Here is a 283,937-nt window from a genome sequence, read left to right as displayed (position 1 = left end):
TCCCCTTTCTCCACATCCTCTCCAACATTTGTTGTTTCCTGCCTTGTCAATTTTTGCCATTCTAACTGGCATAAAGTGGTATCTGAATTTAAAATAATCTCAGCTAGAGTTTTCAAGGAAAAAGAATGGGAACTGAGACTTAATGTTGGAGACTCAGTGGCTGTGACAGCTGAGGACCTCAGATCAGGGTACTCAGGGGGTGTTAGGATGTTTGCTGTTACTGATGTGGGGTGTTGGGCCAAAATGGATGAGGGGATTTTGGCTAGATATCACCTGACCTCCAAGTCTGTTAAAACTCCCCATAAAACCACCAGGAGAAACTTTTGTGATTAAAAAAAAAACCTCACAAGCTGGGTTTATTAAAAACTTGTCAGGCAAAATTTCCACTGACCAAATGAATTCATCAAATTATCTCCTCAATAATTTGAGCACTTGGGTTTTATAAGGGTCTTTTGTTTTGTTTTGTTTCTTTGTTTTTAGTAAGGAATTAGTCATAGGGGAGTTTTAAGGCAGGAGTTACTAAGGCTGGGATTCTGGGCAGAGACTGATAAGCATTTGTAAATTAGATCAGTTGCTGAAATAGTCTGTGTTTAAACAGTTTACTGTTTATAGTCTTATCTTCCTGGAACACAAAACCAAGCAAGCTGTTGCCGAGCCCAGTGGGAAGAAGTTTGGGGCTTTGTTGACAGAACTCAAACAGAAGTCAGAGATATTCTGGCTTTTTTCAGAATTCCAGAATAAGTTACAGAACAATCTTGTAAATTGCTTTTGTCATATCACCACACTGAATGCATGGTTCTACCATCAACCTCTTTACCCTGAATTATGATACTCAACCTGCAGTGCACAAAACCTATCTTGTTCCCAGCACTTCTTTTCCCTGATCTCTTCCCAGCTGATGGACACTTGTTTAGGCCCTGCATTTAGGAAACTACACTGGTCACTGACGGGCAAGAATCAGTTAGCCCCCCTGCAGTTGCTTCAAAGCACCTGCTCCTGGACTGAGGTCCATGTGGTAGCCTCTCCTTTCTTGACCTGCCTGAAGAGCCAGCAGTGTCCTGTACCACTCGACAGCATGTTCTATATGAGGTAGAGGTAGTAACCCTATGACAGGGACCAAGAGCCCTCACAGAAGAAGAGACGTAATTGCTGGTTGTGTGTGTTCCTTTGCTGAAGGCAAGGAACTTTGTGAACTCTTTGTTCTTTAGAAGAAATACTTTGGTACAACCTGTAATCCTAAGGAGAGCTGCCAGAAAGAAGTGCAAGAGGTTCTTACCTGAGGGCTCTTTAGGGTAATCTGCCAAAACTTATATTGAGTCACAAATGTGGCCGAACTGCTAAATATCAAAGAGCATGGGTTTCTTCTCTAGAAACTAGAGAGCGCACAGCACTGGAATCACCTTGATTTCAGACCTCCAGCCTCCAGAACTTCGAGAGACTAGATGGCTGTTGTTTTAGACTATACGGTTTGTAATCATTGGTTACGGTAGCCCCAGAAAGTAAAACCCTTCCTTGCCTCTTCCACCTTCTGCAGCTGCAGGTGTTTCTTTCCCTGTGGCTGCATCAGTCTACTTACCACATCCATGGTCACATGCCTCTTCTTCTTCCTCAAAACTTCCTCTGCCTCTGTCTGTAAGAGTATATGTGATGACATTTAGGGCCCACCAAGATAATCCAGGATAAGTTCCTTTGCTCAAAATTCTAACTTAAACATCTCTTGCAATATAGAATATTGTTTATTCTTTTGCCATAAGTATTAATCAATTAGTCCAGAATCTTGAGAGAAAAATGAACTGATAGGGTGTGTGCATGTGTGTACATATACACTGAGGAAGAGCGAGAAAGAGTGTGTGAGATTTATTTTAAGGAATTTTAAGGAATGACTCACAATTATGGAGGCTGGCAAGTCCAAAATCAGCAGGGTAGACCAGCAGGCTGGAGACCCAGGGAAGAATGGATGTTGCAGTTTTGTGTCAAAAACAATCTGAAGAGTAGCATCAGCAAGATAACAGAGTAGGAAGTCCCATCCCTGGTTTTCCCACAGAAACACCAATTTGACTGAGGTCCTCATACCAGTTAATAAGTTGCAGTCTTCCAGATGAGCGCAAAACTGAGAGAAGCTACAGTGAAATGAGCAAATGGAGAAATGAGTGTCCTCTAGAAATGTTGGTTTTAGATGGGGTTGCAGGGACTTGAGGAAGGAAGGGAGGGCATCAGGTGCAAGTGGAGAGGCAGGAAGATAAACATGTGTGCCTGGAGATCCTGGAATATTCTAGGTAGGTGACAGATTTTAGGGGCGCCTTATGAATTGGAGGTAGTGAAGGTTCCACTAGCCTAACTAGATCATTCAGAGAGAGGGAAGGGGGAAGGTGATGCCTGTGTTGTTGACCAGCATGTCCAGTACCTCGTGGAAATCAAGCAGGAAATCAAGCAGGGCACAGATGCTCTGTAGGTTGTCGATGTCCAGCAGGTGGAAGCATGGTTGTGAGCACCATGTCTCCAGAGAACTGCTAGCACAGGACACATGTGATGGTGAAGTAGTGCCTAGTTGGGCCCAGTCACCAGTGCCCCATGGCTGCAGGCCTACTAGGATGAGTGAGGCAATGGATGTGTAGAGCAGACATGGTGGGTCATTGAGGGTGCATGCTGTGAGGGCCTGGCCACAGTCAAATGCCAGTAGAACTGTGTTCTAGGATCCAGTGCTGTGACTGTGAAAGCCCAAGGCCCCACCCTTGTTCCCCCTCAAAGTAGGATCCAAATGTTCCAGAAGGTGTCCTAGTGACCCCACACCATGTCTGCCAGGGATATACCCTGACCCCAAGCAGGACTCTGTTCTCTTAGGATCTTACCTCTGAGCCAAGCAATGGTTCAGGTTGGACTGATTTGCTCCCCAAAACAGAGGTGATTGGTCATGGTTAATAGGGGGTTAGAGATTCATGGTAGTTGAACTAAAATTATTTTGGGAAAACCTCAACAGAAAAAAAGGAATATAAAGATTGCCTTGGCAGTGTGTCCTTCCTCTGCAGAATGGGAATGGTTGCTTCCTTCCAAGATGCAGTGAAATTGCTTGCACAAGGGAAGTACTTCTGAGGATACAGATCCCCTTGCTTTCTTAGAAGAAACTCAAGAGGAGGAAATAGAGAATTAGGTCCTGGGCTGAGATTTGGCTGTGGGCAGGGCTCTCCCTCTGTGTGATTCCAGGGGCCACGAAAAGGGAGGGGATGTTTATGAAGCTCATTGTGGGCCAAGGTACTGATTGGAATGTTTGATTTAATGATTATATAATCCCCTGTATGCCTAAAGTGCCTGCATTTTGTTTTGTTTAAGGTCACAGTTAATAAGTGTTATATATAATTAGGTGTTATTTTTAAAATATTGAGGAAAAAAGATCTTTATGATACCAGAATATATTTCCAAACTAGCAGTAGAGATGCTATTGTCTTGTCCTAGACATTGGCATTCCGCATGGGTCAGTTTAGAATTACAAGCAAAGAGAGGAAATTAACAGCCCTGTTAAATGGCAAAACTTGTAAAGGGGAAACCTCACTTTTAAATAAAGAGCCTTCTCTTATGTCAGGGGCCATCAGTTTTCATTTCTGTTAGCTGAAGACCCCTGGTGAAGAGTGAAAAGTAATCATGAGAGGAGACGGGTCTGTAGCACATGGATACTTCTGTGAGGGGAGGGACATCGTGGGCGTTCACTGAGCCCACGGGGAGCCAGCCTGGGTGCGGGGCAGTGGGAACTTCTGCTCAGGGCCATGATGTGTCAGGCCCCACTACAGGGGCTCATGATGGAGGACACTTTGCCCAGCCATTGTTTTCAGCCTGTCCACCTGTATCAGTTCACTTCCTCTTCATAGCAGTGCTATGACATACCCCCCTTGTACACCTGAGGACACTGACAAAGAGCAACATGCAGGATTTTGCTCAAGGTCACCTGGTTAGGTGGTAGAGCCAGGACCTTTTGGTGTCTAGATGTTTGTGTTGAGAGCTTTCAAAGAGGACAGTGGAAAGAATAGTATTGTGGACAGCCATGTCTTCACCAGACTAGCCGCAACAATGACGAATGTTTCACTGTCGTTACGTGTTCCCCTTCTGTTGGTATTTTGCTGACCCGTGTTAATGTTACAAACCCGGTGACCCTTTATCCCTACATGAATAACACATTCACCTTGGGGAGATTTGACAATCATTCTTTCATTTCCATTGATACCCATCCACATTCACTTTCCCCTCGTCTCAGCTTGTCCTAGGGATGTACCTTAAGCGCCCACTCCCGTTTCACACCTCGCAGTTGTTTTTCCCCCAGTGAGTTTGATATTTAACGAGACCACAGAGGATGTCTGTCCTTCATGGGCTCACCTGTGTCATCGTAGAGACTGATCAAGTATGCTGGCCAGTGAAATCCAGCCCCATTCATGGTTACTATATGGCCTGTGGTGACTTTCAAGCTACGACAGCAGATTTGAGTAGGTCCAACAGAGACCACTGGCCTTGGAAAGGCAAAAAATACTTATTATCTGGCTCTTTCTCTAATGTTTACCAAGTGCTGAGTTAAACTGTCCCTTCTCTTGATATGATGTAGGGTCTGTTAGAGTTTTGGGCTGCTTGGCATGGAGCAGTCTGTGCACATGGACACGTACTTAGATTGTTTATTCATCTATGATGTTCATTCATCGTCATCGATTCCACTTTTTCTTAAGTTTATTTATTTATTTATTTATTTATTTATTTATTTATTTATTTTTGTAGTGTTCAACGATTCATTAGTTGCATATAACACCCAGTGCTCATCACAACATGTGCCCTCCTTAATACCCATCACCAGCTACACCATCCCCCCACCCCCTTCCCCTCTGAAACTCTCGGTTTGTTTCTCAAAGTCATACTTTTTCTTTTATATCACAGAAAAAATCTCAGAAAACTACAGAATTTTGTAGCCAATTCAGGGTGAGTACTCGATAGGGGTGGAGATTCTTTTTTTTTTTTTCTTTCTTTTTTTTTTTTGGGTAAGGATATTGTTGACGACAGTGTAAGAGTTGTTTTGGTCAAATCATGTCAGATATCAAAATGGAACCCATGAAGGGAACTGAGAGAGGAGTCCCCATTGTTCAACTTTCTTCTCCATAAGAAAGTCTCCATGAGGTCTCTCTGCATCTGATGGCAAAAGGGCCAAGTAGACAGGGTCCTCTGCTGCTTCTTCTGGGCTTTTGATGCCTTTTGGTCCACCCATATCTGTTCTCACCCACCCAGGGCAGCAGGCATTCAGGAGGATCTTGTCCCCTCTCCTCTGCTCACTGAAGTTCCTGGCATGGATTCTGGACAGGACCGTAACACCCATCTTGGACACTGCATATGTGACTACTTTTATATCAGGCCAGCCCTCCTTCTTGTGCACTCCGTTCTTTATGTCATCCACGAATTTCTTCATGAGCACCCCCAGCTCCTCTTCTGTGATGGTCTCATTCAGAAATTTCTGCTGCAGTTCTGGGCTGCACGATTTAAGGGCTGCGAAGCTCATTATGCTAGACACATTCACCACTCTGCCTAAAATGCAACAGAGAGTCATGTAGCATGGCATGCACGAGGATGATGAATACCGAAACTGCTAGTATTTTGTCCATTTGGGAGACAATTCCCAGTTGGCTGAGTGTTAGTGAAGACTGCCTCTGTAAGTGACAGACATGATACAGTCTTGAACCTTGTCTTACCCATAATGTCTCAGAGGATGTCAGAGAAATGATCTAATGGGACTGGGCACTGTCCAGACATTCCATAAAGAGAAGAAAGTGCCTTATACAGGAACACACTGAGCAGAATGTAAGGAGGTGCTCAGTGTAACGTGAGTAGAGAGCCACTTTTCCTCATAGGTCTCCTTTAGGACCATCTGAAGATCTTGTGGTAGGGTAGTGCTCTATGAACAACTGTCTATTAACCAATGAGCAGCTGATTAGTTTATAGATGAACTTTTGAAGGTGAACAGACAGCATCAGGTTTGGGAGGCTGTCATTCTGCTGTAGCAGGTAGAAAGAAATCACCTCAGTGGGGTGGGCTGTATGCTATTCTCTCTTGATTTGGGAATCATCATCTCAGGAGCAGTGACAAAATGCCCGGCAATATGGTCATGGAAAGGGGCAGAGGAAAAGTGACATGTTAAAGAGATGGTATGAAAAGAAATGAAGTCCGGGGGGAGGAAAGAAGATGGTGGAGGAGTAGGGGACCCCTATTTCAGCCGGTCCACTGAGTTGAGCTGGATATCTATCAGACCATCCTGAACACCCACGAAATCAGCCCGAGTCACAGGAAGCTACATCTGGATCTCTACAAACGAACATCTCTGGCACTGGGTATCAAGGTACGAAGTGGGGAGCCGTGAATCCACGCACAGATATTGGAAGATAAATGGAAGGGGGAAGGAGTTGCTGCACTCGGATGCCAGGAAGCAGTAGTCATCAGCACTGGGGAGCAGGCCGGACTTGTGGACTGGTAGCTGTGGGGAAAACAGATTGAAACTGGGAGCTCGGGAGCACGTGTGGGAACCGGGGGCGTCTGGCGGTGTTAGAAGCACAAAGGAGAGAGACGTGCAGGCCCTGGAAGTGAGGGCTGGGACACCGGCTGTGCGGCGCACAACCCAGGACACTGCAGGGTTTTTGGCAGCACCAACACAAACAAAGTTAAAGCGGCCAAGAGAGCTCAGTGGAGAGCAGACTGCGATTTCTCTGTTCTGAGACAGAGGCTAGGATACGGCCACTGCTGCTCTGGCTCGCAGAAGAGTCACAGAAAACTGCCAGGGAAAGCCGCCAGAGAACAGAAGCCCAGAAAGACCAGTTCTCACTGAGCACCCCCCCACCCCCCGGGGATGGGGCAACTCTACCCAAACAGGGTTGCCTGAGTATCAGCGCGGCAGGCCCCTCCCCCAGAAGGCAAGCTAAAAAATCAAGAAGCCCACAACCCTAAGGTCCCTATAAGACAAGTGCACATTGCTTGGGTTCTGGTCAATAACTGGGACTCTGTACATCCCCACAACCACACCTCATCAGAATGACAAGGAGGAGGAACCCCCAACAAAGGAAAGAAACACAGACTGTGGCCTCTGCCACAGAATTAATGGACATTGATATAACCAAATTGTCAGAAATGGAGTTCAGAGTAACATTGGTCAAGATGACGTGTAGGCTTGAAAAAATATTAATGAAAATATAGAATCTCTAAGGGCTGCAATGAGAACAAATCTGCTGGAAATTAAGAATGCTATGAATCAAATGCAGTCTAAACTGGATGCTCTGACGGCCAGGATAAACGAGGCAGAAGAACGAATTAGTAAGTTAGAGGAAGAAATGATAGAAAAGAAGGAAAGAGAAGAAACATGGCTTAAAAAACTCCACTTTCAAGAAAAAAGACTACAGGAGATTACTGACTCAATGAAACATTCCAATGTCAGAATCATCAGCATCCCTGAGGGCTGGAGAAAGAGAGAGGTCTAGAAGAGATATTTAAACAAATTGTAGCTGAGAACTTCCCTAATCTGGTGAAGGAAACAAGTATTCGTGTCCAAGAGGCAGAGAAGACCCCTCCCAAGATCAATGAGAACAGACCAACACCATGTCATATAATAGTACAATTCGCAAATCTTAGATCCAAGGAAACAATCTTGAAAGCGGCGAGGGGGAAGAGATTCCTCACGTACAGAGGGGGGAACATCAGAATAATGTCAGACCTGTCTACAGAGACCTGGCAAGGCAGAAAAAGCTGGTAAGACATGTTCAGAGCACTAAATGAGAAGAACATGGAGCCAAGGAAACTTTATCCAGCAAGGCTGTCATTCAAAATGGATGGAGAGACAAGGAGCTTCCAAGACCAGCAGAAACTGAAAGAATATGTGACCACCAAGCCAGCCCTACAAGAAATATTAAGGGGGTTCTATAAAAGTAAAAAGACCCCAAGAGTGATACAGAACAGAAATTTACAAACTATAGAAACAAAGACTTCACAGGCAACATGACAACATTAAAATCATATCTCTCAATAATCACTCTCAATGTGAATGGCCTAAATGCTCCCATAAACGCCACAGGGTTGCAGATTGGATAAAAAGACATGACCCATCCATATGCTGTGTACAAGAGACTCATTTTGAACCTAAAGATACATCCAGACTGAAAGTGAAGGGATGGAGAACCATTTTTCATGCCAACAGACCTCAAAAGAAAGCTGGGGTAGCAATTCTCATATCAGACAGATTAGATTTTAAGCTAAAGACTGTAGTTAGAGATACAGAAGGACACTATATGATTCTTAAAGGATGTATCCAACAAGTGGATATGACAATTATAAATATCTATGCCCCCAACAGGGGAGCAGCTAGATACACAAGCCAACTCTTAACCAGAATAAAGAAACATATAGATAATAATACGTTAATAGTAGGGAACCTCAACACTCCACTCTCAGCAATAGACAGATGACCTAAGCAGAAAATCAACAAAGGGGGTGCCTGGGTGGCACAGCGGTTAAGCGTCTGCCTTCGGCTCAGGGCGTGATCCGGGCGTTATGGGATCGAGCCCCACGTCAGGCTCCTCCGCTATGAGCCTGCTTCTTCCTCTCCCACTCCCCCTGCTTGTGTTCCCTCTCTCGCTGGCTGTCTCTATCTCTGTCAAATAAATAAATAAAATCTTTAAGAAAAAAAAAAAGAAAATCAACAAAGAAACAGAGCTTTGAATGACATACTAGACCAGATGGACCTCATAGATATATACAGAACACTACACCCCAGAACAACAGAATAATCATTCTTTTCGAATGCACATGGAACGTTCTCCAGAATAGACCTTATACTGGGTCACAAAACAGGTCTCAACTGATACCAAAAGACTGAAATTATTCCCTGCATATTCTCGGACAATGCTTTGAAATTGGAACTCAATCACAAGGAAAAACTTGGAAGAAACTCAAACACTTGGAAACCAAGAACCATCCTGCTCAAGAATGATTGGGTAAACCAGGAAGTTAAAAATCAATTTAAACAATTTACGGAGACCAACGAGAATGAAAACAGAATGGTCCAAAACCTATGGGACACTGCAAAGGCTCTCCTAAGGGGAAAATACATAGCCATCCAAGCCTCACTCAAAAGAATAGAAAAATCTAAAATGCAGTCCTTATATTCTCACCTCAAGAAGCTGGAGCTGGAACAGAAGAACAGGCCTAAACCACGCACGAGAAAGCAGTTGGTCAAGATTAGAGCAGAGATCAATGAATCAGAAACCAGAAGCACAGTAGAGCAGATCAACAGAACTAGAAGCTAGTTCTTTGAAAGAATAAATAAGATCAATAAGCCACTGGCCAGACTTATTTAAAAGAATAGAGAAAGGACCCAAATTAATAAAATTATGAATGAAAGGGGAGAGGTCACAACCAACAGCAATGAAATAGGAAGGATTATTAGAAACTTTTATCAACAGCTTTATGCCAATAAATTAAACAACCTGGAAGAAATGGATGCCTTCCTGGAAACCTATAAGCTACCAAGACTGCAACAGGAAGAAATTGATTATTTAAACAGACTGATTAATTATGAAGAGTTTGAAGCAGTGATCAAAAACCTCCCCAAAAACAAGAGTCCAGGGCCTGACAGATTCCCCAGGGAATTCTACCAAACATTCAAAGAAGAAATAATACCCATTCTCTTGAAGCTGTTTCAAAAAATGGAAACAGAAGGAAAACTACCAAACTCATTCTATGAGGCCAGTATTACCTTGATCCCCAAACCAGGCAAAGACCCCATCAAAAAGGAGAATTACAGACCGATATCCCTGATGAATATGGATGCCAAAATTCTCAATAAGATCCTAGCTAATAGGATCCAACAGTACATTAAGAGGATTATCCATCATGACCAAGTGAGATTCATCGCTGGGATGCAAGGGTCGTTCAACATTCACAAATTGATCAGTGTGATAAAGCATATCAACAAGAAAAGAGTCAAGAACCATATGATCCTCTCGATGCAGAAAAAGCATTTGACAAAATACAGCATCCTTTCCTGATTAAAACCCTTCAGAGTGTAGGGATAGAGGGTACATTCCTCAATTTCATAAAAACCATCTATGAAAAGCCTACAGCAAATATCATTCTCAATGGGGAAAAGCTAAAAGCCTTTCCCTTAAGATCGGGAACACGACAAGGATGCCCACTCTTGCTATTATTATTCAACATAGTACTAGAAGTCCTTGCAACAGCAATCAGACAACAAAAAGGGATAAAAGGTATTCAAATCAGCAAAGAAGTAGTCAAACTGTCCCTCTCCGCAGATGACATGATACTCTATATGGAAAACCCAAAAGACTCCACCCCCAAACTACTAGAAGTTATAGAGCAATTCAGTAATGTGGCGGGATACAAAATCAATGCTCAGAAATCAGTTGCATTTCTATACACAAACAATGAGACTGAAGAAAGAGAAATTAGGGAATCGATTCCATTTACAATAGCACCAAAAATCATACATTATCTCGGAATTAACTTAACTAGAGATGTAAAGGATCTATATTCTAGAAACTACAAATCACTCTTGAAAGACATTGAAGAGGGGCGCCTGGGTAGCGCAATCGTTAAGCGTCTGCCTTCGGCTCAGGGCGTGATCCTGGCGTTCCGGGATCGAGTCCCACATCGGGCTCCTCGGCTGGGAGCCTGCTTCTTCCTCTCCCTCTCCCCTGCTGTGTTCCCTCTCTCGCTGGCTGTCTCTCTGTCACATAAATAAATAAAATCTTTAAAAAAAACCCAGACATTGAAGAAGACACAAAAAGATGGAAAAATGTTCCATGCTCATGGATTGGAAGAATAAACATAGTTAAATTGTCTATGCTACCCAGAGCAATGTACACTTTCAATGCCATCCCGATCAAAATACCAATGACATTTTTCAAAGAAGTGGAACAAACAGCCCTTATAATTTGTGTGGAACCAGAAAAGGCCCCGAATCGCCAAGGAACTGTTGAAAAGGAAAAACAAATCTGGGGGCATCATGTTGCTGGATTTCAAGCTATGCTACAAAGCTGTGATCACAAAGACAGCATGGTACTGGCAAAAAACAGACACATTGACCAATGGAACAGAATAGAGAACCCAGAAATGGACCCTCAGCTCTTTGGGCAACTAATCTTTGACAAAGCAGGAAAAAACATCCAGTGGAAAGAAGGCAGTCTCTTTAATAAATGGTGCTGGGAAAATTGGACAGCTATATGTAAAAGAATGAAACTTGACCACTCTCTCACATCATACACAAAGATAAACTCCAAATGGATGAAAGACCTCAATATGAGACAGGAATCCATCAAAATCATAGAGGAGAACATAGTCTGCAACCTCTTTGACATCGGCCACAGCAACTTTTTTCATGACACATCTCCAAAGGTAAGAGAAACAAAAGAAAAAGTGGGGGCGCCTGGGTGGCACAGCGGTTAAGCGTCTGCCTTCAGCTCAGGGCGTGATCCCGGCGTTATGGGATCGAGCCCCACATCAGGCTCCTCCGCTATGAGCCTGCTTCTTCCTCTCCCACTCCCCCTGCTTGTGTTCCCTCTCTCGCTGGCTGTCTCTATCTGTGTCAAATAAATAAATAAAATCTTTAAAAAAAAAGTGAACTTGTGGGACTTCATCAAGATCAAAAGCTTTTGCACAGCCAAGGAAACTGTCGAAAAAACTAAGAGGCAGCCCATGGAATGGGAGAAGATATTTGCAAATGACACTACAGATTAAAGATTAGTATCCAAGATCTACAAAGAACTTCTCAAACTCAATACACAGGAAACAAATAATCAAATCAAAAAATGGGCAGAAGATATGAACAGACACTTTTCCAATGAAGACATACAAATGGCTAACAGACACATGAAAAAATGTTCAAAATCATTAGCCATCAGGGAAATTCAAATCAAAACCACACTGAGATACCACCTTATGCCAGTTAGAATGGCAAAAATTGACAAGGCAGGAAACAGTAAATGTTGGAGAGGATGTGGAGAAAGGGGATCCCTCTTACACTGTTGGTGGGAATGCATGTTGGTACAGCCACTCTGGAAAACAGTGTGGAGGTCCCTTAAAAAGTTAAAAGTTGAGCTACCCTATGATCCAGCAATTGCACTACTGGGTATTTACCCCAAAGATACAGACGTAGTGAGAGAAGGGCTATATGCACCCCAATGTTCATAGCAGCATTGTCCACAATAGCCAAACTGTGGAAGGAGCTGAGATGCCCTTCAACAGATGACTGGATTAAGAAGATGTGGTCCATATATACAATGGAATATTGCTCAGCCATCAAAAAGAATGATTTCACAACATTTGCTGCAACATGGACGGGACTGGAAGAGATAATGCTAAGCGAAATAAGTCAAGCAGACAAAGACAATTATCATATGGTTTCACTCATTTATGGAACATAAGAAGTAGGAAGATCAGTAGGAGAAGAAAGGGAAGAAGGGGGGGGGTAAACAGAAGGGGGAATGAACCACGAGAGACTATGGACTCTGGGAAACAAACTGAGGGCTTCAGAGGGGAGGGGGGATGGGGATTGGGATAGACCGGTGATGGGTATTAAGGAGGGCATGGATTGCATGGAGCACTGGGTGTTATATGCAAGTAATGAATCATGGAACACTACATCAAAAACTAGGGATGTACTGTATGGTGACTAACATAACATAATAAAAAATTATTATTAAAAAAATAAATGGGGGGCGCCTGGGTGGCACAGTGGTTAAGCGTCTGCCTCCGGCTCAGGGCGTGATCCCGGCATTATGGGATCGAGCCCTACGTCAGGCTCCTCCGCTATGAGCCTGCTTCTTCCTCTCCCACTCCCCCTGCCTGTGTTCCCTCTCTCGCTGGCTGTCTCTATCTCTGTCGAATAAATAAATAAAATCTTTAAAAATATATAAAAAAATAAATGGGTGATAGGTATCAAGGAGAGCACTTGTTGGATGAGCACTGAGTGTTGTATGTAAGTGATGAATCACTAAATTCTATTCTTCAAACGAATACTACAGTATATGTTAGCTAACTTGAATTTAAATTAAAAAATATTTTAGTGAGTTCTTCCCAGATACATATTACTTACCACTACATCTAACTCTCTTACAATAGAAATAATACATGTTCATGATTGAAAATTGCAAAACACAGAAGTGTGTGAAATAGAACAAGATGCGGCAGAGGGACCTACACTGCGTAATTTGTATACTAGAAGGGAGGCTATCTTTACTCACAGGAGCTTGCGATCATTTTCTTATGTTACTGTGGTGGAGACAGTAGATGGAGAAACTCTACTAACTTTCTGTAGGCTGTTTGTAATGAAGTGATGACGTCTTTCCTATTCTGTACTGTCTATCTCAGGAAGTCTAGTATTAGTTGTGAAAATATTGACCCTTGTATATGAGGGAAATCTGATGGGGAGTAGGCTTCATTTGGAGAGGGGGCTCTAATGAAAAATACTTAAGGACCTTGAGTAGTGGGGAGAACCATGAATTTGGATGCCACATGTCCTTGGTCTGGAACAAGCTGTGTTTGTGACCTTGAGATGTATTATTCCTCCATGTTCTAAATAGGGACAATATATAAAATGCCTAGCACATGACATCTAGAAATGTCCAGCCACCTATCCTTTCTAGAACCACAACATGACAGTGTGTGTGTGTGTGTGTGTGTGTCTGAGAGAGAGAGAGAGAGAGAGAGAGAGAGAGAGAGAGATTCCTTCAGTACTGCAATTTTCCCACCAAGTCCTCTAGTAGTTTTTCAGAGTACAGGATGTTGCAAAGCAGGACCTTCTCAAATGAAGGTTGAGAACACCTTCTTTAAGGATTCCTTGGTAGTGTAGCCTTAACAAGTCTGTATTTCCTCCTACTTTAGCTAATACCTGATGAACAAGAGTATTCAGATTTCAAATGTTTGCTCGATTCCTGAGACATGAGTATACCTTAATATCTTTTTGAAATAAGAGCATAATATAATTTAAAGAGAAAAGGGAAGGACAGCAGTTAATGACTTTAAAGAGCATATCCTTCAAATTCAGAACTATGAATTTGGAGGACTGGGATGGAAAAGCCGTGGAGTGCGGGATGGGATGTACACGGCCTAGATACTGACTGCTGGTTAAGAAGGCAGGCAATTGTAGATTCTTATCTTTTTTGTTTGTTTGTTTGTTTGTTTTTTGGCTAAATTATTTCAGTAAAACTCTTTTTGAAGGAAGAATTTAAAAAGAAGAAGAATCAACATCTGCTATTCCTCATTGTTCTCAGGCTCACAATTGTCTTTTGTTTTGTCCTTCTTTGCCAAAAAACAGAGCAAACTCGGGCCTCTGGAATGTGTTCTGCACCCACAGAGAACTGGTGAAGTCATTTAAGATTGTTTTTTGTGTCTTAGGTTGTGAAGTATGGGAGAGGAGTGACAGTATTGGCTTTTGATTATCCTAGCTCGGATTTCTCCCAGATAGTTTCCCCAAAGAGGGTAAAGTCCTGGTAACATGGCCGCAGTGGCTGCCATCCCCCCAACTAATGGAAGAACTCTCCTTTTTCAAAAGGCAAGAAAACTCTGCTTTCCCACTGAGAAGATAACTTGCATTTCCATGTCCAGGAAGTCTAGTTTCCCTGAGGCAAGATGAATTATTTGATGAGAACCTGCCTTAGCAAATGCAGGAGAACACTCCTCTTTCTGGTCCAAGGCCAACACACTGCATGGACCAACACTGTTCAGTCAGTGAGAAAAATTTCTCGGCCAGAAGTCATTTTTGCCTCCTAAGGGAATACCTGTAGGATGTGTGGTCGTGGCACAAGGAATCCATCCCACTCAAGTGTTGTGGTGAGTGAAGGAGTCGGTGATATCTGAGAGCTGCGCTTTGAGATGCCAGTGAAGCCAGTGTTAGAAGAGGTCGTAGAACTTTCCCAGACAGAAGGGGAATCGGGGCAGAATGTAGTGTACCCGCATGTCGTTGGTTCAAGCCAGAGACCTTAATCTTTCTAAAATCATCATCTTGTCTTAAAGTGTAGTAAAAGGGTGGTGGTTCCCCGCATCACGTTCTCGTGGGGAAGTATTACAGTAGTTGACAAGCAAGGAATTCTGGGAGTTTGTTTTGTGCAGATCATTGAAGGGGAAGGGGAGTGGATGGGCCTGGAGTTTGGCAGGTCTGATGACAGAGATGCCTACAGGTGATGCCCAGGGCTTGGGCTTTGCTCCTGAAGGACTTTGGGAGTAAGCAAGCCCTCAGAGAGCACAGAGAATGCCCCGAGAGGAAGAGACTGAAGAAACAGGGCCTCTTAGGAAGGTTGCAATGATCCAGAAATGAAAGGCGAGTGTGTTGTAGAGCTGGGATGGAGGAGAGGCGTGGGGACAAAGCCCATAGGGCAACTCTGTGCAATAAGGAGGTGAGCATAATGACCTCTAGCTTCCTAGGGGGTGGATGGTATGGTCTGTGACCAAGATGACATGGGAAAAGAGTGAGTGTCATCTGGAAATGTTTTAGATGTTCAGATGGGTGCATGGGTTGGGGGCTGGAGGGATGGAATTTGGGGAGGGGGCGGGCATCCTGAGGAGAAGGAGAGGCAGGAAGAGAACGATGTGTGTCTGGAGCTCTGGGAATGTTGTAGGCAGGTGACTGATGTTAGGAGCCCTGAGAAGTTTGGAGAGTGAGGAATCCACTAGTCTGAATAGAATCCCTGGGAGAGAGGGAGAGGGAGAAGAAAGGGTCCAGGAAGGAATCCGCAGGGTTCTGCACCTATGAGTGAGACAGAGCAAGAAAAAGGCCTCTGTGAGGAAAGATTTGAATGATGACTTGACGGATAAGACAGAGGCAGTAGTGAGGGACCAGGGGGTCAGAGGGCACTGCTGACTGCAGGACGAGTGTGTAAGAGTCCTGAAGCAGAGGGGCACCTGTCTCCACCAAGGAGACCAGTGTGGCTGATCAGGGAGAGGGGCCTGGGCCTGTAGAGGAGGCCAGAGAGGCAGGGGCAGATCATGCCAGAAACACCACAGCTTGGGCCCCTGATGAGGCTCACCTTGGGGTTTCATTAGAGGCAGCAGTTCTGTGCACACAGCTTGGGTACCAAAGAAGTTTGTTTTCATGGTCACTTCTGCTTGAATATGAAGGGGTGTGGGATCACCAACTGTTAGGAGAAGAGGAGAATAGATTAAAATGTAGTAGCCATCTGAGAAGATTCCGTCAGTTGACAATAACATTTTCTTTCCATTTATAATCTGCTGAAATCTCAGCAATGTTGGGGTTAGTGAACAGTGTTGTCCCAGTGTGATTTATCTGGTGTGCTGATGTTGTGAAGCTTTGTAATTTGACACCATTGCTGTAAGCTAAGGGAAGGGTGCACGATGGGATATCTGTCTATGACTCTTTGTAATTTGTTGTTTATTGTATTCTATCTTTTTGTAGGAAATATTTATGTTTTATTAATATTATTATTAGTTCTCTTTAAGAATAAGCCATAAATGACTCTTTTTTTCCCCTAGTAACCAGCAGATGGTGCTTTTATTTTCTTTTTTATGCAGCCAAGAATGTTGTTTATTTTAAAATAAGTAAAAAATTCTTGTAAATACGCAACGTCCATACAGAGAGTTGGAAAAATCTGTTGAGGTCCCTGACAGTCTGATCCATGGCAGTGCCAAGAGGCTCTGTCTGGAAAGGCCTGCAACTTCTGGAGTTTTCTGCTCTCCCTGTGCCTCTAGTCTGACCTCCTTCCCTAGGGAGGCTGTTCTAGATCCCATCGGATCTCTGGGTCCCACAGTAGCATTCATGGACCATCCCTATCCCACCCTGGAGGTCCACCAAGGGAAGTCCCCTGTCCTAAGAGTTCCCATGTCCTTACTGTCGAAGGCAACGCCTGCATTGTTGACCAGCACATCCAGGCCTCCGTACTCCTTGCGCAGGAAGTCGCGCAGGACCCGGATACTCTGCAGGTCTTCGATGTCCAGCCGGTGGAAGCGGGGACTCAGGCCCTCGGCCTGGAGCTGCTGCACGGCCGCCCGGCCCCGCGCCTCGTCCCGCGCCGTGAGCACCACATCCCCCGAGAACTGCCGGCACAGGTCCCTTGTGATGGCAAAGCCGATGCCCTTGTTGGCCCCGGTCACTAACGCCACACGTGGAGCTGATGACATGGCTGCCAGGTGAGCAATCGGGGTGCTGTGCGGTGAGCGGATTGTGCTGTGGGCCACGCCAAAGAGTCGTGGTGCAGAGGTGTGGACACAGAGTGGTCTGTGGATCTGTATTTCAGATTGCCGTGCCTTGAGCCCGTGAGCCCAAGGCTCCGCCTCAGTCCCTCCATTAAAGGAGGGGCCAGATGTTCCAGAAGGTGTCCTAATAACGCTATACCAAGTCTGCCCCTTGTGGGGCTGCAACCTGAGCCCAACCAGGACTCTACCTCTTGGGATCCCTCCTCTGAGCCCAGGAATGGTTTGATTTGGACTGATGTGCTCCCAGAAAGCTGGTTGGTAATGGGTTAATATGCGGCTAGACAGGAGTACAGATATTGTCTTGGGAATGAGTCCTTCTTCCTCTGCAGAATGGGAATGGTTGGATTCTTCCAAGATGCAATGAAATTGCTGGCACAGGGAAATTCCTACTGAGGACACAGATCCTCTTGTTTTCTTAGGGAGAAATAGAGAATTCGGTCCTGTGCTGAGACTTAGCTGGGGGCAGGGCTCTCCCTCCGTGTGATTCCAGGGGCCCCCAGCGGGAGGGGATGTTTGTCATGATCACTGCATTTAACACCTCTGTCCCCTGTGCACGCGCGTGAGTGTGAGGGACGGCTGGGGAGCCCCGCTCAGAGAGACTGCCTTGTCTGTAGTCGAGCAAACTAAAACCTCGTCAAACGTTCCGTAGGAGAAAAATAATGCTGACATTTTCGTATCATGGGTGAACTACACCGATGAGAATCAAAGAAAAGTCGTTCTGGAAGATACAACGGAGCAGGTTGGGGCGCAGCACGCTTTATAAATATTAAAATAATTGTGGGTCAAGGTATTGATTGAAATAGTTGATTTAATGGCTACCTAATCCCCTGTTTGCCTAAAATGCTTAATTTTGATGTTAAGGTTACAGTTAATAAGTAATATATATCATTAGGTGTTATTTTTAAGGTATCAGGAAAAAAGATCTTTCTGATACCAGGTAACATTTCCAAACTAGCAGTATAGATGTTATTGTCTTGTCCTAGACATTTAGATTTCTCATGGGTTAGTTTAGAAAAGCCAGATAACAGCTAGAAAATTAGTAGCCCCTGTGAAGGGAAAAACTTCTAAATTATGGACCCTACACTTGCTTGCATGGGCCTTCGGTTTTCATTTCTGTTAGCCTGAAAATCCCCGGTGAAGAGTGAAAAGTAATCATGAGAGGAGACGGGACTGTAGCACATGGATACTTCTGTGAGGGGAGGGACGTGGTGGGCATCCATGGAGCCCACGTGGAGCCAGGCTGGGTGCGGGGCAGTAAGAACTTCCGCTCAGGGCCATGATGTGTCAGGCCCCACTACAGGGGCTCATGATGGAGGACACTTTGCCCGGCCATTGTTTTCAGCCTGTCCACCTGTATCAGTTCACTTCCTCTTCACAGCAGTGCTATGACGTACCCCCCTTGTACACCTGAGGACACTGACAAAGAGCAACATATAGGATTTTGCTTAAGGTCATCCGGTTAGGTGGCAGAGCCAGGACCTTTTAGTGTCCTGCTGTTTGTGTTGAGAGCTTTCAAGAGGACAGTGGAAAGAATAGTATTGTGGACAGCCATGTATTCACCAGACTAGCCGCAACAATGACGAATGTTTCACTATCGTTATGTGTTCCCCTTCTGCTGATATTTTGCTGACCTGCGTTAATGTCACCAACTTGGTGACCCTTTATCTCTACGTGAATAACACATTCACCTTGGGGAGATTTGACAATCATTCTTTCATAACCATTGATACCAATCCACATTCACTTTTCCCCTTGTCTCAGCTTGTCCTAGGGATGTACCTTAAGCGCCCACTCCCATTTCACACCTCGCAGTTGTTTTTCCCCCAGTGAGTTTGATATTTAACGAGACCACAGAGGATGTCTGTCCTTCATGAGCTTGCCCGTGTCATCGTAGAGGCTTGATCGAGTATGCTGGCCAGTGAAATCCAGCCCCATTCATGGTTACTATATGGCCTGTGGTGACTTTCAAGCTACGACAGCAGATTTGAGTAGGTCCAACAGAGACCACTGGCCTTGGAAAGGCAAAAATACTTATTCTCTGGATCTTTCACTAGTGTTTACCAAGTGCTGATTTAAACTGTCCCTTCTCTTGACATGATGTAGGGTCTGTTAGAGTTTTGGGCTGGTTGGCATGGAGCCGTCTGTGCACATGGACACGTACTTAGATTGTTTATTCATCTATGATGTACACTCATTATGTCATCAGTTGTACTTTTTCTTCTATATCACACAAGAAATCACAGAAGCCTTATAGAATTAATAGCTAATTCAGTATGAGTACTCGATAGGGATAGTGATTTTTTTTTTTGATAAGGATATTGTTGACAGTGTAAGAATCATTTTGGTCAAATCATGGCAGATACCAAAATGGGACACGTGAAGGTAATTGATAGAGGAGTCCCCATTGTTCAACTTTATTTTCCATAACAAACTCTCCATGAGTCCCCTCAGCATCCAAGGGCAAAAGGGCCAAATAGACAGAGGCCTCGCTCCTTCTTCTGGGCTTTGATGCCTTTTGGTCCACCCCTGTCCGTTCTCACCCACCCAGGGCAGCAGACATTCAGGAGGATCTTGTCCCCTCTCCTCTGCTCATTCAGGTTCCTGGCTGATTCTGGACAGGACGGTGACACCAATTTTTGTCACTCCATAAGCGGTATCAGGCCCTCCTTTCTGTGCACGCCTTTCTTTGTGTCTTCCACATACTTGTTAATGAGCCCTGCTAGCTCCTACTCTGTGATGATCTCGATTATAACCTACTCGTGCAGTTCTGGGCTGCACTTTTTAAGGGCTACAAAGCTCATTATGTTAGACACATTCAACTCTGCCGAAAATACAACATAGAGAGTCATGTAGAATGCCATGCACAAGGATGAGGAATACCAAAACTGCTAGTATTTTGTCCATTTGGGAGACAATTTCCAGTTTGCTACGAGTGTTAGTGAAGACTGCCTCTGTAAGTGACGGACATGATACAGTCTTGAACCTTGTCTTACCCACGATGTCTCAGTGGATGTCAGAAGATGATCTAATGGGACTGGGCAGTGTCCAGATGTTCCATAAAGAGAAGAAAGTACATTATATAAGAACATGCTAAGCAGAATGTAAGGAGGTGCTCAGTGTAACACGAGTAGAGAGACACTTTTCCTCATAGGTCCAGCTTGGGACCACATGGAGATCTTGTGGTCACTAGGGCAGTGCTCTATGAATAAGTGTCTATTAATGAATTAACAGCTGAGCAGTTTATTCATGGCATTTGAATGAGAACAGACTGCATTGGGTTAGGCTGACACTCTGCTGTCGCAGGTATAAACAAATCACCTGATGGGGTGAGTTGCATGCTTTTTTCTCTAGGTTTGGAATTTCATATCTCAGGAGGAGTGACAAAATGCCCAGCAATATGGTCATGGAAAGGGGCAGGGGAAAAGTGACATGTTAATGAGATGCTATAAAAAGAAATTAAGTCCACACTGAATGTGGATGAACCTTGATAACAATATCTGAAATAAAGAGACCAGCACAAGAGACCATTCATTATATGATTCTATATATATATGGGATGTCCAGAAAATGAAATGTAGGGAGAGAAAGTAGATTGTTGGTTGCTTGGGGCAGGGGGGAAGGGGGAAGAGAGGGCTGGTAGCTGAAGACACCGGATCTCCCTGGGTTCTTGACAGTGCGCTAATCTTGAAGCAGTGATGGTTCCACAACCCTGCCCATTACTAAAGTCCACTGAGTTAGATACCTGAAATGGGTGAAGTGTACGGTATGTGAATTGTATCTCAATAAAGCTGTTAAAAGTGTAAAGCATCGACACAGTTCTCACTAACTCTTTTTTGAAAGTATAGTTAGTATTTATAACAATGAACTTATATTGACATGTGTAAATAATTAGTTTACTATTTTTATATTATAATGAATAGTTTAAACTTTATGAAAATGTAATATCTCCAATAAGATTCGAGAAAATTACAAAACTCTCCTTTCTAACTGTAAATATCTGGGAAAGGCTGTCCTCATCACTGAACTCTGAGCTCACTCCCACTAAGGATGGCAGTGCTACAAAAAATCAATGAAAAAGGTAATGCATGGCTCTCTGAGTCTCATTGCTGATGTTTAGAGATAATTAAAAAGGATTATAGAAACAGCCTTATTAATGTAAGGGTCTTCTAAACTGAATACCTTTTAGAAATGGGTCAGTCATTCCAGTTCTTCATTTCATCTAGAACATGGGAAGTATAAAAGTAAAGGAACCTACTTCTGAAATGTTTTAGTAAGCACTTCTGAGAGATTTCTTACTTAACACTACTAGAGTTTATTTTATTTTCAAAAATATTATCTGCCTGTGTAATACTAAAAATAATACATGTTTGTGACTGAAAATTGCAAAACACAGAAGTTTATGAAATAAAACAAGATGGGGTAGAGGGACCCACACTGGGTCACTGGTATCCCAGAAAGGCAGCTGCCTTTACTCACAGGGGCTTGGGACCATTTTCTTAAGTACTTGTAGTGGAGACAGTAGATGGAGAAAGTCTACTAACTTTCTGTAGACTGTTTGTAATGAAGTGATGACTTCTTTTCTATTCTGAATTGTCTATCTCAGGAAGTCTAGAATCAGCTGTTAAAGTATTGACCCGTGTATATGAGGAAAGTCTTACGGGAGTAAAAGATTTCTGTAGGTAAATTCCTAGATGTGGATGCTGCAACCAGTCCCTCTTCCCCAAGCCTGTCCCACCGAGGGACCACATCCCCAAGGGGGCAGGGTGGCTACCTGGGGCTCCTTCTTAGAACTGGGTGAGACTGTAGACCCTTCTGGACTGACAGCTCAGGACAGGAAACACAGGTGCAGGAAGCAGGAACAACTTATGGAGCTTCCATAGCAAAGACTCTGATCCAGACATTTTGGCTCAGGTGTATTCATGGTTCAAGGGTTATTTCAGAGACTCTGACTTGGAAGGTATGTGACCTATGTGCTAAGAACCGTATGGGCCATCCCGATGACCTTGTGCTAAGGGTGTGTGAGTACATGTAAGTGTGTGAGAAATGTGTGAATGTGAGCATGTCGTGTGACACAGAGAGAGACAGAGAGTGTGCTTGTTCACAGTCCCTTAGGTTTCTCTGAGGGGCCTCAGGGGCAATGTGGTGGGAACACATTGGCCCCAATCAAATTGAGTTTTTTATTGTTTGTCCCTCTAGGCTTACTGGGTAAGAAATCACATGAAGAACAGGATCCTCATCATAAGATATTTGAGGACATTGAGTAGTAGGAAGAACCATTAGTTTGCATGCCACATGACCTCATTCTGTATCAGGCCATGCACATGACCTTGAGATCCGTTCTCCTCATGTCCTTTGGGAACAATATATAAAATGCTTAGCACATCAAATCTAGTAATGTCCATACACCGCACCTTTCTAGAACCACAATACATCAGAGTGTGTGTGAGTGAGATACCTTTATTCCCCACCCCCAGCTTCCTCTAGTGATTTTCCAGGCTATAGGAAGTTGAAAAGTGGTACTGTCTCAAATCAAGATTGATAATACCTTCTTCAAGGTTTACATGGTATGTCTGGCCTTAACAAGACTGTATTTCCTCCTAGTACTTTTACACTGCTATCTGATGAACAAGAGTGTTCAGATTTCACAGGTATGTTTGATTCCTCAGGATGGTCAGTCCATAATATATTTTGGAAATAAATGCATATTGTAATTTAAAGAGAGTAAAGAATAATAACAGCTCTCAGCATTAAAGAAAATCTTCAAATTCAGGAATAGGAATTTGGGAGAATAAGAGGGAGAAGACATGGAATGTGGGAGGGGATTTAAATGGCTTTGATATTGATTGATGGGTTAATATTGGTGGTGGGTCCCTGGTCACTGTAGATTCTTATATTTTCTGTGGCTTGATTATTTCAGGAACACAGTTTTTATAGAAAGCATTTAAAAAGAAGAAGAAATCCACATCTATTATTCCTTAGTCTCTGTAATGTCACCCTACTCTTTTTTATTCTCCTTCCAAAGCAAAAAACAAAGTGAACATTGGCCTTTTGAATGTGTTCTGCACCCACAGAGATCTGGTGAAGTCATTCAAGATTGTTCTTTGTTTTTTGTTTTTATTCTTCTTAAAATTCAAATTAGTTAGCATATACTGCATTATTAGTTTCAGAGGTCGAATTTAGTGATTCATCAGTTGTATACAACATCCAGTGCTCATTACATCCAGTGCTCTCCTTAATGCCCATCCCCCAAATTTCCCTTCCCCCGACCCACCTCTCCTCTGGCAACCCTCAATTTGTTTCCTAGAGTTCAGCATCTCTTATGGTTTGCCTCCGTCTCTATTTCCATCTTATTTTGTTTTTCCTTCCCTTCTCCTATGTTCATCTGCTTTGTTTCTTAAATTCCAGATATGAATGAAGTCATATAGTATTTGTCTTTCTCTGACTGACTTATTTCACTTAGCATAATACCCTCTGGTTCCATCCATGTCATTGCGAATGATGAGATTTCCTTCTTATTGATGGCTGAGTAATATTCCATTTTATGTATATACACCACATCTTCTTTATCCATTCGTATGTCCATAGACATCTGGCCTTTGTATCCTAGGTTCTGATATATGAGAGAGGAGGGACAGTATTTGCTTTTGGTTATCCTACCTAGGATTTCTCTCAAATAGTCTCCCCAAAGAGGGTAAAGTCCTGGTAACATGGCCGCAGTAGCTGCCATCCCCCCAACTAATGGAAGAACTCTCCTATTTCAAAAGGCAAGAAAACCCTGCTTTCCCACTGAGAAGATAGCTTGCATTTCCGTGTCCATAAAGTCTAGTTTCCCTGAGGCAAGATGAATTGTTTGATGAGAACCTGCCTTAGCAAATGCAGGGGAACACTCACTCCTCTTTCTGGTCCCAGGACAACGCATAGCAAGCACCAGCTGTTCAGTAAGTGAGAAAAAATCTTGGCCAGAAGTCATCTTTGCCTTCTAAGGGGAATACCTGTAGGATGTGTGGTGGTGGCACAAGGAACTCCATCCCACTCTCAAGTGTTGGGATGAGTAAAGGAGCCAGGTGACATTTGCAAAAGCTGCCCTTTGTTTGAGGTGCTAGTGAACTCAGCATTAGAAGTAGTAGAACTGCTAGCTCTTAGAGAGGACGGGGAAAGAGGGCAGAGCTGAGAGTGAGCTGTACCTGCAAGTATGCAATTCCAATCCACAAATCTTAATCTTTCGTGAATGACAAACTTCACTATACAGAGTCAGAAGGCAGGCTGGGAGAAGCTCTCACACCTTACCACTCCTAGTCAATTGCAGACCCAACAAGAAGAGAGGGACTTCATCATACAGTGAGCTGACCTTCACATGGATACAACTGTACTATTCCAGCCAGAATAAAATATGCTTTCTTCACTTCCCTGAGCAACAGCCTAGCCAAGGAAAAGCCACTACGCTTCCAACTTCCAGTTTACTCCAAAGGGCTTTTAGTTTAAAGCAGCCCTCCCCACTTACCCCTTTTCTCCTAAAAAAAATATACCTCTTCTTTGTTCCCTATGGTTTTGCCACAGCCTGTTTTTCCTGGATTGCAATTCTCTTTATTTCAAATAATTAGTAAAGTAATTGGCATCTTTTATAATTTTTTAGTATTTTTACAATTAACATTATTTGGTGATGTGTACAGGAACCCAGGGAAGACCCCCAAGGACTCCTGGGCTGGTGGACAAACAGGTGTGGGATCCGTGGAGGTGTTTGGGTTCACTGCTTTCTAAAGGACCCTGGGGTTTGAAGGTAAGTTTTTCTCCTGGAATTCCAGCTCCATGCTTTGTGTCTGTGTTCTCTAGGCTTTATTTGGGATCTGTTTCAGGTATTTATACCTTTTTTTTTAAATCTCTGAGAGTATTCATTTGGCTTGTGGTCTGATTCCTTCTGAGAATCAGATTGTTTGTAATGTAACTGTTTTGGCCTGTGGTCCTAGTCCCCTTTGGGATTAGACTGTTCCTGTAGGAATGGTGCCAGTTTGAACTGTGTTGGCCTTCGGTCCTATTCTCCTTTGGAATTGGACTGTTTCTGTTGGAATGGTGCCAGCTGGAGTTGCATAGGCCTTTGATCCAGATTCTTCTTGGGATTGGATGCTTCTGGTTGGAACCGTGCCAGTTGGAAATGCACTAGCCTTGGGTCTGAGTTCTGTTTGGTACTGGACTGTTCCTCTTGTCACTGGCTAGTCTCTGGTCTGATTCCTTCTGGATCTAGGTTTTTCTGGGAAACCTCTAAAAATGAGATCCTTGTCCTCAAAATTCTCTCAGGGTGACCCTCCCTTTGGGATTGTGGCTGGTTTTATGTTTAAAATCTATGGTCCGGGGCGCCTCGGTGGCTCAGTCGTTAAAGCGTCTGCCTTTGGCTCAGGGCATGATCCTGGCATTCTGGAATCGAGTCCCACGTCAGGCTCCTCCACTGGGAGCCTGCTTCTTCCTCTCCCATTCCCCCTGCTTGTGTTCCCTCTCTCGCTGGCTGTCTCTCTCTCTGTAAAAAAACAAAAACAAAAACAAAAACAACAAACTATGGTCCTTCTGCATATGCATTGTTAACTAAATGAACTGACTTAACCAAAAGTAATTCAGAACTTGTTAACCTTAAAGTAAAACTGCCAGTTATTTTACCAGTAACAGATGGGTATATTTGGGAATAAAGGAGAACTGTAATCCGGGAAAAAACAAACAAAACCATAGGCAGCAAAACCATAGACAAGTCCAGGGAATGAAGGAGAGGTATGCTTTTTTGAGGAGAAAAGGGGTAAGTTGGGAAGGCTTGATAAACTAAAAGTCCATTGGCATAAATTGGGAGTTGGAAATGCAGTGGCTTTTCATTGGCTGAGTGTTGCCCCAGGAGATAAGGAAAGTGTCTAAATTTCTGGCTAGAACAGTAGAATAGTATCCATGTGCAAGGTCAAGTCTGTCTAAGGTCAAGTTCGGCTCTTCTTGTTGAGTCTGCAATTGAGTAGCAGTGGTAGGGCATGAGAGTGCTCCCTGCGGACACCTCTCAACTCTGTTCAGTGAGGGTTCTTGTTGCTAATTTTCAGAAACTTTAATGACCACCATGGGGAACTTTTACCATACTCAAACTTGTTTTATTCAAAATTAAGTTACAAAGCCACATCCCCTTAAAAGGAAAGGAAAAAGCTCCATCAACCCCAAATCCAATGCCTATGTTAGCTGGTACCTTGAGGCTTCCAGATGTTTTCAGGATTCTAAGTTTCCCTCTTTGAAAAGTACTATTTCTATATCAACTGAGGCAAACAATTGAAAGAAGTCAAAATGGCTTCTGAGACCTCTTTCTCCCTCCCCACCTTCTGTGTCTACAGATGGCAGGTGGCCATCTTGGCTCACCACGCCTAGGCACCATCTTCCTCTGTCTCTCTGCACCCTATTCCTCCCCTCCACCCTCTCATTCTGATCCTTTTCTGAACTTCCCTTTTTGTCTGAAACTTCTTCTGTTCCCTCCTCTCCTGAATCTCTTCAAACCTGCCCTTTTCAAGTTAGGTCTTCTGAGGATCTAAATAGACCCCACATTTCTTATGTTCCCTAGACTAAGGCTAAATTGCAAGCCATAGTAAGTTTGCTAAAGGCTAAATTGCAAGCCATAGTTAGTGAGATCTCCATGGGTTTGCTGAAGAATTTAACATAGTTATTCAAACTTACCAACCAGTCTTCTCAGATTTCTATCAGTTGGTGTACATGCTTGTTGGTGAGGGCCAGGCCAAACAGTGGATGAAGCTAGCCCAGTGGGGACATCCTGAACAGGATTTAAAGAACAGATCCTTAACTTTTGGCAAGGTGCTAGCACATTTGCTGAAAATCTCCACTGAGCAATTACAGTGGCTTTTCTTAAGCCTGTTGATTGGAACAAAATTCAGGCCTGTCCACAAAATTGTGATGAATCTGTTCACAATAATTACTCCAAATTGTCTTGAAAGAAAATTCTGGTCTTCCTTTAGAAGTAGTAGAACTTTCGGGGTACCTCAGTGGCTCAGTCAGTTAAGCGTCTGCCTTCGGCTTGGGTCATGATCTCACTGTCCTGGGATCGATTCCCACATTAGGCACCTTGCTCACCAGGGAGCCTGCATCTCCCTCGGTCTCTGCCCCTGCTTGTGCTCTCTCTCTCTGTCTCTCTTTCTCTCTCTCAAATAAATAAATAAAATCTTTTTTTAGAAAAAGGAAGTAGTAGAACTTTCTTAGATAGGACAGGGGGTCCTGTCCGGTCATATTGAGTCCACCTGGGTAGCATTTAACTCTGTGTTTATTCCTGGGCTGATCTCGATCTTTCCTTTTTAGTTAAAAGGACCAGGATGGACCAGGAAACTATGGCCACTCCAGATTTAAGTAACCTGGCAAACCAGCTTGCTGGCACCCCAGATGAGTCACCTAGAGGAAGGACTGCTGAAATTTTTAATGTTCAACTTCAGCAAATGAAGGCCCCTAGACAAAACTGGAAGCCTAGTTTCTGCTGTTATTGCAAGGTACCAGGACACTGGGAAAGAGATTGTTACCCAGTGATGTGCTTCACGCACCTTCAGCCCACTAGCCAACCTTTTCCATGTCCTCCTGATCTCCAATGATGCAGTTCTGAGGAACTATAGGGGCTCTTCCCAATCCTCCCTATTAATCAGCTTGGGCAGAGCACTCCCCAGATTGGGAATAAATATCTCTCTATCTTTATTGACACAGGACCTACACTCTAGGTGCTTAACCCCCCTGCTATAAAGCAGCCCCTGCCTCAGAGTACTAAAACAGTTAAAACAGAGGGGTCTCAACAGGTTCCTGTCTCTGAACCTCTTCCCTTGTGTCTAGCCCTTTTGACAGATACACACCCTTTTCTTCTTAGTTCCCCTGCCCATCTCCATTTATTGGGCTGAGGTGTGTTAGGTAGGTATCATACCAGACTTACTCCTCAAAGGAGGAAGAAATTATAGAATTTGACAATAGGAACCAAAATTGCTGACAAGGGGAAATAAGTGACCCTTGGGCATCTTTCCTATGCTGTATCCCTGATGGCAATATAACCAAGTCAGGGTGCTGGTCATTCATTCCTATTAGATCAGCTGCCACTGTCTTTCCATGGGAAAAATCGTCCGCTAATACTGGTAGAATCCACAGTGTACCTCCCATCAAGATTCAAATAGATCCCTCAAAACCTCTGCCCCAAATTACTCAATACCCTATAAATAAAGGAGCCCTTAAAGGCATCAAGCCCATAATAGATTATTACAAGGCTCAGGTCCTCATCATCCCATGCACTAGTCACTGTAACACACCTATTTCACCTGTGAAAGAACCCCGACAGCTGAGGATGGAGGTTTGTGCAGGGCCTCCAAGCAACAAATAACATCATTATCTCTCAGCACCCTGTTGTTCCCAAGCCTGGAATGCTACTGACATCCATTCCCACGGAAAGCACATTTTTTCCTTATAATTATCCTATGCAGTGCTTTTTTTTTTTTTTTTTTTTTTTTAGTATTCCAGTTGATAAGGATAGCCAATAACTTTTTGCCTTCACTTGGGAAGAATGGCAATCCTTCCATTCCAAACCACAATGTCCAGGGTTCACAGGAAGATAGCTTCCACCTGTTAAAACTTTTGGACGTCAGGGACATATGTTCTCCAATGAAAAATGCAGTTTACGCAGACTTGGGTTAGATACTTAAGGCATCAGATTTCGAAATGAGAACTACATTTGGAGCCTGATGAATCCTGTCAAGACTACTAGCTACTGACAGGTTACATTTGACTCCCCACGACAATTTATAGGAAACGCCTCTAAGCAATGCAAATTTTTCATGGTTTCCTGATGGTTCTTTTTAAAGAATGAAAATGGTAAATATCTTGCCTGTGTGCTACTGCCACTCTCTTAGAAGTCACTCTGCTCCTGAAGGACTTTTGGGAGTAAGTGAGCACTCAGAGAGAGTACAGAGAAAGAAAGGACCAAAGAAGCTGGATCACACAGGAAGGATGCAGTGATCCAGAAATGACAGGCAAATGTCTGTTGTAGAGCTGGGATGGTGGAGATGGCAGGGGACTCAATTTGTAGGACAACTCTTAGGACCTGGTCAATGATAATCAGGAGCTGAGCATGGTGAGCTCATTATTCATGGTCGGTGGTTGGTGGGGTCTGTGGTCAGGATGATTTTGGCAAAGTGCAATGGTCAGCTGGAAATGTTTTGGACGTTTAGATGAGGATGAGGGTGGGAATCCGGAGGGGTGAGATTTGGGGAGACACCGGAGGTCATCAGGAAAAGGAGGGGCAGGAAAAAAACTATGTGTATTTAGAGCTCTAAGAATGTTCTAGGCAGGTGACCGATTTTAGGGTGGGCCTAAGTTGGAGAGTGAGGGTTCCATTAGTCTGAATAAAATCCCTGGGAGACAGAGAAAGGGAGGAGAAAGGGTCCAGGAAGGAATCCTCAGGGAAATTCTCCTGTGAGTGGCATGCAGTCAGTAAAGGCCTCGCCGAGGAGAGATTTGAATGAAGTCTTGAAGGAAACACAGAGGCAGTTGTGAAGGACCAGCAGGTCAGAGGGCACTGCTGACTGCAGGACGAGTGTGTAAGAGTCCTGAGGCAGTGGGGCACCTGTCCAGGTGGAGACACAGCAATCAGGCCGGTGAGGCTGAGCAGGGAGAGGGGCCTGAGTCTGTAGATGGGACAGAGAGGCAGGGGCAGATCATACCAGAAACACCACAGCTTGGGCCCCTGATGAGGCTCACCTTGGGCTTTCATTAGAGGCAGCAGTTCTGTGCACACAGCTCGGGTACCAAAGAAGTTTGTTTTCCGGGTCACTTCTGCTGGAATGTGAAGGGGTGTGGGATCAGCAGCTGTTAGGTGAGGGGAGAATAGATTAATGAATAGTAGCCATGGGAGAGGATTCCAGGAGTGACAGTTACATGTTCTTGGACGTGCAACCTGGTGCATTGTCATTAATCTCTGGGCTAGTGAGCTGTAATTTCCCAGTGTGACGTGTGTGGTTTAATGCCGTGTAGCTTTGCAAGTTGGCATCATTCCAGGAAGTTAAGCGAAAAGTGCTGTTGGGATTTCTGTGTCTCTCTGTTTGCAGTTTGCGTTTATCACAAAATAAGTTAAACACTCACTGAAATGCTCTGATCCAAACTGAATTAAACTTGCAAAAATCTCCGTCAGGTCCCTGAGATTAATCCACGGCAATGCCACGGAGCTCTGGGCTTAAAAGCTTGCTACCGCCAGAGGCTTCTTCTCTCCCTGTGCCCGCAGTCTAGCCTCTCTCCCTAGGGAGGCCCTTCTCGACCCCATAGGAGCTCTGACCCTCCAGCAGCATTCAGGGACCACGCCCAACCCCCACGGGAAGTGCCCTGAGAGAGGTCTCCAGCCCTAAGTCTTCCCGGGTCCTTACGCTTGAATACGATGCCCGCGTTGTTGACCAGCACGTCCAGGCCCCCGTACTCCTTGCGCAGGAAGTCGCGCAGGACCCGGATGCTCTGCAGGTCGTCGATGTCCAGCTGGTGGAAGCGGGGACTCAGGCCCTCGGCCTGGAGCTGCTGCGCAGCTGCCCGGCCCCGCGCCTCGTCCCGCGCCGTGAGCACCACGTCCCCCGGGAACTGCCGGCACAGCTGCTGCACGATGGCGAAGCCGATGCCCTTGTTGGCCCCGGTCACCAGCGCCACTCCGAAGGCTGACGCCATGGCGGTGTGCAGCGCAAGCACTGCCCTGTGTGCTGAGCAGATGGTGCTGTGGGCCCCACGGAGGGCTGGCGGTGCAGAGGCTGACAAGGACAGAGATGCCAGTGCACCTGTGCTCTAGGATCCAGCACTGTGGCTCCCAGTGCCCAAGGCCCCGCCTCAGTCCCTCCATTGTAGGAGGGGCCAAATGTTCCAGTTCTGTCCCTCCAGCAGCTGCACCTTGAACCCGGCCGAGACTCTACCCTCTTAAGGTCCCTCTTTTGAGGCAAACAATGGCTCAGGTTGGACTGAAATGCTCGCGAAATGATAGGTGGTTGGTGATGGGATAAGGGGGCTAGGGATTGACGGTAGTTGACCTAAAATAATTTTGGGAAAACCACAAAAGGGAAAAAGGAGTGGAGACATTGTCTCGGGAATGTGTCCTTTCTCTGCGGAATGGGAATGCTTGGGTTCTTCCGAGGTGCAGTGAAATACTGGCGGGGGGAAGTGCTTCTGAGGATACAGGTCCCCTTCCTTTCCTAGGAGAAACTCAAGAAGGAGAAACAGAGAATCAGTCCTGTGCTGAGACTTGGCTGTGGGCTGGGCTCTCCCTCTGTGTGATTCTGAGGATCTCCAGGTGGGAGGGGATGTTTATGAAGCCGCTGGGGGCCAAAGTATTGATTGGATCGTTGGATTTAATGATTACATAATCCCATTGGCCTAAAGTGCCTACTTTATGGGTTAGTTGAAGGTCACAGTTCAGAAGTATTTTATATAATGAGGTGTTGTTTTAAAATAAGGCAAAAAGACCTATGTGACCTCAGAGTATTATTGCAAATTTGCAGTGGAGATCCTGTGTGTTCTTGTTGACATCGATAGTCCTCATTTGTCAGTTTAGAAATGCAAGTAAGAAAAAAAAAAAAAGAGAAAAAATTAAATGCAAAATACAGGGAGGAAGTTTTCAGCCTTTTTTGACATGAAAAACTTGCAAAATAAGGACCCTACCCTTGCTTCCAGGGTCTCTCACCTTTCATTTGGGTGAAGCTGAAAACCACTGGCGTAGAGTGAAAAATAATCAGTATAGAAGAGGCACCTTTCCAACATGCATATTCCTGTGAAGGGAGGCATGCGTGGACGTTCAGTCAGGCCCATCGGGAGCCTGGCGTGGATGGGGCGGTAAGAATCTTCTCGTCACACTGGGGTCTTGGGCCTCACTCCCGGGCACTCATCACCACACGCAGACCATCCTCAGTTTTCTCCGTTGTCTCAGAGGGCCCTGTGGATGTGTCTCAGTTCCCTCTGCCATTTCACACTTGGTAATTGTTTTTTTCCCAGTGCGTTTGATAATCAGAGACCACAGGGGTGTCTTCCCTTCATGGTGTCGTCCATGCTCTACTCGAGGCCTGTACAATGGGCTGCATGCCACGTCCAACCTTGCTCTTGGTTTGTATACTGTCTGTGGTTACTTTCGTGCTACAACAGCAGACCTGGGGAGATCGACAGGAGCGTGTGGCCTGAGAAGCCAAACATATTACTCTCTGCCTCTTGTGTAACGTGTGCTTACCCTTGAGTGAAACTCCGACTGCTCCTGGTCTTATTAGGTGTAGTGCACTTCTCAGCTGGCTCAGCATAGAAAGAGTCTGCACAAATAGGCATGGATAGAGAACATTTATTCATCTCCGGGGTTCATTATTTCACTGATTTCATTTATTCTGTCCCTGTATCACAGAAGAAATTAAAAAAAAAATCTTCCCTGAGTTAGTAGGCTCCTCAAATTGAATACTCAGCAGGGATATTTTATATATGTATTTTTTCTGAGGATAGGGAAATTATTGATAGTAGAAAAGTCCTTTTGGTCAAAGGAGGGGACTATTATAAGGGATCCATGGACGGATCCGTGAATGAAGCTCACCATTTTTCCACTTTCTTCTCCATAACAAACTCCCCATGAGGCCCCTCAGCATCTGAGGGCAAAAGGGCCAAGTAGACAGGGGTCTCTGCTCCTTCATCTGGGCTTTTGGTGGCTCTAGGTCCTGCCATGTCTGTTCTCACCCACCCAGGGCAGCAGGCGTTCAGTAGGATCTTGTCCCCTCTCCTCTGCTCACTCAGGTTCCTGGCATGGATTCTGGACAGGACGGTGACACCGATTTTTGTCACTCCATAGGCGGTGTCAGGCCAGCCCTCTTTCCTGTGCACGCCTTTCTTTGTGTCTTCCACGAACTTGTTCATGAGCCCCACTAGCTCCTCCTCGGTGATGGTCTCGCTTCTAAACTTCTGCTGTAGTTCTGGGCTGCAGTTTTTAAGGGCTCTCAGACTCACCATGCTAGACACGTTCACCACTCTGCCTAAAATACAACACAAAGTGTCATGTAGAAAGACACAGGAATGACGAATAGCAATTTTGCTAAGATGTTGTTGGAGAAAATTTCCACTTGAGACTTCATTAATTTGCTATGAGCGTTAACGAGGACTGTCTGTGTGAGTGACGACTACGATACGGTTTTGAAACTTGTCATACCCACAAAGTCTCTGATGATGCCTGAGAAATACTCTAAGAGGGAGGCACTGAGCAGGTGTTCTGCGGGAAAATGGAAACGCTGTGAAGAACCTGCTAAGGAGCATGTAAGAAGACATTCACTGCTTTCAGGAGTGGATGACCTCTTTCTACCTCAGGCCACCTTTGGGACCACCTGAGGATCTTATGGTCAGTGGGGAGGCGTCTACAATCAGGTCTGTACAGACCAGTAAAGAGCTGAATGGTGTAAGGAGGGCCGTTCCATATGGTTTGGAAGGCTGCTACTCTGTTTGAGGATGGTAAGGACAGATTATTAGCCTGGTCTGACTTGCATGGTGATGAGTCTATGATGGGGTTTTTATGAACTTGGGAGTGTGTTATGGCCTGAGAATACAGTCATGGAGAGAGGCAGTGGAAAACCAGGGGACTGAAAGAGATCTGTGTAGGGGCATGGCCTTATGGAAGTCAGTGGGACAATACAGGGGGCAGATTAAAGCTGGACATATCAGTGCCCCTCAGAAGAACTCTTCCCAGGACTGGAATGGGAGTGGAACCAGCAAGTGGATATCCTGTTGTGCCTGTATGAAGTGGCCATCTGGTCCGTGAGAGGAGTGGAAATGGGAGAGCTGGAGCAATGCATGCAGAGCTGGGGTAATTGTTGACATGGACTCGTGCACCCTGTGAGGCAAAAAATGCTAATGACTCTTGTGTTTCTCAGCAAAAGAGACAAAGCCTGGAGATGGTTATGGGAGAGATGGCCCAAGGGGAAGGTCCTGCACAGAGCTGGCAAGTTGGGTGGAAGGTAGTAGCTTGAGAGGCTCCAAATGGGTCCGGACGAGTCAAGGCACTATTATGGACCAAGCTCTGGTTAAACCCAGAAGATGCCAGTGTTCAAGCAGTATAGCGGGATGAGAACAGAAGATGCTGCAACATTTTGGACTAAGGTGTTACATTTCTGCAGGCCAAGCAACACGTTCTCTTCTGAAGACAAGTGTTTCCACAGAGAACTGGAACAGGCCTCTGGATCCCCGGTTGTCTCAAACACGAGATAAAGGTACGTGGGGCTTAGACACATTCACTGCACGTATTCACACTCAGCATGAGTGGGGTGGGTGCCAAGGGACCATCCCACTGGACAGATTCCTCTGCTTCGCTGGGGATTCTGGGGAGAGGGTGTGGGGGAAGATGCTAACTTGACCTTACAGTTCTTCCCTACATTATCTCAACTTCCTTTTCTTCCCACTCTTACCGTGGTCCCAGGACCAGGGCTGCAATTGTGGAAATGGGAAGCAGGGATAATTTTGAAAGAAGAAACTGTATAACTATAGCTTTAAGTCTTTATGTGGGAATTCCTAAGGGAATAATGGAGCGAATTGTCTCTTCCCCCACCTGGGAAACCTGGATGACAGTGAACATAGCTGTGGTTAAAAGAATCCACTCATTCTAGATTTATGCAGCCTTTTCCTATAGTAATGGGAGTGGACTGGAGGGAAGGCACTCCTTCGACTAGTATCATTGCAGGTAATCAAGACCAGCTCAGAGGCTGAACTTGATGTCCCTTTGAAAGGTGAATGGGGATGTCAGGTGGAAGAGGGAGGTGGGAGGAGGAGGAATGAGGATAATGCATGAACAGGGGGTTATGCAACAAGAGACATCCAATATTACAGCCCGGGGTGGGGGGCAGTACAGGTGCCCCATCCATGTGGAAATGTACCACTGGTGTGTGCCTGTCAGCAACTCTGGCCACATGTGAGTGTGCCAGCCTCCTGGCGACCATGAGGAGGGGTCTTCCCCCAGGCTGGACAGGTCTGGGAAGACATCCTGAGGAGCGTGAGTGGCAGGAAGAGAAGGATGTGTGTCTGGAGGTCTGGGAATGTTCTAGGCAGCTGACCTAGTGTGAGTAAAATCCGTGGGAGAGAGACTGAGGGAACAGAAAGGGTCCAGGAAGGAATGATCAGGGTTCTGCACCTGTGAGTAGCATGGAGTGAGTAAAAGGCCTCTGTGAGGAGAGATTTGAATGATGACTTGACGGGTCAGGCAGAGGCAGTAGTGAAGGACCAGGGAGAGAAAGGGCGCTGCTGACTGTAGGACGAGTGTAAGTGTCCTGAGGCAGAGGGACACCTGTCCAGGTGGAGACACAGCAATCAGGCCGGTGTGGCTGAGCAGGGAGAGGGGCCAGGGGTCTGTAGATGAGGCCAGAAAGGCAGGGGCAGATCATGCCAGAAACACCACAGCTTGGGCCCCTGATGAGGCTCACCTTGGGCTTTCATTAGAGGCAGCAGTTCTGTGCACACAGCTCGGGTACCAAAGAAGTTTGTTTTCATGGTCACTTCTGCTGGAAGGTGAAGGGGTGTGGGATCAGCAGCTGTTAGAGGTGGAGAATAGATTTTTTTAAAATTGTATTTTAGTTACACTCAATTAATTTATGTGTAGTGTGTTATTAATTTCAAAGTGGAGTTCGTGATTCATCATCAGTCGCATATAACACCCAGTCGTCATCACATCAAGTGCCCTCCTTAATGCCCCTCACCTAGTTACCCCATCCCCCCGCACACCTCCTCTCCAGCAACCCTCAGTTTGTTATCTATAATTAAGAGTCTCTTATGGCTTCTCTCCCTCTCTGATTTCGTCTTATTTTATTTTGAGAAGGAGGATAGATTAATAAGCAGTATCCATCAGGGAAGATTCCATGTCGTGACAACAACATAGTTTTGCATGTACCATCTGGTGAATTCTCGGGAATGTCTGTGTTAGTGAACGGTATTGTCCCAGTGTGATTTATCTGGTGCATTGCCGCTGCGTGGCTTTGTTGGTTGACGCCATCGGGTGAGGGCAAGGGAAGGGAGCACAATGGGATCTCTGGGTATCTGTGTTTGTAATTTGTTGTTTATTACAAAATAAGTTAAACATTCACCAAATGGCTCACATCCAATCAGAGAGAAACTTGCAAAATCTGGTGAGTTACCCGATGATCTGATCCATGGCAATGCCAAGAGGCTCTGGCTGGAAAGGCGTGCAAGTCCCGGAGGCTTCTGCTCTCCTTGTGCCTCCAGTCTGACCTCCTTCCCTAGGAAGGCCCTTCTAGATCCCATAGGAGCTTGGGTCCCACAGTAGCGGTTTAGGCATCATCCCCAACCCACCCTGGGTGGGTCCCCTAAGGGAGGGGACCTACCCTAAGTGTTCCCATGTTCTTGCTCTTGAAGGCGATGCCTGCGTTGTTGACCAGCACGTCCAGGCCCCCGTACTCCTTGCTCAGAGAGTCGGATATGGCGCAGCTGCTGTGCGTTGATGTCCAGCAGGTGGAAGTGGCCACACAGCCTGCACCTCGTCCCTCACCGTGAGCAGCACGTCCCCCGAGAACTGCTGGCACAGGTGGAGCACGAAGCTGAGGCCCTTGTTGGCCCCAGTCACCAGCAGCAGGGGAGCGGTTGATGACAGCGCTGCGTGCAGGTCAAGCAAGGCCCTGTGTGGTGAGTGGATTGTGTTGTAGGCCATACCGAGGGCTCGTGGTGTAGACAGTCAGAGATACCAATGGAAGTGTGTTGTAGATTCCAGTGCTGTGCCTCCTTCAGCACAAGGCCCTTCCTCAGTCTCGCCATCAAAGGAGAGACCAAATGTTCCAGAAGGTTCCCTAGTGAGCCTATACCAGATCCATCCCTTCCAGGGTTGCACCCTGAGCCCAATGAGGACTCCTTCCTCTTAGGATCTCAACTCTGAGCCAAGCAGTGGTTCGGGGAATACTGATGTGCTCCCCGCAACAAAGGTGGTGGGTGACGGGTTAATAGCACTAGAGATTGATAGCATTCAAGTGAACTATTTTGGGAGACCTCAGAGGGAGAACAAAAGAGCAGAGTAATTGTCTTGGGAATGTGTCCTTCCTCCACAAAATGGGAATGGTTGCTTTCCTCTAAAATACAATGAAGTTGTCTGTCCAGGGAAACTGCTTCTCAGGATACAGATCCCCTTGCTTTCTTAAGGGAAAATCAAGAGGGAGAAATCAGTCCTGTGCTGAGACTTGGCTGTGGGCAGGGCTCCTTCCTCTGTGTGATTCCAGGGGGCCCCAGTGCGAAGGGATGTTTTTGAAAATTAGTGTGAGCCAGGCCAGTGATTGGAATGTTTTATTCCATGGGTACACGTGCATATGATTGTTACAATGCCTGCTTGTAGTCCAACCTCACACTTAATAAGCAGTATAGACGGTTTGGATTATTTTTTAAGTATCAAGGAAAAGAGGTCGTTGTGATACCAGGTTTCCAAACTAGCAGTAGAGATTCTATCGTCTTGACCTATACATTGATTTTCCTCATGGGTCAGTTTAGAAATACAAGCTAACAGGAAGGAAATCAACAGCCTTGCAGAAGGGAAAACCTTAAAGGAAACCGGGTACTTCTTTTTTATTTTATTTTATTTTATTTTATTTATTTTATTTTACTATTTATTTATTTTAATTTAAGTTTTTTTTTTCAATCTCAAAAACATTTTATTAAATGAAAAAAGCAAGTTTCAGAAAGTTATATTAATGTGCAGGAAAGAGTTAAAATGCAAAATGAAACTGCTATCGTTAGAAAGAACTGCTTGTATGGTTGGCCTATGGCTAGTGTCTAGGAACTTGAATTTCAGGAGCAGTCCCACTATTCTTTGATAAGAATGGTGCATTGAGCCTAAACTGTACAACCAATGCAGTTTATGCTGAACACCTGCTTGCTTTCTGGGAGTGTGGAATTTGGGGATATGCCAGCTAGAGGGTGCCTTTGTGACCAGCTCCGTATAAAAACCCTGAGCACTGAGTCTTAATGGGCTATAGCAGACAACATTTCAGAAGTGTCCCAATTCATTGTGGAGGAATTAAGCACATCCCCTGTGATTGCACTGGAAGAGATCTTTTGGGCGCTTGTGCCTGATGTCCTGATTTCAGTTCATGTGACTATTTTCTTTGCTAATTTTGCTGTTTAGTATTCTGCTATAATAAATCATAGTGATGAATACAGTTCTATGCTGAATCCTATGAGTGCTCCTAGTGAATAACTGAACTTTGGGGTGGTCTTGGGGACTACTGAATTAGTTCCCTAAACCATTTATATTTAAAAAAAAAAAAAAGGAAAAAGAAGCACAAGACTAGAAATTTCAGTGGGTATATAATTTTATGTATACATATTTCTTGAAATCTCGAAAGTACACACCAAACTTAGTATAGTGGTTAACTGTGAGGAGACAGGGAAGGAAGAGAAGAGGGGCCTGGGTTTGGTAGAAATTAGTCAAAAGGGCATTTTGGCTCCATCCGTCATGCTGTACTTTATTTCCTTTTTCTAAGAAAAATATACTCATGTAATATCTAGGTGGGAAAATATTTTTAAGTTAATTTAAAAATAATTTCAGCCTCCATGTAGAGTCACAAAATTTTAGAGCCGGTGGGGAATTTAGAGTTCACCTGGTCCTGCCCGTACCTTTAAAAAGGTAGAACCTCAGGCTTCTGCCCTGAGAGTCAAGTATGGCCTTGAGTCACATGGCTTGTAGTTGGGACCACAACTCCCAGTCCAGGATGCTCCCCTAATCTGCAACTGCTTGGGAAGTACTGTAGTCAGAAGAACCAGTTTTCTTCTTCTTCTTCTTTTTTTTTTTTTTTTTTTTGTTATTGCAAAGGTCCAGAAGGCCTCAATTGTTACAACGTGGTTGCATAGCAGCTTCTATCAAAGTTCAGCAAATCATCAATGTCATACTTCCACGTGTAATAAGAGCTGTACTGGAAGAAGATAAGAATTGGACCACAGTTCTCTGGGAAATGTAGTTTGTAAGCGATAACATCCCTAAATCATACCACTCTGCTTTGCTTTTATTTTTTTCTTCTTTGGTAAAATAGGGGGTTAACATATTAAGCAATGGGGCTTCTCAGAAACATGATCAGTAGCTTGCAAAAAAGATTTACATCCTATTTCTACTTTTGAAGTACTTCACAAATAAGGACTTTATTTATTTATTTAGTTATTTTTTAATAATAATATTTTTTATTATATTATGTTAGTCTCCACACAGTACATCCCTAGTTTTTGATGTAAAGTTCCATGATTCATTACTTGCATATAACACCCAGTGCACCATGCAATACGTGCCCTCCTTAATACCCATCACCAGTCTATCCCATTCCACCCCCACCCAAAGCCCTCAGTTTGTTTCCCAGAGTCCATAGTCTCTCATGGTTCATTCCCCCTTCTGTTTACCCCCCTTTCTTCTTCTCTTTCTTCTCCTACCGATCTTCCTACTTCTTATGTTGCATAAATGAGTGAAACCATATGACAATTGTCTTTCTCTGCTTGACTTATTTCGCTTAGTGTTATCTCCTCCACTACTGTCCATGTTGCAGCAAATGTTGAGAAATCATTCTTTTTGATGGCTGAGTAATATTCCATTGTATATATGGACCACATCTTCTTAATCCAGTCATCTGTTGAAGGGCATCTCAGCTCCTTCCACAGTTTGGCTATTGTGGACAATGCTGCTATGAACATTGGGGTGCATATGGCCCTTCTCTTCACTACGTCTGTATCTTTGGGGTAAATACGCAGTAGTGCAATTGGTGGATCAGAGGGTAGCTCAATTTTTAACTTTTTAAGGGACCTGCACACTGTTTTCCAGAGTGGCTGTACCAACTTGCATTCCCACCAACAATGTAAGAGGGATCCCCTTTCTCCACATCCTCTTCATTTTTTAAAAGATTTTATTTTTAAGTAATCTCTGCACCCAACTTGTGCTCGCTCAAACTTACAACTTTAAGATGAAGAGTGCCGAGCTAAACCATTTGAGCCAGCCAGGGGCCCCAAAGGAAACCTCACTTTCAAAATAAAAGACTTAAGCTTGCTTGCATGGGCCTTCAGTTTTCTTTTCTGTTAGCCTGAAAATCCCCGGTGAAGAGTGAAAAGTAATCATGAGAGGAGACGGGTCTGTAGCACATGGATACTTCTGTGAGGGGAGGGACGTGGTGGGCATTCACGGAGCCCACGGGGAGCCAGGCTGGATGTGGGGCAGTAGGAACTTCCGCTCAGGGTCATGGATGTGTCAGGCCCCACTACAGGGGCTCATGATGGAGGACACTTTGCCTGGCCATTGTTTTCAGCCTGTCCACCTGTATCAGTTCACTTCCTCTTCACAGCAGTGCTATGACGTACGCCCCCTTGTACACCTGAGGACACTGACAAAGAGCAACATGCAGGATTTTGCTCAAGGTCACCCCGTTAGGTGGCAGAGCCAGGACCTTTTAGTGTCCTGCTGTTTGTGTTGAGAGCTTTCAAGAGGACAGTGGAAAGAATAGTATTGTGGACAGCCATGTATTCACCAGACTAGCTGCAACAATGACGAATATTTCACTATTGTTATGTGTTCCCCTTCTGCTGATATTTTGCTGACCTGCGTTAATGTCACCAACTTGGTGACCCTTTATCCCTACGTGAATAACACATTCACCTTGGGGAGATTTGACAATCATTCTTGCATTTCCATTGATACCCATCCACATTCACTTTTCCCCTTGTCTCAGCTTGTCCTACGGATGTACCTTAAGCGCCCACTCCCATTTCACACCTCGCAGTTGTTTTTCCCCCAGTGAGTTTGATATTTAACGAGACCACAGAGGATGTCTGTCCTTCATGAGCTTGCCCGTTCATCGTAGAGGCTGATCAAGTATGCTGGCCAGTGAAATCCAGCCCCATTCATGGTTACTATATGGCCTGTGGTGACTTTCAAGCTACGACAGCAGATTTGAGTAGGTCCAACAGAGGCCACTGGTCTTGCAAAGGCAAAAATACTTACTCTCTGGATCTTTCACTAGTGTTTACCAAGTGCTGATTTAAACTGTCCCTTCTCTTGACATGATGTAGGGTCTGTTAGAGTTTTGGGCTGGTTGGCATGGAGCTGTCTGTGCACATGGACACATACTTAGATTGTTTATTCATCTATGATTTCCATTCATTATGTCATCAATTGTACTTTTTCTTCTCCTGTATCAGAGTTGAAATTAGAAGTCACTTCAAAGAATTTGTCACCAATTCAATGTGATTACTCCATAGGGAAAGTGATTCTTTTTCTTTTCTTTTTTTTTCTTTTTTCTTTCTTTCTTTCTTTCTTTCTTTCTTTCTTTCTTTCTTTCTTTCTTTCTTTCTTTCTTTCTTTCTTCCTTCCTTCCTTCCTTCCTTCCTTCCTTCCTTCCTTCCTTCTTTATTGTTATGAATATTGTTGACAATGTAAGAGTTGTTTTGGTCAGATGATGATGGGATCAGAATGGGACCCATGAAGGGAACTGATAGAGGAGTCCCCATTGTTCAACTTTCTTCTCCATAAGAAAGTCTCCATGAGGCCTCTCAGCATCCGAGGGCAAAAGAGCCAAGTAGACAGGGGTCTCTGCTCCTTCTTCTGGGCTTTTGATGGCTGTTGGTCCACCCATGTCTGTTCTCACCCACCCAGGGCAGCAGGCATTCAGGAGGATCTTGTCCCCTCTCCTCTGCTCACTCAGGTTCCTGGCATGGATTCTGGACAGGTCCGTGACACCCATCTTGGACACTGCATATGGGACTAGTTGTATATCAGGCCAGCCCTCCTTCTGCTGTACTCCTTTCTTTGTGTCTTCCACAAACTTGTTCATGAACCCCACCAGCTCCTCCTCTGTGATGGTCTCATTCATAAATTTCTTTCTTTCTTTTTTTTTTGTGTTCCAATAAAAATTTATTTGTGGATGCTAAAATTGAGTTTCTTTCTTTCTTTTTTTTCTGATGTAAATTTCGATGATTCATTAGTCGTGTATAACACTCAGTGCACCATGCAATACGTGCTGTCCTTACTACCCATCACCAGCCTATCCCATTCCCCACCCCCATCCCCTCTGAAGCCCTCAGTTTGTTTCTCAGAGTCCATAGTCTCTCATGCTTCATTCCCCCTTCTGATTACCCCCCCTTTCTTTATCCTTTTTTCTGCTGCAGTTCTGGGCTGCATGATTTAAGGGTTTCGAAGCTCATTATGCTAGACACATTCACCACTCTGCCTAAAATACAACAGAGAGAGTCATGTAGCATGGCATGCACGAGGATGATGAATACTGAAACTGCTACTATTCGTCCATTTTGGACAAATTCCCAGTTGGCTGAGTGTTAGTGAAGACTGCCTCTGTAAGTGACGGACATGATACAATCTTGAACCTTGTCTTATCCACAATGTCTCAGAGGATGTCAGAGAGATGATCTTAATGGGTCTGGGCAGTGTCCAGATGTTCCATAAAGAAAAGAACATGCCTTATACAGGAACATGCTAAGCAGAGTGATAGGAGGCACTCCCTGACGTCATGAGTAGAGAGCCACTTTTCCTTATAGGTCCTCCTTGGGACCACCTGGAGATTTTTGGTCACTTGTGTAGTCCATTATTAACAAGTGTTTATCAGTCAAGAGACAACCGATCAGTTTATTGATGCATTTGAACGTTATCAGACTGCATTGGGGTAGGGAGGCTGTCACTCTGGTGGGGCCAGGTAAAAACAAATCATCTCAGCGGGCTGAGTTGCATGACTTTTTCTCCAGGTTTGGAATTACATATCTCGGGAGCAGTGACAAAATGCCTAGCAATATGGTCATGGAAAGGGGCAGTGGAAAAGTGATGTGTTAAAGAGATGTTATAAAAAGAAATGAAGTCCATGCTGAACATGAATGAACCTTGATAATATTATCTGAAATAAAGAGGGCAGTCACAAAAGACAATTCATTATATGATCCTCTCTGTGTGTATATATGTATATATATACACAGACACATATATACATACATGTATACGTATATGTGTGTGTATATCTATCTATCTATCTATCTATCTATCTATCTATCTATCTATCTATCTAATTTCAGAAAAGGAAATGTAGGGAGAGAGAGTAGACTGGTGGTTGCCTGGTGTAGGGGGAATGGGGTAAGAAAGAGCTGGTAGTTAAGGTCACAGGATCTCCCTGGGCTGATGACAGTGTGCTAATCTTGAAGCAGTGATGGTTCCACAACTCCGTCCATTACTAAAATCCACTGAGTTGGATATCTGAGATGGATGAAGTGTACAATATGTGTATTGTATTTGAATAAAGCTGTTAAAAGTATGAAGCAATGACACATTTCTCACTAAGTCTTTTTTGTTTTTAAAAATTTTTTTATTATTTATTTATTTTACAGTGTATTTGAAATTTGCAGTTTATTTTTTTTTATTATAATAACATTTTTTTATTATATTATGTTAGTCACCATACAGTACATCCCTGGTTTGACTCACTAAGTCTTTTTTGAAAATATCATTAGTAATTGTAACAATGAACTTGTATTGACATGTATAAGTAAATAGTCTACTATTTTTATATTTTTTTAATTATTTAAAGATTTATTTCTTTTTTTAGGGAGAGAGTGAGTGAGAGAGAGCGTTGGCATAGCCGGTGGGGGGGAGGGCAGAGGAAGATGGAGAGAGAGAATCCCAAGAAGAGTCCCTGCAGAGTGCAGAGCCTGACCCAGGGCTCGATTCCACAACCCTGAGATCATGACCTGAGCTGATGATACTAAGAGTTGGCTGCTTAACCCACTGAGCCACCCAGGTATACCTGTTTTTATGTTTAAATGAGTATTTTTAGCATTATAGAAAGGTCATGAGTTGGAACGCCGGGCTTGCTCAGTCAGTTAAGCGTCTGCCTTCAGCTCAGGTCATGATCCCAGGGTCCTGGGATCAAGCCCCACGTTGGGCTCCTTGCTCAGTGGGAAGCCTTCTCCCTCTGCCTGCTGCTCCCGCTGCTTGTGCTCTCTCTCTGACAAATAAATAAATAAAATTAAAAAAATAGAGAAAGGTCATGAGATCATATGAACAGAGATTGAAGAAAATCAGAGAACTCTCCTTTTTAATGTAAATATCCAGGAAAGAGAGTCATTGTCACTGAACTCTAAGCTCCCTCCCACTAAGGAATGGCAGTACCAGAAAAGTTAAATGGAAAAGATAATGTATGGCACTCTGACTCTCATGAAGTGGTGTTTAGAGAGAATTAAAATGAAGTATAGAAACTGTCTTAACGTAACAGTCTTCTAAGATGAACATCTTTTAGAAAGGGGTCCCTTACTCCAGGCCTTTGTTTCATCTACAACGTGTTAAGTGTGAGGTTAATGGAACCTATTTCTCAAATGTTTGAATGAGTACTGCTGCAAACTATGGAACACCTATGGATGAGATTGAAGAAGACAGAAAGAAAAGGAAAAATATTTCATGTTCATGGATTGGAATAACATAGATTGTTAAAATGTCTGTACTATTCAAGCACTCTACAAATTCAATGCAATCGCTATGAAAATAACATCAGCTTTTTCAGAGGGCTAGAACAAACATTCTAAAATTCATGTGGAACCAGAGAAGACCCCAAATAGTCAAAGGAGTATTGAAAAAGCAAAGCAAAGTGGGAGGCATCACAATTCTGGACTTCAAGCTATATTACAAAGCTGTAGTCATCAACAGTATGTACCATCACAAAACCAGACTTATAGGTCATTGGAACCGAATAGAGAACCCAGAAATGGACTCACAACTGTATGGTCAACTGATCTTTAACAAACCAGGAAAGAATATCCAGTGGAAATAAGGGAGTCTCTTCAACAAATGGTGTTGAGAAAACTGGACAGCCACATGCGGAAGAATGACACCGGAACATTTTCTTACACCATACACAAAAATAAATTCAAAATGGATGAAGGACCTAAACATAAGACAGGAAACTATCCAAACCCTAGAGGAGAAAGCAGGGAGCAACCTCTCTGACCTCAGCCGCAGCAAATTCTTACTAGACACATCTCCAAAAGCAAGGGAAGCAAAAGCACAAATGAACTATTGGGATCTCATCAAGGCAAAAAGTTTCTGCAGAGAGCTGGAAAGAATCAACAAAATGAAAAGGTGACCAAGGAAATGGGAGAAGATATTTGCAAGTGGCATATCTGGTAAAGGGTTAGTATCTAAAATTGATAAAGAACTTATCAAACTCAACACCCCAAAAATAAATATGCCCATAAGAAATGGGCAGAAGATATGAATAGATGCTTTTCCAAAGCAGACATCTAGATGGTTAACACACACATAAAAAGATGCTCAACATTACTCATCATCAGGGAAATACAACTCAAAACTGCAATGAGACACCACCTCATACCTGTCGGAATGGCTGAAATTATCCACTGAGGAAAGAACAAATGTTGGCATGGATGGGGAGAGTGGAGAACACTTTTGCACTGTTGGTGGGAATGCAACTGGTGCAGATGCCCTGGAAAACAGTCTGGAGGTATCTCAAAAAGTTAAAAAAAGAACTACCCTATGATTCAGCAATTGTAGTACTAGGTATTTATCCAAAAGATACAAAAATGCTGATTCCTAGGGGCACACGCACCCCAATGTTTATAGCAGCACTATCAACAATAGCCAAATTATGGAAACAGCCCAAGTGTCCATCAGTTGATGAATGGATAAAGAAGGTGTGGTATATGTATAGAATGGAATATTACTCAGCCATCAGAAAGAATGAAATCTTGCCATCTGTAACAACATGGATGGAAGTAGAGCGTATTATGCTAAGCCAAATAAGTCAGTCAGAGAAAGACAAGTGTCATATGATTTCACTCATATGTGGAATTTATGGAAAAAAAAAAAACCCAGATGAACATAGGGGAAGAGACGGAAAAATAAAATAAGATAAAAACAGAGTGGGAGGCTAAGCATAAGAGATTCTTAAATATAGAGAACTGAGGGTTGCTGGAGGGGAGGTGGGTCGGAAGATGGACTAAATGGGTGAAGGGCATTAAAGAGGGCACTTGTTGGGATGAGCACTGAAGTTGTATGTAAGTGATGAATCACTAAATTCTATTCCTCAAACCAATACTACGGTATATATTCACTAACTTGAATTTAAATTAAAAAGTGTTTTAGTGAGTACTTCTCAAATATATATTACCTACCATTAGTTAGATTTATTTTTCAAAAATATTGTCTGCCTGTCTCACAATAGGAAAAATACATATTCATGATTCAAAAGTACAAAACACAGATGTGTGTGAAGTAAAACAAGATGGGACAGAGGGACCCACACTGGGTCACTGGTATCCCAGAAAGGCAGCTGCCTTTACTCACAGGGGCTTGGGACCATGTTCTTAAGTACTTGTAGTGGAGACAGTAGATGGAGAAAGTCTACTAACTTTCTGTAGACTGTTTGTAATGAAGTGATGACTTCTTTTCTATTCTGAATTGTCTATCTCAGGAAGTCTAGAATCAGCTGTGAAAGTATTGACCCGTGTATATGAGGGAAGTCTGATGGGTTTTTTTAGGTGAATTCCTAGATGTGGATGCTGCAACCAGTCCTTCTTCCCCAAGCCTGTCCCACCCAGGGACCACATCCCCAAGAGGGCAGGGTGGCCACCTGGGGCTCCTTCTTAGAACTGGGTGAGACTGTAGACCCTTCTGGACTGACAGCTCAGGACAGGAAACACAGGTGCAGGAAGCAGGAACAACTTGTGGAGCTTCCATAGCAAAGACTCTGATCCAGACATTTTGGCTCAGGTGTATTCATGGTTCAAGGGTTATTTCAGAGACTCTGACTTGGAAGGTATGTGACCTATGTGCTAAGAACCGTATGGGCCATCCCGATGACCTTGTGCTAAGGGTGTGTGAGGGCATGTGAGTGTGTAAGAGAGACAGAGACTGTATGTGAGTGTCAGTGACTCTGAGTGTGTGACACTGTGTGTGAGGTAGTGTGTAAAACCGTTGCCCTTTCATAGTCACTGTGGAAAGCACATCCCCCAAGTTAAAAAGGACCCTTGCACTGGTGGGGCTGGGGTGTGTGTCGGGCTTACAGTTTATCCAGACCATTACTTTGTATGTGGCCAGGGATGTATTTTTTAGGAAACCTCTCAGTCTCCAAATCTCACTGTTCTAAAGCAGAGCAACAGTGATCTGGATATTTTAGACAATATCTCCTCAGGGGTCACAACTTCAAGTGCATTACTTGATTCTCAAGGCCATTCACAGGCAGTAAGTCCACAGCTGCTTCTCAAGACCTTTGATGATTCAACATTAATCACCTTCCCTGGAAGGTTCATCTTTTCTAATATCAAGGGTAGCAGTTGTTAAGTGTCTGGATGACAAGGGATTTTCACAAAACACTTCAGGGTTTTAAAAAGTACTTCTTGTGGTTTTCCCTGAGGTGCCTGAGGACCCTGCAATGAGGAAGACATTGGCCCCAGTCAAGCTGTGTCCTTTTATTTTCTGTTTCTCTTGCCTGATTGGATAAGATTTCATTCGAGTGAAAGATACTTGAGGATCTTGAGTAGTGGGAAGAATCATTAATTTGGATGCCACATGACCTCAGTCGACAACCTTGAGATGCATTGTTCCTCCACATTCTGAATGGGGACAAAATATTAAATGCCTAGCACATGACATCTAGAAATGTCCAGCCACCTATCCTTTCTAGAACCACAATATGGCAGTGTGTGTGTGTGTGTGTGTGTGTGTGTGTGTGTGTGTGTGTGTGTGAGAGAGAGAGAGAGAGAGAGAGAGAGAGAGATACCTTTAGTACTGTAATTTTCCCATCCAAGCCGTCTAGTGGTTTTTCTGAGTACAGGATGTAGCAAAGCAGGACCTTCTCAAATGAAGATGGAGAACATCTTCTTTAAGCTTCCTTCGTAAGTGTAGCCTTAACAAGTCTGTATTTCCTCCTAGTACTTTAGCTCATATCTGATGAACAAGAGTATTCAGATTTCAAATGTTTGCTCGATTCCTTAGACATGAGTATACCTAAATATCTTTTTCAAATAAGAGCATGGTATAATTTAAAGAGAAAAGGGAGGGGCGCCTGGGTGGTGCAGTCCTTAAGCATCTGCCTTCAGCTCAGGGCGTGATCCCGGTGTTATGGGATCAAGCCCCACATCAGGCTCTTCCACTATGAGCCTGCTTCTTCCTCTCCCACTCCCCCTGCTTGTGTTCCCTCTCTTGCTGGCTGTCTCTATCTCTGTCGAATAAATAAATAAAATCTTTAAAAAAAAAAGAAAAAAATCTTTTTTGAAGAAAGGATTTAAAAAGAAGAAGAATCAGCATCTGCTATCCCTCCTTGTCCTTAGGCTCCAATTGTCTTTTGTTTTGTCCTTCCATGCCAATAAACAGAGCAAACTTGGGCCTCTGGAATGTGTTCTGCACCCACAGAGAGCTGGTGAAGTCATTCAGATTGATTTTTGTGTCTTAGGTTGTGAAGTATGGGAGAGGAGTGACAGTATTGGCTTTGGATTATCCTAGGTAGGATTTCTCCCAGATAGTTTCCCCAAAGAGGGTAAAGTCCGGTAACATGGCCGCAATGGATGGAAGAACACTCCTATTTCAAAAGGAGCCGCAACTAATGGAAGAACTCTCCTATTTCAAAAGGCAAGAAAACTCTGCTTTCTCACTGAGAAGATGGCCTGCATTTCCATGTTCAGGAAGTCTAGTTTCCCTGAGGCAAGATGAATTGTTTGATGAGAACCTGCCTTAGCAAATGCAGGAGACCACTCACTCCTCTTTCTGGTCCAAGGCCAACACACAGCATGGACCAACACTGTTCAGTCAGTGAGGAAAATTTCTCGGCCAGAAGTCATTTTTGCCTCCTAAGGGAATACCTGTAGGATGTGTGGTGGTGGCACAAGGAACTCCATCCCACTCAAGTGTTGTGGTGAGTGAAGGAGTCGGTGACATCTGAGAGCTGTCCTTTGGATGCCAGTGAAGCCAGTGTTCGAAGAAGTTGTAGAACTTTCCAGGACAGAAGAGGAATCGGGGGCAGAACAGAGAATCAAGTGTACCTGCATGTTGTTGGTTCAAGCCAGAGATCTTAATCTTTCTAAAATCATCAGCTTGGGGCGCCTGGGTAGCGCAGTCGTTAGGCGTCTGTCTTTGGCTCAGGGCGTGACCCCGGCGTTCCGGGGATGGAGTCTCACATCGGGCTTCTCTGCTGGGAGCCTGCTTCTTCCTCTCCCTCTCCCCCTGCTTGTGTTCCCTCTTTCGCTGGCTATCTCTGTCAAAGAAATAAATAAAAAATCTTAAAAAAAAATCATCAGCTTGTCTTAATGAGTGTAGTAAAAGGGTGGTGGTTCCCCGCATCACGTTCTCGTCGGGAAGTATTACAGTAGTTGACAAGCAAGGAATTCTGGGAGTTGTTTTGTGCAGAGCATAGAAGGGGAAGGGAGTGGATGGGCCTGGAGTTTGGCAGTTCTGATGACAGAGATGCCTACAGGTGATGCCCAGGGCTTGGGCTTTGCCCCTGAAGGACTTTTGGGAGTAAGCAAGCCCTCAGAGAGCAGAGAGAATGCCCCGAGAGGAAGAGACTGAAGAAGCAGCGTGTCTTAGGAGGGTTGCGATGATCCAGAAATGACAGGCGAGTGTGTGTGTTGTAGAGCTGGGATGGAGGAGAGGCGTGGGGACAAAGCCCATAGGACAACTCGTAGGACCTGGTCCCTATAATCAGGCTCTTGGCATGGTGACCTCATTATTCATGGTGAGTGGATGGTGGGGTCTGTGACCAGGGTGCATGTGGAAATGATAATTGTTTTAGAAATGCAGATGTTTAGATGGGGGTGTAGGTTGGGGGCTGGAGGGGTGGGATTTGGGGAGGGGTGGAGGGCATCCTGAGGAGATGGAGAAACAGGAAGAGACCTATGTGTGTCTGGAATTTGGGAATGTTTTAGGTAGGCTACAGTTGTTAGCTGGTCCTGAGAAGTTTGGAGAAGGAGGAGTCCACTAGTCTGAATAAAATCCCTGGGAGACAGGCAGGAGGAGAAGAAAGGGTCTGGGAAGGAATCCTCAGGGAATTTCCCCTGTGAGTGGCATGCAGTCAGTAAAGGCCTCTCTGAGGAGAGATTTGAATGAAGACTTGAAGGAAAGGACAGAGCCAGTTGTGAGGGACCAGCGGGCCAGAGGGCGCTGCTGACTTCAGGACGAGTGTGTAAGTGTCCTGAGGCAGAGAGGCACCTGTCCAGGTGGAGACACAGCAATCAGGCCGGTGAGGCTGAGCAGGGAGAGGGGCCTGAGTCTGTAGATGGGACAGAGAGGCAGGGGCAGATCATGCCAGAAACACCACAGCTTGGGCCCCTGATGAGGCTCACCTTGGGCTTTCATTAGAGGCAGCAGTTCTGTGCACACAGCTCGGGTACCAAAGAAGTTTGTTTTCATGGTCACTTCTGCTGGAATGTGAAGAGGTGTGGGATCAGCAGCTGTTAGAGGAGGAAGAGAATAGATTAATAAATAGTAGCCATCGGAGAAGATTCCATCGGATGATAATAACATGTTCTTTCCATTTGCAGTCTGCTGAAACCTGAGCAACGTTGGAGTTAGTGAACGGTATCGTCCCAATGTGATTTTCCTGGTGTGTCGATGATGTGTAGCTTTGTAAGTTGGCACCATTGAGGGGAGGCTAAGAGAAGTGTCCACAATGAGATTTCTGTGTGTCTCTCTTTGCAATTTATTGTGTATTGCCTTTAGGTTAAGCATTAACTTAATGGCTCTGATCCAAACTGAATGAAAGATAAAAACATCTCTGTTGGTTCCCTGAGATTAATTCATGGCAATGCCAAAGTACTTTCCCTGGAAATTCGTGCACCCCCCAGAGGCTTTCACTCTACCTGTGTCTCCAGTCCGACCTCCTTCCAAAGGGAGGCCTTCTAGATCCTACTGGAACTGTGGGCCCCACAGTAGTGGTTGAGGCACTAGTGCCAACCCATCCTCAGTGGTCCCATAAGGGAAGTTCCTGCCCTAAGTCTTCCCGGGTCCTTATGCTTGAATGCGATGCCCTCGTTGTTGACCAGCACGTCCAGGCCCCCGTACTCCTTGCGCAGGAAGTCCCGCAGGACCTGGATGCTCTGGATGTCACTGGTGTCCATCAGGTGGAAGCGGGGACTCAGTCCCTCAGCCTGGAGCTGCTGCACGGCCGCCTGGCCCCGCGCCTTGTCCCGAGCCGTGAGCACCAGGTGCCGTGAGCACCAGGTCCCCTGAGAACTGCTGGCACAGGTTATGCTCATTGGTGAAGCTGATGCCCTTGTTGGTCCCTGTCACCAGTGACACTCGCAGAGCCAATGACATGGCTGTGTGGAGAGCAAGCGCTGCCCTGTGTGGTGAGCGAATGTGCCTTGGGGCACACGGAGATGGTTTTGTGGTGCTGCGTTGTGCCACAGTCGGAGATGCCAGTGCAACCGTGCTCTAGGATTCAGCAGTGTGGCTCCCAGTGCCCAAGGCCCCGCCTCAGTCCCTCCATTGTCGGACGGGCCAAATGTTCTAGTTCTGTCCCTCCAGCAGCTGCACCTTGAACCCGGCCGAGACTCTACCCTCTTAAGGTCCCTCTTTTGAGGCAAACAATGGTTCAGGTTGGACTGAAATGATCGCGAAATGATAGGTGGTTGGTGATGGGTTATAGGGGGTAGAGATTCATGGTAGTTGACCTAAAATAATTTTGGGAAAACCACAAAAGGGAAAAAGGAGTGGAGACATTGTCTCGGGAATGGTCCTTTCTATGCAGACTGGGAATTGGGTTCTTCCGAGGTGCAGTGAAATTTCTGGCATGGGGAAAGTGCTTCTGAGGATAGAGGTCCCCTTCCTTTCGTAGGAGAAACTCAAGAAGGAGAAACAGAGAATCAGTCCTATGCTGAGACTTGGCTGTGGGCAGGGCTCTCGCTCTGTGTGATTCTGAGGATCTCCAGGTGGAGGGGATGTTTATGAAGCCGCTGGGGGCCAAGGTATTGATTGGAATGTTGGATTTCATGATTACATAATCCCATTGGCCTAAAGTGCCTACTTTATGGGTTAGTTGAAGGTCACAGTTTAGAAGTATTTTATATATTGAGATGTTGTTTTAAAATAAGGCAAAAAGACCTATGTGACCTCAGAGTGTTTTTGCAAATTTGCAGTGGAGATCCTGTGTGTTCTTGTTGACATCGATAGTCCTCATTTGTCAGTTTAGAAATGCAAGTAAGCAAAAAAAGAAAGAGAAAAAATTAAGGGCAAAACAACAGGGAGGAAGTTTTCAGCCTTTTTCACATGAAAAACTTGAAAAATAAGGACCCTACCCTTGCTTCCAGGGTCTCTCACCTTTCATTTGGCTGAGGCTGAAAACCCCTGGCGTAGAGTGAAAAATAATCATATAGAAGAGGCACCTTTCCAACATGCATATTCCTGTAAGGGAGGCATGCGTGGACGTTCAGTCAGGCCCACCGGGAGCCTGGCGTGGATGGGGCGGTAAGAATCTTCTCGTCACACTGGGGTCTTGGGCCTCACTCCCGGGCACTCATCACCACACACAATCCATACTCAGTTTTCTCCGTTGTCTCAGAGGGCCCTGTGGATATGTCTCAGTTCCCTCTGCCATTTCACGCTTGGTAATTGTTTTTCTTCCCAGTGTGTTTGATAATCAGAGACCACAGGGGTGTCTTCCCTTCATGGTGTCATCCATGCTCTACTTGAGGCTGGTACAATGGGCTGCATGCCACGTCCAACCTTGCTCTTGGTTTGTATACTGTCTGTGGTTACTTTCCTGCTACAACAGCAGACCTGGGGAGATCGACAGGAGCGTGTGGCCTGAGAAGCCAAACATATTACTCTCTGCCTCTTGTGTAACGTGTGCTTACCCTTGAGTGAAACTCCGACTGCTCCTGGTCTTATTAGGTGTAGTGCACTTCTCAGCTGGCTCAGCATAGAAAGAGTCTGCACAAATAGGCATGGATAGAGAACATTTATTCATCTCTGGGGTTTATTATTTCACTGATTTCATTTATTCTGTCCCTGTATCACAGAGGAAATAAAAAAAAACCTCCCCTGAGTTAGTAGCCTCCTCAAATTGAATATTCAGCAGGGATATTTTACACTTTCTTTTTTTCTGTGTATAGGGATATTATTGACAGTGGAAGACATTTCCATTCATTATGTCATCAATTGCACTTTTTCTTCTATATCAGAGAAGAAATTAGAGGTGACTTCAAAGAATTTGTTGGCAATTCAATGTGATTACTCCATAGGGATAGTGATTCTTTTTCTTTTCTTTTCTCTCCTTCTTTCCTTCCTTCCTTCCTTCCTTCCTTCCTTCCTTCCTTCCGTCCTCCCCTCTTCTCCCCTCCCCTCCTTCCTTCCTCTTTCTTTCTTTCTTTCTTTCTTTCTTTCTTTCTTTCTTTCTTTCTTTCTCTCTCTCTCTCTCTTTCTTTCTTTCTTTCTTTCATGTAAGGATATTATTGACAATAAGAGTTGTTTTGGTCAGATGATGATGGGATCAGAATGGGACCCATGAAGGTAACTGACAGAGGGGTCCCCATTGTTCAACTTTCTTCTCCATAAGAAATTCTCCATGAGGCCTCTCAGCATCCGAGGGCAAAAGAGCCAAGTAGACAGGGGTCTCTGCTCCTTCTTCTGGGCTTTTGATGCCTTTTGGTCCACCAATGTCTGTTCTCACCCACCCAGGGCAACAGGCATTCAGGAGGATCTTGTCCCCTCTCCTCTGCTCACTCAGGTTCCTGGCATGGATTCTGGACAGGACCGTGACACCCATCTTGGACACTGCATATGGGAGTAGTTGTATATCAGGCCAGCCCTCCTTCTGCTGTACTCCTTTCTTTGTGTCTTCCACAAACTTGTTCATGAGCCCCACCAGCTCCTCCTCTGTGATGGTCTTGCTTATAAACTTCTGCTGCAGGTCTGGGCTGCACTTCTTAAGGGCTATGAGGGTTATTATGCTAGACATATTCACCACTCTGCCTAAAATGCAACAGAGAGAGTTATGAAGCATGGCATGCACTAGGATGATGAATACCGAAACTGCTAGTATTTGTCCATTTGGGACAAATTCCCAGTTGCCTGAGTGTTAGTGAAGACTGCCTCTGTAAGTGATGGACATGATACAGTCTTGAACCTTGTCTTACCCATAATGTCTCAGAGGATGTGAGACAAATGATCTCAATCGGTCTGGGCAGTGACCAGCTGTTCCATAAAGAGAAGATCGTGCCTTATACAGGAACGTGCTAAGCAGAGTGATAGGAGGCACTCCCTGACGTCATGAGTAGAGAGCCGCTTTTCCTCATAAGCCCCCTTTGGGACCACATGGAGATCTTGTGGCCACTCGGGCAGTGTTGTATAAATAGGTGTCTACGGAACCACAAAGAGCTGATCACTTAACTGAGGGCCTCTTGAAGGTGAGCAGACTGCATCGGGTCTGGTAGATTGTCACCGTGCTCTCAGTAGGAAAAACAAGTCTCCTCAGTGGGCTGAACTGCAAGGGTTTTCTCCTTTTGGGGTTGTTATTGGCTCAGAAGGAGTGAGTAATGTCCTGGCAGTATGGTCATGGAAAGGAGCTTTGGAAAACGAATCTGTTAAATGGATGCTATTAAGAGAAATGATGTTGGTGCTAAAACATGGATGACCCCTAAGAGCGTTATTCAAAATTAAAAGCCAGTCACAAAAGACCGCTCATGGTGTGATGCTCCATACATGGGATATCCGGAAAAGGAAATGGAGGGAGAGAGTGTAGATTGGTGGTTGCTTGGGGCAGGGGGGATGGGGGAACCGAGGGCTGGTAGCTAAGGGCACTGGATCTCCCTGGGCTCTGGACAGTGTGCTAATCTAGAAGCAGTGGTGGTTGCATAACTCTGTCCATTACTAAACTCCGTGGAGTTGGATACCTGATGGGGGAAGCTTCCGATATGTGAACTGTATCTCAATAAAGCTGTTAAAACTGTAAACATTGACAGAGTTCTCGCTAAGTCTTTTTTGAAAGTATAGTTCGTATGTATAACAATGTACTTATATTGAAATGAGTAATTGTTTACAGTTTTTATATTGAAATGAGTATCTATTTTCTTAATATCTTTTTCAAAATAAATGCATACTTTAATTTAAAGAGAAATAGAAGGACAAGTGTTTATCACTTTAGAGAGTGTATCCTTTAATTCGAGAATATGAATTTAGGGGGATGTGGGGAATGCCATGGAATGTGGGAAAGGACATACATGGCCGAGATACTGACTGCCTGGTGAAGACGGTGGGGGCACCTGGTGGTTGTAGATTCTTGCCTTTTTTTTGTGTGTGTGTGGCTCAATTATTTCAGTAAAACTCTATTTTGAAGAAACGATTTAATGAAGAATCAACATCTGCTATCCCTCATTGTCCTTAGGCTCACAGTTGTCTTGTTTTCTCCTTCCATGCCAAAAACCAGAGCAAACACGGGCCTTGGAATGTGTTCTGCCCCCACAGAGAACTGGCGAAGTCATTCAGGACTGTCTTTGTGTCTTAGGTTGTGAAGTATGGGAGAGGAGGGACGGTATTGGTTTTTGTTGTGCTAGTTATGATTTCTCCCAGATAGTCTCCCCAAAGAGGGAAAGTCCTGGTAACATGGTCGCAAGGTGCCATCCCCTCAAGTAATGGAAGAACTCTCCTATGTCAAAAGGCAAGAAAACCCTGCTTTCCCACTGAGAAGATAGCCTGCATTTCCATGTCCAGGAAGTCTAGTTTCCCTGAGGCAAGATGAATTGTTTGATGAGAACCTGCCTTAGCAAATTCAGGGGAGCACTCACTCCTCTTTCTGGTCCAAGGCCAACACACAGCATGGACCAACACTGTTCAGTCAGTGAGGAAAATTTCTTGGCCAGAAGTCATTTTTGCCTCCTAAGGGAATACCTGTAGGATGTGTGGTGGTGGCACAAGGAATCCATCCCACTCAAGTGTTGTGGTGAGTGAAGGAGTCGGTGACATCTGAGAGCTGTCCTTTTGGATGCCAGTGAAGTCAGTGTTCGAAGAAGTCATAGAAATTTTGAGGACAGTAGAGGAATCCGGGGCAGAACAGAGAGTCAAGTCCCTGCGTGTCGTCGGTTCATGCTAGAGATCTTAATCTTTCTAAAATCATCAGCTTGTCTTAATGAGTGTAGTAAAAGGGTGGTGGTTCCCCGCATCACGTTCTCGTGGGGAAGTATTACAGTAGTTGACAAGCAAGGAATTCTGGGAGTGTGTTTTGTGCAGAGTATAGAAGGGGAAGGGAGCGGATGGGCCTGGAGTTTGGCAGGTCTGATGACAGAGATGCCTACAGGTGATGCCCAGGGCTTGGGCTTTGCCCCTGAAGGACTTTTGAGAGTAAGTGAGCTCTCAGAAAGCAGAGAGAATGCCCCGAGCGGAGGAGACTGAAGAAGCCACGTGTCTTAGGAGGGTGGCAAGGATACAGAAATGAAAGGCGTGTGTGTGTTGTAGAGCTGGGATGGAGGAGAGGCGTGGGGACAAAGCCCATAGGACAACTCGTAGGACCTGGTCCCTAATCAAGTGCTGGGCATGGTGACCTTATTATTCATGGTGAGTGGGATGGTGGGGTCTGTGATGAGGATGATTTTGGGTAATGGTGAGTGTCATTAGGTAGTGTAGATGTTTAGATGGCGGTGTAAGTTGGGGGCTGGAGGGGTGGAATTTGGGGAGGTGGTAGAGGGCACCCTGAGGAGAAGGAGAAGCAGGAAGAGAACGTTGTGTGTCTGGAACTCTGGGAATGTTTTAGGCAGGTAACCAATATTAAGGGGGCCTGAGAAGTTTGGAGAGGGAGGAGTCCACTAGTCTGAATAAAATTCCTGGGAGACAGGCAGAGGGAGGAGAAAGGGTCGACAAAGAATCCTCAGGGAATTTCCCCTGTGAGTGGCATGCAGTCAGTAAAGGCCTCTCTGAGGAGAGATTTGAATGAAGACTACAGGAAAGGACAGAGCCAGTTGTGATATCAGGGGTTCAGAGGGCGCTGGTGCCTTCAGGACGAGTGTGTAAGAGTCCTGAGGCAGAGAGGCACCTGTCCAGGTGGAGACACAGCAGTCAGGCTGGTGAGGCTGAGCAGGGAGAGGGGCCTGAGTCTGTAGATGGGACAGAGAGGCAGGGGCAGATCATGCCAGAAACACCACAGCTTGGGCCCCTGATGAGGCTCACCTTGGGCTTTCATTAGAGGCAGCAGTTCTGTGCACACAGCTCGGGTACCAAAGAAGTTTGTTTTCATGGTCACTTCTGCTTGAATATGAAGGGGTGTGGGATCAGCAGCTGTTAGGTGAGGGGAGAATAGATTAATGAATAGTAGCCATGGGAGAGGATTCCAGGAGTGACAGTTACATGTTCTTGGATGTGCAACCTGGTGCATTGTCATTAATCTCTGGGCTAGTGACCTGTAATTTCCCAATGTGACGTGTGTGGTTTGTTAATGCCAGGTAGCTTGGCAAGTTGGCATCATTTCAGGAGGTTAACCGGACTGTGCCGTTGGGATTTCTGTTATCTCTCTGTTTGTAGTTGTGTTTATTACAAAATAGGTTAAACATTCACTGAAATGCTCTGATCCAAATCAAATTAATCTTGCAAAAATCTCCGTCAGGTCCCTGAGATTAATCCACGGCAATGCCACGGAGCTCTGGGCTTAAAGGCTTGCTACCGCCAGAGCTTCTTCTCTCCCTGTGCCTACAGTCTAGCATCTGTCCCTAGGGAGGCCCTTCTTGACCCATTAGGAGCTCTGACCAGCAGCATTCAGGGACCACGCCCAACCCCCACGGGAAGGTGCCCTGAGAGAGGTCTCCAGCCCTAAGTCTTCCCGGGTCCTTACGCTTGAATACGATGGCCGCGTTGTTGACCAGCACGTCCAGACCCCCGTACTCCTTGCGCAGGAAGTCCCGCAGGACCTGGATGCTCTGCAGGTCGTCGATGTCCAGCTGGTGGAAGCGGGGACTCAGGCCCTCGGCCTGGAGCTGCTGCACAGCTGCCCGGCCCCGCGCCTCGTCCCGCGCTGTGAGCACCACGTCCCCCGGGAACTGCCGGCACAGCTGCTGCACGATGGAGAAGCCGATGCCCTTGTTGGCCCCGGTCACCAGCGCCACTTGGGGGGCTGACGCCATGGCGGTGTGCAGCGCAAGCACTGCCCTGTGTGCTGAGCAGATGGTGCTGTGGGCCCCACGGAGGGCTGGCGGTGCAGAGGCTGACAAGGACAGAGATGCCAGTGCACCTGTGCTCTAGGATCCAGCACTGTGGCTCCCAGTGCCCAAGGCCCCGCCTCAGTCCCTCCATTGTAGGAGGGGCCAAATGTTCCAGTTGTGTCCCTCCATCAGCTGCACCTTGAACCCGGCCGAGACTCTACCCTCTTAAGGTCCCTCTTTTGAGGCAAACAGTGGTTCAGGTTGGACTGAAATGCTCGCGAAATGATAGGTGGTTGGTGATGGGTTATAGGGGGTAGAGATTCATGGTAGTTGACCTAAAATAATTTTGGGAAAACCACAAAAGGGAAAAAGGAGTGGAGACATTGTCTCGGGAATGGTCCTTTCTGTGCAGACTGGGAATTGGGTTCTTCCGAGGTGCAGTGAAATTTCTGGCGTGGGGAAAGTGCTTCTGAGGATACAGGTCCCCTTCCTTTCGTAGGAGAAACTCAACAAGGAGAAACAGAGAATCAGTCCTGTGCTGAGACTTGGCTGTGGGCAGGGCTCTCGCTCTGTGTGATTCTGAGGATCTCCAGGTGGGAGGGGATGTTTATGAAGCCAGTGGGGTCCAAGGTATTGATTGGAATGTTGGATTTAATGATTACATAATCCCATTGGCCTAAAGTGCCTACTTTATGGGTTAGTTGAAGGTCACAGTTCGGAAGTATTTTATATAATGAGGTGTAGTTTTAAAATAAGGCAAAAAGACCTATGTGACCTCAGAGTATTTTTGCAAATTTGCAGTGGAGATCCTGTGTGTTCTTGTTGACATTGATAGTCCTCATTTGTCAGTGTAGAAATGCAAGTAAGCAAAAAAAGAAAGAGAAAAAATTAAGGGCAAAACAACAGGGAGGAAGTTTTCAGCCTTTTTCACATGAAAAACTTGAAAAATAAGGACCCTACCCTTGCTTCCAGGGTCTCTCACCTTTCAGTTGGGTGAAGCTGAAAACCCCTGGCATAGAGTGAAAAATAATCAGTATAGAAGAGGCACCTTTCCAACATGCATATTCCTGTGAAGGGAGGCATGCGGTGGACGTTCAGTCAGGCCCACCGGGAGCCTGGCGTGGATGGGGCGGTACGAATCTTCTCGTCACACTGGGGTCTTGGGCCTCACTCCCGGGCACTCATCACCACACGCAGACCATCCTCAGTTTTCTCCGTTGTCTCAGAGGGCCCTGTGGATGTGTCTATGTTCCCTCTGCCATTTCACACTTGGTAATTGTTTTTTTTTCCCAGTGCGTTTGATAATCAGAGACCACAGGGGTGTCTTCCCTTCATGGTGTCGTCCATGCTCTACTCGAGGCCTGTACAATGGGCTGCATGCCACGTCCAACCTTGCTCTTGGTTTGTATACTGTCTGTGGTTACTTTCGTGCTACAACAGCAGACCTGGGGAGATCGACAGGAGCGTGTGGCCTCAGAAGCCAAACATATTACTCTCTGCCTCTTGTGTAACGTGTGCTTACCCTTGAGTGAAACTCCGACTGCTCCTGGTCTTATTAGGTGTAGTGCACTTCTCAGCTGGCTCAGCATAGAAAGAGTCTGCACAAATAGGCATGGATAGAGAACATTTATTCATCCCCGGGGTTCATTATTTCACTGATTTCATTTATTCTGTCCCTGTATCACAGAAGAAATTAAAAAAAAAAATCTTCCCTGAGTTAGTAGGCTCCTCACATTGAATACTCAGCAGGGATATTTTATATATGTATTTTTTCTGAGGATAGGGAAATTATTGACAGTAGAAGAGTCCTTTTGGTCAAAGGAGGGGACTATCATAAGGGATCCATGGACGGATCCGTGAATGAAGCTCACCATTTTTCCACTTTCTTCTCCATAACAAACTCCCCATGAGGCCCCTCAGCATCTGAGGGCAAAAGGGCCAAGTAGACAGGGGTCTCTGCTCCTTCCTCTGGGCTTTTAGTGGCTCTAGGTCCTGCCATGTCTGTTCTCACCCACCCAGGGCAGCAGGCGTTCAGTAGGATCTTGTCCCCTCTCCTCTGCTCACTCAGGTTCCTGGCATGGATTCTGGACAGGACGGTGACACCGATTTTTGTCACTCCATAGGCGGTGTCAGGCCAGCCCTCTTTCCTGTGCACGCCTTTCTTTGTGTCTTCCACGAACTTGTTCATGAGCCCCACCAGCTCCTCCTCGGTGATGGTCTTGCTTCTAAACTTCTGCTGTAGTTCTGGGCTGCAGTTTTTAAGGGCTCTCAGACTCACCATGCTAGACACGTTCACCAGTCTGCCTAAAATACAACACAAAGTGTCATGTAGAAAGACACAGGAATGACGAATAGCAATTTTGCTAAGATGTTGTTGGAGAAAATTTCCACTTGAGACTTCATTAATTTGCTATGAGCGTTAACGAGGACTGTCTGTGTGAGTGACGACTATGATATGGTCTTGAAACTTGTCATACCCACAAAGTCTCTGATGATGCCTGAGAAATACTCTAAGGGGGAGGCACTGAGCAGGTGTTCTGCGGGAAAATGGAAACGCTGTGAAGAACCTGCTAAGGAGCATGTAAGAAGACATTCACTGCTTTCAGGAGTGGATGACCTCTTTCTACCTCAGGCCACCTTTGGGACCACCTGAGGATCTTATGGTCAGTGGGGAGGCGTCTACAATCAGGTCTGTACAGACCAGTAAAGAGCTGAATGGTGTAAGGAGGGCCGTTCCATATGGTTTGGAAGGCTGCTACTCTGTTTGAGGATGGTAAGGACAGATTATTAGCCTGGTCTGACTTGCATGGTGATGAGTCTATGATGGGGTTTTTATGAACTTGGGAGTGTGTTATGGCCTGAGAATACAGTCATGGAGAGAGGCAGTGGAAAACCAGGGGACTGAAAGAGATCTGTGTAGGGGCATGGCCTTATGGAAGTCAGTGGGACAATACAGGGGGCAGATTAAAGCTGGACATATCAGTGCCCCTCAGAAGAACTCTTCCCAGGACTGGAATGGGAGTGGAACCAGCAAGTGGATATCCTGTTGTGCCTGTATGAAGTGGCCATCTGGTCCGTGAGAGGAGTGGAAATGGGAGAGCTGGAGCAATGCATGCAGAGCTGGGGTAATTGTTGACATGGACTCGTGCACCCTGTGAGGCAAAAAATGCTAATGACTCTTGTGTTTCTCAGCAAAAGAGACAAAGCCTGGAGATGGTTATGGGAGAGATGGCCCAAGGGGAAGGTCCTGCACAGAGCTGGCAAGTTGGGTGGAAGGTAGTAGCTTGAGAGGCTCCAAATGGGTCCGGACGAGTCAAGGCACTATTATGGACCAAGCTCTGGTTAAACCCAGAAGATGCCAGTGTTCAAGCAGTATAGCGGGATGAGAACAGAAGATGCTGCAACATTTTGGACTAAGGTGTTACATTTCTGCAGGCCAAGCAACACGTTCTCTTCTGAAGACAAGTGTTTCCACAGAGAACTGGAACAGGCCTCTGGATCCCCGGTTGTCTCAAACACGAGATAAAGGTACGTGGGGCTTAGACACATTCACTGCACGTATTCACACTCAGCATGAGTGGGGTGGGTGCCAAGGGACCATCCCACTGGACAGATTCCTCTGCTTCGCTGGGGATTCTGGGGAGAGGGTGTGGGGGAAGATGCTAACTTGACCTTACAGTTCTTCCCTACATTATCTCAACTTCCTTTTCTTCCCACTCTTACCGTGGTCCCAGGACCAGGGCTGCAATTGTGGAAATGGGAAGCAGGGATAATTTTGAAAGAAGAAACTGTATAACTATAGCTTTAAGTCTTTATGTGGGAATTCCTAAGGGAATAATGGAGCGAATTGTCTCTTCCCCCACCTGGGAAACCTGGATGACAGTGAACATAGCTGTGGTTAAAACAATCCACTCATTCTAGATTTATGCAGCCTTTTCCTATAGTAATGGGAGTGGACTGGAGGGAAGGCACTCCTTCGACTAGTATCATTGCAGGTAATCAAGACCAGCTCAGAGGCTGAACTTGATGTCCCTTTGAAAGGTGAATGGGGATGTCAGGTGGAAGAGGGAGGTGGGAGGAGGAGGAATGAGGATAATGCATGAACAGGGGGTTATGCAACAAGAGACATCCAATATTACAGCCCGGGGTGGGGGGCAGTACAGGTGCCCCATCCATGTGGAAATGTACCACTGGTGTGTGGCTGTCAGCAACTCTGGCCACATGTGAGTGTGCCGGCCTCCTGGCGACCATGAGGAGGGGTCTTCCCCCAGGCTGGACAGGTCTGGGAAGACATCCTGAGGAGCGTGAGTGGCAGGAAGAGAAGGATGTGTGTCTGGAGGTCTGGGAATGTTCTAGGCAGCTGACCTAGTGTGAGTAAAATCCGTGGGAGAGAGACTGAGGGAACAGAAAGGGTCCAGGAAGGAATGATCAGGGTTCTGCACCTGTGAGTAGCATGGAGTGAGTAAAAGGCCTCTGTGAGGAGAGATTTGAATGATGACTTGACGGGTCAGGCAGAGGCAGTAGTGAAGGACCAGGGAGAGAAAGGGCGCTGCTGACTGTAGGACGAGTGTAAGTGTCCTGAGGCAGAGGGACACCTGTCCAGGTGGAGACACAGCAATCAGGCCGGTGAGGCTGAGCAGGGAGAGGGGCCAGGGGTCTGTAGATGAGGCCAGAAAGGCAGGGGCAGATCATGCCAGAAACACCACAGCTTGGGCCCCTGATGAGGCTCACCTTGGGCTTTCATTAGAGGCAGCAGTTCTGTGCACACAGCTCGGGTACCAAAGAAGTTTGTTTTCATGGTCACTTCTGCTGGAAGGTGAAGGGGTGTGGGATCAGCAGCTGTTAGAGGAGGAGAATAGATTTTTTAAAAATTGTATTTTAGTTACACTCAATTAATTTATGTGTAGTGTATTATTAATTTCAAAGTGGAGTTCGTGATTCATCATCAGTCGCATATAACACCCAGTCGTCATCACATCAAGTGCCCTCCTTAATGCCCCTCACCTAGTTACCCCATCCCCCCGCACACCTCCTCTCCAGCAACCCTCAGTTTGTTATCTATAATTAAGAGTCTCTTATGGCTTCTCTCCCTCTCTGATTTCGTCTTATTTTATTTTGAGAAGGAGGATAGATTAATAAGCAGTATCCATCAGGGAAGATTCCATGTCGTGACAACAACATAGTTTTGCATGTACCATCTGGTGAATTCTCGGGAATGTCTGTGTTAGTGAACGGTATTGTCCCAGTGTGATCTATCTGGTGCATTGCCGCTGCGTGGCTTTGTTGGTTGACGCCATCGGGAGAGGGCAAGGGAAGGGAGCACAATGGGATCTCTGGGTATCTGTGTTTGTAATTTGTTGTTTATTACAAAATAAGTTAAACATTCACCAAATGGCTCACATCCAATCAGAGAGAAACTTGCAAAATCTGGTGAGTTACCCGATGATCTGATCCATGGCAATGCCAAGAGGCCCTGGCTGGAAAGGCGTGCAAGTCCCGGAGGCTTCTGCTCTCCTTGTGCCTCCAGTCTGACCTCCTTCCCTAGGAAGGCCCTTCTAGATCCCATAGGAGCTTGGGTCCCACAGTAGCGGTTCAGGCATCATCCCCAACCCACCCTGGGTGGGTCCCCTAAGGGAGGGGACCTACCCTAAGTGTTCCCATGTTCTTGCTCTTGAAGGCGATGCCTGCGTTGTTGACCAGCACGTCCAGGCTCCCGTACTCCTTGCTCAGAGAGTCGGATATGGCGCAGCTGCTGTGCGTTGATGTCCAGCAGGTGGAAGTGGCCACACAGCCTGCACCTCGTCCCTCACCGTGAGCAGCACGTCCCCCGAGAACTGCTGGCACAGGTGGAGCACGAAGCTGAGGCCCTTGTTGGCCCCAGTCACCAGCAGCAGGGGAGCGGTTGATGACAGCGCTGCGTGCAGGTCAAGCAAGGCCCTGTGTGGTGAGTGGATTGTGTTGTAGGCCATACCGAGGGCTCGTGGTGTAGACAGTCAGAGATACCAATGGAAGTGTGTTGTAGATTCCAGTGCTGTGCCTCCTTCAGCACAAGGCCCTTCCTCAGTCTCGCCATCAAAGGAGAGACCAAATGTTCCAGAAGGTTCCCTAGTGAGCCTATACCAGATCCACCCCTCCCAGGGTTGCACCCTGAGCCCAATGAGGACTCCTTCCTCTTAGGATCTCAACTCTGAGCGAAGCAGTGGTTCGGGGAGTACTGATGTGCTCCCCACAACAAAGGTGGTAGGTGACGGGTTAATAGAGCACTAGAGATTGATAGCATTCAAGTGAACTATTTTGGGAGACCTCAGAGGGAGAACAAGAGAGCAGAGTAATTGTCTTGGGAATGTGTCCTTCCTCCGCAAAATGGGAATGGTTGCTTTCCTCTAAAATACAGTGAAGTTGTCTGTCCAGGGAAACTGCTTCTCAGGATACAGATCCCCTTGCTTTCTTAAGGGAAAATCAAGAGGGAGAAATCAGTCCTGTGCTGAGACTTGGCTGTGGGCAGGGCTCCTTCCTCTGTGTGATTCCAGGGGGCCCCAGCGCGAGGGGATGTTTTTGAAAATTAGTGTGAGACAGGCCAGTGATTGGAATGTTTTATTCCATGGGTACATGTGCATATGCTTGTTACAATGCCTGCTCGTAGTCCAACCTCACACTTAATAAGCAGTGTAGATAGTTTGGATTATTTTTAAAGTATCGAGGAGAAAAGGTCTTTGTGATACCAGGTTACATTTCCAAACTAGCAGTAGAGATTCTATTGTCTTGACCTAGACTTTGATTTTCCTCATGGGTCAGTTTAGAAATAGAAGCCACCATACAGTACTGTATGGTTAATAACATAATAAAAAATATTATTATAAAAAAAAAAGAAAAGAAATACAAGCTAACAGGAAGGAAATCAACAGCCTTGCTGAAGGGAAAACTAAAGGAAACAGGGTACTTATTTTTTATTTTATTTTATTTTTTAAAAGATTTTATGTTTAAGTAATCTCTGCACCCAACTTGGGTTCGCTCAAATTTACAACCTTGAGATGAAGAGTCCCGAGCTAAACCATTTGAGCCAGCCAGGGGCCCCAAAGGAAACCTCACTTTCAAAATAAAAGACTTAAGCTTGCTTGCATGGGCCTTCGGTTTTCATTTCTGTTAGCCTGAAAATCCCCGGTGAAGAGTGAAAAGTAATCATGAGAGGAGACGGGTCTGTAGCACATGGATACTTCTGTGAGGGGAGGGACGTGGTGGGCATTCACGGAGCCCACGGGGAGCCAGGCTGGATGTGGGGCAGTAGGAACTTCCGCTCAGGGTCATGGATGTGTCAGGCCCCACTACAGGGGCTCATGATGGAGGACACTTTGCCTGGCCATTGTTTTCAGCCTGTCCACCTGTATCAGTTCACTTCCTCTTCACAGCAGTGCTATGATGTACGCCCCCTTGTACACCTGAGGACACTGACAAAGAACAACATGAAGGATTTTGCTCAAGGTCACCTGGTTAGGTGGCAGAGCCAGGACCTTTTAGTGTCCAGATGTTTGTGTTGAGAGCTTTCAAGAGGACAGTGGAAAGAATAGTATTGTGGACAGCCATGTCTTCACCAGACTAGCCGCAACAATGACGAATGTTTCACTATCGTTATGTGTTCCCCTTCTGTTGGTATTTTGCTGACCCTTGTTAATGTTACAAACCCGGTGACCCTTTATCCCTACATGAATAACACATTCACCTTGGGGAGATTTGACAATCATTCTTGCATTTCCATTGATACCAATCCACATTCACTTTTCCCCTTGTCTCAGCTTGTCCTATGGATGTACCTTAAGCGCCCACTCCCATTTCACACCTCGCAGTTGTTTTTCCCCCAGTGAGTTTGATATTTAACGAGACCACAGAGGATGTCTGTCCTTCATGAGCTTGCCCGTGTCATCGTAGAGGCTTGATCGAGTATGCTGGCCAGTGAAATCCAGCCCCATTCATGGTTACTATATGGCCTGTGGTGACTTTCAAGCTACGACAGCAGATTTGAGTAGGTCCAACAGAGGCCACTGGTCTTGCAAAGGCAAAAATACTTACTCTCTGGATCTTTCACTAGTGTTTACCAAGTGCTGATTTAAACTGTCCCTTCTCTTGACATGATGTAGGGTCTGTTAGAGTTTTGGGCTGGTTGGCATGGAGCCGTCTGTGCACATGGACACATACTTAGATTGTTTATTCATCTATGATTTCCATTCATTATGTCATCAATTGTACTTTTTCTTCTCCTGTATCAGAGTTGAAATTAGAAGTCACTTCAAAGAATTTGTCACCAATTCAATGTGATTACTCCATAGGGAAAGTGATTCTTTTTCTTTTCTTTTTTTTTCTTTTTTCTTTCTTTCTTTCTTTCTTTCTTTCTTTCTTTCTTTCTTTCTTTCTTTCTTTCTTTCTTTCTTTCTTTCTTTCTTTCTTTCTTTCTTTTTCCTTCCTTCCTTCCTTCCTTCCTTCCTTCCTTCCTTCCTTCCTTCCTTCCTTCCTTCCTTCCTTCCTTATTGTTATGAATATTGTTGACAATGTAAGAGTTGTTTTGGTCAGATGATGATGGGATCAGAATGGGACCCATGAAGGGAACTGATAGAGGAGTCCCCATTGTTCAACATTCTTCTCCATAAGAAAGTCTCCATGAGGCCTCTCAGCATCCGAGGGCAAAAGAGCCAAGTAGACAGGGGTCTCTGCTCCTCCTTCTGGGCTTTTGATGGCTGTTGGTCCACCCATGTCTGTTCTCACCCACCCAGGGCAGCAGGCATTCAGGAGGATCTTGTCCCCTCTCCTCTGCTCACTCAGGTTCCTGGCATGGATTCTGGACAGGACCGTGACACCCATCTTGGACACTGCATATGGGACTACTTTTATATCAGGCCAGCCCTCCTTCTGCTGTACTCCTTTCTTTGTGTCTTCCACAAACTTGTTCATGAACCCCACCAGCTCCTCCTCTGTGATGGTCTCATTCATAAATTTCTTTCTTTTTTTTGTGTGTGTTCCAATAAAAATTTATTTGTGGATGCTAAAATTGAGTTTCTTTCTTTCTTTTTTTTCTGATGTAAATTTCGATGATTCATTAGTCGTGTATATCACTCAGTGCACCATGCAATACGGGCCGTCCTTACTACCCATCACCAGCCTATCCCATTCCCCCACCCCCCTCCCCTCTGAAGCCCTCAGTTTGTTTCTCAGAGTCCATAGTCTCTCATGCTTCATTCCCCCTTCTGATTACCCCCCCTTTCTTTATCCTTTTTTCTGCTGTAGTTCTGGGCTGCATGATTTAAGGGTTTCGAAGCTCATTATGCTAGACACATTCACCACTCTGCCTAAAATACAACAGAGAGAGTCATGTAGCATGGCATGCACGAGGATGATGAATACTGAAACTGCTACTATTCGTCCATTTTGGACAAATTCCCAGTTGGCTGAGTGTTAGTGAAGACTGCCTCTGTAAGTGACGGACATGATACAATCTTGAACCTTGTCTTATCCACAATGTCTCAGAGGATGTCAGAGAGATGATCTTAATGGGTCTGGGCAGTGTCCAGATGTTCCATAAAGAAAAGAACATGCCTTATACAGGAACATGCTAAGCAGAGTGATAGGAGGCACTCCCTGACGTCATGAGTAGAGAGCCACTTTTCCTTATAGGTCCTCCTTGGGACCACCTGGAGATTTTTGGTCACTTGTGTAGTCCATTATTAACAAGTGTTTATCAGTCAAGAGACAACCGATCAGTTTATTGATGCATTTGAACGTTATCAGACTGCATTGGGGTAGGGAGGCTGTCACTCTGGTGGGGCCAGGTAAAAACAAATCATCTCAGCGGGCTGAGTTGCATGACTTTTTCTCCAGGTTTGGAATTACATATCTCGGGAGCAGTGACAAAATGCCTAGCAATATGGTCATGGAAAGGGGCAGTGGAAAAGTGATGTGTTAAAGAGATGTTATAAAAAGAAATGAAGTCCATGCTGAACATGAATGAACCTTGATAATATTATCTGAAATAAAGAGGGCAGTCACAAAAGACAATTCATTATATGATCCTCTCTGTGTGTATATATGTATATATATACACAGACACATATATACATACATGTATACGTGTATGTGTGTGTATATCTATCTATCTATCTATCTATCTATCTATCTATCTAATTTCAGAAAAGGAAATGTAGGGAGAGAGAGTAGACTGGTGGTTGCCTGGTGTAGGGGGAATGGGGTAAGAAAGAGCTGGTAGTTAAGGTCACAGGATCTCCCTGGGCTGATGACAGTGTGCTAATCTTGAAGCAGTGATGGTTCCACAACTCCGTCCATTACTAAAATCCACTGAGTTGGATATCTGAGATGGATGAAGTGTACAATATGTGTATTGTATTTGAATAAAGCTGTTAAAAGTATGAAGCAATGACACATTTCTCACTAAGTCTTTTTTGTTTTTAAAATTTTTTTATTATTTATTTTACAGTGTATTTGAAATTTGCAGTTTATTTTTTTATTATAATAACATTTTTTTATTATATTATGTTAGTCACCATACAGTACATCCCTGGTTTGACTCACTAAGTCTTTTTTGAAAATATCATTAGTAATTGTAACAATGAACTTGTATTGACATGTATAAGTAAATAGTCTACTATTTTTATATTTTTTTAATTATTTAAAGATTTATTTCTTTTTTTAGGGAGAGAGTGAGTGAGAGAGAGCGTTGGCATAGCCGGTGGGGGGGAGGGCAGAGGAAGATGGAGAGAGAGAATCCCAAGAAGAGTCCCTGCAGAGTGCAGAGCCTGACCCAGGGCTCGATTCCACAACCCTGAGATCATGACCTGAGCTGATGATACTAAGAGTTGGCTGCTTAACCCACTGAGCCACCCAGGTATACCTGTTTTTATGTTTAAATGAGTATTTTTAGCATTATAGAAAGGTCATGAGTTGGAACGCCGGGCTTGCTCAGTCAGTTAAGCATCTGCCTTCAGCTCAGGTCATGATCCCAGGGTCCTGGAATCAAGCCCCACGTTGGGCTCCTTGCTCAGTGGGAAGCCTTCTCCCTCTGCCTGCTGCTCCCGTTGCTTGTGCTCTCTCTCTGACAAATAAATAAATAAAATTAAAAAAATAGAGAAAGGTCATGAGATCATATGAACAGAGATTGAAGAAAATCGGAGAACTCTCCTTTTTAATGTAAATATCCAGGAAAGAGAGTCATTGTCACTGAACTCTAAGCTCCCTCCCACTAAGGAATGGCAGTACCAGAAAAGTTAAATGGAAAAGATAATGTATGGCACTCTGACTCTCATGAAGTGGTGTTTAGAGAGAATTAAAATGAAGTATAACACCCAGTGCACCATGCAATATGTGCCCTCCTTACTACCCATCACCGGCCTTGCTTCCAGGGTCTCTCACCTTTCATTTGGGTGAAGCTGAAAACCCCTGGCGTAGAGTGAAAAATAATCAGTATAGAAGAGGCACCTTTCCAACATGCATATTCCTGTGAAGGGAGGCATGCGGTGGACGTTCAGTCAGGCCCATCGGGAGCCTGGCGTGGATGGGGCGGTAAGAATCTTCTCGTCACACTGGGGTCTTGGGCCTCACTCCCGGGCACTCATCACCACACACAATCCATACTCAGTTTTCTCCGTTGTCTCAGAAGGCCCTGTGGATGTGTCTATGTTCTCTCTGCCATTTCACACTTGGTAATTGTTTTTTTTCCCAGTGCGTTTGATAATCAGAGACCACAGGGGTGTCTTCCCTTCATGGTGTCGTCCATGCTCTACTCGAGGCTGGTACAATGGGCTGCATGCTACGTCCAACCTTGCTCTTGGTTTGTATACTGTCTGTGGTTACTTTCGTGCTACAACAGCAGACCTGGGGAGATCGACAGGAGCGTGTGGCCTCAGAAGCCAAACATATTACTCTCTGCCTCTTGTGTAACGTGTGCTTACCCTTGAGTGAAACTCCGACTGCTCCTGGTCTTATTAGATGTAGTGCACTTCTCAGCTGGCTCAGCATAGAAAGAGTCTGCACAAATAGGCATGGATAGAGAACATTTATTCATCTCCGGGGTTCATTATTTCACTGATTACATTTATTCTGTCCCTGTATCACAGAGGAAATAAAAAAAAACCTCCCCTGAGTTAGTAGGCTCCTCAAATTGAATATTCAGCAGGGATATTTTACACTTTCTTTTTTTCTGTGGATAGGGATATTATTGACAGTGGAGGACATTTCCATTCATTTTGTCTTCAACTGTACGTTTTCTTCTATATCAGAGAAGAAATTAGAGGTGACTTCAAAGAATTTGTTGGCAATTCAATGTGATTACTCCATAGGGATAGTGATTCTTTTTCTTTTCTTTTCTCTCCTTCTTTCTTTCCTTCCTTCCTTCCTTCCTTCCTTCCTTCCTTCCTTCCTTCCTTCCTCCCTCCCTCCCTCCCTCCCTCCCTCCCTCCCTTCCTTCCTTCCTTCCTTCCTTCCTTCCTTCCTCCCCTCTTCCCCCCTCCCCTCTCTTCTTTCTTTTCTTCTCTTTCTTTCTTCTTTCTTTCTTTATCTCTCTCTCTTTCTTTCTTCTTTCTTTCTTTCTTTCTTTCTTTCTTTCTTTCTTTCTTTCTTTCTTATTTCATGTAAGGATATTATTGACAGTATGAGTTGTTTTGGTCAGATGATAATGGGATCAGAATGGGCCCAGGAAGGTAACTGACAGAGGGGTCCCCATTGTTCAACTTTCTTCTCCATAAGAAAGTCTCCATGAGGCCTCTCAGCATCCGAGGGCAAAAGAGCCAAGTAGACAGGGGTCTCTGCTCCTTCTTCTGGGCTTTTGATGGCTGTTGGTCCACCCATGTCTGTTCTCACCCACCCCAGGGCAGCAGGCATTCAGGAGGATCTTGTCCCCTCTCCTCTGCTCACTGAGGTTCCTGGCATGGATTCTGGACAGGACTGTGACACCCATCTTAGACACTGCATATGGGACTACTTTTATATCAGGCCAGCCCTCCTTCTGCTGTACTCCTTTCTTTGTGTCTTTCACAAACTAGTTCATGAGCCCCACCAGCTCCTCCTCTGTGATGGTCTTGCTTATAAACTTCTTCTGCAGGTCTGGGCTGCACTTCTTAAGGGCTATGAGGGTTATTATGCTAGACATATTCACCACTCTGCCTAAAATGCAACAGAGAGAGTTATGAAGCATGGCATGCACTAGGATGATGAATACCGAAACTGCTAGTATTTGTCCATTTGGGACAAATTCCCAGTTGCCTGAGTGTTAGTGAAGACTGCCTCTGTAAGTGATGGACATGATACAGTCTTGAACCTTGTCTTACCCATAATGTCTCAGAGGATGTGAGACAAATGATCTCAATCGGTCTGGGCAGTGACCAGCTGTTCCATAAAGAGAAGATCGTGCCTTATACAGGAACGTGCTAAGCAGAGTGATAGGAGGCACTCCCTGACGTCATGAGTAGAGAGCCGCTTTTCCTCATAAGCCCCCTTTGGGACCACATGGAGATCTTGTGGCCACTCGGGCAGTGTTGTATAAATAGGTGTCTACGGAACCACAAAGAGCTGATCACTTAACTGAGGGCCTCTTGAAGGTGAGCAGACTGCATCGGGTCTGGTAGATTGTCACCGTGCTCTGAGTAGGAAAAACAAGTCTCCTCAGTGGGCTGAACTGCAAGGGTTTTCTCCTTTTGGGGTTGTTATTGGCTCAGAAGGAGTGAGTAATGTCCTGGCAGTATGGTCATGGAAAGGAGATTTGGAAAACGAATCTGTTAAATGGATGCTATTAAGAGAAATGATGTTGGTGCTAAAACATGGATGACCCCTAAGAGCATTATTCAAAATTAAAAAGCCAGTCACAAAAGACCGCTCATGGTGTGATGCTCCATACATGGGATGTCCGGAAAAGGAAATGGAGGGAGAGAGTGTAGATTGGTGGTTGCTTGGGGCAGGGGGGATGGGGGAACAGAGGGCTGGTAGCTAAGGGCACCGGATCTCCCTGGGCTCTGGACAGTGTGCTAATCTTGAAGCAGTGGTGGCTGCATAACTCTGTCCATTACTAAACTCCGCGGAGTTGGATATCTGATGGGGGAAGCGTCCGATATGTGAACTGTATCTCAATAAAGCTGTTAAAAGTGTAAACATTCACAGAGTTCTCACTAACTCGTTTTTGACAGTATAGTTTGTATTTATAACAGTGTACTTATATTGAAATGAGTAATTGTTTACAGTTTTAATATTGAAATGAGTATCTATTTTCTTAATAGCTTTTTCAAAAGAAATGCATAGCGTAATTAAAGAGAAATAGAAGGACAAGTGTTTATCACTTTAGAGAGTGTATCCTTTAATTCGAGAATATGAATTTAGGGGGATGTGGGGAATGCCATGGAATGTGGGAAAGGACATACATGGCCGAGATACTGACTGCCTGGTGAAGACGGTGGGGGGCACCTGGTGGTTGTAGATTCTTGTTTTTTTGTGTGTGTGTGGCTCAATTAATTCAGTAAAACTCTATTTTGAAGAAACGATTTGAAATGAAGAATCAACATCTGCTATCCCTCATTGTCCTTAGGCTCACAGTTGTCTTGTTTTCTCCTTCCATGCCAAAAACCAGAGCAAACACGGGCCTTGGAATGTGTTCTGCCCCCACAGAGAACTGGCGAAGTCATTCAGGATTGTCTTTGTGTCTTAGGTTGTGAAGTATGGTAGAGTAGGGACGGTATTGGTTTTTGTTGTGCTAGTTATGATTTCTCCCAGATAGTCTCCCCAAAGAGGGAAAGTCCTGGTAACATGGCTGCAAGGCTGCCATCCCCTCAAGTAATGGAAAAACTCTCCTATGTCAAAAGGCAAGAAAACCCTGCTTTCTCACTGAGAAGACAACCTGCATTTCCATGTCCAGGAAGTCCAGTTTCCCTGAGGCAAGATGAATTGTTTGATGAGAACCTGCCTTAGCAAATGCAGGGGAGCACTCACTCCTCTTTTTGGTCCAAGGCCAACACACAGCATGGACCAACACTGTTCAGTCAGTGAGGAAAATTTCTTGGCCAGAAGTCATTTTTGCCTCCTAAGGGAATACCTGTAGGATGTGTGGTGGTGGCACAAGGAATCCATCCCACTCAAGTGTTATGGTGAGTGAAGGAGTCGGTGACATCTGAGAGCTGTCCTTTGGATGCCAGTGAAGCCAGTGTTTGAAGAAGTCATAGAAATTTCAAGGACAGTAGAGGAATCCGGGGCAGGACAGAGAGTCAAGTCCCTGCATGTCGTCGGTTCATGCTAGAGATCTTAATCTTTCTAAAATCATCAGCTTGTCTTAATGAGTGTAGTAAAAGGGTGGTGGTTCCCCGCATCACGTTCTCGTGGGGAAGTATTACAGTAGTTGACAAGCAAGGAATTCAGGAGTTTGTTTTGTGCAGAGTATAGAAGGGGAAGGGAGCGGATGGGCCTGGAGTTTGGCAGGTCTGATGACAGAGATGCCTACAGGTGATGCCCAGGGCTTGGGCTTTGCCCCTGAAGGACTTTTGAGAGTATGTGGCCTCTCAGAGAGCAGAGAGAATGCCCTGAGAGGAAGAGACTGAAGAAGCAGGGCATCTTAGGAGTAGTGCAATGATCCAGAATTGACAGGCGAGTGTGTGTTGTAGAGCTGGGATGGAGAAGAGGCATGGGGACAAAGCCCATAGGACAACTCGTAGGACCTGGTCCCTAATCAGGCGCTGGGCATGGTGACCTCATTATTCATGGTGAGTGGGATGGTGGGGTCTGTGATGAGGATGATTTTGGGTAATGGTGAGTGTCATTAGGTAGTGTAGATGTTTAGATGGCGGTATAAGTTGGGGGCTGAAGGGGTGGGATTTGGGGAGGGGGTAGAGGGCACCCTGAGGAGAAGGAGAAGCAGGAAGAGAACGATGTGTGTCTGGAGCTCTGGGAATGTTTTAGGCAGGTAACCGATGTTAGGGGGGCCTGAGAAGTTTGGAGAGGGAGGAGTCCACTAGTCTGAATAAAATTCCTGGGAGACAGGCAGAGGGAGGAGAAAGGGTCGACAAAGAATCCTCAGGGAATTTCCCCTGTGAGTGGCATGCAGTCACTAAAGGCCTCTCTGAGGAGAGATTTGAATGAAGACTTGAGGAAAGGACAGAGCCAGTTGTGAGATCAGGGGTTCAGAGGGCGCTGGTGACTTCAGGACGAGTGTGTAAGAGTCCTGAGGCAGAGAGGCACCTGTCCAGGTGGAGACACAGCAGTCAGGCTGGTGAGGCTGAGCAGGGAGAGGGGTCGGAGTCTGTAGATGGGACAGAGAGGCAGGGGCAGATCATTCCAGAAACACCACAGCTTGGGCCCCTGATGAGGCTCACCTTGGGCTTTCATTAGAGGCAGCAGTTCTGTGCACACAGCTCGGGTACCAAAGAAGTTTGTTTTCATGGTCACTTCTGCTTGAATATGAAGGGGTGTGGGATCAGCAGCTGTTAGGTGAGGGGAGAATAGATTAATGAATAGTAGCCATGGGAGAGGATTCCAGGAGTGACAGTTACATGTTCTTGGATGTGCAACCTGGTGCATTGTCATTAATCTCTGGGCTAGTGACCTGTAATTTCCCAATGTGATGTGTGTGGTTTGTTAATGCCGTGTACCTTGGCATGTTGGCATCATTTCAGGAGGTTAACCGGACTGTGCTGTTGGGATTTCTGTGTCTCTCTGTTTGTAGTTGTGTTTATTACAAAATACGTTAAACATTCACTGAAATGCTCTGATCCAAACCGATTTAAACTTGCAAAAATCTCCGTCAGATCCCTGAGATTAATCCACCGCAATGCCACGGAGCTCTGGGCTTAAAGGGTTGCTACCGCCAGAGGCTTCTTCTCTCCCTGTGCCTGCAGTCTAGCCTCTCTCCCTAGGGAGGCCCTTCTCGACCCCATAGGAGCTCTGACCCTCCAGCAGCATTCAGGGACCACGCCCAACCCCCACGGGAAGTGCCCTGAGAGAGGTCTCCAGCCCTAAGTCTTCCCGGGTCCTTATGCTTCAATGCGATGGCCGCGTTGTTGACCAGCACGTTCAGGGCCCCGTACTCCTTGCGCAGGAAGTCACGCAGGGTGCGGATGCTCTGCAGATCGTCGATGTCTAGCTGGTGGAAGTGGGGACTCAGGCCCTCGGCCTTGAGCTGCTGTACGGCCGCCCGGCCCCGTGCCTCGTCCCGCGCCATGAGCACCACGTCCCCCGTGAACTGCCGGCACAGCTGCTGCACGATGGCGAAGCCGATGCCCTTGTTGGCCCCGGTCACCAGAGCCACACGGGGGGCTGACGCCATGGCCGCGTGCAGAGCAAGCATTGCCCTGTGTGCTGAGCAGATGGTGCTGTGGGCCCCACGGAGGGCTGGCGGTGCAGAGCCTAACAAGGACAGAGATGCCAGTGCACTTGTGCTCTAGGATCCAGCACTGTGGCTCCCAGTGCCCAAGGCCCCACCTCAGTCCCTCCATTGTAGGAGGGACCAAATGTTCCAGTTCTGTCCCTCCAGCAGCTGCACCTTGAACCCGGCCGAGACTCTACCCTCTTAAGGTCCCTCTTTTGAGGCAAACAATGGTTCAGGTTGGACTGAAATGCTCGCGAAATGATAGGTGGTTGGCGATGGGATAAGGGGGCTAGGGATTGACGGTAGTTGACCTAAAATAATTTTGGGAAAACCACAAAAGGGAAAAAGGAATGAGACATTGTCTCGGGAATGGTCCTTTCTGTGCAGAATGGGAATTGGGTTCTTCCGAGGTGCAGTGAAATTTCTGGCGTGGGGAAAGTGCTTCTGAGGATAGAGGTCCCCTTCCTTTCGTAGGAGAAACTCAAGAAGGAGAAACAGAGAATCAGTCCTGTGCTGAGACTTGGCTGTGGGCAGGGCTCTCGCTCTGTGTGATTCTGAGGATCTCCAGGTGGAGGGGATGTTTATGAAGCCGCTGGGGGCCAAGGTATTGATTGGAATGTTGGATTTCATGATTACATAATCCCATTGGCCTAAAGTGCCTACTTTATGGGTTAGTTGAAGGTCACAGTTTAGAAGTATTTTATATATTGAGATGTTGTTTTAAAATAAGGCAAAAAGCCCTATGTGACCTCAGAGTATTTTTGCAAATTTGCAGTGGAGATCCTGTGTGTTCTTGTTGACATTGATAGTCCTCATTTGTCAGTGTAGAAATGCAAGTAAGCAAAAAAAGAAAGAGAAAAAATTAAGGGCAAAACAACAGGGAGGAAGTTTTCAGCCTTTTTCACATGAAAAACTTGAAAAATCAGGACCCTACCCCTGCTTCCAGGGTCTCTCACCTTTCATTTGGCTGAGGCTTAAAAGCCCTGGCGTAGAGTGAAAAATAATCATATAGAAGAGGCACCTTTCCAACATGCATATTCCTGTGAAGGGAGGCATGCGTGGACGTTCAGTGAGGCCCATCGGGAGCTTGGCGTGGATGGGGCGGTAAGAATCTTCTCGTCACACTGGGGTCTTGGGCCTCACTCCCGGGCACTCATCACCATACGCAATCCATACTCAGTTTTCTCCGTTGTCTCAGAAGGCCCTGTGGATGTGTCTCAGTTCCCTCTGCCATTTCACACTTGGTAATTTTTTTTTTCCCAGTGCGTTTGATAATCAGAGACCACAGGGGTGTCTTCCCTTCATGGTGTCGTCCATGCTCTACTCGAGGCCTGTACAATGGGCTGCATGCCACGTCCAACCTTGCTCTTGGTTTGTATACTGTCTGTGGTTACTTTCGTGCTACAACAGCAGACCTGGGGAGATCGACAGGAGCGTGTGGCTTCAGAAGCCAAACATATTACTCTCTGCCTCTTGTGTAACGTGTGCTTACCCTTGAGTGAAACTCCGACTGCTCCTGGTCTTATTAGGTGTAGTGCACTTCTCAGCTGGCTCAGCATAGAAAGAGTCTGCACAAATAGGCATGGATAGAGAACATTTATTCATTATTTCTGATTTCATTTATTCTGTCCCTTTATTACAGAAGAAATCAAAAAACCTCCCCTGAGTTAGTAGGCTCCTCACATTGAATACTCAGCAGGGATATTTTACACTTTTTATTTTCTGCTGTGAATAGGGAAATTATTGACAGTGGAAGACATTTCCATTCATTATGTCATCAATTGTACTTTTTCTATTCCTATATTGGAAAAGAAATTTGAAGTGACTTCAAAGAATTTGTCGTCAATTCAATGTCATTACTCCTTCGGGATAGTGATTCTTTTTCTATTCTCTTTCCTCCCTCCCTCCCTCCTCTCCCTTCCCCTCCCTCCTTCTTCTTTCTTTCTTTCTTTCTTTCTTTCTTTCTTTCTTTCTTTCTTTCTTTCTTTCTTTCTTTCTTTCTTTCTTATGAATACTGTTGACAATATAAGAGTTGTTTTGGTCAGATGATGACGGGATCAGAGTGGGCCCAGGAAGGTAACTGAGAGAGGGGTCCCCATCGTCGAACTTTCTTCTCCATAAGAATGTCTCCATGAGGCCTCTCAACATCCGAGGGCAAAAGAGCCAAGTAGACAGGGGTCTCTGCTCCTTCTTCTGGGCTTTTGATGCCTTTTGGTCCACCCATGTCTGTTCTCACCCACCCAGGGCAACAGGCATTCAGGAGGATCTTGTCCCCTCTCCTCTGCTCACTCAGGTTCCTGGCATGGATTCTGGACAGGACCGTGACACCCATCTTGGACACTGCATATGGGAGTACGTTTACATCAGGCCATCCCTCCTTCTGCTGTACTCCTTTCTTTGTGTCTTCCACAAACTTGTTCATGAGCCCCACCAGCTCCTCCTCTGTGATGGTCTCATTCATAAATTTCTGCTGCAGTTCTGGGCTGCATGATTTAAGGGCTGCGAAACTCATTATGCTAGACACATTCACCACTCTGCCTAAAATACAACAGAGAGAGTCATGTAGCATGGCATGCACTAGGATGATGAATACCGAAACTGCTAGTATTTGTCCATTTGGGACAAATTCCCAGTTGCCTGAGTGTTAGTGAAGACTGCCTCTGTAAGTGATGGACATGATACAGTCTTGAACCTTGTCTTACCCATAATGTCTCAGAGGATGTGAGACAAATGATCTCAATCGGTCTGGGCAGTGACCAGCTGTTCCATAAAGAGAAGATCGTGCCTTATACAGGAACGTGCTAAGCAGAGTGATAGGAGGCACTCCCTGACGTCATGAGTAGAGAGCCGCTTTTCCTCATAAGCCCCCTTTGGGACCACATGGAGATCTTGTGGCCACTCGGGCAGTGTTGTATAAATAGGTGTCTATGGAACCACAAAGAGCTGATCACTTAACTGAGGGCCTCTTGAAGGTGAGCAGACTGCATCGGGTCTGGTAGACTGTCACCGTGCTCTCGGTAGGGAAAAACAAGTCACCTCAGTGGGCTGAACTGCAAGCGTTTTCTCGTTTTGGGGTTGTTATTGGCTCAGAAGGAGTGACTAATGTCCTGGCAGTATGGTCATAGAAAGGAGCTTTGGAAAACGAATCTGTTAAATGGATGCTTTTAAGAGAAATGATGTTGGTGCTACAACGTGGATGACCCCTAAGAGCGTTATTCAAAATTAAAAAGCCAGTCACAAAAGACCGCTCATGGTGTGATGCTCCATACATGGGATGTCCGGAAAAGGAAATGGAGGGAGAGAGTGTAGATTGGTGGTTGCTTGGGGCAGGGGGGATGGGGGAACAGAGGGCTGGTAGCTAAGGGCACCGGATCTCCCTGGGCTCTGGACAGTGTGCTAATCTAGAAGCAGTGGTGGTTGCATAACTCTGTCCATTACTAAACTCCGCGGAGTTGGATATCTGATGGGGGAAGCGTCCGATATGTGAACTGTATCTCAATAAAGCTGTTAACAGTGTAAACATTACAGAGTTCTCACTAACTCGTTTTTTAAAGTATATTTAGTATTTATAACAGTGAACTTATATTGACAATTATGAGTAATTGTTTACAGTTTTTATATTGAAATGAGTATCTATTTTCTTAATATCTTTTTCAAAAGAAATGCATAGTGTAAGTTAAAGAGAAATAGAAGGATGTGTCTTTATCACTTTAGAGAGTGTACCTGAGATACTGACTGCCTGGTTAAGAAGGTAGTCAGTAAATGTTCACAGCGGCATTGTCCACAATAGCTAAATTGTGGAAGGAGCCGAGATGCCCTTCAACAGATGAATGGATACAGAAGCTGTGCTTCATATATACAATGGAATATTACTCAGCCATCAGAAAGTACGATTATCCAACATTTGCAGCCACATGGACGGGATTGGAGGAGATAATGCTAAGTGAAATAAGTCAAGCAGAGAAAAACAATTATCATATGGTTTCACTCATTTATAGAACATAAGAAATAGCAGGGAGATCGGTAGGAGAAGGAAGGGAAGAATGAAAGGGGGGTAAACAGAAGGCGGAATGAACCATGAGAGACTATGGACTCTGGGAAACAAACGGAGGCCTTCGGGGGTGGGGGGATTGGGATAGGCCGGTGATGGGTATTAAGGAGGGCACGTATTGCATGGAGCACTGGGTGTTACACGCAAACAATGAATCATGGAACACTACATCAAAAACTAAGGATGTACTGTATGGTGACTAACATAACATAATAACAAATTAAAAAAAAAGAAGGCGGTGGGCACCTTGTGCTTGTAGATACTTTTCTTTTGTGTGTGTGCGTGTGGCTTAATTATTTAATTAAACTCTTTCTTGAAGAAAGGATTTAAAAAGAAGAAGAATCAACATCTGGTATCCCTCATTGTCCTTAGGCTCCAGTTGTCTTGTTTTGTCCTTCCATGCCAAAAAATAGAGCAAACTCGGGCCTCTGGAATGTGTTCTGCACCTACAGAGAACTGGTGAAGTCATTCAGGATTGTTTTTTGTGTCTTAGGTTGTGAAGTATGGGAGAGGAGTGACAGTATTAGCTTTTGATTATCCTAGCTCGGATTTCTCCCAGATAGTCTCCCCAAAGAGGAAAACTCCTGGTAACATGGCCGCAGTGGCTGCCATCCCCTCAAGTAATGGAAGAACTCTCCTATGTCAAAAGGCAAGAAAACTCTGCTTTCCCACTGAAAAGACAGCCTGCATTTCCATGTCCAGGAAGTCTAGTTTCGCATGGGTGAGATGGTTTGATGAGAACCTGCCTTAGCAAATGCAGGGGAGCACTCACTCCTCTTTCTGGTCCAAGGCCAACACACAACGAGTACCAACACTGTTCAGTCTGTGAGAAAAATTTCTCGGCCAGAAGTCATTTTTGCCTCCTAAGGGAATACCTGTAGGATGTGTGGTGGTGGCACAAGGAACTCCATCCCACTCAAGTGTTGTGGTGAGTGAAGGAGTCAGTGACATCTGAGAGATGTCTTTGGATGCCAGTGAAGCCAGTGTTCGAAGAAGTCGTAGAACTTTCCAGGACAGAAGAGGAATCGGGGGCAGTACAGAGAGTCAAGTGTACTTGCATGTCCTTGGTTCAAGCCTGACATCTTAATCTTTCTAAAAGCATCTGCTTGTCTTAATGAGTGTAGTAAAAGGGTGGTGGTTCCCCGCATCACGTTCTCGTGGGGGAGTATTACAGTAGTTGACAAGCAAGGAATCCTGGGAGTTGTTTTGTGCAGAGCATTGAACAAGGGGAAGGGGAGTGGATGGGCCTGGAGTTTGGCAGGTCTGATGACAGAGATGCCTACAGGTGATGCCCAGGGATTGGTCTTTGCTCCTGAAGTACTTTTGGGAGTAAGCAAGCCCTCAGAGAGCAGAGAGAATGCCCCGAGAGGAAGAGACTGAAGAAGCCGCGTGTCTTAGGAAGGTTGCAATGATCCAGAAATGACAGGCGAGTGTGTGTTGTAGAGCTGGGATGGAGGAGAGGCGTGGGGACAAAGCCCATAGGACAACTCGTAGGACCTGGTCCCTAATCAGGCGCTGGGCATGGTGACCTCATTATTCATGGTGAGTGGGATGGTGGGGTCTGTGATGAGGGTGATTTTGGGTGATGGTGACTGTCACTAGGTAGTGCAGATGTTTAGATGGGGGTGTAGGTTGGGGGCTGAAGGGGTGGGATTTGGGGAGGGCGTAGAGGGCATCCTGAGGAGAAGTAGAAGCAGGAAGAGAACGATGTGTGTCTGAACTTCTGGGAATGTTCTAGGCAGGTGACCAATGTTAGGGGGGCCTGAGAGGTTTGGAGTGGGAGGAGTCCACCAGTATGAATAAAATCTCTGGGAGACAGGCAGAGGGAAGAGAAAGACTCCAAAAAGAATCCTCAGGGAACTTCCCTTGTGAGAGGCATGGAGTCAGTAAACGGCCTCTCTGAGGAGAGCTGAGAATGGTGATCTCATTATTCATGGTCAGTGGATGGTGGGGTCTGTGGTCACGATGATTTTGGTAAAGTACAAGAGTCAGCTGGAAATGTTTTAGATGTTTAGATGGGGATGAGGTTGGGAATCTGAAGGGGTGATATTTGGGGAGACATGGGAGGTCATGAAGAAGAGGAGAGGCAGGAAAAAAACATTTGTATTTAGAGCTCTGGGAAAGTTCTAAGCAGGTGACTGGCGTTAGGAGACCTGAGAAGTTTGGAGAGGGAGGAGTCCACTAGTCTGAATAAAATCCCTGGGAGACAGGCAGAGGGAGAAGAAAGGGTCCAGGAAGGAATCCTCAGGGAATTTCCCCTGTGAGTGGCATGGAGTCAGTAAAGGCCTCTCTGAGGAGAGATATGAATGAAGACTTGAAGGAAACACAGAGGCAGTTGTGAAGGACCAGCGGGTCAGAGGACACTGCCGACTGCAGGACCAGTGTGTAAGAGTCCTGAGGCAGAGGGGCACCTGTCCAGGAGGAGACACAGCAGTCAGGCTGGTGTGGCTGAGCAGGGAGAGGGGCCTGAGTCTGTAGATGGGACAGAGAGGCAGGGGCAGATCATACCAGAAACACCACAGCTTGGGCCCCTGATGAGGCTCACCTTGGGCTTTCATTAGAGGCAGCAGTTCTGTGCACACAGCTCGGGTACCAAAGAAGTTTGTTTTCATGGTCACTTCTGCTTGAATATGAAGGGGTGTGGGATCAGCAGCTGTTAGGTGAGGGGAGAATAGATTAATGAATAGTAGCCATGGGAGAGGATTCCAGGAGTGACAGTTACAAGTTCTTGGATGTGCAACCTGGTGCATTGTCATTAATCTCTGGGCTAGTGAGCTGTAATTTCCCAGTGTGACGTGTGTGGTTTAATGCCGTGTAGCTTGGCAAGTTGGCATCATTCCAGGAAGTTAAGCGGAAAGTGCTGTTGGGATTTCTGTGTCTCTCTGTTTGCAGTTTGCGTTTATCACAAAATAAGTTAAACATTCACTGAAATGCTCTGATCCAAACTTAATTAAACTTACAAAAATCTCCGTCAGGTCATTGAGATTAATCCACGGCAATGCCACGGAGCTCTGGGCTTAAAACCTTGCTACCGCCAGAGGCTTCTTCTCTCCCTGTGCCTGCAGTCTAGCCTCTCTCCCTAGGGAGGCCCTTCTCGACCCCATAGGAGCTCTGACCCTCCAGCAGCATTCAGGGACCACGCCCAACCCCCACGGGAAGTGCCCTGAGAGAGGTCTCCAGCCCTAAGTCTTCCCGGGTCCTTACGCTTGAATACGATGCCCGCGTTGTTGACCAGCACGTCCAGGCCCCCGTACTCCTTGCGCAGGAAGTCGCGCAGGACCCGGATGCTCTGCAGGTCGTCGATGTCCAGCTGGTGGAAGCGGGGACTCAGGCCCTCGGCCTGGAGCTGCTGCAGAGCTGCCCGGCCCCGCGCCTCGTCCCGCGCCGTGAGCACCACGTCCCCCGGGAACTGCCGGCACAGCTGCTGCACGATGGCGAAGCCGATGCCCTTGTTGGCCCCGGTCACCAGCGCCACTCCGAAGGCTGACGCCATGGCGGTGTGCAGCGCAAGCACTGCCCTGTGTGCTGAGCAGATGGTGCTGTGGGCCCCACGGAGGGCTGGCGGTGCAGAGGCTGACAAGGACAGAGATGCCAGTGCACCTGTGCTCTAGGATCCAGCACTGTGGCTCCCAGTGCCCAAGGCCCCGCCTCAGTCCCTCCATTGTAGGAGGGGCCAAATGTTCCAGTTGTGTCCCTCCATCAGCTGCACCTTGAACCCGGCCGAGACTCTACCCTCTTAAGGTCCCTCTTTTGAGGCAAACAATGGTTCAGGTTGTACTGAAATGCTCGCGAAATGATAGGTGGTTGGTGATGGGATAAGGGGGCTAGGGATTGACGGTAGTTGACCTAAAATAATTTTGGGAAAACCACAAAAGGGAAAAAGGAGTGGAGACATTGTCTCGGGAATGTGTCCTTTCTGTGCAGACTGGGAATTGGGTTCTTCCGAGGTGCAGTGAAATTTCTGGCGTGGGAAAAGTGCTTCTGAGGATACAGGTCCCCTTCCTTTCGTAGGAGAAACTCAACAAGGAGAAACAGAGAATCAGTCCTGTGCTGAGACTTGGCTGTGGGTAGGGCTCTCGCTCTGTGTGATTCTGAGGATCTCCAGGTGGGAGGGGATGTTTATGAAGCCGCTGGGGGCCAAGGTATTGATTGGATTGTTGGATTTAATGATTACATAATCCCATTGGCCTAAAGTGCCTACTTTATGGGTTAGTTGAAGGTCACAGTTCAGAAGTATTTTATATAATGAGGTGTTGTTTTAAAATAAGGCAAAAAGACCTATGTGACCTCAGAGTATTATTGCAAATTTGCAGTGGAGATCCTTTGTGTTCTTGTTGACATCGATAGTCCTCATTTGTCAGTTTAGAAATTCAAGTAAGAAAAAAAAAAAAAGAATAAAATTAAATGCAAAATACAGGGAGGAAGTTTTCAGCCTTTTTTGACATGAAAAACTTGAAAAATAAGGACCCTACCCTTGCTTCCAGGGTCTCTCACCTTTCATTTGGGTGAAGCTGAAAACCCCTGGCGTAGAGTGAAAAATAATCAGTATAGAAGAGGCACCTTTCCAACATGCATATTCCTGTGAAGGGAGGCATGCGGTGGTCGTTCAGTCAGGCCCACCGGGAGCCTGGCATGGATGGGGCGGTAAGAATCTTCTCGTCACACTGGGGTCTTGGGCCTCACTCCCGGGCACTCATCACCACACACAATCCATACTCAGTTTTCTCCGTTGTCTCAGAGGGCCCTGTGGATGTGTCTATGTTCCCTCTGCCATTTCACACTTGGTAATTGTTTTTTTTCCCAGTGCGTTTGATAATCAGAGACCACAGGGGTGTCTTCCCTTCATGGTGTCGTCCATGCTCTACTCGAGGCCTGTACAATGGGCTGCATGCCACGTCCAACCTTGCTCTTGGTTTGTATACTGTCTGTGGTTACTTTCGTGCTACAACAGCAGACCTGGGGAGATCGACAGGAGCGTGTGGCCTGAGAAGCCAAACATATTACTCTCTGCCTCTTGTGTAACGTGTGCTTACCCTTGAGTGAAACTCCGACTGCTCCTGGTCTTATTAGGTGTAGTGCACTTCTCAGCTGGCTCAGCATAGAGAGTCTTCACAAAGGCATGGATAGAGAACATTTATTCATCCCCGGGGTTCATTATTTCACTGATTTCATTTATTCTGTCCCTGTATCACAGAAGAAATTAAAGAAAAAAATCTTCCCTGAGTTAGTAGGCTCCTCACATTGAATACTCAGCAGGGATATTTTATATATGTATTTTTTCTGAGGATAGGGAAATTATTGACAGTAGAAGAGTCCTTTTGGTCAAAGGAGGGGACTATCATAAGGGATCCATGGACGGATCCGTGAATGAAGCTCACCATTTTTCCACTATCTTCTCCATAACAAACTCCCCATGAGGCCCCTCAGCATCTGAGGGCAAAAGGGCCAAGTAGACAGGGGTCTCTGCTCCTTCCTCTGGGCTTTTAGTGGCTCTAGGTCCTGCCATGTCTGTTCTCACCCACCCAGGGCAGCAGGCGTTCAGTAGGATCTTGTCCCCTCTCCTCTGCTCACTCAGGTTCCTGGCGTGGATTCTGGACAGGACGGTGACACCGATTTTTGTCACTCCATAGGCAGTGTCAGGCCAGCCCTCTTACCTGTGCACGCCTTTCTTTGTGTCTTCCACGAACTTGTTCATGAGCCCCACCAGCTCCTCCTCGGTGATGGTCTTGCTTCTAAACTTCTGCTGTAGTTCTGGGCTGCAGTTTTTCAGTTCTCTCAGACTCACCATGCTAGACACGTTCACCACTCTGCCTAAAATACAGCACAAAGTGTCATGTAGAAAGACACAGGAATGACGAATAGCAATTTTGCTAAGATATTGTTGGAGAAAATTTCCACTTGAGACTTCATTAATTTGCTATGAGCGTTAAGGAGGACTGTCTGTGTGAGTGACGACTACGATACGGTCTTGAAACTTGTCATACCCACAGTCTCTGATGATGCCTGAGAAATACTCTAAGGGGGAGGCACTGAGCAGGTGTTCTGCGGGAAAATGGAAACGCTGTAAAGAACCTGCTAAGGAGAATGTAAGAAGACATTCACTGCTTTCAGGAGTGGATGACCTCTTTCTCCCTCAGGCCACCTTTGGGACCACTTGAGGATCTTATGATCAGTGGGGAGGCGTCTACAATCAGGTCTGTACAGACCAGTAAACAACTGAATGGTGTAAGGAGGGCCGTTCCATCTGGTTTGGAAGGCTGCTATTCTGTTTGAGGATGGTAAGGACAGATTATTAGCCTGGTCTGACTTGCATGGTGATGAGTCTATGATGGGGATTTTATGAACTTGGGAGTGTGTTATGGCCTGAGAATACAGTCATGGAGAGAGGCAGTGGAAAACCAGGGGACTGAAAGAGATCTGTGTAGGGGCATGGCCTTATGGAAGTCAGTGGGACAATTCAGGGGGCAGATTAAAGCTGGGCATGTCAATGCCCCTCAGAAGAACCCTTCCCAGGACTGGAATGGGAGTGGAACCAGCAAGTGGATATCCTGTTGTGCCTGTATGAAGTGGCCATCTAGTCCGTGAGAGGAGTGGAAATGGGAGAGCTGGAGCAATGCATGCAGAGCTGGGGTAATTGTTGACATGGACTCGTGCACCCTGTGAGGCAAAAAATGCTAATGACTCTTGTGTTTCTCAGCAAAAGAGACAAAGCCTGGAGATGGTTATGGGAGAGATGGCCCAAGGGGAAGGTCCTGCACAGAGCTGGCAAGTTGGGTGGAAGGTAGTAGCTTGAGAGGCTCCAAATGGGTCCGGTCGAGTCAAGGAACTATTATGGACCAAGCTTTGGTTAAACCCAGAAGATGCCAGTGTTCAAGCAGTATAGCGGGATGAGAACAGAAGATGCTGCAACTTTTTGGACTAAGGTGTTACATTTCTGCAGGCCAAGCAACACGTTCTCTTCTGCAGACAAGTGTTTCCACAGAGAACTGGAACAGGCCTCTGGATCCCCGGTTGTCTCAAACACGAGATAAAGGTACGTGGGGCTTAGACACATTCACTGCACGTATTCACACTCAGCATGAGTGGGGTGGGTGCCAAGGGACCATCCCACTGGACAGATTCCTCTGCTTCGCTGGGGATTCTGGGGAGAGGGTGTGGGGGAAGATGCTAACTTGACCTTACAGTTCTTCCCTACATTATCTCAACTTCCTTTTCTTCCCACTCTTACCGTGGTCCCAGGACCAGGGCTGCAATTGTGGAAATGGGAAGCAGGGATAATTTTGAAAGAAGAAACTGTATAACTATAGCTTTAAGTCCTTATGTGGGAATTCCTAAGGGAATAATGGAGCGAATTGTCTCTTCCCCCACCTGGGAAACCTGGATGACAGTGAACATAGCTGTGGTTAAAACAATCCACTCATTCTAGATTTATGCAGCCTTTTCCTATAGTAATGGGAGTGGACTGGAGGGAAGGCACTCCTTCGACTAGTATCATTGCAGGTAATCAAGACCAGCACAGAGGCTGAACTTGATGTCCCTTTGAAAGGTGAATGGGGATGTCAGGTGGAAGAGGGAGGTGGGAGGAGGAGGAATGAGGATAATGCATGAACAGGGGGTTATGCAACAAGAGACATCCAATATTACAGCCCGGGGTGGGGGGCAGTACAGGTGCCCCATCCATGTGGAAATGTACCACTGGTGTGTGGCTGTCAGCAACTCTGGCCACATGTGAGTGTGCCGGCCTCCTGGCGACCATGAGGAGGGATCTTCCCCCAGGCTGGACAGGTCTGGGAAGACATCCTGAGGAGCGTGAGTGGCAGGAAGAGAAGGATGTGTGTCTGGAGGTCTGGGAATGTTCTAGGCAGCTGACCTAGTGTGAGTAAAATCCGTGGGAGAGAGAGTGAGGGAACAGAAAGGGTCCAGGAAGGAATGATCAGGGTTCTGCACCTGTGAGTAGCATGGAGTGAGTAAAAGGCCTCTGTGAGGAGAGATTTGAATGATGACTTGACGGGTCAGGCAGAGGCAGTAGTGAAGGACCAGTGGGAAAAAGGGCGCTGCTGACTGTAGGACGAGTGTAAGTGTCCTGAGGCAGCGGGGCACCTGTCCAGGTGGAGACACAGCAATCAGGCCGGTGAGGCTGAGCAGGGAGAGGGGCCAGGGTTCTGTAGATGAGGCCAGAGAGGCAGGGGCAGATCATTCCAGAAACACCACAGCTTGGGCCCCTGATGAGGCTCACCTTGGGCTTTCATTAGAGGCAGCAGTTCTGTGCACACAGCTCGGGTACCAAAGAAGTTTGTTTTCATGGTCACTTCTGCTGGAATGTGAAGGGGTGTGGGATCAGCAGCTGTTAGAGGAGGAGAATAGATTTTTTTAAAATTGTATTTTAGTTACACTCAATTAATTTACGTGTAGTGTATTATTAATTTCAAAGTGGAGGTCGTGATTTATCATCAGTCGCATATAACTCCCAGTCGTCATCACATCACGTGCCCTCCTTAATGCCCCTCACCCAGTTACCCCATCCCCCACCCACCTCCTCTCCAGCAACCCTCAGTTTGTTATCTATAATTAAGAGTCTCTTATGGCTTCTCTCCCTCTCTGATTTCGTCTTATTTTATTTTGAGAAGGAGGATAGATTAATAAGCAGTATCCATCAGGGAAGATTCCATGTCGTGACAACAACATAGTTTTGCATGTACCATCTGGTGAATTCTCGGGAATGTCTGTGTTAGTGAACGGTATTGTCCCAGTGTGATTTATCTGGTGCATTGCCGCTGCGTGGCTTTGTTGGTTGACGCCATCGGGTGAGGGCAAGGGAAGGGAGCACAATGGGATCTCTGGGTATCTGTGTTTGTAATTTGTTGTTTATTACAAAATAAGTTAAACATTCACCAAATGGCTCACATCCAATCAGAGAGAAACTTGCAAAATCTGGTGAGTTACCCGATGATCTGATCCATGGCAATGCCAAGAGGCTCTGGCTGGAAAGGCGTGCAAGTCCCGGAGGCTTCTGCTCTCCTTGTGCCTCCAGTCTGACCTCCTTCCCTAGGAAGGCCCTTCTAGATCCCATAGGAGCTTGGGTCCCACAGTAGCGGCCCAGGCATCATCCCCAACCCACCCTGGGTGGGTCCCCTAAGGGAGGGGACCTACCCTAAGTGTTCCCATGTTCTTGCTCTTGAAGGCGATGCCTGCGTTGTTGACCAGCACGTCCAGGCTCCCGTACTCCTTGCTCAGAGAGTCGGATATGGCGCAGCTGCTGTGCGTTGATGTCCAGCAGGTGGAAGTGGCCACACAGCCTGCACCTCGTCCCTCACCGTGAGCAGCACGTCCCCCGAGAACTGCTGGCACAGGTGGAGCACGAAGCTGAGGCCCTTGTTGGCCCCAGTCACCAGCAGCAGGGGAGCGGTTGATGACAGCGCTGCGTGCAGGTCAAGCAAGGCCCTGTGTGGTGAGTGGATTGTGTTGTAGGCCATACCGAGGGCTCGTGGTGTAGACAGTCAGAGATACCAATGGAAGTGTGTTGTAGATTCCAGTGCTGTGCCTCCTTCAGCGCAAGGCCCTTCCTCAGTCTCGCCATCAAAGGAGAGACCAAATGTTCCAGAAGGTTCCCTAGTGAGCCTATACCAGATCCACCCCTCCCAGGGTTGCACCCTGAGCCCAATGAGGACTCCTTCCTCTTAGGATCTCAACTCTGAGCCAAGCAGTGGTTCGGGGAGTACTGATGTGCTCCCCACAACAAAGGTGGTAGGTGACGGGTTAATAGAGCACTAGAGATTGATAGCATTCAAGTGAACTATTTTGGGAGACCTCAGAGGGAGAACAAAAGAGCAGAGTAATTGTCTTGGGAATGTGTCCTTCCTCCGCAAAATGGGAATGGTTGCTTTCCTCTAAAATACAGTGAAGTTGTCTGTCTAGGGAAACTGCTTCTCAGGATACAGATCCCCTTGCTTTCTTAAGGAAAATCAAGAGGGAGAAATCAGTCCTGTGCTGAGACTTGGCTGTGGGCAGGGCTCCTTCCTCTGTGTGATTCCAGGGGGCCCCAGTGTGAAGGGATGTTTTTGAAAATTAGTGTGAGCCAGGCCAGTGATTGGAATGTTTTATTCCATGGGTACACGTGCCTGTGCTTGTTAGAATGCCTGCTTGTAGTCCAACCTCACACTTAATAAGCAGTATAGACGGTTTGGATTATTTTTTTAAGTATCAAGGAAAAGAGGTCTTTGTGATACCAGGTTTCCAAACTAGCAGTAGAGATTCTATCGTCTTGAGCTAGACATTGATTTTCCTCATGGGTCAGTTTAGAAATACAAGCTAACAGGAAGGAAATCAACAGCCTTGCAGAAGGGAAAACCTTAAAGGAAACCGGGTACTTCTTTTTTATTTTATTTTATTTATTTTATTTTATTATTTATTTATTTATTTTAATTTAAGGTTTTTTTTTCAATCTCAAAAACATTTTATTAAATGAAAAAAGCAAGTTTCAGAAAGTTATTTAATGTGCAGGAAAGAGTTAAAATGCAAAATGAAACTGCTATCGTTAGAAAGAACTGCTTGTATGGTTGGCCTATGGCTAGTGTCTAGGAACTTGAATTTCAGGAGCAGTCCCACTATTCTTTGATAAGAATGATGCATTGAACCTAAACTGTACAACCAATGCAGTTTATGCTGAACACCTGCTTGCTTTCTGGGAGTGTGGAATTTGGGGATATGCCAGCTAGAGGGTGCCTTTGTGACCAGCTCCGTATAAAAACCCTGAGCACTGAGTCTTAATGGGCTATAGCAGACAACATTTCAGAAGTGTCCCAATTCATTGTGGAGGAATTAAGCACATCCCCTGTGATTGCACTGGAAGAGATCTTTTGGGCGCTTGTGCCTGATGTCCTGATATCAGTTCATGTGACTATTTTCTTTGCTAATTTTGCTGTATAGTATTCTGCTATAATAAATCATAGTGATGAATACAGTTCTATGCTGAATCCTATGAGTGCTCCTAGTGAATAACTGAACTTTGGGGTGGTCTTGGGGACTACTGAATTAGTTCCCTAAACCATTTATATTTAAAAAAAAAAAAGGAAAAAGAAGCACAAGACTAGAAATTTCAGTGGGTATATAATTTTATGTATACATATTTCTTGAAATCTCGAAAGTACACACCAAACTTAGTATAGTGGTTAACTGTGAGGAGACAGGGAAGGAAGAGAAGAGGGGCCTGGGTTTGGTAGAAATTAGTCAAAAGGGCATTTTGGCTCCATCCGTCATGCTGTACTTTATTTCCTTTTTCTAAGAAAAATATACTCATGTAATATCTAGGTGGGAAAATATTTTTAAGTTAATTTAAAAATAATTTCAGCCTCCATGTAGAGTCACAAAATTTTAGAGCCGGTGGGGAATTTAGAGTTCACCTGGTCCTGCCCGTACCTTTAAAAAGGTAGAACCTCAGGCTTCTGCCCTGAGAGTCAAGTATGGCCTTGAGTCACATGGCTTGTAGTTGGGACCACAACTCCCAGTCCAGGATGCTCCCCTAATCTGCAACTGCTTGGGAAGTACTGTAGTCAGAAGAACCAGTTTTCTTCTTCTTCTTCTTTTTTTTTTTTTTTTTTTGTTATTGCAAAGGTCCAGAAGGCCTCAATTGTTACAACGTGGTTGCATAGCAGCTTCTATCAAAGTTCAGCAAATCATCAATGTCATACTTCCACGTGTAATAAGAGCTGTACTGGAAGAAGATAAGAATTGGACCACAGTTCTCTGGGAAATGTAGTTTGTAAGCGATAACATCCCTAAATCATACCACTCTGCTTTGCTTTTATTTTTTTCTTCTTTGGTAAAATAGGGGGTTAACATATTAAGCAATGGGGCTTCTCAGAAACATGATCAGTAGCTTGCAAAAAAGATTTACATCCTATTTCTACTTTTGAAGTACTTCACAAATAAGGACTTTATTTATTTATTTAGTTATTTTTTAATAATAATATTTTTTATTATATTATGTTAGTCTCCACACAGTACATCCCTAGTTTTTGATGTAAAGTTCCATGATTCATTACTTGCATATAACACCCAGTGCACCATGCAATACGTGCCCTCCTTAATACCCATCACCAGTCTATCCCATTCCACCCCCACCCAAAGCCCTCAGTTTGTTTCCCAGAGTCCATAGTCTCTCATGGTTCATTCCCCCTTCTGTTTACCCCCCTTTCTTCTTCTCTTTCTTCTCCTACCGATCTTCCTACTTCTTATGTTGCATAAATGAGTGAAACCATATGACAATTGTCTTTCTCTGCTTGACTTATTTCGCTTAGTGTTATCTCCTCCACTACTGTCCATGTTGCAGCAAATGTTGAGAAATCATTCTTTTTGATGGCTGAGTAATATTCCATTGTATATATGGACCACATCTTCTTAATCCAGTCATCTGTTGAAGGGCATCTCAGCTCCTTCCACAGTTTGGCTATTGTGGACAATGCTGCTATGAACATTGGGGTGCATATGGCCCTTCTCTTCACTACGTCTGTATCTTTGGGGTAAATACGCAGTAGTGCAATTGGTGGATCAGAGGGTAGCTCAATTTTTAACTTTTTAAGGGACCTGCACACTGTTTTCCAGAGTGGCTGTACCAACTTGCATTCCCACCAACAATGTAAGAGGGATCCCCTTTCTCCACATCCTCTTCATTTTTTAAAAGATTTTATTTTTAAGTAATCTCTGCACCCAACTTGTGCTCGCTCAAACTTACAACTTTAAGATGAAGAGTGCCGAGCTAAACCATTTGAGCCAGCCAGGGGCCCCAAAGGAAACCTCACTTTCAAAATAAAAGACTTAAGCTTGCTTGCATGGGCCTTCAGTTTTCTTTTCTGTTAGCCTGAAAATCCCCGGTGAAGAGTGAAAAGTAATCATGAGAGGAGACGGGTCTGTAGCACATGGATACTTCTGTGAGGGGAGGGACGTGGTGGGCATTCACGGAGCCCACGGGGAGCCAGGCTGGATGTGGGGCAGTAGGAACTTCCGCTCAGGGTCATGGATGTGTCAGGCCCCACTACAGGGGCTCATGATGGAGGACACTTTGCCCGGCCATTGTTTTCAGCCTGTCCACCTGTATCAGTTCACTTCCTCTTCACAGCAGTGCTATGACGTACGCCCCCTTGTACACCTGAGGACACTGACAAAGAGCAACATGCAGGATTTTGCTCAAGGTCACCCCGTTAGGTGGCAGAGCCAGGACCTTTTAGTGTCCTGCTGTTTGTGTTGAGAGCTTTCAAGAGGACAGTGGAAAGAATAGTATTGTGGACAGCCATGTATTCACCAGACTAGCTGCAACAATGACGAATATTTCACTATTGTTATGTGTTCCCCTTCTGCTGATATTTTGCTGACCTGCGTTAATGTCACCAACTTGGTGACCCTTTATCCCTACGTGAATAACACATTCACCTTGGGGAGATTTGACAATCATTCTTGCATTTCCATTGATACCCATCCACATTCACTTTTCCCCTTGTCTCAGCTTGTCCTACGGATGTACCTTAAGCGCCCACTCCCATTTCACACCTCGCAGTTGTTTTTCCCCCAGTGAGTTTGATATTTAACGAGACCACAGAGGATGTCTGTCCTTCATGAGCTTGCCCGTTCATCGTAGAGGCTGATCAAGTATGCTGGCCAGTGAAATCCAGCCCCATTCATGGTTACTATATGGCCTGTGGTGACTTTCAAGCTACGACAGCAGATTTGAGTAGGTCCAACAGAGGCCACTGGTCTTGCAAAGGCAAAAATACTTACTCTCTGGATCTTTCACTAGTGTTTACCAAGTGCTGATTTAAACTGTCCCTTCTCTTGACATGATGTAGGGTCTGTTAGAGTTTTGGGCTGGTTGGCATGGAGCTGTCTGTGCACATGGACACATACTTAGATTGTTTATTCATCTATGATTTCCATTCATTATGTCATCAATTGTACTTTTTCTTCTCCTGTATCAGAGTTGAAATTAGAAGTCACTTCAAAGAATTTGTCACCAATTCAATGTGATTACTCCATAGGGAAAGTGATTCTTTTTCTTTTCTTTTTTTTTCTTTTTTCTTTCTTTCTTTCTTTCTTTCTTTCTTTCTTTCTTTCTTTCTTTCTTTCTTTCTTTCTTTCTTTCTTTCTTCCTTCCTTCCTTCCTTCCTTCCTTCCTTCCTTCCTTCCTTCCTTCCTTCCTTCCTTCTTTATTGTTATGAATATTGTTGACAATGTAAGAGTTGTTTTGGTCAGATGATGATGGGATCAGAATGGGACCCATGAAGGGAACTGATAGAGGAGTCCCCATTGTTCAACTTTCTTCTCCATAAGAAAGTCTCCATGAGGCCTCTCAGCATCCGAGGGCAAAAGAGCCAAGTAGACAGGGGTCTCTGCTCCTTCTTCTGGGCTTTTGATGGCTGTTGGTCCACCCATGTCTGTTCTCACCCACCCAGGGCAGCAGGCATTCAGGAGGATCTTGTCCCCTCTCCTCTGCTCACTCAGGTTCCTGGCATGGATTCTGGACAGGTCCGTGACACCCATCTTGGACACTGCATATGGGACTAGTTGTATATCAGGCCAGCCCTCCTTCTGCTGTACTCCTTTCTTTGTGTCTTCCACAAACTTGTTCATGAACCCCACCAGCTCCTCCTCTGTGATGGTCTCATTCATAAATTTCTTTCTTTCTTTTTTTTTTGTGTTCCAATAAAAATTTATTTGTGGATGCTAAAATTGAGTTTCTTTCTTTCTTTTTTTTCTGATGTAAATTTCGATGATTCATTAGTCGTGTATAACACTCAGTGCACCATGCAATACGTGCTGTCCTTACTACCCATCACCAGCCTATCCCATTCCCCACCCCCATCCCCTCTGAAGCCCTCAGTTTGTTTCTCAGAGTCCATAGTCTCTCATGCTTCATTCCCCCTTCTGATTACCCCCCCTTTCTTTATCCTTTTTTCTGCTGCAGTTCTGGGCTGCATGATTTAAGGGTTTCGAAGCTCATTATGCTAGACACATTCACCACTCTGCCTAAAATACAACAGAGAGAGTCATGTAGCATGGCATGCACGAGGATGATGAATACTGAAACTGCTACTATTCGTCCATTTTGGACAAATTCCCAGTTGGCTGAGTGTTAGTGAAGACTGCCTCTGTAAGTGACGGACATGATACAATCTTGAACCTTGTCTTATCCACAACGTCTCAGAGGATGTCAGAGAGATGATCTTAATGGGTCTGGGCAGTGTCCAGATGTTCCATAAAGAAAAGAACATGCCTTATACAGGAACATGCTAAGCAGAGTGATAGGAGGCACTCCCTGACGTCATGAGTAGAGAGCCACTTTTCCTTATAGGTCCTCCTTGGGACCACCTGGAGATTTTTGGTCACTTGTGTAGTCCATTATTAACAAGTGTTTATCAGTCAAGAGACAACCGATCAGTTTATTGATGCATTTGAACGTTATCAGACTGCATTGGGGTAGGGAGGCTGTCACTCTGGTGGGGCCAGGTAAAAACAAATCATCTCAGCGGGCTGAGTTGCATGACTTTTTCTCCAGGTTTGGAATTACATATCTCGGGAGCAGTGACAAAATGCCTAGCAATATGGTCATGGAAAGGGGCAGTGGAAAAGTGATGTGTTAAAGAGATGTTATAAAAAGAAATGAAGTCCATGCTGAACATGAATGAACCTTGATAATATTATCTGAAATAAAGAGGGCAGTCACAAAAGACAATTCATTATATGATCCTCTCTGTGTGTATATATGTATATATATACACAGACACATATATACATACATGTATACGTATATGTGTGTGTATATCTATCTATCTATCTATCTATCTATCTATCTATCTATCTATCTATCTATCTAATTTCAGAAAAGGAAATGTAGGGAGAGAGAGTAGACTGGTGGTTGCCTGGTGTAGGGGGAATGGGGTAAGAAAGAGCTGGTAGTTAAGGTCACAGGATCTCCCTGGGCTGATGACAGTGTGCTAATCTTGAAGCAGTGATGGTTCCACAACTCCGTCCATTACTAAAATCCACTGAGTTGGATATCTGAGATGGATGAAGTGTACAATATGTGTATTGTATTTGAATAAAGCTGTTAAAAGTATGAAGCAATGACACATTTCTCACTAAGTCTTTTTTGTTTTTAAAAATTTTTTTATTATTTATTTATTTTACAGTGTATTTGAAATTTGCAGTTTATTTTTTTTTATTATAATAACATTTTTTTATTATGTTAGTCACCATACAGTACATCCCTGGTTTGACTCACTAAGTCTTTTTTGAAAATATCATTAGTAATTGTAACAATGAACTTGTATTGACATGTATAAGTAAATAGTCTACTATTTTTATATTTTTTTAATTATTTAAAGATTTATTTCTTTTTTTAGGGAGAGAGTGAGTGAGAGAGAGCGTTGGCATAGCCGGTGGGGGGGAGGGCAGAGGAAGATGGAGAGAGAGAATCCCAAGAAGAGTCCCTGCAGAGTGCAGAGCCTGACCCAGGGCTCGATTCCACAACCCTGAGATCATGACCTGAGCTGATGATACTAAGAGTTGGCTGCTTAACCCACTGAGCCACCCAGGTATACCTGTTTTTATGTTTAAATGAGTATTTTTAGCATTATAGAAAGGTCATGAGTTGGAACGCCGGGCTTGCTCAGTCAGTTAAGCGTCTGCCTTCAGCTCAGGTCATGATCCCAGGGTCCTGGGATCAAGCCCCACGTTGGGCTCCTTGCTCAGTGGGAAGCCTTCTCCCTCTGCCTGCTGCTCCCGCTGCTTGTGCTCTCTCTCTGACAAATAAATAAATAAAATTAAAAAAATAGAGAAAGGTCATGAGATCATATGAACAGAGATTGAAGAAAATCAGAGAACTCTCCTTTTTAATGTAAATATCCAGGAAAGAGAGTCATTGTCACTGAACTCTAAGCTCCCTCCCACTAAGGAATGGCAGTACCAGAAAAGTTAAATGGAAAAGATAATGTATGGCACTCTGACTCTCATGAAGTGGTGTTTAGAGAGAATTAAAATGAAGTATAGAAACTGTCTTAACGTAACAGTCTTCTAAGATGAACATCTTTTAGAAAGGGGTCCCTTACTCCAGGCCTTTGTTTCATCTACAACGTGTTAAGTGTGAGGTTAATGGAACCTATTTCTCAAATGTTTGAATGAGTACTGCTGCAAACTATGGAACACCTATGGATGAGATTGAAGAAGACAGAAAGAAAAGGAAAAATATTTCATGTTCATGGATTGGAATAACATAGATTGTTAAAATGTCTGTACTATTCAAGCACTCTACAAATTCAATGCAATCGCTATGAAAATAACATCAGCTTTTTCAGAGGGCTAGAACAAACATTCTAAAATTCATGTGGAACCAGAGAAGACCCCAAATAGTCAAAGGAGTATTGAAAAAGCAAAGCAAAGTGGGAGGCATCACAATTCTGGACTTCAAGCTATATTACAAAGCTGTAGTCATCAACAGTATGTACCATCACAAAACCAGACTTATAGGTCATTGGAACCGAATAGAGAACCCAGAAATGGACTCACAACTGTATGGTCAACTGATCTTTAACAAACCAGGAAAGAATATCCAGTGGAAATAAGGGAGTCTCTTCAACAAATGGTGTTGAGAAAACTGGACAGCCACATGCGGAAGAATGACACCGGAACATTTTCTTACACCATACACAAAAATAAATTCAAAATGGATGAAGGACCTAAACATAAGACAGGAAACTATCCAAACCCTAGAGGAGAAAGCAGGGAGCAACCTCTCTGACCTCAGCCGCAGCAAATTCTTACTAGACACATCTCCAAAAGCAAGGGAAGCAAAAGCACAAATGAACTATTGGGATCTCATCAAGGCAAAAAGTTTCTGCAGAGAGCTGGAAAGAATCAACAAAATGAAAAGGTGACCAAGGAAATGGGAGAAGATATTTGCAAGTGGCATATCTGGTAAAGGGTTAGTATCTAAAATTGATAAAGAACTTATCAAACTCAACACCCCAAAAATAAATATGCCCATAAGAAATGGGCAGAAGATATGAATAGATGCTTTTCCAAAGCAGACATCTAGATGGTTAACACACACATAAAAAGATGCTCAACATTACTCATCATCAGGGAAATACAACTCAAAACTGCAATGAGACACCACCTCATACCTGTCGGAATGGCTGAAATTATCCACTGAGGAAAGAACAAATGTTGGCATGGATGGGGAGAGTGGAGAACACTTTTGCACTGTTGGTGGGAATGCAACTGGTGCAGATGCCCTGGAAAACAGTCTGGAGGTATCTCAAAAAGTTAAAAAAAGAACTACCCTATGATTCAGCAATTGTAGTACTAGGTATTTATCCAAAAGATACAAAAATGCTGATTCCTAGGGGCACACGCACCCCAATGTTTATAGCAGCACTATCAACAATAGCCAAATTATGGAAACAGCCCAAGTGTCCATCAGTTGATGAATGGATAAAGAAGGTGTGGTATATGTATAGAATGGAATATTACTCAGCCATCAGAAAGAATGAAATCTTGCCATCTGTAACAACATGGATGGAAGTAGAGCGTATTATGCTAAGCCAAATAAGTCAGTCAGAGAAAGACAAGTGTCATATGATTTCACTCATATGTGGAATTTATGAAAAAAAAAAAAACCCAGATGAACATAGGGGAAGAGACGGAAAAATAAAATAAGATAAAAACAGAGTGGGAGGCTAAGCATAAGAGATTCTTAAATATAGAGAACTGAGGGTTGCTGGAGGGGAGGTGGGTCGGAAGATGGACTAAATGGGTGAAGGGCATTAAAGAGGGCACTTGTTGGGATGAGCACTGAAGTTGTATGTAAGTGATGAATCACTAAATTCTATTCCTCAAACCAATACTACGGTATATATTCACTAACTTGAATTTAAATTAAAAAGTGTTTTAGTGAGTACTTCTCAAATATATATTACCTACCATTAGTTAGATTTATTTTTCAAAAATATTGTCTGCCTGTCTCACAATAGGAAAAATACATATTCATGATTCAAAAGTACAAAACACAGATGTGTGTGAAGTAAAACAAGATGGGACAGAGGGACCCACACTGGGTCACTGGTATCCCAGAAAGGCAGCTGCCTTTACTCACAGGGGCTTGGGACCATGTTCTTAAGTACTTGTAGTGGAGACAGTAGATGGAGAAAGTCTACTAACTTTCTGTAGACTGTTTGTAATGAAGTGATGACTTCTTTTCTATTCTGAATTGTCTATCTCAGGAAGTCTAGAATCAGCTGTGAAAGTATTGACCCGTGTATATGAGGGAAGTCTGATGGGTTTTTTTAGGTGAATTCCTAGATGTGGATGCTGCAACCAGTCCTTCTTCCCCAAGCCTGTCCCACCCAGGGACCACATCCCCAAGAGGGCAGGGTGGCCACCTGGGGCTCCTTCTTAGAACTGGGTGAGACTGTAGACCCTTCTGGACTGACAGCTCAGGACAGGAAACACAGGTGCAGGAAGCAGGAACAACTTGTGGAGCTTCCATAGCAAAGACTCTGATCCAGACATTTTGGCTCAGGTGTATTCATGGTTCAAGGGTTATTTCAGAGACTCTGACTTGGAAGGTATGTGACCTATGTGCTAAGAACCGTATGGGCCATCCCGATGACCTTGTGCTAAGGGTGTGTGAGGGCATGTGAGTGTGTAAGAGAGACAGAGACTGTATGTGAGTGTCAGTGACTCTGAGTGTGTGACACTGTGTGTGAGGTAGTGTGTAAAACCGTTGCCCTTTCATAGTCACTGTGGAAAGCACATCCCCCAAGTTAAAAAGGACCCTTGCACTGGTGGGGCTGGGGTGTGTGTCGGGCTTACAGTTTATCCAGACCATTACTTTGTATGTGGCCAGGGATGTATTTTTTAGGAAACCTCTCAGTCTCCAAATCTCACTGTTCTAAAGCAGAGCAACAGTGATCTGGATATTTTAGACATCATCTCCTCAGGGGTCACAACTTCAAGTGCATTACTTGATTCTCAAGGCCATTCACAGGCAGTAAGTCCACAGCTGCTTCTCAAGACCTTTGATGATTCAACATTAATCACCTTCCCTGGAAGGTTCATCTTTTCTAATATCAAGGGTAGCAGTTGTTAAGTGTCTGGATGACAAGGGATTTTCACAAAACACTTCAGGGTTTTAAAAAGTACTTCTTGTGGTTTTCCCTGAGGTGCCTGAGGACCCTGCAATGAGGAAGACATTGGCCCCAGTCAAGCTGTGTCCTTTTATTTTCTGTTTCTCTTGCCTGATTGGATAAGATTTCATTCGAGTGAAAGATACTTGAGGATCTTGAGTAGTGGGAAGAATCATTAATTTGGATGCCACATGACCTCAGTCGACAACCTTGAGATGCATTGTTCCTCCACATTCTGAATGGGGACAAAATATTAAATGCCTAGCACATGACATCTAGAAATGTCCAGCCACCTATCCTTTCTAGAACCACAATATGGCAGTGTGTGTGTGTGTGTGTGTGTGTGTGTGTGTGTGTGTGTGTGTGTGTGAGAGAGAGAGAGAGAGAGAGAGAGAGAGAGATACCTTTAGTACTGTAATTTTCCCATCCAAGCCGTCTAGTGGTTTTTCTGAGTACAGGATGTAGCAAAGCAGGACCTTCTCAAATGAAGATGGAGAACATCTTCTTTAAGCTTCCTTCGTAAGTGTAGCCTTAACAAGTCTGTATTTCCTCCTAGTACTTTAGCTCATATCTGATGAACAAGAGTATTCAGATTTCAAATGTTTGCTCGATTCCTTAGACATGAGTATACCTAAATATCTTTTTCAAATAAGAGCATGGTATAATTTAAAGAGAAAAGGGAGGGGCGCCTGGGTGGTGCAGTCCTTAAGCATCTGCCTTCGGCTCAGGGCGTGATCCCGGCGTTATGGGATCGAGCCCCACATCAGGCTCTTCCACTATGAGCCTGCTTCTTCCTCTCCCACTCCCCCTGCTTGTGTTCCCTCTCTTGCTGGCTGTCTCTATCTCTGTCGAATAAATAAATCAAATCTTTTAAAAAGAAAAGAAAGAATCTTTTTTGAAGAAAGGATTTAAAAAGAAGAAGAATCAGCATCTGCTATCCCTCCTTGTCCTTAGGCTCCAATTGTCTTTTGTTTTGTCCTTCCATGCCAATAAACAGAGCAAACTTGGGCCTCTGGAATGTGTTCTGCACCCACAGAGAGCTGGTGAAGTCATTCAGATTGCTTTTTGTGTCTTAGGTTGTGAAGTATGGGAGAGGAGTGACAGTATTGGCTTTGGATTATCCTAGGTAGGATTTCTCCCAGATAGTTTCCCCAAAGAGGGTAAAGTCCGGTAACATGGCCGCAATGGATGGAAGAACACTCCTATTTCAAAAGGAGCCGCAACTAATGGAAGAACTCTCCTATTTCAAAAGGCAAGAAAACTCTGCTTTCTCACTGAGAAGATGGCCTGCATTTCCGTGTTCAGGAAGTCTAGTTTCCCTGAGGCAAGATGAATTGTTTGATGAGAACCTGCCTTAGCAAATGCAGGAGAACACTCCTCTTTCTGGTCCAAGGCCAACACACTGCATGGACCAACACTGTTCAGTCAGTGAGAAAAATTTCTCGGCCAGAAGTCATTTTTGCCTCCTAAGGGAATACCTGTAGGATGTGTGGTGGTGGCACAAGGAACTCCATCCCACTCAAGTGTTGTGGTGAGTGAAGGAGTCGGTGACATCTGAGAGCTGTCCTTTGGATGCCAGTGAAGCCAGTGTTCGAAGAAGTTGTAGAACTTTCCAGGACAGAAGAGGAATCGGGGGCAGAACAGAGAATCAAGTGTACCTGCATGTTGTTGGTTCAAGCCAGAGATCTTAATCTTTCTAAAATCATCAGCTTGGGGCGCCTGGGTAGCGCAGTCGTTAGGCGTCTGTCTTTGGCTCAGGGCGTGATCCCGACGTTCCGGGGATGGAGTCTCACATCGGGCTTCTCTGCTGGGAGCCTGCTTCTTCCTCTCCCTCTCCCCCTGCTTGTGTTCCCTCTTTCGCTGGCTATCTCTGTCAAATAAATAAATAAAAAAATCTTAAAAAAAAATCATCAGCTTGTCTTAATGAGTGTAGTAAAAGGGTGGTGGTTCCCCGCATCACGTTCTCGTGGGGAAGTATTACAGTAGTTGACAAGCAAGGAATTCTGGGAGTTGTTTTGTGCAGAGCATAGAAGGGGAAGGGAGTGGATGGGCCTGGAGTTTGGCAGGTCTGATGACAGAGATGCCTACAGGTGATGCCCAGGGCTTGGGCTTTGCCCCTGAAGGACTTTTGGGAGTAAGCAAGCCCTCAGAGAGCAGAGAGAATGCCCTGAGAGGAAGAGACTGAAGAAGCAGCGTGTCTTAGGAGGGTTGCGATGATCCAGAAATGACAGGCGAGTGTGTGTGTTGTAGAGCTGGGATGGAGGAGAGGCGTGGGGACAAAGCCCATAGGACAACTCGTAGGACCTGGTCCCTATAATCAGGCTCTTGGCATGGTGACCTCATTATTCATGGTGAGTGGATGGTGGGGTCTGTGACCAGGGTGCATGTGGAAATGATAATTGTTTTAGAAATGCAGATGTTTAGATGGGGGTGTAGGTTGGGGGCTGGAGGGGTGGGATTTGGGGAGGGGGTGGAGGGCATCCTGAGGAGATGGAGAAACAGGAAGAGACCTATGTGTGTCTGGAATTTGGGAATGTTTTAGGTAGGCTACAGTTGTTAGCTGGTCCTGAGAAGTTTGGAGAGGGAGGAGTCCACTAGTCTGAATAAAATCCCTGGGAGACAGGCAGGAGGAGAAGAAAGGGTCTGGGAAGGAATCCTCAGGGAATTTTCCCTGTGAGTGGCATGCAGTCAGTAAAGGCCTCTCTGAGGAGAGATTTGAATGAAGACTTGAATGAAAGGACAGAGCCAGTTGTGAGGGACCAGCGGGCCAGAGGGCGCTGCTGACTTCAGGACGAGTGTGTAAGAGTCCTGAGGCAGAGAGGCACCTGTCCAGGTGGAGACACAGCAATCAGGCCGGTGAGGCTGAGCAGGGAGAGGGGCCTGAGTCTGTAGATGGGACAGAGAGGCAGGGGCAGATCATGCCAGAAACACCACAGCTTGGGCCCCTGATGAGGCTCACCTTGGGCTTTCATTAGAGGCAGCAGTTCTGTGCACACAGCTCGGGTACCAAAGAAGTTTGTTTTCATGGTCACTTCTGCTGGAATGTGAAGGGGTGTGGGATCAGCAGCTGTTAGAGGAGGAAGAGAATAGATTAATAAATAGTAGCCATCGGAGAAGATTCCATCGGATGATAATAACATGTTCTTTCCATTTGCAGTCTGCTGAAACCTGAGCAACGTTGGAGTTAGTGAACGGTATTGTCCCAATGTGATTTTCCTGGTGTGTCGATGATGTGTAGCTTTGTAAGTTGGCACCATTGAGGGGAGGCTAAGAGAAGTGTCCAGAATGAGATTTCTGTGTGTCTCTCTTTGCAATTTATTGTGTATTGCCTTTAGGTTAAGCATTAACTTAATGGCTCTGATCCAAACTGAATGAAAGATAAAAACATCTCTGTTGGTTCCCTGAGATTAATTCATGGCAATGCCAAAGTACTTTCCCTGGAAATTCGTGCACCCCCCAGAGGCTTTCACTCTACCTGTGTCTCCAGTCCGACCTCCTTCCAAAGGGAGGCCTTCTAGATCCTACTGGAACTGTGGGCCCCACAGTAGTGGTTGAGGCACTAGTGCCAACCCATCCTCAGTGGTCCCATAAGGGAAGTTCCTGCCCTAAGTCTTCCCGGGTCCTTATGTTGAATGCGATGCCCGCGTTGTTGACCAGCACGTCCAGGCCCCCGTCCTCCTTGCGCAGGAAGTCTCGCAGGACCTGGATGCTCTGGATGTCACTGGTGTCCATCAGGTGGAAGCGGGGACTCAGTCCCTCAGCCTGGAGCTGCTGCACGGCCGCCTGGCCCCGCGCCTTGTCCCGTGCCGTGAGCACCAGGTGCCGTGAGCACCAGGTCCCCTGAGAACTGCTGGCACAGGTCGTGCTCATTGGCGAAGCTGATGCCCTTGTTGGTCCCTGTCACCAGTGACACTCGCAGAGCCAATGACATGGCTGTGTGGAGAGCAAGCGCTGCCCTGTGTGGTGAGCGAATGTGCCTTGGGGCACACGGAGATGGTTTTGTGGTGCTGCGTTGTGCCACAGTAGGAGATGCCAGTGCAACCGTGCTCTAGGATTCAGCAGTGAGGCTCCCAGTGCCCAAGGCCCCGCCTCAGTCCCTCCATTGTAGGACGGGCCAAATGTTCTAGTTCTGTCCCTCCAGCAGCCGCACCTTGAACCCGGCCGAGACTCTACCCTCTTAAGGTCCCTCTTTTGAGGCAAACAATGGTTCAGGTTGGACTGAAATGATCGCGAAATGATAGGTGGTTGGTGATGGGTTATAGGGGGTAGAGATTCATGGTAGTTGACCTAAAATAATTTTGGGAAAACCACAAAAGGGAAAAAGGAGTGGAGACATTGTCTCGGGAATGGTCCTTTCTGTGCAGACTGGGAATTGGGTTCTTCCGAGGTGCAGTGAAATATCTGGCGTGGGGAAAGTGCTTCTGAGGATACAGGTCCCCTTCCTTTCGTAGGAGAAACTCAAGAAGGAGAAACAGAGAATCAGTCCTGTGCTGAGACTTGGCTGTGGGCAGAGCTCTCGCTCTGTGTGATTCTGAGGATCTCCAGGTGGGAGGGGATGTTTATGAAGCCGCTGGGGGCCAAGGTATTGATTGGAATGTTGGATTTCATGATTACATAATCCCATTGGCCTAAAGTGCCTACTTTATGGGTTAGTTGAAGGTCACAGTTCAGAAGTATTTTATATATTGAGATGTTGTTTTAAAATAAGGCAAAAAGACCTATGTGACCTCAGAGTGTTTTTGCAAATTTGCAGTGGAGATCCTGTGTGTTCTAGTAGACATCGATAGTCCTCATTTGTCAGTGTAGAAATGCAAGTAAGAAAAAAAAAGAAAGAGAAAAAATTAAATGCAAAACAACAGGGAGGAAGTTTTCAGCGTTTTTGACATGAAAAACTTGAAAAATAAGGACCCTACCCTTGCTTCCAGGGTCTCTCACCTTTCATTTGGGTGAGGCTGAAAACCCCTGGCGTAGAGTGAAAAATAATCAGTATAGAAGAGGCACCTTTCCAACATGCATATTCCTGTGAAGGGAGGCATGCGGTGGACGTTCAGTCAGGCCCACCGGGAGCCTGGCGTGGATGGGGCGGTAAGAATCTTCTCGTCACACTGGGGTCTTGGGCCTCACTCCCAGGCACTCATCACCATACGCAATCCATACTCAGTTTTCTCCGTTGTCTCAGAGGGCCCTGTGGATGTGTCTATGTTCCCTCTGCCATTTCACACTTGGTAATTGTTTTTTTTCCCAGTGCGTTTGATAATCAGAGACCACAGGGGTGTCTTCCCTTCATGGTGTCGACCATGCTCTATTCGAGGCTGGTACAATGGGCTGTAAGCCACGCCCGACCTTGCTCTTGGTTTGTATACTGTCTGTGGTTACTTTCGTGCTACAACAGCAGACCTGGGGAGATCGACAGGAGCGTGTGGCCTGAGAAGCCAAACATATTACTCTCTGCCTCTTGTGTAACGTGTGCTTACCCTTGAGTGAAACTCCGACTGCTCCTGGTCTTATTAGGTGTAGTGCACTTCTCAGCTGGCTCAGCATAGAAAGAGTCTGCACAAATAGGCATGGATAGAGAACATTTATTCATCCCCGGGGTTCATTATTTCACTGATTTCATTTATTCTGTCCCTGTATCACAGAGGAAATAAGAAAAACCTCCCCTGAGTTAGTAGGCTCCTCAAATTGAATATTCAGCAGGGATATTTTACACTTTCTTTTTTTCTGTGGATAGGGATATTATTGACAGTGGAGGACATTTCCATTCATTATGTCATCAATTGCACTTTTATTCTATATTAGAGAAGAAATTAGAGGTGACTTCAAAGAATTTGTTGGCAATTCAATGTGATTACTCCATAGGGATAGTGATTCTTTTTCTTTTCTTTTCTCTCCTTTCTTTCTTCCTTCCTTCCTTCCTTCCTTCCTTCCTTCCTTCCTTCCTTCCTTCCTCCCCTCTTCCGCCCTCCCCTCCCCTCCCCTCCCCTTCTTTCTTTCTTTCTTCTTTCTTTCTTTCTTTCTTTCTTTCTTTCTTTCTTTCTTTCTTTCTTTCTTTCTTTCTTTCATTCTTTATGTAAGGATATTATTGACAATAAGAGTTGTTTTGGTCAGATGATGATGGGATCAAAATGGGCCCAGGAAGGTAACTGACAGAAGGGTCCCCATTGTTCAACTTTCTTCTCCATAAGAAAGTCTCCATGAGGCCTCTCAGCATCCGAGGGCAAAAGAGCCAAGTAGACAGGGGTCTCTGCTCCTTCTTCTGGGCTTTTGATGGCTGTTGATCCACCCATGTCTGTTCTCACCCACCCAGGGCAACAGGCATTCAGGAGGATCTTGTCCCCTCTCCTCTGCTCACTCAGGTTCCTGGCATGGATTCTGGACAGGACCGTGACACCCATCTTGGACACTGCATATGGGACTAGTTGTATATCAGGCCAGCCCTCCTTCTGCTGTACTCCTTTCTTTGTGTCTTCCACAAACTTGTTCATGAGCCCCACCAGCTCCTCCTCTGTGATGGTCTTGCTTATAAACTTCTGCTGCAGGTCTGGGCTGCACTTCTTAAGGGCTATGAGGGTTATTATGCTAGACATATTCACCACTCTGCCTAAAATGCAACAGAGAGAGTCATGTAGCATGGCATGCACTAGGATGATGAATACCAAAACTGCTAGTATTTGTCCATTTGGGACAAATTCCCAGTTGGCTGAGTGTTAGTGAAGACCTCCTCTGTAAGTGACAGACATGATACAGTCTTGAACCTTGTCTTACCCATAATGTCTCAGAGGATGTGAGACAAATGATCTCAATCGGTCTGGGCAGTGACCAGCTGTTCCATAAAGAGAAGATCGTGCCTTATACAGGAACGTGCTAAGCAGAGTGATAGGAGGCACTCCCTGACGTCATGAGTAGAGAGCCGCTTTTCCTCATAAGCCCCCTTTGGGACCACATGGAGATCTTGTGGCCACTCGGGCAGTGTTGTATAAATAGGTGTCTACGGAACCACAAAGAGCTGATCACTTAACTGAGGGCCTCTTGAAGTTGAGCAGACTGCATCGGGTCTGGTAGACTGTCACCGTGCTCTCAGTAGGAAAAACAAGTCTCCTCAGTGGGCTGAACTGCAAGGGTTTTCTCCTTTTGGGGTTGTTATTGGCTCAGAAGGAGTGAGTAATGTCCTGGCAGTATGGTCATGGAAAGGAGCTTTGGAAAACGAATCTGTTAAATGGATGCTATTAAGAGAAATGATGTTGGTGCTAAAACATGGATGACCCCTAAGAGCGTTATTCAAAATTAAAAAGCCAGTCACAAAAGACCGCTCATGGTGTGATGCTCCATACATGGGATGTCCGGAAAAGGAAATGGAGGGAGAGAGTGTAGATTGGTGGTTGCTTGGGGCAGGGGGATGGGGGAACAGAGGGCTGGTAGCTAAGGGCACCGGATCTCCCTGGGCACTGGACAGTGTGCTAATCTAGAAGCAGTGGTGGTTGCATAACTCTGTCCATTACTAAACTCCGCGGAGTTGGATACCTGATGGGGGAAGCTTCCGATATGTGAACTGTATCTCAATAAAGCTGTTAAAAGTGTAAACATTGACAGAGTTCTCACTAAGTCTTTTTGAAAGTATAGTTCTTATTTATAACAATGTATTTATATTGAAATGAGTAATTGTTTACAGTTTTTATATTGAAATGAGTTTCTATTTTCTTAATATCTTTTTCAAAAGAAATGCAAACTTTAATTTAAAGAGAAATAGAAGGAGAAGTGTTTATCACTTTAGAGAGTGTATCCTTTAATTCGAGAATATGAATTTAGGGGAATGGGGGGAATGCCATGGAATGTGGGAAAGGACATACATGGCCGAGATACTGACTGCCTGGTGAAGACAGTGGGGGGCACCTGGTGGTTGTAGATTCTTGCCTTTTTTTTTTTTTGTGGCTCAATTAATTCAGTAAAACTCTATTTTGAAGAACGATTTAATGAAGAATCAACATCTGCTATCCCTCATTGTCCTTAGGCTCACAGTTGTCTTGTTTTCTCCTTCCATGCCAAAAACCAGAGCAAACACGGGCCTTGGAATGTGTTCTGCCCCCACAGAGAACTGGCGAAGTCATTCAGGACAGTCTTTGTGTCTTAGGTTGTGAAGTATGGTAGAGTAGGGACGGTATTGGTTTTTGTTGTGCTAGTTATGATTTCTCCCAGATAGTCTCCCCAAAGAGGGAAAGTCCTGGTAACATGGCCGCAGTGGCTGCCATCCCCTCAAGTAATGGAAGAACTCTCCTATGTCAAAAGGCAAGAAAACCCTGCTTTCCCACTGAGAAGACAACCTGCATTTCCATGTCCAGGAAGTCTAGTTTCCCTGAGGCAAGATGAATTGTTTGATGAGAACCTGCCTTAGCAAATGCAGGAGACCACTCACTCCTCTTTCTGGTCCAAGGCCAACACACAGCATGGACCAACACTGTTCAGTCAGTGAGGAAAATTTCTCGGCCAGAAGTCATTTTTGCCTCCTAAGGGAATACCTGTAGGATGTGTGGTGGTGGCACAAGGAATCCATCCCACTCAAGTGTTGTGGTGAGTGAAGGAGTCGGTGACATCTGAGAGCTGTCCTTTGGATGCCAGTGAAGTCAGTGTTCGAAGAAGTCATAGAAATTTCAAGGACAGTAGAGGAATCCGGGACAGGACAGAGAGTCAAGTCCCTGCATGTCGTCGGTTCATGCTAGAGATCTTAATCTTTCTAAAATCATCAGCTTGTCTTAATGAGTGTAGTAAAAGGGTGGTGGTTCCCCGCATCACGTTCTCGTGGGGAAGTATTATAGTAGTTGACAAGCAAGGAATTTGGGAGTGTGTTTTGTGCAGAGTATAGAAGGGGAAGGGAGCGGATGGGCCTGGAGTTTGGCAGTTCTGATGACAGAGATGCCTACAGGTGATGCCCAGGGCTTGGGCTTTGCTCCTGAAGGACTTTTGAGAGTAAGTGAGCTCTCAGAAAGCAGAGAGAATGCCCCAAGAGGAAGGGACTGAAGAAGCCACGTGTCTAGGAGGGTGGCAAGGATACAGAAATGAAAGGCGAGTGTGTGTTGTAGAGCTGGGATGGAGGAGAGGCGTGGGGATAAAGCCCATAGGGCATCTCCTAGGACCTGGTCCCTAATCAAGTGCTGGACATGGTGACCTTATTATTCATGGTGAGTGGGATGGTGGGGTCTGTGATGAGGGTGATTTTGGGTAATGGTGAGTGTCATTAGGTAGTGTAGATGTTTAGATGGCGGTGTAAGTTGGGGCTGGAGGGGTGTGATTTGGGGAGGTGGTAGAGGGCACCCTGAGGAGAAGGAGAAGCAGGAAGAGAACGATGTGTGTCTGGAACTCTGGGAATGTTTTAGGCAGGTGACCGATGTTAGGGGGGCCTGAGAAGTTTGGAGAGGGAGGAGTCCACTAGTCTGAATAAAATTCCTGGGAGACAGGCAGAGAGAGGAGAAAGGGTCGACAAAGAATCCTCAGGGAATTTCCCCTGTGAGTGGCATGCAGTCAGTAAAGGCCTCTCTGAGGAGAGATTTAAATGAAGACTACAGGAAAGGACAGAGCCAGTTGTGAGGGATCAGGGGTTCAGAGGGCGCTGGTGCCTTCAGGACGAGTGTGTAAGAGTCCTGAGGCAGAGAGGCACCTGTCCAGGTGGAGACACAGCAGTCAGGCTGGTGAGGCTGAGCAGGGAGAGGGGTCGGAGTCTGTAGATGGGACAGAGAGGCAGGGGCAGATCATGCCAGAAACACCACAGCTTGGGCCCCTGATGAGGCTCACCTTGGGCTTTCATTAGAGGCAGCAGTTCTGTGCACACAGCTCGGGTACCAAAGAAGTTTGTTTTCATGGTCACTTCTGCTTGAATATGAAGGGGTGTGGGATCAGCAGCTGTTAGGTGAGGGGAGAATAGATTAATGAATAGTAGCCATGGGAGAGGATTCCAGGAGTGACAGTTACATGTTCTTGGATGTGCAACCTGGTGCATTGTCATTAATCTCTGGGCTAGTGACCTGTAATTTCCCAGTGTGACGTGTGTGGTTTGTTAATGCCAGGTAGCTTGGCAAGTTGGCATCATTTCAGGAGGTTAACCGGACTGTGCCGTTGGGATTTCTGTATCTCTCTGTTTGTAGTTGTGTTTATTACAAAATAGGTTAAACATTCACTGAAATGCTCTGATCCAAACCAAATTAATCTTGCAAAAATCTCCGTCAGGTCCCTGAGATTAATCCACGGCAATGCCACGGAGCTCTGGGGTTAAAGGGTTGCTACCGCCAGAGGCTTCTTCTCTCCCTGTGCCTGCAGTCTAGCATCTGTCCCTAGGGAGGCCCTTCTTGACCCATTAGGAGCTCTGACCCTCCAGCAGCATTCAGGGACCACGCCCAACCCCCACGGGAAGTGCCCTGAGAGAGGTCTCGAGCCCTAAGGCTTCCTGGGTCCTTACGCTTGAATACGATGGCCGCGTTGTTGACCAGCACGTCCAGACCCCCGTACTCCTTGCGCAGGAAGTTGCGCAGGACCCGGATGCTCTGCAGGTCGTCGATGTCCAGCTGGTGGAAGCGGGGACTCAGGCCCTCGGCCTGGAGCTGCTGCACAGCTGCCCGGCCCCGTGCCTCGTCCCGCGCCGTGAGCACCACGTCCCCCGGGAACTGCCGGCACAGCTGCTGCACGATGGCGAAGCCGATGCCCTTGTTGGCCCCGGTCACCAGCGCCACTCCGAAGGCTGACGCCATGGCGGTGTGCAGCGCAAGCACTGCCCTGTGTGCTGAGCAGATGGTGCTGTGGGCCCCACGGAGGGCTGGCGGTGCAGAGGCTGACAAGGACAGAGATGCCAGTGCACCTGTGCTCTAGGATCCAGCACTGTGGCTCCCAGTGCCCAAGGCCCCGCCTCAGTCCCTCCATTGTAGGAGGGGCCAAATGTTCCAGTTGTGTCCCTCCATCAGCTGCACCTTGAACCCGGCCGAGACTCTACCCTCTTAAGGTCCCTCTTTTGAGGCAAACAATGGCTCAGGTTGGACTGAAATGCTCGCGAAATGATAGGTGGTTGGTGATGGGATAAGGGGGCTAGGGATTGACGGTAGTTGACCTAAAATAATTTTGGGAAAACCACAAAAGGGAAAAAGGAGTGGAGACATTGTCTCGGGAATGGTCCTTTCTGTGCAGACTGGGAATTGGGTTCTTCCGAGGTGCAGTGAAATATCTGGCGTGGGGAAAGTGCTTCTGAGGATACAGGTCCCCTTCCTTTCGTAGGAGAAACTCAAGAAGGAGAAACAGAGAATCAGTCCTGTGCTGAGACTTGGCTGTGGGCAGAGCTCTCGCTCTGTGTGATTCTGAGGATCTCCAGGTGGGAGGGGATGTTTATGAAGCCGCTGGGGGCCAAGGTATTGATTGGAATGTTGGATTTCATGATTACATAATCCCATTGGCCTAAAGTGCCTACTTTATGGGTTAGTTGAAGGTCACAGTTCGGAAGTATTTTATATAATGAGGTGTTGTTTTAAAATAAGGCAAAAAGACCTATGTGACCTCAGAGTATTTTTGCAAATTTGCAGTGGAGATCCTTTGTGTTCTTGTAGACATCGATAGTCCTCATTTGTCAGTTTAGAAATGTAAGTAAGAAAAAAAAAAAAAGAGAAAAGATTAAATGCAAAATAGAGGGAGGAATATTTCAGCCTTTTTCACATGAAAAACTTGAAAAATAAGGACTCTACCCTTGCTTCCAGGGTCTCTCACCTTTCATTTGGGTGAGGCTGAAAACCCCTGGCATAGAGTGAAAAATAATCAGTATAGAAGAGGCACCTTTCCAACATGCATATTCCTGTGAAGGGAGGCATACGGTGGACGTTCAGTCAGGCCCACCGGGAGCCTGGCATGGATGGGGCGGTAAGAATCTTCTCGTCACACTGGGGTCTTGAGCCTCACTCCCGGGCACTCATCACCACACGCAGACCATCGTCAGTTTTCTCCGTTGTCTCAGAGGGCCCTGTGGATGTGTCTATGTTCCCTCTGCCATTTCACACTTGGTAATTGTTTTTCTTCCCAGTGTGTTTGATAATCAGAGACCACAGGGGTGTCTTCCCTTCATGGTGTCGTCCATGCTCTACTCGAGGCCTGTACAATGGGCTGCATGCCATGTCCAACCTTGCTCTTGGTTTGTATACTGTCTGTGGTTACTTTCCTGCTACAACAGCAGACCTGGGGAGATCGACAGGAGCGTGTGGCCTGAGAAGCCAAACATATTACTCTCTGCCTCTTGTGTAACGTGTGCTTACCCTTGAGTGAAACTCCGACTGCTCCTGGTCTTATTAGGTGTAGTGCACTTCTCAGCTGGCTCAGCATAGAAAGAGTCTGCACAAATAGGCATGGATAGAGAACATTTATTCATCTCCGGGGTTCATTATTTCACTGATTTTATTTATTTTGTCCCTGATCACAGCGGAAAAAAAAAAATCTTCCCTGAGTTAGTAGGCTCCTCACATTGAATACTCAGCAGGGATATTTTATATATATATATTTTTTTTTCTGAGGATAGGGAAATTATCGACAGTAGAAGAGTCCTTTTGGTCAAAGGAGGGGACTATCATAAGGGATCCATGGACAGATCCGTGAATGAAGCTCACCATTTTTCCACTTTCTTCTCCATAACAAACTCCCCATGAGGCCCCTCAGCATCTGAGGGCAAAAGGGCCAAGTAGACAGGGGTCTCCGCTCCTTCCTCTGGGCTTTTAGTGGCTCTAGGTCCTGCCATGTCTGTTCTCACCCACCCAGAGCAGCAGGCGTTCAGAAGGATCTTGTCCCCTCTCCTCTGCTCACTAGGTTCCTGGTATGGATTCTGGACAGGATGGTGACACCAATTTTTGTCACTCCATAGGCGGTGTCAGGCCAGCCCTCTTTCCTGTGCACGCCTTTCTTTGTGTCTTCCACGAACTTGTTCATGAGCCCCACCAGCTCCTCCTTGGTGATGGTCTCGCTTCTAAACTTCTGCTGTAGTTCTGGGCTGCAGTTTTTAAGGGCTCTCAGACTCACCATGCTAGACACGTTCACCAGTCTGCCTAAAATACAACACAAAGTGTCATGTAGAAAGACACAGGAATGACGAATAGCAATTTTGCTAAGATGTTGTTGGAGAAAATTTCCACTTGAGACTTCATTAATTTGCTATGAGCGTTAACGAGGACTGTCTGTGTGAGTGACGACTATGATATGGTCTTGAAACTTGTCATACCCACAAAGTCTCTGATGATGCCTGAGAAATACTCTAAGCAGGAGGCACTGAGCAGGTGTTCTGCGGGAAAATGGAAACGCTGTAAAGAACCTGCTAAGGAGAATGTAAGAAGACATTCACTACTTTCAAGAGTGGATGACCTCTTTCTCCCTCAGGCCACCTTTGGGACCACCTGAGGATCTTATGGTCAGTGGGGAGGCGTCTACAATCAGGTCTGTACAGACCAGTAAAGAGCTGAATGGTGTAAGGAGGGCCGTTCCATCTGGTTTGGAAGGCTGCTATTCTATTTGAGGATGGTAAGGACAGATTATTAGCCTGGTCTGACTTGCATGGTGATGAGTCTATGATGGGGATTTTATGAACTTGGGAGTGTGTTATGGCCTGAGAATACAGTCATGGAGAGAGGCAGTGGAAAACCAGGGGACTGAAAGAGATCTGTGTAGGGGCATGGCCTTATGGAAGTCAGTGGGGCAATTCAGGGGGCAGATTAAAGCTGGACATGTCAGTGCCCCTCGGAAGAACCCTTCACAAGACTGGAATGGGAGTGGAACCAGCAAGTGGATATCCTGTTGTGCCTGTATGAAGTGGCCATCTAGTCCGTGAGAGGAGTGGAAATGGGAGAGCTGGAGCAATGCATGCAGAGCTGGGGTAATTGTTGACATGGACTCGTGCACCCTGTGAGGCAAAAAATGCTAATGACTCTTGTGTTTCTCAGCAAAAGAGACAAAGCCTGGAGATGGTTATGGGAGAGATGGCCCAAGGGGAAGGTCCTGCACAGAGCTGGCAAGTTGGGTGGAAGGTAGTAGCTTGAGAGGCTCCAGATGGGTCCGGACGAGTCAAGGAACTATTATGGACCAAGCTTTGGTTAAACCCAGAAGAAGATGCCAGTATTCAAGCAGTATAGCGGGATGAGAACAGAAGATGCTGCAACTTTTTGGACTAAGGTGTTACATTTCTGCAGGCCAAGCAACACGTTCTCTTCTGAAGACAAGTGTTTCCACAGAGAACTGGAACAGGCCTCTGGATCCCCGGTTGTCTCAAACACGAGATAAAGGTACGTGGGGCTTAGACACATTCACTGCACGTATTCACACTCAGCATGAGTGGGGTGGGTGCCAAGGGACCATCCCACTGGACAGATTCCTCTGCTTCGCTGGGGATTCTGGGGAGAGGGTGTGGGGGAAGATGCTAACTTGACCTTACAGTTCTTCCCTACATTATCTCAACTTCCTTTTCTTCCCACTCTTACCGTGGTCCCAGGACCAGGGCTGCAATTGTGGAAATGGGAAGCAGGGATAATTTTGAAAGAAGAAACTGTATAACTATAGCTTTAAGTCCTTATGTGGGAATTCCTAAGGGAATAATGGAGCGAATTGTCTCTTCCCCCACCTGGGAAACCTGGATGACAGTGAACATAGCTGTGGTTAAAACAATCCACTCATTCTAGATTTATGCAGCCTTTTCCTATAGTAATGGGAGTGGACTGGAGGGAAGGCACTCCTTCGACTAGTATCATTGCAGGTAATCAAGACCAGCTCAGAGGCTGAACTTGATGTCCCTTTGAAAGGTGAATGGGGATGTCAGGTGGAAGAGGGAGGTGGGAGGAGGAGGAATGAGGATAATGCATGAACAGGGGGTTATGCAACAAGAGACATCCAATATTACAGCCCGGGGTGGGGGGCAGTACAGGTGCCCCATCCATGTGGAAATGTACCACTGGTGTGTGGCTGTCAGCAACTCTGGCCACATGTGAGTGTGCAGGCCTCCTGGCGACCATGAGGAGGGGTCTTCCCCCAGGCTGGACAGGTCTGGGAAGACATCCTGAGGAGCGTGAGTGGCAGGAAGAGAAGGATGTGTGTCTGGAGGTCTAGGAATGTTCTAGGCAGGTGACCTAGTGTGAGTAAAATCCGTGGGAGAGAGAGTGAGGGAACAGAAAGGGTCCAGGAAGGAATGATCAGGGTTCTGCACCTGTGAGTAGCATGGAGTGAGTAAAAGGCCTCTGTGAGGAGAGATTTGAATGATGACTTGACGGGTCAGGCAGAGGCAGTAGTGAAGGACCAGGGAGAGAAAGGGCGCTGCTGACTGTAGGACGAGTGTAAGTGTCCTGAGGCAGAGGGACACCTGTCCAGGTGGAGACACAGCAATCAGGCCGGTGTGGCTGAGCAGGGAGAGGGGCCAGGGGTCTGTAGATGAGGCCAGAGAGGCAGGGGCAGATCATTCCAGAAACACCACAGCTTGGGCCCCTGATGAGGCTCACCTTGGGCTTTCATTAGAGGCAGCAGTTCTGTGCACACAGCTCGGGTACCAAAGAAGTTTGTTTTCATGGTCACTTCTGCTGGAATGTGAAGGGGTGTGGGATCAGCAGCTGTTAGAGGTGGAGAATAGATTTTTTTAAAATTGTATTTTAGTTACACTCAATTAATTTACGTGTAGTGTGTTATTAATTTCAAAGTGGAGTTCGTGATTCATCATCAGTCGCATATAACACCCATTCGTCATCACATCAAGTGCCCTCCTTAATGCCCCTCACCCAGTTACCCCATCCCCCCGCACACCTCCTCTCCAGCAACCCTCAGTTTGTTATCTATAATTAAGAGTCTCTTATGGCTTCTCTCCCTCTCTGATTTCGTCTTATTTTATTTTGAGAAGGAGGATAGATTAATAAGCAGTATCCATCAGGGAAGATTCCATGTAGTGACAACAACATAGTTTTGCATGTACCATCTGGTGAATTCTCGGGAATGTCTGTGTTAGTGAACGGTATTGTCCCAGTGTGATCTATCTGGTGCATTGCCGCTGCGTGGCTTTGTTGGTTGACGCCATCGGGTGAGGGCAAGGGAAGGGAGCACAATGGGAACTCTGGGTATCTGTGTTTGTAATTTGTTGTTTATTACAAAATAAGTTAAACATTCACCAAATGGCTCACATCCAATCAGAGAGAAACTTGCAAAATCTGGTGAGTTACCCGATGATCTGATCCATGGCAATGCCAAGAGGCTCTGGCTGGAAAGGCGTGCAAGTCCCGGAGGCTTCTGTTCTCCTTGTGCCTCCAGTCTGACCTCCTTCCCTAGGAAGGCCCTTCTAGATCCCATAGGAGCTTGGGTCCCACAGTAGCGGCCCAGGCATCATCCCCAACCCACCCTGGGTGGGTCCCCTAAGGGAGGGGACCTACCCTAAGTGTTCCCATGTTCTTGCTCTTGAAGGCGATGCCTGCGTTGTTGACCAGCACGTCCAGGCCCCCGTACTCCTTGCTCAGAGAGTCGGATATGGTGCAGCTGCTGTGCGTTGATGTCTAGCAGGTGGAAGTGGCCACACAGCCTGCACCTCGTCCCTCACCGTGAGCAGCATGTCCCCCGAGAACTGCTGGCACAGGTGGAGCACGAAGCTGAGGCCCTTGTTGGCTCCAGTCACCAGCAGCAGGTGAGCGGTTGATGACAGGGTCATCAAGGTCAAGCAAGGCCCTGTGTGGTGAGTGGATTGTGTTGTAGGCCATACCGAGGGCTCGTGGTGTAGACAGTCAGAGATACCAATGGAAGTGTGTTGTAGATTCCAGTGCTGTGCCTCCTTCAGCACAAGGCCCTTCCTCAGTCTCGCCATCAAAGGAGAGATCAAATGTTCCAGAAGGTTCCCTAGTGAGCCTATACCAGATCCATCCCTTCCAGGGTTGTACTCTGAGCCCAATGAGGACTCCTTCCTCTTAGGATCTCAACTCTGAGCCAAGCAGTGGTTCAGGGAGTACTGGTGTGCTCCCCACAACAAAGGTGGTGGGTGACGGGTTAAGAGAGCACTAGAGATTGATAGCATTCAAGTGAACTATTTTGGGAGACCTCAGAGGGAAAACAAGAGAGCAGAGTAATTGTCTTGGGAATGTGTCCTTCCTCCACAAAATGGGAATGGTTGCTTTCCTCTAAAATACAGTGAAGTTGTCTGTCCAGGGATACTGCTTCTCAGGATACAGATCCCCTTGCTTTCTTAAGGAAAATCAAGAGGGAGAAATCAGTCCTGTGCTGAGACTTGGCTGTGGGCAGGGCTCCTTCCTCTGTGTGATTCCAGGGGGCCCCAGTGCGAGGGGATGTTTTTGAAAATTAGTGTGAGCCAGGCCAGTGATTGGAATGTTTTATTCCATGGGTACATGTGCCTGTGCTTGTTACAATGCCTGCTCGTAGTCCAACCTCACACTTAATAAGCAGTGTAGATAGTTTGGATTATTTTTAAAGTATCGAGGAGAAAAGGTCTTTGTGATACCAGGTTACATTTCCAAACTAGCAGTAGAGATTCTATTGTCTTGACCTAGACTTTGATTTTCCTCATGGGTCAGTTTAGAAATAGAAGCTACCATACAGTACTGTATGGTGAATAACATAATAAAAAATATTATTATAAAAAAAAAGAAAAGAAATACAAGCTAACAGGAAGGAAATCAACAGCCTTGCTGAAGGGAAAACTAAAGGAAACAGGGTACTTATTTTTTATTTTATTTTATTTTTTAAAGATTTTATGTTTAAGTAATCTCTGCACCCAACTTGGGTTCGCTCAAATTTACAACCTTGAGATGAAGAGTCCCGAGCTAAACCATTTGAGCCAGCCAGGGGCCCCAAAGGAAACCTCACTTTCAAAATAAAAGACTTAAGCTTGCTTGCATGGGCCTTCAGTTTTCTTTTCTGTTAGCCTGAAAATCCCCGGTGAAGAGTGAAAAGTAATCATGAGAGGAGACGGGTCTGTAGCACATGGATACTTCTGTGAGGGGAGGGACGTGGTGGGCATTCACGGAGCCCACGGGGAGCCAGGCTGGGTGCGGGGCAGTAAGAACTTCTGCTCAGGGTCGTGGATGTGTCAGGCCCCACTACAGGGGCTCATGATGGAGGACACTTTGCCCGGCCATTGTTTTCAGCCTGTCCACCTGTATCAGTTCACTTCCTCTTCACAGCAGTGCTATGACGTACCCCCCTTGTACACCTGAGGACACTGACAAAGAACAACATATAGGATTTTGCTTAAGGTCACCCGGTTAGGTGGTAGAGCCAGGACCTTTTAGTGTCCTGCTGTTTGTGTTGAGAGCTTTCAAGAGGACAGTGGAAAGAATAGTATTGTGGACAGCCATGTATTCACCAGACTAGCCGCAACAATGACGAATGTTTCACTGTCGTTACGTGTTCCCCTTCTGTTGGTATTTTGCTGACCCTTGTTAATGTTACAAACCCGGTGACCCTTTATCCCTACATGAATAACACATTCACCTTGGGGAGATTTGACAATCATTCTTTCATATCCATTGATACCCATCCACATTCACTTTCCCCTCGTCTCAGCTGGTCCTAGAGATGTATCTGAAGCGCCCACTCCCGTTTCACACCTCGCAGTTGTTTCTCCCCCAGTGAATTTGATATTTAACGAGACCACAGAGGATGTCTATCTCTCGTGGGGTTTCCCATGTCATAGTAGAGGCTCAGCGGGTATGCTCGCCAGTGAAATCCAGCCCCATTCATGGTTACTATATGGCCTGTGGTGACTTTCAAACTTAAACAGGAGATTTGAGTAGGTCCAACAGAGACGATTGGCCTTTAAAGGCCAAAATACTTACTCTCTGGACCTTTCACTAATGTTTACCAAGCGCTCATTTAATCTGTCCCTTTTCTTGACCTTCCTTAGGGTGGTCCTTAGTACTTAGTGTACTAAATGATGGTGATACTTGGATTCGTTGCCATGAAACAGTCTGCACACATGGATATTTACTTAGAATTTTTTATTTCTTCTCTTTCTTCCATTCATTATTATCATTGATGCCAATTTTTCTCCTCTTATATCACAGAGGAAATCACAAGAAACCTTATAGAATTAGTAGCTAATTCAATGTGGGTACTCGGTAGGGATAGTGATTCTTTATATATATATATATATATATATATATTTTTTTTTTTTTTTTTTTTTTTGAAAAGGATATTGTTGACAGTATAACATTGTTTTGGTCAGTCATGGGTAGAGTAGAGGTGGGAGCCAGGAAGGTAACTGACAGAGGGGTGCCCATTGTTCCACTTTCTTCTCCATAACAAACTCCGCATGTGGCCTCTCAGCATCCGAGGGCAAAAGGGCCAAGTAGACAGGGGTCTCTGCTCCTTCTTCTGGGCTTTTGATGACTGTTGGTCCACCCAGGGCTGTTCTTACCCACCCAGGACAGCAGGCATTCAGGAGGATCTTGTCCCCTCTCCTCTGCTCACTCAGGTTCCTGGCATGGATTCTGGACAGGACCGTGACACCCATCTTGGACACTGCATATGGGACTACTTTTATATCAGGCCAGCCCTCCTTCTGCTGTACTCCTTTCTTTGTGTCTTCCACAAACTGGATCATGAGCCCCACCAGCTCCTCCTCTGTGATGGTCTCATTCATAAATTTCTGCTGCAGTTCTGGGCTGCATGATTTAAGGGCTGCGAAGCTTATTACGCTAGACACATTCACTACTCTGCCTAAAATGCAACAGAGAGAGTCATGTAGCATGGTATGCACGAGGATGATGAATACCGAAACTGCTAGCATTTGTCCATTTGGGACAAATTCCCAGTTGGCTGAGTGTTAGTGAACACTGCCTCTGTAAGTGACGGACATGATACAGTCTTGAACCTTGTCTTACCCATAATGTCTCAGAGGATGTGAGACAAATGATCTCAATCGGTCTGGGCAGTGACCAGCTGTTCCATGAAGAGAAGATCGTGCCTTATACAGGAACGTGCTAAGCAGAGTGATAGGAGGCACTCCCTGACGTCATGAGTAGAGAGCCGCTTTTCCTCATAAGCCCCCTTTGGGACCACATGGAGATCTTGTGGCCACTCGGGCAGTGTTGTATAAATAGGTGTCTACGGAACCACAAAGAGCTGATCACTTAACTGAGGGCCTCTTGAAGGTGAACAGACTGCATCGGGTCTGGTAGATTGTCACCGTGCTCTCGGTAGGAAAAACAAGTCTCCTCAGTGGGCTGAACTGCAAGGGTTTTCTCCTTTTGGGGTTGTTATTGGCTCAGAAGGAGTGACTAATGTCCTGGCAGTATGGTCATGGAAAGGAGCTGTGGAAAACGAATCTGTTAAATGGATGCTTTTAAGAGAAATGATGTTGGTGCTAAAACATGGATGACCCCTAAGAGCGTTATTCAAAATTAAAAAGCCAGTCACAAAAGACCGCTCATGGTGTGATGCTCCATACATGGGATGTCCGGAAAAGGAAATGGAGGGAGAGAGTGTAGATTGGTGGTTGCTTGGGGCAGGGGGGATGGGGGAACAGAGGGCTGGTAGCTAAGGGCACCGGATCTCCCTGGGCTCTGGACAGTGTGCTAATCTAGAAGCAGTGGTGGTTGCATAACTCTGTCCATTACTAAACTCCGCGGAGTTGGATATCTGATGGGGGAAGCGTCCGATATGTGAACTGTATCTCAATAAAGCTGTTAAAAGTGTAAACATTACAGAGTTCCCAATAAGTCGTTTTTGAAAGTATAGTTCTTATTTATAACACTGTACTTATATTGACATGAGTAATTGTTTACAGTTTTTATATTGAAATGAGTATTTTCTTAATATCTTTTTCAAAATAAATGCATAGTGTAATTAAAGAGAAAGAGAAGGAGAAGTGTTTATCACTTTAGAGAGTGTATCCTTTAATTCGAGAATATGAATTTAGGGGAATGGGGGGAATGCCATGGAATGTGGGAAAGGACATACATGGCCGAGATACTGACTGCCTGGTGAAGACAGTGGGGGGCACCTGGTGGTTGTAGATTCTTGCCTTTTTTTTTTTTTGTGGCTCAATTAATTCAGTAAAACTCTATTTTGAAGAACAATTTAATGAAGAATCAACATCTGCTATCCCTCATTGTCCTTAGGCTCACAGTTGTCTTGTTTTCTCCTTCCATGCCAAAAACCAGAGCAAACACGGGCCTTGGAATGTGTTCTGCCCCCACAGAGAACTGGCGAAGTCATTCAGGATTTTCTTTCTGTCTTAGGTTGTGAAGTATGGGAGAGGAGGGACGGTATTGGCTTTTGTTGTGCTAGTTATGATTTCTCCCAGATAGTCTCCCCAAAGAGGGAAAGTCCTGGTAACATGGCTGCAAGGCTGCCATCCCCTCAAGTAATGGAAGAACTCTCCTATGTCAAAAGGCAAGAAAACCCTGCTTTTCCACTGAGAAGACAGCCTGCATTTCCATGTTCAGGAAGTCTAGTTTCCCTGAGGCAAGATGAATTGTTTGATGAGAACCTGCCTTAGCAAATGCAGGAGACCACTCACTCCTCTTTCTGGTCCAAGGCCAACACACAGCATGGACCAACACTGTTCAGTCAGTGAGGAAAATTTCTCGGCCAGAAGTCATTTTTGCCTCCTAAGGGAATACCTGTAGGATGTGTGGTGGTGGCACAAGGAATCCATCCCACTCAAGTGTTGTGGTGAGTGAAGGAGTCGGTGACATCTGAGAGATGTCTTTGGATGCCAGTGAAGCCAGTGTTCGAAGAAGTTGTAGAAATTTCCAGGACAGAAGAGGAATCAGGGGCCGAACAGAGTCAAGTGTACCTGCATGTCGTCGGTTCATGCTAGAGATCTTAATCTTTCTAAAATCATCAGCTTGTCTTAATGAGTGTAGTAAAAGGGTGGTGGTTCCCCGCATCACGTTCTCGTCGGGAAGTATTACAGTAGTTGACAAGCAAGGAATTCAGGAGTTTGTTTTGTGCAGAGTATAGAAGGGGAAGGGAGCGGATGGGCCTGGAGTTTGGCAGGTCTGATGACAGAGATGCCTACAGGTGATGCCCAGGGCTTGGGCTTTGCCCCGGAAGGACTTTTGGGAGTAAGCAAGCCCTCAGAGAGCACAGAGAATGCCCTGAGAGGAAGGGACTGAAGAAGCCACGTGTCTAGGAGGGTGGCAAGGATACAGAAATGAAAGGCGAGTGTGTGTTGTAGAGCTGGGATGGAGGAGAGGCGTGGGGATAAAGCCCATAGGGCATCTCCTAGGACCTGGTCCCTAATCAAGTGCTGGACATGGTGACCTTATTATTCGTGGTGAGTGGGATGGTGGGGTCTGTGATGAGGGTGGTTTTGGGTAATGGTGAGTGTCATTAGGTAGTGTAGATGCTTACATGGGGGTGTAGGTTGGGGGATGGAAGAGTGGGATTTGGGGAGGGGGTAGAGGGCACCCTGAGGAGAAGGAGAAGCAGGAAGAGAACGATGTGTGTCTGGAACTCTGGGAATGTTCTACGCCGGTGACCGATGTTAGGGGGGCCTGAGAAGTTTGGAGAGGGAGGAGTCCACTAGTCTGAATAAAATTTCTGGGAGACAGGCAGAGGGAGGAGAATGGGTTGAGAAAGAATCCTCAGGGAATTTCCCCTGTGAGTGGCATGGAGTCAAAAAAAGCCTCTCTGAGGAGAGATTTCAATGAGGACTTGAGGAAAGGACAGAGCCAGTTGTGAGGATCAGGGGTTCAGAGGGCGCTGGTGACTGCAGGACGAGTGTGTAAGAGTCCTGAGGCAGATGGCACCTGTCTAGGTGGAGACACAGCAGTCAGGCTGGTGTGGCTGAGCAGGGAGAGGGGCCTGGGTCTGTATTCGGGACAGAGAGGCAGGGGCAGATCATACCAGAAACACCACAGCTTGGGTCCCTGATGAGGCTCACCTTGGGCTTTCATTAGAGGCAGCAGTTCTGTGCACACAGCTCGGGTACCAAAGAAGTTTGTTTTCATGGTCACTTCTGCTTGAATATGAAGGGGTGTGGGATCAGCAGCTGTTAGGTGAGGGGAGAATAGATTAATGAATAGTAGCCATGGGAGAGGATTCCAGGAGTGACAGTTACATGTTCTTGGACGTGCAACCTGGTGCATTGTCATTAATCTCTGGGCTAGTGAGCTGTAATTTCCCAGTGTGACGTGTGTGGTTTAATGCCGTGTAGCTTTGCAAGTTGGCATCATTTCAGGAGGTTAACCGGACTGTGCCGTTGGGATTTCTGTATCTCTCTGTTTGTAGTTGTGTTTATTACAAAATAGGTTAAACATTCACTGAAATGCTCTGATCCAAACTGAATTAAACTTGCAAAAGTCTCCGTCAGGTCCCTGAGATTAATCCACGGCAATGCCACGGAGCTCTGGGCTTAAAACCTTGCCACCGCCAGAGGCTTCTTCTCTCCCTGTGCCTGCAGTCTAGCCTCTCTCCCTAGGGAGGCCCTTCTCGACCCCATAGGAGCTCTGACCCTCCAGCAGCATTCAGGGACCACGCCCAACCCCCACGGGAAGTGCCCTGAGAGAGGTCTCCAGCCCTAAGTCTTCCCGGGTCCTTACGCTTGAATACGATGCCCGCGTTGTTGACCAGCACGTCCAGACCCCCGTACTCCTTGCGCAGGAAGTCGCGCAGGACCCGGATGCTCTGCAGGTCGTGGATGTCCAGCTGGTGGAAGCGGGGACTCAGGCCCTCGGCCTGGAGCTGCTGCGCAGCTGCCCGGCCCCGTGCCTCGTCCCGTGCCGTGAGCACCACGTCCCCCGGGAACTGCCGGCACAGCTGCTGCACGATGGCGAAGCCGATGCCCTTGTTGGCCCCGGTCACCAGCGCCACTCGGGGGGCTGACGCCATGGCCGTGTGCAGAGCAAGCACTGCCCTGTGTGCTGAGCAGATGGTGCTGTGGGCCCCACGGAGGGCTGGCGGTGCAGAGGCTGACAAGGACAGAGATGCCAGTGCACCTGTGCTCTAGGATCCAGCACTGTGGCTCCCAGTGCCCAAGGCCCCGCCTCAGTCCCTCCATTGTAGGAGGGGCCAAATGTTCCAGTTCTGTCCCTCCAGCAGCTGCACCTTGAACCCGGCCCAGATTCTACCCTCTCAAGTTCCCTCTTTTGAGGCAAACAATGGCTCAGGTTGGACTGAAATGCTCGCGAAAGGTGGTTGGTGATGGGATAAGGGGGCTGGGATTCACAGTAGTTGACCTAAAATAATTTTGGGAAAACCACAAAAGGGAAAAAGGAGTGGAGACATTGTCTCGGGAATGTGTCCTTTCTCTGCGGAATGGGAATGCTTGGGTTTTTCCGAGGTGCAGTGAAATTTCTGGCGTGGGGAAAGTGCTTCTGAGGGTAGAGGTCCCCTTCCTTTCGTAGGAGAAACTCAAGGAGGAGAAATAGAGAATCAGTCCTGTGCTGAGACTTGGCTGTGGGCTGGGCTCTCCCTCTGTGTGATTCTGAGGATCTCCAGGTGGGAGGGGATGTTTATGAAGCCGCTGGGGGCCAAGGTATTGATTGGAATGTTGGATTTAGGGGCACCTGGGTGGCTCAGTCGTTAAGCATCTGGCTTTGGCTCCAGGCGTGATCCTTGTGTTATGGGATCAAGCCCCACGTCAGGCTCCTCTGCTGGGAGCCTGCTTCTTCCTCTCCCACTCCCCCTCCTGTATTCCCTCTCTGGCTGTCTGTCTGTCTGTCAATCAATCAATAAATAAAATCTTTAAAAAAAAAAGGAATGTTGGATTTAATGATTACATAATCCCATTGGTCTAAGGTGCCTACTTTATGGGTTAGTTGAGGTTCACAGTTCAGAAGTATTTTATATATTGAGGTGTTATTTTTTAAAATATCAAGGCAAAAAGACCTATGTGACCTCAGAGTATTTTTGCAAATTTGCAGTGGAGATCCTGTGTGTTCTTGTTGACATCAATAATCCTCATTTGTCAGTTTAGAAACGCAAATAGGAAAAGAAGAGAAAAATTAAATGCAAAATAACAGGGAGTAAGTTTTCAGCCTTTTTGACATGAAAAACTTGAAAAATAAGGACCCTACCCTTGCTTCCAGGGTCTCTCACCTTTCATTTGGGTGAGGCTGAAAACCCCTGGCGTAGAGTGAAAAATAATCAGTATAGAAGAGGCACCTTTCCAACATGCATATTCCTGTGAAGGGAGGCATGCGGTGGACGTTCAGTCAGGCCCACCGGGAGCCTGGCATGGATGGGGCGGTAAGAATCTTCTCGTCACACTGGGGTCTTGGGCCTCACTCCCGGGCACTCATCACCACACACAATCCATCCTCGGTTTTCTCTGTTGTCTCAGAGGGCCCTGTGGATGTGTCTATGTTCCCTCTGCCATTTCACACTTGGTAATTGTTTTTCTTCCCAGTGCGTTTGATAATCAGAGACCACAGGGGTGTCTTCCCTTCATGGTGTCGTCCATGCTCTACTCGAGGCCTGTACAATGGGCTGCATGCCACGTCCAACCTTGCTCTTGGTTTGTATACTGTCTGTGGTTACTTTCCTGCTACAACAGCAGACCTGGGGAGATCGACAGGAGCGTGTGGCCTGAGAAGCCAAACATATTACTCTCTGCCTCTTGTGTAACGTGTGCTTACCCTTGAGTGAAACTCCGACTGCTCCTGGTCTTATTAGGTGTAGTGCACTTCTCAGCTGGCTCAGCATAGAAAGAGTCTGCACAAATAGGCATGGATAGAGAACATTTATTCATCCCCGGGGTTCATTATTTCACTGATTTTATTTATTTTGTCCCTGATCACAGCGGAAAAAAAAAAAAAAAATCTTCCCTGAGTTAGTAGGCTCCTCACATTGAATACTCAGCAGGGATATTTTATATATATATATTTTTTCTGAGGATAGGGAAATTATCGACAGTAGAAGAGTCCTTTTGGTCAAAGGAGGGGACTATCATAAGGGATCCATGGACGGATCCGTGAATGAAGCTCACCATTTTTCCACTTTCTTCTCCATAACAAACTCCCCATGAGGCCCCTCAGCATCTGAGGGCAAAAGGGCCAAGTAGACAGGGGTCTCCGCTCCTTCCTCTGGGCTTTTAGTGGCTCTAGGTCCTGCCATGTCTGTTCTCACCCACCCAGGGCAGCAGGCGTTCAGTAGGATCTTGTCCCCTCTCCTCTGCTCACTCAGGTTCCTGGCATGGATTCTGGACAGCACAGTGACACCGATTTTTGTCACTCCATAGGCGGTGTCAGGCCAGCCCTCTTTCCTGTGCACGCCTTTCTTTGTGTCTTCCACGAACTTGTTCATGAGCCCCACCAGCTCCTCCTCGGTGATGGTCTCGCTTCTAAACTTCTGCTGTAGTTCTGGGCTGCAGTTTTTAAGGGCTCTCAGACTCACCATGCTAGACACGTTCACCACTCTGCCTAAAATACAACACAAAATGTCATGTAGAAAGACACAGGAATGACGAATAGCAATTTTGCTAAGATGTTGTTGGAGAAAATTTCCACTTGAGACTTCATTAATTTGCTATGAGCGTTAACGAGGACTGTCTGTGTGAGTGACGACTATGATACGGTCTTGAAACTTGTCATACCCACAGTCTCTGATGATGCCTGAGAAATACTCTAAGGGGGAGGAACTGAGCAGGTGTTCTGCGGGAAAATGGAAACGCTGTAAAGAACCTGCTAAGGAGAATGTAAGAAGACATTCACTGCTTTCAAGAGTGGATGACCTCTTTCTCCCTCAGGCCACCTTTGGGACCACCTGAGGATCTTATGGTCAGTGGGGAGGCGTCTACAATCAGGTCTGTACAGACCAGTAAAGAGCTGAATGGTGTAAGGAGGGCCGTTCCATCTGGTTTGGAAGGCTGCTATTCTGTTTGAGGATGGTAAGGACAGATTATTAGCCTGGTCTGACTTGCATGGTGATGAGTCTATGATGGGGATTTTATGAACTTGGGAGTGTGTTATGGCCTGAGAATACAGTCATGGAGAGAGGCAGTGGAAAACCAGGGGACTGAAAGAGATCTGTGTAGGGGCATGGCCTTATGGAAGTCAGTGGGACAATTCAGGGGGCAGATTAAAGCTGGACATGTCAATGCCCCTCAGAAGAACCCTTCCCAGGACTGGAATGGGAGTGGAACCAGCAAGTGGATATCCTGTTGTGCCTGTATGAAGTGGCCATCTAGTCCGTGAGAGGAGTGGAAATGGGAGAGCTGGAGCAATGCATGCAGAGCTGGGGTAATTGTTGACATGGACTCGTGCACCCTGTGAGGCAAAAAATGCTAATGACTCTTGTGTTTCTCAGCAAAAGAGACAAAGCCTGGAGATGGTTATGGGAGAGATGGCCCAAGGGGAAGGTCCTGCACAGAGCTGGCAAGTTGGGTGGAAGGTAGTAGCTTGAGAGGCTCTAAATGGGTCCGGACGAGTCAAGGAACTATTATGGACCAAGCTTTGGTTAAACCCAGAAGAAGATGCCAGTGTTCAAGCAGTATAGCGGGATGAGAACAGAAGATGCTGCAACTTTTTGGACTAAGGTGTTACATTTCTGCAGGCCAAGCAACACGTTCTCTTCTGAAGACAAGTGTTTCCACAGAGAACTGGAACAGGCCTCTGGATCCCCGGTTGTCTCAAACACGAGATAAAGGTACGTGGGGCTTAGACACATTCACTAAACGTATTCACACTCAGCATGAGTGGGGTGGGTGCCAAGGGACCATCCCACTGGACAGATTCCTCTGCTTCGCTGGGGACTCTGGGGAGAGGGTGTGGGGGGAAGATGCTAACTTGACCTTACAGTTCTTCCCTACATTATCTCAACTTCCTTTTCTTCCCACTCTTACCGTGGTCCCAGGACCAGGGCTGCAATTGTGGAAATGGGAAGCAGGGATAATTTTGAAAGAAGAAACTGTATAACTATAGCTTTAAGTCCTTATGTGGGAATTCCTAAGGGAATAATGGAGCGAATTGTCTCTTCCCCCACCTGGGAAACCTGGATGACAGTGAACATAGCTGTGGTTAAAACAATCCACTCATTCTAGACTTATGCAGCCTTTTCCTATAGTAATGGGAGTGGACTGGAGGGAAGGCACTCCTTCGACTAGTATCATTGCAGGTAATCAGGACCAGCACAGAGGCTGAACGTGATGTCCCTTTGAAAGGTGAATGGGGATGTCAGGTGGAAGAGGGAGGTGGGAGGAGGAGGAATGAGGATAATGCATGAACAGGGGGTTATGCAACAAGAGACATCCAATATTACAGCCCGGGGTGGGGGGCAGTACAGGTGCCCCATCCATGTGGAAATGTACCACTGGTGTGAGGCTGTCAGCAACTCTGGCCACATGTGAGTGTGCAGGCCTCCTGGCGACCATGAGGAGGGGTCTTCCCCCAGGCTGGACAGGTCTGGGAAGACATCCTGAGGAGCGTGAGTGGCAGGAAGAGAAGGATGTGTGTCTGGAGCTCTGGGAATGTCTAGGCAGGTGACCGATGTTAGGGGGGCCTTAGAAGTTTGAAGAGTGAGGAATCCACTAGTGTGAGTAAAATCCGTGGGAGAGAGTGTGAGGGAACAGAAAGGGTCCAGGTAGGAATCCTCAGGGTTGTGCACCTGTGAGTGGCACGGAGTGAGTAAAAGGCCCTGTGAGGAGAGATCTGAATGACGACTTGACGGATAAGACAGAGGCAGTTGTGAAGGAGAGGCCGGACAAAGGGCACTGCTGATTGCAGGATGAGTAAGCGTTCTGAGGCAGAGGGGCACCTGTCCAGGTGGAGACACAGCAATCAGGCCGGTGTGGCTGAGCAGGGAGAGGGGCCAGGGGTCTGTAGGTGAGGCCAGAGAGGCAGGGGCAGATCATGCCAGAAACACCACAGCTTGGGCCCCTGATGAGGCTCACCTTGGGGTTTCATTAGAGGCAGCAGTTCAGTGCACACATCTCGAGTACCAAAGAAGTTTGTTTTCATGGTCACTTCTGCTTGAATATCAAATGGTGTGGGATCATCAGCTTCCGGGGGAGAAAGAGAGTAGTGTTAATAGTAGCCTTGTGGCAAAATTCCACAGAATGACATATATTAAATAAGTGCATGTGAAATCTGGTGAAATGTGTAAAACTGGCATCTAGTTAACAGTATGTTGCACTGACAATGTTCTTATTTTAATATGCTGTAGTGGTATAAGATCACACCATTGGGGGAGGCTGGGTGAAGAGGTGGTGCACAGGTGGGATCTCTTGTTAACAAATTTGTGCAGTTTTCTTGTTTATTTCAAAATGCAGTAAAAATAACCCAGCTGCCCCCAAATCCAATCTTAGAGAAACACTCTGACAATCTCGAAAAAGTCCCCAGGAATCTGAGGAAACACAAAGGTCACTCAGGCTGATAAGTCCTGCAATTTCTGTTGGACTCTGTTGGTGCTGCAGCGCTGTCTGTCCATCCCTCCTCCCTCCCTAAGGAGCCATTTTGGATGCCACAGGCGTTAGGAGCCCGACCGCATGGATTCCCCAACAGATGTAGCCCACCCTGGTAGGGGGAGCTCCGGGGGTCCACGTCCCCTCCCAGCTCCCATCCCCTTACTCTTGAAAGCGATGCCCGCGTTGTTGACCAGCACGTCCAGGCCCCCGTACTCCTTGCGCAGGAAGTCCCGCAGGGCGCGGATGCTCTGCAGGTCGTCGATGTCCAGCTTGTGGAAGCGGGGACTCAGGCCCTCGGCCTGGAGCTGCTGCACGGCCGCCAGGCCCCGCGCCTCGTCCCGCGCCGTGAGCACCACGTCCCCCGAGAACTGCTGGCACAGGTCGCGCGCGATGGCGAAGCCGATGCCCTTGTTGGCCCCGGTCACCAGCGCCACTCGGGTGGCTGACGACATGGCTGTGTGTGTGTGAAGGAGGGGACGCGCAAGAAGTAGTTGCCCGGAGAGCGGACCAGCGGAGCTTGTTCAGCACAGTGCCTCGGTTTGTGGGCAGGGTTCGGTGCGCCTGCGCGAGGCCAGAGGTTGCTAGGTGCGCCCCGGCAGATCGCGCCCCCTTAGGGCGTGGCTTCCCGGGACCCTCCCAAGGTCGGTGGAGAACTGGAAGGTCTAATAGGTCGGTTTATAAACCTGGGCGTGGGTGGCCGTGGTTGCCCTGGCGACAGCCCTGCCCTGCTGCGGAGGTAATCGTTCTAATTGGCCAAGTCAGTCAGTGAACTTTTATCTCTGGTTTTCCATGAGTTTTCCTCGTATTCTCCCAACAATGAAACTAGTTGTGTGTGCACTTGAGGAAATAGCGTAGTTTTCCAGACTTTTTTTTTTTACCTGATGCTTAAAAAAATCTCTTGAACTGAAGTCTTTGGAACTTTGGAAAAAAGCTGCTAGTAGCATGGCAAGGGATCATGTGTGTGTTGTTTTCTTCCTTAAGTATGTGAAAACAAATCTATTTACTAATCCTGGCTGGTTTTTACATAATAGTGGGGAGCATTCACTGATAAGTCACAGGATTACCTCCCTAGATGTTTGCAGGATCATCAAGTTACTGGTATCCAGGTCCTGCAAGGTAGGGGTTTGAGGGGGATTTGAAGCCCTTTCTCACACTCAAAATAGCTTGTCAGGGTCCATCTTATTATCCTCATTTTAAAGTGAGGAAATGGATCCTCAGGAAGTTTGTGAATTAATTTGGTGTTGGGAAATGATTTTTCTTTCTCTTATTTCCATTCACCCGGAGGAATAGGGACTATTAAATCCAGTCTCATTTGTGTACTGTCCCCATAAGGGAGCCACAGCCACTAGTGGCTATTTAAATGTAAATTTAATCGAAATAATACAATTTTATATTCAGTCTTTGGTTGCATTACCTATATGTCAAGTGCTCAGTAGTCACATGTGTTAGTGGACACTGTATTGGGCAGTGCTGATCTGCAGTATTTCCATCACAACAGAAAGTTACAAGCAGTGCTTTAGATAGATTCCAATTTTGTTCCACTTTCAAGGTGGGTTTCCAAGCAGTTGCAAAAAACAAAAACTAACAATCTGGGAAAGACCTTTGCTTTCTTTGGCCTAAATTTTTTTTTTTTAAAGATTTTATTTATTTATTCGACAGGATAGAGACAGCCAGCGAGAGAGGGAACACAAGCAGGGGGAGTGGGAGAGGAAGAAGCAGGCTCATAGTGGAGGAGCCCGATGTGGGGCTCAATCCCATAACACTGGGATCATGCCCTGGGCCGAAGGCAGACGCTTAACCGCTGTGCCACCCAGGCGCCCCTTTTTGACCTAAATTTTTATTGAGATAATTGCAGATTCACATACAGTAAAAAAAAGTACAGCGATTCCTTATACTTTACCCAGTTTTCCTCTATGGTAATGTTTTACAGCACAATAGTATAGTATCATACTGAGGATGTCAACATCAAAACAATCCACTAATCATATTCAGATTTCCTCGGTTTTATTTGTACTTAATAGTGTGTGTATTTGGATCTATACAATTTTATCACATGTAGGTTTGTCTGTCCACCACTACAGTCCAGACGTAAAACATTTCCATCAGCAGAAGGACCCCCATTGCTTTTTTATAGCCAAACATACTCTATTGTCTACCCTCTCACTCTGTATTGGCTGGAACCAGTAGTCAGTTCCTCATTTTAAAAATTGTTTTAATATGTTAACATAGATGGACTTGTGCAGTGTAACCTTTGGGGAGGTTTTTTTTTTTTTCCTCCACTCAAGATAACTAAGATCTTTGTTTTGGATTTTCTTCTTTTATCCAAATGTATACTTGGTTAGTCATTTGCTGGCTTCTCTCCACATTACATCTTACTTTCTTCTATAGCTGGGTGAGCCAGTGTTAGAAGGAAGTGCGAGGAATTAAATTCACCTAGAGAGCCATTCACAGATAGCATATGGTGTGCCAGAAACTTTGGGCATGGTGAGGGCCTGCTGTTTCAAAAGGCAAATTCCAAGAGGGCTGTGAATTATATTTTCTGCCTGATTTGTTTATCCTTTTAGTACTGATCCCAACACAAGACTTGAGGTCTTTTAGTCAATGAGGCAGGACACTCAAGAAAATACAATACATAAAATATCACGGGGAAATAAGAATTTAGCATATGATGAAAGTGGTATTAACAATTAATGGGGGGAAGAAAGAATTATTCCAAAAATGGTCCTGGGGAAAGGGAGTGATAATTGCATAATGTCATCAGTTAATTTCTATAAAGAGAAAAAAGTGCTTTCTCACTTTTAAATTTACAGTTTTATAAATGCAACCATAAAATGAGTATAAGAAAATATAACTAAAATTTGTGGGAAAAGGACTTTGTAAGCATAAGAACAGGGGAAGAATCACAAAGGAAAGGACAGATTTGAGTATGGGAAACATTTTGCAACTTTTTTTGAAAACATGCTCGTTTAGAGCCAGTGAATGAAGCTCATTTGGATGATTTTTAATTTTTTTTCCCTCCTGTCAAATTTGGATCTTGACCCTGGCTGTGTGTTTGTGAGGCCCCTACCACTTTGCATATATAGCCGCTTGTCTGACTTCTGAACAACTTGAGAAATGAAACAAAGGAGGAGAGATGGAGACCCCAGATCTCTGTTGGTACTAGCTAGCTTGGAAGATATTGCTTCGTTGTGAGTCAACTCTGAGATCATTCTGGCTGCTAGATGGAGAAAGAATGTTTATCACATCTCTTAACTCATGGAATGAACTCACATCTTTACTATCCACTGGTCCAAAGTAGTTATTTTATTTGCCTGAGAGTACCCAGTTCTATGGTGTCTGTTAACATAGAAGATGTAGGAAAAACAGTCCTGTTAAATGACCAGTTATTAAGCTCTCAGGGTCTTCTCTTGCCCATGATTATTTACACTCCTAGAGCTCCACTTCTTACATATTTTGCTTGTTTTGGATGTTCAGTAAGTCTTCTTAAAAGGGTGGAGCATGGATTTTGATTCCCAGAATCAAATTGTGGCTGAGATACTTAGTAGATATGTAACTCTAAGCAATTTACTTAATTTTGTGAAAGATAAACAACACTGGATACTGTTTAACGTGGTAAGGAGAGATTTTAATCAGTAATATACTATTGAAATATGGAAGTGGGTCCAGCATGAACTGAACTCAAACTTGGATTTGTGCAGAGGTGGCTGAGTGTTTTAAAGGGAGAATGAGGGGGGGGGGCGCCTGGGTGGCACAGCGGTTGGGCGTCTGCCTTCGGCTCAGGGCGTAATCCCGGTGTTCTGGGTTCGAGCCCCACATCAGGCTCTTCCACTATGAGCCTGCTTCTTCCTCTCCCACTCCCCCTGCTTGTGTTCCCTCTCTCGCTGGCTGTCGCTATCTCTGTTAAATAAATAAAATCTTAAAAAAAAAAAAAAATAAAGGGAGAATGAGGGAGTAGAGGGGGAAGGGAGGTGCTTGAGTAGAGTTGGGGAAATGAAAAATTATGAAGAGTGGGTCAGTGTAAATGTCATTAGGCCAGCTGTGTGGGCTACACAGAGACTGGGAGAAGCTTTTTTTTTTTTTTTGTAAGATAGAACAAGTGGCTTTAATGATCCAATTTTTATACCATGGTGTCTGCAAAGTCAGTACAACTCATGGCATGGGAGATTTTCTGTACCAGCTATTGGGGCTGAACGACTCCAAAGTGACTTCAGATTTCTTTGTCTACTTGAAGTAGGATTAAAATACCGGCAGCTTTGAGCTATCAGAAACTATGTTAGTGTTTGCTTTTTAAAAATATAATTTTAACGTGTGTGTGTGTTGGGGGGAAATGAAATCAGTGTACTGAGGTTGCAAATTTTATAGGCCAAGACTGAGTTCTAGCTAGAGGAAGGCTCAGAAGAGCCTGGCTATAGAGTTTGCTCAAGGAGAGAATCTTTGCCAATTCCCATCTAGAAAATGGGGCTATCAGTGTTTTCCTCCCTCATAAAAGGAAAATACTTGTCTCTTGGGATGCTTTTCTTCCTGTCTTGAGTTCACTTGTGTGAGAATGTGATGCTTGGAGCTGCAGCAATGCTGTCTTGACACTAAAAAGAAACAAACTAACATGTGAATAGCTAACTCCCTAAGAATGGCATTGTGGAAAATTAGAGCCTTGATCCTTGATGATGGCATTGAATCACAGGTCCAAATCTGGAACCAACTATTCCCACCCATCCTTTTCTTTTCTTTTCTTTTCTTTTCTTTTCTTTTCTTTTCTTTTTTCTTTTCTTTTCTTTCTCTCTTTTTTTCTCTCTTTCTTCTTTCTTTCTTTCTTTCTTTCTTTCTTTCTTTCTTTCTTTCTTTCTTTCTTTTCTTCCTTCCTTCCTTCTTTTCTTTCTTTCTTTGTGCTTGAGTGGTGGGAGTTGGCAGAGAGAGAGGGAGAGAATCTTAAGCAGGCTCCATGCTCAGCGTGGAGCCCAATGTGGGGCTCAATCTCACAACCCTGATACCATGACCTGAGCTGAAATCAAGAGTCAGATGCTTAACTGACTGAGCCACCCAGTGGGCCCCATCCCTCCTTTACTTTTCAATAAGCTTAATTTTAGAATATATTTACTGAAAGGTTGCAAATGTAGTAGAGAATTCCTCATCAAATTCCCATTATTAACATCTATTATTTGTCACGAGTAAAAAAAGCAACATGGAACAGTAGTATTAATTAAGCTCCGTGCTTTATTTGGATTTTACTAGCTTTACTCCTAATATTTTTCTTCTATTCCAGGACGCCCTCCAGAATACCACATTACATTACATGTAACTGTCATGTCTCCTTAGTTTTTTTGTTTTTGTTTTTGTTTGTTTTTGGTTTATGAGAGATTCTGAGTTTGCTTGTTTTCATGAACTTTGACAGATTTTGTCAAAGTACATGGTCGGGTGTTTTTGGGGTTGTTCGATATTTTTCCCAAGAAGAATTGGGATTATGGGTTTTGGGGAGAAATACCATAGAGGTTAAGTACCCTTCTTCTTTTTTTTTTTTTTTTTTTAAGATTTTATTTATTTATTTGACAGAGAGAGACAGCCAGCGAGAGAGGGAACACAAGCAGGGGGAGTGGGAGAGGAAGAAGCAGGCTCACAGCAGAAGAGCCTGATGTGGGACTCGATCCTGCAACGCCGGGATCACGCCCTGAGCCGAAGGCAGACGCTTAACCGCTGTGCCACCCAGGCGCCCCTGAAGTACCCTTCTTATATCTGGGGAGCACGCTATCAACATGATTTATCACCATTAATCCTCATTACCTGACCAAGGTTTCTCCACTGGAGTTAATTTTCTTCCCTCTCCATACTGTAGTCTTGGGAAGCAAGTCACTAAGTATAGTGGGGAGGGGGTGGGCAGATAAATTGAGCTCCATATCCAAGAAGGATCTGTAATTCTGTAACGCTGGGACTGGGGTACCTAGGCTCAAGCAAGTGAAGTGGGGCTAGGCCGGGCCCTGGCCGACCAAGGGCGGGCGGGGCGGGGCGGGGCGGGGGCAAAGGTTGCCAGGTGGGGCCAGACGCAGGTCCCCAGGGCGAGGCGGAGGTCGAAGGACGGAGGGAGGAGGAGGGGAACTGACTGCTTTAAGGGCCGGGCGGTGCCGCGCTGCGCGCCGGAGGAGGTCCCGCCCCTCTTCTAGGGAGAGAAGGACTGCGCAGGCGGACGTTACCGAGCGCAGCTTCTCCGCCCGCGTGCCGCTGGGTTTATTTACCCCTGACCGCCCCGCCCCCTCGGCCGGGCGGGGCGGTCCCGGCGCTTCCGGGAAAGCCGGCGCAGGCGCAGGCGCACGCCAGGAGGCGGCGGCCACAGCGCAGCGGGACATCCGCCCGGCGACTGAGGGCTTAGGTTGGTGGAGGCTTGAGGCGGCGTGACTGCTCTCGGCCTCTCCCACTGCTCCTTGGGCCAGTTGCTTAACTCGCGTTCGTCTGGGCCGCTGTTCTGGGCTTCCTCGCGCGCTGGCCCCGCCGCCGCGCCGAGGTGAGCCGGAAGGACTTGCGGGGTGGCGGAAGCTGCGGGACGCGGGATACCTGGGTCCCGGCGCGGCTAGTGCTGGAGCTTTCCTTATGTTTTCACTTATTTGGTGTGAAAAGAACAGCTCAGCTCTCAGACACCCACCAGCCTGGCGTTACGCTGCGTCCTGCAGTAACCCCCCCGTCATCTGGACATCCTTCAGCGGATGTCGCTCCAGAAGCCGTGGTTGAGGCGCGCTGGGGGATGCGCAGGAGCCTGCGGCCGAGAGTTGGTCCCTCTAGGGCCCGAGGCTCAGCCTCAAGTGCGAGTCCAGGGCGGGTGGGAGCGAGGCCGGGGGTTAGCCGTGCTGTCACCGGGCGTCCGGGTGCTGGCGGGGCTCTGGGCACCGGAGGGGACGAGCGGCGTTTGGCTCCGGGACCCGGCTCGCAGCCTTTGGGTAGATCAGGGAGCCTTCCACTGCTGCAGTGGGATGTTAATAGTGCCTGAACTTCTTGTTACTCATTTCTGTCTTAGTAGTAGTGGATTTTAAAACCAGTAGTATGGTTAAAATGCACATATATGCACATAAGTAGTTTTCATGTTACGTCATTTATGTGCTCATAAATATATAAGTCACAGAACAGGAGGATACAAAAGTAATAGTAAAAGCCCCCCCCCCCCCCCCGGCATGTTTTTTGAGTATCCTTCCTTAAATTCTCTTGTTTTATAAATAAACAGAATGTGTCAAAAGCAAACCCAAAAAGGATCATTAGATGTTCTGCAACTTTATTTTTCATTTAATATATCTTGAACATTTGGACACCTTAGCACATACCTTCTTCCTATTAATGGCTGCATAATGCTCCACTCCATTGTCCGTATCATTCTGGTGAGGTTAATGGATTTCTTTTTTTATTCTTCCAAAGAAGTAGCATGTAGAAACTATAATAGTAATTTTGGATTTCATGACCATTTCTTTGTTCTGTCTGCTTTCTTGGCTCTCATTCCCTCCCTAATCTGTTGCAAACCCCGTTTACTTATATTGATTTCAGTATCCTGGTTCTAAGAACAAATCATTGTTTCCTTCCTATTAAAAGAGGGTCTTTTTTTTTTTTTTTCTCTAAGACTTTTTAGCTGATGAGGGCTTCGTGCCTACTGTTTTTTCAAAGTGTGGTAGGTTGGTGCTTAGTTAATGTTGATTAGACTCGAGATATGTAAGTCACCAAAGCACACAGTTGTGAATCAGTTATGAGGATTTTGATGTTTAATCAGCATTTAGTAGGACCTCAAGATAAAAACTATTTTAGAAGGACCGGTATAATGGGCATTCCCTTACTGCACAAGGAATCATGATTTAGCTCACAGTATAAATGTTTTGTGTACCTAAACACTTTAGAGAAATGGTTTACCAAATAATATAAGTTTGTGTAATTAAATCCTTGTAGGTACAAAGAATAGTGATTGTCATACAATTGGAAAGAAAGGCAAAGAAAATGCTTTTTGTTCTAGATTGGGCAGCTGGACAGAAACTGCAGTTTTAGGATGAGGAAAGGAAGAGGAAGAACAAGCCGGATCAGAAGACGGAAACTCTTCAGAAGTTCTGTATCAAGAGGAGGTATAGTTTTGATCTTTTGGTGCCAGTGATGAAAAGAAGGAGTCCTTTGTGGAGTGATGTTAACAGATACATGTATCTTTTCTCAAAGACACATGGGCAATGTTCAAAGAGAATATTTCTTAAAGAATACTCTTTTTAATAGTGCCATTACGTTCTTTTAAACCCTTGTGGGACTGTGAATATATTTCCCATTGCTTCAACTTTGTCTTCTCTAGGGATGACTCCCAGGTTTCTGTGTCCAGTGCTGACCTTCCTCCTGACCTCCAGCTACCTGAAGAATATCAGTGTTTGGATATAGATTCATCATTTCAGATTCAGTGTAACAGAGTCTGAACAAGACATTGTATATGAAGTGCTTGGCCAGGTGGAAAGTACTACATAAATGCAGTCGTTACCTTTGATAAAAATTAATAAAACTGTTCCGAGTTGACCCCAAGCCTGTCAGCACCAGCTGAGGCAGTCTTTTTACCATTTCTTTCTTTGCTCTCTGTGGCCAGTGTCCTAAATGTCATCTAGTTTTTCTTAGGTTAGCTTCTCCCTCTCTGTTTTACTACTGGAAGATGATTTTAGGTGGCTCTTTGCTGGTGTAGCAACACCCTTGTTTTTCTTCCCTGCTAGTTATTCCATTTGTTGCTGTGAGTCTGACTTTCCTAAGGGACTACTCATATGTTGCTTTTTTGGTTTAAAAGCCTCCAGGGATTTTTCATTCCCTTTTGCATGATATCTGTGGCCTCTATCCTACCACTGCTGTACCAGAAGAATGTTCTCTCCATGCTGCTCCCTGGGCACAGCACACAAATGTCTACCTTTACCATTCCTCATAATTCGTCAGTCTAGAACGCCTGTTTTCCTTCTCCCTGCTTATTCAGTTTTTTTCCAACCTTTAAGGCTGAGTTGAGATCTTATATTTTTAGTAACGTCATTTTCAGTTTTCACTAACATCACCCTTTGTTATGATGCTTATTGGGTGTTATTCTTAAGGACCTGTGGTTTTTTAGTTGTTTCTTATCTTATTTCCCAACTAAGTTGTCAGCTTTTGAAGTTGAAGGACATGTTGAACATTCCCCACTGTGGTTAACATAGTGCTGTGTGTATAGTAGTTGCTCATTAAATGTTCACTGATTAAATGCTGTTACCATAAAATCTATTCTCTACTTTATGGTAGGATATTTTGGAAGGCTTAAATCTTGGATCTTGGTTTGTGGGTTCTTTTTTTTTATCATGTTTTAAAAAAAAGTTTTATTGAGGCATAATTGACATACAATGAATGTCAATATTAAAGTGTATAATTTGATAGATTTTGACATATATATTCACACAGGAAACTATCACCACAATCAGGATAATGAACATTTCCATCCATCTCAAAAAGTTTCCTTGTTTTCCCTTGTAATCCTTTCCTTTTGCCCCTCTTTAGCTCTACCCTCCCCTCCCCCAATCCAGGCCACCACTGATCTGCTTTCTGTCACTGTCGATTTATTGCTTTTTATAGTTTTATGTGATCATATAGTGTATCAACATATAGTATTTGGCTGCTGCTTCTTTTTTTTTTTTTTAAGATTTTATTTATTTATTTTGACAGAGAGAAACAGCCAGCGAGAGAGGGAACACAAGCAGGGGGAGTGGGAGAGGAAGAAGCAGGCTCCCAGCGGAGAAGCCTGATGTGGGGCTTGATCCCAAAACTCTGGGATCACGCCCTGAGCCGAAGGCAGACGCTTAACGACTGCGCCACCCAGGCGCCCCATGGCTTCTTTTACTTAGCATAGTTATTTTGAGAAAATTGTGTGTATCAATAGTTTATTGGTTTTTAATTGCTGAATATATTCCATGATTTGTTTATCCTGTTGATGGGCATTTGGGTGGTTCTCATTTTTTTTGCCTGTTACAAATAAAGCTGTTATGAACATTTGTGTACAAGTCTTTGCAAGGACGCATGAATTGGATCTTGGGTAAATACCTAGGAGTAGAAAGACTGGGTCGTATGGTGCGTGTAGGTTTAGCTTTTAAAGAAACTGCCAAACTGTTTTGCGGAGTGGTTGTATGATTTCACATTTCCTTCACAGTTTATGAGAGTTCCATTTGCTCCAGATTTTCGCCACCACTTCTTATTGTCTGTCTTTTTGATTATAGCCATCCTAACGGGTATGAAGTACTACCGTATTGTGGTTCTGATCTGTATTTTCCTAATGACTGGTCTGCTTATTTGCCAGTTACCTAGGTGTTCTTTGGTTGACTGTGTAGATCTTTTGCCCATGTTTTTTATTAGCTGGTTTTCTTTTTTTCTTTTCTTTCTTTTTTTTTTTTTTTTAAAGATTTTATTTATTTATTTGACAGAGAGACAGAGACAGCCAGCGAGAGAGGGAACACAAGCAGGGGGAGTGGGAGAGGAAGAAGCAGGCTTATAGCGGAAGAGCCTGATGTGGGGCTCGATCCCATAACACTGGGATCATGCCCTGGGCCGAAGGCAGACGCTTAACCGCTGTGCCACCCAGGCACCCCTATTAGCTGGTTTTCTTTTTCTTTTTCTTCCTCTTCTTTTTTTTTTTTTTTTTTTTTTGCTTTTTAAAATTTTGTTTTGTGGTTATGGTAAGTAAGGCATTACTTTCCATTACATCTCTCTGGCTCTTGTTTGTACTTGTGGCTATTGATTTCTGCACGTTGATTTTTTTTTACTGCAGTGTCTTGGTATGAATTCTCTTCTATATATTTTTTGTACCTTTATTCTTTTATAATTTTTTGAGCTGAAAATACTAATTTTTATTTATTTATGATGTTTGATTTTTGAAATTCCAGTATAATTAACATACAGTGTTCTACTAGTTTCAGGTGTACAATATAGCAATTGAACAATTCTGTACATTACTCAGTGCTCATCAGGATAAGTGTACTCTTCATTCCCTTCACCTCTCTCACCCATCCCCCTGCTCACTTCACCTCTGGCAACCATTGTTTGTTCTCTGACTTTGAGAGTCTGTTTTTTAGTTTATCTTTTTTTCTTTGTTTATTTGTTTCTTAAATTCCATATATGAGTGAAATCATAGGATATTTGTCTTTCTCTGTCTGACTTATTTCATTTCGCATTGTACCCTCTGGATCCATCCTTGTTGTAAATGGCAAGATTTCATTCTTTTTTTGGCTGAGTAAAAATCTGTTCATCTCTTGATGAACACTTGGGTAGCATTCGTATATTGTCTATTGTAAGTAATGCTGCAATAAACATAGGGGTCTACATATCTTTTGGAATTAGTATTTTTGTATTCTTTGGGTAAATACCCAGTAGTGCAACTACTGGATCATATGGTAATTCTGTTTTTAATTTTTTGAGGAACCTCCATATCATCTTCCACAGTGGCTGCACCAGTTTGCATTCCCACCAATAGCGCCCAAGTGTTTCTTTTTCTCCACGTCTTCACCAACACTTGTTGTTTCTTGTGTTTTTGATTTTATCCATTCTGACAGGTGTGAGATGATATCTCATTGTAGTTTTGATTTGCATTTTCCTGATGGGTCTGTTGGCCATCTTTGTGGTTTCTTTGGAAAAATGTGTTTTATTTTTCTTGACTATTTTTCTTGACTACTGAGAGTTCTTTAAATATTCTGGATACAAAGCTTTTATCAGGTGTTTTGCAAATATTTTTAATCTTTCTGTGGCATTTTTTTTGAAGAACAGAAATTTAAAATTTTGGTGAAGTCTTGTTTATCAATTTGTTGTTTTAAGGGTCTTCCTTTTGGTGTTGTACCTAAGAAATTTGCATAACCCAGGGTCTCAAAGATTTTCTACTATGTTTTCTTCTTGCAGTTTCATAGTTTTAGATTTTATATTTAAGTCTGTGATTAATTTTGAATTAACTTTATATATTGTACAAAATAGGAATACTTTGTTTTTTGCTTAAGGAGGTCTGATTGTTTCAGCAACATTTATTGAAAAAACTATCCATTTTCCACTGAATTGCTTTTGCACTTTTGTAAAAAATCAGCTATTCGTATATGTCTGGATCTGTTTTTGGACTTTCTATTCTGTTTCATTAATTTCTTTGTTAGTCTTGATGACAGTGTTACATAATCTTGGTTACTATAGCTTTATAATAAGTTTTCAATTAGTATTTCAAGGTGGTTTTGACTGTTGTAGATGAGGAGTCACCATAATGTTTTCCACAGCAGCTGCACCATTCTATGCTCCTACCAGCAGTGCTCAAGAGTTCCAGTTTTTCCACATCTTTGCCAACACTTCTCATTTTGTGTTTTTTTGATAGTAGCCATCCTAATGGATATGGGGTGATAACACATTGTAGTTTTGATTTGCATTTCCCTGTGATTAATGATGTTGAACTTTTTTAATATACTTATTCACCATTTACATACCATCATTGGAGAAATATCTCTTCAAGTTCTTTGCCTGTTTTTTATTTTTATTTTATTTATTTATTCTTTGCCTGTTTTTTTAAATTGGATCTTCTTTTTTCATATAGGCCTTTCAACTGTAAATTTCCCTGTCTAACAGTTCTGGAGGGTAGAAGTCTAAAATCAAGGTGTCAGCAGGATTGGTTTCTTCTCAAGGCTGTGAAGAAAGCGTCTGTTCTAGACCTTTCTCCTTGGCTTGTAGATAGCTGTCTTCCCCCCGTGTTTCTTCTGTCATCTTCTGTCTATGCATGCTTATGTCCAAATTTTTCCTTTTTATAATGACACTAGTCATATTGGAACAGGGGCCACCCTAATGACTACATTTTAACTTGATTACTTCTGTAAAGACCCTGTCTCTAAATAAGGTTGTATCCTGAGGTACTGGGGGTTAGGACTTCAATATAGAATTTTGGGGGTACACAATTCAACCCATAATTGATGCCTTTTATTTATTTTTCTTTTGGTTTATACTGACTAGAACCACTAGTACAATGTTGACTTGTTCCTTGTCTTGTTCCTGATCTTAGGGGGCAAGCACTCAGTTTTTCATCATTATGTCAGCTGTAGGTTTTTTGTTAGGTAGTCATTATCAGGTTGAGGAAATTCTCTTCTGTCCTTGCTTGTTGGCATTATTTATCAGGAATAAATGTTAGATTTTATCAAGTGCTTTTCCTGCATCTTTCAGATGATCATATGGTTTTTCTCTTTTAGTTTACATTATTTAGGTATTATTTATTCTCTTTTATGATATGACCATCTGTCTGAGACATTCATTTATTTATTTATTATTTATTTTTTTGAGCTTGCATAAGCAGGGTGGGGGGAGGGGCGGAGGGAGAGGGAGGATCTTAAGCAGGCTCCATGTCCAGCATGGAGCCTGACCTGGAGCTCGATCTCACGGCCCTGAGATATGACCTGAGCCGAAATCAAGAGTCAGATGCTTAACTGACTGAGCCACCCATGCACCTCTGAGACAGATATTTTTTATAAATGGTGCTCTGATTATATAGTGATTTTAATCACCACTTCTCTTTCTTCTCTTTGATTAGTGAATGAGAGCTACAAGCCTGAATTTATAGAGCTTAAGAAGTGGCTGAAAGATAGGAAGTTTGAAGATACAAACTTAATACCTGCTTGTTTTCCAGGTAAGGTCTGGCATCAACTCTCAGGACTTTGCTCACATGAGAGACGTGTGGGCCTAGGTGATAGGAAAGCAAGGGTAGTTCGTGAAGGTGGGCTGTGTTCTCTCTGGGAGCATATCTTCTGTTGTGTGTCAGACTTCCTGCCTTGTAGCTATAATATTTATTTATACTTACTTTGTTCTAAAAATAAATTGAAGTGGTTTTTGGGGAGAAATTCCATAATGGTAAAATAATATTAAAAATAAAAAAGGGGAATGAGAATAGAAAAATAAGACGGAGGCAGGGGTAAGGATAATTCATAAAAGCCATGATTCTAAAATCTTGCATACCTGTCAGAAGTCAGCCACAAATTTGACTTAGCTTTCCAACAGCCAGATAGTTAATATGATCAGTTACCTGTTTTTGTGTTCTATAAACAAAACTAAGTTGTTTACGTAGCAGAAGTGCAGGTATTCCTGGAACTTAGACCTGAGGGAAATGTCTTCATTGGGTCTTCATAGGGAAGACATTTATGTAATGTGACTGGTGTCCTTACCATCATACTCTTAGTGGTTTCATGGGATTTTCAGACCATGCAGGCTGATAGGATTATCCCATAGCTCAGGTGAATCAGAATAGTTTTCTAAGGGAAGGAGGTGCTTGTTCTCTGGTGGTGTGGCTGGAGGAGAGGTATCCTTAGGGAGGTCTCAGCAGATACTGCTCCTTCAGCTGGTTTGTGGCTGTGCTCCCCAGGTGTTAGAAGAGGAGCCCTCTGTGTGGTCCTAGCTTCAACAGTCACCTAAGCAGAGGTAGATTAACATAATTTTCTGGAATTGAGGAGCTTGTCCTGGAGTTTGGGTTAGCATTTTCTTCTGAAACATTCTCTCACTGAAGTTGGCAGCTTACTCTGGGTGTGTGCCTCCATTCAGCACCACCCAGTTCTGTCCAGAAGTGGGCTTGAGGTCATCATGAGGAGGACCAAGATGCTCTTCAAAAGGATTCCTGGTCTGCTGTAGCATAGAGACAGTCGTGCCATCAGGGCCTTGAAGTTCTACATCACAGGGCAAGTACAGATCTTTTACCTTACAGAAAATTAAATCATATGCCTCTGAGTGCTTTTGGACACTGAAATGAGTAAATACCCATTAGGTAATTTAACTCTGAGCAAATTAACTTCCTATACATCGTCATGATAAATGATTTACCACATGTGGTCCTGGTTGAATGTGGTGATGGGTGTAAAGTTCCCTACACATCACGAGGACTTTGGGCTAAAATACTTGCTTTGAGGCATTACCTGTTGGGCTGCTCCTATTTAAGATGGTGAACCATTTGTCAACCTCTAACGGAATGTTTAACTTTCAGTTTTTGTGTGTCAAGAAGCACAAAGCCAGGAAGAGCCACACTGTTAGATTTTACTGGATGGAGTTCTTCACAAGATGGTCTAGAGAAAATAGTGTCAGGAGTGGACTTGTGCCTTTGGCTGATTTATGCATCAGGTGTCACTTTGCCTTAAGAAGGATAGGATTAAAATTACCAAGCAGGGATTGGCATATGTTTGAGTGGAATGCCTGAAAAATAATCTGTGTATAATTTGGAGCAGTGAAGAGTTAACCATTTTTAATGGAACAGCTCTTTCTGGGCCCACCTTCAGATTCATGGTCACAGAAAAGCTAAAGCAAAATGGTTTGGTAATGATCATAGCCCATTCCTTATAGTTCTGGGGGCAAGGAACCTTCTTTAGTTTTGACTGCTATAACAAATTGCCATAGACTGGGTGACTTGACCAATTTCTTCCTCACAGTTGGGGGCTGGGAAGGTCAAGGTCATGGTGTGGGCAGATTCAGGGTCTGATGAGGACTGATTCCAGGTTTGCAAATTGCCATCTTCGAGTTGGATCCTCACATGACAGAGAGTTGGGAGCTGGACAAGCTTTCTGATCTCTTAGAGCTGCAGTGGGCACTAAATCCCAATCATGAGGGCTCTATCCTTATGACCTAATCATTTACCAAACGCCCTCACCTCCTAATGCCATCACGTTGTGGGTTGGGATTTCAGCATATCTTCCCTAAATCTTTATATACCTTTAGCTCTTAATCTGATAGGAGAGAATGGTTATGGGAGTCTGTCAAGATGTACAAAATTCTGGGGAATTAATCTTAGTTTGTGGAGGGGCAAGGCAGGATTCCTAAGTTGCAGGCAGGATTCAGTCTTTAGACTCTCACCTAATCTATGCTTTGGGAATTGATCCCAGTATTCGCTTTTGCCACCAAAAGCATTGGCCAAATCTGGGTCTTCCAGGTTGATTTATGATAGAAATTTTCAGGTGCAGGAAAGTCTGTAATAAGTTTGCTTTTATAAGAGCCCAATGGCCACTTCCTGCCTTGCCTTCGTAAGTGCAGGTTACTGTGATTTGTTTTCTGATACTGAATGCTATATTGTAGAAATACAGGTAAGTATCTTCCAGATTTTATTCCATATGCCACATTCTGTTCATGTATGTATTTGAAGAGAAATTTCCAGTTGACTTAGCACGTGAGTCTTTTAAAAGATGACCCCATAGGGAAAAAAAAATCCTTCCATTAGTAATTGGTTCCAGGAAGGGTTCTGGCCCATAGGGATGATTAATTCTGCTATGGGACACATGGAAGAAATTAAATAAGTTTTTGAAACCAAAACCATGTGTCTGAGCGGAAAGTATGCTTCTGGGTGGATAGATGAGTTAGGATTCATCAAATCAGACTTCTCAGACACCTGATCCAGGATCAAGGCAGGAGTTCCCTCCATGAACTAGGAGCTCCCAGTAGTCCTGCAGGGCTTGACCTTTGCTGAATTATATTCCCTCCTAGTTAAGGGAAAAAGAAAAAGATGAAGAACTATGAATTTGAAAAGATGAATATTCTGTACCCCATATAATAATTACTGGTCATAGTATACCTAGGCCTGCCGGAAAAGCTGCTGACTGTTACAAGAAAGGAGCCTTGGGCTTAGAAGGGTAAATTTCTGGGCAGTAGTGATGTTGACAATGCAGCTGGTGAAGTTACTTGCTGTGCCTGCTCTGGTCAAGGCCTTGGCTTACAGGGAGGGTCTAGTCCTGTATCTCTGCTGTTGAGCTTACCAGTCAAGGAAAGTCTAATGGCTTCCCTGGTCAGGAGGGGAGGGTGTAGTCTAGGCTTTACGGGAGCTGAGTGGGTTTACTGGTCAGCCAGTCAAAGAGGCCTCAAGATCATCACTGGGAAAGCTGGCTCTGGTAGTGGGTAAAAGTGGCTTGAGGATCCAGCCTCTCAGGTTGGGTGGGCATTGGGAGTAGGCTCCCAGCACAGCTGGCAGGCCTCAGGGGAGAGGGTCCAGCTTGAAGGGTCCTGTAAGACACCCAGTAGTGGATCTGTATAAAGTCAATGATTTTAGGTCTTGACTCTTTGCTCTTCAAGGGTCATAAATCCAAAAGGAGGTCAGGACATTTTCTAGAACAGCTTCTTGATCCTCTCTTTCCCCTGGGAGTCAAAGGATGAGAGAGATAACCAGCTTCAGCTTTGTGTAATTTTGATATTCACTCGCATTTTTTTAAAAAAGATTTGTTTGAGAGAGAGCGAGCGCGTGCGTGAGAGAGCCTGAGCAGGCCAGGGGTGGGGGAGTGCAGAGGGAGAGGATCTTCAAGCAGACTCCCTGAGCCTGAAGCGGGGCTCAATCCATGACCAATGAAATCATGACCTGAGCTGAAACCAAGAGTCAGATGCTTAACTGACTGAGCCACCCAGGCGCCCTTCAATTGCATTGTTTATTCAAAATGATACCCGTAAGATCTTGAAGATATCATAGGTTTTTTTTGGATATTGTAGGATTTACCCCTTTTTTTTGTTTCTTTGTCTTAGGTACAGGAAGAGGGCTGATGAGCAAAACATCCCTGCGGGTGAGAATTTCTTTTATCCTTGAAACCTAAAGTAGATTTTGCTGCTTTGTTTTTGTGGCTCGAATCAAGTGAAATAAAAATATTTCACATACACAGCCTTTTTTTTTTTAAATGATAGTTTGGAATATAATTGTGCCAGTTAGCTTTAAGTTTGCTGCATAGAGGAGACAAACCTTAAGTAATAGCAGAAGTTTATTTTGCTCTCAAGCCTGGGTGGGCAGACCTGGGCTGGTGTGGTGATCCCATGGCTGTTCGAGGCCTAGACTCCTTTCAGCTCTCTGTCCACATCCTAGAGGAAGCTCCACACCCTCAGGTCCAGGGAAGAGCTCCTGGAGCTTGAGCAGCAAGATGGCACAAGGGGGTGAGGAAGGGCAGGTTTCCTTCTTTTAAGAAAATTCCAGGCCTATCACATCTGCCAGTGACCAGGTACACAACCCCAACTGGCTGTGAGGGAAGTGAGATATGTCCTTTTCCCTGGCACAGTGACCTCCCGATAGGGTCACATTAACGGCAGGAGAGAAGGCATGTTGGGTTGGCAACTAGCCATCTCTGCCACAGCAAATTGTATAAAGCAGACCATATTTTAAGTGAGCCAGGGGAGGGAGTGGCTCTCATCTGAGAGGGTGTGCTTGGCATGCTGAGTACAAGCCTGAGTAAGCCTAAGCCTGATAAGCCACAGGCAAGGCCTTGGAGCCTGTCCCAGGATTGCCTTCAGCTGGGGGTGGGACCCCTCGGCTTATTGCCTCACCTGGAAAACGAGGAGGTAAACGACATGGATGATCTCCAAGGTCCATTTTAGTTCTTTCTTTGCTATTTAAAGAATATCTAATGCACAATTTTCTGTGAAGCTAGAAATTAATTCCTTAATTTATTTTTAGTTCCTTAATTTTAAAATCCAGCTACGTATGTACACATTTAGCCTAAAGAATGGTACTTTTTAATGTTGTAATTCTCTTATGCCACTTTTATTGTTTTATTTAAAACTTTTTAATTATAAAATACATAGGACAAAATTTACCATCTTAGCCATTTTTAAGTGTACAGTTCAATAATATTAAGTACAGTCACATTGTACAATATTTTTATTTTTTGAGGGAACATAATTGTGTTCTGACTGTTTTGGGAGGGGATATATACTTCTTTCTCGTGTACACAGCAGTAAATGTAGGTAGTCTTTGTTTAGATGATGAGATGAGAATTAGCCGTTGCTTCACATCTGCTTTCAAATACGACCTTTGGTTAAACTTTTTGAAAATTGGGACATATCTTATGCATAGTGAAATGCACAGATTTTAAGCATCCAGTTTGGTAAGTGTCGATGAAGGGATTTACTCTAGTCAGGATACAGAACATTTTATTAAGTGGCTTTTTTAAAATCAGAAAATCGTGGGATGTTGGAGCAGGAAGGGATTGTAGTGATCGTCCAACTTGATCTTGATTTACAGATGAGGAAACCAGAAGTTGAACTCAGAAGACTTTGCCTGAGATTTTTAACCAACTTAGATGCCAGTTATAATGAAAGCCAGGATCTTAATTAACATCAGGCTTCTTAACGCCCTGTTTGTTTTTGGTGTCTGTGACTTGACATCTTAATTTTTCTTTCCGTGTTTCTCTCTCAGTGGAAGGAACTGAAAACTGTACTTTTTGCAGGTGGTAAAATGAGACCCTTGTGCTGGCTGGGCTGCCCTTTCTTAGTCTGGTTGGCACAGGTAATATGGACAATAGGCCTTTGCTGGGAATAGTCACTGGGCACATGGATTTCACAGAGTTGTTTTGAGTGGTTTCTTCCTATTTCCTATAGCACTATTTCCTGGTATAAGAAAGTGAAGGAGTGGTATGATTTGTCAGGAGTGTTTCCACATTCCTTTCTGGTGAAGGGTTGACTGCTAGTGGATGTCAGTCACGTAATTAACCTTTAATTCTTGTTGGGGTTGCAGTATCTGCTGTTGGAGCAACTTGCCTGCGTCCTCTGACTCAGGGACTTGGGAGCCAGACCGTTGGTGGGCTCTTTGGTGTCTATGATTGGGTTATCCTGGGTTCTTAGTGGACGATTGTGGACCCAAGGACACAGGTCCTTCTCAAAGCACGGGTGTTCTAAACTTTACTTTCTTTTTGGTAAGGAGGGACAGATGATTATTTCGTTGCCTGAGAGTTGCCTGCTCACCACGGACACAGTGATTAGGAGCTACTTAGGGACGTACATTGCTAAGTAAGTGAACGCACACATGCTTATCTGGTGCAAATGCTTGTCTTGTAAAGTCTACAACATTGGCAAATAATGTCCTCTAAGGCAGGTTTACTCTGTTCTTGAAGTTTGTTCCTTATTCATTTTAAGCTGCATTTTTAAGGGCTTTAATAGGCTGCCTAGGATGTGGGTTTGAATCCTGATCTATCACTTACTAGAAAATGAAGATAAAGTGGGAGAATTGATGTCAATCATTCTGAGCGCCTTGACTCCTCCTAGCCTATTCTCCATCATAGTAGATCTCCACAAATATTACTCTTATTTTCACCCTCATTGTATTTGCTTGAATTCTCCTTCAGCTACAAAGAGCTGTTGACATTATGAAAGCGTAATTTTATTTAGCATAGAAGAGAGGAGGCCAACATAGGAGAAAACTATTTTCTGGCTTTTGTTATGGGGGACCTTTGTTCTGGGGGACTTGCTGAGAATAGAGTGAGGGGGATCCTTAGCAGAAGGGGTTTCTAAATTATGAGGATTGTAAGATTGTATTGTTTCTTAACTCAGTCTAAGTTCTGGACTTTTAATCTCCTTGGCATGTTTTTATGAGAGCAAATGTATCTTTATTGACCTGAGTAGAAGCAGGGATGGTCTTAGTATTAAAATTTTCTATATCATTTTGAAATTTTGAGTAGGATTTTTGGCAATATAGGAATTTGGACTTTGAAGGATTAATGAAAACTTTTCTTTTCTTTTTTTTTTTTTTTTTTTTTTTTAAAGATTTTATTTATTTATTCGACAGGATAGAGACAGCCAGCGAGAGAGGGAACACAAGCAGGGGGAGCGGGAGAGGAAGAAGCAGGCTCATAGCGGAGGAGCCTGATGTGGGGCTCGATCCCATAACGCCAGGATCACGCCCTGAGCCGAAGGCAGACGCTTAACCGCTGTGCCACCCAGGCGCCCCTAATGAAAACTTTTCTAAATACATTTATGCAACATGAGATCTTTTGATAACAAAAATACTGCAGTGTATAGTTTGTAATAGAGTGAGTAAATTTAGGAATTAAAACTTTAGCAAATATATAATGAGCTGATTCAGTTTTCTAAGTTAGTGTCATACAGAACTTTTTGCAGTGATAGAAATGTTTCACTCTTCATTGTCCAGTATGGTAGCTGTTAGCCACATAGGCCTATTGGCACTTGAAATGTGGCCTACATGACTGAAAATTGAATTTTAAATATTATTTAATTTTGAGTAACTAAAACTGAAATAACTACATGTACCCAGTGTTTACTGTATTGGATGGGGCAGGTCTAGGTTCTTTCCACCAGTTTTTTTTCCCCCACCAAGTTTGATACCCTTATCGAAGTGAAATAAGTGAACTTGGATCAGAAGCTTTAAAACTGGAGAACCAAGTTGGAAGCAAAGAGGTTGTCTGTCTCTTCGCAGATGACATACTTTATGTGGGAAACCCAAAAGACTCCACCCCCAAATTACTAGAACTCATACAACAGTTCAGTAATGTGGCAGGATACAAAATCAATGCACAGAAATCAGTTGCTTTCCTATACACTAACGATGTAACTGTAGAAAGAGAAATTAGAAAATCTATTCCATTTACAATAGCACCAAAACCCAGAAGGTATCTTGTAATAGACCTAACAAAAGAGATAAAGGATCTGTACTCTAGAAACTACAGAACACTTAAGAAAGACATTGGAGAAGATACACAAAGATGGAAAAACATTCCATGCTCATGGATCGGAAGAATAAACATTGTTAAAAGGCTCGTGCTACTCAGAGCAATCTATACTTTCAACACCATCCTTATCAAAGTACCAATGCCATTTTTCAAGTGCTGGGACAAACAATCCTAAAATTCATATGGAACCAGAAAAGACCCCGAATCACCAAGGAAATGTTGAAAAAGAAAAACAAAGCTGGAGGCATCACATCACCTGATTTCAAGCTATCTTACAAAGCTGTGATCACCAAGGCAGCATGATACTGGCACAAAAACAGACACATAGATCAGTGGAACAGAATAGAGAGCTCAGACACGGACCCTCAACTCTATGGTGAATTAATCTTTGACAAAGGAGGAAAAAACATCCAATGGAAAAAAGACAGTCTCTTCACTAAATGGTGTGGGAAAATGGGAGAGCTATATACAGAAGAATTAAACTCGACCATTCTCTTACACCATATATGAAGATAAACTCTAAATGGATGAAGGACCTCGATGTGAGACAGGAATCCATCAAAATCATAGAGGAGAACGTAGGCAGTAACCTCTTCAACATTGGCCACAGCAACATCTTTCATGACACGTCTCCAAAGGCGAAGGAAACAAAAGCAAAAATGAACTTTAGAGACTTCATCAAGATAAAAAGCAAAGGAAACAGTCAACAAAACAAAGAGGCAGCCCATGGAATGGGAGAGGATATTTGCAAATGACACTATAGATAAAGGGCTGGTATCCAAGGTCTATAAAGAACTTCTCAAACTCAACACCCAAAAAACCAAATAATCAAGTCAAAAAATGGGCAGAAGATATGAACAGACACTTTTCCAAAGAAGGCATACGAATGCCTAACAGACACATGAAAAAATGTTCAACATCATTAGCCATCAGGGAAATTCAAATCAAAACCACGTGGAGATACCACCTTACACCAGTTAGAATGACAAAAATTGAAAAGGCAAGAAACAACAAATGTTGGCGAGGATGTGGAGAAAGGGGAACCCTCTTACTCTGTTGGTGGGAATGCAAGTTGGTACAGCCACTTTGGAAAACAGTGTGGAGGTCCCTCAAAAAGTTAAAAATAGAGCTACCCTATGACCCAACAATTGCACTACTGGTATTTACCCCAAAGATACAGATGTAGTGAAGAGAAGGGCCATATGCACTCCAATATTCATAGCACAATGTCCACAATAGCCAAACTGCGGAAGGAGCCGAGATGCCCTTTAACAAATGAATGGATAAAGAAGATGTGGTCCGTATATACAATGGAATATTACGCAGCCATCAGAAAGGATGATTACCCAACGTTTGCATCAACATGGGTGGAACAGGAGGAGATTGTGCTAAATGAAATAGGTCAATCAGAGAAAGACAATTATCATATGGTTTCACTTATTTGTGGAACATAAGGAATAGCATGGAGGACATTAGGAGAAGGAAGGGAAAAATGAAGGGAGGGATATTAGAGGGGGAGATGAACCATGAGAGACTATGGACTCTGGGAAACAAACTGAGGGTTTTCAGAGGGGAGGGGGTGGGGGACGGGCTAGCCCGGTGATGGGTATTAAGGAGGACAAGTGTTGCAATGAGCACTAGGTGTTACATGCAAACAATGAATCATGGAACACTACATCAAAAACTAATGATGTACTGTATGGTGGCTAACATATCATAATAAAGAAAAAAAGACTTTGCAAAAAGGACTCTCTTGCAAACAAAGCTGGTACTTGTTTCACAGTGAGACAAAGTGAGACAGTTCTTTGCCACTCATGAGTGCGACTTGTTAGGGCATTGACATCAGGGTGGGCTCTGGAGAGGAAAATCTTGAGGAAGCAAAACCCTCTTGGGTGCTTGGAGTAAGCTCAGAGTGTACTGACAGTTTGGGCCACAGTCCCTGTGGGAGCAGAACAAACCACTAGGATCTGTATCTCTAGCTTATTCCATATTTGGAATGGAAGTAATTCTTTTAACCTGGCTTCTGTTTTTTAAAAGGTGGCAGCCTCCTCCATCCCCTCTGCTGGCTCTCTGCACCTTTTTAGTCTCAGAAAAGCATGCTGGGGACCAGTCTCTCTGGAAACCTTACCTGGAGATTTTACCGAAGGCCTACACCTGCCCTGTGTGTTTGGAGCCGGACGTGGTGAATCTTTTCCCCAAACCTTTGAAAGCAAAGGCTGAAGAACAGAGAGCCCATGTGCAGGGGTTCTTTTCTTCCTCCAGAGACTTTTTCTCTTCCCTGCAGCCTCTGTTTTCGGAGGCCGTCGAGAGCATCTTTAGCTACAGCGCCCTCCTGTGGGCTTGGTGCACGGTCAACACCAGGGCTGTGTACGTGAAGCACAGGCAGGAGCAGTGTTTCTCCAGGGAGCCGAACACCTGCGCGCTCGCCCCGTACTTGGATCTGCTGAATCATAGCCCGCATGTCCAGGTGGGAAGTTGACAAGGGGACACATGTTCTGTTTTGATAGGAAGGACTCTTGACATGTAGAACCTGACTTTGAAACCATAGAGAGAGGTGTTGCTGGCTTTAGGTGAACCTACCTGCCACCAGGTGTTTTTCTGTCTTTTTTCCTAGCCCCCTTTTCCTTTCTGGCATCCCCTCCCTGTGTTTTCCCACTCTGCCTTCCAGGCCAGCAAAGGTCAGTGCTATATCCCCTGAATGGCCTTCACCAGAAGCATCCCCTCCATCCCCCAGCTTTGGTGCAGAGTCCTCTTTTCCTCCTGCCAGTATGGGGAGTGAAGTCCAGATTGCTTTCCTGTCCCATTCCCTTTTATACCTGGTGTCATTGCTGTCAGCTGTCATCAGCTGTCAGTTTATGTTTGCTGTGATCACGGATTGACTTGCTGTCTCCCTCTCTGCGCTGTGTAAGGATGGGGACTATGCCTTGTTTCTCCCTGTAACCCAGTGCAGGGCCAGGCACATAGTAGGCATTTAATAAACCTTAACTGAATGGATGAATATTTGTGGGGAAAAGGAGTCTGGGAAATACTAAAGAATCCCTCTTTGGGAGATAGTCATAGATCTCATCTCCAGCCCTTTTCCCCTCTGGCACACAAAGGAGACGATTACATGTGTAGGCATGCTGGGGTAGGGGTCTGGCTTTGAGGGCAAAGGTGTCCATATGTCAGCTCACCTGTAACCCGTTCAGGGTCCACTTAGAGGTACACTGGCTGGGCCCTTGCTTGTGCTGTTCTCTTCGTTCTGCACCCCACCTGGAGAAGATCAATGGCACCTGGCTAGCCTATGTGCCGGTGTGAGGCGAGCATAGGGAGACCTGTACTGTGCTTTCTCAGGCGGAGGCAATCTCCTTGCCTGTCTGCTTGTTATTGTTGGAGAAAGATGCATTTCTGACGGTATTCAGCGAAGGTGATGGAGGTTAGATGGCCGTTTCTGGGAGTGATGTTGATGAAGTAATGTCAGAGGCGTGCATATGATAGGGTGCTGGACACAGGAACTGAGTCAGTCCTCACTGGGATGACTTCATTTTTATTGGCCTGTTGGTGCATTTATGCTGCAAGCCAGTGATTTGACAGCCATCGTAGGGGCTCTACAAACTCCAGCCTGTGGGCATGTGACCCAGGGGCCGTGGCAGAGCCTAAAATACTTGCTTGCTGGCCCTTTATGGAAAAAAGATTGTTGAACCTTGGTCTGAAGTGCGTTGCTGCTGGCTTTTGGCGTGTAACTCGAAACCGTGGCCCTAATCTGTTGATGTTGCAAGCTGGGAATTTCAGCCCCGTTTCTCATCCTTGCCCTCACTGGGATTTACTGTTTAGTGTGGTGGCCTCAGTGCTTGTACCCACTCCTTAGTGTGGAGAACAGGTGGGTCATCTTGGTCTTTCCTCTGTTATTTGTTTATAGACTTGTCACAAAATCCATATGATTGTATCAACCAATATCCTGCTGCTCAAAGACTCTGTATTGTGAGACCTGAAATTCATGTGCTGCCTTGACATCTTTGGGCATCACAGGGCCCCAGGGGCCTGACTGAATTCCTCTGCTCTCACTGGATATACCCCCCCCCCATCCAAAAAGAAAGGCCCTAGCAGCTCAACTAGCTGCACCCCGCCTGGCCCTCAGCCTGACGGTTTCCCCTCCCTACCTGCCTCTTCACACGAGCACTCACATCTCCCCGCGGGAGCCAGGGGGTCACCTCCTTGTTACCCACAAGCCTGCTTCCCGTGGCCCCTGCTGGTCACACAGCTCCCAAACGTAACCCCTGTGTGGCTGGGGTGTCCTTTCCCCCAGGCTGTATATGTGACTAGTGACCTGTCCGCTTTCAGGAGTCATGCGTTTGGCCATCCTGAGAGCCCTTGGGCAGGACTCCCTCCCTCACCGAGTGGTGACATGGGGGCACACGAGATCCCCTAGTGTAGGGCTGGCATTTTCCCACATGTGGTTAAATTCACATTGTGATGAGTGTTGAAAGCTACATCTGACTTTAATACAGTAAACTTAATATTTTCATTTTTATGCTTGGCTTTAAAAAAATCGTTAACGATTTTCCTTTCTAGGTAAAAGCAGCATTTAATGAGGAAACTCGCTGTTACGAAATCAGAACAGCTTCAGGCTGCAGGAAACACGAAGAGGTGTTCATCTGCTATGGCCCTCACGATAACCAGCGGCTGCTCCTGGAATATGGATTCGTTTCCATCCAGAATCCTCACGCTTGTGTTTATGTCTCAGAAGGTTGGAATCAACTTTGTTCTTACTAAGAGGATACATACAGTTCTTTTTTCCACCCCCCCGCCCCCAATCTGGGGATGTGGTTTTTTTAAGTTTTAGTAAAAATGGCAAAACATTAAAATGTGTATCATTTATTTTCCCCTAGGTAGGGGAAAACACTCACTGACCATGTAATTTGAGTGTTGAAGTGAAAAACAACAGGGCTCTGGTCAGTACTGAGGAAAGGAAGAACTGAAAAAAGTTTTGTTGCATTAGGTCAGACAGCAGAATGGGAAAAAGGAAGACCACTAAAGAAATGAATATAATATTAAAAAGGTAGGAAGAAATGGAAATTTTTGTACTGAGACATTGTTACTCTCACTAAATGCAGGATAGAGAACAAAAAATTAAAAAATGTTAAGTACCTACTGTGTGAGGCACTGTGCTAGTGACAGGGATAAATATATTACATAGTCTCCTTGTTTTGGGGGTTTAATGCCATGATGAAATATTGATTTCATTTATGTTTTCCTGTGACCTACTGATTAGCCATCATAATAATTTAGCTATTAAATTTATGCTGTGGAAATTCCAAATATAGTATTAATAACAGTACATAGAAAAATGTTTCTTTCCCTCTTCTCCTGAAGCAGCAGAGAAATAGTTTTGTAGGCCATGGAGCCAGAGATTTACCGAGTATATAATTTGGGGTAGTTTTAATATAAGCTGTAGTGGAAATAGAAACTTGTTCAAGGTGAAACTACTCTATCCTGTGGGCAGAATAATAATGTTATTTCTCAAACTAGAAATTAAAAGCAAAAACTGGGCCTTGCTGGGTCTCTTAGAAAACCAGCTTTGAGATTAACCTCCTGTTTTAGAATAATTTTAATATTGATGACCATGAAATACTGATTTGCAAACAGTTTGAACAAAATTTACATTTTAGTTATTTTTACGTTTATAAAACCAAAACGTAGAAATACAAAAAAGAAATTTTAGAAATAGAAAAATCAGTCATTACCCTGCTACCCTAACAAGCTTTGTTAATTTTTACATGTTTACTTTCAGTTGCTTATGATTGTAATCACTAATACCAGTTTTGAATTCTGGTTTTTGAAAACTTCTTGTTATAAACAATTCCTCATGTTTGTACAGCTCCTGTACTTTTGGTGGGTGTGACTTCCCTCATCCTGCCACTGTCTTGATTACCAGGCTTTGTGGATTAATTTGCTTGGTGGGGACATGTGTTGAGGTTGTGGGTGTTTTCTCCCCTGTCCTGGAATTCTGTAGCTTTTCAAGGACTAAATAAAGATCTCATTGAATTGGACTCAACTGGAGCTTTTTGGTGTGAATTAGGTAAAACTGTTTACACAGGTCTTGATTGTTGGTGGAAGGGACAGTAATTATAGAAGGCCCACACTTTTGTCTGATGACACCCTAAATTTCTTTCTTTCTTTTTTTTTTTTTTTTGTAGATATACTTGTTAAATATCTTCCATTAACAGATAAACAGATGAACAAGAAGATTTCCATTTTGAAGGATCATGACTTTATAGAGTAAGTGTTTTTTCTTTGTCTCAAAATTATTCCTTCAGGAAACTTTGATGAGAAAATTGAGGGTAGCGTTTCTATAGGTATGAGCTACCTTCTGACTTGTACCATTTGACAGGTAGGTATTTATTGAGCATTTACTATGTGTAGTAAATTGTGCTTGATGTGGGGCACGCAAGGAGTTTAAGATACTTTTTAAGAAACTTATTTGGGGACATGAGATATGAACTTGAAGTGTTACTGTACTGAAAGGAAGCCCTGTTTATATTGATTGGTAGCCCAATGTTTGTCTCCAGCACATGGTCAGTGGGATGGCATTGGGCTTCTGCAGGCCAGGCTGGCCCTCAGTCACCCAGCAACATGGTGCACATGCTTAGGACGCAGGTTTGGGGGTGGTGGCTAGGTGATTCCACGCCAAGTGGAGCCTCTCTCTTTCAGATTTTCTTCGGTAAAGAAACTTAAGTTTCACATGGGCCAGCAGCAGTGTGAGTGCAGTCTGGCTGTGGTGGCTGCCATTTATTTGATGCCCAGGGGGACTCTGATTCTTCATCTTTCCTCTCCCTGGGACCTGTGGCACCGGCCCTCTTCCTCTGCCTTCCTCAGCCAGATTCAGCTCCTTTCTGAAATTAATTGGAAAGTAGTTTTTTACCCTTTTTTTTTTTTAAAGACTTATTTATTTATTTGAGAGAGGGAAGGAGAGAGAGCACAAGCAGGGGAGAGGAGCAAAGGGAGAGGGAGAAGCAGACTCCCTACTGAGCAGGGAGCCAGAGTTGGGGCTCGATCCCAGGACCCCCAGGATCATGACCTGTGCCAAAGGCAGACACTTAATCACCTAAGCCACCCAGGCGCCCCTTTTACATTTTTTTTTTAAACAAAGAATTTTATTTTATTTATTTATTTATTTATTTATTTACTTACTTACTTATTTATTTATTTTTACCTCTGGCTTTATTCTTAAGTAGAGGCAGACTTACTTTTCTCTTTTGTCTTTGTGACCATAGTGTTTAGACCCTTCAGAAAATGTTTGGCTCTTCAGCCATTTGCCATGGTGTCCTGAAGTACTGAAATGACAGGTGTGTCGTTATTTGTCTTTATACTTTAGAAATTTGACATTTGGATGGGATGGACCATCTTGGAGGCTACGCACAGCTCTTAAGTTGTTATGTCTGGAAGCCGAAGAATTGTAAGTTTCAGCATGTTGGTCCAGAGCTGTGGTTACAACCTGGACATAACCTTGGGGCTTCTGTTGGCTTACTATCAAATACCCAGCCTGGGAGGAGAAAGGAATGCCATTGTATACTGGGAGGCTTATTCTTTATGGATCTTGCCCATGCCCTGAGCATTTCACCATTTCTGGAATTCTGGTTTTAGAGTCATAATCAGAGTACATGGCCCTGGGACCTTTTTATTCTCAGGTATTTTTTCCCTGGTGACCTGCAGCTGGATGTTTAAATTTTATTTTTTAAAGAATTTATTTATTTATTTATTTATTTATTTATTTATTTGAGAGAGAGAACTTGTGCGCCCGTGCGAGTCGGGGAAGGGCAGAAGGAGAGGGAGAGAGAGAATTTCAAGCAGACTCTGTGCTGAGTGAGGAGCCTGTCAAGGGGCTTGATCTCACCACCCTGAGATCATGACCTGAGCCAAAATCAAGAGTCAGATGCTCATCTGACTGAGCCACCCAGGCACCCCTTGAGTCAATATTTTAAAAAATGTGAGCATTGGCACTGTTCAAAGGGAAGTCCCTGAGTAGGTAGTTTTTTCCTGGGGGCAAACAGCTCCTACCCCTGGTTCTGCCCCAGGGCACAGATCCAGCTCCCTGCTAAAGGAGTGGTCTGGGTATTCTCATGGGGGAGGCAGGTAGAGGGGAACCCCCGGTGGAGACACACATCTTGGTTAGGCTCCTTAATGTTACCTTGAGGCTGCCGGTCCCTCCCCCGGCATGGAAAGGACTGGCCACTGCCCAGTGTAGGGACCTCCTTCAGCCTGGGTCCACTGCTTAGCCAAGGCTCAGATGAGAGAAACCATACGAAGAGAGAGCTTGCTGAAGATGGTGAGCCCACCCTCGAGTGGCTGGGAGGACTGAAGGAGCTGATGCCCTTGGCACGGTGCCCTGAAGTAGTTGGTGCTCATTCAGTAACTCCTGTCGGGATATTGCTGACCTCTTTTTCTATAAGGACTCGGAAAAAAGCGACTCCCTAATCTCGACACCAGGAATAGTTGTGTCTATTCTCAGCAGATGGTGTGTTTTTTATCTTACAGCCACTGTGGATTCTGTATCTGATATGTTTCCTTCTCTTTATTGTTTCCTGGAAAACTCAGTGGCCAATTTGTGGCCCGTCCAAATGTGCAGGATTTTCAGGCATGCGATTTATCCTGGTTGTATCTTAACCCTTCCTCCTTTGAACTTTCTTTTGTCTGGTTTTCACTGTCCATTCATCTTTTATTTCATCTCGTGTGTGCCCATGTAAGTGTCTTTAAGTCCTTTGTGGAAAAAGGTACGAGAGGTCACCCTGGGGCCTTTTCCCCCTTGAGTTACTCCTGACGGTCTGGAGTGATGTGGCAGAACAGGCCCGTGGTGGCTATTCTGCCGGATGTGGTTTGCATGCTGTGTCTTCCTCTCCTTAGCTGTGTTGTGTCACCTCGGGTGAGTTCTTTACCGTTCCCGATTCTCAGTTTGTGTCTAACGTGAGAATACTAAATGCTTTCTTTACTAGGTAATTGTGAAGATTAAATTAGATAATTGTTTTATATGAAATACTGTTCCTGGCATAGAGTGATTTCCTTCCTTCCTTTCCTGAGAACTTAGCTGTTTCTGAGCTTTCCGTTGTTGTCTCTAAAGCTGAAGACTTTTAAGACTTTATTCCATGTACGGCTTGTCAGCTGTTCTGAATTTCTGAGTGACTTCTGTATACTTCCACTCTGATGTGGCAGTTGTCACCTTACCTTTCCCCTCCTAAGCCATTCCACTTCAGATTGTTGGCATCCAGGATTTATTCCTCCACCCTTGTTCTCTGCATAGTGCTTCTGGCAGGCGTGTGGATTTGGCCCCGTCACCTTCTGTCTCAGCATCTTGCTGTGGCTCCCTCTTGCTTACCCTGAAATACTTCTACTCCTCTGCCTGTGGAAGGTTGGCTCCACTTGCCCCCTGAACCCATTTCCTGCATATTTTCAGTGTAAAATGGGAGTGACCTGCATGCACAGAAGGGCTTCACTGTAGATTCTTCCTTCCATCTCCAGAGCATTTTACCTTGTGAAACGTGTTCTGTTCAGTTTGCCCTAGTTCAGGAAAGACTGTCACTTGAAGAGAAGGAAAGTTCTACTGTCTTTGCTCCTTACTCCTTAGTCCTTTTGGCTGGGAATCACCTTCTTGTTCTGTCTTCTGCTCTGTTCCCATGACTCGTGGACATGACTCCACTTACTTCGGTGCCAGACACAGGATTGCAGTGCTAATCAAATTCAGTCTCTTCCCGCAAAGAGCGTCAGTCCTTTGATTCTTATTCTCAGTTGTTCCTCCTTCTGTACCTTGTCTGCTTCAGCACAGGAGCTGTGTGTGGTGGGAGGTTTTAGGGTATCTGCTACTGGAGTGAGTTTATTATGCTTCTGGAAAAATAAGAGTTTGTTGTGTTGAAGTATAAAAAGACTTCTTTACTTCTTGAGAGCCTGCTGACATTATCTTACTGAACAATTTGGTTCTAGTACATGCTGGAAAAAAATACTTCTTGGGGAAATAATTTCAGATACAAATGAGAAGAGAAGTTTGGTCATAGCCCAGAAAATATGCCAGTATTTTATAGAGGAGACCAATGCTATGCTGCGAAAGGTATGTTTCTAGAATATTGCATTCTTTTGTTACAGAAGTATTTTGATGAAGAAGTTACTTGTTTTGTACATGTTACACCTTATTAGGGCATCGTTTGATGCCTTAAATAGATGAATGTTGATATAATTTCCGGGTTTTTTGACTGCTAACATTGTGTTTATATTTTCAGTAGGTAAAAATTATTGGATGAATTTTTAAGTACTCTTTTTTTAAGTATTTCTATTTAGTAAATGTTTTAATTAAATGGGAAATCAGCTTATTTTTTAAAAAAGATTTTACTTATTTGAGATAGAAAGAGAGAGAGAATTAGCGGGGGGGGGGCAGAGGGAGAAGCAGACTCCCTGCCGAGTAGGGAGCCCAACACAGTGTGGGGCTCGATCCCAGGACCTTTGGGATCATGACCTGAGCTGAAGGCAGGCAGATGTTTAACCAGCTGAGCCACCCAGGTGCCCTGAGAAATCAGCTCATTTTAATGAAGACATTACTGGGATTGGAAAATAATTTTAGTGAACCTTCAAGACATTATACTAAGTGAAATAAACCAGAATACAAAAAGACAAATATTGTGTGATTCCACTGTCCAGCATAGGCAAACTCATAGAGACCGAAAGTAGAGTTGAGGTTACCAGGGGCTGGGGGTGGGGGGAATGGGGAGTTTGTGTGTAATGGGTGCTGTTTCTGTTAGAGACGGTGAAGGAATCCTGGGGACGCACAGTGGTGACAGTTACATAACGCTGGGATCGTACTTAATGCCATTGAACTGTACACGGAAAAGTGGTCAGAATGGTAAATTTTATGTTTATGTTTATTTTACTACAGTAAAAAAATTAATTTTAAAATACTTTCCAGGTTTCTCATATGAAAGATGAAGAAGTGGCTTTGATAAACCAACTAGCTTTGGTAGAAACATTGTGGACAGAAGAGCTAAGGATTCTGCAGGCATCTGCTGAGATTCTAAACAGTTTGCAAACAGCTTTTAGGTAACGTCACCTGATGCATTTGGTCACCTGTGGTGGGTGTGTACCATTTACAGTCACCCAGTGGTTTCTATTAAACAACTGTATACCAAGTCCTGCTCCTCTTGCTTTCTTTGTTTGTGGGGCGGAGCAGCGGCTGCTCCTGACATTGAAGGGTGTCTTTGGGGGGGCAGGGTAGGCTCTGCGGATTCTGGAGCCATAAGCGAAGGTGGATGTGTCATCCTCATAGCCTGTCTGATACTCTCAGAACAGATCACAGTCCTGCAGGAAGAAGTAGGAGGAAGGCACTGCACTGTGATGAGGGGGCGCTGTGAGGGGCTCTGTGTGTGCCCTTTCACCCGGTGTCCTCCTAACCCCTCTGACTCAGCACCTGTCAAAGGGCAAGAAGTTCTATGTTTATTAGGTTCTAATACCGTTGGGTTAGGGATGTGCCGGCGGTGAGTGGCTTTGGGTGGTGCGTATGGGGGAGTGCGGGGCCAGCCTGGGTCTCAGCTGGGCTTCACGAACCCCAGCTGCACCAGACTGTCCCAGCGGGAGCAAACCACGTCACGTTTTTTGGTTCTGATTTCCAATCTGGAAAGGAGGTCATTGGGCAGGAATGGGGGTGGACGCCCTGTGCATCAACCCTGAGCCCCCACCCAGCGGAAGGGCCGAGGGGCAGGGACACATGTCGGGCAAGTGATGCTGCCTCTCCCCTTCTTGGCCTCACTTACCAGGGATCAGGGAATTGGGTATAGGAGGGACAGTTGGGGCACTGTCTGTCTGTCATTTTTATGGAATGCGAGTTCAGTCATTAAATACCGGAGAGAGCGGGGCCTGCCTTAACAGACCACCCTCTGCGGTTTTCCAGAATGTGTTTGAATCTCTTTCTCGGACATGTCCCTTTTCCGTTCTCTTTGTGGTTTAACTCTTTTATTCTGCTGCTTTTCTGTTATTTTAATGGGGGTTTGGGAGGAATAGGAGATTACTGGGCTCAGTTGGCCATTTTGAATGAAGAGTCTTTACCTTCCCTTTTTCTTTTTTTTTTTTTAAATAACATTTTAGGATATTGACTTTCCTCTGAGAATGGTTTTTATGTAAAGCGTGTACTAATTAGTACTTTTTAGATTTGGCTCAGGCTTTACACTCTTCGTAGCGTTCTCATGCCTGTCCGTGAACATTCAGGACCACTGTGAGGAAGTCAGCAGGTGTTATCATATATCACAGAAGCAAATACGTACCTCTTATAAAAACTGGACTACGATTGAAACATAAGACAGTAACATTTATTGAATATTAGCATTGCTGGATGTGAGGCACTGTGCTCAGGCCTGGTGTGCAGGGTTTTATTTAAGCCTCAGAGTTATCCCGTGCTGTAAATCAAAAGGGGAAGAAATTGCCTAAGATGCTATGCCTAGTGTGTGCTATAGTGAAAATGCCCACCCACCCTGCCCTCAGAGGGACCAGGGTCCACAGCTGGGGTGTGTTTGTGGCTGGGATGTACCGTGCTGTCCCGATGACATGGGGATGTAGTTCACACCTCTGGGCTTGTCGCCTCCATTTCAGTGGGCATCAATATGCCAGTCAGGGAGCCTGGTACCGCTGATCCTCAGTCGGGATGTCTGCTTGATTCTGGGGTTCAGTGGAGGTAAAGTGCCCCAAAGCCATGGTTATATGTGAACGTCCATCCTTACTCTTTTCCTCTTTATCGTTTTCAGAATCAGTTGGGAAGAAGGGATGTTCCCTCCTCAGCTCTCCCTAGTCCTTGGCCTCAGGGGATCCCTGAATGAGTCACGCAGGGGGTGGTGTCTTGAAGGGACCACCAGGCCTCTGCGAGGTTGGGGCCGGACTGGGACCACACAGTGCAGGGGCCACCCCAGTTGGGCATTCGTGCCCAGAATCCACTTTTCCCTCCCAGGTTTGCATTCTTCCCCAGCACTGGAATTCCTGCCCTCGTGGAATACAACCCAAACAAGCAAATGGGGCCCACTCACTTCGGAAGGCAGTCAGAGGATCTGGACGGATCTGGACATCTTTCCCTGTTCATATATATGGTTGGTGTTGACTTTATTTTTAAATAGCTGCAGTGTGTTTCAGGATTTGATACACCAGGGGTCTGCAAACTTTCAAGGGGCAGATAGTAAATATTTTAAGCTTTCTGAGCCATACGGTCTTTGTCCCAACTATATTGTACAGCATATAGACAGTATGCAAACAGGTTGCATGACTGTGTTTCCAGTAAGACTGTTTACAGAGACAGGTCATGGGCCATGGTTGGCTGACCCCTGTGCTGTTTGATAATTATTTTTTCTGTTCCCTGTTTGTGTACATTTAGGACCTAACTATCTATCTCTCTCTCTCTCTCTACACACACACACACACACACACACACACACACACATACATGTATATATGTATGTATGTATATGTAAAATTTAAGTTATATATATTATGTAATATATATAACTTTATATAACTTAATGTGTATAATATATAGTACATGAACTCCTACTTGAAGGTGCCTTATACCTTCTGAAAATAAAGCCCCCCCCCAACATGAAAAACTTCACAGACTTGTGTGGTAATAGTTGTGCTTTAGGTGTCCAGTGTTTAGAAAAAAATAGACAATGACAAAAGTCGTTACACATTTACAAATGAGAAGTGTTTCATCATTCACATCAGGTCTATGTGTATTTGAAAAATGTCAGAATAAGACTTTTCCATTTGTAGACAATGCTTGGTAGAAATCTGAGGCTCTTGTAAGGCAGTCTGGCCCACAGGGTAACCTGCTGGTTTGTCCTTGAAAAATCATCATCATGAAGGCCAGCAAAACCATCTCTATCTAAACAGGAGGGGCAGCCTGCCCTGATCTTTTCCCAGCAGTACTGTTTTCTTCCTTCTTTAGTGTCCCACCCTCTCCCCTCCCCCAGCACCCTTTCCATCTTCCTCCTTTTCTGTTTTCTCTCCTCACTAGTGCCTTGTGTGCGGCTGAGGTTCCTAACACACCCGCCCCTTGTTGCTATCAGAGTTTGTGGGTGGAAAGCCTCCTGTGAGGGGTGACTTGGCCTGAGGGGACAGACACCAAGAAGTTAAGGGCTATTTGGGGTATACCTCAAGTCTGAAGGTGGAGACTGGTAATGACCTAGGAAATCAGAGCTGTTAATTCTATGAAAGTGGCTTTCACCGAAGCACTTAGACACCACCCTGAGAGGAGCCATTAAGGCCCAGAAATAGGGAATTTATTTTAGCTCCCAGGTGGCAGACAGCAACCACGTTCTGTGTGATAGATTAATGTTAGGTAGTAGTTTTGTCCAGAGGAGTAAAGTATAACAAAACCTAAATCAGTTTGTCAGCTGACATATGAATATAGAGCTTTGTCAGGCATGCAACCACGTTGGTTCACTTGGAAAAGGGCTTTTTTTTTTTTTAAAACAAAAAACAAAAAACAGATCCAGAAAGCCATTTGTGAATTAAAGGGAACGGAACATTAAGAGGGATGAAGTAGGCCTGAAGCATTTTTCTATAACCCTGCCAGTGTACCACATACAACAAAGCCAGGACCATAGAGAACACGCCAGCGTGCCACACACAACAGTGCCATGTGCTCTCTCTGATGCTGTTCTGTTTTTACCTTTCAGAGGGCATCTTTCTGTCTTTATCATTCTGTTGTAACCTTGCCTTGAGGGAATATTTTCTTGTCTAATTTCCTTCTATTCTATAGTTAGATTATTACACAGTTTTAACATTAGGCTGTGAATAAATTTTTAAAACCTCACAAAAATATAGTAGAATTTAATAAAAATGCAACGTTACCACATCATACCCACTGGGACAGCTGTAATAAGAAAGATGAAGTGTTGAGGATGTGGAGCAATTGGAACCTCTAACCCTGCTGAGGGGGAGTCAGGTGGTGCAGTTGCTTTGAGCAACAGTCTGGCAGTTCCTCCAAAGGTTTAGCACAGAGTTTATGACCCAGCAATTCCCCTCCCAGGTGCATACCCAAGACTTGAAAACATGTCCACACAAAAACTTGAACATGAATGTTCATAGCAGTTCGTATAGCAGTTGTTCATAACAGCCCCCACCCAAAGGTTCCTCTGTGGATGAATGGATACATAAAATGAGATTTTTTCCATAAAATGGGATCTTATTCAGGCACAGAAAAGAAAAAGTACTCATAAATGCTACAACACAAATGAGCCTTAATGTGCTAAATGAAAGAACCCAGTTGCAAAAGACCACATATAATTGTATTTGTATGAAATGTGCAGAATTGGCAAATGTCGAGTGATGGGAAGTAGATGAGTGGCTGCTGTGGGGCGGGTGGGGCGGGCTGGGGCACGCCGGGATTGGGTGGCAAGGGCTAGAGCGTAGGGTTTCTCTCTGGGGTGACGGAAGTGCTCTCAAGCTGTGATGGCTGTGTGGCTTTGCACGAATACGGAGGCCCTTTGGATTGTACACTTTAAATGGGTCAGTGGTACGGTCTGTGAGTTGTATGTCAGTAAATCTATTTTTTAATAAAGTAAGGTTAGTGCTTAATATTCTACTCCTCTTCTCACTTGCAGCTAATGCTTTTCCAAAAAGGTCCCGAGGCTGTCAGTCTGACAGTGTCAGTAAGTGCCTGTGCATTACATTTATCACCTTGTTAATCCTGATCCATGATCTGATGAGGTCATATTTTCCTGATTGTGTAAATGTAAACATGAAGTTATTGCTGAGGTCACCTAGCACTGAGGGGAACAGGTGGGATTCAAACCTCTGTCGACCTCCAGACACCATGCTTGTAACGTTCATACAGCAAAGACTGTGTTTGTGAAAGGTGCACACAGGCTTAGGGAGGCATCTGATCTCACCTGATCAGGACTCTGTAAAGTTAAAGTGTAGCTGGATCGGTCATCCTTGGAAGAACATTGGAGGGCTGGATGTTACAGTCTTGCCTGTTTAAATCTGCTCTCTCCTGGCACTTACTTTGATAAGCAAAGAGACTCCTTAATATATAGAAGAGCAGACTTATGGCCCAGGGAACCCATCTTCAAAAATGGCAACCCAGTCCCTGAGCCACATTTTATAGAGGAGCAAATGAGTATAGAGAAGGGAAGTAACGGGGCTGAGGATATTCAGCAGGTGAGCACAGAGCCACATGAGGGGGTGGAGCTATCTTTGGTCACAGGTAGTTGAAACTTTTATTAAGAGCATGCTTGTTAGGATGTGGGCCCTGATCATGGCATCAGACACTACCAGGTTCTACGAGCCCATCCCAAACCTATAGTATCAGAATCTCGGGGGGGAAGACTGGGAATATGTATTTTCAGTGAGCCCCTGGGTGATTTCAGTGCCCGTTGTTTGTGAACCACTCATTTAGAGATTCTGACGAAGGAGTGCCCTCTGAGGCCCTGGGCCCTGGGTTTTATTTGGTCATCTCATGACTCGATGTGAAGCGTTAGGCAGACCCCAGATTGTGTGACTCTGAGGCTGGGGGCCTCTGAATACGTGTCCTGTCAGAGGGTTGGGGTGAAAGAGGGCCTTGAGATGATCCACTCAGACCCCCTCATTTTGTGGTTGAAGCCCCTAGAGATTGAGGAGCTTGCTCTGGACCCTGGATTTGCATATCAGAATCTGCGTTTTCTTTCTGATTCTAGTGGACGTCACACTGGCCTGCATTTTCCTTCCGTAGTGTAAGATCTAGACATTCTCCCAAATGGACTCCCCAAACCATATTCTAGAGAAGAATCAGAGTGGGAGTGAGGCAGTTGGAGGAGAAAGGGAAATGCTCACCCCAGCCCAGGAGGAGGTGGAGAAGGCGCTAACAGGAGCCAAGCTCCTGCCTGCGCTGGCCTGCACATTCTCATAGGATTTTCCCATCTCATTTCACAGTAGCTTTATGGGGCAAGTATTCCATGTTTTACCAGAGGTGAAGAAACTGAGGGACGGAAGGGTCATGGGACCTGTCCACATCATACAGTTGGGATTAGAACTCAGGAGTCTCTGAATTCAAGTCTGTCACTTGTCACTTATACCTGTTTCTGCCTTCAAAGATGGGCAGCCTACAGTGCAGGGCGGGTATAGACCCCCTTACAGCGGTTTGCTTTATTTTGTCTCATTTTCATGTTCTAACAGGCAACTTCCTCGACCTCATTGTGCAGACTGACAACAGGGAATGAGCAGCACCCAGGTGCAAGGAGAAAGATGTTCTGTCCAGGGGTCCCCAGGGGCCAAGCCCTCTCCCCGTGGTTTTCAGTTGTACAACCCCCTGCCTGTCACTGTGACATCCACATCACATAAAGGGCAGAGGGGCGAGAAGGGGTGAGTGATCCCAAAAGGCAGCCTAGCTGTACTTTTGATGTCTTAGCCAAGAAATCATTGTTAAGGCCCATGTCGAGGATCTTTTCCCCTATGTTTTCTTTTAGGAGTTTTATGGTTTCAGGTCTTACATTTAAATCTTTGATCTGTTTTGAGTTAATTTTTGTGAGTGGTATAAGATAGCATGTGGATATCCAGTTTCCCCAGCACCATTTATTGAAGAGACTATCCTTTTCCCATTGTGTGTTCTTGGTGGCCTTGTCAAAATTTAGTTGACCGTGTACGTGTGGGTTTATGTCTTGGCTCTCTGTTCTCTTCCATGTGATGGTTTTTATGCCAATAGCATACTATTCTGATTACTCTATCTTTGTAATATAACTTGAAATCAGGATGTGCCATGCCTCCAACTTTGTTCTTTATTTTTCAGGATCACTTTAGCCACTTGGGGTTTTTTGTGGTTCCATACAAATTTTTGGATACTTTTTTCTATTTTTGTGAAAGATGCCATTACGATTTTGATAGGGACTGCATTGAATCTGTAGGTCACTTTGGGTAGTATGAACATCTTCACATCATTAATTCTTTTAATCCGTGAACATGGAATATCTTTACATTTATTCATGTCTTCTTTAATCTCTTTCATCAGTGTCATAGTTTTCAGTGTACAGGTCCTTCATCTCCTTGGTTAAATTTATTCCTATGTATTTTATTGTTTTTGATGCTGTTTTAAGTGGGATTGCTTTCTTAATTTGTCTTTCAGATAGTTTGTTATTAATGTGTGGAAATGCAACAGATTTCTGTATATTGATTTTGTATTCTGCTTCTTTACTGAACTTATTATTGCTAACAGATTTTTGGCAGAGTCTTTAAGGTTTTCTATGTATAAGATCATGTCATCTGCAAACAGGTAATTTACATCTTCTTTCTGATTTGGATGCCTTTATTTCTTTTTCTTGCCTAATTGCTGTGGCTGGGACTTCCAGTACTATGTTGAATAGAAATGGCCTTATTCCTGATCTTAGAGGAAAGGCTTTTAATTTTTCACCATTGTATATGATGTAGCTGTGGGCTCGTCATATATGACTTCTGTTATGCTGAGGAACATTTCTTCTGTACCTAATTTGTTGAGAGTTTTTATTATGAAAGGCTGTTGAATTTTGTCAAATGCTTTTTCTGCATCTATTAAAATGATTGTATGATTCTATCCTTTATTTTGTTAATGTAGTGTATCACATTTATAGATTTGCTTATGTTCAACCATCCTTGCATCCCGTGGATGAATCCTTCTTGATCATGGTGTGTGATCATTTTAATGTGTTCTTGAATTTGATTTGCTAGTATTTTATTGAGGATTTTTGCATTTGAGTTCATCAGGAATATTGGCCTGCAATTTTCTTTGCTTGTGGTGTCCTTGTCTGCTTTCAGTATCATGGTAATGCTGGCTTCATAAAATGAGTTTGGAAGTGTTCCTTCCTCTGCAGTTTTTAGAAGAGTTTGAAAAGGATTGGTATTAATTTTTAAATGTTTGGTAAAAATCACCTGTGAAGCCATCTGGTCCTGGGCTTTTATTTGTTGGGAGAATTTTGATTACTAATTCAGTCTCCTTGCTTGTTATTGGTCTGTTCAAATTTTCTATTACTTCATGATTCAGTTTGGTAAGTTGTGTGTTTCTAGGAATTTATCAGTTTCTTCTAAATTATCTAATTTGTTGGCATATAGTGGACCGTAGTTGTCTCTTAGGATCTTTAGAATTTGTGTGGTATCAATTGTAATGTCTCTTCTTTCATTTTTTTTTTATTGAGTCTTTTTTTCTTAGTTTAGCTAAATGTCAGTTTTATTTTTTCAAAAAGTCAACTCTTAGTTTTGTTGGTATTTTCTATTGTTTCTCTAGTCTTTTTTCAAAAGATTTTATTTATTTATTAGAAAGAGAGAGAGAAAGCAGGAGCAGGGGGAGGGGAAGAAGGAGAGGGAGAAGCAGGCTCCCTGCTGAGCAGGGAGCCTGACACGGGGCTCGATCCCAGGACCCTGAGATTATGACCTGAGCTTAAGGCAGATGCTTAACTGACTGATCCACCCAAGTGCCCCTCTCTAGTCTTTATTTCATTTATTTCTGCTCTAACTTTGGGCTTGGTTTGTTTTTCTTTTTCCAGTTCCTTGAGGTATAAGGTTAGGTTGTTTATTTGACATCTTTTTTCTTATTGTAAGCATTGTTATTATAAACCTTCCTCTTTGAACTGCTTTGGCTGCATCCCATAAGTTTTGGTGTGTTGTGTTTCCATTTTTGTTTGCTTCTAGATGTTTTTTTGACTTCTTTGTTGACCCATTGGTTGTTAAGAAGTGTGTTGTTGAATTTTCACATATTTGTAAACTTTCCAGCTTTCTTCTTGTTGCTAATTTCCAGTCTCAACCATTGTGGTTGGAAAAGATACTTGATATGATTTCAGTGTTCTTAAATTTCTTAATACTTATTTTATGACCCAACATATGATTTATTCTGGAGAATGTTTCATGTGTGCTTGAGAAGAATGTGTTTTCTGCTGCTGTTGGATAGAACGTTCTGTATATATCTGTTAGGTACATTTGGTTTAAAGTGTCATTCAAGTACATTATTATCTTACTGATTTTCTTTCTGAATGATCTATTGAAAGTGAGGTATTAAAGTTCCCTACTATTGTTCCATTGCCATCTATTTTTGCCTTCACATCTGTTAATACTTGTTTAATTTATATATAGGTTTTTCAGTATTGGGTATGTAGATTTTTACAGATGTTATATCCTTTTGATGAACCGATCCTTTCATCATTATATAATGACTTTCTTTGTTAGGTTTTTGACTTAAAGTCTATTTTGTCTGATGTAAGTATAGCTATCCCTGCTCTCTTTCACTTTTCTTTTGCACAGAATATCTTTTTCCATCCTTTACTTTCAATGAGTGTCCTTAAAGCTTAAGTGAGTCTCTTGTGAGCAGCATTTAGTTGTTTTTTTTTAAATCCGTATTTTTTTATCTATTCAGCCACTCATTGCTTTTAGTTAGGGAATTTAAACCATATACATTTAGAGTAATTCCTTTTTTTTTTTTTTAAAGATTTTATTTATTCATTTGACAGAGAGAGAGAGACAGCCAGTGAGAGAGGGAACACAAGCAGGGTGAGTGGGAGAGGAAGAAGCAGGCTCCCAGTGGAGGAGCCTGACGTGGGATGCCCAGGACTCTGGGATCACGCCCTGAGACGAAGGCAGAGGCTTAACGACTGAGCCACCCAGGCGCCCCTAGAGTAATTCCTGATCGGTAAAGACTTACTATCACCATCCTGTTAATTGCTTTTTCTGATTGTTTTGTAGTTGCTTTGTTCCTTTCTTCCTCTCTTGCTGTCTTTGTGAGCGGATGATTTTTTTTACAGTGGTATGCTTTGATTCTGTTGTCTTTATCATTCCTGTATCTGTTATAGATTTTTGCTTTGTGGTTATCATGAAATTTTTATAATACATCTTATAATTATGACTATTTTGAGCTGATAACTTGAATTGCATAAAAATCTTCTACACATTTACTTGCTCACATAGTTTATGTTGTTGATGTCCTAATTTACATCTTTTTATATTATCTATCCATTAACAAAATATTGGTGCTGTAGTTATTTTTACTCTTTTTTGTCTCTTAACCTGTATTTTGCCTCTTAACCCTTTGGAATTCGAAGTGATTTACACACCACCTTTGCAGTATTAGAGTATTTTGAATTTGGTGGCATGTTTTCCTTTACTAGTGAATTTATACTTCCATCTGTTTTCATGTCACTAATTAGTGTTCTTGTTTCAGCCTCCACTCCTTTTAGCATTTCTTATAAGGCAGATATGGTGGTGGTAAATTCCCTCAATTTTTGTTTGTTTGCAAAAGATTTTATTTCTCCTTTACTTCTTAAGGACAGCTTTGCTGGGTAAAGTGTTCTTGGTTGACGGTTTTTTTTCCCCTGAGCACTTTGAATATGTTCTCTCCTCTCCTGGCCTGCAAGGCTGCTGATGAGAAATCTGCTGATAGCCTCATATATGATTAATCTTTTTTCTCTTGCTGTTTTCAAAATTCTCTTTTTGTCTTTGATTTTGAATCTTGGTGAAGATCTCTTTGGGTTGTATCTGGGGACTTTTTTTTTTTAAAGATTTTATTTATTTATTCATGAGAGACCGAGAGAGGTATTGAGAGAGAGAGAGAGGCAGAGGCAGAGGGAGAAGCAGGGAGCCTGATGCGGGACTCGATCCCAGGACCCTGGGATCATGACCTGAGCCGAAGGCAGACGCTTAACTGACTGAGCCACCCAGGCGCCCCGTATCTGCGGACTTTTGAGCTTCATGTACCTGGATGGCGGCCATACTTTTCCCAGATTTGGGAAGTATTCAGCCATTCTTTAAGTAAGTTTTCTGTCCCTTTCTCTGTCTCTTCTTCTGGGACACCCATAGTACACATGTTGTTTCATTGGATGTGTTCCATAATTCACCTAGGGTTTTTTTTCACTCTTTTCCATTCTAATTTCTTTTTTCTCCTCTAACTGGATAATTTCACCATGACTTGTCTTCAAGTTTCCAGATTCTTATTTCTGCCTGATGGAGCCTAATGTTGAAGCTTTCTGTTGTATTTTTAATTTCGTTCATTGTATGCTTTCAGCTCAGAGTCTTGATTAGGTTCTTTTTGTATGATTTATGTCTCTGTTGAACTTCTCATTTTGCTCATGTATTATTTTCCTGAGTTCATTAAATTGTCTGTGTTCTCTTAAATCTGACTGAGCTTCCTTTTTAAAATGCCTTAAAATGATTATTTTAAATTTTTTTTCGTAACTCACCGATCTGCATTTCTTTGGGATTGGTTACTGAAAAATCATGTTCCTTTTGTGGTGTCATGTTTGCTTTGTCCTGTTTCTGATGGCTTTGTGTTGCTGTTTGCACATTTGAGGGTGCATTCACCTCTTCCAGCCGTTTGACTGACTTTGGCCTTGGGGAAAGACTTTCACCTAGAAGTGGCTACAAGGATGCCAGCTGGGTGGGATGCAGTGTCTTTCATTCTTGGAAGGCACAGCAGTGTAGTCTCCATGCAGTTGCACCAGCTGAGGTCCGTGCAGGCACAGACCTGTGGGTGTTTTCTGTAGCCAAGACTGTGGGTGGCGTGGTGACTAAGGCTGTTGGGATATTCAGAGGCGAAGGTTGCTAGGATCTTCTGTTCTGTTTTTGCCTGCGGGAGGAAGTTCTAGGAAAAGGGGATCCTTCTTGGCCTGTAGTCTGGAATGCTGGCACTCAGAGCAATAGGCGAGCTGAAGTCCTGGGATCGGATGCGTGTAGAACTAACACAGTGCCTGGGCCCTGGGGCACAGGTGCACTTGCTGCAGCGGGGGCACTGATGTCTAAGGTGCAGGTGTATGTAGAACCTTGTGAAACCAGGGTCTGGGTCTCTGGGTCTTGCAGTGATTCTGGCAGGTAGATGATGCAGCAGCGGCTCAGGCCTGGGAATAGCAAGGAATAGCAGTGGCTTGGGCCCAGAGGGCAGGGGCAGTAGCAGCAGAGCCTGTGGATGGTGGTGGGTCACAGTCCCGACTTTGGCCTCAGGGGCAGTTTTAGGATAGCAGAAGCACATGTCTAATGATGGCCTATTAAAGCCCCATGTTAGGATCCAGGGAGCAAGACCTAGGGCAGCAGCGGTACCCCTGGCAATGACAGTTCAGAGCTTTGACCTGGAACCCAGGGACAGGGATCAGAGCAGTGATACTGTGTCCTGGTGGTGGTGGTTCAGAGCAGCAACCTGGAACCTGGACGGTGGGGTTCCGAGCAGTGGCAGCACAGCCCCATCAGTGAAGGGTCACAGGGTAGCCCCTGTCAGGGGACAAAGCTGCAGCCTGAGTTGAGGGCAGGGCTCAGGGCAGTGGCAGCTCCCATCTTGTATATGGTGAGGCACTGTGAAGTCTTGATCTCAAAGAGCTGGGCACAGCAGTGACAGGGTTTCTGAGGGCAGATCTTATTGCAGGGACAGCTCAAGCCATGAGGAGGGGACTCAGTGCTGGGAAGTCCAGGCAGCTCCATCAGCTGGGATCAGTACTGGTGTAGACCGTGGGAGGCCACGGTAGCAAAGGCTGCAAACATCCACAGTGGTGTGGCTTGCTGGAGTTCTCCTGTTCTCCTTTACCCCATAAGAGCAGCTTCCCCCGAGTATATCCCCCATGCACTAAGCTGCTCTTGACTTGAGAATGGGGAGATGTGGGTAAAACACTTCCTGTCTTTTTCGATGTGACCAAGCTTGGATTTTAAGCTCTGCAGGGTTTTTGCTGCTTTTTAAAAAATTGTGGCCCAGAGCTTTCCCTGAGTTATTTTCATTGCTTCGTAGTTGTTTATAAACTGTTTTTTTTTTTTTTTTTTTTTTGTGAGGATGATGAGCATTGGGACCCCCTAGCCCTCCATCTTGTTGACTGATGTCACCTCCCTTGCACAAGGCAGAGCTTTATAAACTATTGAGCCTGGGTCCCAGCCCATAGGCTCTGATTTAATTGGTCTGGGGTGTGCCAAGATATTGGGGCCCTAAAGCTTTCAGGTGACTCTGATGTATGTCACAGTTCCCTTTCTGAGGCTCTGCTCTATAGGAGAAAAGCTGCGTTAACTAGTCCTAGGTGGAACTCTCTGGTTTTCCAGTGTGTACAGTGACAGGAGTTTGGGAGGTGGGATACAGAGTGCCCATTGCTATACTACCACACACGTTTATGCTGCTGAAATTAGTGTTTTAAATGGTGCCAATCCATACTGAGAACAGATTAATCCCAAGCTCAAATGCCTTAACATTTGGTTCAGTGAGTACATTGAAGTATGGGTGGCCAGACCACAACAGATGCTTAGTGCATTTTAGTTCTTTTCATGCAACTCTTTTAAAAACAAGTCATACCTGTTAGTGTCCCAAGTGTTCGGCTGGGTGCCCGAAATAGACAAAACGGATCTCTGAATCTTCGTGGGACTTTGCCGCAAGCCGAGGCACTTCTGTTTTCGTACACTAGATGGCACAAGAAGACCGCCGGGCTGAGGCTCCGTCAAAATGAGGCAGCAGACTATCATTTTTTTCAGCTGTTAGTAGGATCCAGACAAGGCAAAACAACTCTGTGTTGCTACTGGGGTAAAATGCAGAGATTCATGTCCTCTGGGGGGTGTTGGATCTCCTTGGGTGAGAAACACAGGCGGATAAACGTTAGTTCAAGGTGACAGCTGCCAGACAAGGGCCAGGTGTGTTGAGCTCGGAGGAGGGAGTTGGGTTGGGGAAGGGAGTTTGAAAAGATGCAGAAACTGCCCAGGCTCTGCCTACAGACAAGCCATAAAGATATGTTGATATTTAGCACTTTCTTTTAAGAAACAATGTCTAGCACCAGATAGCAGGTTTTCATTTCTAACATCACCGATAGCATGTGGACTCAGGTCCCAACACGCAGGCAAATAGAGGAAGGGGAGCTTTTAAAGGAGTTCGAATTGACCACCCCCACAGAGAAAGGGGTGTAGTCCTGTGACTTCTCTTCTGCGAGATGTTTCTGGAATTAGAAAATGGTGCATTTTGTGGCGAGAGCTGGCAAGGAGCCATTCCTTCTGACTGATGGGAGGGCTGGCCCATCTGTCATTAGAGGTGCGTGCATTTGATCTGAAGACAGAGCTTCAAGGTGGAGTGAAAACGCCACGGTGTCCTTGGATTTCCCTGTCCACAGGCGGCTGACAGCCTTCAGATCCCGTCACACAGTGGCTAGGCCGGCGGTCCTATTTGAAATGATTTCTTTGGTCTGCTGGACTCTCTCTGTGCTTCCATGATCTGTCCTTAGATCAAGACTGACTCACCTTGCAGATGGGGGAGCTCCTGGCGCATCTCTTTCCTTTTGATTTCTCGCTCCTTCTACACCTGCTACTGATACACGTTCTGGCTTTGCCTTGAGTGGATGCTTGTTTTCTCTTTGGCGTTTCGTCTAGAGTGTGCTGGCAAGACCTGCACGAGGCCCTTACTACAGTATTGGATTTTCCCCCCTTAATCGAAAGAGTAGAGGAAATGCAAATGACTGTTTATCTGATTGGAATTGCCTTACTGGTGGTGGCTACCTGTTTGGGAAACAGATCTTAAGAGTCTTCAGGTTGGGGTAATGAGCTCTTTCTGATTGGTGTAGGTCAATATTCAGAGCAGGCAGCCACAGCATAGCCTGGATTGGGAGCCACGGCTCATATGGGCACAAACATCAGCAGAAATTGTGTGAAAGATGAAATATTCTGTTTCTTTATCCAGAAGACAGTGTCTCTGATACCAGTAAGACCAAACAACGGCGGGGGGCAACTGTGAGAACCCCTCCTTTTTCTTTTATGGCTTACTAGTGGCAGGAGTCTAGGGGAGGCCACGGCCACCAGGAACTACCCTCAGCAAGCTAAGTGGTGTCAGCATCTTTTATTGGGCTCACATAGAGCCCTGCTCCTCAAAGGTTGAAATGCAGACCGACAGTATCAGCTCCCCTGGGAGTTTGTTAGAAATGCAGAGTCTCAGGTCCCCCCGACTTACTGAATCAGAGTCTGCACTGTCACAAGACGTGTGTTCTTGCGAAATGTAGCAAAGCTGCGTCTCAGGAGCATGTCTAGCTCCAGGAATTGTGTTTGGTAGAGTCTTATCAGTCTGCTGGGCGGGTCTGACCAACAGCCGTCAGTATAGCACAGCTGGGGGTGCTGGTCCTTGACCAAAGGCATCCCGTTGGAGCCGGCTTATCTACAGAGAGTGGGGCGGGGCTGTGGGTTCTGCTGAGAGGCTGGATTATCAGAGCAATTATGGTTTTGCCCCTTTTACTTTGGGCTGTTCCCAGTCCCCCCTGCAGTACCAGGTGAGGTGGCCCCACAGAAGCTGCCAGTTTCTCACCTACACTCCATGCCGGCGAGCTGCCGGGCAGTTGGCTGTGGAGCTGCAGGCTTCCTAACGCACATTTCTGAGGTTCACCTTCACGGGGAACGGATAGATGCTAATGCAACAGTGTTCTTACGAAGTCACTGAGCCACTGTAGATGCATTAGCACTGGTGGGCCTGGACTGGAAGAGTCCAGGGACTTTTAGACTGGCCAGTGTTTCCTTAGTGTTTCCAGGGACTGCCTAGCGACTAGGGGCTGGCACGGTACCAGATGGGTGCCATCCATGAATGGATTCCATCCTCGACATGACTGTTCTCTGTCTGACAGATGAAGAAGGCCCAGCTCAACGGGTCACTAGGTAAGGTCCCTTCCTTGCCTGAACACAGCCCTGGTCTGCTTGATGCCCTGTGGGCTTTATACCCATACAAGGTCTTTCGGGACATTTCTGTGGACTGCTTGCCGACTTCCTGTAACCCTGCGGTTAAGAGTAGGGATGAGTTTGGTTGGAATCTTAAAGAATGAGGCCATGGGGATGGGGGCAGCCTTCTTATTTGCTTCCCTCAGGCCATCCATGGGTTTCTGGGGGTTGGAGGGAGGGCAGACAACTGCACTCTGAATCCTGGCTGTGCCTTTCCTTTTTTGTGGCTTTGGTTACCCACAGCAGGTTCGGACATGCTCCTGACTCACAGATAGAGCCAGGTGGAGCTGCTGGCAGCCACAGGCGTCCCGGACAGGCTGATTTCACGGCATTGTTCCCGCACATTAGCTCATATTTATGCGGAATGATGGGGAACAGTGCCTGGTGTCTCTTCTTTTGTTTATATACATTTTTTTCTTTGTGAGGGGGGAAAAAAGAGCTGACTCCCTTTTAAGGAACATGAAAACTGAGTTTTGTCTTCCCTTCCTATTACTGTCAAACAAAAGTCACCTTAGAACTCAAAATCACATGGGGTCCGTCACTGGCAGGAAGCAAGGCCTTTCCTCATGAATGTATAACTTACAGTAAGTTCTCAGCAGACCAAAAAAAATGCCTTTTATCATGTTCTGGTTTTTCCCTCCCACTGTTTTATTTCACTTACAACATCACTCAGGCCCAAATGGTATTTGTCAGGAGTAACTGGCAAACGCTGGAGGCTGTGTTCAAGGCTGCTTGAATGGAAAATCTCAAAGCAGTCGCCCATGTTGAAAGAAAATATTACATTTGATCTTTTTTTATGATTTCTGCAGACATGATGCGTGTCTGCATTCTTTAGCCTTATAACCCCTTTATATTTGAAAGAAAAAAAAAATCCCTGCAGGAAGTAGCACTTCACAGTTAATTTACAGTATGCCCGAGAAGTAACCACAACACATGGGAAGTCATTTTAAAAACACCTCCATGATTTATTTTTATTAGCTGTCTAATAAACCTGCGCCGGTTTGCAGGTTGTTATACGTTGAATTATGACTTTGAGCCTCACGTTTCATGTCTGTTTCTATGAGGCTGTTTATTCTTCTGGATGAAAATACACCTAAGGATGCTGGCAGCCGTCCGCAAACGTGTAATGCCCTCTCACTTAGTCTTGGTTGTAAGCAGCGTGCTTTTGGATACAGCAGAGTAGAAGCATCGGATCAAATTGAGGTCGCGAGCAGAGGGGATGTGACTGACAGCAATGCGGCGAACTGGGATTGGGTGTCCTGAACCGCTGGGTGGCTCGCTCTGCCAGACGGTCCCTCTGTGTTTTCTCTCCTAGGCACACAGCACAGTTAGGTGACAGAGCTTGGAGGCTTTTTCAAGTCACACATCCTAATAGAAATCCACCTTGCTCCATGTTCCAGATGTGCATATGTGCGTCCTAAGAAGGAAGCGACACAGGGTCTCAGAGCTCATGGTGAGTCCTTACCACCCTGTAGCCACTACCCTGGGGTCATTCTGGAGTAAGAACGGACACCAAGGGTCCTCTCAGTATCCTGGAAACTCTAGATCACAGGTCAGCAAACTACAACCACTCCCTATTTTTGTAAATAAAGTGTTTTCTTTTTCTAAATGCAAACTTTAAAAAACTGTGGTAAAATATGCATAACATAAAACTTGCCATCGTAGCCGTTTTGAAGCATAGTAGTTTAGCGGCACTGAGGACGATGTTGTGTAAGCGTCACCGGGGTCTGTTTCCAAAACTTCCTCACCTCAGGTGGAAACTCTGTGTCCATTAATCAGTGACTCCTCCTCCCACTCCCTGCCCCCGCCCCCAGCACCAGGTAGCCTCTGGTCTACTTTCTGCTCCTATAATTTGCCTATTCTAGATGTTTCATTGAGATGGAATCGTATACTATGTGTCCTTTTTTGTCCGGTTTATTTAACTTAGCCTCATGTTTTCGAGGTTCATCAATGATGTGATGTGTGTTAGGGATTCATTGCTCCTCAGGCTTTGTTGAGGTTCGATTGAGAATTAAGCATTGTATGTATTTAAGGTGTACGACCTGATGATTTGACATATTTTTACATTATGAAATAATCACCACAATCCAGCTAATTAACATATCCATCACCTCACATAGTTACTGTATAATTTTTTTTTCTTTGTGGTGAAGACACTTAAGATCTGCCCCCTTTTATGGAATATAAGAAATCGTAGGAAGATCGGTAGGAGAAGGAAGGGAAGAATGAAGGGGGTGGGTAAACAGAAGGGGAATGAACCATGAGAGACTGTGGACTCTGGGAAACAAACTGAGGGCTTCAGAGGGGAGGGGGGTGGGGGCCTGGGATAGTCTGATGATGGGTATTAAGGCGGGCACGTATTGCATGGAGCACTGGGTGTTATACGCAAATAATGAGTCATGGTACACTACATCAAAAACTAAGGATAAACTGTATGGTGACATAACATAATAAAAATTATTATTAAAAAATAGAAAGATCTACCCTTCTAGCAAATTTCGGGTATACAAAATAGTACTGTTAACTATGGTCATGGCGTCAGATCTCCAGAACTTGCTCATCTTGCGTTGCTGCTTTTTTTCTTTGTGATAAAAACAAGTGACATAAAATTTGTCATCTTAACCATTTTTAAATGTACAGTTCAGTAGGGTTAACTGTATTCACATTGTTGTGTGACAGATGTCTAGAACTTTTTCGTCTTGCAAAACAAACTCTATACCGGTTGAATAATACCTCCCCTTTTCCCTCTCCCCTCTGCCCCTGGGGACTTCTATTTTACTTTCTGTTTCTTTTTTTTTTTTTTTTTTTTAAGATTTTATTTATTTATTTGACAGAGAGAGAGACAGCCAGCGAGAGAGGGAACACAAGCAGGGGGAGTGGGAGAGGAAGAAGCAGGCTCCCAGCAGAGGAGTCTGATGTGGGGCTCGATCCCAGAACGCTGGGATCACGCCCTGAGCTGAAGGCAGACGCTTAACGACTGCGCCACCCAGGCGCCCCCTACTTTCTGTTTCTAATAGCTTGACTCCTTTAGATACCTCCCAGGGGGGGAATCATATAGTATTTGTCCTTTTGTAACTGACTTATTTCACTTAGCATCATGTCCTTAAGGGTTATCCATTTTGCAGCATGTTACAGGATTTTCTTCTTTTTTTTGTGGCTGAATAATATATAACATATTTTGTTATTTATTCATCAGTTGGTGGACACTTGGGATGTTTCTACCTCTTGGCTATTGTGAATAATGCTGCTGTGAACATGGATGTACAATATCTGTTTGAGTCTCAGCGTTCAGTGTTTTTGGGTGTGTACCCAGAAGTTTGTAAATAGAGTTTAATTGTAACACAGCCATGTCTATTTGTTTACCAGTTGTCTATGGCTGTTTCCCCTTACAACAGGAGAGTTGAGCAGTTGTGACAGAGACCATATGGCTCACAGACCTGAAAATATTTACTATCTGGCCCTTTCCAGAATAGGGCTCCTTCCTGACTCCTGCTTCAGATCTCACAGAATATGTACTTTCTCCATTTGGTGGCTCTGTTGGAGAGGTACTTCTCTTGGTCACTGGTTTTGAATCAGGCCTAGTTATTTACCTGGTGTTTGGTAGACACAAAACCACCACACCCAGCATGCTCCAATCTCAGACAGACTCTTTTGGCCCCGATACATCTGCTCACCTCCCTGGGGCTTGACTGACAAGGATGAAGTACAAAATCTGTACTGTGGTGACATTTTTTTTTCCTGCTGCAATACCTATGTATTAGTTTCTTAGGGCTGCCATAACAAATAACCACAAGCCTGGTGGCCTAAAACAATAGCATTTTAGGGGCGCCTGGGTGGCTCAGTTGGTTGAGGGTCTGACTCTTGATTTCGGCTCAGGTCATGATCTCAGGGTTGTGAGACGGAGTTGCATGTCAGGCTTGTGCTCAGTGTGGAGTCTGCTGGAGATTCTTTCTTTCCCTCCCCTTCTGTTCCCCCTCCCCCAAACAAATAATTAAAATCTTAAAAAACAAAAACAACAAAAAGAATAGCGTTTTATTCTGTCACAGTCCTGAAGGCCAGAAGTCTGAAATCAAGGTGTCAGTAGAGTTGGTTCCTTCTGGAGGCTCTAAGGAGGAGTCTGTTCCACACCTTTCTGCTAGTTTCTGGTAGTTGCTGACAATCCTTGAGATTCCTTTGCTTGTAGCTACATCATCCCAATCTCTGCTGCCATGGTCATATCACCTTTTTTCTGTCTCTCTGTTACTCCTTTTCTCTTAAAAGAACTTCTCTTTGGGGGGTACCAGGGTGGCCCAGATGCTTAAGAAGTGTCTCGCTCTTGGTTTTGGCTTAGGTCGTGATAGGATTGGGGTCATGGGGTTGGGGTCACGGGATTGGGCCCTGCATCAGGCTCTGCACTCAACGTGGAGTCTGCTTGAGATTCTCTCCCTCTGCCCCTCATCGCTGCTCAAGGTCTGTCTCTCTAAAATAAATAAAATCTTAAAAAAAAAAAAAAAGAAGGACTTGTCATTGGATTTAGGGTACACCTGGTTGATCTAGGATGAGCTCATCTTGAAATCCTTCACTTAATTACATCCATAGAAACCTTATTTCCAAATAAGGTTCCATTCAAAGGCACTGGGGCTTATGACTTAGACATTTCTTTTGGTGGTGGGCAGGTAGGTGGGGGGACACTGTAGGGGAGGGAAAAACCTTTTTCTCTACTCTTTTAGGTTCAGTGACAGGGCCTTGTGAATTAAACTGCCAAAAGACAGATCAATAGGAGAAAACATTTATTTTGCATGCACATAGGGGCTACATAGAAAACAAAACCCAAAGAAATAGTTAGGCTTGAGGCCTTATATACCGTTTTTAAAAAGGTGATAATGTAGAGAAGTGGCTAGACAAAGAAAAAGGGGTTTGGGCGTCTGGGAAGAGGGTAGATTTTGGGAAAGTAAATATATGGGGAAACTAATGGAAAACAAGGGCTATTTAGTAAGGATTGTTATGCAGACTAAAGTTGGCAATCTCCAGTGATAGGAGTCCCTGGCGATTAAGAGTTGTTTTCCTTTTCCTGGTACAGGGACAGGGGGAGGAGCACCTTTACAGACAGAAATTTGTGCCTTGATTTTAGGCAGAAAGGAAGAGGGCAGAGAGTTCTCCTGCATCTACTGTTTCTCAATTGACTGTAACCCAAAAAGCCCTCTGCTAAAATGACATATTTTGGGGTAGCATGTCCTGATTCATTTCAACTCCATTCAACCCACGATGACATATAATGGATGACATTTACATCCAAGCTGTATAGATGTATGTACATCTAATACACACACACATCCCGTGAGTGGACTCAGAGTTTTAGAAAATACAAAGTCTTGTAGAGAAATAAGGCAAATGACACTGCTCTTTTTGGTGACTTTTATAATCAGATTTATCCACAGATTGAGTGAAGCAGCCATGTAAAGATCTCAAAAAACTAGTCATTTTATAGGTAAAAATGAATATTGCTAATGTAATTACTGAAACATTTTTAAGAAAGTATTTTAAGGAATAAATTACTTTTTAAAGAAGTAATGGTTTTGTCCCCCTTCTGTATTCCAGAAGCAAGCATGTGCTACATACAGTGTTATATTCGTTTTAGGTGCATGACATAGTGATTTGAAAATTCTGTCCTTTGCTCGGTGCTTACCACAGTAAGTGCAGTCACCCTCTTATTCTTGTCTTTCTTGTACTATTAGTGGGAAAACTTGTGGTCTTTCACCTTAAGTATAATGTTAGCTTTGGGTTTTTCCAGATGTCCTTTATCAGGTTGAGAAAGTTCCCTTCTATTCCTACTTTACTGAATTTTTTTTTTTAATCATCAAAGAGTATTGGAGTTTGCCAAATGCTTTTTCCGTGTCTGATCATGTGGTTTTTGTCCTTGTATTTTCTTAATAAAATGTATTACACTGATTGATTTTCATATCAACCAACCTTGCATTCCCGGAACAAATCCCATTTGGTCATGGAGCATAATCCTTTTTATATGTTGCTGGATTGGGTTTCTTACTATGTTGTTGATGATTTTTCTATCTGTATTCATTAAGGGATTTTGGCTATAGTTTTCTCATATCCTTGTCTGGTTTTGGTATCAGGGTAATTAGGTAATCTCACCTCATGAAATAAGTTTGGAAGTATTTCCTTTCTTTTCTTTGGAAGAGTTTGTGAAGTATTGGTGTTCTTTTTTTTTTTTTTTTTTTACTGTGTAGCATAACGTAGGGCTCCTCATGCTCTATTCTGTAATGTAAAGAGGCAAGTAAGAAGGAATAGTACCTTTGTGCTTCTAGTTGTCATCTCTGTGTGATGCTTGGACCTGTGGCAGCCTCTTTAGGACTATGAGGGGAATCATCCCAAGTCAATACCCTGAGGATAGCAGACTAGAAAGAAGGAAAGAAGAAAAAGGGAGAGCTCTTTATGAGCAACTGAAAAATCAACCCTGGAGCCTTCCTTTCTCTCTCTCTCTTCCCCCTCCCCCCCACCATAGTGGATCTCTTGCTATATGAAGTAACTCATGTCTTTATTATCATTTAAGCTCCTTTTTGTTGGGTTTTCAGTTATGTGCAGCTGAAAATATTGGAGAGTGATTATTGCCTCCTGTGCAATAGTATTCCCTGTTTTCTTTATTGTCTCCCATTTTCTATGTCATCAGGCTGGGAGAACATAAATTGTACCTGCAGAAAAGTAGCATCAAAGAGATCAGACAGTCACTGGCTTCCGTGTAAAGCAGACCAAGTACAGCCTCAAGGTTCCCTGGAATATAACTTTGCTGGGACCCTTTAGGCTGCCCTGAACATTAAAAAATCCTTAAGTCCTTAAGGGGTTTACCATTTTTGTCCCTTGCATGAAAGTGGGTAAAATAAAGGACAGATTGGGTTTGGAGAGCCATACAGTGGAGCCTGAATTGTCACTCACAGAATGACCATGTATATTCGTCAGGGTTCCCCAGAGAAGCGAGGCCAATAGAATTGGTCCCACATTTCTTCCCCTTGGAACACACACCCTATGTAATTCCCCTTCCTGGATGTGTGGATGTGTGGATGTGTGGATGGCACAATGATTAGGGTATGTTATGTGACATAAGTGAAGGGATTTTTCAGATATAATTAAGGTTCCAAATCAGTTGACTTTGAGTTAATCAAAAGAAAGGTGGTCTTAAGTGGGCCTGATCTAATCAGCTGGGCCCTTAAAAGGGACCGAGTGCCTTCTGAAGAGATAGATTTGAAGTGTGAGGGGGCCTCTGGCAGAGAGGAGGCTACGTGGCAAGGGCTTGAGAGCATCCTCCAGTAGCTAGAGTGCTCCCCAGCCGACAACTGTAGCAAGAAAATGGGGACCTCAGTCATACAGCCCCAAGGAAATCAATACTGTCAACAACTTGAAGCTGCTTGGAAGTGGGTCTTTCCCTCATGGGGTCTCTGAATGACAATGTACCTGGCTAACAAGTTGATTTCAGCCTTGTGACACTGTCTTAGTTTGCTCGGGCTGCTGTAACAAACATACCATAGACTGAGCGGCTTAACCAACAGACGTTTATTTCTCGCTGTCTGAGATTTTGAAAGTCCAAGTTCAGCGTGCTGGCAGATTGCGTGTCTGGTAAGGGCCCTCTTCCTGGTCTGCAGGTGGCTGGTTTTGCAGATGTCTTCACATTGCAGAGAGTGAACGAGCTCCAGTCTCTTCGTTTTCTTATAGGGCACTCTTCTCATCATGGGGGCTCACCCTCATGACCTCATCCAGGGCTAATTAATTCCAAAGTTTCCGGCACTTGATGGTTAGGGCTTCAACATATGAATTTGAGTGATATAAACATTTAGTGCAAACTGAGAGCAAAGAACCCAGTTAAAATGTGCTGGAGTCCGAGTTAGGAGTTAAGATGGCGGAGGAGTAGGAGACACCGTTTTCAGCCGGTCCTCCGAGTCGAGCTGGATCGGTACCAGACCAGCCTAAACAACCACGGAACCAGCCTGAGACGCAGGAAGACGCATCTGGATCTCTACAAATGAACATCTCCAGCGCTGAGTATTGAGGTACGAAGCGGGGAGCCATGAAACTGTGCACAGATATCGGAAGATAAACGGAAGGGGGAGGGAGCCGCCGTGTTCGGGCGCCGGGAAGCGGTAACCACTTGCACGGGAGAGCGAGCGGGGCTCACGGTCGGCACCCGCAAAACAGCAGACTGAGACCGTGAGCCGGGTGCGCGCGCCACCAGGCATCTCGCGGAACACCGGAATCCCGGTGCGCTCACTGGATCTAGACTGAGACGGGGAGATCCGGGAGCGCGCGCGGGGCGGCTGGCGGCTGGCGGCATTAGAAACACAAAGGACAGAGACGCGCCGGCCCTGGAAGTGAGGGCTGGGACGCCGGGTGTGGGGCGCACATCCCGGGACGCTGCAGGGTTGAGCAGCACCAACAGAAACAGAGTTAAAGTGGCCAGAACATTAGTAGAGAACGGGCCGCAATCCTTCTGTTCCGTGACAGAGGCTGAAATTTGGCCGCTGCTGCTCTGACTCTCAGAAGAGGCACAGCAAACCGCCAGGGAAAGCCGCCAGAGAACAAAAGCCTGGAAATACCGGCTCACAGCGTGCCCATCCCCATCCCCCCTCGCAGGGGACGCGGAGACTCTACCCAAACAGGGTTGCCTGAGTATCGGTGCGGCAGGCCCCTCCCCCAGAAGGCAGGCTGAAAAATCAAGAAGCCCACAACCCGAGGTGCCTGGGTGGCGCAGTCATTGAGCGCCTGCCTTCGGCTTAGGGCGTGATCCCGGCGTTCCGGAAAGGACTCCCTCATCGGGCTCCTCCGCTGGGAGCCTGCTTCTTCCTCTCCCACTCCCCTGCTTCTGTTCCCTCTCTCACTGGTTGTCTGCCACATAAATAAATAAATAAAATCTTTAAAGAAGAAGCCCACATCCCTAAGATCCCTATAAAACAAGGGGCACGGCCTGGGACCCAGTCAATAATTTGGGCTCTGGAAACCCCGCAACCTCTCTTCATCAGAATGACAAGAAGGAGAAGCCCCCCCCAGCAAAGAAAAGACAGTGAGACTGTGGCCTCTGCCACAGAAATAATGGATATGGATGTAACCAAATTATCAGAAATGGAATTCAGAGTAACGATGGTCAAAATGATGAGTAGAATTGAAAAAAGTATAAACGAAAAGGTTACTGAGAATATAGAATCCCTAAGGACAGAAATGAGAGTGAATCTGACAGAAATTAAAAATTCTATGAGCCAAATGCAGGCAAAACTAGAGGCTCTGACAGCCAGGGTCGCAGAAGCAGAGGAACGGGTTAGTGAATTGGAGGATGGGTTAATAGAGGAAAAAATGAAAATAGAAGATGGTCTTAAAAAAATCCACGCCCACGAATGTAGGTTACGGGAGATTACTGACTCAATGAAACGATCCAATGTTAGAATCATCGGCATCCCCGAGGGGGAGGAGAAAAACAGAGGTCTAGAAGAGATATTTGAACAAATTGTAGCTGAAAACTTCCCTAATCTAGCAAGGGAAACAACATTCGTGTCCAAGAGGCAGAGAGGACCCCTCCCAAGCTCAACCACGACAAACCTACGCCACGTCACGTCATAGTGCATTTCGCAAATATTAGATCCAAGGATACAGTATTGAAAGCGGCCAGGGCAAAGGAATTTCTCACGTACCAAGGCAAAAGCATCAGAATTACGTCAGACCTGTCTACACAGACCTGGAATGAGAGAAAGGGTTGGGGGAGCATATTTAAAGCTCTTTCAGAGAAAAACATGCAGCCAAGGATCCTTTATCCAGCAAGACTCATTCAGAATTGATGGAGAAATAAAGACATTTCAGAATCGCCAGTCACTAACCAATTTTGTAACTACGAAACCAGCCCTACAGGAGATATTACGGGGGGTTCTATAAAAGTAAAAAGGCCCCAAGAGTGATAAAGAACAGAAAGTCACAGCCAATACAAAAAAAGACTTTACTGGCAACATGGCAACATTAAAATCATATCTATCAGTAATCAGTCTTAATGTAAATGGTTTGAACCATCCCATAAAACGCCACAGGGTTGCAGATTGGATAAAAAGAAATGACCCATCCATTTGCTGTCTACAAGAGACTCATTTCAAACCCAAAGATGCATTCAGACTGAGAATAAGGGGATGGAGTACCATCTTTCACGCAAATGGTCCTCAAAAGAAAGCTGGGGTAGCAATTCTCATATCAGATAAATTGGATTTTAAACTACAGACTATAGTTAGAGACGCAGAAGGGCACTATATTATTCTTAAGGGAAGTATTCAACAAGTGGATATGACAATTATAAATATATATGCCCCCAACAGGGGAGCAGCAAGATACACAAGCCAACTCTTAACCAGAATAAAGAGACATATAAATGAAAATACATTAATAGTAGGGGACCTCAACACTCCGCTATCAGAAATAGACAGAACACCCTGGCAAAAACTAAGCAAAGAATCAAAGGCTTTGAATGCCATACTCGACGAGTTGGACCTCATAGATATATATAGAACACTACACCCCAGAACCAAAGAATACTCATTCTATTCTAATGCCCATGGAACATTCTCAAGAATAGACCATGTTCTGGGACACAAAACAGGTCTCAGCCGATACCAAAAGATTGAAATTATCCCCTGCATATTCTCAGACCACAACGCTCTGAAATTGGAACTCAACCACAAGGAAAAATTTGGAAGAAACTCAAACACTTGGAGACTAAGAACCATCCTGCTCAGGAATGACTCGATAAACCAGGAAATCAAAAATCAAATTAAACAATTTATGGAGACCAATGAGAATGAAAATACAACAGTCCAAAACCTATGGGATACTGCAAAGGCAGTCTTAAGGGGGAAATACATAGCCATCCAAGCCTCACTCAAAAGAATAGAAAAATCTAAAATGCAGTTTTTATATTCTCACCTCAAGAAGCTGGAACAGCAACAGAGGGACAGGCCTAATCCACGCACGAGGAAGCAGTTGACCAAAATTAGAGCTGAAATCAATCAAGCAGAAACCAGAAGTACAGTAGAGCAGATCAACAGGACTAGAAGCTGGTTCTTGGAGAGAATCAATAAAATTGACAGACCACTGGCAAGACTTATCCAAAAGAAAAGAGAAAGGACCCAGATTATTAAAATTATGAATGAAAAAGGAGAGGTCACGACGAGCACCATTGAAATTGGAAGGATTATTAGAAATTTTTATCAACAGCTATATGCCAATAAACTAAGCAATCTGGAAGAGATGGAATCCTTCCTGGAAACCTATGAACTACCAAGATTGAAACCGGAAGAAATTGATTCCTTAAACAGGCCAATTAATTATGAAGAAATTGAGTCAGTGATAAACAACCTTCCAAATAACAAAACTCCAGGCCCGGACGGTTTTCCTGGGGAATTCTACCAAACATTCAAAGAAGAAATAATACCTATTCTCCTAAAGCTATTTCAAAAAATAGAAACAGAAGGAAAGCTACCAAACTCATTCTATGAGGCCAATATTACCTTGATCCCCAAACCAGGCAAAGACCCCAGCAAAAAGGAGAATTACAGACCGATTTCCCTAATGAATATGGACGCCAAAATCCTCAACAAGATACTTGCTAATAGAATCCAACAGTACATTAAAAGGATTATCCATCACGATCAAGTGGGATTCATACCTGGGATGCAAGCGTGGTTCAATATTCGCAAATCAATCAGCGTGATACATCATATCAACAAGAAAAGACTCAGGAACCATATGATCCTCTCAATCGATGCCGAAAAAGCATTTGACAAAATACAGCATCCTTTCCTGATTAAAACCCTTCAGAGTGTAGGAATAGAAGGTACATTTCTCAATCTCATAAAAGCCATCTATGAAAAGCCTACTGCAAATATTATTCTCAATGGAGAAAAGCTGGAAGCCTTTCCCTTAAGATCAGGAACTCGACAAGGATGCCCACTCTCGCCACTATTATTCAACATAGTACTAGAAGTCCTTGCAACAGCAATCAGACGACAAAAAGGGATCAAAGGTATTCAAATTGGCAAAGAAGAAGTCAAAATGTCTCTCTTTGCAGATGACATGATACTCTATATGGAAAACCCAAAAGAAGCCACTCCCAAATTATTAGAAGTTATAGAGCAATTCAGTAACGTGGCAGGATACAAAATAAATGCTCAGAAATCAGTTGCATTTCTATACACGAATAACGAGACCGAAGAAAGAGAAATTAGGGAATCCATCCCATTTACAATAGCACCAAAAACCATACGTTACCTTGGAATTAACTTAACCAGAGACGTAAAGGACCTATATTCTAGAAACTATAAATCACTCTTGAAAGACATTGAGGAAGACATAAAAAGATGGAAAGATATTCCATGCTCATGGATCAGAAGAATTAACATAGTTAAAATGTCCATGCTACCCAGAGCAATCTACACTTTCAATGCTATCCCGATCAAAATACCAAGGACATTTTTCAAAGAACTGGAACAAACAGTCCTTAAATTTGTATGGAAACAGAAAAGACCCCGAATCTCCAAGGAACTGTTGAAAAGGAAAAACAAAGCTGGGGGCATCACAATGCCAGATTTCAAGCTGTACTACAAAGCTGTGATCACAAAGACAGCATGGTACTGGCACAAAAACAGACACATAGACCAATGGAACAGAATAGAGAGCCCAGAAATGGACCCTCTGCTCTTTGGGCAACTAATATTTGATAAAGCAGGAAAAAACATCCGGTGGGAAAAAGACAGTCTCTTCAATAAATGGTGCTGGGAAAATTGGACAGCTACATGCAAAAGAATGAAACTTGACCACTATCTCACACCATACACAAAAATAAACTCCAAATGGATGAAAGACCTCGATGTGAGACAGGAATCTATCAAAATTCTAGAGGAGAACATAGGCAACAACCTCTACGACATCGGCCAAAGCAACCTTTTTCATGACACATCCCCAAAGGCAAGAGAAACAAAAGATAAAATGAATTTATGGGACTTCATCAAGATTAAAAGTTTCTGCACAGCCAAGGAAACAGTCAGAAAAACTAAGAGGCAGCCCACGGAATGGGAGAATATATTTGCAAATGACACTACAGATAAAGGACTGGTATCCAAGATCTACAAAGAACTTCTCAAACTCAATACACGAGAAACAAATAAACAAATCAAAAAATGGGCAGAAGATATGAACAGACACTTTTCCAATGAAGACATACAAATGGCTAACAGACACATGAAAAAATGTTCAAAATCATTAGCCATCAAGGAAATTCAAATCAAAACCACACTGAGATACCACCTTACGCCAGTTAGAATGGCAAAAATAGACAAGGCAAGAAACAACAATTGTTGGAGAGGATGTGGAGAAAGGGGATCCCTCCTACATTGTTGGTGGGAATGCAAGTTGGTACAGCCACTCTGGAAAACAGTGTGGAGGTCCCTTAAAAAGTTAAAAATTGAGCTACCCTATGATCCAGCCATTGCACTACTGGGTATTTACCCCAAAGATACAGACGTAGTGAAGAGAAGGGCCATATGCACCCCAATGTTCATAGCAGCAATGTCCACAATAGCTAAATCGTGGAAGGAGCCGAGATGCCCTTCTACAGATGACTGGATTAAGAAGTTGTGGTCCATATATACAATGGAATATTACTCAGCTATCAGAAAGAACGAGTTCTCAACATTTGCTACAACATGGACAGCGCTGGAGGAGATAATGCTAAGTGAAATAAGTCAAGCAGAGAAAGACAACTATCATATGATTTCTCTCATCTATGGAACATAAGAACTAGGATGATCGGTAGGGGAAGAAAGGGATAAAGAAAGTGGGGGTAATCAGAAGGGGGCATGAAACATGAGAGACTATGGACTATGAGAAACAAACTGAGGACTCCAGAGGGGAGGGGGGTGGGGGAATGGGATAGACCGGTGATGGGTAGTAAGGAGGGCACGTATTGCATGGTGCACTGGGTGTTATACACAACTAATGAATCATCGAGCCTTACATCGGAAACCGGGGATGTACTGTATGGTGACTAACATAATATAATAAAAAATCATTAAAAAAAAAATGTGCTGGAGTCCTAGCCACAGAAACTGTGAAATTAATAAAATGGTGTTGCTTGAAGCTGCAAAGTTTGTGCAAATTTGTTATGTAGCAGTAGAAAATTAATATAGGTAACATTTCAAATATATTCCTTTCTACTGGAAAAAATAGGTTAATGATCAACATAGAATAAATTGTGAAAAATAATGTTTGACAACTCAGAAAATTACATAGATCAATTCCCCAGGAAATTGCCTTTTTTTTCTATTAAATTTTGTCACTTCTGATGGGACCCCACAGACATGGGGCAGGTTTGGGGACAGTGTAGGGAATGCTTTTCTGTCTTCCCCCAAAGAGTTGGCCAGGTGTGTTCAGCTGTTGGGAGGCCGGTGCCTCTGAGAGGCCCTCGTCCTGGCCCTGGGACGGCCTTGGCCCTGGGAGGCCATAGTCAGCCCCAGCTTGTACACACTCTGGGGTTCCTTGTGTGCAGAGGAAATCTACTCCAGGCAAGTGCGTCCAAGTTAAAAAAAACCATGGCCTTGGGAAAGATGGCTTCAAATACACAGGGCCATTATCTGGTTGAGTATTGTTTCTCGATGGCCTGAAGTGTAGTCATTTCTTGAAACCTTGTCACTCAGTAAAAATTGTTGAGGCAAATCTGGTTTGCTCAGTAGCTCTACTCCTGTTCTCAGCTTGGGCATCAGTCACAGTTGATAGGTGTAGCACCGGCGTCAGGTCTGACTCCATGGTATTAAACTGATAACAAAGTGGTTTCTTAAAGATAAATGATGATCAAAACTACTGACCTTTTCTTAGCCTTACTTCAGAAGTTCTTGGGATTATTTCTCAATGTTACAAGTAGATAGGGAACAATTTTCTTTTCTCTCTTTGGCTTTGATGGGATCACAGATAGTTGTGTGCATTACTAGCTTCCTAGAAGTACCTTTTCTCTTGTTTTTGGATTGACAATGAAAATGCGAATTAGATGGAGGGTTTTTCTTTTTTTTTTTTAGCAAATTTAAAAAATGTCCAGTCATTTGTACAAATGGTTTAAAAGCCTTGAGATTTTAGGAACGTGTATTTGCAATTATTCTCCTTTAATAATTAATCACTAATATGTTTTAATCACTGAGAACATTGTTTTGATCATTAAGAATTTACAATGTAAAGGTTATTTCAAGGTCAAATTTCAGATGTTAATCATTGTAACCTAATGCATGTAAATCTCTACTGAATTCGGTTTAAAAATAAAAAGTAAATCATTAATTCGAGCTAGCGTACTTACTGGAAGTTGTCTTTTATTCTCTGCTGTGGGTCAGGGTCATTCTTTAATCAAACCTCAGTTTGATCCGAGTTGTAGGAAGAAAAATCAGTCTTCTCCTGTCTTTCTTTCCCTAAAAATACAGCTCTCACAGGGAACCTCTTCCAACTTCCCCTTTCTCTTAACTGTTCTCATCTCATCTGTAATTATTGCTGCTGTGTTTTTAAAAAAATTTTTTAAATATTTTTTTAAATTTTAGTTTTGAGGGCAGATTGTGTCACCAGGCACAAGACACTAAGAAGTCATGTGGCTTTGTTTGCTGGTAGGATATTTTTGCTTGATGCATCGATATGAAAGCTTTGTATGGTATCTTCCTTTTGCTTGAAAGGGCATTCTGATTACTGAGGCCTTCTGCTTAACTGTCTTCTGACCAGGGGCTGTGTGGGGTATGGGTTACAGCATGGGTTCTGGCCGGAGCCTCACCTGGGTTTGGGTCCTGATACACCACTCACTAGTTCTGGACCCATGGAAAGTTTTTATCGTCCAGCCTTTGCCTCTTCCTCTTCATCTGTAAATGGAGACAAGCAGAGTACTGATTTCCAGCGGCTGTTTTGAGGATGAAATGTACCTCAGGACGCAACCAAAGCTGGCTATTGTGTAGGGACATCGATTTAACTCATACTACAGAGAAAATGTAATGCCTTCTTTGTGGCTGCATGATCCAATTTCCCCCTGAGCCCACCCCACAGGTTACTGGGCAAAATCTGGCTTTTAGTCCTGTCCAGTTTAAATTTTGTCTCATCCAATTTAATCTAAAAGCCTCCATTGAATTTAAATAGCTTCAGCAATTGCCTGAAGAGAAACATGGTCCAGTAGCCTCCCTTGTTTCTTTCCCTAAAATGGCATTGGGTGGGAGGAGGGGTTTTGTGTTTATAGTTCTACCCTCCCCGTGCTGGTTCTTCTGTCTGTAACTGGTGAACTTGCAGCCTGTCCCAGGCACTGCCTCTGGGGCATATCTGCTATCTCTGCCTTACTGGCTTTTGCTACCTGCAGACCTCTGAGCGTGATTCTCTACCTGGCCCCAGGCCGGGAATCCATGTCGCCCAGGATAGCTGATCTTCAAGGCATCCTCTAGAATGACCATGCTTTTCGGTGCTGCCAAATTTTGCAGGATGTGTCCGATCCCTGAATTGGAATGCAGGACAGCCTGTAAGCTGGTTCCTTTATACCTGCCATATGTAGTGTGGTCAGAACTCTGTCCTGGATATCCTCACTTGAAAAATAGTCTACCTGTTGGCTTGTCATTATGGACTTCATGTTTCTGTCTTCCCCCACCCCCCCATTCTTATGTTGAAACCATAACTCCCCAGTGTGATGGTTTTGGGGCCTTTGAGCAGTGATTAGGCTTAGACGAGGTCAAGAGAGGATAGCCCCCATAATGGGGTTAGTGCTCTTATAAGAAGAGGAAGAGCCCAGAGCTCCTGGTCTTCCTCTGCCAGGCGAGGACACACACCAAGAAGAGGGATGTCTACACAGCAGGAAGCGAGCTCTGACCAGAACCTGACCATGCTGGCACCCTGATCTCAGACCTCCCAGCCTCCTGAACTATAAAAGAGAAACATTTGTTGTCTAAGCCAACCAATCTATGGTATTTTTTTTTTATGGCAACCATAGTGGAGGAAGGCACTTGTCTTATTCTCCTGCCTCTGGGCTCTTTTCTCCTCACCACAGTTCACCCAGGGCCAAAATGGAGCAGATTCTGTCCAGGCCTCCGGTATAAAGACCCCATGGCTTAGTCCTCCAAGCCTGGCTGTTGATATGCTACTGGGGGGATAAGCAAAGCTGGATGCCTTTTCTCAGGACAACAGCCCAGCCTGAAGGGCCATCTCCTGCTGCAAAATCATCACTGTGCATGCTTGAAGGTGAACATTTCGTTGGTCTGTCTCTTTGCATGTCTTCTGTATCCTCATTCTCTATCTAGACAGAGGGATATCTCAAAGGTCAGAGCAATGAGAAAGGCAAAAGAGAAAAAAAAAGCACATTAATGCTCTCCAAACCGCTACCCTTGTAACACTGATGTTGGACTGAAGTTTCTTGCAGGCTGAGACTGGGTCTGCGTGCTGCCAGTGCCTGCGTAGGACCAAGCACAGTTTTTGGTCAAAACCCAATAAATATTCGTTGAATGAATGATGATAACGATGAATATCTTTAGAGTTCCCTATGAACAAATGTGGATGGACTTCTCAAACAGCTTGTCAGCAATTAACAGCAGATGTCTCATAGACATTTTACCATGAAGAAATAATGGATCCCTTGTTAACTGTGAAGAAAGTAACTCTTTGAAGCTGAGAGAAAAGGAATTTTTCCCTTTTCTCCATGAAGAGCAGAGTTATAGGAATGATAAACTGTTGTCAAAGCAAAAATTGCAGTGGACAAAGTTAAACAGTCAAAGGTGACCTTATTCAAGACTATTACAATGAGGGGGAGAGACTAGAATGGAGTCTGAACTCAAATCTACTGAAACAAAGGGCAGGAGGACCTCTATGGGCTGCAGTGAGCTAGTGGAGGATGTTAGCGGGAGGTTGGTTGATGTGATGTGTAGAGCACGTTGGGTTATTTCCTCAGTTCCCAAATGTTTTCTCTGTGATTAGGCCATCAAATGAGGTTCCTGCCTTCCCACAGAGACTGGGAGGTAAGGGTGCTATCTCCCTTGATGATTACATTTTAAAGCAATGGCTCCTGGGTGCTTGAGAAAGACATCCCTGAGCTGTAAAACCGGCAAGAAGCTTTAAAAGAAATTATATATATCTCGAAGTGGCAGAGAAAGAATATACAACTACAAGTTTTCTAGACAAAATGCTCTAAGGAAAGGGAGGTCAGGGCCTAGGGTCGGAAATGAAACTCTCTAAAGTTTAGTCAAGCTGAGGGAAACATTAAGGCTCTTGGTCACTCTGAACCAAGTGAACAGATGGTTTCCTCTTGGGAATTTAATATGAATGTAATGTTTTATGTTGTTCACTCTAAATATTCCTTCCAGAAGTAAAATACGATTTACTGTTGAATAGCAACAGGACAATGGAGCTACCGTTCCTATGTTATTTTTGGGTTCAGAATTTGGGAACAGTAATCAGAGAAGAAATTAGACAGACTAGGTCCTGTCTGTGGAAGTTCTTCGGAGCCTGAGTGCTACTGACGAAAACTTGGCCACGGTTCTTCCACTTTAGAGTAAGTGTTAGCAGTGAGTGTTTTCCCAATTCTGATGCCATTACCAGCCATATATGTATTGAATCAGACACTTGAAGATAAAATATGTCATATACATACAGATTTCTTTACTACAAAGAAAAGTCTGTTCTATGGGCTACTTGTTCTTGTGTATCCCTCAGAGTTCTATTTTCCCCTCTACCATCCCGCTCTGCTAATAATTATTAGTAGGTCTTCATCACCATAACTCTCCAGCATTAGTAAAGTTAAATAGGAAAACGTTCATAAGTTCAGACACACTGGATACAGATACAGGCATCTAAAGTAGCATGGATTTGGGGCTTCAAAGAAAAGAACCCAATGCTGGAAACAAGGATAAAATGATAGAGAACGTAAAGATAAATGGGAAATTTAAGCTAACAGTATTGGTTAGGCCAAGAAGGCACCAGCACATTTTCACTTAGATGATGTCAGGTGTGGGGCAGCTGATAGAAATATCATGAGCTGCCAGAAAAGGTTGGATACTCCTGAGGTTTGGAAATATCTATCTGTAGGTCTTGGTTATATCTGCTCGAAGATGCCATTTAATGTAAGCTAGGGCTGTTTCTAGGACCTTATCCCTCCTTTAAACGATCCCGTGTTATAAACTGCTCCTTGGCCTTGCTGTGCTGTGTGCACAATGCATACTCTGTCAGCGCTCAGGGAATTGTAGAGCCATGCGTCTTGATGAAGAAGAAGAACACATACCAGGGGCCAGTAGTAAATTAGTGCCAGAAGCTCAACTTCCCCATTGGCTGGTCACATTTGATGATTTGCATAGATTTTATACCTTTTGGATTAAGTGCCTTCTGGGTTGTGCTCACTGTTTATTGAAATAGTAATGGCTGATAAGTTTAACAGTAGCAGTTTTTTGGATCCAAAGGATATTGAGCGAAAAGCCCTCCTCTTACTTATTAAGTGCTATATCCACAATATTTTTCCCCCATCAGAAGCTAGATACAGATGGTTTCCAAGATATATTTTTGACATACTTCATCGTTTGGATCTGAAATAAATGTTGAAGTGTTTCTGGTTGAGTAGAAGCTCCTTTTAATTATATTAAAAGGTAGAGATTAGCAGCAGGACCAATCCCTTCCCCTAAATACAGTGCTTTTATTCTATAGATAGTTGATTTATTTTAGGAGGATTGTTTAACTCATGGTATTTGTACACTGATGGTGTTATGGGTCAAGTTAGAGTAATAGCTTAAATTTCTCCACCATTCTATAGAGTTTTTATATTTGGTTCTATTAATGTGTCTGGTATATGCTCTGTTAAGGCCTGCACTGTGTTCCTCCAAATTCGTATTTTAAAGCTCTAACCTTCAGTGTGACTGTATTTGGAGACAGGCCCTTTGAGGAGATAATTCGGGTTAAATGAGAGTGATAGTTAATTTTATGTCAACTTTACTGGGCTAAAGGATGCCCAATAGTTGGTAAAACATTATTTCTGTGTTTGAGAGTATTTCTGGAAGAGATTAGCATTTGAATTGGTCAGCTGTCTAAAGCAGGTGGCCGTCTCCAGCGTGGGCGATCATCATCCAGTCCATCGAGGGCCCAGACAGAGCAACAGGGCAGACGAGGGGGAAATTACCCTCTGCTGGAGCTGAGACCTCCATCTCCAGCTCTCAGACATCGACAGTCCTGGGTCTCGGGCTTTTGGACTCAGTTTGGAACGTAGATCATCACCCCTGCTTCTCAGGCCTTTGGACTTGAACTGTATTAAACTGCTAGCTTTCCTGGTTGTCCAGCTTGCAGACAGCATACTCTGGGACTTCCTGGCCTCCACAACCACATGAACCAATTCCTATAATAAGTCTCCTTCTCTGGAGAACTCTAACTAATACAATGAAGTCCCGAGGCTGGGCCCTACTTCAAGAGTACTCCTTTCTTTATAAGAACAGGTAGAGACACCAGGGATATGTGCAGGCAGATGAAAGGCCATGTGAGGACACAGTGAGAGGATCTACATGCAAGCCAAGGCGAGCGCTCCCAGGAGAAACCAAACCTGCTCACACCTTGATCTTGGACTTCCAGCCTCCAGAACGGTGAGAGATAAACGTCTGCTGTTGATCCCCTGCCGCGCCCCCGCCCCCCTCCCCCGCCCCTTGCACCCGGTCTGTAGTATTTTGTCATGGCCGTCCTAGCAGACTACAAAATCCTCTAAGGAAGTAAGTATTGGGCCAATTTAAAATCCAAGGACTCAGTAAATGCCCTGGCAGATCAAAGCCACACAATGCAAGTACTTAATCCCTATCCCATTGAAAACATCTTTCCCCTTCTGTAATTTGCATCTGAATAATCCAAAAAAAAAAAAATGCTGGAAATGGAACTACCAAAGTGACTATATGCAAAAGTTGAGAAATACAAGGGAGTTTTTCTTCCTTAGGTGGGTGAATGAACCCTAGTACCATCCGCCACATAGGCTGTCCCGGGGTCCCTCCAGTTAACGATGAGTTACGCTGATTTGGTCGAGCAAGTGTTACAAAGAGATTCCTAGCATATGTGAAGAAACTATGAAAAAGCACAAGGAGATGCTTTTTTTGTTAGTTTTAAAAAGAGGACGGGGCATCTGGGTGGCTCAGTCAGTTAAGTGTCCGACTCTTGATTTCGGCTCAGGTCATGATCTCAGGGTCGTGAGATGGAGCCCCACGTTGTGGGGGTGTGCTGGGTGTGTAGCCTGCTTAAGATCTTCCCTCTCCCACTGCCCCTCCCCCTGCTTAAAAAAATAAAAAGAGGAAACACAAATGATAAATTACTATGGGGATACCTTGTTAAGTAAATAAAGGGTCCTATTTAGAAAGAGGTGAGCATGTCTGCAGTTACTGTGATAGGAGCGGTCAGGACGCATTTATCCATGCGACATGGTTTACAGAAACCGGAAGTCGAAGGTGCTAAGTCACCTTGCTGATCCACTCTTCAGTGCTTCAGGAGGGCTCACTAATTAAATTAGCCTCACAACACTGCTGTGAGGTCACTGAGCGTCTCTGCCCTCATTTTCCTTACTGTACCACTTTCCATTGGCTGGAATTGAGCAAATTGCCCTGTGTTGAGCTCCCATTATGACTACTCCACAGCTGTGGCCTTCCAACTAGCTTTTTTCCCCCTGGAGTGTCTACTGGATACTGCAAATCCCAAAGTTGGTCCATTTACCTGCGGCTCTGTGCAGATCTGGTCCTATTTCCAAAACAACGTCACTTGATATTTAAGAAGCAACCGGAATTCTTAGTTATTTTTACTTGCAATTTCAAGGTTTTTTTTTTTTTTTCTTTTCCCCAAATCTCCTTGGGCTATAAATTAATCTTAGTCAAAACATGCTTTTAAGAGAAGGGACTCAAAGTAGGACAACGACTTGTTCTTTTTGAAATTGCATATAATTTAACATAGTATAACCTTTGAAGGGGAAATGTGATCTGTTCAGAGCATTGCAGTGGTATTTAAGGAGGCTGTATGTCTGAAAGCCCCATCTCAGAGAAAGCAGGTATTTGGTTTCAAATGATCAAAACAGCCTTGTACTCTTCTTGGACTTATTTTGACATCTAAATAATAGTTCTGGCATTTCTTTCAGAGTGTAAATCAATAACATTGACTTAGTGCATTCTTTCCTCTTATTTTCTTTCCTTACTCTTTTATAACCTTAGATCAAGTATTAATAATTATTTTAAGGCTTGGCTTAGATTTAGTACTTTGCCACTTAGTGATGCAGGAGGTACTACCCCTCCTCCCCCTTTACCAGTTGCCTAGTTTTTCCAGAATATTCTGTTTCTGAGACAAAGACAGCATCTTCAAAAGCAGATAAGTGGTTGCTTTGACGTGTTTCTTTTTCCTCTTCCCTAGTACACACAGTATTGGAGCACATACATCTCTCTCCTTTTTTTTTTTTTTTTTTTAAGATTTCTTTGTTTTAGAGAGAGAGCGCAGAAGCAGGGGGAGGGGCAGAAGGAGAGGGAGAGAGAGAGAGAATCCCAGGCTCCCTGCTGAGTGCAGAGCCTGACATGGGGCTTGATCTCACAACCTGATTGTGACCTGAGATGAAACCAAGAGTTGAATGCTTAACCCACTGAGCCATCCAGGTGCCCCTTTCTCCTATTCTTCTCACACTCTGCTTTTATTAATTGCCCTGATTTCTTTCTTTTTTTTTTTTTTTAAAGATTTTATTTATCCATTTGACAGAGATAGAGACAGCCAGCGAGAGAGGGAACACAAGCAGGGGGAGTGGGAGAGGAAGAAGCAGGCTCATAGCGGAGGAGCCTGATGTGGGGCTCGATCCCACAACTCCGGGATCACGCCCTGAGCCGAAGGCAGACGCTTAACCGCTGTGCCACCCAGGTGCCCCTGCCCTGATTTCTCATCCGTGTTTCTGAATGCTTGTTTGCCAGTGGCCTACCTCAGAATCACTGGTGCTTGTTGAACCTGCCATTCTTGGGCTTCACCCCACACCTAAAATCCCCAAATCTCTGGGAATGAGGACCTAGAAGTTTTTTTCTTTAAAAATTAAAAAATTTTTTTTAGTAGACTCCACACCAAATGTGGGGCTTGAACTCAGGACCCCGAGATCAAGAGTCCCACACTCCACAGACCGAGCTAGCCAGGCACTCCTAGAAAGTGTAGTTTTGACAAGCACCCAGAGATGCTTTCAGCATTAATACCCACGGAGCATGACCTTACACGTTGCTGGTTTTCTGACTGTCTTCTCTCCATTCCAGTTAGACTGTCATTAGTTATTGAATTCTTACACACTAACTTCTAATTATGGCTGTTATTATAGTTTCAAAAATACACTGCTCCAAAATCCTCATGATTTGGCCTTAAAACTCTGCAGAACATGGGAGACAGTATGGTGTGGGAGGGGGCTGAGGGGGCGGGTGAGGGAGCAGAGAGAAGTGGAAGGTGTCACAGAGGTCCTTCAAACCTGGGTTTGATTTCCAGTTCTGCTGCAGAACTAGCTAAATGACCTTGGTTGATTTGACCTTGTGAAACCCAGATTTCTTAGCTCTTGGGGGATGGTAATTTGTCAGGCAGGGCTTTTGAGGAGGACGAAACAGAACCACAGGTGTAGCGCTGGGAGGTGTGACTGTGTGGTAGCTTTTGTTGATCTTTAGTTTATTCCTTTTGTCTTCTGCATTCTTGCTCTTCTGTCTTTGGTTGTCTTAGCTCCTTATCATTGTCCTTATTATCCCCTTAAATATGATGGTTACCTTCTTAAATTCTCCTTTGCATCTTCTTTTTCAGATAGATACTCCTCTTTAAAATGATTTCAACTTATTCAAACTTTTTCTTTTTAAACTTTTTTTTTCTTTTAAGTAGGCTCCATGCCCAGCGTGGAGCCCAACATGGGCTTGAACTCATGACCCTGAAATCAAGACCTGAGCTGAAAACAAGAGGCAGACACTTAACTGACTGAGCTACCTAGGCACCTGCAAACCTTTTATGTTTGATTGTTTTGAGGTAATAGTCTAGAAATTTCTCAGGCTGAGAGTCTGTGATAGATACCTGCTGTTTGGTCTGTTCAGCATCCCTCTCTCCAGTATCAGCACTTCTCTTCACCTTTAGGGTCTTGCCATCCCCCCCCCCCCATAATGGATGGTTAGGGGAGGCTGGCTGGCGGGATAGGCACCTGACTTGGGCATGCCACTCATGACACCATGTCCTTCCCACCATGGTGATTGGTCCCCTCGTGGTGACACAAGCAGGGCCAATCAGTGTGACTTTCTGTAGTTTTCTGCATGGGACTTACAGGGAAGGCTTGCTTTCCTTTTGGAGCCCCATGTCTCTTGGAGCTTTGCGATCCTTTAGGCTGCTAACACTTGCTTGAGGGTGGGGAATAGGAGTGGGGGAAGAAGGCAGTGTCTGTTCCCTCCTGGGGCTTACTCCCACTCTTGCTTGTAGGGAAACTCCTTTCTAATCTCTTTTGGAGAGAGACCCTCTGTGAAGATGCTGGGTTCTGGCTCCTCTAGGACTTACAACTTTCTCAATTGTCTGTATTCCACACCTCTTCTCTTTCTCAAGTTATGTATACATTTGTCAGTGTGGTCGAGTTTGGGGAAGCATTCAGGCAGAGGCATTTATCATACCTGGAATCGCCATTCCCCCATCCCTTAGGTTCTGTTGGTGAGATTGACCCATCAGATCCAGTCCTTTTATCTAGTATAGTAAGCTCTTTCCCAGGGACCTCCACAATTTCCTACCTTGTGTTGATTCCCCTTACTTGGCCCTGTTCTACTTGCCCCCAGGCTCAACAGATATTCAAGTAATTTCTGGGAGGCTTCTGGCCACCACGATACTTAGTGGATGACATGTGTGTGTTGCTGGGCCATCTATCTCTGCAGGCCTCATCCGTACCCTAGCCAGGACTTTTGTTACATGTATTCTTAGAACCATGCAGAAGTGTGTACATATATCACTGAAGTATGGGAATAATTAATAATACAGGAGTCAGTAGTGGATGCAAGTTCAATAATACAATTCTGTTTAATTGGTGAAAACTTCAGTGGGGTGTGGTGGAAATAGGAGGAGGTGGGAGTCAAGGTATATATATAATATTTTTGCCTCTGCCATTGGGTAGATGTGAAGTTTGGACTAGTCAGGAAGACCCTTCTTCCCACAGTTTTCTCACTGGCAAAACAAAGGATTTGCCCTACATAAACCTTCCAACTCTAAATTATGGATGACTCCGTGACAACGTTTTTTTTTTTTTTTTTTTTAAGATTTTATTTATTTGGGGGGGTGGAGAGCGAGCATGGGGGAGGGGCAGAGGGAGAAGCAGACCCCCTGCTGAGCAGAGAGCCCGATGTAGGGCTCGATCCCAGGGCACTGGGATCATGACCTGGGCTGAAGGCAGACGCTTAACCGACTGAGCCACCCAGGTGCCCCTGTGACAAAGGTTTTAAGTGGAAATTTAGTGTCACATGGCAGAGGACTTTGAGCTGTGTGCCCAGGACCCATAGTGTTGAAGGACAGGGGTCTAGGGTTTAGAGGGGTTGACTCAGAGGATAGGAGAAAGTCAAGTGGATGAGTCTCTGAATCTCCACCCTCCTGCTATGAGAAGACCAGCTCTGATCTCCTCAGTTTTATATATTGAAGACCCATATATAATTTTATTCATTAAAATTGCACTGCTGCTAAAAAAAATGGTGGAATTCCCCTCCCACCTCATTTATTCAAGCAAGTAACACCATTTTTACCTTGGTCTAGCTTGGTATAACCAAACTTACCTTTCAGTACTCCGCAAATGAACTCCCCACGTCAATCAGGCAGGTAATGCCACAGTTGTTTAAATATTTCATGCCCATTCCCGTTTACATGGGTTCTGTCAGCAATGATTGAGCCTTGGAAAATGGGAAATTGCCAAGTACAAAAATATTTTAGTTTCTGAAGTTACTTAGCAAGATAGTGTGTAGTTGGGCTAATGAGTCAAGTGAGGCCACACTGCTGGCTGGAGGGCCCTAGGGGTAAAATAGCTGATAGCCTTGAATCTGTTATGTTTCTGATGTAACACCTTTGGGTCAGGGGCAGCAAGTCATGAGCTTCACTTCTAAGGAGATGAGCAGGGGAAAGGCATCAGCCTGTTCTGAGCTGGGTTCTAGGGCTGCTGTGGGGTGCTCCTGGCTGATTCATAAGATTTGGTCAGATGAAATCATTTCTTTGAATGGTCACCTGGAGGAGGGGGACAGCAAAATCATTAGGAGTCACTGACATGCTCGCTGTTCACTCTGCTTAGGATTCCCTCCTGGAACACATGGGCTAGAGGCTTGTCATTTCCTTTCTCGGTCTCTGGGAGCCAGGACAGTGGGTACAGGACAGGCTTTATTCTTCATGTTCATCTACAGCACCGCCCTGCAAGTGTGTGTGGATTTATCAGGAATTAATGGAAGGATTGGGGTTTAATTAAGATAAATCACAACATAAAAGGGGAAGGATGATAAATACTTTCTATGTAAAATATGGCCTTTTTTTTTTTTTTAAAGTTGAAAGGCAAAGTTACCATCAAGTTCAACATGCCCCAGTTCCCAGGATAGCTTCTCTGGCCTAAAGTTTCTTTTCTCATCTCATTCTATTTTTGGCATCAAGATTGTATTAGCATAAAAAGTAAGTTGTGGGGCGCCTGGGTGGCACAGCGGTTGGGCGTCTGCCTTCGGCTCGGGGCGTGATCCCGGCGTTCTGGGATCGAGCCCCACATCAGGCTCCTCCGCTATGAGCCTGCTTCTTCCTCTCCCACTCCCCCTGCTTGTGTTCCCTCTCTCGCTGGCTGTCTCTATCTCTGTCGAATAAATAAATTAAAAAAAAAAAAAAGAAAAAAAAAGTAAGTTGTACTGTTTTCTCTTTTCCTAGTATTTGAAAAAATTTATGAGATATTAGAATTCCTCTTCCTTGAATGTTTGATAAAACTTATCTGTAAAAACATTTCTCTGTGAGAAATTATTATTTTATTATTTTTACTTAAAATTTTTTTATTATGTTATGTTAGTCACCATACAGTACATCATTAGTCTTTGATGTAGTGTTCCATGATTCATTGTTTGCATATAACACCCAGTGCTTCATGCAATACGTGCCCCCCTTAATACCCATCACTGGCCTATCCCAATCCCCCACCCCTCTCCCCTCTGAAGCCCTCAGTTTGTTTCCCAGAGTCCATAGTCTCTCGTAGTTCATTTCCCCTTCTGATTACCCCCCCTTCATTCTTCCCTTCCTTCTCCTACCGATCTCCCTATTATTTTTACTTTTGCATATACTTAAAATTTTCCATAATAAAAAGTGGACAGAATAGTATAATAAACCCCATGTACTTAGTCAGCTGAGAAAGATTTTAAATTAGAGATTAAATTTTGTAAATGGTATAGGGCCATTCAGGTTTTCTTTATCTTCTGTAGTCATTTTTGACAACTAGTATTTTTTCTAGGTAATTAGCTAATTCAATTAAGTTCTCAGATTATTGGCAAAAGTTGTTCATAATTTTCTCTTTTTAATTTGTGCATCTATATTAATATTTCTGTTTTTCATTCTTAATCCTTTTTATTTGTGCCTTCTTTCTTTTCTTCAATCAGACTTACAGAGGTTTACCAATATTTATTTCAGAGGCATTTGAGTCTACTTTTGTCTTGCTGTTCCTTTGTTTCAGTGTCCGAGTGAGTTGCATCCCAGGGCTGGAACTGAGGGTGGGAGAGGAGAGATTTTCAAGACCAAGCTAAAGAAGGTCACTTTCAGGAAGATAGTACATATTAAAAGCCATGCCATTGAGAGAAAGACAACAAAAATAATAATTTTAATACTAATATAGGTTAATTATTGTGTGCTGAGGACTAGGTTAGGTATTTTACACACTTTGACTCATTTAATGTTCATATCAAACCTGTAAGATTTCCATTATTAACTTCATTTTCAGATGAGGAAACAGGCTCTGTTGTGCTTAAGTAATTTTCTCAAAATCATATAGTTTACTGATGGTATTTGACTTCAGATATGTTTTTCCTGTTACCCAATTAGCTATGAACAGAGGGAAAACTGGGTGGGTTTCTGGAGATCTTGAAAGCCTGGGACATGAGACATGCAAAGCCAAAGGGGTAAACAAAAGTTCAGCTGGTTACTTACTTCCTTGGCCGTTCTGGCCCACGCGATGAGTTCCGTTTTAAATGACTTGATCTTTATTTTATTCTGGGAACTCCAGGGAGAAAAAAACTTGTCTGATAAAAAGATGCAAATGGAAATAAATACCTTTTTTCAATACAAGGGAAAGGCATTTCTTCAGAAATGAATTTTTAGTATGAAAAATTTGGGCAAATACTATTAAAAATTAAAGTACAGTGTGAATGTTTGCCAAAAAACTGAGGTGACCTATAAGTTTTCATGTTTTTTTAGCTTTTCACAGCAAAAATATAAAGATAATTTGGCTTTTATTATTGTTTTGCTTCAGTACCTTTCAAAGAATACCAATATTTAGTATCTCTGAGAAAACAGGTAAGGAGATAATTGGTAACAAAATCAACTTAACTGAATATCTCTAAAATAAAGGCTATTATAGGAACACTACATAAATTGTAAAAAATGGCTAGACTTCCTTTCAAAAAGCACATACATTCAGAAATTTAAGTATAAAAATCATCTCAGCTTTTAAAGTATATTTGAAACAGTTTATCTGCTAGCACTTTAATCTCCTTATAAACTATCTGCTTTCTTTGAGCAGTGTAGCAATGAAGAAGTGTGTCATGTAAACTCTGCGCGTGATGTCTGGAAACACAGGTGAATGAATATACTTGTTGTCAAAGATATCTGTAATCTGGTAAAAATAAAAATATTAGCTATTTTTCCAGATTTTATGAACATCCTATTTTATAATATTTTTGAGTATTGGAATATATCTATTAGATGGCCTGTTAGTATCTTAAACTCACGTTTTTTTCCCTTGCATCCTTGGTATCACTGCCCAGAGCACCCTCTGTCTGAGACCTCCTCTTTCTGAGAACCGTCTGCTTCTTACTCTCCCAAACCTTGGTAGCTGCTGTTGTGTTTACTCTGGCTGGTCCCGCCCTCCGTCTGTGAGTGTTCCGACCATTGAGAGATAAGCTAGGCCAATCAGTTCTGGGCACATGGAATTGAGTCTCTGAAATTCTGAATACCAAGGGACATGTGAAATCCAAGACTCGTGAGGTGGCCGCATATGTTCTTTAGAGCTGAAGGGTGGCCCTTTTCACCCTGTGAGAAGAGAAGCAGAGAATGAAGTTCTAAAGAGAGTGAACAATTATATATTTGGACAAAGGGAAGCAGAAATGTGAGGCAGAAAGAAGTAGTGGAGGTCCTTCACGAGGCCTCATTATCCTCAGACTCCATGAAGTATTCTAGAATCCATCTGACAAATTTTCTTTTCTCATTAAGGTAGTACAGATTGGTTTCTGTTACTGTTATGCAAGGAACCTTGACTAAAACAATCTCTTCTGCTCCAGAGCTAGCATTCAAGCTTGGTATGGTCTTAGAGCAAAGGTTTCTGCTAAGAAAATTTCTGAAAGAAAAAAAATAACCTAATTTTTGATGAGTATTTATGGAAAGAAGAGGGCCAGTAAATATGTATGTTCTAAAAGTGGAAAGTGGGATGTTTTCCTGTTTCATTTTAGAAAGATCAAAACTTGTTGCACTAGAAATCAGAAGAATGGATCACCAAAATGAGCATGAGGCCACCAACCAGCCTTTTGTTGAAAGGGTTGCTCTCAGCTTACTTATGACAGTTACAAAAATAATTACCCATGGTGCCTACACAGTCACTACCTCTTATGGAGCAGCGTTGGTCTGTGCAGTCCTAGAATCTCATATCAAGTTGTTTATGTGTCCATTATGTTTGAATACCCCTTCAGGAAGCATCAAGATAGGTACATGGTGGATACTTAGGTTTCTGATTTGTGTGTGTGTGTGTGTATGTGAAAAGAACTCTTTTATTTCTTTTTAAACTCCCTTTCCTTCTTCCTTTCTTAGTGTTTAGTCCTGTCTAATAGAACATTGTACTATGATGGAAGTAATTCCATATCTGTGCTGTTCAAAATGGTAGTCGCTAACCACATGTGGCAACTGAGCCCTTGGAATGTGTGGTTAGCCTGACTGAAGAGCTGAATTTTAAATTCTATTTCATTTTAATTAGTTGAAAATTAAATTTAAATATCTACACGTCCCTAGTGATACTGAATCGGACAGTGTAGATTTAGTCTGTCAATCCATTCTGAAGTTTTTGCTTCTGGTTCTAATATATCATTTGTGATTTTGTAGTGGTTTGAATTACCCATCTGATTTCCCTAACTCTCACATTTCCCACTTCAAAACGATCAGTGGCTGAAAGAGGCTGACTGTATCACCTTTCAATCAAATTTGATTTTGTTCTTTGGATGGGTTCGTCTGCCCCAGTTCTGGTTTATTCTAGATGGGAGTTCTGTGGTTGGGTGTGGGTGAATTGTGGCTTTCTACTGTATCGTTGGCATTCGTGAAACACACTGGATGCTGAGGGCAGTCAACTGTAAGCTGGGAGGAAAGTATTTGCTTATCTTTCAGTTTGTTTGAAGACCAAACCACAGCCATGTTGGGAGAAAGTAGCTTGGTGAGATAGAACCAGCACACTGTACAGAGACTTCTTCTTGGCTCACCACAAAACCTCAATGTTGATACACCTTTCTATTCTTCTTGAACCTTAATGGTAGACTTTCCTGGGTCTCAGTGGCTGTGAGAGGTCGCTTGAACTGAGTAGTAGTTTATTTACTACATGTAATTATTTCTGCAGTTGCTTCTAGTGTTTTAAATAAACTGAGAGCGACCCTTTCTAGAAGAGGTGGGGCAACAGCTTTGTGCTCCTTGTAGATTACCTCTTGGTTCTTGGTAGGATGGGTTCCAGTCTTCCTGTATCAAGTTCAAGCGTGCTGGATCCAGAGTGGGGTCTTTTGAGATACAACTGAATGCACTGGTTCAAATGACAAAAACTGCGGCCTGGTTACAGAATAGGGTGCATTTGACAGAGATAGACAAGAGTGTCTTTTCTGCTGTGTCTGATCAGGTTTCTTATCAGCAGCTTGATTGCTACTTGATTTCCTTCCTCAGTGTCCCGCTGAGAAGCAGCTCTGGTCTCAGCAGCTGGGTCATTTTGTTTTCCAAATCTTGTCCAAATCTGTGACTGTAACTATCCACAGGCTCTGTAAAGTCAGTCAATATGCGTATGTTGTCAGCAGAAAAACTTTTTTTCCCCAACCTTCCTGAAAAGGTATGGGAAAGCATTTCTCTTCCCACTTTGACCATCTGATGTTGAACTGCCTGAGCTTGGAGGTGTAGGGTGGGTTACCTACTGGTGCAGTGAGTGGTGAATCCACCTCTCCTGAGGGCTGGAGCCCAGAAGCAGGAAAGCAAGCAGGTTGAAATTTGCAGCAACTTCCTGCTATTGTCCCAGCAGGTATCCCATTGTCAAGAGAATCCAGAAAGATTGGACTGCCCTTCCTGACTAATAATGAGCATCTGTGCGATTCTCATTACTCTTGTCCTTGCGTCTCACATGGCCACAGCTTCAAGGAATGCTGGGAAGGGTCCATGAACCAGGCAGGTGCGCCCAGAGTCCTCTGCCTGTGAATTTCACCTCAGCCCGGCTTCTTATGGTGAGCCAGGAGCTAACAGCCACTGGACTTGTTTCCAGGTTTTCCCCGAAGCTCCCTCTGCTCAGCAGCATTTTTACCCTGGCTGATTCAAGGTGAAGATGGGCACTCAAGGGGGCACCAGTTTTCTCCCTTCACCTCCCATTGACTTTATTTATTTATTTTTTTTCCAGTCATCTGTTGAAGGGCATCTCGGCTCCTTCCACGAATTATTTTTTTTTTCTATTTTAATGATTTTTTATTATATTATGTTAGTCACCATACAGTACATCCCCGGTTTCCGATGTAAGGCTCGATGATTCATTAGTTGCGTATAACACCCAGTGCACCATGCAATATGTGCCCTCCTTACTACCCATCACCTGTCTATCCCATTCCCCCACCCCCCTCCCCTCTGAGGCCCTCAGTTTGTTTCTCATAGTCCATAGTCTCTCATGTTTCATTCCCCCTTCTGATTACCCCCACTTTCTTTATCCCCTTCTTCCCCTACCGATCATCCTAGTTCTTATGTTCCATAGATGAGAGAAATCATATGATAGTTGTCTTTCTCTGCTTGACTTATTTCACTTAGCATTATCTCCTCCAGTGCCGTCCATGTTGTAGCAAATGTTGAGAACTCGTTCTTTCTGATAGCTGAGTAATATTCCATTGTATATATGGACCACAACTTCTTAATCCAGTCATCTGTTGAAGGGCATCTCGGCTCCTTCCACGATTTAGCTATTGTGGATAATGCTGCTATGAACATTGGGGTGCATATGGCCCTTCTCTTCACTACGTCTGTATCTTTGGGGTAAACACCCAGTAGTGCAATGGCTGGATCATAAGGTAGCTCAATTTTTAACTTTTTAAGGGACCTCCACACTGTTTTCCAGAGTGGCTGTACCAACTTGCATTCCCACCAACAATGTAGGAGGGATCCCCTTTCTCCACATCCTCTCCAACAATTGTTGTTTCTTGCCTTGTCTATTTTTGCCATCTAACTGGCGTAAGGTGGTATCTCAGTGTGGTTTTGATTTGAATTTCCTTGATGGCTAATGATTTTGAACATTTTTTCATGTGTCTGTTAGCCATTTGTATGTCTTCATTGGAAAAGTGTCTGTTCATATCTTCTGCCCATTTTTTGATTTGTTTATTTGTTTCTCGTGTATTGAGTTTGAGAAGTTCTTTGTAGATCTTGGATACCAGTCCTTTATCTGTAGTGTCATTTGCAAATATCTTCTCCCATTCCGTGGGCTGCCTCTTAGTTTTTCTGACTGTTTCCTTGGCTGTGCAGAAACTTTTAATCTTGATGAAGTCCCATAAATTCATTTTATCTTTTGTTTCTCTTGCCTTTGGGGATGTATCATGAAAAAGGTTGCTTTGGCCGATGTCGTAGAGGTTGCTGCCTATGTTCTCCTCTAGAATTTTGATGGATTCCTGTCTCACATCGAGGTCTTTCATCCATTTGGAGTTTATTTTTGTGTATGGTGTGAGATAGTGGTCAAGTTTCATTCTTTTGCATGTAGCTGTCCAATTTTCCCAGCACCATTTATTGAAGAGACTGTCTTTTTCCCACCGGATGTTTTTTCCTGCTTTATCAAATATTAGTTGCCCAAAGAGCAGAGGGTCCATTTCTGGGCTCTCTATTCTGTTCCATTGGTCTATGTGTCTGTTTTTGTGCCAGTACCATGCTGTCTTTGTGATCACAGCTTTGTAGTACAGCTTGAAATCTGGCATTGTGATGCCCCCAGCTTTGTTTTTCCTTTTCAACAGTTCCTTGGAGATTCGGGGTCTTTTCTGGTTCCATACAAATTTAAGGACTGTTTGTTCCAGTTCTTTGAAAAATGTCCTTGGTATTTTGATCGGGATAGCATTGAAAGTGTAGATTGCTCTGGGTAGCATGGACATTTTAACTATGTTAATTCTTCCGATCCATGAGCATGGAATATCTTTCCATCTTTTTATGTCTTCCTCAATGTCTTTTAAGAGTGATTTATAGTTTCTAGAATAAAGGTCCTTTACGTCTCTGGTTAAGCTAATTCCAAGGTAACGTATGGTTTTTGGTGCTATTGTAAATGGGATGGATTCCCTAATTTCTCTTTCTTCGTTCTCGTTATTCGTGTACAGAAATGCAACTGATTTCTGAGCATTGATTTTGTATCCCGCTATGTTACTGAATTGCTCTATAACTTCTAATAGTTTGGGAGTGGCTTCTTTTGGGTTTTCCATATAGAGTATCATGTCATCTGCGAAGAGAGACATTTTGACTTCTTCTTTGCCGATTTGAATACCTTTGATCCCTTTTTGTTGTCTGATTGCTGTTGCAAGGACTTCTAGTACTATGTTGAATAATAGTGGCGAGAGTGGGCATCCTTGTCGTGTTCCTGATCTTAAGGGAAAGGCTTCCAGCTTTTCCCCATTGAGAATAATATTTGCAGTAGGCTTTTCATAGATGGCTTTTATGAGATTGAGAAATATACCTTCTATTCCTACACTCTGAAGGGTTTTAATCAGGAAAGGATGCTGTATTTTGTCAAATGCTTTTTCGGCATCAATTGAGAGGATCATATGGTTCCTGAGTCTTTTCTTGTTGATATGATGTATCACGCTGATTGATTTGCAAATATTGAACCACGCTTGCATCCCAGGTATGAATCCCACTTGATCGTGGTGGATAATCCTTTTAATGAACTGTTGGATTCTATTAGCAAGTATCTTGTTGAGGATTTTGGCGTCCATATTCATTAGGGAAATCGGTCTGTAATTCTCCTTTTTGAGGGGGTCTTTGCCTGGTTTGGGGATCAAGGTAATATTGGCCTCATAGAATGAGTTTGGTAGCTTTCCTTCTGTTTCTATTTTTTGAAATAGCTTTAGGAGAATAGGTATTATTTCTTCTTTGAATGTTTGGTAGAATTCCCCAGGAAAACCATCCGGGCCTGGAGTTTTGTTATTTGGAAGGTTGTTTATCACTGACTCAATTTCTTCATAATTAATTGGCCTGTTTAAGAAATCAATTTCTTCCTTTTTCAATCTTGGTAGTTTATAGGTTTCCAGGAAGGATTCCATCTCTTCCAGATTGCTTAGTTTATTGGCATATAGCTGTTGATAAAAATTTCTAATAATCCTTCCAATTTCAATGGTGTTCGTCGTGACCTCTCCTTTTTCATTCATAATTTTAATAATCTGGGTCCTTTCTCTTTTCTTTTGGATAAGTCTTGCCAGTGGTCTGTCAATTTTATTGATTCTCTCCAAGAACCAGCTTCTAGTCCTGTTGATCTGCTCTACTGTACTTCTGGTTTCTGCTTGATTGATTTCAGCTCTAATTTTGGTCAACTGCTTCCTCGTGCGTGGATTAGGCCTGTCCCTCTGTTGCTGTTCCAGCTTCTTGAGGTGAGAATATAAAAACTGCATTTTAGATTTTTCTATTCTTTTGAGTGAGGCTTGGATGGCTATGTATTTCCCCCTTAAGACTGCCTTTGCAGTATCCCATAGGTTTTGGACTGTTGTATTTTCATTCTCATTGGTCTCCATAAATTGTTTAATTTGATTTTTGATTTCCTGGTTTATCGAGTCATTCCTGAGCAGGATGGTTCTTAGTCTCCAAGTGTTTGAGTTTCTTCCAAATTTTTCCTTGTGGTTGAGTTCCAATTTCAGAGCGTTGTGGTCTGATAATATGCAGGGGATAATTTCAATCTTTTGGTATCGGCTGAGACCTGTTTTGTGTCCCAGAACATGGTCTATTCTTGAGAATGTTCCATGGGCATTAGAATAGAATGAGTATTCTTTGGTTCTGGGGTGTAGTGTTCTATATATATCTAAGAGGTCCAACTCGTCGAGTATGGCATTCAAAGCCTTTGATTCTTTGTTTAGTTTTTGCCAGGGTGTTCTGTCTATTTCTGAGAGTGGAGTGTTGAGGTCCCCTACTATTAATGTATTTTTATTTATATGTCTCTTTATTCTGGTTAAGAGTTGGCTTGTGTATCTTGCTGCTCCCCTGTTGGGGGCATATATATTTATAATTGTCATATCCACTTGTTGAATACTTCCTTTAAGAATAATATAGTGCCCTTCTGCATCTCTAACTATAGTCTGTAGTTTAAAATCCAGTTTATCTGATATGAGAATTGCTACCCCAGCTTTCTTTTGAGGTCCATTTGCTTGAAAGATGGTACTCCATCCCCTTACTCTCAGTCTGAATGCATCTTTGGGTTCGAAATGAGTCTCTTGTAAACAGCAAATTGATGGGTCATTTCTTTTTTTTTTTTTTTTAAAGATTTTTTTATTTATTTATTCGACAGAGATAGAGACAGCCAGCGAGAGAGGGAACACAAGCAGGGGAGTGGGAGAGGAAGAAGCAGGCTCATAGCAGAGGAGCCTGATGTGGGACTCGATCCCGGAACGCCGGGATCACGCCCTGAGCCGAAGGCAGGCGCTTAACCGCTGTGCCACCCAGGCGCCCCTGGGTCATTTCTTTTTATCCAATCTGCAACCCTGTGGCGTTTAAGGAAGAATTTAAACCATTAATATTAAGACTGAGTACTGAGAGATATGCTTTTAATGATGCCATGTTGTCAGTAAAGTCTTTGTTTGTATTGGCTGTGACTTTCTGTTCTGTATCACTCTTGGGGCCTTTTTACTTTTATAGAACCCCCCGTAATACCTCCTGTAGGGCTGGTTTCGTGGTTACGAAATTGGTTAGTGACTGTCTATTCTGAAATGTCTTTATTTCTCCATCAATTCTGAATGACAGCCTTGCTGGATAAAGGATCCTTGGCTGCATGTTTTTCTCTGAAAGAGCTTTAAAAATGCTCCCCCAACCCTTCCTCTCATTCCAGGTCTGTGTAGACAGGTCTGACGTAATTCTGATGCCTTTGCCTTGGTACGTGAGAAATTTCTTTGCCCTGGCCGCTTTCAATACTGTATCCTTGGATCTAATATTTGCGAAATGCACTATGACGTGATGTGGCGTAGGTTTGTCGTGGTTGAGATTGGGAGGGGTCCTCTCTGCCTCTTGGACACGAATGTTTGTTTCCCTCGCTAGATTAGGGAAGTTTTCAGCTACAATTTGTTCAAATATCTCTTCTAGACCACTGTTTTTCTCCATCCCCTCGGGGATGCCGATGATTCTAACATTGGATCGTTTCATTGAGTCAGTAATCTCCCGTAGCCAACATTCGTGGGCGTGGATTTTTTTAAGACCATCTTCTATTTTCATTTTTTCCTCTGTTAACCCATCCTCTAATTCACTAACCCTTTCCTCTGCTTCTCCCATTGACTTTAAACGAGTAAGCTGGGGCAAGAGAGAGGGAGGCGAAGTTATCTCACAGAGCATCGAGTTAGAGCAAATTTCTGGTGTATTGAAATGGAAGAAACATCCCAAATCTCATCTAAGTGGGTTGTGTACTGGGCAGCACGAGTCCCTGGGCCCAAGCTTGTGTATGTGTTTTGCATTCCTTGAACAAGGTGGATATTCATTTCTCTCTCCCAGAGCTGTGGGGAACAGTGAAGTGCTGGAAGCTTGGTGAGGTCTCCCTGGGGCCCAGCTGGTGGGAGGACCTTGCTCCAGTCCCTTCTCTCCAGCCTCGTGATGTATTTCGGTTGCTAACACTTGCGGAGCACACTCTCTGCTCTTCTTAGTGTCCCCCCAGAGTGAGATGACCCCAAATCCTCTAACAGGAGGAGAAACCCAGTCATGTGGGCGCAGCACCAGGGGAGCGTCAACCCGCTTCAGCACAACTGAACGGAGCCGAGTGCCCACCTCCCGAATGGCCTGTAGACCGCGCCTGGCCACAGGCGGTGCAGCCGGACGAAGCAAAGGGTTCCTCCTGAAGGAGCCTCAAGCGCAGGTGTAGGTTGAGCATCAGCACAAACAGTTCCCCCAGGGTCATGGCACTAAGCTTTACCCTTTGTATATTCTAGGGTGCTGGCGAGGGTTGAATCGGCACCCCAGCCAGGCTAAGCACTTTTAGTCCCAGTGGCGACAGGTAAGGGCGCACTTGGTGGGTAGAGCGTTGGGCAGCACCAAGTGCGGGGCCTTCCGCTGCATAGTTCCCTCCCCCCCTCGCTGCTCTGTCCCTAAGGCCACCGTGGAAATCAGGTCTTCAAAACGGGGGGACTCTGAAGCCTGCGGGAGAGCTGCTGCTCGGGCAGCTCCAGGCGGTGTGGCCCGCTTGCCCTTCCTGCTGCTCAAGTCAGAAGCGGTCTTGGGTTGGAGTCGTGGACCTGACCTCTTGCTGCCACAGTGGGCCTGGCCTTGGAGATCCAGTGTCTCCGTCTGCAGCTGGGGTTGTGTTCCAGAGTCCCTGCAAGGTGAGCTGCCGGCCTTCAAAGCCCTTTGGTATTTTGGCTTAAGCTGCCATCCCGTTGGAGGCACTTACAGATTCAAGTAACAGCTGTAGCGCTTCGCAGCTTTCTCATCTCACATTTCTGGGTGGATTTCTTTCTGCAGATAATGTTCTATGAATCACCTTTGAAATGAGAATTTATCAGCTGAGGGACTGTTCTCTTTGAATTGTCAGAATAAGAATAATAAAAATAACTCCCTGAGGTGTAATTTCCTAGGCCCACCACAAAGACGGGCAGGAACGCCCACATCCCTGGGACTGTGCTGTCTTTTTAAAATTTTTTATTTAAATATTTTTTGATTTGAGTATCGACACACAATGTTACATTAGTTTCAAGTGTACAGCATAGCGATTTGCTAAGTCTCTACGTTATGCTGTGCTCACTACAAATGTAGTTACCATCTGTCCCCATGCAACGTGGTCACAATACCATTGCCTCTATTCCCTGTGCTGTACCTTTCATCCCTGTGACTCATTCATTCTCTAACTGGAAGCCTGTACCTCCGACTCCTCTTCACCCATTTCACCTATCCCCCCAGTCCCCTTCCCTCTGGCAACCATCAGTTTGTTTTCAGTATTTATAGGTCTGATTCTGCTTTTTGTTTATTTATTTATTTATTTAGATTCCACATAATGCTATTTGTCTTTCTCAGTCTGACTTATTTCATTTAGCATAATGCCCTGTAGGTTCATCCATGTTGTCACAAATGGCAAGATCCCGTCATTTTTTATGACGGTGCAGTAGTCCATTTTGTGTGTGTGTGTGTGTCTGTGTGTGTGCGTGCGCGTGTCTGTGCGTGTGTGTGTGTACATCACATCTTCCGTATCCATTTGTTGATTGGTGTGTGTGTGTGTGTGTGTGTGTGTGTGTGTGTATACATACACCACATCTTCCTTATCCATTTGTTGATTGCCGGATATGTAGTTTGCTTCCATATTTTGGCTCTTGTAAATTGTGCTACAGTTAACATAGGGGTGCAGATGTCATTTTGAATTTGTGTTTTGCTTTCTTTGGGTAAATGCCTAGTATTGGATTATTGGATCATATGATATTTCCATGTTTAATATTTTGAGGAACCTCCATACTGTTTCCCACAGTGGCTGCACCAGTTTACATTTGCACCAAGAGTGCACGAGAGTTCCTTTTCCTCCATATCTGACCAACACTTGTTATTTCTTGTCTTTTTGATTTTAGCCATTCTGACATGTGTGAAGTGGTATCTCATTGTGGTTTTGTTTTTTTTTTTTTAAGATTTTTTTTTTTTTTTATTTGACAGAGATAGAGACAGCCAGCGAGAGAGGGAACACAAGCAGGGGGAGTGGGAGAGGAAGAGCAGGCTCCCAGCAGAGGAGCCTGATGTGGGGCTCGATCCCACAACGCCGGGATCACGCCCTGAGCTGAAGGCAGGCGCTTAACCGCTGTGCCACCCAGGCGCCCCATCATTGTGGTTTTGATTCGCATTTCCCTAATGACTAGTGATGTCAAACATCTCTTTATGTGTCTCTTGGCCGCCTGTATGTCTTTGTTGGAAAAATGTCTATTCAGTTTCTCTGCCCATTTTTCAGTCAGATTGTGTTTTTGGTGTTGAGCTGTATAAGCTCCTTATATATTTTGGATATTAACCCTTTATTGGACATATCACTTGCAAATATCTTTTCCCATTCAGTAGGTTGCCTTTTTGTTTTGTTGGTCGGTTTCTTTGCTGTGCAACAAAATGAATACCCAGAAATTGGTAGCTTTTCTATACACTAATAATGAAGTAGGAGAAAAAGAAATAAAAAAAAAAAGATTCCACTTATAAATCAAAAAGAATAAAATACCTAGGAATAAACCTAACCAAGGAAGTGAAATACCTATACTCTGAAAACTATAAAACACTGATGGAAGAAATTGAAGGTGACACAAACAAATGGATAAATATTCCAGGCTCATGGATTGGGTGAATCAATATTGTTAATATGTCCACACTATCCAGTGCAACCTATAGATTCAATACAATCCTCATCAAAATGCCAACAGCATTTTTCACAGAACTTAGAACAAATAATACTAAAATTTTATGTACCACAAAAACCCCCAAATAGCCAAATGGTCTTGAGAATGAACAACAAAGCTGGAGGTATCACAATCCCAGATTTCAAGATATGCTACAAAGCTGTAGTAATCAAAACAGCATGGTGCTGGCACAAAAGTAGACGCATAGATCAATGGCATCAAGCAGAGAGCCCAGAAATAAACCCGTGTTTATGTGGTCAGTTAATCTTTGGCAAAGGAGGGAAGACTATACAAGGAGGAAAAGATAGTCTGTTCAATAAACGATGCTGGAAAAACTGGACAGCAATCTGCAAAAGAATGAAACTGGACCACTTTCTTACACTATATACAGAAATTAAAACTCAGAATGAAGCATGGAAGTTTACATCAAAAACTAGGGAAATAAAAAAATAAAAAAAAAATAAGGAGGGCACAAAAAAACCAAACCAAACCAAAACAAAAACCTCACAATGGATTAAAGACCTACATGTGAGACCTGAAACCACAAAAATCCTAGACGATCACACAGGCAATATTTTCTCTGACATTGGCTGTGGCAACGTTTTTCTAGATATGTCTCCTACAGCAAGGGAAACAAGAGTAAAAATAAACTGTTGGGATCATGCTTTATTTCTTTTTCCTCAGAGAATAACACAGTGGTTCTCACTTGGCTTCTTCCATGTCTCTACTGAGCAGCCGACTGGTCCCACTGTACTCCTGGCTCTGCCACTTCCTGCTAATTATGTCTCTGTGAGTCTTAGTTTCATCATCTGTAAAGTGGGTATAATAGTTCAGGGTTGCTGACACTTTGAGTGTCCATGTGTTAAAGTACTTCATTGATTTATAAATGCTGTACAAAGGAACATTACTTTTCTGCTAGGAAGCCTGTGAACGAATAGACCATTTGGCCCTCTCCGGACTAATGCCTGGCAGTGGGGAAATAAGTCTTGATCATGCTGCCATTTTAAAACATTTTAAATGAAGACCATTTCTCTCTCTTCCTCTTGGCTCTCTCCCTCCTGGCCACTTTTGTCCAGGAGATAATGAAGATTAGTTTTCAGTTCTTTTGCTCTTTCCTGGTTGTCCAGCCTTACTGTTTAGAGAGGCTCTCAGTTCTTTTCCCTTGAATTTTTGCTTTTTACCATTGTGTTTACAGTAAGAGTCAACTGCAGGTAATGCTTGGTGGTTAACCAGTGAAAGTATTAGAAAGCCGAACAGCTCTAGTCTTCTGACCCACAGAGACTAAGGTCAAGGATTTTTTTCCCCCACTGGAGGAGGTCATCAACCAGGAGGACGATGAACCACAGAGGGTGGGCTGAGCTCAGGGCCACTGTGGGCAGCTGGTAAACTCACTGTCTGAGAAGGCTCTGCAGTCCGCATTCGGCTCTGCCCCTACTTACTGAGTCTCTCTTTATGTCCCGCAGGGCTGGATTGTGTTCCCAGGCCTACAGGGAAGTTAATATCTGTTCAGTGGTTTGTTTAAAAGTTTGAATCTGATTGTGAGATTCAAGCCAGTAGTGGCTTTTGGGGAGGAGAGGTGAAAGTTATCCAAATATTGTGACATGGGCAGCCTTTCTGTTGATTTTAAAGAACTTTGTACAGTTTTCTGAGGCTCTTGGCAGCTTGGTGCTGGCCTGATTGTTGGTGTAATATGAGGCTGCCACACACGTGGCCACATAGTACTTAGAAGTGTGGTTCATCGACTGTGAGCCCGGACACCCATGTTCTAGATTTTCTTGCCAACCAACCGTCTTGAGGGAATGATTGGCTCATCGATGTAACATCTCTCCCTGACCCTTCCTATTCCAGCTACTTCTTATTGAAAATTATTATGTGACAACTCTTGGTGTCCCTATGGAGAAGACAGAGGGATGCATTGTATGAAACTTGCTTTCGTACTTGGCCTTTTGGCTGGCTGTCTCAGGAGGGTTGCTGGTGCACAAAATGATCTCCTCTGTCAAGGGTGGAAGAGAAAAAAGGAGCAGCTTCTAGCTATTTACAGGATGTCACATTATTAGAAGAAGAACTGGTGCAAGACAGAGAAGACTCTCAGGAAATCCAGCAAGCCAAGAGCATTGTGCGGTGTGGACATGAGGGGAAATGGAAGTCCCACTGTTTAGGTAAAATCGAAGACTTTGAATAATCACAGATTTACCAAAATTTGCAAAAAAAATTATGCAGGGAAGTTCCATGTACCTGTCACCCCTGTACCATCTTGCCTAACTGTAGCATGGTGACAAAACTAGGAAATGAAGCATAGAGCTTTTGAAACAGGGGTCACATTGAAAGAATGAAATCATAGCACTATTGCAAAGATGGTGTTGACAATTTTTTGAGCCCTACTATGTGCCAGTCAATATACAGGGCAGCTGGAGTATAAAAAAATCAGTCTTGGGTCCTCCCCTGAGGGAGTTACAGAATGACCAGGGAGACTGACATTAAATTAAAAATTATGCAGATAATTCATTTTTAGAAAGGATTTATTTATTTATTAGAGCAGGAGGAAGAGGCAGAGGGAGAGGGAGAAGCAGGCTCCCCACTGAGTAGGGAGCCGGATGTGGGATTTGATCCCAGCGCCCTGGAATCATGACCTGAGCCGAAGGCAGACGCTTCACCGACTGAGCCAAGATTTGCCTATGATACCGAAGTAGCTACAGCTTTAAAGGTTGCTCCTGTGTACATTTATAATTGTGTCCTTTCTGGGCTTATTTTTGTCAAATATCCTCCTTTTTTTTTCTTTTTTTTCCTGGTCTGTGGAAGCCAAGTATGTCCTGGAGTGAACGGGCACTGACAATTGTGCCCACAAATGGCACTTCATGAGGATTTTTTTAAAAAAAGATTTTATTTATTCATTTGACAGAGATAGAGACAGCCAGCGAGAGAGGGAACACAAGCAGGGGGAGTGGGAGAGGAAGAAGCAGGCTCACAGCGGAGGAGCCCGATGTGGGGCTCGATCCCAGAATGCCGGGATCATGCCCTGAGCCAAAGGCAGATGCTTAATGACTGAGCCATCCAGGCGCCCCTATGAGGATGTTTTTAATGGAAGTCAGCAGTTTGGCTGCAGAACGGGAGTCAGAACTTAGAGGGTCAGCTAGTGGGAGTGAGAGAGGACCAAAACGGACTTCTGCCAAGGGGGAGAATTCTAGAATGTTAGACGTGTTTGACAAGACCCCAGAACATCTTGATGGTAAAGTGTGCTGCCTCTGGCTTCCGAGGGCCACTTTGGCAAGCCACACAGAGAGTTCAAATGTACAAGGTTCACTCATGTGGTTCATAGTCATGACTTACTTTGGGACACTTATGGTTTAAGTGAAGAGAAGGACAATTAGATTTATGTTCTCTGTTAAAGCCAAGAAGTGGTATCTGGGCAACTCAAGCTGAATGCACACAAGAGAGTGACCCTCCCCACCTACTTGGTAAACGTGGTACAGGTGGCAGAAATAATACCTGGATAAATACCCCTGGTCACTTAGGACATTTTCTTTATATCAACATTTGCTGTAGGAGGTTCTCGTGTCTCCTGGCATTTGCCAAGCAAACAGAGTGCTTCAGACAAGAAATGGGAAACAAAGGTTTGCCAGAAATGGTCAGGAGTAATGGGCCTTAGCAGTGGTGTTTGCAAGGGGGTTTCTCCTCTGATGTCAGCTCTAGTTTTTGTTAGATGCAGTCCTGAATTAGGATACCAGGAGGCACGTGACGGGTAGAAGTGCTGACTTTCCATCTGTTCAAGTGGAGTGTCTTTTGTAAGTTTTCATTCCTCATTCTGTGTTCTGCATCGCTGAGCCTTTCAAAATGCACTCTTGATACAGAAGTGAGATCTCCACTTCAATCTCTGTATTTGGCCACCTGAAAATTCCAGTAATTGGCCTCTATCATTGAATAAGTGGGGGAGGGGAAGGCCCCATGAAATCCATTGCCCCAACCTAACTTTTCACTCCCCCCCATCTGTGGAGAAATTGCAGGTCTGTTGATGATCCTCCTGACGTTAGTCTTTTTGTTAAATTTCATCTTAATTATAATTTTTAAGAGTGATTTCTACCCCCAGAATGCTGGAGTCGAGTTTGGGAGAATTTGTTATGGTTAAAGAATGCTGGTGAGTGGATGGCTATGCTTTTGTGCCCGGAAGCCTCATGTACTGGTCCTTGCAGGCAGATGCTGCTCCAGTTCCGGTGCAGGGCCCAGTCACCCTGTATTCCATACGGCTTGGCATTGTGCCCCACACATATTAGCTCTCAGTGCACGCTGCCTGCTTTGCTGTTGCAAACTTATAGCCAGATGGTATGGGGCTTAACAGCTGGGCATTGGAGAAGATACATGATTTGAATCCTGCTCCTGCCCCTTATTCTCTGAGTCTTTGCGTAAACCACTCAACCAGTCTGAGACCCAGTTTCCTCATGTGTGAAATGGGGATAATAAGACCCACCATACAGAGCTGTGAAAATGAAATGAGACAGTGTCTCACACTTGGTGTAGAACCTGGGGATTGCCTGTTTCCCGTTAGAGTGTAAGCCCCATGGGGGCAAGGACATATCTGTTCCCTTCTATAGCCCCATGCCTGGCATATCGTAGGTGCTCAAGAAATTATTTGTTAGATTAATGAAAATGTGTTATGGATTTTCTGTGATATTACTGCAAAGAGAAAGAGAAGTTTAAAGATTTGAGGAATGGTGATATGAGACAATGATATTGGAAACAAAATAAAATAATTGGAGAAAGGTGTTTTTTTTAATCAACATGAGTTATCTATCCATGTGTATCTTAGTATTGGTCATTAATTTCACTTTTAAAAAATGTGTGTATATATATATATATATATATATATATATATATATATATATATATATATATATATATTGTTTTTTAGAGAGAGAGTGGGTGGAGGGGCAGAGGGAGAGAAACTTCAAGCAGTATCCCTGCTGAGCCAGGAGTCCAAGTGGGGGAGGGGCTCAATGGAGATCATGACCTGAGCCAAAACCGAGAGTCAGACCCTTAACCCATTAATTTCACTTTAAAATACATTTATTATTTTAGTTGAGAAGTTATCATTTATTTTTATAGATGGTGTTTTTCAGGATTCCTGAGAGAAACTGACTTACATAATTTTACATCTTTGGCAAAAATGCATATGTATTTCAAAGATTTACTTATTTACTTATTTATTTTAGAGAGACAGAGACAGAAAGTGCGGTGAGGAGGGGCAGAGGAAGAGAGAGAATCTCAGGCAGACTCCCCACTGAGCAGGGAGTGTGCTGTGGAGCTCAATCTCACAACGCTGAGATCATGACCCAAGCAGAAATCAAGAGTTGGACGCTCAACCAACTGAGCCACCCAGGTGCCCCCGTATGTATGTATGTATATATGTATATATTTGTAAAAAGATGTATTTATGTATTTTAGAGACAGAGCAAGAGCGGGAGGGGCAGAGGGAGTGTGAGAGGGAATCTCAAGCAGACTCCACACTGGGTGTGGAGCCCGATATGAGGGGCTTGATCCCACGACCCTGAGATTATGATCAGAGCGAAAACCAAGAGTTAGATGCTTAACTCACTGGGGGGCCGCCCAGGCACCCCCCATATACATTTTTAATAGAATTATGGTTTTTGGTTCCCCATGGAATATGGCAAAGACTTCCTCTCTCTTCCATTCCTTCTCTTTCCCCCTTCCTTTCTTGCTGTCTTTCTCTGCCTCCAAGACGAAACACTATAGTGCACTAAAAATATTTCTGAGCATTAAGGATGTAGGGAGTACGTCCTTATGGACCAAATCCATTGGAATGGGCCAAATCTACTAAGGACGTATGGTGTTTGAGTATGTTAGCTTCTCCGGGAAAGTTTTAAAAAAGTTGAAACTTTTTCTTTAGGAGTTACTCAGCTTTGTAATTCCATAGGTAACTAGTAATTCTTCTGTTCTCCAAATTGCCAAAATCTGATATCGACCAGTAGTCAGTTTGGAGCATCGCTCTGTGTCTGACTCAGTCGGGAGTGAGGTGGGCGCTCATTCAGAGCACTCATTGCAAAGTACTGGGTGGCTTTGAGCATTTTAGGGACAATTCTTTAACCCACCACCAGATGGAGAAGGTACTCCACTTAAGTTCTGATTCATGTTTGCCTTGTTGGAACAGGTTTTGGCACTTTTCTCCTTTCTGGACTGGACGGTTAGCATTTTTTTGGATGCAGAAAAGAGAGCAACACACAAGAGCCTATATTTTAACACTTTATATAGGAATTAAAGTACATGTTATTACAGATTTTGGTACTTATGTGCCCACTTAAAATATCTAAAGGGTTATGTATTTTTAACCCTTAGGAGACTGGTATTGACGCATGAGTTTGATTTTTTTTTTTTCTTAACATACACTTTGATTTCCTATTTCATGACTTCCAGCCACCAGACCGACATCCCCTTTCCTTGTGGGATCATGACACAAGGTTAATAATTAAGAGCAAGAGTGTTGGAGATTCATAGCTCTGTGTTCAAGTCTAAACTATTCCACTTGGGTGAGCCACTTACCCAGTCCATCATCCCTCAGTTTCCTATAACGTGAAATGCTTATTTCACAGAATTGCTGGAGGGCTGATCTAAATAAATGGGCTGATCTAGCTGATGGCCCCTGTATAGCACTTATGCCATGTGCTTGCAACAGCTGTGTTTACTGTTAGCTGTGAAAAGGCAGTTAAGAACAATATTTTCCCCTCAGTTTTACTGAGATATAATAGATTATGCAATATTTTATATCTCTCCCCAATGCATTAAAATTTCAGACTATGCTAACTTATTTAATTATGGCCCCTTTGCTTGCTCTTCCAACTGTCACCTGCACCCTTGGGATAGGCTACTCCAGTGGTTCTTGGGGGTAGTGATATTGCCTCCCCAGGGAACCGTTGGCAATGTCTGGAGATATTGATGGTTGCCACAGTTGGAGAGTGGGTGTTAAGTGGCGTCAGCTGGGCAGGGGCTGGGGATGTTGCTAAACCTCCTGCAATGCACAGGACACTCCCCCCAACAAAGAATGATCTAGCCCCACATGTCCATAGTACCAGGGTTGAGAAACCTGGGCTATGAGGTACTCAGAAGAAGAAAACTTCCTTGTCTCTGGTCTAGTCAATTCAACTTAATTAAATTCCAAACATCTAATAATCAGGACCTGTGCTAGATTCTGGAGCTCCTAAGGATGAAAAGACACAGACTCAGTCCAGGATGTGTGAAGGGTCTGGGATTGTGCTCTACTTAAAAGCTAGTAAGTCTGTTGCTATTTCCTGGATGCTAGCAGAAGACACAAGGCTCCTGGGTCAAAGACAAAGGTCTTCTTATTCATGGCATAGCAGGTGGAATGAGCATCATGCTGACATGGGTTCCCTTTATCCCCTCAGTCCTGCGGGCACATGAGGGTGCCCGGGTGGATCTTAAGCATGCGGTGGGTTGCAGCACAGCTGAGGAACACAGAACTCGGGGACTCCAGTGCTCTTAATAATCAGTGGTAAGCAAATCTCTTCTTTGGTGGGAAGATAGTATCTTGTCCCTCAAGGATATAAAGAATTAAGTACAAGGTACAAAGGATATAGAGCAAGGTATTTCAGATGGTACTGTTTGAGAAGGCTTCATGGAGGAAGGGATACCTGAACTGGGTTTTGAAGGGTGAATAGGGCTTTAAGCCACAGACAAGGGGAGAAAAGTTTTCTCTTTTCTTCCTGAAAATAAATTAACTTCTCTCCTGTACATCTCAGCCCAGGTTGTGTGAGGGCAGAGGACACTCTAGAAAAGTCCTGGCTGAGTCTGATCAACTAGTGAGCATATATGGACTGTTGCCAATTATGTTACAATATTATAAACTTACATCTAACATTAATTTACTGTGAGAAGATGAACTACATTTTTATTATATGATTTTTTTTTTCAGGCTGCAGCTGTGGGCTTATAGTGACCCATAGGAACAAGTCTCTCTGCTACCAGTAGACCCTCCTTCAACAAAGGAGAGTATGTTAGGCCAAGGTTGATGGACTAGAAAGCAAGGCCTGCTGGATCACCCACAGAAGGCACTGCAGACGTGATAAGAGCAAGGAATGATGAGCCTAATGGGTAAGCATGAGAGCCATTTGGGTGGGCACCAGAACAGTGTCTTGTTGCTCATGGTTGTATAATCTGGGTACACTGGCTATATTCAAAGCATCAAAGGCTGGGCAGGCAGGGTGTAAAATGGAGCCTAACTGTGGGGAATCCTGTGTAATACTATCCTGGAATAGAATATTGTACCACAGTGAAAATGGTGGTACTGGGCTCCATGTGCAAACACGGAGAAATCCCAGTCTTTAAATCAGAAAACCAGAACCCATTCTACAAATTTCAGAAGGAAGGGTTGACTACAGGAAATCAGGTCCTACAAAATTATTGGAAGGGATGGGGAAGGGGTAAAACCCCAGGATGGGGGTGTTCCCTGCAGGTCAAGAAGTCACACGCAGGGGCGCCTGGGTAGCGCAGTCATTAAGCGTCTGCCTTCGGCTCAGGGCGTGATCCCACCGTTCTGGGATCGAGTCCCACATCGGGCTCCTCTGCTGGGAGCCTGCTTCTTCCTCTCCCACTCCCCCTGCTGTGTTCCCTCTCTCGCTGGCTGTCTCTCTGTCACATAAATAAATAAAATCTTAAAAAAAAAAAAAAAAAAGAAGTCACAGGCAGCCACTGTTGCTATAGCAGAGCCTGTGTAATTCTGCCACCGTCGCTGCCTGAGGATGAGGAAATCCGCCTTTGTCCTCCCAGCCACCTCTCATTGGTAGTAGAATAGAAACCCTGTTTGCAAGGGATTCTGGGAGTACTTCTCAGGCCTCCACATGCTGTTGACAGAGCTGAGAGCAAAGAAGGGGGTGGAATGGTGCTGGGGGTCCAAAGACAAGAGTAACATAATATGTGATAAAACAGCTCCCTGAAGATTACGTATAGCATGATCCCATTTTCATACAATGGTGTGTTAGAGCTGGCTTGAACTGGCTTATGAGACCCAATAAATTTTCAGCAACTTTGTGACCCAGCTGTTAAACACAGCCAATATTAAAAATTAAATTATATAAATTTACAATAAAATTATACTAAAGATAATGGTAACAAATATGCTAAACTCATCACTTAGTTATCTTACTGAATTTTATTCTTATCTATGCTTTTGAGGTTATTTATATCTATTCTGTCTGTATGGTGAAAATCCTATATACTGCTGTGCTACTACAGTCTCTTTCAAACTCTGTGTTTGGTGGCATCACCTTGGCAGCTTGAAATAGGCCACCAGGGAAGAGCTTCTAACTTCCATGAAAGAGACTAGCTAATGCTACAAACTAGGGCTTGATCGTTCCATTTCAACGTACACATGTGGGCATAACACAATGGTGGACAACATGTTAATAATGATGAACAGGTTAAATTGGTTATGTCTGTGGCTGTTACATCGTGAATAGCACAGGAATTGAGGAGATAGTCTTCCAGTATTTGAAAACTATGGTCTGATTCAACAAAGAAGCTGCTCACATGTTTGATGAGAAAGTGACTCTTCTACCATATACTTTTGTCATTTTGCTTTCTTCTTGTTAGTGTAAATGAAAATATCAACCAACATTTGTCTTGGAACTACATCGGTTTCTCCATTGCAACTCTAGGTTGGCTGCAGTTATGAAGGTGTGGCAAAACGCAACAAAAAAATTCTGTGCAAATCAGTTAACTGTAATTTACAATAAAGGATATTATGGGGTATTATGTATTTGATCATTATTTGTAAATTGTGAGCTATAAGTCCTTTGTATCAAAAAATGTATAACAAACTTATATGGGGATACAGACACATGTGCGCGCGCGCACACACACACACACACACACTTGATTTTTGGAGAGGTGGTGGTTAAACATTTACCATCACACGTCTGCGTATATGACATAGCAAGGGGATGATGAGCAACATTCCAGATAGCAGTTACCTTTGGGGGAAGATCTAAACATGGACATACACCCAGGCCCCTTCTGCTTGGTTTTCTTCCCCTCATTTGCCAACTACCTGGTCATCCAAGTTCAATATTGGGGCATCACTGAGGAATCCTCCCCCAGTTCTCATCTCATACCAGCTGTTGTTGACTCATGCTCCTGAACGTGTCATGGTGTTCACGATTCCACGTGCTTGGAACCCATTGAGAAACACCTCTTGCCAATTGGTTCCTTGCCTCTGACATGCAGGGAGTGGCCTGTGGCAGAGGACGTGTTTGCCAGAGATCATGGAGGACAGAGAGGGAGCCAGAGAGTTCTCTGTTTCACCTGGGTTCTTCAGCAAAGTGGCTGTGGGCATTTATCAATCTAGGGGAAGCCAAGCTCTGCAAAAAAACAGTTGATGGAGGTATGTAATCAATATAGAGGGAACTTGGAGCAGTTCATAAGAAAAGACCAAAAGGTGCCTGAAAAACAGAAAGTGGCATCCTAGGGTAGGCCCTGCAGAAACAATGCAGGAGAGGATGAACAGAATCCAGGAGGAGAGATGCTGCCCGGAGTGCTGGGGCTGCTGTCGGGGTGGAGCAAGTGGAAACTGGCGCTCAGGGCTTTGCTCTGGCCCCATGGTGGAGAGGGGCTGCCTGTCTGCGTCTGGAGGCTGGACGCAGGCCCCAGGAGCTACACCACCTCCCCACACACAGCTGCTTGTCAATGGAAGCTCCTGGAGGAGAAAGTCAGGAAAGAGGGCAGAGCGTGGAGAGCAGCTGGGGAAGTGGGCTCTGTGTGGCTGGGGCCCACAGTCCCACTCGCTAGAGCAGGAGCTCAGTCCTGAGTCTACCCTCATCGTCTGTGTGCATAGGACAGTCGTCACCCATGCTCCAGGCAGACACCCTCTCTGCTCAGATGCTCTTTTCTATGCCAATAACACAGCCTCCCCCTGCCTCTTCCTCCCATGTCTCTCTAGAACACCGCCCTTGCTTAGGCTTCAGAGGAGAGAGAGGAGGAGCACACTGTTGCACCAAGAGTGCCCTGGGCCTTACCCCGTTGACATCAGTGTCTTGCTGATTACAGTTCTTAGATGTGGACATACCTAGTGCTCAAGTCGACTCCGAGGCAAATGAACATGCATATAATTTAGTTTTCAGTTCACAGGCAGGGTCTAATAGTTCTGCTATTTTCACCGAGTCCTGCATTTGAAAGCCTGGCCAATGTCCAACGTGGAGACCCACACCAGATGGAGCCCACTTTACTCATGTGGTCCAGTTCTGTAGCCTGAACTGGGCACAACCTGGGGGCCGTGCACTCTTTCAGGAATGGGGCTCAGCTTCCAACTGAGTGTGTTCTAGGTTGTATACAGACAGATTGCAAAGAAATGAAAGTGTGTTTGTGTCTGGTAATTTGGAAATTCACAATATTAAAGACACCAACTACCCAGTCAAGGCAACCACAAAGTCTGAGAATACAAAAAGGCTTGACTCCACTTACTGAGGGAATGCAAATTGAAGATGTGGCTTCATACTTCTTCCAACAGAGCACGAAGCTGGGCGGTCCTGTGCCCAAGGGGAAGCTTCTGAGTTCACTGTGCCAACCCGGGAGGATGACTGTGCCCAGGGTCAGACCTCAGGGGACCTCGGCATTAAAGACCCTCTTCCTTTTTGTCCTTTCCATCAGCTGCTGTGTCCCCTGGGACGTTTGCTGGAAATACAGGTCCCACCTCCAGCCCCAAGGAACCCCTCTGCTTAGCAAAAGCCCCTGGCCAGCCCTCGTTCCCTGAGAACAGGAGGAGGCTGCTATGCTCTGTTCACATGCCCCCACCTCTCCCCAATAGAACATTCCTTAAGGGGAGATCGCCACCTGGTTTTTCAACAGTCTGCAGTCTTACAGAAGTCATTCATTCATTCATTCATTCATGCGTGCGTTCATTCTTTTCACCCCATCTCATCCTGCCTCAATTCTGGAGGTGGGGGGGGGCACACACCCTGTTAGCTGTGGGGAACTCTCCTTGGAACAGAGGAGAGCGTGTTTTTTGGATGCCAGCTTCTGTGTTTCCTGTGTTTAAGATTGCCCACTTCCCCAGCATCCCTCAGACACAGACATGGAAGGCCTTATCCCTGTGCAGAGACAGGTACAGTGAGAAGGTCAGAGCGGGAAGGGGAGGCTTCAGAGCGATGAGGTCTACCAGAAAGCCTTTCAGTGTGGCCTGCAGCCAGGCCTCCAGCTGTCCTATTATTTCCTGCTTGCACCCTCACTGCTTGGCTCTGACCGGTTCTCATCGTGGAAGGGAAACACTGGCCCATGCTCCAGCCCATTAATCATTTTCAGGCTTTGCGACTAACCACAGAGGTGGATGGAACGTTCTCTTAAGACATGGAAGTGCCCTACAGTTAGATCAAAAGGAGCCCCTCTGCAGCTCTTTGTAATTTGGCTGCTATGTTGACAGGCTGCTTCGCCTTGGCTGTGGGTGTGGTCGCTCTCATCACTTTGCACCGAAATTCTCTGCACTGTTTGCCCAGCTGGTGTCTGTTTGGAGAGCTGTTCAGATTCTTCTATAGAAAGGAAAGCTTTCCATTCTCGGAGAAACCACAGTGATTAAGTACATATAAGAGAAAAGCATTACGATGACTAATCAGAACGAAATCAATGATTCCCTTTTTGCATTATACATGATGAAGTTGATAGGCCGCTGCTTTTAGCGAGTGTGGGTGTGACTTTGGGGTCAGGGAGGAGCAGGGAGAGCCACCCCAGGGCCACCGAGCAGGGGACCTTCCAGTGGGGAGAAGGACTGGAGACGTTACTGATGCGATTAGGTGCCCATTCAAAATCTGACCTGGGAAATTCTTAACATTTGTAATAGGAGAGAGAAAATATCGGAGGGAGCAAGAATTTCTGGTTACCTTCGATGCGGTCATTTGAGGCCACCCAACCTAACCTCTCTATCCTGTGCGACGCTTTCCACAAAACCTGACTTGAAGCACGAAGAATCTCACGTTCCGCCTAAATTTCTGCTGAGCCGAGAAAGTGGAAAGACACCTTTGTGTGAATATGATCCGTGACAGGAATGCTCACCGCCTCACGAAACTGTTGCAGTTTTTGAATAGCTTTAATTGTTTGAAAGGTCTCCCTCACATTTGGTGGAAAATTCTGTCTCTGCCACTTTTCTCTCTTGGTCTCGGCACTGCTTTGCAGACTAAATGGTAAAATCTAGCTGTCTTCACTCCGGTTCTTGCAGCATTTAAAGATGACACAGTGTTTGTGCTGTTTGATTGTCTCCTGGCTGAATGTCCTCACTGATTCAAAGGAAGAATACTGGTCACCACTCTGCCACCCCTTGCAGGCGTCCCCCAGTTCAGAGTGAGAAGGGGGGCATATGTTGTTCATATTTGGATATCTGTTGTGTCCTTTGTTCAGGACACTATACTCCTATTAATTCATCCATCCTGAGATCTTGTTTGTTTTTTTTTGGCAGCTGTGTCACACTGTTGGCTCATGTTTACCTTAAAGTCTGAAGAGCAGTCGACCTCCTATTCATTTAAATTTCCACGTACCAGAGGGTTTGGAAAGAAGCAAAAGCAAAAATGTTGACCTAGTCACTACTCACTTGTTTTGCGTTTATCAGGGACTTTGTGACATTTGATACTAGAGTCTTAGGCAAGTGGGTATGTTACGTTGATAGGCAACTTTGCATAGTTTTTTGTACTTAATGTGATGGGATCACATCAAGTTCATGTTCCCCTTTGGGAATGGTGGCTGGAGCTGTATTAGACTGTGTGCGGGCCACGGCGACAGGAGCAGTTCAACAGGCTGAAGGTGTTAATCTCACTAAGGAGCCGGCCCTGCCCCAGTTAGAAGTTTGAGAGCATTTGTGGGCAATGTTTACAGGGCCCAGGGATAATCTTCAGGCCTTCTGTAAATAGCCTTTGTATGTCCGGTGCTGGGGTTAGATTCGGGGTGAGCAAAGCGGCACCAGACAGAGTCTCCGCCTTCAGTGTCCAGGACAGCCTTTGGGGTAATTACTCTTGTGTCTTATTCAGAGCAGGTCTTCCAAAACTCTTTGGTGGGTGGGCACGCTCATTCAAAAGTATATTTGCTTTATTTTCCTGAACCATTGACAGTACCTAAGAGGGTATCTACTTTGAGTAGACAGAGCCTGTCCAAAAATCTCTCTTCATCTGTCATCGTTGGGACAGCTGGCAATCTGGTGATAAGCGTGGAGCAGAGAGGGTCCCTGACTGAGCCATGGGAGTCCTGGCCTTTGGGAAACAGGAGCAGTTTCTGTCTTCACCTCCCATGTGGAGTCGTTAGCCTAAATCCCAGGAGCCCACGGGCTTGCTCCTTCTGTGGATTTCCTTAGGGCTTATGCCTAATATTAAACACTGGGCATTTGCAAATTTTATTTATAGCCTGTTAACTTTCCCCCGTGAGCACATCTTGCCTCCCTGCCTAGTTTGTCTGATCGTTGGTATCCTCCACAGACTTTAGTATGGCATTTAGCCCATCAAAAGTCCTAGATAAATGTCGAATTCAACTGTGACGATCTGAGAGGAGCCGGCTTCTCCCTCAGAAGAAAGGGCAAGAGAGAAAAAGAAACAGAGTTTTAGGAAAGTCACGCTCTGTGCCAGGCACTGTGCTGGGAACGTTGTATTTGGTATTTTCCATAATCTCCATAAGACTTTCAAGTAAGTATTAGTATCCTCATTTTGCAGAATAGAAAACTACATCTCAGAGAAGTTAAGGAACCTACCAAAGTTCATATGAAGAAGAAGAAGAAGAGATGATGTAGGATTTGAACTCAGGTTTCTCTGTCTGCAGGAGCAGCAATGCAATGGAGCCTGTCTGCTCTCTGTGAAGGCGCAGGGGGGCTGGAAGCAGAGACATTGTGTGTGGCCCTAGGCTGCCATTTGGCCACCTTTGAGTTATCACCCAGAACCATCTCACTGCTGAAGAAAGATAGGAAAAAGGCCAGGGATGAAAGAACAAAGAGGCAAATAAATAAGAAAGAAGGCGGGAGTATGAAGAAGGAGGGAGGAAAATCACAGGTTAAAGTTCCCTATGCAGGAAGAACCTCACGCCTGTTCGGTAGAGCAAAGTGTTCACCGATGAGGTAATTCGTAAACCCATGAGAAGGCATAGGAGTGGCATGAGTTCGTATTAGCCTTTTTCTCCCCAAAGGAGGAAGGAGTATTCTTCGCTATGGAATCCAGGGACTTTTAATGGTGTTAGGGAGCTTTGAAAAGGTGGATCGTGTTTGGAAACTATTAGTCACTAGGTTAGTTTTAGGCTGTCCTGTAGCGGTAAATAAGTGTGGAGGTCTCAATGGCTTACATATAGATATTTCTTAATTGCTTGTGATAATTCCAGTGTGGGTTGGGCGAGTCTTCAGGGCAGCTGCCCCCCAAGCAAGGACTTGGTGATCCTGGCTGCTTCCGCCTCGGGAAGCCACCATTTCAGCGGGGGGCTTCCAGGTCAAGCACCAGTGTCTAAATGCTTCAGCATGGAACGTCACAGATCACTTCCACTCACAGCCCATTGGCCAAAACTAGTCCCAAGGCACTACCCAACATGACGTGCCCCACGTGGCTGGGAAGTGTGGGGGGACGCGTAGGTACCTAAGGATTACTCAATGTCTCTGACACATTTCCCTTACTCTCTTCTGCTCAAAACCCACCTGAAGGCAGCTCGTTGGTCTTGAGAAAAAACACAGATTCCTGAATGTATCATGTTTGGCCCTTTACCTCGTCTACCATGTTTCAGTCACATTAGACTTTTTTCAGGTCTTTTGGATCAGCGTGCTTTCTCTTACCTACTCTCTTGATCTTCTGCCTCCCTGATATACTCTCCTCCTTCTGCTTTTCTGTGGATAACTCATGATTATTTATGTAGAGGCTTAGATAGTACCTCCTGTAGAAACCTTTCCTGAAGCTCTAAGTTGGGGTTAGAACTTCTTCGAGCATCCACATCCTCCTTTTTTTCCCCCATCACAGTACACTGTGGAAATTCAGTAATTATTAATCTATAATCTATTAGGTCGTGGGCTCTCTGATGCTTGGGACCATTGTAAGAGCCCCTAGCTCCCACGGCCAGCACAAAGAAGATGCCTACTTAGTGGACCTTGGTTGGAGAAGGGAAAGGATTCTTCTCAGGCAGAATGTATATGATGATACTGTTGCAGATTTGATTCTAGAGTTAATCTGGAAAAGCAAATGCACTAGAAGAGCCAAGAAACTTTTGAAAAAGAGTAATAGGGGAGATTTGTACTTTCCTTGATGTGAAAATGAATTTAAATTCATAGTAATTAAAAGAGTGAGATGTGGGGCACCTGGGTGGTACAGTCAGTTAAGTGCCTGACTCTTGGTTTCAGCTCAGGTCATGATCTCATGGGTAATGGGATCGAGCCCCACGTCGGGCTCCATGCTCAGCAGGGAGTCTGCTTGAGATTTTCTCTCCCCCTTTCCCTCTGCCCCTCTCCTCACTCATGCTCTCTGTCAAATATATAAATAAATCTTAAAAAAAAAAAAAATAAAAGAGTGAGATGTCTGCCCAGGATTCAGCCAAGAGATTAGCAGAATAAAATAAAGAGTTTATGTTGCACACTTGAGTCCAACTTCTGCAGGCAGGCCAGGCCAGCTGGAAACTCAGCCAGGGTTTCTGTTTGCAGTCTTGAGGCAGAATTGCTTCTTCTTTTGAAAACCTCAGTCTTGGCTCCCAAAGCCTTCCACTGTATGTGGAAAACTGGTATATGCTAAAGGAGTCATTTTAAATCAGTGACAAGAGGATGAATTAGTGAATAAGTTATGTTTTACAACTGGCTGTTATTGGGTAAAATTGAAAAACAATAAAATGAAGATTTAAGAAGTTAAAAAATTTTTAGGAGTTATATCCCTAACTTGTACCGTATACAAAAGTAAATTTGAAGTGATTGTAGATCTGAACATAAGAAAAATCTTTAATCTACTAGTAAAAACGTAAGAAATATTTTTATTATGTTGGAGTGGGCAAGGCATTTTAAATAATGACATGTGACCCAGAAATCATACTGTTTTAGAATGATACATTTGATAGTATTGAAAGAGAAATTCTCCTATATAGCAAAAGGCAATAAAATCCCAATTAAAAAAAAAACATGATCAAGGTGGGGAAAATATTCACTATATATAGTTATAAAAAATTAACATAAGAAGTGCCTAAGTGCCTACAAAACCAGTAAGAAGCAATGAACAATCCAATTTAAAATAGCAAAGGATATGAAAAAGCAATTCACAGGAGAGAAAGTATAAATAGCTTGTAATAGAAGAGGTGCTTAATCTCAATGATAATCATATTAATACAAATTAGAACGACTAAAAAGCATTTTCTCCAGATCACAAGCATTAAGAGAATTAACAGTAGTCAGTGTTGATGGTGGTGTAATATTTTAAAAACAAATTTGACGATATCTAGTAGGAAGAAAGAAGTGCCTGTGTTGTGACCTTATAATTCTGCTTCATCTACTGGGGATTGGTTAAATGACTTCTAGAAGGTTACTCAGTGTTTAAAGGAGTGAGGTATATTTACTGTGTATTCTGACATAAAAAAATCTGTAATAGAAATTTAGATTTAAAAAGTGACTTATAGGGACACCTGGGTGGCTCATTTGGGTTAAGTGTCGACTCTTGATATTGGCTGAGGTCATGATCTTGGGATTGTAAGATCAAACCCCAAGTCAGGCTCTGTGCTGGGCGTGGAGCTTGCTTAAGATTCTGTCTCTCGCAGCCCACGGAATGGGAGAATATATTTGCAAATGATGCTACAGATAAAAGACTGGTATCCAAGATCTACAAAGGACTTCTCAAACTCAATACGCGAGAAACAAATAAACAAATCATAAAATGGGCAGAAGATATGAACAGACTTTTCCAATGAGGACATACAAATGGCTAACAGACACATGAAAAAATGTTCAAAATCATTAGCCATCAGGGAAATTCAAATCAAAACCACACTAAGATACCACCTTATGCCAGTTAGAATGACTGGCATAAAAATCAACAAGGCAGGAAACAACAATTGTTGGAGAGGATGTGGAGAAAGGGGATCCCTCCTACATTATTGGTGGGAATGCAGGTTGGTACAGCCACTCTGGAAAACAGTGTGGAGGTCCCTTAAAAAGTTAAAAATTGAGCTACCCTATGACTCAGCCATTGCAATACTGGGTATTTACCCCAAAGATACAGATGTAGTGAAGAGAAGGGCCATATGCACCCCAATGTTCATAGCAACATTATCCACAATAGCTAAATCGTGGAAGGAACCGAGATGCCCTTCAACAGATGACTGGATTAAGAAGCTGTGGTCCATATATACAATGGAATGTTACTCAGCTATCAGAAAGAACGAGTTCTCAACATTTGCTGCAACATGGACGGCACTGGAGGAGATAATGCTAAGTGAAATAAGTCAAGCAGAGAAAGACAATTATCATATGATTTCTCTCATCTATGGAACATAAGAACTAAGAAGATCGGTAGGGGAAGAAAGGGATAAAGAAAGGGGGTAATCAGAAGGGGGATGGAGCATGACAGACTATGGACTCTGGGAAACAAACTGAGGGCTTCAGAGGGGAGGGGGGTGGGGGAATGGGATAGACTGGTGATGGGTAGTAAGGAGGGCATGTATTGCATGGTGCACTGGGTGTTATACGCAACTAATGAATCATTGAACCTTGCATCAGAAACCAGGGATGTACTGTATGGTGACTAACATAATGTAATAAAAAAACATTAAAAAAAAAAGATTCTGTCTGTCCTTCTCCCTCTTCTCCTCCCTGCCTAAAACAACAACAACAACAAAAATAAATAAAAAGTGATTTACAGAATAGTCTGCAATATATGATCTCACTTTGTTGAAAACATGCACATGTGTTTCATGTTTGCACGGGGAAAACAGCCTGGAAAAATGCACAGCAAGCTGTTAGTGGAGGTAATAAGCTAAAGAATACGATTAGGAGAACTTCATTTCTTATTTATACATTTTAGCATTATTTTTCAAGTAAGGGTGATACTTTACAACAGAGATGAGAAAGACGCTGCTTGGTTGATCTTACCAAAGCTCTGACTAGTTAGATGGGATCTTAGATACAGACAAATGCATGGGGTATCATGTCATTCATTTATTCCTTCATTCGTTCATCACGTATTAAGTGTGTGAGGTTCTTTTTTTCTACCAGCTCTCTCTCATCCGTGTAATATCCTTTCTCATCTTACTCCAAAAAATGAATAGTTTGGGAAACAGTTAAGAACCTAGAGCAAAGTATGTTTGTGAGGGACCCTGTTGCACGTCTGGCAGTGGGCACCATGGCTGACAACCAAGTGTTGGTCAGTTGTTTGCTTGGATGTCTACGAAAGCCCCTTTCTAATCCAGTCTGAACATTTCACATTGGAAGAGAGCATATTTTTATTGGAAAAAAAAAAGTCCCCTCCGTATTCATATTAGGGGTTGATATTGTGTTGGCTGTCTCTGCTTCAGAGCTGTCAGTCTTGTTGCTCTGTGAGCTCTTGGCAGCACTCAAGTCACGTACACCAAAGATAGCTGGATACGACGAAAATGAAGGGTTACTCTTTGAACGTTGTCCAGTCGTGGCATTCAAATGCCACATGAATGTTGGTTTACTGAATGCAAAACCAGAATGGTATGATAAGTGCACATTATCTTGGGTGGTAATAGGAGACTTTGTAGGCATGGCAAATGTGCTATTGAATACATTTCTGTTTTTACTCTTATTTTTGGCCTGTGCTAAATTGTATTGCCTTGTGTTATTCGCTTAATACCAAGGTCACGCATATTTTGGGTACAAAGTCCTAAATTCAGATGTATGAAATCCAAGGATATTCTGAAAGGGTTTTGGATAGACTTAAACATATAAAACATAAAATAAATTGTGATGATTCATATCACAAGATGACACAGCAATAAAAATATTCAATGCAGTATCTTTAAAGACTAATTTTCATAATTCAGATAAAATATGGTGTCGTCAAATTTTATGCCACTTTCTTAAAGAACCTGTAATGAAGTCAGACATAGTACATTTTGTAATTGAAATATCCCAAGCCCTCAAGTTCAGTTGGGCTCCTAGTAAGTGCAGATGGGAAGCGCTCTTATTCTTTCCTCTCTCTCTATCCTCTGTCTTGCATTTTACTCAGTTGCAGTCTCCGACAAGTGAACTGCTGGCTAGCGCACATGCAGAGCTGCTCCGCGGTCAGAGGGGTCTATCGGCTGGAGAGCGCGTGAGGCTGTAAGCAGCTGAAGCAGTTTTGGCTTTAAAGTACAAATGAAGTGCAGAGTTTATGCAATTTGTCTCGCTAATTCAAACAAAACTCCAGAGGATAGAATAGCAGCAGTGAGCTGTAAGAACGTACCCAGTAGGAGTGCCAGGGTGGCTCAGTCGGTTGTGCGGCTGCCTACGGCTCAGGTCATGATTCCAGGGTCCTGGGATCGAGTCCCACATTGGACTGGGCTCCCTGCTCAGCAGGGAGTCAGCTTGGCCCTGTGCTTGCAGCTCCCCCTGCTTGTGTTCTCTCTCTCACCTCTCTCTCTAAAATTAAAAAAAAAAAAAAATCTTAAAAAAAAAAGAATGTACCCAATAGGATAGCATTTATAATTTAAAACAATTTTGGTTTTCTAAATTCAACTTATTGGTTAAACAGGTAGAATTCCCTGAAAAATGTGGTTATTTTCTTAGGTTCAATGACTGCACTAACACAGATCAATGTCTTACTTGCTATACAGTGTTCTTTCTTTAAAAAAACAAACAAAAAACAAAATTAAGGACGTGAATTTGAAAGGATGGAGAAAGGTCTCCCATGATTTTGCAGATCATTGTATTTTGTGCCTGTGCTCATCTTCTTCTTTACATCCAATTCATTGCCCTTATTTATATCCAAATGCAAGGCCAGCGTTTTTAGGGCTTGTGCCAGACCCAGCTTAGGGACCCACCCAGATCCGCCCACTGCACTCTGCACATCTGCCCAGCCAGGCTTGGACTGCCCCTGCAGTCACAAAGTCAGGTCACAGCTGCTGCTACCACCACCCCTTCAGGGCAAGCCGCTCTCCATGCAGCCTGACTGGCAAGAAGAGGCTGATGCATCTGAAGAGGCTGGGGCTATGTCTTGAAAGTGTGGAGAAATGAAAACCCCATGGGGCTGACTCTGCCCAGTGGGAGGCTGCTGATAGGAAGAGGCTGGTCCCAGCAACAGTCTGAGATGTCATAGTCCCTACAATCTTCCCAAAGACGTCACATGAGGCCACACAACCAGCCAGGCTGTTAGGCAGCTTTGGCCAACCCGGTACCCTGATCCTCTGCGTTTAGGCTGCCTGCCTGTCCCCTGCCGCGTTGCTCCCTGCATCCCACCCTAGCTTCTCTAGGAACACACTTTGCAGTGAAGTGTTAGCACATAAGTGTATGGTACGGGCCGAAAGATTTGGAACTTGTATTGACCCCATGAAGCAGACCCTCTGGTGGGCTTTGGTTGTGGTAAGCACATGGCGACAACATCTGGCATCTGGTAGCATCACAGCTACCAAGGCTTTTATCTGTAGTTACTGAGGACGAGGAGGAGGTGGAGGTAAAGTGTTGCGATATCAACTCACTGTGACACTCGATCCATTTTGGGGCAATGAAAATTATAAGGATCGTGATGTGGGGTAATCACTTTGGAAGGCACTGGAAACTTTGCAAAAAGAAAGGAATGGGTAGAGGGCAGCCAATTGCTATCTTGCAGCTCTCTCTGAAGCCAGGGTATTCCTGTGGCAGCTTTAAGGGGGGTTCTTATCTCCTAAAGCGGCAGGACAGAAGTTTCTAAAAGTTGGGATCTCATAAGAAGGGTGGAGGAAATGAAAAAGACTAAATGTATAGTCTTTTTTTTTTAAACTTTAATTTTCATTTTTGGTAGACATAGAAGATGCATGTAATTGAAGCCTCCAAAATACATGTAAAAACTGCCAACATCAGCAAAGAGTAAGCAGAAGTCCTATGGGGAAAAAAATGAAGAGCTATGGAGAACGATGAGATAGCCTAGCAGCAGTACATCTCAGTGAAAGTACTTTTCCTCAAAGGCAAAGGTGAAGCACAATTAGTATATGTTATGCATTTTATGTTTTAAATGCTGGTACGAGAATGTGGTAATGAGTTATGTATAGTCTTAAAGCCCCTTCAGTGTCAAAGAAAATTCCCTGATGGAGAAAGAGGAGACCCTGAGAATGTGAATGGTGATGTTCGCCTGTTGAGACAGAGAGTATTGGACCTCGGTGGCCTGAAGCCCCTGGCTGGCAGAGGCTGCAGAGATCAGCCTCCCCTTCCCAGGGGATTATGCTGTGACCTCACAGAGAAGATGCCCCACGGCCGAGCATTGTTTTCCTTGAGATATGTTTCCATCATCCCTCCTTATCCCCTGGCTAATAACCGGAGTCAGGTCTGAGAACAAACCTGTGCTCTTTGGTGGGGACGTGCTCCAGGAGAAGTCAGTCTGTGTGTCAGAGGACTTACAGGAACTGGCACATGTGTCAGCAAAGACTGTCAGGTAGTCACGGTCCCTGGAGCTGGTCTCAGTCGTTTGTTGCGGTGACTCCTTGACGGTAGGCAGGATGGCCTACAATTGATAGGGAAGAGATGCTGGATTACGTTTGGCATAATTTAGAGGAAAGGGTCAGGCTTGAGGAGTTGGGAATGTTAAAATGGATTTCCTCTGTAAAATCTGAGTACCCTCCACTTAACTATGTTTCTTGAAAGAGACCGGAGGACACTTCCTTCTGAAGGCAATAGGAACACCTAAAGTAAAGGCTCACCGAAATCGGTGAGAGGTCGATGTCTGTCTTCTGTAGGCTGGGGCTAATGGTGATAAACACTGCCGTGGAACTGGGGTTCTTAATGTCAGTGGGGGTAATGAGATTCCAGAGCAGCTTTTAACCACCAGAGGCAGAGGTGGTCATAATTCTCGTAACTGGAAGCACTGCAGAGTAGCAGTTAGGGCACCTTAACCTTCAGAGGTTTGTAGCAATGGCTAATAGATCATGTTCCTCAGTGGGAGACAGATGGACAGCCGACTAGGGTGTTGTTAAAATTTAATAATAACATAATAATCATAATCATGATAATTTTTTAAAAAGCTGGAGAACACAAGGTCACTGATGTGGGAAATTATGGCCTCTCACTCAGTTTCCAAAGGTAAGTCTGTTTTTGCATCTAGAATCCATAGATTCTCCCAAGTCACTAGTGCCAGAGAATGGGGCCTAGCCAGACTTTTCGAGGACTGCTATGTACAAGGCCTGAGCTGACACTGATAGCAGGGTATTTGAAATGCCGCATATTGGTTCCACAGTGAGATTAGCAGCTTTAGGAGCCCAAGTGACAAGTGAAGTTTTACCCCAAGTCCATTTTGCAGTGGGTCCATTGGGTCCATAAGACTATCCTGTGGTTATTTCTCAGGACCCACCATGGGATTGATGTATTTAGTGGTTGACAGAACTCCCCAGAAGTTCTCCTGACTTGTGGAGTAAGGGACATCTTGGGAGGAAAGGCCAAGTAAGACCATATGACACTGTTCTTCCCTCATTATCCAAGAGAGTAAATCAGAAATAATATCGCATCCCAGGAGGAACTATAGGTGTGATTGCCACAATCAAAGACATAAAGGTTGCAAGGTGGTGGTCCCATAATATCACCGTTAAATTTGCCCACTGTGTAATTATCAGGTGAATTATGGCCGAGGTAATCAGGACACCACACACTGATTCAGGTGATAATCTCTTTTGAAACCGTTATACTGGATGTGCGGTATTTGCTTGTGAAGATCGACACACATTCTCAAACTCGGTATGTGACTATTGATCTGGCAAATGCTTCCTTCTCAATCCCCATCAACGGGGAAAATCTGTGGCGGGTGCCTTTATATGATAAGAACTGTCGACACGTCTGCGGGGACCTTGTCATCTTGACATCGCACAGACCAACACTCTGGTCCACCTACTAATGACATCATGCTAATTGGGCTTGCTGATCAGGAAGGGGAAAGTATCATAAGTGCCCTAAAACATTGGTTCTTAGGGGATTTTAACCCTCAGGGGACATTTGAGAATGTCTGCAGACATTTTTGGCTGTCACAGTGGAGGATTGTGAGCAACTGGTATTTAGTGGGTAGACTCCAAGGATGCTTCTGCGCATTCTAAAATACTTAGGAGACCTCCCCATCCTCCCAGTTCTCCACCAAAAAGTTATTATATGGCCCCAAATTTCTGTAGTGCCAAGGCTGAGAAACACTGCTCTAGTAGGATACCTGTGTACCAGAAGTAGGAGATGAGCCTTGTGAAAATTCAGGGGTCTGTCACATCAGTGAGGTTTCCAAGGATTCACTAGTCTGGGGACATACCGGACATCATCTTTTTTTTAAGTTAAAGGGTAAATGTCACATATTAGGCACTCAAAATTATTTGCTGAATGAAAAAGTGAAACAAAAGGCAGAGAGGGAACAAGAGTTCCCTGTGCAAAGAGAAGGGTACTTGAAAGAGCTAGCTTCCCAGAGGAAGGCAGGGGTTTGCTATGGCAAGGGGCCAGGGAGGGGTGCAGGTAGAGCAGGGAGAGGCTGTGGTTTATATGTTTTACATGCTTGTAGGTAGATACCTGCCCACAGAAGGTGGGGGACCAACAGCTCTAATCAAGGGAGCAACAAGGTGTGGTTTGTATTCTAGAAAGATCACTTCAGGGCTGGTTTGAGAGGTTGTCCTGGACTTTCTCTGGTTCAGCCATGAGACCAGAATCAGGTACACCAGTCTGGTCCCTTTTTGGACCTGTCCAGTTGAGAAACTATGAACACTTGTTCTGGGACAGAATAGAAATTGAATAAAAGAAGAAAGAAATTCCAGAAAGATTTGGGAGGAAAACCTTTCAGGACTTGGTGACTGAATTGGGAATGTGGGCAGAGGGAGGGGGAGGAGTACAAGGAAACTCTCAAGTATTTAGGTCTTTGGGTAAGTGGGGGAATACAGGAATGTAAGCCAGTTTTGAGTGGTAGATCATGAGTTTTCTTTGGGTGTTTGTAATTTAAAGATGTGTGGCATATAAGAGGAGGTGTCCGGTTGGCAAGTGGAAAAATGAGGGAAGTCTCAGCTGAGGATGGGTGCTTGGAAATTGCTTGAAGCCACGACACAGGCCGAGAAAGGTTTTCTAACTTGTGTTGACATCAATGATAAATAATAGAGTGAAGATTCACACCCGGGCATGTCTGGTTCTAAGGCTTAGCCCACCATCTCCTAATTTATATTTTTTCAAAATTTTTGATTTCCAAGGTGAGACTTTACTTTAAAACACATATGCATGGCAATTTATCAAAATTATCAGTACATTTCCACTTTGACCCAGCTATCCCACTTCTGCAGGAATTGACCTTACAGTCAGACCTGGACACGTACAAAATGACAGGTGCACAATGTTATTCACTATGGACTTGTTTCAAAGAGTGAAAGACTAGAGGGGAAAGGGTTAAACAAACTATAGTGTATCCATATAAAGCCCTACTTTGGAGTCATATAAAACAGTAAGGAAGCGCTCAGTGAATTGGTTGAGAGAGATCTTTGGAATACATTGCTAAATTAAGCAACAACAACAGCACAAAACCAAGGTGCTAGACAGTGTGTATGGTTTGCCCTCTTTTGTGTAAGAAAGAGTGAAAATAAGCGTATATATTTGTATTTGCTCGTATTTGTGTAAAGAAACACAAAGGATATAAGATACTAATCAAAGTAGGGTGACTTATAAGGGCAGTGAAGAATGGAATAGAAGGATTCAGAGTAGGAATGAATCTTCTCAGTGGGTATTTAAAAAAAAAGATTTATTTATTTGAGAGAGAGAGATTGAGAGAGGGAGTGAGCAGAGGGAGAGGCAGAGGGAGAGGGAGAAGCAGATACCCTGGAGCCCGACTCTGGGCTTGATCCCAACACCGTGGAATCATGACCTGAGCTGAAGGCAGATGCTTCAGTAACTGAGCCATTCAGGTGCCCCTCTCAGTGGGTATTTTTTAGATTTGAAACATGTGAATGTATTACCTGTTCAAAATAATTAAAACATCGAAAATGTAGTATACTTACCCATTAATATCTATCTTGATTTAAAACTTATTTCTGTCCCAGAAAGATATATTTGGTTTATGGATTTACAATATTCCTGTGCTTAGAAATCATCCACCCATCCACCCAACCATCCAACATAATTATTCATCTGTGTGTCAGGTGTTGGGCTAGCTGTAAGGGAAATAATTGAGATAACGGACATAGTTTTTGCTCTCACTCTAGCTATAAAGACAGACATTAGTCAGATCACCCCATAAGGACACTAAAACAGCAAGCATCTTACAAAAAATGTGAAAAAAGGATGTAAGTTATTCTGGGATGGGGTAGTTGAGGACATATCAGGGAAGGCTTTCCTGAGGAAGTGGCTACTGAACTTTGGGAAATGTAGGGGGTAAGAGGTGAACAGAGGGAGCAGAGGCAGAAGGAACAGTATTTGCAAAGTCTCTGCAGCAAGAAAGAATACAGTATTTGAAGAACTCAAAGAAGACAGTGCTGCTGCTGCGTCAGGGGCAGAGGACATGGGTGGACATGTTAGGGAGGGGGTGCAGACATGCAGGATCTTGGGGGGCATATTGAGGATGAGGGTCTTTGTAATAAAGCAGAACTGGAAGCCACTGGAGAGGTTGAGACTACAGTGGGGCAGCATGATCCCATTTATGTCCTGAGAAGATCAGTAGCTGCTCTTTGGAGAATGGTGGGGGTGTGCAGCAAGAGTCAAGTTAGTTGGAGTGCTATCACTGGAGAGTAGGCGAAGAGTGACCTTCGTTTGGACCAGGATGGAAGTTAGGGTTAAGTAGATAGATTCAAGAGAAAGTGAAGCCACGTGGTCTTGATGATGGGTTGTGTAAGGGTGAAGGAGAAAAGTTGTCCAAATGGATAAATTTCTGGTAATTACAACTGGACGGATGGGCTGCCATTTCCAGAAAAAAAACATTAGGTCAGGGTGTTCATTGGGGGACACATTGAACATGGGGATTCTTGGACTTCCTGGTAGCTGACTAATGATCTGGAAAGGCAGTACACAGATTACGTCACAATTGCATTTTTAGAGGACTACAGACTCGGTTAACAGTACCAGTAAAATGTTGCTCACTTATGAGTCTGACGTTCTCTATTTTTCTACATACGACATTAGTTCTTGACGAAGTATTTCTCCACACATCTCCTTCCAAAAAACACACACCATGTGTTTTCAGGGCATGGTTTTATTAGATCCGTTCTCTGCCTACTCTTGAAGAGGAAGATTGTTGTTTCCCCTTGATGAGCCCATTGCAGTCTGCTTTCTCAGGTGATATTTTGGACCAGTCAACAACAAAGTTGTCTTTTTTCTTCTGGTTCCCCCTGTGAGGGCTTAGCTGTTAATCTTCCCTTGTGTTTCATTTTCCATTTGTGTTTTTAAGAGGACTGTCATTGTTGTTCTCATCACTGGTTCGGTATTTGCAGGGACCCTTTTTCTTTATTTTCTTTCAGCGTTCAACAGAATGGTTTCGGTAACTTGAGGCCACCTTGGGGAATGCAGCCATTGTACATTTGGTCCTGCCATGTGGCAGCGCTGCTGCTGGAGTTTTCACGGGCCCCGAGTGTGCTGGTGCTGGGCTTTTGTCTTCCCAATTTCTAAAATATAACACTGATGCTGTTTCTGGTATCTGTGGAAGGAGCCGAGGGATAATTGGGACTTTCCCAAGGGGAACACTTGACTATATAAAAAGGAGAAGATGAGAAATTCCTTTATGTTCCAGAAACTATACAATTGATGAGTTAAAAAAGTGCTGTTTGTTTCTGCACAACTTATCCGACCATAGAACCATATTCAGCAAGAGGCACAGTGACCTCTTTGGGAAATGGAGCAAACTGAACACCTGCCAAATTCTGTGGCCTGAAGGCAGCTCCAGTGACTGACGTCCAAAAGATCTGTTATGACAGCTTGTTTTGAAAATGTGTTTGCTCTAGCAACGCAAGACCCATTTTTCAACTAATAAATCTTTTCAGTGTCTCTGAACGGGGTGGTGGATGACCAAACTCTCAAGTTATTGGTAGAGGCATACAGAAAGATGACAGAGGTTTATCAAGGGAACAATGTCAAGAAGATGAAGAATGCAACTTTAGTGAGGCTCAGGCAGAGTCTCAAACTCTTGGCCTTTAGGCATATCTTATAGGCACTATGGCAGCCATGGGCTCAAATCTTCAATGGTAAGGTTGGAAATTAACCTATAGCCCCAGCCGCTAGTGCTCTGAAATCCATCGCTTGATGGCACTGAGGCCATACTTCCCATGACTGAGCCCTTGCTGAGGTGGGACAGAGTGGCAGCTCCATTTCTGGGAAAGATGGGATGCCTCTGACTGTGCCTCCAGCCCTCCGCAGTAGTGTTGCCCAACCTTCTGTAGAACTGCTCTACAGTTCATAAGGCATCCCCTTGAACTTCCTTCCTCCTCTCCCCTACAGCATCTCCGGGAGCCTCCTGTGGCTCTCATAAGGCAGCTCTCTTAATAAATGACTTGTACATGTCATCCCCACTTGGTTTTTGCTTTTCAGAAGACCTAGACTAATGCAGGCCCCTGTTTTAAAAAAATCCTCTTTAGAAGAGAGACATGGAACTCCCACTTGCCCACCTTTCCTACTGCCCTGTATCTAGCCTGATTCACACAAAGGTGTTATGTGTCTGGCCCCTGGAGGTGTTTGATTTTACTTCCCAGATCTTATATCCTGTTTGTTTGTTTGTTTATTTATTTATTATGTTCAATTAGCCAATATATAGTACATCATTAGTTTTGATGTAGTGTTTAACAATTCATTAGCTGCATATAATATCCAGTGCTTATCACATCACATGCACTCCTTAATACCCGTCACCCGGTTACCCTAACCCCCCACCCCCTCCTGTAACCCTCAGTTTGTTTCCTGGAGTCCAGAGTCTCTCATGGTTTGTCTCCCTCTCTGATTTCTTCCCATTCCATTTTCCCTCCCTTCCCCTATTGGCCTCTGCACTATCCCTTATATTCCACATATGAGTGAAACCATATGATGATTGTCTTTCTCTGCTTGACTTCTTTCACTTAGCGTAATCCCCTCTAGTTCCACCCATGTCGATGCAAATGGTAGGTATTCATCCTTTCTGATGGCTAATATTCCATTGTATATATGAGCCACATCTTCTTTATCCATTCATCTGTTGAAGGACATCTTGGCTCCTTCCACAGTTTGGCTATTGTGGACATTGCTGCTATGAACATTGGGGTGCAGGTGCCCCTGCTTTTCACTACATGTGTATCTTTGGGGTAAATACCACATCTTATATCCTCTTATATAGAATAGTAGAGTTAAAGAAATAGGGGAGGTCTGGCCGATTACGAAAATATTATACCTTTGGGATTATGCGGTTGAACTATTTGATTACTTGGAAGTTTACTTGGAAGTTACCAAACTTGGATGTCATGATAAGTTAGTTTATGAATGACCCATCTAACTTTTATTTTTCAGCAGCTCATTTAAATTTTCTCTATTTTAACTTAACCTGTGGGTTCATGGAGTTTTCTCAAAATTAGAAAGTTGTGGAAGTAAAGATACACTTTGCCTTTCTTTAATTTGTGTCATTGTTGAATGGCCAAATTCTCTACAGTATTTGAGAAGCCTTGGGTTATGTTTACTAGTCCCCACTCTTCCCCCGGGGAAGAAGTGGATTCAACAGTTTCTTTTAATAACTGGTGCGCTTGTAGTGATATTGTCCTATGATTTCACTAAATAACTTTTTGAAGAGTTTCCAAACAATAAAATAGTTTCCAAGCTGCTATTATTAAAATTTCCAATAGTTATTTTTATAAAATAATTTTCTCTACTTTTTCTTTCCTTTGAAAAGTAACTCACTGCCTCAATTACTCTCCTTAATTTCTGGTGTAATTGAATCTGAGCTTTGTGGTGGTGGTGACTATTAGCCAAAAAGATGACCATATTTCTTTCAAGTTGGGAGAACACATGGTGAGATAAATGTCCTTCTGCCACCATAGAAAGTTTTTGTTGCCCTCCAGAAATAACATGGATACAGTCAGGGCCAACTACATAATTGTTGGGGCCCTGTGCACTGCTTGTTGAATAAGGTAGACAAAAAGAGCTGATAAAGGCAGTAAAATATGAAGCTTTTCCCTTCATTTCATGAATCTTCTCTGCTCACTTCTACTCTTCATTGTCCCGTTGGACTTCACTTACAAAACACAAATTCAAAGGTGAAATTATTAAGAATTTCAAGACATTGACAGCAGAACATTAAACCAAACATGGGAGTCTTTCTGAGGGCACTCTTATGAAGCTGGCCCTGGGAACAACTGACCAGTGACTCAATAAGCAAGCTGGAAACCAGAGGAAACATTTTCTTGCTTCTCTCTAGAGTCTATCAGGTGGAGGTGTGCACAGAGATCATGGCTGTTGCTGGAGTCAGGGCTCCAAAGTGGAATGGAAGATACAAGGCTTTGTGTCTGGTGTGCAAGGGCATGAGCAAGTTTTCTTTTCCTATTTTTGTCCTTGGTTCACCTGCACAATGGCTTCATTGTACTATCTACCTTAGTGGAGAGAAGGGTGATGATTACTTTTTCATGGTGGGCAATTTTATTTTGACTTTCCATTTTAAGCATTTTGCATCATTGTATTTACTGAGTGCCCTATGGTGGTTTCTGGTTAGGTGTCATTACTATCTCCCTGTCCTCATGGAGCTTCCATTCTTATACAGAGAAACATGGAATAAGAATAAAAGACCAGCCACAATGTAAAGACTGTCAAGTATAGAGGAGCTATGAAGGAAAGTTGAATAGAGAAAGCAGTTGGGTGTGGTGGGGCAGGGGCTCTACAGTTATCAAGAGGGTGGTTTGGGAAATCCTCACCCAGAAGGTGGCATTTGAATGAAGACCTGCAGGAGAGAAAGGAGGCAGCTGAGCTGCCCTCAGGGAAGAGTGTCTAGGAGGGTCATAGGTCAACGAATCTGCAGTGGGAGCAGAAAATATTGTCCTTCATTGACATTGCATGAACTTTTGGTGCAGTTTTACATGAAAGTATCCTTCCCCCTTTTTAGGTAGAAAAATAGCTTCGTTGTTAATTCAATTACAAATGAATGAAAAAGAGGTTCTATGCCTTGACTGGATGTGGCCACATCTCCCTCAGCAGAGGCACCGCTGGCCTCTGATGTGGACTAACTTCTACAGAGAGACTTTTCTTATTAAAGGACATCTCTTGTTAATGGCTGAGTTCAAAGCAAACTTTAAAAAATCCGATCGATTTCTCATTTATTACATTTTGTTTTGTAAAAGATTTTCTGTCAGTGATTTCAGAATGAAGGTGCCAATAATAAAATAATTGGTTTATAAATGGAAAGTTGATCAGGCATTCCCCTTTACACCATCCCCTCCAAGGTCAGGGGTATGACTGAAATGCAAAGAAAGCACGCTTGTACAGTAGGTAGATGATAGGTTAATGTGAAGGGTCGTCAGCCTTGAGACTCCCACCCAGAGGCAAGTATTGAAGCAAATGGCTTTGTGGGCTTCAGGGGAACAGGGCACAGTTGTAACTGGGAACAGAAGAACGGTATCTGCAGTTACATTAATTGGGATAGCAATTATGAAAGCACCAGGGGCCTCAAGTTTCAGAGCTCACACTAATCCCCAGGAACACTGTTCCCCTGGTGGATATAATATTGCTTTTTTCCAGGTGCATTCCTCAGATGAATTACATTTCTCAGGCTCATTTGGTATATGTCACTATCAGGAGCAGGATTTGAGGGTTGCCAGAAGGTTCTTTGGTTTCGTCCTGGCAACCCTCTGCCTTCCTGGAGTGTCAGTGAACTTGGTAGGAGTGAGGGTCAAAGCCAATTTGATTTTGTCTGCAAGTATGAGCTCCGTGTCCTGGTTTCAGTGAAACGCAAGGCAGGAATACAAACGCCTGCTTCCTGGAACTATTCCAGTTTACATGATGATAATGTTATTTCTTTAAGATGTGGACTCAAATGTAGCTGTGTCCTGCATAGAGACAGGACAGGGTCTGCTGTGTCGAATGGCTGCTTTGGAATTTCATGGCTTTCTGTTGAACATAGACTACGTTGTCCGGGAAAACAGAATATGAGAATAGTTGGCAATTCTTCCAGAAGCTGAGCTGAATTCCAAGAACAGCATGTAGGTAATCCCACCTGATTCACCTTCAGAGCTCTACTTTGAATTTCTGTTGGTGGCAACAAAGCCGTCATGAAAAACAGCATACTTCACCTTTGTAAATGAAGACTTCCATTAAAAAAGGCAGACAGGTTTAAAACAGTTGTTTAAGGCTTTTGTCTGATCCTTACCTGAATGAGAAACCCTTCAACGCAACAAAAATATCTACTGTCGAGCCATTGTTGGTTTATATGACATATTCCAAAATCCTTGTGGGAAACTTGGATGGCATTTGGAAGGATCAGTGTGACAGAACTATATTCCATAAGTACGTTCATCTCAACTGGTGACGTTTCAGTATTCCCGTTGGGGTTGACTTTTGAAGCCTTTACATAAGTAAGAATTGGTACATGTGAGACCCTGCAAGTTTTGCAAGTTTAACATGTCATTTCTCTCTTCCTCTACCCTCTTTACAGGAAATGCTAAGTTACTAAGTTCATTGCTATTTCCTGAAATGGTATTGTTATTTCCTGTCTGAAGAGCTGAAAGGGTGGGTCTCTAGGACACTGTGCCTAAGAGTTAATGATTCCACTGCTGATATTTCCCAGAATATTTCATTCTTTCTTTTCTGTTAGGCAAAGACCCAAGGGGGTTAGGTCTGGAAAGCAACACAAAACATGAACCACTCCCTCCTTGGACCTTTTCTGCAAGTAAGTAATTTTTTTTTTCCCTCTAGAAACCGCTGCCACTTTTGAACAATGTCTCATGGATGTCTGGTGACACAGGGGATGGGGAGAGGACTGGGCGGGGATGTACTGGAGCTCTTTGCCATTGCATTCCTTCTTGCTTGGCCAGAATTGATTAGGGACCAGGCAGAGAGCATTTAGGCTGAGTTTGTTATAGAAGATGAAGGGAAGCCAGGCAGGATACCCATTATAGACCCATGTGCTTCATATTTAAAGAAGAATGTATTTTTAGGTTAAATTAACTTCAGAAGCATAAACCAGGATGATTTCTGTTAGAGTGCAGTTGAGTTCCCTGTCCCTAGCTCTGGTTCCACAAACCTGCCCTCAAGCTCATCCTTTCACATTGAGTCCTTCCCAGTTTTGGAGTCCATGGGCTGGTAATGAGCACATCCCCAGTCTAAGAATATCTATGGTTGCCAGAAGCTCACAGAGAAAAGCATCTGGAAGTTTTTTATCTCTCAGCTGAAATGTCTTCCTGAGGACACACGCATAGTGTCATTGTGACGCTTACAATCTTAATTTCTGCTTTTTTCTCCTTGTTTTTGTTAGCTGAGATTGGAGGTAGAATGCTGAATAAATAGAAATTCATTTTGTGCCTCAGGACTCTTTATGAAGGCAATTCTGACCTCCAGCCGCACACATAGTATTGGTAATTTGAACTCGGTTTGATTTCCACCTAAGCTGTCATTTTATACACCTACAGAAAGCAAAGGAGGACATTAGTGAAGAGGGTATATTTCTAGTAGCAAACAGAAACAGTCAGGTACTGAAAGCTATCCTTGCTCAAATAACAACTCATGTATTTTCTTTAATTTTTGATCACAGGTGTGTATTTTGTGCCTTCTGGGTGTTCTGGTACACAGTCTGTAACGACTTTTGAGTTTGGCTATAAAATGTTACGTAATGGGTTAACGTCTCTTGCATGTAAAAAGTAATCAGTATTCCCATACTTATAAAGTATATGTATTATTGATCAATGGTTGGGATACTAGAATATTTTTCTCTGATGAAGAAAGTAATGCAAACTCTTTTTTTTTAAGATTTTATTTATTTATTCAACAGAGATAGAGACAGCCAGCGAGAGAGGGAACACAAGCAGGGGGAGTGGGAGAGGAAGAAGCAGGCTCATAGCGGAGGAGCCTGATGTGGGGCTCGATCCCACAACGCCGGGATCACGCCCTGAGCCGAAGGCAGCCGCTTAACGACTGCGCTACCCAGGTGCCCTGCAAACTCATTTTATAGTAAATTTGGAAAATACATGAAAGTGCAGAAATTACCTGGGATCTATTACTCAGCTATAAATGTCATTATTTGAAGTATTTCCTTTTTTTTTCAATGCATATGTAAGATCATTGTGTGTGCATATATATATGTTACATTATATATAATTTTGAATCCCGTGTCCTTCCTTTCAATATTTATGTACAGATGTGTCCCTCATGTTATTAAATATTCTTTGACTACACTAGGAATTGTTAAGACTTTAAGTGGTTAATTTAAGATTATTTGATCCTAGGCATGGCTCGAGATTTCAGGCTTCCAAGCCAGCATCACCTAAAGGATCCTTTTCCCCTTTGTTAATTAAAAATAAGGGCATCTATATTTCATCTACAGGATGAGAGATGTTTGAAGGGAATCCAGATCTACATATTTTATATTACGAAAACTGTAGTCAGATATATGATACTGCCTCTTTTCTTTCTTACTTACATCCTGTACATTCTCTCTCTCTCTCTCTCTCTCTCTTTTTTTTTTTGTAGGTCATAGAAGTGATTAAACTTTAGTAAGAGAGGTGATTCCTCCAAATTTGGAGGGCTCAGCTCAAGCTGGTGTTGAATGTAATGCAGTATTTTCCAGAGCTCAAACCAGCCGCAAACCCCTGTATGTGTCTTCTCTTTCATGGCATCAGGAATCACCAAGGATGCAGAGCGTTAGGATTTAAAAGTACAGACTGGTGTGTTGGTCAGACAGGGGGTCAGAGGCAGCACAGAGGCTTTGGGGGCACACAGGACAATATGTTACATATTGTTACATATTATTAGGCAAGGCTTGAGGTCAAGGACAAAGGCAGACTGGACTTTTGGAGAAGGTGTTCTCCTTTTACAGGGTAACACCCTCTGGTTCAACTGGCTCCATTTGCTATACCTCTGCCATTTAGGTGAAGGGTGAATCTAAACGGAGGACAACCCACATCACCATCTGCCTGTCCCTTCTAGGAGCTGACCCAGATCAGAATCAAGTAGGCACCAACAGACCTACAGGCCAGTCACATAAAGAGACAGGGTTCTACATGCAAGGGCTAGAGCAAGGGGCTTGCCTGCCGTGGGCTGGGTGGCCAGGGGGTGCTGATGGGGACCATAGGGGGACTGCTCCTGGCTCTGCTGGACAAGTGATCCTCAGTGCTCAGATCATGTGAACACCTCCCACCCACCACCACAGCCAAGCACAGGAATCTGCTGGCTCCCTTGGGGGCACCGGTTCCTGTCTCTGCCCCTTGTCTCACTGAACATCTGCTCATATGCGTGTCTCTTGGGTGCCCCTCTGTTCTTTGTCCGAGTTCAGAAACCTGCTACCAAATCTGTCTTAGTTTGCTTGGGCTGCTCTTACAAAGTACCACACCCTCATGGCTTCTGGAACAGGATTCTGTTCTCTCCTGGTTCTGGAGGCCAGAAGCCCGACATCAATGTGCCAGCATGGCTGGTTCCTTCTGAGAGCCATGGGGAAAGCCGCTGTTCCAGGCCTCTTTCTGGGGCTTGTAGATGGCTGTCTTCTTCTTGTCTTGTCACATCGTCTTCCCTGGGTGTGTCCCTGTCTGGGTCCACATTTCCCCTCTTCATAAGGACACTAGTCCTCTTGCATTAGGGCCCATCCTAACGACTTCATTTTAACTAGATGACCTCTGTAAAGACCCTGTCTTTAAATAAGGCGACACTCGGAGGTGTTGGAGGTTAGGGTTCCCTTTTGTCTTTTTTTGGGGAACATAACTCTCCTGAGTGAGCTCAAGGGTGTCAGTAAACGGTGCTTTCCAACTCCATGTATTTCTACAGTGCGGTTTGAGTGATGTGTCCTTTCTAAAAATGAAAGCAGCAGAATCCTTTAAAATGCTTCCCCTTTGAAGGAATAACTTGGCATGAGTTCTTTACCTGGAGAACCCTTTGGTGTTGGATTCATCTTCTCCGCCAGGCGGTTCAGATCAGCGCAAAGGAGAAAACAAAGAGAAGGCATTTTTTTCCAAAGTAAGAGAAGACAATGCAGGACCTATCTGGGGTTAAGCTGGAATGATCTGGCTATCAAGTATCTCAGCGGGTCACCGTCCTGGTGTGTCACGGTGACAGCGGCTGTCCTTGTGGCCAAGTGTACATGCCAGATGCTACCCGAGGGCTTCCACCTCAGCCCCGTTGAGGCTCAGTGGGCTCTCATGGTTCCATGTTGGGCCCAACAGATGTAGCCAAGTAGAACAGCAGCCTAGCGCAGCGGTGGAGAGGGCAGACTCTGCAGCCGGACTGATTGGATGGTGGCCAGTGGGACCCTGGGCAGTTTTCATCTGTAAAATGGGGTTAGTACTAATACCCAGCATCTCCACCGGGGAGTTGTTTCGAAGATTAAATAAATTAATATCTGTAAAGTGCTTAGAACAGGGCCTGGCGTTTAATACACACGACGTGTATTTATCAGATAAAAATAAGGACTTAAGGCTTACTAGATGCCAGGCACTGTGTTCGACACTTTCAGCATGCTCTATTAAGGGTGCTATGGCGTCGGTACTGTTAGCCCAACTTCACAGAGTAAGGAGCATGGTCCAGAGACTGTTTGAAGTCGAAGGGTTAAAAGGCAGGAGCCAGGTTTTGGAGAGAGGTGTGTCCGACTGGCTGCCGAGCTTGCCACCCTGGTGAGGCTGCCTGCAAACATGGTGGGAGCAGTGGGCTCCCTTCTGGGAGTACCTGAGTCAGCAAACACTTGCTGGGTGTCCGCCATGCGGTGGGAGGTACCCGGCCACAGTTGGCAGAGTGATGGTGACATTATGAATTAGACTTATTTACATGTACATGTCAGTTCCGGTGTTCATCTGAGCTCTGCTCTGCTGCCTTCCTGAGTCACTAATGGTTAGGAGCACATAATGATGTTACTGAATTTCTTCCCATTTACATTTTGAGTGAAAGCTCTCTGAAAGGTCTCACAAATTATTACTTATGACTGAGTATCTTCCGTAACTTACAGATAATTACTTTCTAATATGGATCAGTTGAGAGGACCCAATACATTAGATTGTCCCTCCTGTTGAATGTACTTGCACGTGAAGATCTGATGTGATTCCTGTTCCTTCTGTTTGAAGGATGAAGGGAGAGAGCAGAAGGCACATGTGAGCTGTTTACCTTTTTTGACCAGTGCATGGTCTAGAAGGCGTCCCCACTGGCCCCTGTGAACCGTGGAGATGGCCAGGGCACACTCCTGGGAACACACAAGTGCCAACGTCCCATGCTGCAGCAGACGGCAAGTGAGCAGAGAGGAAAGGTATGTTTGTGGGGAGAAAGGTCCCCCAAAATAAGTGGCCATGAAATTTATTATCCAAACTGGGACTCTTTTCAGAATTAACGAGGATGCTAACAATACGTACGCCAGGTCAACAGGTGTAAACCAGGTCCGTCCTGGGCTATGGAGGCGATGGCCACCCTACGGCAGGCTGCCAGGCTGAGGGGTGTGGGTGCAGGCGTGGAGGTGGGCAGCATGACCGTCCTGACTGGGGGAGAGCTGGGGCTGCCTGATGCTGGTGCGCCTGGGCTGCTGGTCTGTCCCAACATGGATGTACGTCCGTGGTCGTGAATGCAGGCACCAGGGAAATCCTGTCTGAAGGATTTCTCTAAAATCCTCTCTATCTTTCACTCTAAGTCTTCTAATTTGATTAATTACCGTGATTCTCTTTGTAATTTCTCTGGGTGTTTTTTATTTGGAAGCACACAGTCCTTTCTTCTGACCAGGCACTATTGACCGGGCCTCCTCTTCGGGCAGCCAAGATTTTCTACATCAGGGGTGAGCAAGCTTGGCTTTATAACAGTAGTTGACTTTTATTCATTTGTCTCATAAAATGGTCACTATAAAGACCTGTGTGTGTAGTGAGATGGGAAGACGTACAAGTATGTGTGTGTGAGTGTGCGTGTGTGTGTGTGAGCATGCGTGGGGTCAAACCTGTTTGACCCCAGTTCATCCCCTCTGCAGGCTCAGCTTGGCATGGTGCTGGTATTCAGAACCATGAGGAAGGAGAGGGTGGCAGGAGAGCTGTTCCAGAGCCCTGACTATACCAGGCTGAGAAGAAGGGGCTGTGGCAGGCAGGAAATGTGTGCCCCCCACCCTGGCTTTTCTGCAGGTGGGCACGTGCCACAGGGCCACTGTCGTGCAGGTCTGGAAAGAGCTGTTCCAGGGTTGCTGGCCTACAGAAGCAGGGCTGTGAAACAAGTCACCAAGTTTCAGCTGGTTCCGTGTATGCCCTGCTCTGGGCTGGAGGGTGGTGGGAGGCTTCATGGAACAGACCCTGATGATTTGGGAAGGAAATGAGGGAGGACAGGAGGGTATCAGTAGCAACAGTTTATCATTTTTTAAAAATGATTTTTTGTTTTTTTAGGGAGAGTGAGCCAGGTATGGGAAAGGGGAGAGGAAGAGGGAGAGAGACAATCTCAAGCAGGCTCCACGCCCAGCACAGAGCCTGATGCAGGGCTCAGTCTTACAGCCCTGAGATCATGACCTGAGCTGAAGTCAAGAGACAGACATTCAACGGACTGAGCCACCCCAGTGTCCCAGTGTATTGTATTTTTAAATTAAAATTTAACTTGTCCTTTTAACCTACAGGGTTGAGATCTTTCCGGAGACAGGCATGCTGTCTTCAGGGCACATGGCACACGGTAAGGCCCACATTCATTCATATACTCTCTCCCTGATCTCCCATCCCATCACATCTGTCCCAGGAATGTGCATAATGTAGAACTGAAGCCTATTTTCACTTACCGTATTTGCAGAATAATTTCATGTTTCTTAGTCTTTGGTTTTAAAATAAATGGCATATCCTGTATTTCTTATTCACCAACAATCCAGAAGATAAGCCTTCAGTTGAGTTGCTTTGCCTCGCTGGGTCTTAGAAGATCTGGTGATGTGTGTTGTCATCAACCTTCCCTGGAAGAAAGGTATTGACCCTTTTTCCTTAAGAGTGCTCACAAACCTCTCCAGTGCTCAGTGCACAGAAATTAAAGTATTTTCTTTCCCTTATAACATAAAAGGAACATATTATGGTGTGATTTGCAATGTGCCATTTACATATGCAATATATTATGATATAATTGAAAATGAAATACAGCCCAGAATTTCCATATATTATTTCTTAGTGGTGATAGGTAGTCAAGGATTAAACACACACACACACACACACACACACAAATACGTTTCTATTTTTTGGAGGGAGGGAGAGAAGGGGCAAAGAGAGAGGGAGAGAGAGAATCCCAAGCAGGCTCCACACCCAGCACAGAGCCTGACGTGGGGATGATCTCATGACCCGAGATCATGACCTGAGTGGAAACCAAGAGTCAGACACTCAAACAACTGAGCCACCCAGGTGCCCCTACTTTTCCATTCTTAGCATAGAAAAGTTTCTGTACACAAATTATTGATAGTATTATGGGGACTGAAATTTAGAATTTTGCAGTTGATATTTGCTTTTAGTGAGTTTGTGAGCCTGATATTTGAACCAATGAACCTAAAGAATGTTATGGAAGTAATTTCTAAAATTATCTGAATAAAACTCACTTACAATCACCTTAAAAGCAATATTTCTATATTGCTCAGCCCTCTGGGTTGGGAGAGGGAATATGGGGAAATTGTTACAAAAATCAAAGAAAAAGACTGTTGCCTGTATTGCAAATTTGGAATTACCGACATAGAATATTCTTCAATTTCTAGAGCTTTTGGAAAATACTTGCCTTGAAAGAGGAAAGCAAATAACCTGCTTTTCCTCCAAGGGATGGTTTTTTTTTTTTTTTAATTTTATTTATTTATTTGACAGAGATAGAGACAGCCAGTGAGAGAGGAAGCACAAGCAGGGGGAGTGGGAGAGGAAGAAGCAGGCTCATAGCAGAAGAGCCCGATGTGGGGCTCGATCCCATAACGCCGGGATCACGCCCTGAGCCGAAGGCAGACGCCTAACCGCTGTGCCACCCAGGCGCCCCGGGATGTTTTGTTTTGAACGTGGGATTTTGTTTTGTCTTTCATAAACAGAGACAACAAAAGGAGATATTTTCTAATGAGATATATTTACAAATTGTGAGAAATTCTTCCTTTTTTTGGGTCTTGATCCTGCATTTCCCCAAACTTAGCTTGGTTCCTAGGACACATTAGGTGCTTAGTAATTATTTATCAAATAAAATACAAAATACTGTCATAGGTAGAAGATGACACATTGCTTCCTGTGTAGGCCGTGTTGCCCTGTTTTTTACCCAAGCGGCCACTAGATGGCTCTCTATACCCATGCCAGATCTCCACTATTCCGTGTACTTGTTAATGCATGCAGATGACTATGCATGCAGTCAGGCTAGGCAATCCTGTTGAAAGAACAACTCAATGCTCCCTTTTTACTGGGCACCAGTTTCAAGTGCTCTAGACTACTGTGTGCACAGAAGCATAAGACAAAGCTGGTGACGTTCATGTTGAGTGGCTGGAAGAAGAAACAGAGGGGCTATTCTCCTTTTAGCCAGGGTTCGAGATGTGTTCCTCCCCATCCTGGAGATGCTAACTGATTTTATGGTTAGTGACTTTTCAGACTTTTTAGATTAGCCAGGCGCAGACTTCAGTCGTTCCTGTCTTTTCTGCCACCCCTCCCCTTCCCCCACCTCTCTCCGTCTCCTGTCTCCCCCACATGTTGCACACACACTTGGACATCGCGTTATGTGTCATCACACAGTGCGGGAACCCTGCAAGTCTTGTTTGGGCGGATGGCGCGTTTGTTGAACTGCTTATCTGTGAATATCAGGAATGGAAGGCGGGATCCGTCTGTTGTTGAATAGACAGAACTCACTGCTAACACTGCTTTGTGGTCAGACTTTGAACCATCAGTGTAACCATAAAGTTATAGTTGGGCTGGTTCTCTAGAGCGGCTGCAGTAGTGTTTCCCCTGGGGGTGTAGACGCCGTCTTAACCAGGGGGAAGCCTTGCAGGGGCTTGGGTGAAAACAGTTTGGAGGGTGTGGTGGCGGGAGCCTTCCTTGTACTCATCTCTCCATCCACGCTCTGGGCTACTGTAAAAATAGTAGCGCTGGAAAGGGGCAGTTTTCTTTGGATAAATCCATTTCTTTGAATAATATATTCTCCCCCCCGCCCCGGGTTATGGAAGTGATACTTTTCCATTGTAGAAAATTTGGAAAAAACAGCAAAGTATCATGAAAATAATAATTCTAACCGTTTTAGAGACAAAATTGAAATCAGTATTTATGATTTTATATCCTTCTTTCCATATTGCGTTATACCCTGGGCATACTCCCACAGCATTAAATAGTCTTCAAAAACCCTGTTTTTAAAGGCAGTATATTATTCCAGTTTTTACCTTCTTCACTTTATTTGATTGTTTTCCTACTGATGGACACTTATGTTGTTTCAAATTCTTTACTTTCAGAGTTGATGCTGAACTAAATATTGTTATATATGCATTTTTTCCTCACATCTCTGATTAATTCTTTAGAATAAATATCTGTAATTGGAATTAAGGGGAGAACAAATGTATTCTTGATATGGAAGCCAAATGCAACCTTTCTCAGGAAGAATTCTTTATTCTTTTGGTTGTCAATTCAGGGTCAGATTAGGGAGCTCTGAAACTAGGGTTGTATCTGCATTTTGCCAAGTATTTCTCACATAACATCTCTTCATATAAAACAATGTCAGTGGCAGGAAACCTAGATCGTTCCGCTTTGGAAATAAGCTATTTTTCTCCTTGCCTTATACTTGTATCATTAATTTCCTGAAAGCTTAACTATGAAGGTTTCTACCAGAAAAGGCTGCTTTTTATAAGGCTAGGGTATGAAGCTCTACTGAGCTTCATAAGGTTTATATGTCTTCTGTCACTTGGAGAGACTGGTGAGCGGTCGTCTATGCATTATTAATGATGCCCATTGCTCAATGAAACTCTTGATTCCAGTCTCTGTGGTGGGCTCAACGTAGATGACACACCCACATGTGTTCAGGCTTATCCTGCTTTGGAATCTAAAGGGAAGGGTTTTTGGCATGGTCCTTGTAACTCTCCATATTCTTTCACTAGGCAGGACACATTTTATTCCGTTTTAATAAGAAATCCAAAATGTAGGGGTTTGAAAGCAGTCCAGTGATAATTACTATTGGGAAAAGCTCTCTCTCTTTTTTAACTTTTAAAAGACTGACATTGAATGAAAAGGATATTCATTTAACTTTTTAAAGTCTTTTTGAAGTAAAAATCTATTTCTAGACTCAGCATTTGGTATAAGAAGAACACCTCTTAATGTTTTTCAAACGGCATTCCTTTTTTAAAAATTAAATTAAGCATGTATTTCCGTTTTGAAATCTGGAATATTTCTGTTTTTGGTATTTTGATATTTGGAAAAAGGCAGAAAGTTTTTTTTAAACCTATGTATGTACGAATCTTTTGACATTCTTTTTCTGCTTTGGATTCCACAAATTATGAAAGTCATAGCTCAGAGACAACACTAAAGGGGAAACAGGAGTTCTGTTCGCTGTTCCTTTCCTTGCCCTCCTGTTCATGTCCTGGCTGTCAGATTTCCCACATTATTCCAAGTTCATTGGTGTGTCTAACTGCCTCAAAGCAAGTTGACACAATGCTCCTGGAATCTGGCCTGCCATGAGCCCCGGGCACTGTGTAAGCAGGGCTGGTCTGGGCAACGTGCTTAGGGGAAGTTGGCCTACAGTGTCCTTCTCCTTGATAGTGGATGCTCTGTCACCCCCCGGTCCTCTGGTGCTGAGAACTTCATGGACGGTGGGCTGCTCATTGTTGGGTTCTACCCAAGACTACCCTCTCTGAGCCCAAGCCCCACATCCTAGACCTTACCCTCCTCCATCAAATTTAGTCACTTGACTAAAAAGTCTGCTTCTGTATGAAAGCTGATGACGTGTGGAAAATGACCTTGATGTATTGGTAACCTCTAATACCCCACGAGGCAAGCTATCCTAGCTGACATGGAACAGAAGTGTTCACAGACCAAAATGAGATGCTCAAATCACATGGTTTACAAAAAAATTCAAAACTTACCGTGAAAAGCAATAAGAAATTGATGGAGTAATGAATGTACTGTGGTCCAGTGCCTGTGAGATGAAAGGACCATCCTTCCAGGATTCTAGAATCCTGGGCTGAGTTTTGACTATCTGCTGAATCAGCCTTCCCTGCCAACGATGTAGTTATAAGAACTAGAGCTGAGGTTAAACAAGTGATCAGTAAGTAGGAGGTACTTTAACCAGTACACATTTGATGTACTGGGAAGATACCTGACAATAGCTGTAGGTCACCAATTAAAATGCTGAGTGACTGTTTTAGGCAGAATGCTGGCCCCCAAAGAGGCCCTCATCTTAGTCCTTAGAACTGTGAATATGTAACCCCACCTGGCAAAGGGAATTTTGCAGATGTGATAAAGGAGCTTGAGATGGGGAGATTATCTTGGATTATCTGGTGAGCCCAATGTAATGGCAAGGGGCCTTTTGGGGAAAGTGGGAGGCAGGGAAGTCAGAGTTAAGATGTGATAATGGAAGCAGAGTCAGGGAGATAGATGTGTGTTTGAAGATGCTACACTGCTGGCTCTGAAGATGGAAGAAGGAGCCATGAGCCAAGGAATGCAGGTGGCCTCTGGAATTTGGAAAAGCCTAGTGTTAATGGACTGAATTGTGTCCCTCACCCCTGTTGAATTCATATATTGAAGTCCTCACCTCCAGTACCTCAGAATGTGACCATGTGTGGAGATGGGGTCTTTGCAGAAGAAATTAAGTTAAAATGAGGTCACTAGGGTGGCCCCTAATCCCATATGACTGATGTCCTTATAAGAAGAGGAAGATTTGGGAACAAACAAGGACAAAGGAAATTATGATGTGAAATTACAAGAAGGAGATGGCCATTTATAAACTAGGGAGAGATCTGGAATAAATCCTTTCCTCAAGGGCCTCAGAAGGAATCTAACTGTTGACATCTTAATCTTGGACTTCCAGCCTCCAGAACTGTGAGGCTGTACATTTCTGTTGTTTAAGTCCCCAGTCTGTGGTATTTTGTTACACAGCCCTAGCAAACTAATACTCCAAGGGAACAAATTCTTCCTTGGAGCCACCATAAGGTAATGAAGGCATATCGACACATTGGTTGTAGCCCTGTCGGACCTACATTAGACTTCTGACTTCCAGAACTGTAAGATAATAAATTCAGTTCTTTTAAATTGCAAGGTTTGTGGTAATTTGTTATAGAAATAATATGGTGGTTGTGGATTTAATGTGTGTTTTTTGAGGGCAGAGCACATATGGGCCAGAATGGGACCATAATGGATATCATCAGTGAGTGGCCAGTTTAGGGATGAAAAAGCTATTGGCCTGGAGGTTTCATTGATCTGAATCTTATGACTTGATCTTTGTGCTCCATTTTATCTACTGGTAACACTTGTCTGTTCTACCACCCTTTTAAGATAATAAATTCAATCTATTCTATCTTTCACATGTTCTATGTGGCTAACTTATTATTGCTATGTAGCACAGCATGTCTTCTGGATTATGCCAGATGTTTTAGTCACTGCCTATGGTTAACACATTAGTTTACTTACACATCAGTGCATTTCACCTGCTTTGTACAAGGCACTAGCTTCCTATCTATGCAAGTAATATGTCCTTCGAGTTCCATCCATCCCATCTATTTTCCTCCTGTAATTGTACTGACTATTTTAAAATAGTAGAGCAAACACATGTTACAGCTCCTGTATTCCCAGGGTGCTAATACATGAACCATATTGCATTTAGAAATAGAGGGCTCTGTATGCAACACTACTTCTGCCACCATCCTGGCATTGGTTTGGGGGAATTCTGTGGCATATGAAAGTTATCAATCTCCTCTTCCTTCTTCTTCTTCCTCCCCAGTGAAGATCTTCTTTAAGACCCTGGCCACTCTGTATTGTCTATGGTTGTTTCCAAGGTGCGTTGGCAGAGTTGAACACCTGCCACACAGCTCATCTGACCCCAAACATAAAATATTTCCTGTCTTATGGAAAAAGTTTGCTGACCCCTACACTAGAGCCCCATGAAAGAAATGTTACTATTTCAACTTCAAGTTTGAAGAAGCCAAGACTCTGGAAGGTTGTTTACTTTCCTAAGGTCCCCAACCAACCGGAGATGGGCCGTGCCAGGGGTCAGCTTCAGAACCTGGCTGTTTCCAGCACACCATGCTGCTTTGGGGGAACTTGTCTTTAGCTTGTCTGGTGAACTTCTCCTGCCTTAGAAAGGTGATTTCGACCTGTCTTAATGACCTAATTATGTTTCTGATCTCTCTTCCAACTTGGCAAACGCACATCCAATACACCATACTTACTTGGGTCTTAGCTATCTTCTCATTTATTATGAAGCCAGTAAACAGTTCCTTTATTCTGTCATTTGAAGTTGTTGATGAAAGAGCTAAGGTTGTGTTGGGTAAAAACGTGACCTTCTGTGAAGTGACTCTAGTCATGTATCCAGAGTGAATCATTTAAAGAAAAAAAAACCCTTTTTATTTTGAAATAACAAGATTTATAGAAGAGTTGGGAAGGTGGCACAGGCAGTTCCCATATACCCTTCAACCAGCTTCCCTTCCTGTCAGTATATTATCTAACTATGATGCTGATCGAAACTGTGAAATTGATGTTAGTACAATAGTATTAAGACTTTATTCTGATTTTATTGGCTTTTTCAACTAATGTTCCTTTTCTATAAAGAATCTACTCCAGGACACCATGTTGCATTTAGTCATTATCTTCTTAGTCTTCTCCAATCTGTGGCAATTTCTCAGTTTTCCCTTGTCTTTTATGACCTTGACATTGATGAAGAGTACTGGTTAAGGTTTTCATAGAATGTCCCTCAACTGGAGTTTGTCTCCTATTTTCTCATGATTAGACTGGGGTGATGGAGTTTGGGGAAGAATACCATAGAGATGAAGTGCCTTTCTCATCGCATCATGTCAGGAATACACAATATCAATATGACTTATCAGTGGTGATGCTAACCTTCGTCACTTGGTAGGGTGAATAATTTAAAATGATTAATCGACAATATTATGTCACACCCATTTTGTATTCAGCACAATGTTAGGCACTTACTGGGTGAGATAATTGAGAAATAGAATAGAAAAAAATTCACAGAAATAGCCAAGGAAGAGTTCTATAACATGTACAAGATAATTATTAAGGCCTCAAAGAGATGATTAGAGAAAGAATAGTTCACAAGGGGAAAAAAGTACACATTTTAAAAAATACGTGGAAAAATGTTTATCTTCATGGGTAAACAGCATAATTATCATATCATTATAACATTCATTATAAATATGGGCTACACACAAAAATGTTAATTGAAAATGTGGTATAACCAGTTCTTACCTATTATGATTACAATTAAAAAATATGTAGAGTAAATGAGTGACTTATTTCACTTAGCATAATCTCCTCCAGTCCCGTCCATGTTGCTGCAAATGTTGGGTAATCGTTCTTTCTGATAGCTGAGTAATATTCCATTGTATATATGGACCACATCTTCTTAATCCAGTCATTTGTTGAAGGGCATCTTGGCTCCTTCCACAGTTTGGCTATTGTGGACAATGCTGCTATGAACATTGGGGTGCATATGGCCCTTCTCTTCACTACGTCTGTATCTTAGTGTAACTACCCAGTAGTGCAATTGCTGGATCATAGGGTAGTTCAATTTTTAACTTTTTAAGGGACCTCCACACTGCTTTCCAGAGTGGCTGTACCAACTTGCATTCCCACCAACAGTGTAAGAGGGATCCCCTTTCTCCACATCCTCTCCAACAATTGTTATTTCTTGCCATGTCAATTTTTGCCATTCTAACTGGTGTAAGGTGGTATCTCCACGTGGTTTTGATTTGAATTTCCCTGATGGCTAATGATTTTGAACATTTTTTCATGTGTCTGTTAGCCATTTGTATGTCTTCATTGGAAAAGTGTCTATTCATATCTTCTGCCCATTTTATGATTTGTTTATTTGTTCACATTGGAGAGCTTTGGATTTCATCTTGTATGGGAGGGGAGTTACAGAGTTCTTTTAAGCAGGGATATGCCAAAATATTCCAGCAAGGACTATGAACATTCTAGGTGAGGACTATGACTTCGCTAATGGAGGTCTAGCAGAGAATGGCTGAGAAGGTTGGGAGGAGAAGGGGAGAGGAAGGGGAGAGAGGGACAGAGGGAAGGATGGGCTGGCACCAAAGGCTGGGGGTCTGTGGGATCTCCCTGGGGGAGTGGCCAGTGCAGCTGCCGGCATGAGGCTGAGCCAAGAGCAAGTCAGGAGCAGATGTCTAGGTGTGTGCGCCCCTCAAGACTGTGACTGTATCTGCCTCGGGAGTAGTTGACTCCCTTCCTCATGCCTTGATTAGATTCAGTCAAAATCTTGAAAAACTTAAAACAAATGACACGCATTTGACTCTTCCATAACGTGGAGCCAGTGGCTTCTCTCACGAGGAAGTGAGGCAAATGCGAGAGTATATGTTCTCTGGTATCTCTTGCTGATTATTGCACAGCTAGGTTTTTCTGCTTATGGGCTTTAAATGTATCATGACACATCCCCCACCCACCTCCCCTCTAGCAACCCTCAGTTTGTTTCCTAGAGTTAAGGGTCTCTTATGGTTTGTCTCCCTCTCTGATTTCGTTATTTTATTTTTCCTTCCCTTCCCCTATTTTCATCTGTCTTGTTTCTTAAATTCCACATATGAGTGAACTCATAAGATAGTCTTTCTCTGACTGACTTATTTTGCTTAGCATAATACCTTCTAGTTCCATCCATTTCGTTGCAAATGGCAAGATTTCATTCTTTTTGATGGCTGAGTAATATTCCTTTATATATATATCTCACATCTTCTTTATCCATTCATCTGTTGATGGATATCTGTACTCTTTCCATAGTTTGGCTATTGTGGAATAATTGGAGGATGTCATTAGGGAGGGCACTTAATGTAATGACCACCAGGTGTTATATGTAACTGATGAATCACTAAATTCTACTTCTGAAACTATTAACACAGTATATATAAATTAAATTGAATTTCAATAAAAATTAAAAGATAAATGTATCATTACACAAAAGTATTTTTCTGGTTAAGGAAAGTAAAGTAGGAGCATAGACTCATAGAAGCCAAGGTCATCCCTTTCTCCTAACTCCATGACTCTCCCCTTTTAGAAGCATGTGTTTTCTGTACGTTTTTCCAGCTTCAGAAATAACTCGGCCATTTTCTTCAGGTTGCAAATCCCCAAGGCGTAGCATGCACATTTGAACGTGTGCAGTGTATTATTTCTGCAGGGCCTCATCCCCTTTCCTTCTAAGTCAGCTCTGGCTTCCTTACCCAAAGTGCCTACTGACGTTTAGGCTCTTTGTCTCAGGACCCCTGAATCCAGAAACTGGCCAACCCTCTTCCAACAACATTTTGACCTAAGATATCCATAAGTTTTTTTTTTTTCTTGATTCCTTTCCTTCTTGAAGGATGTCTTTTGGCTGCCCTGGTTCTTAAGGGGTTGATGTAGCCTTCCCACTTTCATGCTTTGGCTGGCTGCTGTCGTGTGTGCGCCCTTGTTTGTGCGCGCATGCGTGGGCAAGTGTGGTGTGTAGGCATGTATGCACATGCGCGGTACAATGACTCTTTCTCCAGAGACTGCTGGCTGGACTGAGTGGGTCCAGCTCCCACAGGGAGGAGGACAGTTTCCTCCCCATGGGGCAGAGTTGCTCTGACCTAGCAGTTTAACTGCCTTGTTAGATGCTCATGTTTTTACTTCCCTTCCTGTTTCAGTTGGAATGAATCACATTTGAAAACATTTCCATCCTTTTAGTGACTACATTGAATAACACACGGTTTTCATTACTATTTACCATAATCAAACTTAACCTTTTTCTTTTCAAAATTAGCACAATTATTTCTATCATTATCTAGCTTTCTGCAGTCTTCATGAAATGGATATCTGCCTAGATCGATGGAGAAAGAGTCTTTTTTAATTTCTGGAGACTCAAAATTCATAAATGGGATAACTGAAACTATGGTGGAAAGGTGTAGATTGGTTAATAGATTGCTCCAAACTATTTTCAACTGACTTTCTTCTCAGCTCTCCTCCCCCAAACCGTGCTCCTTAAAGGGGTTCTCCAACATGGAGCTTTTAATTAATATTTTGAAACACTTCTTTGAAATGGGACAAATGCCCCAGGCTCTGTTAAATACGAGCTCTGTAATTCCAAGAGAGTTTTGTCACCTGCAACTGCTACCCTTTCTGCCCTCACTCACACACCCTTTGGATGGATAAAGGGAGGGTCGTTACAAAACAGTGGAATTTCGAGACTGCTACAACATTCATGTCCCTGCTTTCCTAGGGGTTGGTGGCCACGTGCTTCTGAGAAGCTGTTTCAAAGGGGAACTGGACTCACTTCCCTTTTAAGTGAGAGTTGCAGTATGAATGTAGATCAATCACAGTTTCTAGCACAGTCATATCCTCTTTATGAGTGCACTTCCTCAAAGACCTCTGGGCATACACTGAATGTGTTAGGCAGAGCCCTTTCAAAATCCAGACGTGTTTTCCGAACAAATGCCAGATTTCCTGGGCCTGCTGGTTACAGTCCCTTACTCCACAAATATAGTGCATCTAAGATTGTCTGTCTGGATAATCTTCCCTTTTTAGTGTTTACTTAAAGTGGAAATGATGTTATCCAGGCCCTGGATATGAATGAGATCATGTCATGAGGTCTCGTTCTGATGTTGTTTTCTCTCAGTAGTGTAGTGACATCAGGATCTGAAGGCAGATGGGCGGCTTTGATGACATTTTGAAGTCCCTGCAGTTTCTAACCTCCCATGATTGTTGGGAAATCACTGGGGAAATGAGGATGTCATATAAGGTGGTAGGTCAACCTGCGAAGTTACTCGCAGCCATGGGAAGATACCGTGGAACTATTGTTAGTGTGCTCTGGAAAAGCTTATTTATTCTAAAGTATATTTTATTTTTTAGAGAAGTTTTAATGCACAGAAACATGGAGCAGAAAGTAGAGAGATTTCCCATATGCCTCCTGCCCCCACGCATACATAACCTCTCCCATTATCACCATTCCCCCCACACACCCCAGAGTGGGACATTTGTTATGACTGAGGAACTACACTGACACATCATAATCATCCAAAGTCCATAGTTTACATTAGGGTTCACTTCTGATGTTGTGTATTCTATGGGTTTTGACAAATGTATAATTACATGTATCCATCATTATAGTATCCTACAGAGTAGCTTCGCTGTTTTTTTTAATGTATTTTGCCTATGTACAGATTGAGAAAGTCCTATCTAAAAAGATGAATGGCTGAATTCTACTTTTCTGCTAAGATTTTAGGCAAGAGAATGTTTTTCATGAAAGTCTCATGAATATGAATGTTCTCTGACAAAAGGATTCCATGACCATATAGATTTGGGAAATGCTGGGGAAAAATATGATGGAGTCATCAGTAGCGTAGTCACACTGGATTCTTGTTCTGACATAGAGATATATGTTATCCAAATCAACTCAATTATCTAACTAAACTTAAATTTCACTTCTGAGAAATTGATGGAAAAAAACCAACCATGAACATCCTAACCATGTCTCCTCATAGCTGTTATTAAATGAGCATCCCCTTAAGAATTTCATCCACTCATTTGTTTATTTGTTCATTTAATAAATGTCTATTTTGTGCCTTGTCTGTGCACTTAGGGACACACAGCCCCTGAACACGAGGAAGAATGTGGCCGAGGTGGCTAGTAACCATTGCTGTCTGTTCTTTAGTCGTGTTGAATGCATGGCAATGCAAGACAAAGACTGTTTCCCAGCTTCCCTTGCAGTGAGAAGTGCCATGTGACTATGTTCTCGTCCGTGGGTTGCGACCTTGAGGTTCTGTGTGCAAGGCTGTTACTTGGCTTTTATGTGTTGGCCTAGGTCTACACAAGTCAATAGCTGGCAAAATGGAAGCCGTGTGTTTGGAATGGCAGAGCAACAAGACAGAGAGAGCCTGGGACTTCGAGGTTATGGAGGTCAACAACAGTCTTGACATATGTATGATGAGACCATTATGTGAAAGAAAGAAACTTCAATCAGTTGAAGTCCCTGTTACTATGGCCTATGTCCTGGCAGCCAAACCAATCAGCCAACTGACCCAGAAAGGATTTCTGTTGATCAGGCATTGTCATAGGATCGGACAGTTGAGATACTTAGGAGCCTTGTAAGTCAATTGGTATACAATGACCATCTCAGTTTATACAAAAGGCCTGAATATAGGAAGGGAATACTTAATAATTTCTTCAACTTCTCACTTCCGCACATTGAAAGGAAGAAGAGACCCAGGGAACTGAAGTTCCTTTAGGTGATAGTGGAGAGAGGCACAGATTCTTTTTACTATTTTAGCTAACAAACCTAGAAAAGTAAGGTCAACTTTTCATATTACAGTAGAATTTTTCCAGTTAGCTCAGGGTGCGCAGGCACTTGACATGGATCCAAAGGTTTTTAAATACTCCAAATCTATTTTCCTGATTCCTTCTATATATCTCTGTGAAACAAATTCTGGCCCTGTAAACTTCCTTTCACCAACACGCTACCTCTATCCACATAGTGGGCTTAGGTAAACACACAAGTATATATTTAGATGTGTGGGTTAGGCATGAAATAGCTTTTACTTCCTAAATAAGGAAAAGAAAAACTTCGATTCATTACTAAATGGGACATTTTATATCTGAGTAGACAAAAAGGACCAAGTGAAAATGTGCTAAGCTTCCACATAGTTAACAAGATGTCACTTTGTGAGAGAATTTTCATAATTAATGAACCAGTTCAATTTGCTCTGCCATTTGACTTTGATTAATATGTCGTGAAGTATTCCCACTGGGACTCTATCCAGTTGGTTTGGGAAGCTCTTATGTCTATATCCTGTGCATGTGCATGGATCAAAGTGCTGGCCTCCAATACCTAGCTCGTTAGGTCAGGGAACAGCCATGTCAACTCAGTGACAATGCCTGAGGTCCTGCAGCAAACCACCACATGGCCCAGATGGACAAACCCACAACCAACAATCACAAAATGCTAGCCAAAACTATTTGGAGAAGGGATTGGACCATTTGCCTATTTTATGGGACCTTAGAAGGCGAATTTATGTAATTAAACTTTTATTCCTAATTATGCCATGGGTTTGGCAGACTGAGTGAAACGACCTTACCATCATCTTTACACCATCTGATTAAAATTTGCTTCATTGCAAATTTGGTTTATGGGAATAAACTATTTATATGACAAGCTGTAACAATCAGTGTCTGGTCAGTGCATTTTTCTGTTTAGAAACCACTATTGGCATTTCGAAACAGAAATTTAATACAGAGAATTTGTAGTACATATGAGAGGGATGGAGGTGTAAAAATGGGGAGATTAGTAACTGCAGGAAGCCACCGTCCTCTTAGGCTTGAAGAAACCAAGGGGAACATGCTGGACTCTCCCCTTAGGCTGGCTGAGCCACAAAAGCTGTTGCTGTAAGACTGAGCTGTCTGAGCAGAAGTTCAGAAGCCACCTTTGCCAGCCTGCTGATGGGGCTAACCATTGCCAGAGGCACCTAGAAGGTGAAAAAATAGTACCTTCCTCACTCCCACCTTTCAGTTTGCTACTGGTGCCTCCCACTGGTGGAACCCAATGGAAGGCTGGTTGGCAAGGGAAATGGTAGTTTCTGGGCTTTCTGCCCCAGGGTCAGAGAGCAAGATAAAAAAGGGAGGGTGTGGAGTTGAGAAACAAGAGACTTTAGTCAGCACCCAGTTTCTGGACATATCCTATATAGATTTTTAAAATCATTTCATATTTTAAAATCATAGTAAGTGTACTCTTTAATCCCCATCCTCTATTTCCCCCTTCCCCCCACCTCCCCTCTGGCAACCACCAGTTTGTTCTCTATAGTTGAGTCTGTTTCTTGGTTTGTCTCTCTCTCTCTCTTTTTCCCCCCTTGCTCATTTGTTTTATTTCTTAAATTCCACGTATGAGTGAAATCATAGTATTTGTCTTTCTCTGACTGATTTACCTCACTTAGCATAATACCCTGTAGATCCATCCACGTCATTGCAAATGGCAAGATTTCATTCCTTTTTATGGAAGATTTTCATTCCTTTATATATACCTATATCTATCTATCATCTATCTATCAATCTATCTATCTATCTATCTATCATCTATCTATCTATATCATCTCTTCTTTATCCATTCATCTATTGATGGACACTTGGGCTATTTTCATAATTTGGCTATTGTAGATAATGCTGCTATAAACATAGAGGTGCATGTATCCCTTTGAATTAGTGTTTTTGTATTGCTTGGGTAAATACCCAATAGTGTAATTCCTGGATCGTAAGGTAGTTCAATTTTAAATTTTTTGAGGAAACTCCGTAATGTTTTCCATATCCTATATAGATTTAAACTAGCTGCACAGTACTTGATTAGGTTAATATATGAGATAGCATTTTATTATTAGCCAAGATATCACATCTTTAAATCCATCTCTATGAAATTATATAAAATTATAATCTAGCATATACATGCAATTCTGAAGTTGTATGGATGCTAGTAGATACTATATTTAAAATTTTCAAGTTAATATTTATTCACACTAGTTATATATTTGGCTTTATTGGTAAGAAATAAGACGGAAACTACAATTTACATCTATGCCTTGACCATGCCAATCTTGTCTTTCTACAATGACCAAAAGGGATCAAATTTAAACAGAAAAGGTAATGAAGAAATTAGATGAAACTTGGTTTACACCTCATGTATCTCCCATTGGAGATAAGAACCTGGGTGGCCCCTTCCCTGGGCAGATATAACCTCAAAGGCAACCCCAGCCCCACAATACCTTGGAGAGATGTGTAATGCTGTAAGGACCTATTGCCTCCTGGTGGGCTTCTGGTGGTCAAAGCAAGTCAAGGACATTTGAGGGAACAGACACATGCCTTTGTGGCCCAGTGGTGTTAGTTAGGAGAGCCATTAATAAAAAGGAAAAACAAAAAGCCTGTTGGTCTTGGTGGCATTGTACGAACAGGACTGGATAATTTTCTGTTATGAATTCGTTCCTATCTCTTCATGTGGGTCTGGGAAATGTGTCTGGAGGGCATTTTCCTCCCTGGTTGGAGGTGACTTACCAGACTGGCAATTACTGTCATTACAAGCCCAATCACAGAGCTGGGAGACCAAGGTGATTGCTCACTCCTAAGCAGCATGGGACAAGTGGGAGCAGTTGAGACCACACTGAGAGGCCAGGGAACTGCAGACAAGTAATCTGCTGGGGAAAAAGGCCCCTTTGATCTTCATACCAGACAGCAATTTCAGCAGAAGCAGAGTCGAGTTGGTATTTTTTTTTTTATTGCAGTGGGATGGGCACTACTGACTTGCCTGAGTGGGGGTTGCGGGAGGAAGTAAAGTTGATCTTTAGCTTACCTGCATCTTAAGCCGTGCATCGAAAAAGCTTCATGATTTTCTTAAATAGAAATGGTCTAAATATTTAATAAAGGCAAATAATTTGTTATGATGTTTTGGATCATGTGGCCAATTTCAGCTCATGTACTATTGGATGCTTGCCTGGCGACGTAAGTCTGGTAAGGGCTACTTTCTTTTTGGACCTTGTGGTGGACTGTAGAAATTCAATCATTTTCATTAACTTTTCAGTACAGTGCTTGCCTTCAGATTTCCCTGGAAGCATCCATTGTGGCCTCCAGGGAGAGAACAGATCTGTATGTGTGCTCTCAGAAATGCTTCTGGGTTATTGTTATGCCAATTTGAAATACCAGAAAGGCTGTTTATACGAGAGTGGTCCAAGGAAGAAAGTGGGTTTGGATGAAGGGCATCTGCTCGTGTCTTTTGTGCTGGTTATAAGACAAGCATCTCATCACAAGGCATTCTGACATGGTCAGAATCTGCAGATGACTCAGTTCCTTTGGAAAAGTTTAACAGAAGCTGCAAGAGGACCCGTCTGTGAATCTTCCTGGTTAAGCACTGATTCAGTTCATCATAATTTACTAGTTTTGGAATCATGGTCTTCTTTTGAACTAAGTAAGTTACGATTTCTCTAACCGAACAGGATGGCGGGTGTTCATGAGAGCCACTGTTATTTTGATCCTCAGCGCGCACCTTCCAGTTCTCACTAAACAAATACTGAGTGAGGGAACAAAATGAGTTTTTGCTTATGGCTATTGATTTCCTGGTAGAACTCCCTTTTTTCTAGTGTCTACAGGAAATGTCTTCCTTGCTTGTGTGTGTGTCTGCCAGGCTTGCCAGTTCTAAGTCGGCCACGGGAGGGGCTGTGTTCACAAGAACGTACCATGTGACATGTCGGGCAGATCAAAGCAGGGATTTCAGGGCTGACTACAAGGGGAAATGGTTAGTAATTAATAAAAGGATGTGGAATTGGTCATGTTGACTGAAAGAGCCCAGAACCTTGGCGAAATGCTTCCAGAGGCTGCCAAGATAAAAAGAGTGGCTGGGCTGAGTTATGTACGGGTGAAGCTTGCAGGTGTTAATGCCACTGGGTGAGGGGAGCAGAATAAGAAGTTTACTTTCACCCAGGCCATGGGCTCACAGATTGTAAGAGCCTCTTCAGCTTTGGCCTTCGTTTTAGTTTGTTTTTAAATGGAGCTTTTAGGGGCCATAGGGGACGTACAAAAACGTGATAATGATGTTTTATTCTGAGAGTCAAGCTGTGGTTTCTCATTGGCCGTATCTGGCTTTTCACTGCTTCATGTCAGTATGTTTTGTTTCCAGATTTAGGATCAAAGCAACCTTTCCCTTACGCTTGTTCACCTCCCCTGCACACCCCCACGTGTGCGTGAAACCAAATAAATCCCCCAGGAACGCGTGAGTCTGCTAGTGTTCCACCACAGCTGTAGCCACTGTATACTTTCTTGGTGGCTTGGTGGTGAGGAGTAGAATGTGGGAAGGGGAGGTGACCAGATAGTGGATGTTGGGAAAGAATGTATTAGAGGTGGGCCCCATCTCAGCAAGGGACTGGTAAGTATGCCTTGGCAATCTCAGTGACAAGGCTGAGATCTATGACACCTCTGGGTGCAGCTCTCTCTCTCTCTCTTTCTCTCTCTCTCTCTCTCTCTCTGTGTTCCTGGGAGTTGGCAAATCATAGAACCTCCAAAGAAGGTTCCCACTGATTGTCTGAGAGACTTGTGAGCTTATAAATTGCCTCATTGAGTTTTTAAGCCATTTCCCAAGGGAGTGATGGTGTTTGATGGCAATCTTCACAGGTATCTCTGGACATGAGGTCCCTGCAAGGAGTAGATGCTATTGATCCTAACCAAGTGGCAGCACAGTGTCTTAACTTCTGAATGATTTTCCCCCTTTTCCTTGTCCTCCTTCACGCCTCTTCCAGCTCCTGCCAACCTGCTCCAAAAACACCAATGCCATGGGCCACATGACTAGTTGGGAAAGGGTGGGGGGCAGCATTGGACTTGGCTGGTTCATCTTCAGTGATTTAAAGTAGAGTTCCCAGCCTTGGAGCAGACTTCAACTTTATGGGTAATCTTGAATGTTAAGAATGGTTTGAAGTAAATGTGACAGATGGTTAAATAATAAGCAGTTATGGGCATTGGGGACAGGGTGTTTGTAAATTTCTCTCTACGCATCTGTAATTTCAAAACACAAAAATGTCTCTTGAGGAACTGTAAGGATGATGTGGAGAGTGGTAAGAAATGACACCCAAATGTATGCTGGGTGCCTTCAGGTCTTTACAAAGAAATATCCACATCCCCTGTGTGGGATACAGGGGATCATTTGTCATTTGCCACAGAATGCCACATCATAGCTCCCCAAAACTCAGTGGCTGAAAACTATAATTAACTGTGATTGATCGTGTATCTGCAGGCATGGCTGGCTGGCTGGGATGGCCCTGCTCCAGCATCTCTCATTCTCCTCTGGGGATGGGAGGCTAACCACTGGGTAAACTGAGGCATGTTCTTCCCAGTGATGGTGGAGGCGAGGAAGGAAAATGGAAATGCGTGAGGCTGCTTGGACTTAGGCTGGGAAGCAGTGCCCTTGCCTTCCACCCACGTGCCATGGCCAAGGCAGGTCACATGGCTGAGCCCAAGTCAGCGGGCAAGAAAATACAGTCTGGTCATGACAAGCCTGGGCAGGGGTGCAAATGCAGAGAGACAGGTTAAAATTTGGCAAATTGTAACAGAGAGAGAGAGGAAGAAACTACATTCTATGTATAAAATCATATCTCTATAAATATAATTTATAATATAATGCTTCCATCTATATATGAGTCTATATCATATGTACATGTGATCCTGGTAAGAATGCTTATATCTGGCTTTCCCAGAGTTCTTTTTCGTTCTATCACTGTGATATGGTTGAGGTGTTTGTGGCTGCCCTATTAGAATAGGATCTCCCTTGGAAAAGAAACAACATCCTAAACTTTTCATCTGTGATTTTATTTTCAATTCCCCAACTACTGGCATGTCCCAACCAGCTTTCTGTGTTGGGAGCCTCAGTGGTTTTCAGGGGCAGTCCTCCTAGGTTGATCTGGAAAAGCTGGGCTACGTTTCAGCCAGAGATGAGAGTCTTTCTTTGAAAGTCTTAGAAGTAAGGACATTATATTTCCAGATAAGAAAGAACTATATCTGGGCCAGCCATATCTATCCCCACCTGCTCCTTGAGGTCCTCGCAGGGGTGTGGCTGTCTGCGGCTCTCCTTGCCTTGACCACCCCCCCACCTGGTAGCATGCAACAGGAGGCTACCGGATGCACCATGAGAGCAGCATGTGGCGACCAACATGGTCTGTCCTCCCCTGTATCAACTGGGCAACGTCCTGGTAATGTAGGCAAACATTGCACTTCACAGCAGTTTGTTGGCTCTCAGTAAATATTAAAGAACGAAGAGGCACTTTCCAAAACACTAGGAAAACTCTCTGGGGGTGGGGAGGGCAAAGAACCAGTACCCACAGGAGAATCGGAGGGTGATGATGGCGGGGAGGCATGCTGATATGGCGGCAGGTGAGTAGGAGCTGTTTTAGATAGGGTGGTGGGGAGAGAGGGAAGGATCGCTTCTCTGAGGGGATAACGTTTATTTTTTAATTTTAATTTTTATTATTTTATTTTAATTCCCATAGAGTTAACATATGGTGTTATATTATTATCAGGTGTACAGTATAGTGATTCAACACTTCCATACATCACCAGGTGCTCATCATAGCAGGTGCACTCCAGAATCCCCATCACCTATTTGCCCCTGCCCTCCCAGGCCCCTCCTTTCTGATAACCATCAGTTTGTTTTCTATAGTTAAGAGTCAGTTTCTTGGCTTGTCTCTCTCTCGAGGAGATGCCATTTAAATTGAGTTCATGCAAAGACCTGGGGAAGAGATTTCCAGGTAATGAGACCGGCAGGTGTAAACATCCCAAGGGAGTAACAATCAACCCTAAAATCTCCAACTTCCAAAGGCAACCTTCTCTGAGGCACCCATACCTTCTGGTCTTTCCAAAGGAAATATTCTTTCAAAATGCTTTCAGAGCCCATGAATGCACGAGGACCTACTTCCAATAGGACTGGTTATTTATTTATTTTTTTTAAATAGATTTTACTTTTTAGAGCAGTTTAGCTTCAGAGCAAAATTGAGCAGAAGGTACAGAGATTTCCAATATGCCCCTTGGCTTCCTCCCTTCCCCTTCATGCACAGCCTACCCCATTAGCAATATCACCCATCAGAGTGGCACATGTATTCCAGTTGGTGAGGCTACAGTGATACACCATTATCATCCAGAGTCCGTAGTTTACCTTAGGGTTCATACTTGGTGGTGTGCCTTCTATGGGTTTGGACAAATGTTTAATGACATGTACCCACCATTATACTGGATACGGAGTAGTTTCTCAACCCTAAAAATCCTCTGGTTGGTTATTTTCAAGTACAATGAAACTTCACAGATGTCATTTATGTTGCAAAAGAAGAACAAAGGAAAGCGGCCAGTGCAGCTTTTTTCCCCTCTTTCTTTAAGATCGTAAAGGTCTTTGACGCGTGGAAGGCAAGCTTTTATTAACTAGGCATTTGTATCATAAACATAATTCCCAGACAAGCAGGAAAGTCCCAGAATTCTGAGTCACTGATGTTTGAATAGATGTTTTGTAAGGCCAAGCATTTGCTTTTACAAATAAAGCATTGATGAACTAAACAGTTGCTTGAAATGAACTGAGCAAGTTTTATAATGTGCACTTGGCCTTCAGAAGACAGTGCTGTGATTTATAACAGTTTTTCCCTCTTTAATCTGCATTCGCATTACAAGAAAAATCTCTCTTTCTTGCCACCGGTCTTGGTCAATGCCCAGTGTGAAGGAGACCCGTATCTGCAAATTACAAAAATTTCATGTGGAAAAACAACACAGTCACCTGATAGTTGCTAAATATCAGCTCTTGGTTTGTGGGATACGCAGATGCAGTGGTGTCTTCTCTTGTGGTGGGAGTTATAAGAAAATGAGAAAGGATTCTGATTGTGAAACACGATTTTGTCAGGAGTATGGTCAGTGTGGTTTATTTCTTATTCCAGGCTGCTGCTAACACAGCTGGGATATTTTAATGCATTTTGTGCACTTCAGTAATAGAAAGGTGTAGAAATAGAACTGGAGACTAACATAATGTAATAAAAATATTATTTAAAAAAAGAACTGGAGAGAGTTCAGAGAGGGGCAGAGAAGCAGGTATGTGAGGCTTTAGGCTATGATTTATACTTATAAGAACTAATACCTCATGAGGACTTTGCCTTACCAACAGAAAATGATGGGAACCACTAGCTATCTGCACATACTTGAAGGGAATGTGAGTCCAAAAAGAGAGCAATTTAGTTTGATATAAAAGAATGGAGTTGGGTTGGAAACTCAGTGGGTAGAAGTGGGGGAGATGGAAGAGCCTCCTTGTGGAACAAAGGTCATAAAATTTCAAATTAAAATACCCACATCATGGGCTTAAGTACCTCTTCCTCCACTCTGTGTCCCCCCCAAACTTCCTATTTTCTTAACCATTCCAAACAGATTATTCTTTGACTCAAACTGTCCATTTGGGCAAAGAAGTCCGCTCCAGGAGACCCCATTATGGAGAGGAGGGGCTCCAGCTGTCTGTCCCAGGAGGCTGGGGAGGAACAGAGCCATAGGCTGAACATGTGGGCACAGCTCCATCAGCAATGAGGACTCTGACTCCTTTCTGTTGCTGGATGGGATTGAATTACTCTCCATCCTTGAATCTATAAATCCTGGAGTGGGTCTTAAAGCTCATCTGCTCTCACTTGATGCAGGACCTCTCTGTAATAGTAATAGGGACTGACAGTTCCCAGCCTCTTGTTTGAGGGCTTCTGGTGATGGGCAAGCCAATGCCCGTGAGTCAGCTCATTCACTGATGTTTGCTCTAGGTCCAGTATACACAAGCATGGCAGTCCAGTGTAATCACCTGATGAATTTTACAAAACCTTTACAGCCTGGGGTCCACCCTCAGTGACTGATGGAATTGCTCTGGGGAGGGTGTTGGTATCACTATTATTTAAAACTCTTTGCGTAATGCCAACAGGCAACTGAGGTTGAGAGCATGAATTCTGTCCTCTGGAGCTAAGTCCATTTCCTCTTTGACATGACAGTCTTTGAGACATAGGAAGCTGATATCCAGCCCCTCAGTCGATATCACTTCCCTAAGGCTTTCTCGTCTCCAGCTGAAGTCACTCATTTTCTTCAAAGTTACTCCTGTGATGTGGTTTTATTTCCTCACCATCCTGATCATAAGCTACATTGTCTGGATGCCACTTACAGTGTGTGTCTCTTCATGCTTTTGTTTCATTGTGAGCTTGCTGTCAACTAAATCCCCTCAATTTTCTCCTGTAAAAGGCTTACAGCTTAGTGGAAGAGACAAGCATGCCAGCCCCATCCTGTAATTATAAAATTGATTTCTAAAGTCTAAATGCAGGAATTTTCTTGACTCTTACTAAATTTCATTTTGTGAGGTTACCTATTTAATCCTGTCCTCCAAAATTACTGGTAAGTATCGCCTGTTTGGTAAGTCATCTGTATATTTTTACCCATGTTATTAATAGCAGGAACAATAATAGACTCTATTTATTGACTGTGAGTACTTTATTGACTGTGAACACTTATTGACTGGGAACATCACCAGAATGGATCAAAAGAAGCAAAGTAGAGCACTGGCTTATATGGGATCACCAACTATGTGTTCTTTTAGAAAAGTAAGAATGCTTGGAGTCAGAGAGAAGAGCCCAGAAGGTAGAATTAAGAGCAGTGAGTAGTACTGGGTCCTAGAAAGAACCCTACAGCATCTATGCAGCTGGAGTGTGGGACTGCTTTGGACCTTTGCTGACTGTGTGCCTCCTGTCTCTCTTGTTTTGAATGGGAACATCTATTGTGGGTATTCTGTGCTTGATGCACTACTATGTGTGGTGTGTGTGTGTGTGTGTGTGTGTATGTGGGGGTCTCTGTAGTCCACAGTATTCAGATGGTGACGAACAGTACTCCATGAGTTGTGTATGAAGAGCCACACACAGGGAACTTCAGTTACACTTGGATATGACTTAGAGGACTGAGGCATTTGGCAGATCTGGGAGGGGGAGTGTATTTTGCATGGGTGAGGGATGTGAATAATATGTGCCCAGAGGCAGATTGAATCTGGGCTCTGTAACTGACCAATAGAATATGGTGAAGGAACACTGTGTCAGTTTTCAGGCCGAAGCTTTAAGAAACTGGCAGCTTCTGCTTCCTTTCTCCGGAGATGCTTATTCTTGGAATCCAAGCCACCATGTTGAGAGGAGGCCCAAGCTGCCCCTGGAGAGGCTCTCGTGGGGAATACCCAAAAGCCAGAACATTTAGCAGCCCTGTGAGAGAGTCACCTTGGCAGAGCTTCCCCAGCTTACTCCAGGTGGGGCAGAGATGAGCTGTCCCTGCTGACACCTGCTCAGAAGCAGATTCATTTATATAGCACATCATTGTTTTAAGCCATTGAGTTTGGAGGGATTTGTTTCCCAGCTGTAAGAACAACACCAGGCACTGTGCTGGTGACTTTTCATATGTGCTCTTATTTAATCCTCCTGACAATGCTATGACATAGGTATTATTTTCTCCTCCTGGTAGATGAGAAGACTGAGGTTCAGTGAGTTTGGTAGCAGCCTAAGATCACACAAGTAGTAACTGGCAATATTGGGGTTGAAACTGGGCAATGTATCATTCTTTTAACCTCTAAAATCCCAGGTAGGACAGGACTGAGGGCAAGAGAGTCATGCAGCCACTGGTATCCACAGAGCACTTTCTGCTGAGAGCAAAATGAAGAAAACATGGTCTGCTAAAATGAATTCCAGATGGCTTAAGGAACTAAAAAAAAAAAAAAAAAAGAGAATCACGTTGTATTAAACAAAATAACAACATACTGCTTTTTTTCTTTTCTTTTCTTTTTTTCATTCTGGCAGAGGATCTCCATCCCTTTTCACCTTAGTCATGTAATATTCTGCTTCTATGATTACTTATCTCACCACTATTTAGTGGTGACTATAAACAGAGATTTTTATAAAAACATCTTTAAACTCTCCATAATTTTCCAAATTATACTTAATAAAGACTTCTTTTCTTCAATCTAGTTTCTTAATATACTTATCCCTTGCCACATCAGTGTCACTTTATAAATTTCTGCTTACACATAACCATATTCTTTCTATAAAGGTAAATTTTATATTAATATGAGGCTATGACTTGGTATAGATGTAAGAAAAGTTATGTGCTGGCGCAAATGCTCCATCTCATTTTTCTCATAGTGTGCACTGCAGAGTCTAACACATAATATATTCCCAAAATACTAACTTATTAGTAAATAAATTAGTTCATTTGTTGTAGCATCACATGGACCTTGAGCTCTAGTAGGTGTGCTTTTATGTAGTATATGCTTGCATTGAAATGTATTGCATTTTGTCCAAAATATATGACATATTGTGTGCAAAATTTTCTCTCAAATAATCAAAAACGTTGCTGCCAATTTTTAAATACTTTTATAACTTTAAACAACTTGGCAAATTAAAGTACCACCAAACTCCCAAATAACTTGTATTTTTTTGCATTTTATTATTTATGTGAGGATATAGTATCAATAAATACATACAAATAAAAAAGTAAAACACTAAACTACAAAAGTATTAGAAGAAAATCTAAAAGGTCTTCAATTTGTTAATGCTTGTGCATAAGAAAGCTACTAGTTTCATATCCGATATTATTTTTAATAATATTTCTGTCAATTCTCTTGGGATCACAATTTGTCTACATGTAGGGAAATTTTTTTTCCTGTTCCTAAATATTTATTTATTTATTTATTTATTTATTTATTTATTTATTTATTTATTTTAAATGATTTTTTATTATGTTAGTCACCATACAGTACATCCCCAGTTTCCCATGTAAGGCTCGATGATTCATTAGTTGTGTATAACACCCAGTGCACCATGCAATACGTGCCCTCCTTATTACCCATCACCGGTCTATCCCATTCCCCCACCCCCCTCCCCTCTGAGGCCCTCAGTTTGTTTCTCATAGTCCATAGTCTCTCATGTTTCATTCCCCCTTCTGATTACCCCCCCTTTCTTTATCCCTTTCTTCCCCTACCGATCATCCTAGTTCTTATGTTCCATAGATGAGAGAAATCATATGATAGTTGTCTTTCTCTGCTTGACTTATTTCACTTAGCATTATCTCCTCCAGTGCCGTCCATGTTGCAGCAAATGTTGAGAACTCGTTCTTTCTGATAGCTGAGTAATATTCCATTGTATATATGGACCACAACTTCTTAATGCAGTCATCTGTTGAAGGGCATCTCGGCTCCTTCCACGATTTAGCTATTGTGGACATTGCTGCTATGAACATTGGGGTGCATATGGCCCTTCTCTTTACTACGTCTGTATCTTTGGGGTAAACACCCAGTAGTGCAATGGCTGGATCATAGGGTAGCTCAATTTTTAACTTTTTAAGGGACCTCCACACTGTTTTCCAGAGTGGCTGTACCAACTTGCATTCCCACCAACAATGTAGGAGGGATCCCCTTTCTCCACATCCTCTCCAACAATTGTTGTTTCTTGCCTTGTCTATTTTTGCCATTCTAACTGGCGTAAGGTGGTATCTCAGTGTGGTTTACATGTAGGGAAATTTTTATCCACAATTTACACCTCTTGTTTCTTTTACTTTTCTCTCTTTTAAAATAGAACCTATAATGCAGAACAATGATGAATAATAGCAACGATGGTTGTCTTGTTCTTGACCGTAATGGAAATTTTCTAATCTTTCATTTTTTGGTATGATATTTTCTGTGAGTTTCAGGTACATGATTTTACATCCTTTCTTAGTGTAATAAGAGTTTTTTAAAAAAATTTGGAAATAGTATAGAATTTTATCAAATAAATTTTTGCATTGAGATGAACAGAATGTTTTGTCCTTACATCTGTTGTAGTTGACTGCATCATAAATTTCCTAATGTTGAACCACTTTTGCATTTCTAGATGAATTCTGCTTGGCTAGAATTAAAAAATAATAATATATTACGGAATATGATTTGCTAATATAATTTTTAGTATTTTACATCTATGTTTACATATTTATAGGTAACTTTGGCCTATGGCTTCACTTTATTTGTGGCTAACCTTGTCTGGTTTTGGAATCACAGTGATGCTACCTGTGTTGAATGAGTCTGGAATCTCTCTATTTTTGTGTACTTCCAGATAGATACATAATTTAAGGATTATCACTTGCTTCAAGGAATAGAAATCCTTATAAAAGTACTTGTTCATAATTCCTTTGTTTTTAAAAAGGATTCTGGCTTTGACTACCTTTTCAGTTTTTAAAAGGGTTTTAATTTATCCACCTACTCACAGTCTTTACCCTTTCTAAGATGAAATTTGATTAATTCATATTTTTGTAAAAAATCACATACTTACTGAGATCATCAAAATTTTTGTATAGTATTACTTGCTTTTATTTAATAAAATCTTTTATCTAAAATTATATCCCCTTTCTCATTGTTAGGTTAATGAATATTTGGAATATTAATTCCAAATTAGTCATTAAGAATTAATTTATTTATTTCTCATTCCTATCCCAAACACAATGAGAACCTTAGCATATTTTTACTCCCTTTCCTCCTTCCCCTGTAGACATCTTCTCTCATATAGAGATATTCTGGGATTTTAGTTGCAGATTATTGTTAAGAATTTAAAAATATATTTCCAAACTATGTTTTATTGGTTTCCCCATTTATTATTGATTCTTGGGTCCCACATCTCCCCCCCCCTTTTTTAAAGATTTTATTTCTTTATTTTACAGAGAGTGAGAGAGTGGGGAGGGGCAGAGGGAGAGGGAGAATCCCAAGCGGAATCTGCACTGAGTGTGGAGTCCGATGCGGGGCTGGATCTCACAACCCCGAGACCACGATCTGCGCTAAAATCAAAAGTCAGACGCCCAGCTGACTGAGTCACCCAGGTGCCCCACATCTTTCCCTTTTTGAATTAATTTCTCTTTTTTCTAATCTAAGGCCCATGTGTGAATCTTCAAATGTCTTGAAAATACCTTTATTTTGTTTTTCATTTTCCGTGCTATTTTTGATGGGAATCAGATTCTAGCTTCAAAATAATTCCCCTCGGAAATTTAAGTTATTACTCTATTGTCTTTTAGCCTCAAGTATTGTCAAGGAGAAGTTCATTCATTTTCGGTAGACTGTTTTATTTTCTTATGAAACATTTAGGATTTTCTCTTATCCCCAGACTCCTGAATCTTGTACCAATGTGTCAAAGGGAAGGTAGGTCTTTTGGCAGGTGATGAATATTTTGAATTCATATGTTTCTTCAGCCCTGGGAATTTTTCTTTTTGTTTCTTGATTACTTGTTCTTCTCCATTTCTAGAATTTTCTCTGTTCTCTATTTCTAGAATTTTCATTAGATGTATATTGGCACTTTGTACATTTAAAATTTTTTTTATTTTCCATTTTTTCTTTTAGATGACATTTTCTTAAACAATGCCTTGGCTCAGTTTTCCAGGTCAACAAGTCACTATTTAAATATGAACTTTCTCCAGTTCCATTTACTCAGGGGGTATTTTACTTTCTGAATCCATTTTTAAAAAAAATTTTAAGATTTCTCAAATTTTCTCATGTAATTATTAATTTATGGATATGATAGTCATTTTTAACATTTCCAAAACATGAAATTTATGTTAATCCTCTTCTATTTGCTCTATGAACTCTGTACCTTTGGTATTATTTCTTCTTTGTGGTGATCTCATGCTGCTCTTTCTTTAAATCTTTGATTCTTTGTTGTCTACTCATTTCTCTTTTGTTTGTCCCTCTGTGGATGCCAGGTCTGATCACAGGTGCTTATCTCTGGTGACTGGGGGCTGGGCAGGATGGACTGTTGGGAACATATTTTGGTTTTCTGTTTGTCTCCCAGATCCATGTTCTGTACTAATCAGCCTTGCTCTGGGCCCCAGGA

The 283,937-nt window shown here is 44.2% G+C and overlaps 13 protein-coding genes, 1 long non-coding RNA gene and 3 pseudogenes across 23 annotated transcripts; 1 reads left to right on the top strand and 16 right to left on the bottom strand.

The window, feature by feature from the left end:
- Nucleotides 1-5,032: 5,032 nt before the first annotated feature.
- Nucleotides 5,033-17,148, bottom strand: LOC123802641 (carbonyl reductase [NADPH] 1-like). The gene is made up of 3 exons (XM_087861320.1): nt 16,860-17,148; nt 16,041-16,148; nt 5,033-5,547 (listed from the first exon to the last, which is right to left on the bottom strand). Exons 1-3 carry the CDS (start codon nt 17,146-17,148, stop codon nt 5,066-5,068), a joined length of 879 nt encoding a protein of 292 aa, XP_087717446.1. The 3' UTR covers nt 5,033-5,065.
- A 2,522-nt stretch (nt 17,149-19,670) lies between these two features.
- On the bottom strand, nt 19,671-20,312 carry LOC148110295 (carbonyl reductase [NADPH] 1 pseudogene; annotated as a pseudogene).
- A 3,203-nt stretch (nt 20,313-23,515) lies between these two features.
- Nucleotides 23,516-31,113, bottom strand: LOC123802676 (carbonyl reductase [NADPH] 1-like). Of its 2 annotated transcripts, XM_087861787.1 has the most exons (4): nt 30,624-31,110; nt 29,965-30,072; nt 26,908-27,001; nt 25,646-25,732 (listed from the first exon to the last, which is right to left on the bottom strand). In XM_087861787.1, the coding sequence occupies exons 1-3, from the start codon at nt 30,910-30,912 to the stop codon at nt 26,931-26,933; spliced, it is 468 nt and encodes a 155-aa protein (XP_087717913.1). In that variant the 5' UTR covers nt 30,913-31,110; the 3' UTR covers nt 25,646-25,732; nt 26,908-26,930. The 2 variants fall into 2 exon arrangements, with proteins under 2 accessions (XP_087717912.1, XP_087717913.1); XM_087861786.1 differs by lacking the exon at nt 26,908-27,001 and having other exon boundaries at nt 23,516-25,732; nt 30,624-31,113.
- Nucleotides 31,114-32,768: 1,655 nt separating this feature from the next.
- On the bottom strand, nt 32,769-36,898 carry LOC123802675 (carbonyl reductase [NADPH] 1-like). The gene is given in 4 exon segments (XM_087861873.1): nt 32,769-33,233; nt 35,661-35,768; nt 36,599-36,688; nt 36,691-36,898. Coding segments are annotated over 4 exon segments (843 nt in total). The 3' UTR covers nt 32,769-32,796.
- A 4,743-nt stretch (nt 36,899-41,641) lies between these two features.
- Nucleotides 41,642-51,520, bottom strand: LOC123786553 (carbonyl reductase [NADPH] 1-like). The gene is given in 5 exon segments (XM_087861785.1): nt 41,642-42,081; nt 42,362-42,428; nt 50,548-50,654; nt 51,215-51,423; nt 51,425-51,520. Coding segments are annotated over 5 exon segments (894 nt in total). The 3' UTR covers nt 41,642-41,666.
- Nucleotides 51,521-53,621: 2,101 nt separating this feature from the next.
- On the bottom strand, nt 53,622-58,421 carry LOC123786550 (carbonyl reductase [NADPH] 1-like). Its single transcript, XM_045788832.2, has 3 exons — nt 58,020-58,421; nt 57,362-57,469; nt 53,622-54,175 (listed from the first exon to the last, which is right to left on the bottom strand). The coding sequence occupies exons 1-3, from the start codon at nt 58,306-58,308 to the stop codon at nt 53,694-53,696; spliced, it is 879 nt and encodes a 292-aa protein (XP_045644788.2). The 5' UTR covers nt 58,309-58,421; the 3' UTR covers nt 53,622-53,693.
- Nucleotides 58,422-59,937: 1,516 nt separating this feature from the next.
- LOC123786554 (carbonyl reductase [NADPH] 1-like) lies at nt 59,938-64,295 on the bottom strand. The gene is given in 4 exon segments (XM_045788836.2): nt 59,938-60,630; nt 63,058-63,165; nt 63,996-64,085; nt 64,088-64,295. Coding segments are annotated over 4 exon segments (843 nt in total). The 3' UTR covers nt 59,938-60,193.
- Nucleotides 64,296-70,846: 6,551 nt separating this feature from the next.
- LOC123786551 (carbonyl reductase [NADPH] 1-like) lies at nt 70,847-75,619 on the bottom strand (annotated as a pseudogene). The gene is made up of 3 exons (XR_015724267.1): nt 75,332-75,619; nt 74,670-74,787; nt 70,847-71,484 (listed from the first exon to the last, which is right to left on the bottom strand). The product of XR_015724267.1 is annotated as a carbonyl reductase [NADPH] 1-like (transcript).
- A 1,623-nt stretch (nt 75,620-77,242) lies between these two features.
- On the bottom strand, nt 77,243-83,335 carry LOC123786548 (carbonyl reductase [NADPH] 1-like). Its single transcript, XM_045788831.2, has 3 exons — nt 82,917-83,335; nt 82,258-82,365; nt 77,243-78,199 (listed from the first exon to the last, which is right to left on the bottom strand). The coding sequence occupies exons 1-3, from the start codon at nt 83,203-83,205 to the stop codon at nt 77,703-77,705; spliced, it is 894 nt and encodes a 297-aa protein (XP_045644787.2). The 5' UTR covers nt 83,206-83,335; the 3' UTR covers nt 77,243-77,702.
- A 1,589-nt stretch (nt 83,336-84,924) lies between these two features.
- LOC123786552 (carbonyl reductase [NADPH] 1-like) lies at nt 84,925-89,185 on the bottom strand (annotated as a pseudogene). Its single transcript, XR_015724307.1, has 3 exons — nt 88,886-89,185; nt 87,949-88,056; nt 84,925-85,523 (listed from the first exon to the last, which is right to left on the bottom strand). The product of XR_015724307.1 is annotated as a carbonyl reductase [NADPH] 1-like (transcript).
- A 4,769-nt stretch (nt 89,186-93,954) lies between these two features.
- Nucleotides 93,955-103,817, bottom strand: LOC123804157 (carbonyl reductase [NADPH] 1-like). The gene is given in 5 exon segments (XM_045816136.2): nt 93,955-94,380; nt 94,661-94,727; nt 102,846-102,955; nt 103,515-103,702; nt 103,704-103,817. Coding segments are annotated over 5 exon segments (894 nt in total). The 3' UTR covers nt 93,955-93,965.
- Nucleotides 103,818-105,867: 2,050 nt separating this feature from the next.
- Nucleotides 105,868-110,752, bottom strand: LOC123784385 (carbonyl reductase [NADPH] 1-like). Its single transcript, XM_045785708.2, has 3 exons — nt 110,331-110,752; nt 109,670-109,777; nt 105,868-106,487 (listed from the first exon to the last, which is right to left on the bottom strand). The coding sequence occupies exons 1-3, from the start codon at nt 110,617-110,619 to the stop codon at nt 105,991-105,993; spliced, it is 894 nt and encodes a 297-aa protein (XP_045641664.2). The 5' UTR covers nt 110,620-110,752; the 3' UTR covers nt 105,868-105,990.
- Nucleotides 110,753-112,666: 1,914 nt separating this feature from the next.
- On the bottom strand, nt 112,667-116,555 carry LOC123784436 (carbonyl reductase [NADPH] 1-like). Its single transcript, XM_087861872.1, has 5 exons — nt 116,448-116,555; nt 116,307-116,403; nt 115,369-115,446; nt 113,112-113,171; nt 112,667-112,938 (listed from the first exon to the last, which is right to left on the bottom strand). The coding sequence occupies exons 1-5, from the start codon at nt 116,553-116,555 to the stop codon at nt 112,667-112,669; spliced, it is 615 nt and encodes a 204-aa protein (XP_087717998.1).
- A 2,431-nt stretch (nt 116,556-118,986) lies between these two features.
- LOC123784232 (carbonyl reductase [NADPH] 1-like) lies at nt 118,987-125,408 on the bottom strand. Its single transcript, XM_045785595.2, has 3 exons — nt 123,409-125,408; nt 122,751-122,858; nt 118,987-119,575 (listed from the first exon to the last, which is right to left on the bottom strand). Exons 1-3 carry the CDS (start codon nt 123,695-123,697, stop codon nt 119,082-119,084), a joined length of 891 nt encoding a protein of 296 aa, XP_045641551.2. The 5' UTR covers nt 123,698-125,408; the 3' UTR covers nt 118,987-119,081.
- A 126-nt stretch (nt 125,409-125,534) lies between these two features.
- Nucleotides 125,535-129,821, bottom strand: LOC123784231 (carbonyl reductase [NADPH] 1). The gene is made up of 3 exons (XM_045785593.2): nt 129,373-129,821; nt 128,697-128,804; nt 125,535-126,228 (listed from the first exon to the last, which is right to left on the bottom strand). Exons 1-3 carry the CDS (start codon nt 129,659-129,661, stop codon nt 125,792-125,794), a joined length of 834 nt encoding a protein of 277 aa, XP_045641549.2. The 5' UTR covers nt 129,662-129,821; the 3' UTR covers nt 125,535-125,791.
- Nucleotides 129,822-135,705: 5,884 nt separating this feature from the next.
- Nucleotides 135,706-226,998, top strand: SETD4 (SET domain containing 4). 7 transcript variants are annotated; one of them, XR_015724263.1, is made up of 15 exons: nt 135,706-135,994; nt 137,182-137,287; nt 142,738-142,833; nt 146,682-146,719; nt 148,840-148,928; nt 152,642-153,071; nt 155,156-155,330; nt 156,781-156,862; nt 157,959-158,039; nt 160,556-160,679; nt 161,529-161,659; nt 163,554-163,689; nt 178,542-178,679; nt 197,698-197,841; nt 222,432-222,558. XR_015724263.1 is itself a non-coding variant. In XM_087861782.1 (14 exons), exons 1-14 carry the CDS (start codon nt 135,899-135,901, stop codon nt 225,192-225,194), a joined length of 1,761 nt encoding a protein of 586 aa, XP_087717908.1. In that variant the 5' UTR covers nt 135,706-135,898; the 3' UTR covers nt 225,195-226,998. The 7 variants fall into 7 exon arrangements, 4 of the variants coding, with proteins under 4 accessions (XP_087717908.1, XP_087717909.1, XP_045641541.2 ...); XM_087861782.1 differs by lacking the exons at nt 163,554-163,689; nt 178,542-178,679; nt 197,698-197,841 and adding exons at nt 224,637-224,743; nt 225,164-226,998 and having other exon boundaries at nt 222,432-222,606; XM_087861783.1 differs by lacking the exons at nt 197,698-197,841; nt 222,432-222,558 and having other exon boundaries at nt 178,542-179,508.
- On the bottom strand, nt 204,642-206,284 carry LOC123784228 (uncharacterized). Its single transcript, XR_006777425.2, has 3 exons — nt 206,185-206,284; nt 205,385-205,476; nt 204,642-204,945 (listed from the first exon to the last, which is right to left on the bottom strand). It is a non-coding gene; the product is annotated as an uncharacterized LOC123784228 (long non-coding RNA).
- Nucleotides 226,999-283,937: the final 56,939 nt, after the last annotated feature.

This window comes from Ursus americanus, chromosome 4 (genome assembly GCF_024610735.1).
Source record: "Ursus americanus isolate L20-20 chromosome 4, mUrsAme1.1.p, whole genome shotgun sequence".
Taxonomy (NCBI): Eukaryota; Metazoa; Chordata; class Mammalia; order Carnivora; family Ursidae; genus Ursus; species Ursus americanus.
The sequence above is the reverse complement of the archived record's forward strand: the minus strand, read 5'-3'. Positions and strand labels throughout refer to the sequence as shown.

Excerpts from the sequence above, each read along its gene's own strand:
- SETD4 (XM_087861782.1), top strand. The coding sequence starts at position 135,899 with ATGTCGCTCCAGAAGCCGTGGTTGAGGCGCGCTGGGGGATGCGCAGGA. Across the intron at positions 153,072-155,155 it reads ATCATAGCCCGCATGTCCAG|GTAAAAGCAGCATTTAATGA; the intron begins GTGGGAAGTTGA and ends TTTCCTTTCTAG. Across the intron at positions 161,660-222,431 it reads AGTTTGCAAACAGCTTTTAG|AGAGACAGAGACAGAAAGTG; the intron begins GTAACGTCACCT and ends TATTTATTTTAG.
- LOC123784436 (XM_087861872.1), bottom strand. The coding sequence starts at position 116,555 with ATGACCCTGTCATCAACCGCTCACCTGCTGCTGGTGACTGGAGCCAAC. Across the intron at positions 116,404-116,447 it reads CGGGGGACATGCTGCTCACG|ACATCAACGCACAGCAGCTG; the intron begins GTGAGGGACGAG and ends TCCACCTGCTAG. Across the intron at positions 112,939-113,111 it reads CATCATCAGAGACTTTGTGG|GCAGACTGGTGAACGTGTCT; the intron begins GTATGACAAGTT and ends GTTGTATTTTAG.
- LOC123802676 (XM_087861786.1), bottom strand. The coding sequence starts at position 30,912 with ATGGCGTCAGCCTTCGGAGTGGCGCTGGTGACCGGGGCCAACAAGGGC. Across the intron at positions 30,073-30,623 it reads CGCGGGCATCGTATTCAAGC|CTGCTGATCCCACACCCCTT; the intron begins GTAAGGACCCGG and ends CTCACCTAACAG. Across the intron at positions 25,733-29,964 it reads GCCTCTAATGAAAGCCCAAG|AGAGAGAGACAGCCAGCGAG; the intron begins GTGAGCCTCATC and ends GTTTTTTTACAG.
- LOC123784231 (XM_045785593.2), bottom strand. The coding sequence starts at position 129,661 with ATGTCGTCAGCCACCCGAGTGGCGCTGGTGACCGGGGCCAACAAGGGC. Across the intron at positions 128,805-129,372 it reads CGCGGGCATCGCTTTCAAGA|CTGATGATCCCACACCATTT; the intron begins GTAAGGGGATGG and ends CTCCCCCGGAAG. Across the intron at positions 126,229-128,696 it reads GCCTCTAATGAAACCCCAAG|GCAGAGTGGTGAACGTGTCT; the intron begins GTGAGCCTCATC and ends GTTGTATTTTAG.
- LOC123784232 (XM_045785595.2), bottom strand. The coding sequence starts at position 123,697 with ATGGCGTCAGCCCCCCGAGTGGCGCTGGTGACCGGGGCCAACAAGGGC. Across the intron at positions 122,859-123,408 it reads CGCGGGCATCGTATTCAAGC|CTGCTGATCCCACACCCCTT; the intron begins GTAAGGACCCGG and ends CTCACCTAACAG. Across the intron at positions 119,576-122,750 it reads GCCTCTAATGAAAGCCCAAG|GCAGAGTAGTGAATGTGTCT; the intron begins GTGAGCCTCATC and ends GTTGCATTTTAG.
- LOC123786548 (XM_045788831.2), bottom strand. The coding sequence starts at position 83,205 with ATGGCGTCAGCCTTCGGAGTGGCGCTGGTGACCGGGGCCAACAAGGGC. Across the intron at positions 82,366-82,916 it reads CGCGGGCATCGTATTCAAGC|CTGCTGATCCCACACCCCTT; the intron begins GTAAGGACCCGG and ends CTCACCTAACAG. Across the intron at positions 78,200-82,257 it reads GCCTCTAATGAAAGCCCAAG|GCAGAGTGGTGAATGTGTCT; the intron begins GTGAGCCTCATC and ends GTTGTATTTTAG.
- LOC123784385 (XM_045785708.2), bottom strand. The coding sequence starts at position 110,619 with ATGGCGTCAGCCTTCGGAGTGGCGCTGGTGACCGGGGCCAACAAGGGC. Across the intron at positions 109,778-110,330 it reads CGCGGCCATCGTATTCAAGC|CTGCTGATCCCACACCCCTT; the intron begins GTAAGGACCCAG and ends CTCACCTAACAG. Across the intron at positions 106,488-109,669 it reads GCCTCTAATGAAAGCCCAAG|GCAGAGTGGTGAATATGTCT; the intron begins GTGAGCCTCATC and ends GTTGCATTTTAG.
- LOC123802641 (XM_087861320.1), bottom strand. The coding sequence starts at position 17,148 with ATGTCATCAGCTCCACGTGTGGCGTTAGTGACCGGGGCCAACAAGGGC. Across the intron at positions 16,149-16,859 it reads TGCAGGCGTTGCCTTCGACA|TTGGTGATCCCACACCCCTT; the intron begins GTAAGGACATGG and ends TTCTCCTAACAG. Across the intron at positions 5,548-16,040 it reads GCCTCTAATGAAACCCCAAG|GCAGAGTGGTGAATGTGTCT; the intron begins GTGAGCCTCATC and ends GTTGCATTTTAG.
- LOC123786550 (XM_045788832.2), bottom strand. The coding sequence starts at position 58,308 with ATGGCGTCAGCCCCCCAAGTGGCGCTGGTGACCGGGGCCAACAAGGGC. Across the intron at positions 57,470-58,019 it reads CGCGGCCATCGTATTCAAGC|CTGCTGATCCCACACCCCTT; the intron begins GTAAGGACCCGG and ends CTCACCTAACAG. Across the intron at positions 54,176-57,361 it reads GCCTCTAATGAAAGCCCAAG|GCAGAGTGGTGAATATGTCT; the intron begins GTGAGCCTCATC and ends GTTGCATTTTAG.